Raw genomic sequence first — 288,358 nt, 5'->3', positions numbered from 1 at the left:
TAAAACAAAAAGACAATCAGGAAAATCATTGCTTTTTTTTTTTTTTTTTTTGGAGACAGGGTCTTGCTCTGTCACCCAGGCTAGAGTGCAGTGGTGTGAGGCTCACTGCAGCCTTGAACTCCCAGGCTCAAGTGATCTTCCTATCTCAGCCTCCCAAGTGGCTGAGACCACAGGCACGCACCATCATGTCTGACTTTTTTTAATTATTATTTTTTGTAGAGACAAGGCCTCACTATATTGCCCAGGCTGGTCTCAAACAATCTTCATGTCTTGGTCTCCCAAAGTTGTGGGATTACAGGTGTGAGCCACCATGCCTGGCCCAGGCTATTCTCAATCTCACCTTTTCGAGGTAGGTAAATATTTTGAAATGTTTTTATTCCGGACATTTTCCTATATATGTGTATTTATATAAGTGCCAAAATAGGATTGCTCTGTAATACTGTTCTGTAGCCTGTTTCACTTGGATATAAATCAAGCACATTATAAAGATATATCTGCACAGCACAACCATTCATAATGGTTGCATAGCATTCCATGTTTTCGTTGGCTCTTCAGATGATCTCTAAATTATTTTTGTACAAATAACTTTGTGATGACATTCTCATCATCAATCTATATCTTTGTGGAATATATAAATATACACACACACACACACACACACACACACACACATATATATATATATATACATACATATATATACTTTTTTTTTTTTGGAAACACAGTCTCACTCTGTTGCCCAGGCTGGAGTACAGTGGTGTGATCGCGGCCAACTGCAACTTGAACTGGTCTCAAGCAATCCTCCTGCCTTAGCCTCCTGAGTAGCTAGGACTACAGGTACATGCCACTATGCTCAGGTAATTTTAAATTTTTTTTGTGGAGATGAGGTCTCATTGTGTTGTCCAGGCTGGTCTCGAACTCCTGAGCTCAAGTGATCCTCCAGTCTCAGTCTCCCAGAGTGCTGGGATTACAGATGTGAACCACTGCTTGCCAGATTTTATAATTGTCTAATGATAAGTTTCTAAGGGTAGGAGTGCCGAATCTGGAAGTTTTAAAGACGGAAAACCTACATTGTCATTTTTATTAAAATGTTTAATATTTGAATAAAGTACATTAAGGATTTAAAGGTCTTTCCCAGAAAGTGGGGAGCCCCGCCCTGTGGGCTTTAAATCTTGTTCTACTTCAGACACTTTCACAGTTCTGACGTCATGAATACTGTGACCACCCAGCACAGGAGGGACTGTGATTGCCAGAACCCTGACATCAACAGCCTGTGAGGACACCAAGCTGGATGTGGCTCACTCTGAACATCTGCCTCTCCACTTGGGAGACCTAGCTCCTTGCAGAGCCCTCATTCTTTTAGGTGTTTCAGGGCGATCCCAGTGGTAAGACAACATGCACCCATAGATGAGTCCTGGTTACCACTTGATTTTGAAAGGAAAAAGTAAAATTACATTTATTTCCAAATGACATGCTTATCTAGGTAGAAAATCCATCATAACCTACAGAAAAGCAACTAGAACTAATAGGCAGGTTTAGTGAGGCTGCCAGATACGGGATCAATATACAAAAATCAACCATATTTCTATCTTCTGGTGATGAACCATCATTAATTCAGTTTTTTTGAACAGTGTGATTGAGGTTCTCATATAAGTTCTGGTTACATTTTACACCCCCTCTTTCCTCCCTCACCCATGCTGCCGTTCCACTGCCAGACAAAGTTCACCACCACGACCACTGGTCATGCCAGAACTCGCAGCTTCTGGCTGCCTCTGAGCCTCCTTGGCCTCTTAGGGACAAGCGATGCTGCTTCTGTCATGATGGCTGCTACTAATCCACATGGCTCCACTTGGCCTGCTGTCCACGTGGAGCTGCTCCTCCCTGTGGACTTCCCGTGCTCTGATGACCTTGGAGGAAACGGCAAGGCCACTGGCTCACACTTGGTTAGAGGCCCCACAGCAAGATGGCTTGGGCACACGAAGGGCTAGAGTTTAGAGAAACGGGGCTTCCTTCTGCATAGCCCCTCTTCTCTCCACACTGTCAGGAGACCTGTGTCCACACTGCTGTCAAGACTGCCATCTGCCCCCCAGAGCACCACCTTGTGTCCACACTGCCCTCAGCTCCCTAGCCTGGGCTGAGCCCAACTCGCTGTTGCTGGCTTTGTTCTCCTGAGGTAGATCCTTTCTCAGGGGCTCTCTGCTCCTCCTCAGAACCCTGCCTTGTCACCCAGCTGTCTTGTCCTCCTAAGCTGGCATGTATCTGAGCCCCCTGTTGTTGTGCCTCACGTTTGACCCCAGTAGGCTGCCCAGTCCTTGACCAGATCGTCCATTCCCTGACAGATGCAGAAATGGAGACTCAGGGGGCCCCGACCTGTCCCAGGCCCCAGCAAATAATGACGGAGCTGGAGTTTGAACCCATTCCTCCCTGATATACCAAGCTTCGTGCTGGTTCTGCCATGTCCTCCAGGGCCAGCTCACTTCCCGCCAGCTCCCAAAATCTGGGATCTGTCAGACTCTGCACGGGGAGGCTGGTGGGCAAAGGGGTGTGAGATGGATGAATGCGCCCTGTGGTACTTTGTGCAAGGATAACCCCTCTCCACATCTCTGGCCTTTAATCCATGCATCCTCCATCCCTAGTGCCACCGGAGAGCCTGCAAAGCCTGCCCCCAGGCCCAGCTTCCTGCCCCCAAGGCTCCTGAGCCTGGAGCCCTCCACCTGCCTCAGCAAGGTGGTGTTGGTCTGGGGCTGGGTTTTGACAGGGAGCTGAGCTCACCATGCTCCAGGCCCAGCCCCCTCCGTCCCCCACCCCCATCCCAGCTGGTTCCAGAAGGGAAGCGGGGGTGGGGGCAACTTCACAGGGAAACTTTTGTTCTTGCCTAGAACAGACATGGGCTGGGGACCGAGCTTCCCCTTGGCTGCCACGGAGACCGGGGCCACTTGAGTTCATGTTTATTTTCACAGTGTGGATTCCATGGAGATAATCGGCCCGGACAGGGAAGCCCTGGGAAGCGGGCTTGGGCCTCCGTGGAGTGCCTACTACGTGCTAGGCCAAAGACAGACAGAAGCCAGTGGAATCTACAAGACAGTCCTGGGGACTAGATACTGTGCCGTACTTGCCTGAAAAAGAGGCAGCGAAGGTTCAGAGAAGGGAAGCCACTTGCCCAGGGTCACACAGCAAGTTAGCAGAGAGCTGGAAGGGGAGGCTACCTGCTCCTGGGGCTCTTCCTACTTTGTGCCTGAGTTACAAGCAGAGTAATGCACTCTCCCTGAGGCTTCACGGAGAAAGTGCTGCCCAGACCTCCAAAGGGGCCAGGGTCCCTGGAGCAGGATGGACCGGAGCGTAGGCGGCTCTTCCAAGACAGAGGCTCTAACCTAAGCTGAGGCCTTGGGCAAACGGTGTAATTCTCTGAGCCACAGACTCCTCCTCTGTGAAACGGGGCTATCAATGGTGTTTGTTTCATCACAGGGCTGGCATACAGTAAGAACTCAACGATAACCAGTGCTAATGTTATTATTATTACTGTTGCTAATGTTATTATTACTGTTGCTAATGTTATTGTTATTACTGCCATTCTTCTATTTCACCCAGTCCCAAGGCCTTGGGCTCATTGTGGGCCCCAGGAGTCTCCAAGAAGATCTATCAGTGCCTTTCCGAGTGGAAGCTTTTTCTGCTGAATCTGTGAGGGATGGGAGAGGAGGGCCGGTCGTGTCTGAATCACTGCTGCTGGCTGCCCCTGAGGAACAGCCCCGGATTTCTCAAGGAATCACCCCCAGCCCTCCTTGGAGGCCTACTGCCCCTCACTCTGAGCCCTGCCAGCCCTGGTCCCAGTTCTCCCCCAAAATCCACCCTCCATGTTATTTATTGATGTTTCTGGATTTACTTTTCCCATCAGTTTATTTCATGTCTGAAATACACCTCGAAGCCCCATTGCATCCAACTCACCAAGCTGGACTTGCCGGGTCAGTGATGAACACGCCAGTTAGACCAGTGTCTATGCAGGAGGACCCAAGGAAACGGCCGAATCAAAACCCAAACATGGAACCAATAAAATCCTTCACCTGACACTACAAACTTCCCACAGACTTCAGAGAAATACCTCAAGAAGGGCACGACCTTTTAGTTTCTCCCCAAGGCTACCCAAGACCTCCAGCGGGGTCTTTCTCAAATACAGATTTGACCTCGTCACTTCCCGGCTTCAAAAACCCTTCAATAGCCCCTCAGTATTTATTATTCTTATTCACTAACATTTATCGAGGTCCTCTGCTCGCTGGATCCTGCGCTGAATGCCTTTCGTGCATTTGTTCCTGTGGGGCAGGGACCACTGCCCTCCCAGTGTCAGGGATGAGGGAATGGCGAGGTGGGAACACTGTTCAGGGTCACACAGCTGGCGAGTGGGATGCAAACCCAGGTTGGTCTGGATCTGAAGCTCATCCGCCTTCCACCTATCTGCTGCCTGGCCAAGATGCCTCAGCCTGCCCTTGGGGATCCCCCACGACCTGGGACTGATGTCCCCCAGCCTCACCTCACATCATGCCTCTTTCTGCCTTGTCTAGGTTGACCCTCTCGCTCATCGCTTCTGCCCTTCAGTCTCAATGTGGAAGCTCCACCATCCCCAGTGGCCTTCAGACCTCAACCCGATGTCCTCCACAGGGACCTCCCTGCCTCCGGTAATCTGACTCAGACTTGAACTTCTGAATCACAGCAGCTCTTCAAGTCTCCCATTGTGAAATGAAAACCCTCCCTGGACCCCAAGCCTCCTGCTAGTTACCGTCTTCCATCTCTCCATTTCCTGGCAAGCCTTTAAAAGACGGGTGTATGGCCCCTGCACTTGTCCACTCCTCATCGCCCCCACCTCTCAGCAGCTTACTACCATCTCTCACCTGAAACGGCGGCTGGCTCGGCTGCCCCCACCCTGTGGGTTGTCTGGTACCTTTGCCAGGCTTTTTGGCTTCATCCTACACCCTTAACGTTCCCCTTCCCTGGCTCACCACCTACCCCCTGGCTCCTCCTTCTCCAGCTACATTTTGGCATTTCTTCTTTTCTGTGTCCCCATACTGGTGTACCCCAGCATTCCAACCCAACCTCCATGGTCAGCTGCCTCCTGGTGTCCTCACTGGGACACTCCCCAGACCACGGCGGCCTTCTCCCCATCAGGCCTCCTCATGGGCCCCCATCTCCCTGGGAGGCATCACCATCAGCCACCAGCCAGGTGTGACGCCCAGTCGTGCTACAGACTTCCTCTTCTTCTCATTCTCCACTCCTCCTTCTGCAAGTCCGGTGCCAAGTCCTGTCCATTCTACCTGTGTATCTTGGGACCCCCCTCGTCGGCACCCCCATTCTGGCTGCCATATTCTCTTACTCCTCTCTGGTCTCCCATCTCTAACCATCCCCCTTCCAAGTTCTGCTCCCTGCTGGGCACAGAGTGACCTTTCTCAAAAGCAAGTGTGATCTTGGCATGTCCCTTCTGTGGCTCCTTGTCGCTCTCACAAAAAAAACCCCACCTCAATAAAGCCCATTGTAATCTGGCCCCTGCCATTTCTCAGTCCTACTTTCTCACTGTGGCATCTTGGATTGGTTCATTAATCTCTCTTTCCAGTCTCTGATGCTCCATAGCAGAATGAGCTACTGGCACTCCAGGCTTTCATGCCTTCTGCTTTTTTTTTTTTTTTTGACAGAGTCTTGCTCTGTTGCTCTGGCTGGAGTGCAGTGGTGCAATCTCGGCTCAGTGCAACCTCCACCTCTTGGGTTCAAGTGATCTCCTGCCTCAGCCTCCTGAGTAGCCAGGTTTACAGGCATGCACCACTGTGCCCGCTGATTTTTGCATTTTTAGTAGAGATGGGTTTTAACCATATTGGCCAGGCTGATCTCGAACTCCTGACCTTAAGTGATCCACACCTCGGTTTCCCAAAGTGCTGGGATTACAGGCATAAGCCACCGCACCTGGCCTTCATGCCTAGTGCTTTTATGTGAGCCTCTCCTTCTGTCTCCAATACCCTTCCTCTCTGGCCCTCCAGGCTGACTGCTGTCCTTCCTCAAGTCTTCATGCAAATGCCACCTGCCCTTGATTCCCCCTGGAAGACTTAGGGTCCCTTCTCCTGCGGTCCTTTCAGAGCTTATACAGGCACCCATTAAAGTGAGTATTTATGATATTGTAACAGTCTTGTCATATCTGTCTGCTGCCCCTTCCCCCCACTGAACTGGAAGTTTCTTGAAGGTAGGACTCAGGGAGGATTTCATTCTGGGTCTTTTTGTGCTCAGCTCAGGGGTTGGCATGGAGGAAGGGCTCAAAAAATATTTGTAGAATTGCCTTCAATTCAGAAAAAAAAAAGGCGGGGGGGGGCTGGGTGCAGTGGCTCACGCCTGTAGTTCCAGCACTTTGGGAGTTGGAGGCAGGTGTATCACCTGAGGTCAGAAGTTTGAGACCAGTCTTGCCAACATGGCAAAGCCCCGTCTCTACTAAAAATAAAAAAAATTAGCCAGGCATGGTGGCACACGCCTATAGTCCCAGATACTTGGGAGGCTGAGGCAGAAGAATCGCTTGAACCTGGGAGCAGAGGTTGAGGTGACCAAGAACTGAACTGAAAGTTTGAAGGGCCCCCTGAGTGGGCTGGAAGGATGAATAGCCAAGGGCTGGTCAGTTGAGGCTTCAAACCAGAAACAAGCTTGGGATCTCCTGGGCAGTATCACTCAATATCCTCCTCTCCAACACATCCTGGGGTGCAGAGTTCTGTGAACTCTGGAACTAGAACCCAGCTTCCAGTGTCCTGGATGAATTGAGGTCAACCTTGCCTGAGGCTTTTGGAGCCAGACAGGACTGGCTTTAAATCTCTACTCAGGAGGCTGAGGCAGGAGGATCACTTGAGCCCAGGAGTTCAAGGCTGCAGTGAGTTATGATTGCACCACTGCACTCCACCCTCGGCCATGCTGTGAGATCCTGCCTCAGAAAAAAAGAAAAAGAAAAAAAAAATCAGCTCTTCTTCCCAGCTGTGTGGCCTTGAATAAGTTTCTTCACTTCTCTGAACCTGTTTTTCCTCTTGCAGCTTAAGAATGATAATTTACGCCTGCAGAGCTGTGTGGATTCAATGAGGTAGGTTCAGTGGAGTAGCTGGACCCATAGGGGGCACCTCGTGGGTGCTCAGGAATTTTTCATTCATACAGTCCCACAGCCTCAGTGCCTCCCTGCATGGCCCACCCCCTGGCCTTTCACCACCCCCAGGGAGATCTGGCTGGCCAGAGGTAATTGCTGATGAGGACACTCAGGTTCAGAGAGATCAGGCTTTTTGCCCAAGGTCACACAGCCAGTGAGTGATACTGGGATTTGAATTGAGCCAATCTCTTAACCATAGGTCTACTCTGTGTGTCCTTCCCAGGCCAGGCTCACCTACGCATTCCCAGTTTAGGTGAACTCAGAGCGTCCTGAACTCGGAGCGGCCTCTCTCACAGCTCTGGGAGCCAGGCAGGCTTTCCCGCTTCCCCGCCTCCCCTCTGCCCACCGCTGGATCTGTTTAAACTAGCCGAGCAGGGTGAGGTGGGGAGGCGGCGGAGAAGGTACGGAGATGTTTGTTTTCCTTGGGGGTTTATATCAACATTGGTCTTGACATTTCGCCTGTTATTATGTGTGGCTCTTTAGAGGGTGAAATAATATTTTCTTTTGCTTGAGAAAAGGACAAAGTTCAGACAGAGCTCTTGGCCCCAAATGGATTTTCCTCCTTCTCTGCTTTCCATGTGCCATAGCTACTTGGAGTTCCGGAGAGCCATTTCTGTGGGGCGGACATCCTCCCCGGGCCACGGGTGCGATCCGGGGCTGCAGACAGCCACCGTGTGCTGTAGACACGACCTGCACTCCACAGGTTCACCCCGTGCTCTAAACACCGTCTGCTTCCCAAGGATGAGGTTTGTGGGACACTGGTAGCTTCCATGGGGTCACCCCCAGTGTTCTCTTGATATCTACAGGGTGTGCAGGCTCGCTGTGTGCTGTGTGAGTCCTTCCTTCCTTAGACATACTTGGGGAGCTGTTGTCGGTACACTGGCAGTGTGTGGGCACGCTCTCTGTGCTGCTGGCACTCTGGACACGTCAAGGGGTGGCAGATACAGGTAGTACGGGTGGCTTATCATAGGCAAATCCCATAGGCACTAGGGGTACCCTGTGAGCTCCAGAGAATGTCAGTAAATGTCAACCAGGTGCCTGGAGTTTTGCCATTCTCCAACATCCATGGAGAAAGTCTTGAGGTCCAGGTACACCATGGGTGTTAGGGTTCTATGCAGCATGTGGGAGGGCAAACACCTGCCAGTACTCTCAAGGTACGGAGACCTCTGTGTGCTCTAGAGATGCCCACTGGGTATGCCACAGATCACTGTAATGACAGTCATTTTATGGCTACAGTCCCCATCATAGTTTGTTAGGACAACCATGAAAAGTACCACAAACTGGGTGGCTTAAGACAACAGAAATTACTCTCCATTCCTGGTGGCCAGAAGTCCAAAATAAAAGGGACAGCAGCGTTGGTTGCTTCTAAGGCTCCAAGACAGAATCAGTTCCATGCCTTTCTCCCAGTTACTGGGAGTTGCTGCAGCCTTTGGTGTTTCTCGGCTTGTGGCCTTGTCACTCCAATCTCCGCCTCTGTGGTCACGTGCTGCGCTCCCTGTGTGTGTGTCTCTGTGTCTGAATCTCCTCCTTTCTCTTATAAAGACATGAGTTTTTGAATTTGGGGCCCACCCTAATCCAGTATGATCTCATTTTAGCTTAACTAATTACATCTGCCAAAGACCCTATTTCCAAATCAAGTCACATTCTGAGATTCCAGGTGGATGTCAGTTTTGGGGAGACGATGTTCAACCCAGTACATTTCCCATTGCTTGAGCTCTGACTGCAAAGAACCAAGTTAAATCCCTTATACATATGACTTCATTTAATCCTCTCGCACCCTGAAGAGGCGGGTGTCAGCGGCCCAATTTTATAGTCAAGCAGTTGAGGCTCAGAGGTGAAATTTCACTTGTCGGGGATATACAGCCACAGTAAGGGGGTCTAGGATTCATGCTTAGGCCTAGTGGGGTCCCTCACCACACTGCCCTGACAACACCCTTGGGGACTGAGGGCACATTTCTTACATACTCTGCACCCTCTAAACCAGGGTTTCTGCTGACATTTGGGACTGATTAATTCTTTCTTGTGAACGGCTATCCTGTGCATTTATGATTAAGTGTCCCTGGCCTCTACCCATTACATGCCAGTGGCACCCTCCCTCCAGTTGTGACAACCCAAAGTGTCTCCAGACATTGCCAGATGTACCTTGGGGGCTAACACTGCCCTTGGTTGGTAGCTGCTATTCTAGGCGCACTCTTTCTGGAGCAAATGTGGTCTGTGTAGGAGGACCAGGGCTTGCCTCTTTGCTCTGACAATGAAGGTTCAGGGTCACAGGTGGCAACAATAATGAAGATGATGGTGATGATAATGTACGTGCCGGGCACTCTACTTGCAGTATCTTATTTAATCCCTGCCCCAACCCCAGAGGGACCCACAGTGTGGGGTTGGTGAATGAGATCATGGAAGCTCAGCACCTGCTTAGTGCCTGAGTGGCACTTTGCAAAGGAAAGCCTTTTCCATTTTGCAAAGGAAAGCCCATGTCCTCAACACCCCCAGCCTGCTCCTGGGGCCTGGGAATCCTTCCTGGGATTGCCCCATTGATTAAAAAGTTCAAGGCAATCAAAGTTCCTGGGGAGGAAGATCTGCTTCTGGATTGCTCATACTGCTCGGTGACTGGTGGACTTCAATACGTGCTTCTCTGTTCACCTTCACCACCTTTAAGGACAAGCTTCCACCTGGGTGGATCCCAAACGGTAACATCCGAGTTTTATTATTTATTATTTTTATTTTTAGATGGAGTCTTGCTCTGTAGCCCAGGCTGTAGTGCAGTGGCACGATCTCGGCTCACTGCAACCTCCATCTCCCAGGTTCAAGTGATTCTCCTGCCTCTGCCTTCCGAGTAGCTGGGATTATAGGCACATGCTACCATGCCTGGATAATTTTTTTTTTGTATTTTTAGTAGAGATGTGGCTTCACCATGTTGGCCAGGCTGTCTTGAACTCCTGATCTCAGGTGATTTACCCACCTTGGCCTCCCAAAGTGCTGGGATTACAAGTGTGAGCCACTGCGCTTGGCCAATTTTAAAATATTTATATATTTATTTATTTATTTATTTATTTATTTATTTATTTATTTAGAGATGGGGTCTTGCTCTGTCGCCCAGGCTGGAGTGCAGTGGCACTCTCTTGGCTCACTGCAGCCTCAACTGCCTGGGCTGAAGTGATCCTCCTACTTCAGCCTCCCAAGTAGCTGAGACTACAGGTACGTACCACCATGCCTGGCTAATTTTTTTTGTATTTGTATTTTTATTTATTTTTTATTTTTTATGTTTTTGAGATGGAGTCTTGCTCTGTCACCCAGACTGCAGTGCAGTGGTATGATCTTGGCTCACCACAACCTCTACCTCCTGGGTTCAAGTGATTCTTCTGCCTCAGCCTCCTGAGTAGCTGGGACTACAGACACATGCTACCACACCGGGCTAATTTTTGTATTTTTCGTAGAGACAGGGTTTCGCCATGTTGGCTAGGCTGGTCTCGAACTCCTGATCTCAGGCAATCTGCCTGCCTCAGCCTCCCAAAATGCTGGGATTATAGGTGTGAGCCACTGCACCTGGCCATTTTTTGTATTTTTAGTAGATACATGGTTTCACCATGTTAGCTAGGCTGAGCTTGAACTTCTGACCTCAGGTGATCCACCTGCCTTGACCTCCCAAAGTGCTGGCATTACAAGTGTGAGCCACTGCACTTGGCCAATTTGTACATACATAGATACATTTTTTTTTTTTTTTTTTTTTTTTTTTTTTTGAGATGAGGTCTTGCTCTGTCACCCAGGCTGTAGTGCAGTGGCACTATCTTGGCTCACTACTGCCTCAACTACCTGGGCTCAAGTGATCCTCCCACCTCAGTCTCCCAAGAAGCTGAGACTACAGGTATTTGCCACCACCCGTAGGTAATTTTTTAATTTTTTATTTTATGTTGCCCAGGCTGGTCTCGAACTTCTGGGCTCAAGCAATCCTCCTGTCTTGGCTTCCCAAAATGCTGGGATTGTAGGCATGAACCACTGTGCCAGACCATATCTTAGTTTTAGAAAGAGCAGCCTTCTCTACCAAGAATACAGACCTGTCACCTTATTAGGTCATCTCTTCTAAATACGTCTGATCCCAGCTGAAAAATAGAGAAGCTGGGTCGCTCAGTCTAATGTTTTGAGTGGACCGGGCAGTTTGGTCAGGGCTTTAACAAATACTTACTGCACACCAAGTTCACACCAGGCCGGGTTTTAGGCACTGGGGATGGAGCTCTCAAGGAGCCTGCAGTCTAGCTGGGCAGAGAGGAAAACAGAAGCTGAGGAACAAATGAACAAGATCCTTAGGCACATAAAAGACACAGCCAAAAAAGTGAGCCAGGCCCTGAGATGGGGAAATGGGGGCTAGGGCTGGGAGCAGGCAGCCCAGGAGGGCCTCTGCTTAGCCTGTGCTCCCCAGAAAGCAAGGCCTGAGGCAAAGGTGTGAGTGCAGGCACTTCATGGGGTGGGTGATTCCAGGGAGAGTGTATTGAGAAAGGAGGCGGGCAGATTGCCTGAGGTCAGGAGTTTGAGACCAGCCTAGCCATCTCTATGTGAAGGTGATGTGGCATCAAGCTGGCCACTGCATCTAGGGACAACTGGCTGCTCAGTCCCACAGGACAAGCTGCGGTGTCGTGTGAAGGACATCTCAGGACCATCCAATCTGGGGGAAACACCGGCACCAGCCCCTCTTGATCAAAAGTTAACTCTTCTTGGCCGGGCGCGGTGGCTCATGCCTGTAATCCTCACACGTTGGGAGGCCAAGGTGGGCGGATTGCCTGAGCTCAAGAGTTTGAGACCAGCCTGGGCAGCATGGCAAAAATCTATCTCTACTAAAAATACAAAAAATTAGCTGGGTGTGGTGGCATGCACCTGGAGTCCCAGCTACTTGGGATGCTGAGGCACGAGAATTGCCTGGGAGGGGGAAGCTGCAGTGAGCTGAGATCGTGCCACAGCACTGCAGCCTCGGTGACAGAGTGAGACTGTATCAAACAAAACAAAACAAAACAAAACAAAACAAAACAAAACAAAACAAAAGAAAAAGTTAACTCTTCTAGAATGTCGACGTTGCATACTTGTGACCTCGGAGTGAGTTCCACTGTGCAGTGTCCCATGGTTAGCTCCAAGGCAGGAGGTGAGAGGAGCGTGGGCCCCACTCGACGGAGGCACTGTCCTGTGGCCTCTGCATGGAGCTGGCTGGATCCTATGCAGAACCACGTGCCACAACAGAAACAAAGACTGGAACAGGTGGAAGATGTTGTTGGCATCCAGAGTGCTCAAGAGTGTCCAAAACAGCTCACTGACGAGGCGCCATTTGGGCTGGGACCCAAGATGAGAGTGAAGGAGCCTTGTGCCTGACCCTCTGAGCCACCTATGAGGAAATCTTCCAGAAAGAACATTGTGGTTATGGCTTTTATCCATCATTTCTTTTAAAACATTTATTTAGTCTTTTTTTTTTAGAGATGGGGTCTTGCTATATGGCCCAGGGTAGTCTCAAATTCCTGGTCTCAAGCAGTTCTCCTTCCTCAGCCTTCTGAGTAGCTGGGATTACAGGCACGAGCTACCACACCCAGCTATTGGTCTTTTCTTTTTTCTTTTCTTTCTTTCTTTTTCTTTTTTTGAGACAGAGTCTTGCTCTGTTGCCCAGGCTGGAATACAGTGGCATGATCATGGCTCACTGCAGCCTCAACCCCCTGGGCTAAAGCAATCCTTCTGCCTCAGCCTCCTGAGTAGCTGGGACTACAGCTGCATGCTACCACACCCAGCTAATTTTTAATTTTTAGTGAATATGGGGTTTTACCATGTTGCTCAGGCTGGTCTCAAGCTCCTGGGCTCAAGCAATTCTCTTCCCTCAGCCTCCCAAAGTGCTAGGATTACAGGCCACCATGTCTGATCAACTGGTCATTTCTCGACCTTTGGGGTGACCTGGGACCAAGCCATGTGAGCCTAGCAGGTTTCAGAGGCCCACAGAGAACCAACTCTGGATTCTGCAGAGTCAGAGCCAACAGGAGGTGGCTCTTAGGAAATCAGACAAAGACCAGGGGTGCATTCCGGTTGGGATCGTAATGATTTGATGATGATTATAGATGCTTGTGATTACTCTAGAGCAGTGCTGTCCAACAGAAATATAGAAAGTACCTGTAATTTTAAATTTCTTGGAGCCACAGTCAGAAATAAACAGGTGAGATTCATTTTAATAAAATATATTATTGGCTGGGTATGGTAGCTCACGCCTGTAATCCCAGCACTTTGGGGGGCTGAGGTAGGTGGATCATCTGAGGTCAGGAGTTTGAGACCAGCCTTGCCAACATGATGAAACCCCGTCTCTACTAAAAACACAAAAAAGTAGCTGGACATGGTGGTAGGTGCCTATAATCCAAGCTATTCAGGAGGCTGAGGCAGTAGAATCACTTGAACCCGGGAGGTGGAGGTTGTAGTGAGCCAAGATCACGCCACTGCACTCCAGCCTGGGCAACAAGAGAGAAATTCCATCTAAAAAAAAAAAAAAATCCTTTTATATATATATGTATAAATTGGCCAAGTGCAGTGGCTCACACTTGTAATGCCAGCACTTTGGGAGGTCAGAACAACTGGCCCATCCTCCTGGTGAAGTTGCTGAAAATCAAATGCAGAACCTTATCCTGTAATTGGCTGAATTACAGCACAATGGAACTCCCAGCCTTGAAGGGAGTTTACTGTTAAAGCAAGGGCATTGGTTGGGAAAGAATGGGATCTTGTGTTGGGATGGGGACATGTGGGAAGACTCTGGTGAACCTGGGGACATTGAGCCTCTAAAATTCTCAAATCTTCTTTGCCAGTGGAAGAATTCTCCCTATCTCCAGCCAAATTGACCTCCCTACCCCCAGTGAAGTTGGCTTCCCACCCCTAGCAATAGTGGCCTCCCCACCTTTAGGGACAGTGGCATCCTCATCCCCAGTAGTATCAGCCTCTCTAGCCACACTGGTGTTGGCTGCTCCACCTCTGTCTGAGGGGATTCACCCTGCATTGCTGGAGGAAATGATAATGGCCTCCTCAGGCAGTTGCTCTGTAAGACAGTGCCATCCCCACTACCCCTCTTTGCTTCTAGACCTGTAACTAGACTCAAGTATGAAGTATGCTACATTCCAAAAGAACTACTTGAGTTTTCTAATTTAGACAAGTAGAAATCTGGAGAACATGTATGAGGATGGATATCAAGGGTATGGGATAATGATGAAAGGAACATAAAGTTGAATCAGGCAGCTTTTGTTGACATGGGCTCACTAAAGCAGAGATTCTGCATTTAATGTTGCAGCTTAGGGAGTCAGAAAGGGCTCTTACAGTTTGTTTGGTTAGTTAACTGAAACGTGGACCAAAAGATGACCCACTGTGAGTGAACTGGAAATGCCTGACCTTCTTTGGCTTAATGTAGAGGATGAAATTCAGAGTCTAGGCCGGGCATGGTGACTCATGCCTGTAATCCCAGCACTTTGGAAGGCCAAGGCAGGAAGATCACCTGAGGCCAGGAGTTTGAGACCAGCCTGGCCAACATGGTGAAATCCCATCTCTACTAAAAAAAATACAAAAATTAGCTGGGCGTGGTGGCATGCGCTTGTAATCCCAGCTACTCAGGAGGCTGAGGCAGGAGAATCACTTGAACCCGAGAGGCAGAGGTTTCAGTGAGCTGAGACTGTGCCACTGCACTCCAGCCTGGGCAATGGAGCAAGACTGTGTCTCAAAAACAAAACAACAGAAAAAGAAATTCAGAGTCGTAGGGAGATGGGAATGCTGGAGTGTATTTGTCATTTAAGACCTACTTATCTACACTGGGAGAATCTAGGATATACCTGTTATGGTTTGAATGTTTATGTCCCCTCCAAAATTTATATTGAAACTTAATCCCCATTATGGTGGTATTAAGAATTGGGGCCGCCGGGCGCGGTGGCTCAAGCCTGTAATCCCAGCACTTTGGGAGGCCGAGACGGGTGGACCACGAGGTCAGGAGATCGAGACCATCCTGGCTAACACGGTGAAACCCCGTCTCTACTAAAAATACAAAAAAACTAGCCGGGCGAGGTGGCGGGCGCCTGTAGTCCCAGCTACTCGGGAGGCTGAGGCAGGAGAATGGTGTGAACCCGGGAGGCGGAGCTTGCAGTGAGCTGAGATCCGGCCACTGCACTCCAGTCCGGGCGACAGAGCGAGACTCCGCCTCAAAAAAAAAAAAAAAAAAAAAAAAAAAAAAAAAAAAAAAAAAAAGAATTGGGGCCTCGGCCGGGCACGGTGGCTCAAGCCTGTAATCCCAGCACTTTGGGAGGCCGAGACGGGTGGATCACGAGGTCAGGAGATCGAGACCATCCTGGCTAACACGGTGAAACCTCGTCTCTACTAACAAAAATCCCAAAAATCTAGCTGGGCGAGGTGGTGGGCGCCTGTAGTCCCAGCTACTCGGGAGGCTGAGGCAGGAGAATGGCGTAAACCTGGGAGGCGGAGCTTGCAGTGAGCTGAAATCCGGCCACTGCACTCCAGCCTGGGCGACAGAGCGAGACTCCGTCTCAAAAAAAAAAAAAAGAACTGGGGCCTCTTGGGAAGTGATTAAGCCATGAAGGCTCTGTCCTCATGAATAGATTAGTGCCTTATCAAAGGGCTGGGGAAACTAGCTTAGGTTCTTCTTGCCCTTCTCACTTCTGCCATGTCAGGACCAGCATTCCTCCCCTCCAACAAGGGGCACCATCTTGAAAGCAGAAAGCAGCCCTCACCAGACACCAATTCTTCCAGCGCCTTGCTCTTGGACTTCCCAGCCTCCAGATCTATGATAAATAAGTTTCTATGGTTTACAAACTACCCTACTGTCTAGTATTTTGTTATAGCAGCGGAAACAGACAAAGAATACCTTTCACCAGCCCTTGGTGAAATAAATTTGTGAGGGGAGCCCCAGTGTCTTTGAAGGATTCTGCAATCACTCTTCTTTGCAGGCCACACCTTACAGTGGGAACCACAGCCACTCAATTAGAAAACCTAATGCAGTGAGAGCAACTGGATCCTGGGGTGGCAGAGGCTGAGTGGCAGCACTCAACTGCCAAAGGCGAGGTGGGCGTGGTTACTGTGATGGGCAGCAGAGTCAAAGCAACTATCAGAATAGTCTGACTGCACAGTCCTATGACATTGGCTTGTTCATCATGGTGTCCTATAAATGAAATGGATAGGAAACCCACTAAATTCTTACTAGATTCATTTAAGAAGAAAAGTTCTGGGTCAAGTGAACAAAAGTCTTACATCATAAATACAGTGGGTCACAACTCCTTGATCAATCCCCAGATTTATATACTCAGCCAGTTTATATCCTCAGAACAACCTGAATAAGGGAGGCTGAGTCCCTTTGGGGAGGGACCCTGGTACACTACCCTAAATTTATATGTTAACCTCTCTCCTAGCCTTTCCCAAAGGGACCTACAGCCTTTTTACCGGAGTAACTGTGCATTGGAACAAAGGAAATAATCAGATTTTCAGGGACTGTTGGATTCTGGCTCTGAACTGACACTGGCACCAGGAGACCTCACATGTCACTGTGGCCCTCCAGTTAGAGCAGGGGCTTATGGAGGTCAGGTGAGCAATAGAGCTTTAGTTCAGTTTTGTCTTACAAGTGGGTCCCCAAATCCATCCTGTGACTATTTTCCCAGTTCCAGATGCATACTTGAAATAGACATACTAGCAGCTGGCAGAATGCCTACAGTGGTTTCCTGACCTGTGAAGTTGAGGGCCATTGTGGTGGGAAAGGTCAAGTGGAAGCCATTGGAACTGCTGTACCTACAAAAATGGTAAATCAAAAGCAATACTGTATTTCTGAAGGGATTGCAGATGTTAGTGCCACCATCAAAGACTTAAAAGATGCAAGGGTGGTAATTCCTACTCATCCCCTTTCAACTCTTTTATTTGGCATGTGCAGAAGACAGATGGATCCTGGAGAATGACAGTGGATTATTGTAAGCTTAACTAAGTGGCAACTCCGATTGCAGCTGCTGTACCAGATGTCGTTTCATTTCTTGAGCAAATTAACACATCCCTTGGCACCTGGTATGTAGCTATTGATCTGGAAAATGTTTTTTTCTCCATCCCTGTCCATAAGGCCCCACCAGAAGCAGTTTGTCTTCAACTGGTGAGGCCAGCAATACACCTTCACTATCCTGTCTCAGGGGTCTACCAACTGTCTGGCTCTAGGTTATAATGAGCTCACAGGGATCTCCATCACTTTTCCTTTCCACAAGATACACTGGTCCATACGTTGATGACATTAGGCTGATTGGACCTAGTGAGCAAGAAGTAGTAACTACTCTAGACTTATTGTTAGAGTGTCAAGGCTAGGAAATAAATATTACTAAAATTTGGGGGCCTTCTACCTCAGTGTAATTTCTAGGGGTCCAGTGGTGTGGGGCCTGTTGAGATATTTCTTCTCAGGCAAAAAGTTGTTGGAACTGGCCCCTCCTACAACCAAGAAAGAGGCACAATGCCTAGTGGGCCTTTTTAGATTTTGAAGGCAACATATTCCTCATTTGGATGTTTTGCTCCAGCCCGTTTACCGAGTGTCCCAAAAGCTGCTAGTCTGAGCGGGGCCCAGAACAGGAGAAGGCTCTGCAACAGGTCCAGGCTGCTGTGCAAGCTGCTCTGCCACTTGGCCCATACGACTCGGCAGATCCAATGGTGCTCCAGGTGTCAATGAATGGCAGGGATGCTGTTTGGAGCCTTTGGTAGGGCCCCATGGGTGATTTGCTCCACAGGCCTTTAGGATTTTAGAGCAAGGCCCTGCCATTATCTGCAGACAATGACTCTTTTTTTGAGAGATAGCTCTTCGCCTGGTACTGGGCCTTAGTAGAAACTAAGCTTTGGGTGGTCCCTAGACATTTGACCACGGTCCACCAAGTTACCATGTGACCCCTGAGCTGCCCTTCATGAACTGGGTGTTATTTGGCCACCAAGTCATGAAGTTGGGTATGCACAGCAGTGCCTCACCATCAAATGAAAGTGGTATATACACAGTCAGACCCAGGCAGGCCCTCAAGGCACAAATAAGTTACATGAAGAAGTGGCCCAAATGCCCTTGGTTCACGCTCTTGCCATTTTGCCTTCTCTCTACCAACCTGCACCTGTTCTTATGATCAGTTGATAGCGAAGCAGAAGACCCTGGCCTAGTTCATAGCTGGTTCTGCACAACATGCAGGTATCATGGGAAAGTAGGCGGCTGCAACACTACAGCCCCTCACTGGGACATCCCTAAAGGATAGTGGTCAAGGAAACTCTTCTCAGTGGGCAGGACTTCAGGCAGTGCACCAGTTGTGCACTTTGCCTGGACAGAGAAATGGACAGATGTGTGATCGTGAACCAATTCATGGGCTGTAGCCAGTGGTTTGATTGGATCATCAGGGACTCGGAAGAAACACAATTGGGACATTGGTTACAAATTTGGGGAAGAGATATGTGGATAGACCTCTAAATGGGAAAAAAGTGTGACGATATTTGTGTCCCATGTGAACGCTCACCACAGGGTGACCTCAGCAGAGGAGGTCAAGTGGATAGGATGACCTGTTCTGTGGATCCCAGTCAGTGTCTTTCCCCAGCCATCCCTGTCATCATCCAATGAGCTCATGAACAAAGTGGCCATGGTGGCAGTGATGGAAGTTATGCGTGGGCTCAGAAACATGGATTTCCGCTCACCAAGACTGATCTGGTATGGCCACCTCTAAGTGCCCAATCTGTCAGCAGCAGAGACTAACACTGAGCCCCTGAGATGACACCATTCCCCAGGGTGAACAGCCAGCTACTTGGTGGCAGGTTGATTACATTGGACAGCTTCTATTGTGGAAGGGGCAGTGTTCTGTCTTTACTGAGGCAGACATTTACTCTGGATATAGATTTGCCTTTCCTGCAGTCAATGCTTCTGCCAAAACCACCATCCATGGACTTAACAGAGTGCCTCATCCACTGTCATGGTCTTCCACACAGCATTGCCTCTACCAAGGAACTGGTAGAAGTGCAATGGGCCCCTGCTCATGGAATTCACTGGTCTTACCATGATCCCCACTGTCCTGAAGCAGCTGGTTTGATGGACAGTGGAATGGCCTTTTGAAGACTCAGTTACAGCACCAGCTAGATGGCAATAGCTTGCAGGGCTGGGGCAAGATTCTCCAGAAGGCTGAATATGTTCTGAACCACTGCCTAATATATGGTCCTATTCTCCCATAGCTAGCATTTCTAGTTCCAAGAATCAAGGAGTGGAAGTAGGAGTGGCACCATTACAAGTGACTCATCAGCAAAACTTTGTTTCCTTTTCCCAGGGCTTTATGCTCTGTTGGCCTAAAGGTCTTAATTCCAGAGCGAGGAGTGCTTCCACTGAGAAACACAACTATTCCATTGAACTGGAAGTTAAGATGCCACCCAACTGCTTTGGGCTCCTTATGCCTCTGGGTCAACAGGGAAAGAAGGGAGCTAGCTATGGTGTTGGCTGGGATGATTGATCCAGATCACCAAGGGGACACTGGGCTGTTGCTCCACAATGGAGGCAGAGAAGAGTATGTCTGGGATGCAGGAGACCTCTTAGGACATCTCTTAGTATTACCATGTCCTGTGATTAAGGTCAATGGAAAATGACAATAGCCCAATCTATTGGACTATGAATGGCCCAGACCCTTCAGAAATGAACGTTTGGGTCACCCCACCAGGTAAAAAACCATGACTAGCTGAGATGCTTTCTGAAGGCAAAGGTTGTACGGAACAGGTAGTAGAAGATGATAGTTTTCTGAGACGGAATTTCACTCTTGTTGCCCAGGCTGGAGTGCAATGGCATGATCTCGGCTCACTGCAACCTGCACCTCCTGGGCTCAAGCAATTCTCCTGCCTCAGCCTCCCGAGTAGCTGGGATTACAGGCATGTGCCATCACGCTTGGGTAATTTTTGTATTTTCAGTAGAGATGGGGTTTTACCACGTTGGTCAGGCTAGTCTTGAACTCCTGACCTCAGGTGATCCACCCGCCTCCGCGTCCTAAAGTGCTGGGATTACAGACATGAGCCACCGTGCCCGGCAGAAGATGGTAGTTATTAATGCCAGTTTAACCACATGACCAGTTAGAGAATTGAGAACTGTAATTGTCATGAGGATTTCCTCCTTCTTTGGTTATGAATACATTTGTGTTTTTATGCATATATTAAGCAAAAATCCTTGTTTTCTTTCCTCTCTTATTCCCTTATCATGTAACATAAGATTTATTGGCTTTGTATCACTATTTAAGTATTGTTAATTTCACATCATACTATGGAAGTTACAGGATATCAGGAGAGGCGCAAACACCACTCAAGGGCTTTATCTCCTTTTCTGGGGGAAGGGATTAGAGCATTTTCGTTGTGCACAGGACAGTTGTATCATGTTCAGTGGAACCATGACCTTATTATTGTCTTTATTTGGAGATTAAGCATGGCTTCAGAAGATGCCTATGGATGCCTTGTTGACAAGGGGTGGACTTAAGATGGTTACTTTTGTGCGTCAGCTTGACTGGGCTAAGGGATGCCCAGGTAACTGGCAAAACATTATTTCTGGGTGTTTCTGTGAGGGAGTTTCTGAGAAGGAATAGCATTTGAAAGGACGTCACTCTCACCCATGTGGGAGGGGACCACGTAGTCTGCTGAGGGATTGAATAGAACAAAACAGCAGAGGAAGACAGGATTTGCTCTCTCTTCTGGAGCAGGGACATTCATTTCCTGTTGCCTTTGGACAAGGATGCTCCTCATGCCTGAGCCTTTGGACTTGGATTGGGGCTTACACCATTAGTCCCTTGGTTCTCGAGTCTTCCAGCTTGGACTGGAACCACACCAGCAGCTTTCCTGGTCCTCCAGCTTGCAGATGACAGACCTGAGACTTCTCAGCCTCCAAACTGTGTGAGCCAATCCCTCATAATGAATCTTTCTGTATATTTATATATGGAGATCCTATTGGTTTTGTTTCTCTGGAAACACTGACTAATACAGCCCTTTACCCAGCTTCACTCCAGTGGTAACATCTTGCAAACTATGGTACAGTATCACCACCAGGAAACTGACTTGATACAAGCCACAGGGTTTATTCAGATTCCCCTATTTCACTTGTACTCATTCGTGTGTGTGTGTGTGTGTGTGTGTGTGTGTGAAAGAGAGAGAGAGAGAGAGACTGAGAGTTCTGTGTGTCTCATGTGTAGGTTCATGTATCCACCACAGTTAAGATTCAGAACAATTCCATCACCACAAGGATCCCTCATGTCTTTTTTGTAGCTACACCCACCTCCTTCCTGTATGCCCACCCTGCCACTTCTGATGTCTGGAAACCACCAACCTATTATTTTCTAAAATGTCATTTCTGGCCAGGTGCAGTGGCTTACGCCTGTAATACCAGCACTTTGGGAGGCTGAGGCAGGTGGATCACTTGAGGTCAGGAGTTTAAGACCAGCCTGGCCAGCATGGTGAAACCCCATCCCCGTCTCTACCAAAATAAATTAGCTGGGTGTGGTGGTGCATGGCTGTAGTCCCAACCTCAGGAGGCTGAGGTGGGAGAATTGCTTGAAACCGGGAGGCAGAGGTTGCAGTGAGCCAAGATCGCGCCACTGCACTCCAACCTGAGTGACAGAGGGAGACCCTCTCTCAAATAAAATAAAATAAAATAAAATAAAATAAAATAAAATAAAATAAAATAAAATAAAATAAAATGCTGTCATTTCAAAAGTGTGTCATATAAGTGCAATCATATAGCATGTGATCTTTTGGGATTGGCTTTCCTGTTGAGTGATATTCCACACCCCATGACTTTCAGTGGGTCCTGGTACCCTCATGGAGGAAAGGGCCACACACACATCCTCAGTGTGCACCTCACGGCCAGGGGTCTGTTTTATGCAGATTAATATTTAAATGACCAATATTAAATATTAATATTTAAATGATAATATTTAATATTTAAGGTTAAAGTTAGGGTAAGAATGACATAAGATAATGTATGTAAAGTGTTTGGCAGAACGACTGGCAAATAATATGTATCCAATAAACATTAACCAAAATAAAGTGCTCTAATGCACAGAAAGGAGAATTAAGCCCTCTCAGTCCCATATCACGGAATATAGACTTTTATCCTAGAGATGTTTCAGACTGGGTTGTCCCGGCTGCCCGCTGGGAAGTAGAGGGACTAGATTCATATCCTGGCCCAGCTGCCTCCAGATTCTGGATGCTGATCCATTGGCCTTGATGTCGGAGGCCACAGGCAGACCACTCGTACTGGCCTGATGGGCCCCAAGACTCTTAAAGGACCTCCAGCTGCAGAGCGTGCCCTGCACCCTGACCACTTCCCTTCTACCCTGGTCCAAATTGCCATCACCTTCTGCCTGAAGAGACAGTAACGGCTCATGACTGGCTTCACTGCTTCTGTCTCTTAGAGTTCAAATCAACACACATCCTACTTCTGCTCAACCAGTGCACTGAGAGTAAAAGTTCCAGCCTCATGACCATTTGCAAAGCCCTGTGTGACCTGCCCTGCCCTGGTCTCTGAGCTTGCTCTGCTCTAGCGTCTCCTTCCCTGGATGTGCTGGGCAGGCGCCATCCTCAGGGCCTTTGCACTTGCTGCGCCCGCTACCTGGAAACCTCCTCCCCCAGATGTCTGTGTAGCGGCACTTCCCTTTTGCCATCCTATTTGTAACCTCTTAGTGATTCCCACCCCAGTATTCCCTACCCTCCTTTCCTGCTCTGTTTTTCTCTGGAGTACCCAGCACCATCTAACCTACTGCTTATTAATGTTGTGCACTGCCTGTCTCCATCCCCCACTTTACTGGAACAGGAGTTCCGCGAGGGCAGGGACATTGGTCTGTGTTGCTCACTGCTGTGTTGCTGGAACAGTGCTGGGTGCATGGCAAGGCATGGAAGTGCTCAGTGAACGCCTGCATGCAGCTGCACATGCAGCTTGGCATCCATTCTCTTGGGCGCAAGTTGTACTTGCTGCAGAAACAAAACTCATGGCTACATTGGATTCACTGGCGAAGATTTAAGTCTCAACCCATTCCATGCACTGAGCACACTTCCTGCATCATGATTGCCACAGTTACCCAAAGCCCAGGGTGGCCTTGGCTCTGGACCTTGCGCTGGTTGGTGCCCATTTCCCTAAGGACTCAGCCCTGGTCAGCTGCAAATTGGCTCGTGGGGAGAAAGAGAGCTGCTTGGACCCTTGTTTTTCAACTCAGGCCATAGGGCAGAGACCTCCCAGGGTTCCTGATGCCGCTGGTCTTACCCCCTAGTTGGGTCCTTCAGACTCCATTATTCCCAGTAGAGCTGTGGAGATGGCAGGGTTGGGGGGTGGGCATATGCCAATCTAATGAGGTCCAAATATGGGCCATGCCATCATCATTCTTAATATCAACCCATGGGATGCAGGCACCACCACTGACTTGACACTTGAGCCCCTGAGACCCGAACATCTTGTCAAGGCCTCTGCAGTAGGAGGTGGAGCTGGGGGTCCACCCGGCCGCCTGGGGCCAGCATCTGCAGTGCAGGTGGGGGTGGGGGGGCTTGGGCTGATGTCTGCAGGTCAAGGGCCACGGCAGGCTCTGAATGTCCCTGTGTCCCCAGAGCCACCTGCAGGCCATCTATGGTAAGGCATGCACAGGAGGCTGGGTGGGCTGGGAGTGACATCCAGACCCCCAGCTAGAGGGGGCCTCTAAATACTCCCTGGGACTCCATTGGGCATGAATTTCTCCAGGGCCACTCCCTTCGAGTTCTATTTGCTGCTGAAATGTGGGGGCTGGAGCGAGCCCCCACACCACAGCCTGCCTAACTAGATGCACCTGGACTTCCCCTTCCACTGCACAGGGATGCTGTGCACTGGGAGCCAGGAGCCCTGTCCCTGGGCAAGGGCAGGCTGGCCAGTACTGCGGGACACAGATGGGGAGAGGTTGGGATCAGCCAAACAGTGTCTGGGGACCCAGGGGACGGTACTAGGCATTCCCCTAAACAGCGGGCATGAGTTTCAACCAGACAGGGTCAGGGCACAGGGGATTGTGGCTGGGGACATGGCTGGACAGTGGCTGGTGACAGGATAGCACTACAGATACAGCGGGACACAGCAGGTCGGGCTCTGGGGAGGCCTGACCTGGAGCTGTCCCTGGTCCCTCCCCAAGTCCCTCAGTCCTGCCCTTCCCCCGCCCTGGCTGCTGCTCCCTGCTCTGCGGCTGCCAGGCCACTGTCTGACGCCTTTGAAATCTTATCTCTCATCTTGTTCTCTGTTTCCTCCCTGTCCAGGCCTCATCTGTCTCCAGCCTCCCACCCCCCCACCCGCTTCCCATCTGTGGCCCTTCCCTACTCTCCCTGCCCTGCTGGCCATCGCCTCCATCCTGCCCTGTTATCCGGCTCCAGTTCTTCCCTACCCATCCAGGGTAAAAGTTCAGAGCCATGGGTTAGGACCCTGCTTGCTGCCTACTGCGTGCCCCACACCCTGTACGCTAGACCCGTTGGTCTCTCCTTCCCTCCACTGGAGACATAGGCTATCATCCTAGGAGGGCCCTGTCCCAGCCCTCAGGCTTCCCAGGGTCCCCAGCCAACCCCTGCTGCTCCCTGAGGCTGGGTTCCCAGGTCTCCTCATCCAGGCAGCCTTCCTGACCCTCCCAGACCTTCCCAGCAAAGGCAATGCCACCTCCTCTGAGCTTGCCCAGCCAAGTGTGTCGCTGGCTTTTGCCTGAGTCACAGCTGCCTGGATTCTGTCTCACTTTAGTCTGTGACCTCCCTGAGGGCAGGGACAATTCCACTTTCCTTGCCTCTGTACAGAGAGGGAAACAGGCTTGGGGGCAAGGTACACTGTCTGCCTGGAACACCCAGCCAACTCCTCACAAGTCTAGCTCCCTTGCACGCTGCAGGGCTTGGTTTCAGTGTCAGCCTTCAGCAGGGCTGTCCTGACCACTCGGCTAACGTGGCTGTCTCTCACCCCGGCCCCTACCGGTCCTCCACCTCTGCATCCTGCTTTCCTTGGGTGCTTCATGTCCTACTTTATAGAGAAAACAGATCGAAATGCCAAGAGGAGCTAAGAGTGGGTCAGCTGGGGTGTCCATGGCGCGCCTCAGGGCACCAAGAGCTCCCCAGCTCCCTGCCTCCCACCAAAGCCAGGAGTCCCAGGGGTCCCAGCTGCCCCCGGGGGCCTCCATTCCATGGAATCAGTCTCCCCATATAGCCCCAGACTGTGTGGTTTCAAGTCCCAACCTTACCATTTAGTAGCTAAGTGATCATGGTGAGTGCCTTCTCTGGGTCTCGGTGTCCACACCTGCATACTGAGGCTGGTAATGGTGCCTGTCTCAGGCTGCAGTGAGAACTAATGAGTTAATGTTCGTAAAGAACCTGGCACATCGTAAGTACTCAATAGCTCCTCTTGCTCCCAGACATTGAGGGCATAGCAGCAGCAAAAACAAAGCGACGATCATGAACTTGAATATGAAGATCACCTTCATAGGGTATTAATGAGAACGACTTACCAATCCTTTTCACTGCTATGAGCCTGGTCGCTCCCGAATGCTTTTTTTTTTTTTTTTTTTTTTTTTTTTTTTTTTTTTTTGAGAGACAGTCTTGCTCTGCCGCCCAGGCTGGAGTGCAGTGGCCGGATCTCAGCTCACTGCAAGCTCCGCCTCCTGGGTTCACGCCATTCTCCTGTCTCAGCCTCCCGAGTAGCTGGGACTACAGGCGCCCTCCTCATCGCCCGGCTAGTTTTTTGTATTTTTTAGTAGAGACGGGGTTTCACCGTATTAGCCAGGATGGTCTCGATCTCCTGACCTCGTGATCCGCCCATCTCGGCCTCCCAGAGTGCTGGGATTACAGGCTTGAGCTACCGCGCCCGGCCCCCGAATGCTTTATAAACAGTATTCTGGACTCCTTTCAACCCATTGGGAGGTATAGACTTTTTTTTTTTTTTTTTTTTTGAGATGGAGTCTCACTCTGTCGCCCAGGCTGGGGTGCAGTGGGACGATGTCTACTCACTGCAAGCTCCGCCACCTCCCGGGTTAATGCCATTCTCCTGCCTCAGCCTCCCTAGAAGCTGGGACTACAGGCGCCCACCACCATGCCTGGCTAATTTTTTTGTATTTTCAGTAGAGACGGGGTTTCACCGTGTTCGCCAGGATGGTCTCAATTTCCTGACCTCATGATCCGCCCGCCTCGGCCTCCCAAAGTGCTGGGATTACAGGTGTGAGCCATCGCGCCCGGCCGGGAGGTATAGACTCTTATTCCCATCTTCCAGATAAGCTGCCAAGATGCATAGGGCAGACAAGCCCAGGTCATACCACAAGTCTGCGGGCAGCAGGGTATAGAGGCCAACAGTGGGGCTCCAAGGCTGTAGGGTCCCTGGTCTGATCTAGCTCAGGTACTTCCCACTGGGTGACCTGGGGCAAGTCATAGTCCTTCTCAGCCTTAGCTTACCTATCTGTGAAATGGGTATGAGAAGGCCTTTCCTAACCGAGCCACAGTGAGCATTCAGAGCATTCTACAGGCTTGCTTACTGAGCATTCAATGGACTGTGGCTGACAACAGAAGCTTGAGACTGGGCTTTGCCCCAACCTGTCTGGCCCCAAGTGTGAGTATTCCTACCCCATGGCCCAGCCTCCCAAGAATGCATGTGGTCCCTTCCTGCTCTGCCAGGGACCCTCAGGCCCCTAAAACTGTGAGCACACCCACCAGGGGTTCTGGGGTCGAGGTCCACAGGCCACTTGGAAGCAAATGGGGCCTGAGCTCTTGGGCCCAGAGCCCACACTGAACTTATTTGAAGCATTTGCATCTGCAAAGTTGAAACCTAAGCAAAGAAGGGAAGGTCCCTGGCAGATCCTTCTGTTCATTCAGATTGTCTTTCTCTGCAGTGCATTGCTGGCTGATACCTCAATGACTAGATAATACAGGGCTGCCCGGGGTGGGGAGTAACCTCCTGGACATGAGCCTGCCACTGCCCTGAACCTTCTGTGGCTCCCACTGTCCACAGGAACCAGCCAGGTGCCTTAGCTAGATGGCAGCTCTGGAGCCCACGCACCTGGGCCCTTTCTCTGCTGTGGGACCCTGGACAAGGAAAACTCTGAGCCTCAGTTCCTCAAATGAAAAATGGAGAAAATATTATCACTTTACGGGTTTGCCCGGAACTAAGGGATTTCCCAGGATATGGGATTTTCAGTGCTGAAACTTGGACAGTTCCAGGCAAATTGGGACGAGCTGGTCAGTTTCAAGGTTGTGAGGGTGAGAAGGAGAAAATGCACGAAAAATGCTTAGCACGGTGCTGGGGACTCGGAGGTGATCAATCAATGGTAGTGACAACTGGGGCTGTGTGTGCACCACACTTTGCAGTTTACACAACCCTTTCCCGTCTGTTACTTCACAAGCCTCTGGCCATCTTGCCTGTTCTCCCCGCTTTAAAGATGAGAAAACAGAGACACAGGGGGAGTAGGCAGCATGTCTGGGTCACACAGGGTAGGAGACAGGACGCCCGAGGGTGGTTTGGCCTGGAGAGTCGTGCTCAACACATGATGCTTCTCTGGTATGGGAGCCCACAGTCTGCTGGACCTGAGGGCAGCCCTTCTCTCTATACAAATACAATTTTTTAAACTGTTAGAACCAATAAACAAAGTTGCAGGGTACAAAATCAATGCACAAGAATCAGTAGCATTTCTATATACTAACCACAAACTATCTGAAAAGGAATCAAGAGTCAATTCCATTTACAATAGAGAGCAAAAAAAGAAACTGTTTAGGAATAAGTTTAACAAAGGAGGTGAAAGACCTGCGCACTGAAAACTCTAAGACATTGATGAAAGAAATCAAAGGCTGTTGTTTTAATAAGCCTTTTAATACTACAGTCGGTTGTGAGATAATGCTTGCTTTGAAAACCAAATTTGCTCTGGCACAATTAATTAATGTATTCATTTGGGAAAATTTGAGCATTACTCGAATTTCCCATTTTCTTATGCATGATTTTGTCTGCAAGAAACACTAGGAATACTTCATCCAGCTGAACTAAGTTGTAGGAATATACACAACACATACTCCCCTTCAATTGCTACTATAGCTAACTCCATTTGCCATACATGTGAGCCACACCCGTTCAGATCCCTTATTAGGTACATCATATTATGCTAAAAGATGAGCAACAATGAATATGTACACCGGGTATTCGTTGTCACACCAACATTGGTCATTTCAGGTATTTTTTAATTTACTGTTAAGTGTTTAAAATATTTATTTTCTAGTCATTATGAGTCAAATCAATGTGTGTCACTGATGAAGTATTTGAGTGTCAAGCCCCTAATCTCATTTTTGACTTGTGATTTTTTTTTTTTTTTTTTTTTTTTTTTTTTTTTTTTTTTTTTGAGGTAGAGTTTCACTTTTGTCCAGGCTAGAGTGCAATGGCATGATCTCGGCTCACGGCAACCTCCACCTCCCAGATTCAAGCGATTCTCCTGCCTCAGCCTCCCGAGTGGCTGGGATTGTAGGCGTGTGCCACCATGTCTGGCTAATTTTGTATTTTCAGTAGAGACGGGGTTTCTCCATGTTCGTCAGGCTGGTCTCGAACTCCCAACCTCAGGTGATCCGCCTGCCTCGGCCTCCCAAAGTGCTGGGATTGCAGGTGTGAGCCACTGCGTCCGGCCTTATGATGTGTGTTTGTTGCTAGTTTTTGTTGTTGCTAGCGTGTATTTTAAAAAATTAATTGACTTAATTTTTTAGAGCAATTTTAGGTTTACAGAAAAATTGAATGGAAAACACAGAGAGTTCCCATATGCTTCGCTTCCCTTTTATTAATTGACATATTGCATTAGTGCTGTACATTTGTTACACTTGATAAGCCAATGTTGATACATTATTAACTAAAGTCCATAGTTTACATTAGAATTAACTCTGTGTTGCAATTCTATGGGTTTTGACAAGTATATAATGACATGCATCCATCACGATAGTATCATAAAGAATTGTTTCACTTCCCTAAAAGCCCCGGTGCTCCACCTAGTAATCCTTTCCTACCCCCATCCCCAATCCTTGGCAACCATTGATCTTTTACCTATCTCCACAGTTTAATCATTTCTAGAATGACATATAGTTGAAATCCTACAGTATGTAGCCTTTTCATATTGGCTTCTCCCACTTAGCAATGTGCATCGGAGATTTCTCCCTGTCTTTTCATGATTTGAGAGCTCACTTCTTTTGATTGCAGAATAATATTCCATTGTCTGGATATACCATATTTTATTTATCTGATCACCTACTGAAGGACATCTTGGTTTCTTCCAACTTTTAGCAATTACGAATAAAGCTGCTATAAATACCCAAGTGCAGGTTTTTGTGTGAACAGGTTTTCAGCTCATTTGGGTAGACAACAAGGAGTGTGACTGCTGGATCACGTAGTAAGAGTATGCTTCATTTTATAAGAAACTGCCAAACTGTCTTCCAAAGTGACTATAATTTTGTATTCCCACCAGCAATGAATGAGAGTGTCTGATGCTCTGCATCCTCGCCAGCAGTTGTGTTGCCAGTGTTGTCTATTTTGGCCATTCTGATAGATGTGTAGTGGTGTCTCATTTTAGTTGCAGTTTCCTAATGAGGTAGGTTTGGCCTCTTTTCATATGCTTGTTTGCCATCTCTATACCTTATTTGGTCAGGTGTCTGTTCAGGTCTTTTGCCCATTTTTAAATTGGGCTGTTTGTTTTCTCATGTGTTGAGTTTTAAGAGATTTTTGTGTATTTTGTATGCCAGTACTTTTTCAGATATATGTTTTGCAAATATTTTCTCAAAGTCTGGCTTGTCTTTCCATTCCCTAAACAGTGTATTTTGCTAAGCAGTTTTAAAATTTAATAAAATACAACTTATCATTAAAAAATACTTTTTTTTTGTATTTTTTTAGTAGAGATGGGGTTTCGTCTTGTTGGCTAGGCTGGTCTCGAACTCCTGACTTCAACTGATTCGACCTTGGCCTCCCAAAGTGCTGGGATTACAGGTGTGAGCCACCGTGCTCGGCCATATATTTTCAGTAGAGACAGGTTTCTTTCTTTTTTTTTTTTTTGCTCTTCGCTCATTCGCCCATTTATTTGTTCATTCATCCACGCGCTGTCCTGTCCATGGGTCCATCTCACTCCAGGGTGAAGACTGGAGGGTGGATGGAGGTGACTGGAAGTGGAAAGGCAGGCTGCGATCCTGGAGGAGGGTAAGGCCCTCGGTCCTCATTGCTGCCAGGCTTCTGTCCCCAAGGACAGTGCCCCTAAGGACTCAGTGAGGTAACCCACAGAAGGGCTTAGCAGAGTTTCTGCCCTGGTAAGTGCATAGCAAGCGTCAGATAACAACACGAAGTGTATAATTCACGAGAACAATACACTTCACAAAACGTTTCCCACTCCAGGATCCCGTTAAATCCAAACAATAGTACTAATTCGGTAAGTGGTGGTGATTCTCCCTGTGTTCCAGATAAGGAAACTGAGGTCCCGGTCAGCAGAGGGAATTGCCCACAGTTGTCACAGAGATCGTGGCGGTGGTGGTAGGGGGGGTTGGGGGGCGGGCAGCCGGGCTGGTGGGACTGGCTGGATAGCAGAACTCTCCTGTCCCACCATCCAGCCTGTTCTCTTCTGACCCTGCCCCAGAACAAACTTTATCCTACCGTCCACCAGTGCCATTCACCACTGTCTGAATTTTTTCTTCTTTTCATTTTACTTGTTACTAGCAGAAATCACATGATTGGATTTCTTGCTTATTATCCATGTCTCCCACAGAAATATCAGCTCCAAGAGGACAGGAACTTTGTCTTTTGTGTTTACTGACAAATCCTCAATGCCCAGGCGGGTCGTCAGAAAACACTTGCAGAATTATTTGATCCTCTTCTAACGGGACAGATGAAGCCTGGTGCCAGCTGAGATGTAGTGCCCCATTCCAGCCAGCAGATGGCAGCAGAGAACAAGGCACCTGACGCGGGGAGCCCAGGTGAAGTGCACAGGTTTGACCTTCAGGGTTGGCAAGAGATGGGGAGCTTCCGGCCGTGTGTGTTGCGGGGGTGCGGAGTGGGGTGGTTATGCATCTTCTTCCACCTTCTCCCCCTAACCACTGGCCAGGTCTGAGGATCCCAATCTGATAGAAGGCAGCCTTTTCTAGTAAAATACAAAAACAGTTATCATTGATTAAGCACAAAATCAAGCCAAATACATTGTTTCATTCTCCCAACAGCCCCATTATTAGTGTCATTCTGCAGACCGGAAACTGAGGTGCCATAACATGCCCCAGGTTACACAGCCAGTGGAGCACCAGGACTGGAACGTGACCTGGGACTCATTCCCGTCACCACCACGAGATAGGGCCTCCAAGCTTCTGTTGCTCTAGGGTGGACTTGGGGGGCTGCCCAGAAGGAGGTGAGCTCCTCATTACTGAAGATGTGCAAACTGCTGGGTAGGTGCCTGCGGGAGAGGATGTACGGGCACCCAGATGCCCAAAGCCCCTCCTGGCCAGGCAGGACCCAGAACAAAATGAAGTGTGGGAACATCTGCTTCAAAATTACTAAGAATTTCAACACAATGACAGGAGAGTATTAAGCCAAGGGCAGAACCCTTCTGAGTTCCACAGTCTGTGTGACCACACAGGCCCCGGGCCCTCCAAGCCAGATCTTTTGGGACGGAGGAAGAAGTGTGAGGAACGGGTCTCAGGGTCATCTCAAGGTCAGTACCATGCTAGGGGCCTGAAGGGACGGGCCTTGTAAAGTCAGTGGGATGGAGAAGACAAGGAGTGGACTCCAGTCCCCTCCAGTCCGAGTCAGGGAGCCCGCGGAGACGTCAGCAGTCCAGCTCTGCAGGAGTTCAGGGAAACGTCCCCTGGGCACATTTCTTCTCGTAAGACAGGGCCTGCATCCGCGCACCTTTTATCTTCCCCTGCTGCCTGTGATTTATCTCTACGTGAAGGGCTGGGGCGGCCTTGGAGGCAAAGGGCCCTTCTGATGGTCCATGAATCTTCCGTTTGCCGAACTTCTGGCCGCTCTCTGCGCGGCCGGGCGGGCCCACCACTTCCTCTCCGCCAAGTGAGGATTAGGGAGTCATAAAACAAGGGAGCCAAATCCCCGGCCGGCAGAGCGCACACATGGGCCTCAGATACCGGGGGAGAGATGGCGGCTGCCGGGGCTTGAGCCTCAGAGGAGGACTCTTTATTTGGGGCGTCGCTATTTCCAGGTCCCTGCTCCATGAGGGGACTTCCCGGCCAAGCCTGGGGTCACAGCTGGTCAGGACCACTCCTAAGGGGACAGAAGATCCCGGCTGAAGCCAGAAGTGGTCCCGGCCCACGCCAGGGGGAGAGGGGCTCCAGGCTGAACGCAGTGTGCGGGCGGCCCTCAGAAGAGGGGAGCATCCGCCATGTGCTGGGCACCGAACGCATGTCATTCTCATTCCCCCCCGGGGCTGCCATCCTGGGGCTCCTGGGGAGAAGCCCCTTGCCAAGGCCCAGAGCCAGGAAGTGGTGGGGCTGGGATCTGGACACAGGTGAATAGACCACAAAGCTTTATACCAAAGAAAAATATTAAAACCATTATATTGAAAAACAGGGGCCGGGCGCGGTGGCTCAAGCCTGTAATCCCAGCACTTTGGGAGGCCGAGACGGGCGGATCACGAGGTCAGGAGATCGAGACCATCCTGGCTAACACGGTGAAACCCCGTCTCTACTAAAAATACAAAAACTAGCCGGGCGAGGTGGCGGGCGCCTGTAGTCCCAGCTACTCGGGAGGCTGAGGCAGGAGAATGGCGTCAACCCGGGAGGCGGAGCTTGCAGTGAGCTGAGATCCGGCCACTGCGCTCCAGTCCGGGCGACAGAGCAAGACTCCGCCTCAAAAAAAAAAAAAAAAAAAAAAAAAGAAAAACAGGTTATTTATTTCCTAAATGTTATCTATTTTTAAAATCCTATTATAAAAGGCATCCGGTAAACGATTCAAAAGTGGTATAAAATAAGATCATAAGGCTTTGAAGGGTCTGTCTTCCTCTCTCCCTCCCCTGTTGTCCACAGGTCCCTGGCCCCAAGAAACACCACTGATACCAGAGACTTATAGATTTCCAGAGAGAGTCTACAGATTGAATACCTGCTATTTCTCTTTTTCTCTTCCGTATAAATGATACCATTCTGTGCACAATACCTGCACCTTACTTTTTTTTTTTTTTTTTTGAAACGGAGTCTCTCTCTTGTCGCCCAGGCTGGAGTGCAGTGGTGCCATCTAGGCTCACTGCAGCCTCTGTCTCCCGGGTTCAAGTGATTCTCCTGCCTTAGCCTCCCAAGTAGTTGGGATTACAAGCGAGAGCCACCACACCCAGCTAATTTTTGTGTGTATGTTTTTTTTTTTTAGTAGAGACAGGGTTTCACCATGTTGGCCAGACTGGTCTCGAACTACTGACCTCAAGTGATCTGCCAGCCTCAGCCTTCCAAAGTGCTGGGATGACAGATGTGAGCCATCATGTCCGGCCTGCACCTTTCTTCTAGTTTCTTCTTTCTTCTTTCTTCTTCTTCCTTCTTCCTTCCTCTTCTTCCTTTTGAGATGGAGTCTCCCTCTTGTCACCCAGGCTGGAGTGCAATGGTACGATCTCGGCTCACTGTAACCACCGCTTCCCGGGTTCAAGTGATTCTCCTGCCTCCACCTACAGAGCAGCTGGGATTACAGGTGCGTGCCAATGTGCCCGGCTAATTTTTTTTTTTTTTGTATTTTTAGTAGAGTTGGGGTTTCACCATGCTGATCAACCTGGTCTTGAACTCCTGACCTTGTGATCTGCCCACCTCGGCCTCCCAAAGTGCTGGGATTACAGGCATGAGCCTCCGTGCCTGGCCTTGGGAAGCTGAGGTGGGTGGATCACTTCAGGTCAGGAGTTCGAGACCAGCCTGGTCAACATGGTGAAACTCCATCTCTACTAAAAATACAAAAAAATTAGCTAGGTATGGTGGCACATGCCTATAATCTCAGCTACACAGGAGGCTGAGGCAGGATCCCAGGAGGTGGCGGTTGTAGTGAGCTAAGATCGTGCCACTGCATTCCAGCCTGGGTGACAGGAGTGAAATTCTGTCTCAAAAAAAAAAAAAAAAAAAAAAAGTTTTGAGCAATTGAAAAAGAAGAGTGACTAACCCTACCATTCTAGGATGGGCATCTGGGAAGACTTCCTGTGAGGAGGGGGAGGGGACAAGTGCTCTGGGTTTTAAAGGATGAGTAGGAGTTCATCAGCAGACCCAGGAAGAGAGGGGAGGGCATCCTAGACAGTGGACATAGCCAGTGCTAGGAGTGGAGGTACAGGAAGGGTTCAAGGGGCAGCAAAGTGCAGGTGCCCTGAGGCTGGAATGAGCACCGAGGAGAGACATGGCCAGAAGTTCTAGAAAAATATCTCCAACCTCAGAGGTATATAGATGTGCAGGCAAAAGCAGTGCCTCTCCAGGCTCAGATGCAGTGACACTTCCCCCAGGAGCCTTCCCTGATCCCAGCTAGCTGGGTCAGTGCCCCTGTTGAAGGCCGTTGAGTGAACAGTGTTGCAATTATACGTGGGGTTCAATATCGCCCATGTGCTCTCCTGTTTAGTATCCATCTCTCCCATCAGCGTCAGGCTCCCGAGGGTCGGGACCACGTCAGTCCTGTCCACCACGGCTTCCCCAGCACCACATACAGGGCCTGGCACAAGTAGGGGCTTGCTCAGTCTATACTCAGTGAATGAATGAATGAATAATGAATGGGTGAACAGGGAAAGAACAGAAAGAAATGAGCCTCAATAGATAATAATATTGCATTATGGGTCATTTCCATGTTCTTTTTTTTTTTTTTTTTTTTTTGAGACAGACTCTCGCTCTGTCGCCCAGGCTGGAGTGCAATGGCGTAATCTCAGCTCACTGCAACCTCCGCCTCCCGGATTCAAGCGATTCTCCTGCCTCAGCCTCCCTAGTAGCTGGGATTACAGGTGCCTGCCACCATGCCTGGCTAATTTTTGTATTTTTAATAGAGACAGGGTTTCACTATGTTGGCCAGGCTGGTCTTGAATGCCTGAGCTCGAGCGCTCCTCCTGCCTCGGCCTCCCAAAGTGCTGGGATTACAGGTGTGAGCCACCGCGCCGGGGCTTCATGTTCTTTTTATAATCTGTCCATTAATTGTTTACCCTGATTTTATTTTATAATTAAGTAAAAACCAAATCCACATTATTATTATTATTATTGAGACAGAGTTTCGCTCTTGTCGCCCAGGCTGGAGTGCAGTGGCGTAATCTCTGCTCACCACAACCTCCGCCTCCTGGGTTCAAGCGAGTCTCCTGCCTCAGCCTCCCGAGTTGCTGGGATTATATGCATGTGCCACCACACCTGGATAATTTTGTAGTTTTAGTAGAGATAGGGTTTCTCCATATTGATCAGGCTGATCTCGAAATCCCGACTGCAGGTGATACGCCTGCCTCAACCCCTCAAAGTGCTGGGATTATAGGCTTGAGCCACCAAGCCCGGCCTTATTATTATTATTATTTTTGAGACAGGGTCTCGCTCTGTCATCCAGGCTGGGGATCACCACTTACTGCAGCCTCAACCTCCCAGGCTCAAGAAATCCTCCCACCTCAGCCTCCTGAGTAGCTGGGACTACAAGTACACACCACCATGCCCAACTAATTTTTAAATTTTTTGTAGAGATGGAGTTTTGCCATGTTGCCCAGGCTGGTCTCGAACTCCTAGCCTCAAGCAATCCTCCCACCTCGGCCTCCAAAAGTGCTAGGATTACAGGTATGGCAATTGTGCTGGGCCCAAATCCACATTATTTTGACGAGAGAATGAGAAGTTGTTCTGGTGCCCAATGGAGAAGAGGCAAGCAAAAGATTAGAAAAGGTGGTGGGGAGGCTGCTGGCATGGCCAGGTGTGGGGTGATGTAGGAGGAGAGATTACAGGGGACTATGAGGGCCAGAGCCTCAGTTTCCTTATCTGGAAAATGGGGCTAAGGGCCAATCATGTGCTTAAATTACAACGTTCATGTAAAAATTGCAGTCATTTATGGATGCTCACTCTATGCCCTTCACTGCCTTATTTGTTAATAACTCCCCCACCCCCACCCAAATTCCCAGGTGAAGACCATTATCTCCATTTCCTAGCTAAGGAAACTGAGCCTGTGGTCCATTGAAATCCTAGTTCAGGCATATTCAAGCGGTGTTACCCGGGCAGTTGTTCCTGAGCCTCAGATAGTTTCCCTTTCTGAAATGAAGACGACAACAGTCCCTACTTGGCGGGGCTTTGTGGAGGTCGTCGGATTGTGCACGTGAGGCAGGGTGCGTTGGTGTACATGAGCTGTGTCTCATCATCAAAGCAAGGAATGCCTGCTTTGAACCAGGAAAACCTGGGAGGAGGGACCAAAGAGCTGAGGTACTGTCCTGGGACTGCAGTGCCAACAAGCGACTGAGCCAGGATCCCACCCAGGTTGCTCTGTCCCCAGAGCTGGGTTCCTGGGGTGGAGGCTCCCCTGCTTAGTGGGAGCTCTGGGTGGCAGGTGTCTCCTGGTGCATAGTGGGGCTGGGCATGAGGGGCCCTGCCCAGAGCTCCTCGCTGGTGTTGCAGCAGGGGCAGGGGCAGGGGAAGGGTCAGGGATGCTGGCCCCGTCGAGGGTTTCAGGGCTCGTGTGTCCAGTGTGGCAAGCGGTTTCCCAGCAGCTGCCACGCTGCTAATGGACCTCCCTTCGTAGCAATCTGCCGTGATAACAGACAGGTTTAATTAAAAAGAACACGCGTCCTCCTCTGCAGGAAGGCTGCGGCCAGGATGTGGGGCCTGCGATGAAAACTTAGCTCCATAAAGCCCGCACACAGGCATGGGTGCCCAGAGCTGCCTAGTTTTTTAAAAGGAGCACACCCCGCCCCCTGCCATATCCATATTATTTATCGAGTTAATTTTGTCCTCTGGCCACAGCGTGAACCAACTCCAAGCCCCTGAGCCCTGACCCTGACGTGTCTCCAACTCCCAGGCTGTGCCAGGCACAGTCTTGCCTCCGGTGGGGACAAGAGAGGCCGGGAATGCCTGCTTTGAACCAGGAAAACCTGGGAGGGGGGACCTGTCCCTGACTTTGTGATGTTGGACAACTGACTCAGCCCTCTTAGAGCTTCTGCATCCAGGAATCTGTTTCTGCATCCAGGAATCAGGCAGAGGCTGATGCCGCCTCCGGAGGCTAAGTGAGGTCTGAACGAGGCAAGGGGAAAGGTGCCTGGCGCCTGGTGGGCACTTGGAACGTGTTGGCTGTTGTTATCATTGGAGTGACGACCACTAGTGGTGGGACTGCTGGATGGAGCCCAGTGGGCCTTGGCGAGAGGGTGGCTGGAATGGTTGGGGAGGCCCAGGCTGGCCCTCAAACTAGTAGACATGGATACTTTAAGAGTGGAATTAAAGCTAGGCACGGTGGCTCATGTCTGTAATCCCAGTACTTTGGGAGGCCAAGGAGGGTGGATCACCTGAGGTCAGTAGTTCAAGACCAGCCTGGTCAACATGGTGAAACCCTGTTTCTACTAAAAATACAAAAATTAGTCAGGCATGATGGCGGGCGCCTGTAATCCCAGCTACTCAGGAGGCTGAGGCAGGAGAATCGCTTGAACACGGGAGGTGGAGGTTGCAGTGAGCCGAGATTGCACCACCACGTTCCAGCCTGGGTGACAAGATAGAGACTCTGTCTCAAAAAAAAAAAAAAAAAGAGTGGAATTGAGAGTGGAGACTTTGGAATCAGAAAGACTTCCGTTTAAATCCTGGTTCTGCCACTTACTACCTGTGTGGACCTGGCTGAGTGAATTTGTCCCTCATAGGGCTCTGTTTCCTCATCTGTAAAGTGGGGATGGTAGTAGAAGCTTCCCTGTAGGGTTGCAGCCTAAGGAATCCATGAGCCAGGGCACACCTGGCACCACATGAAAGCTCAAAGGGCGTGTGCTTGGGTGCTGTGGCTGGTAAGGCTGACTCAACGCTGAGTGAAGGGTTGTGACTTTCTGGCCTGGCCCAGGGCACAGTTTCCTGGAGTTCTGAGGCCAGCACCCAGCAAGGCAGAAGGGACCTCCTGCGTGTTGGCTCCCCGGGTACCCACCGCTGTCAGGCTGGGGATGGGGGCAGCCGCCTCGTGGCCAGATTGGTGGCCTGATAGCAGGAACTCTGAGACAAAGCTATCGGAGGCAGTGACAGGATCCTGAATGGGCCTCTCCGTGCAGGCACAGAATTGCATTCGCTTGGATTTAATTAAAAAGACTCAAATCTTTCTGATAATCCTCCCAGCAACGGCTAGAGCAGGGCCTGAAGCCAGCTCCCTGGCAACGGCGCATCCTGCCGATAAAGAACTCTTGTTGGGGGGGCAGGGAGCCCCCTCGGCTGGCCCAACATCCGCTGCTATCAGCCCTGCCCATCGCTCAGCAAGAGAGGGACGGGGAGGCCGGAGAGGCAGCTGCTGCCCCCACCCCACCCCACCCCACGCTCCCAACCCTTGCTGTGCACGCTGGTGTGCCTCTTTGTTCATGGGTGTGCACCCTCTGCCCGGCACCCACACCTCCCCCAGAGCAGATGCCCACCTCCTGCTGGCCGCTGCCCCCACACCGTGCACCTACATGGAGGCTGGGCTGCCAACTCTGGTGCCTGTGGAATGGGCAGGTCTCTGGCTCTGCTCAGAGTCTGAATCCAATGAAAGGGGGGCAGAGGACATTCCCTCTGCTGTGTCCCTTGTTCATGGATTTTGACTTGTCCTAAGCCCCCGCCCTAAGTGTTCCTCCCACTCACTCCCATTTATATATGAGTCCCCAGCCTGGAGCTGCACAGACTGCGGGGATCCAGGGATGTCTGATGACTCACTGACTGAATGAATGGATGGAGACAAGCCAGCCTGACTCGGGACAGGCTGAACCACTCTCATGTCATCGCAGTCCAGGAATCTGGTCCTGGCCCTTTAACTTCGCCCTTCCCTTGATCCCCTGCCTGAAGGGTCTCAAAGCCTCCCACCCGCTCAGCCTCCTCCTTGCCGCATCTCACTCCCAGCAGGTGAGGGCTGAGCCCTGGATGTCCTGGTGACAGGAAGCCCAGAGGAAAGGGTGACATTGGCTGGGGAGGGGTGGCTGAAGGGCCCTGGGGTCTGCGTGGCTTGCCCTGGACACTGCTTTGCAAACCCACAGACAGCATGGCTGTCTGTCCCTGGTTTTCCCATCTCTACCAGACACCCCCTACCCCCAGGCTCAGCCACCCAAGTGGGAGGTGGGAGGGTGCCCTGCAGTGGGCATGGCCAGAGAACACTCCAGGGGGACATGGTTTGTCCCCTCGGACATGACCCTACATCAGCACAGGCGCCCCTGGGGTGGATTTGGCATCCGATTCCTCCTGAGACTCCAGGGCCCACCCCTGCTGAATGCGGGTGACGGTGAAGGGAAGATTGAGCAATAGGCAAAGGGATGCAGTGGTACAGAGGTGAGCCTGTGCCCTGGGTGAGGCAGCCCCATCCAAGGCCTGGTCTCTGCTGAAGTCTGGCTGAGCTGTGTGGCAGGCTGGTGACTCGCCCTGTCTGTGCCTTGGTTTCCCCGCCTGCACATTAGAGACATCTGGCCCAGGGAAGTGCTGGGTTCCATGCCAGCTCATCACCCCTGCCCTGCCCACCAGTCCACTGTGTGCCCACATCCTAGAAGTTCCTCTACTCAACACGTCTGTTCTCCTGGCCTCTGGAGTGTCAATTACCTGAGCCCATCACAGCCTAATAGAAGGAAGCAGAAGTTTGGGCTTCAGCTCCCCCAGACCAGACAGTGAGGCCTGGGCTGAGTCTTTCACCTCCGCCTTCTTCTCCAGCACCCACCTCACCCTAGAATATGTTGCAATAGATTTCAAATTTAATTACTTAAAATATGTAACAATTCACATGGCTAGAAATTATTTCTAGACAGACCCAGATGGCCCCTACCTCTAGACAGGACCCAGGTGCACCTTGGAACTGGGAGGCTATGGAAGCTTTGGTAGGAGAGGAGAGAGGACAGAGCCCGGGTGGGACAGCAAGGGCCAGGGACAAGGGGAGGGTGGCCAGTGGCAAGCTGCAGGTGTGCCCTGTGATGAGGTGAAGGGGTGGACTTCTGTTTGGGGCCTTAAGATGCCATGGAGATTCTCACCTGAAGAACCTGGCCACCTTGCTGAGGGGAGCAGGCTGGCTCTGGATGGGGAGGGATGAGGGGAGAGGAGGGGCCAGTGGGAGGACAGGAGGGCCCTGGTGAGGTCCCCTCTCTGCATGGCTCAGCTGCAGGGGGCGTGGCACAGAGGCAGGCAGCAAGATTCTGCCATGGGGACCAGGAACAGGGAAACCAAGGAACCTGGGGCTTAGCAGCTGCCCCACCTGGGCCTAGAACATCCTCCTTTCCATTCGATTCTCTGTGTCCCACCAAACTCCAAGGATCCTTCTTCCATCATCTCCAGGGCTCAGTGCCAGAGGCTGCTCTGTTCCAGACCATTCCCACCCTCCCAGCCCAACAGGCTCCCAGGGAAGGCCTCCAGTGTGGGAGCCAAGAGAGTGGACCCCAAGTGGGCTTCAGAGACTGCAAACTACTCCTATAGCTACCGGGTATTATTGCTATAATTATAAAAGATGACCAAGGGAAGGCAGGAGGGGAGGGAGGAGGAAGGGATGGGTGGGAAGGGGCACTGCTGTGCACTGAGCTCTCGCCCAGGGCCAGCACAGGTTGGGTGTTTCCATGGACATTCCTGCTTAACTCACACAGCAACCCAGAGACACAAACACCACCTGATATGGTTTGGCTGTGCCCCATGCAAATCTCAAATTCCAGAGTGTCATGGGAGGGACCCAGTGGGAGGTAATTGAATCATGGAGCAGGTCTTTCCTGTGCTGTTCTTGTGATAGTGAATAAGTCTCACGAGACCTGATGGTTTTATAAGGGGGAGTTTCCCTGCACACGCTCTCTCTTTCTTTGCCTGCTGCCATCCATATAAGACGTGACTTACTCCTCCTTGCCTTCCGCCATGATTGTGAGGCCTCCCTAGCCTTGTGGAACTATAAGTCCATTAAACCTCTTTCTTTTGTAAATTGCCCAGTTTCAGATACATCTTTATCAGCAGCTTGAGAAGAGGCTAATACACCATCCCTATGCCCCCTTCACAGAGGAAGAAACTGAGGTGCAGGGAGGTTGGCGGTTTGCCTGAGGGCACACGGCTGAGGAGCCAGACTTCAGCAGAGGCCAGACCTTGGATGGGGCCACCTCACTCAGGGCACAGGCTCACCTTGGCACTACTGCATCCCTTTGCTCTCTCCCTCAATCTTCCCTTCACTCTCACCCCATGTTCAGCAGGGGCAGGAGCTGGAGTCTCAGGAGGAATCAGATGCCAAACTCATCCCAGGGGCGCCTGTGCTGATGGAGGGTCACATCCGAGGGGGACCAACCATGCCCCCCTGGAGTGTTCTCTGGCCGTGCCCACTGCAGGGCACCCTGCCACCTCCCACATGGGTGGTTGAGCCTGGGGGTAGGGGGTGTCTGGTAGAGATGGGAAAACCGGGGACAGACAGCCATGTTCTGGGGAGCTGTGGGTTTACAGAGGCACGTCCAGGATGAGCCATGCAGACCCCAGGGCCCTTCAATCACCCCTCCTCTGGGGAGGGCAATTGTCAAGGAAATGTCACTCTTTCATCTGGCCTTCCTGTCACCAGGACATCCAGGCCTCAGCCCTCACCTGCGGGGAGTGAGGCGTGGTGAGGAGGATGCTAAGAGGTTGAGAGGTTTTGAGACCCTTCGTGTAGGGGATCAGGGGAAGGGCAAGGGAAAGGGAGGAAAGCTCGAGTTTAAGGGCCAGGACCAAGCCAGGACCCCTCCTCCCCAGATTCCAAAATGAGGCTCCTGGCTGAGCTGAGGCTCTGGGCAGATTTGGAAGCCTCCAGCCATGCACTTCTTAGGGGAGCAGGGAGGACTGGCATTATTCTAATGGGTGTGTGATGATTTCTTATTAATGTGTAAAAATCCTTTGAAAGCTAGCAGTTGCAGGGTGTGAGGGTGTGGTCAGGGTAGCACCGATGACATCTGTAAGAGGGGGTGGTTCTAGAGTGTTCCCCTCCAGCATCCTGTCCCCAGAATGGACTTGGAGCACCAGCTGCAGCTTGAGGGCCACAGGAGATGGGCCGAGAGTAGAGCTGGGAGGGCGATGGGAGTCCAGGCAGGGTGAGGAGTTGATCTGGAGACCCCAGGATTTGGGGTGCAGGACAGTGGCAGGTTATTTCCAGACCCCCTTGCTTATGGGGGTGTGAGTGTGTCTCTGAAGACACACCTGGGATAGGTGTCCACGGGTAGGAATGTGTTGGGAGGCAAACTGGGGAGGGTGTCCCAGACTGGGGAGCTGCCGTGCCAAGATGTGAGGGGCCAGGCCTGTTCCCGGAAGGGTGAGATGCTTAGTCAGGGGGCATAGGGTTCAAGGGAGACAGGTGAAATACGACTTTGGATCTTTAGACCACAGTGCGCACTGCCACCTCCAGGGAGTCAACCAGCCTGGGCTAGGGCCTGGCAATGAGTGTTTTTCATAAGCTTTCGGGTGAGTCTGCTATTGTTCATAATGGACAAGAGAGCAGTAGGGAAGGACTTGAGAGGGGGTCTTCAGTGAGGATATGTTCTGGGAAGACAGTGGCTCCCAACCTTCACAATGTCACCAGACCCTCAACCTCGTAGCCTGTTAACCAGTTCATTAGTCATCCATTTCATAGAGAAATAATGTTTTGTTTTGTTTTTTGTTTTTTGTTTTTTTTTTTTTATAATGGAAACAGGAAAGTAAGACACATGATATATATTTATTAGGGAAACTTTAGGGAAAAAACAACAAATAGAAGAACATAAAAACCATCCGTAATCGTCTCACCTAGGGACCAGCGCCATTTAAGATATGAATGTGTATACTCCAGAAATATGCACTTAAATGTATTCAACAATTATTTGTTATGCCCCAACTTTGTGTGCAAGAGTGGAATGGGGCAATGGATAAGCCAGGTACAGGTGAGAAATATACACATACACATAGATATTCGTGTGTATATTTATTTCTATTTTATTTATTTATTTTTTTTATTTATTTATTTTGAGACAGAGTCTCGCTCTGTCGCCCAGGCTGGAGTGCAGTGGTGCGATCTCCACTCACTGCAAGCTCCGCCTCCCGGGTTCACACCATTTTCCTGCCTCAGCCTCCCGTGTAGCTGGGACTACAGATGCCCGTCACCGCACCCGGCTAATTTTTGTATTTTTAGTAGAGATGGGGTTTCACCGTGTTAGTCTCCTGACCTTGTGATCCGCCCATCTCGGCCTCCCAAAGTGCTGGGATTACAGGCGTGAGCCACTGCGCCCGGTCTATTTTATTTATTTTTTTTTGAGACGGAGTCTCGCTCTGTCACTGGGCTGGAGTGTAGTGGCATGATCTCTGCTCACTACAACCTCCACCTCCCGGGTTCAAGTGATTCTCCTGCCTCAGATCCTGAGTAGCTGGGATTACAGGTGCCCGCCACCACGCTCGGCTAATTTTTGTATTTTTAGTAGAGATGGGGTTTCACTCTGTTGGCCAGGCTGATCTCAAACTCTTGACCTCAGGTGATCTGCCTGCTTGGGCCTCCCAAAGTGCTGGGATTGTAGGCATGAGCCACAGCCGCAGGCCTATTTCTTTCTTTCTTTTTTTTTTAAAGATGGTATCATATTATTTGCACTATTTAGTTAACTGATTATTTTTGACAGGTCTTCAATGTGAAAATAAATGCACATATATAGCATAACTTTTTTGTTTTAATATTTTTAAATAAATAATAATACAAGCACCATATAAAACCTTAAAAAACACAAAAAGCTATATTCTCCACAATCTACTGTTAACGTTTTGGGCATGTTTTCAGAATTTTTATGAACATAAATGTTTTTATGTATATTTCACAGCTTCAAACATACTATACATAGTGTTGGCATTTTCTTTTCTTGCCCAACTATAGTCTGGAGATCGCTCAGGTCAGCACCCAGAGATTCTTTTTAATACTGTTTAGAATGAGTGTGCAACAGTTTAACCATTTCCTTAAATGTTTAGCCTGTGTCCAATTCTTTACCTATTTATAAACAGTGCTTCATTGAATTCTTTTTTTTTTTTTTTTTTTTTTTTTTGAGATGGAGTCTCGCTCTGTCGCCCAGGCTGGAGTGCAGTGGCGCGATCTCCACTCACTGCAAGCTCCGCCTCCCGGGTTTACGCCATTCTCCTGCCTCAGCCTCCCGAGTAGCTGGGACTACAGGCGCCCGCCACCTCGCCCGGCTAGTTTTTTGTATTTTTTAGTAGAGACGGGGTTTCACCGCATTAGCCAGGATGGTCTCGATCTCCTGACCTCGTGATCCGCCCGTCTCAGCCTCCCAAAGTGCTAGGATTACAGGCTTGAGCCTCCGCGCCTGGCTAATGAATTCTTTTGTGCATGTATCTTATTTATTTCTCCACAATACATTCCAAGAGGTGGAAATGCTGGGTCAGAGGGTCTGAGTATTTTAAGGGCTGTTCATGTATGATGCCTCTCCCAGGAGCGTGCACCAATTTACTCCACTGCTGGCAGTGCATGAGAGTGCCTCTTTCCCCACAAACTCACCGGCACTGGGTGTTAGCATTGTTTTGAATCTTGACCAGTTTGATAAGCAAAACATACTATCTTTGTGTGTTAATTTGCCTTTCTTTGATTCTTTGCGAGGTTGGGCATCTTTTCGTACACATATGGAATTTTTTTTTTTTTTTTTTTTTTTTTTTTTTTTTTTTTTGAGACGGCGTCTTGCTCTGTCACACAGGCTGGAGTGCAGTGGTGCGATCTCAGCTCACTGCAACCTTTGGCTCCTAGGTTCAAGCCATTCTCCTGGCTCAGTCTCCCCAGTAGCTGGGACTACAGGCATGCACCACCACACCCGGCTAATTTTTGTATTTTTAGTGGAGATGGGGTTTCACCATGTTGGCCAGGCTGGTCTAGAACTCCTGACCTCAAGTGATCTGCCTGCCTCCACCTCCCAAAGTGCTGAGATTATAGGTATGAGTCACCGTGCCTGGCCACGTATGGATTATTTTTATTTCCTCTTTTGTGAACTGCCTCTGTCAAATTAGTACTAAATTTTAGATTGGTAAGAGATATCTATATGTAAATATAGTCACTTTTTTATGCCATCTATCTAGCAAATACCTTTCCTCTCCTCAATTTAGAATTTATCTCTTCTAGTTTGCTCATTGCAATACTTTGATATACCAAATATGTAATAGTTGTATGTAAAAATAATAAAATATTATTTAATATTTATAATGTAATAATGTAAACATAGCAATTAAATTTTTTTTCTTGTTTTTGTTTTTGGAGTCATATTTAGAAATATCTTTCCCACACTCAATATTATATAACTATTCACCAATATTTTCTTCTGGCAATTAAACAAATGTCCCCCTAAAAACTTGCATCTTTAATCTATCTGGAATTTATTTTCATATAAGGTAGGGATTTAACTTTTTTTTTCCCAATGTTTCCCCTGATGTTTCCACATTATTTATTAAGCATTCTATTATTTCCCTATTGAGTTGAAATCTATCCTTCACTATACTCAATTTCCATTGTCTTTTGGTCTATCTGTTTTTATTTTTTTAAATTTTGAGATGGCGTCTCACTCTGTCGCCCAGGCTAAAGTCTAATGGTGCAATCTCAGCTCACTGCAACCTCCACTTCCCGGGTTCAAGCGATTCTCCTGCCTCAGTCTTCCAAGTAGCTGGGATCACAGGCACCCACCACTGCGCCTGGCTAATTTTTGTATATTTAATAGAGACAGGGTTTCCCCATGTTGGCCAGGCTGGTTTCGAACTCCTGACCTCAGGTGATCCTCCAGCCTTGGTCTCCCAAAGTGCTGGGATTACAGGTGTAAGCCACCGTGCCTGGACAGGTCTATCTTATTGACACATATGTCTCTTTCTCTATCAGTATCTTCCTAACTTAATTTATATAGTTTTATAATAGGTTTTGTTATCTTACAGGCAAATTTATTAATCCCTCTTTTCAAAAAATTCTTGGTAATTCTAATACATTTGTATTTCCAGGTGAACTTTAGAATTATTTAAGTTGAAAAATAAAATTCCACTGATATTTTGTTTGTACTGGTGTTAAATTTGTTCATTACTTTGGAGAGGATGGACATTTTTATACTAATCAATCTTCTCATACCAGAAAGATGCTCAGTTTTAGAAAACTTCTCCCCAGTGATTTAAAAGTTTTTCTAGGCTGGGCGCAGTGGTTCATGCCTGCACTTTGGGAGGCCGAGGCAGGTGGATCACTAGGTCAGGAGTTTGAGACCAGCCTGGCCAACATGGTGAAACTCCGTCCCTACTAAAAATACAAAAATTAGCTGGGCGTGGTGGCACTTGCCTGTAATCCCAGCAACTCAGGAGGCTGAGGCAGGAGAATCGCTTGAACCCAGGAGGCAGAGGCTTCAGTGAGCTGAATCTTACCATTGCACTCCAGCCTGGGCAACAGGGTGAGACTCTGTCTCAAAAAAAAAAAAAAAAAAAAAAAAAAAAAGTTTTTTTTTGTATATTCTCAGTAAAGTTTTTTTAGTGTTATTCTTATAGGTCCTGCACATTTCTGGTTATGCATTTAGATCCTTTTTTTTTTTTTTTTTTTTTTTTTTTGCAGCCTCAACCTCCTGGGCTCAAGAGATCCTCCTACCTCAGCCTCCCAAGTAGCTGAGACCATAGGTGTGCACCACCTTGTATGGCTAATTTTTTAGAATTTTTCGTAGAGATAGGGTTTCTTTATGTTGCCCAGGCTGGTGTTGAACTCCTGGGCTCAAGCCATCTGCCCACCTCAGCCTCCCAAAGTGCTGGGATTACAGGCGTGAGCCACTGTGCCTAGCCCATTTAATACTTTTTAATGGCCTTTTAAAGTGGGATTTCCCCATTATATTTTCAAATTGCTTGTTATTAAAATATAGAAAACTTACCTATTTCTGCTTTTCTAACTACTAGCCATTTTGCCAAACCCCTTTTTAGTCTTAATAATTTCTGCATGATTATTTTGGATTTTACAGGCAAATGACATCTTCATCTGAAAATAGTGATACTTATTTTTCCAATATTGTACTTCCTACTAGGTCACTGTCTGTTGTGATTATCTGAGCTGGTGGGTTACAGTCTATGGTCCTGAAACCAGCAAAACCTCCTGTGTGGCTGAGGCTCACCCTCTACACCTAGGGGTGGCCATAACCAGAAGAGGACAGCAGCTTCCCTTTAGCCACAGTTTTGCTTTCTGTGGTTTCAGTTACCCATGGTCAACTGTGGTCCAAAAATATTAAATGGAAAATTCCAGAAATAAACCATTCCTAAGTTTTATTTATTTATTTATTTATTTATTTTGTTTGTTTGTTTTTTGAGATGGAGTCTCGCTCTGTCGCCCAGGCTGGAGTGCAGTGGCATGATCTTGGCTCACTGCAACCTCTGTCTCCCCGGTTCAAGCGATTCTCCCACCTCAGCCTCCTGAGTAGCTGAATTACAGGTGCGTGCCACCATGCCAGGCTAATTTTTGTACTTTTGGTTGAGACGGGGGTTTCGCCATGTTGGCCAGGCTGGTCTTGAACTCCTGGCCTCAGGTGATCTGTCTGCCTCGGCCTCCCAAAGTGCTGGGATTACAGATGTGAGCCACTGTGCCTGGCCAAATTCCTAAGTTTTAAATTGTGCAGTGTTCTCAGTTGCATAATGAAACCTCTGCTCTGTCCCACCTGGGATGGGAATTATCTCTTGCTCCAGCAGATCCACGGAACCTCCGCTACCTGCCTTCACGACCTGCCCACTAGTCACTTAGTAGCTGTCTCAGTTATCAGATCAACGTAGTGGTTTCACGATGCTTGTGTTTAAGTCACCCTTATTTTACTTCATAATGGCCCTCAAGTGCAAGCGCACTGTGCTTGATTTGTAATTTAAACTTTATCCTAAGTATGTATGTACAGGAAAAATAATAGTACAACTAGGGTTTGGAACTATCTGAGGTTTCAGGCATCCACTGGGGGGCTTGGACTTTATCCTCCAAGGATAAAGGGGGACTGCCGTATGTAAATATGTTTGTGTCATGAAGACAAAAGGAGGAGGACAGTGGGCCAGCATCCAGCATCCCCGGAGCAATGCTGTGTCACACAGGCATCCTCGTCAGCAGCCAGGTCTGGTTCATATACCTGCCACGATGTTCACTCTTTTTCTTTTCTTTTTTTTTGAGACAGAGTCTCCCTCTTGTTGCCCAGACTGGAGTGCAATGGCACAATCTCAGCTCACTGCAGACTTGACCTCCCAGGTTCAAGTGATTCTTCTGCTGAGTACCTGGGATAACAGGTGTGCACCACTATGCCCAGCTAATTTTGTATTTTTAGTAGAGATGGGGTTTCACCATGTTAACCACACTGGTCTCAAACTCCTGATGTCAAGTGATCTGCCCGCCTCAGCCTCCCAAAGTGCTGGGATTACAGGCATGGCCACCACACCCGACTGGTGTTCGCTCTTAAGTACAAAGTCTGCATAATATTTAGATTGAGAATACGCGAGATGGATAAAACAAACAGACTTTCCTCATCTGAACCTGTATTCCTAGAATGATGTATTAGACTTTTAATGTTTTTTTTTTTTCTTTTTCTTTTGAGATGGGGTCTCACTCTGTCATCCAGGCTAAAGTGCAGTGGCATGATCACAGCTCACTACATCCTTGACCTCCTGGGCTCAAGCGATCCTCCCACCTCAGCCTTCTGAGTAGCTGGGATTACAGGTGCACGCCACCACGCCTGGCTAATTTTTGTATTTTTTGTATTTTTTGTAGAGACAGGGTTTTGCCGTGTAGGCCAGGCTGGTCCCAAACTCCTGGGCTCAAGTGATCCACTCACCTCAGCCTCTTAAAGTGCTGGGATTATAGGCATGAGCCACTGTGCCCAGCTAATATTTTTAATGTTTTGCTACTTTCTGTATGATAGCGTTTGATTTTGTGTTTCCTCATCACTCTTTATAGATGAGGTTAGTCATTTGTGGGGTTTATAAAGCTGTCTTTGTTGGGTTATGGATTAGATTTGTACTAAACTCACAAAATTATAAGTGAAACTTCTCATCTTGTGAAAAGTATAAATTATGTGTACACTATTCTTTGAGAGAACTGATAGAATCATCTGGGCCTGGTGCCATTTTAGGCTTGTCTTTTAAAAACATCTGACTATGTCATGTGCTTTCAACAGTTTCTCAGTGATCACAGGGTAAATTGCAACTTCTCTCGAATGACATTAAAGGTACAGCATGATTTACTCTGTCTCAGCTCTTACTATTCTTCACCTCTCTTTTGCTACCCTGGCCACCCCTAGCTTCTGGAAGTTCCCCAACCCTAGAGTGGGAGAGTCACAAGAGCATGGACCATGTTTGTTTTGTTTGGGATGGAATCTCTGGCACCCTGTAGAAGCTTACCTTTGACAAGTATTTGTGGAAGGACATTCACTCTGATATCACTGTATCTTTTAGCTCATGTCAACACATGTTCACTGAGCATCTTTTCTTTCTTTCTTTTTTTTTTTTTTTGTTTTGTTTTTTTGAGATGGAGTCTCACTCTGTCGCCCAGGCTGGAGTGCAGTGCTGTGATCTCAGCTCACTGCAACTTCCGCTTCCCAGATTGAAGTAATTCTCGTATCTCAGCCTCCCGAGTAGCTGGGATTACAGGTGCATGCCACCGTGCCTGGCTATTTTTTTTTTCCTATTTTTAGCAGAGTTAGGGTTTCACCAAGTTGGCCAGACTAGTCTTGAACTCCTGACTTCAAGTGATTCACCTGTCTTGGCCTCCCAAAGTGCTGGGATTATAGGCATGAGCCACCGTGCCTGGCCTCTCCGAGCATCTCTTCTGTGCCTGATCATATGCTGGTCCTGGGGACAAAGATTCCCATCCTCAAGTTGCTCTCTGGCTATTGGGGAAACAGGTGGGTAAACAGGCCTTTCAGTGCAGTGAGAGGGGCGTGCACGGGCCTATGGGAGTACACAAGAGGCCACCTGATCCAACCTGGGAAGGAAAGATTCGAAGTGGCTTCCTGGAGGAAGTGAGTCTGGATTTAGTCTTACATAATGAGGAGAAGTAGGGGGTCATTCTAGGACGAGGGATACCATGAGCCAAAGACCAGAAGGAAGAACCGTCATCTCTCATTGGAAGATAATTGTGTCCTAGCCTGTGTCCCGGGATCTGCCCAGGACTTCCAAATCAGCAAGGCAGCCAGAGTGAAGCCTTTGAAATGTGTCTGTCACATCACTCCCCTGCTGAAAACCCACTAATGGCTTCTTAGCTCACTCCAGATAAATTCCAAAGTCCTAAGCATGAACAATCAGACCCTACACAATCCGGCCTCTGTGTTTCTCTCAATTTACCTGGTCACTCCATCCCAGCCACTGCTCTTCCTTAGAAAAACAGTCTCAGCTCGGGGCCTTTGCACTGGCTGTTCCTTCTGCCCAGAGATTCACACCTTCCCTTTCTTAAGGTCTCTGCTCAAAGGTCTCCAATGAATAAGGTTGTCCTTGACTTCCGCGTAACACAGCAGCTCCCACAGTGACTATCTTCGTCTTTATCCTGCTTATTTTTCTCCTTGCTATTAGGTTGGTGCAAAAGTAATTGAGCTTTTTGACATTATTTTTAATGGCAAAAAACGCATTACTTACGTACCAACCTAATAACAATGCCACCTGATATTAGACACACACAACGCACACATACACATACACACACACACACACGCATGCGCTGCTTTTTAAATTAAAATTCGTTTTAACCTACTAAAATGAAAACTTCAAGAGAACGAGGATTTTGTCTTGTCCACCCTGTAGCCGCAGTACCTGGAATAGCATCTGGAAGAATGCCGTCCCTCAATGTGAGCAGTTTGGCATGGCTGGGGCAGAGTGCACCCAAGGGATGGGCGGGCGATGGCACTGTGTACTCCTAGGCAGTAGCAGGAGGCCGGGCAGAGCCTCAGATGATGGCCGATGAGCCCGGACCTTCTGGAGGTGACCAGGACCCAGGGAAGGGTAACAGGGTCAGTTTCATGCTTGGGGATGGTGGCAAAGCCCGTCTGGAGGAGGGTGGGCTGGAGGGAGGGAGTGAGATGGGCAACAGTGAGAGGGAACCACCCCAGTGCAGACAAGAAATGGTGAAGGAGGCACGACGGTTGCCTGTGCTGCTGGCCTGGCTGTGGGGGATGAAGATGCCATTCTCTGACCCAGGAGCCCTCACGGAAGAGATTCTGGTTTGGGTGTCTAGGAAGCTGGGCCATGGGGCTCTGGATCTCAGGATAGAGGTCTGGACTAGTAGGAGTGGTTTAGGGGTGGGGACATGGGGAGCATGACGTCACTGGTATTGTTGTCATCATCACTCATATAATCTTCAGCAAAACAAACTTTTATTGAGTGCTTAGTGTATACCTGGCACTGCGCTCAGAGCTGTGGGCGGAGTTCTTTCTTGGCATATCTCTATAACCTAGTAACATGCTGCTACACATCTCACAACCTGCTTTCTGGAGGGAAAAAGCCCTGATTTGTGGAGTTTGCCCATGTCTACGGTGTAAATACTCCTACTATGGCTGATTTCAAGCTATGAACGTGATGGAGCACGTGGAGTTAGGCACAGATGTGCCACAGCCACCATCACGTGGCATTTCCAACACAGATATAGTAGGCATGAGCTCAAGGGCATAGATGATGGGAAAATGAAGTAAACATATAGGAATGGATGAGTTTGGAGTGTTTATTACCTTTGATTTGAATATCATTTATTTAAGTTTACATAATTTAAATGTTTAACAAAGGCTGTGTTTAACAACCAGCTTGTAACATTAATTCTTGAAAATGTTACTAGCAGCTCTTGCAAACTGGCATGGACTGATGCCCGTACATCACTGCTACAATTTCAATACAGACGCAGTCGTCAGGAAGGGGAAGGGAGGTCACCCAGCTGGTAAGTGGTAGAGCCGGTGTCCTTGAGCAAGCAATGTTTTGTCCCTGAGCATCAGTTTCCTCACCTGTGAAATGGGGACAATAAAACATCCCTTCCGGGTGCTGTGGAGGTTTAATAAACCGATACTTATAAAGCAACTGACATAGAGTAAATGCTTCAAAAGTGGGGACCTGACAACTAGCGTATTATTGTTATTTTTATTTTTTTCATTTTTGAGATGGAGTCTCGTTCTGTCACCCAGGCTGGAGTGTAGTGGTGCAATCTTGGCTCACTGCAACCTCCGCCTCCCGGGTTCAAGCGATTCTCCTGCCTCAGCCTCCTGAGTGGCTGGGATTACAGGAGCCTGCCACCACGCCTGGCTAATTTTTGTATTTTTAGTAGAGATGGGGTTTCACTATGTTGGCTAGGCTGGTCTCGAACTCCTGAGCTCAAGTGATCTGCCCACCTCAACCTCCCAAAGTGCTGGGATTACAGTGTGAGCCACCCTGCCCGGCTGTGTTATTGTTATTTTAATACTAATAACAAACTCGGGTCCTGCCCTCAAGGTATTCATGGTCTAGTGGAAGGAGAGGCCAATGATAAGACATACACATATTCATAGGATTCCAATTCAGGCAGAAAAAGAAGGCTTCCTGGAGGAGGATGCATTCGAACTGGGCCTTGCAGGTTTGGGAGGGGGTGGGTCCACGTGAGTCAGGGTGAGGCAGTACTGGCTGTTGGCTCACAACAAAGAGAGGAGGGAGGTGGGGATGCATCTGGAACCAGGACCAGGTGAGAGTGAGAGGAGGCTGGAGCCCACGAGAAGAATGCTGGATGGAGAGACGAGTCCGCATTTTCGACTGAGGGCAGCGGGGAGCCATGGCGGGCTGTTCAGCAGGGTATGACATGGTCGGATTGGTCTCTTGAAACATCATTGTGGCTGCAAAGGTGAGAAGGACCAGGAGGGGGCCACAGTGGTGGTGGCAGAGGCTGTCCTGGGGGCGTGGGGATGGCAGCCCACCCTTCACTGGCCTGAGTGGTGCTGGGGTATCCCTTGACCCCTCCCTCCTGCACCTACTGGAGAGGGCAAGCAGGACTCCTCCCCCACTGCTCCAGCCCCAGCCCCATAGCTAATCCTGGTGACACCGGGTCCTGAGGCTGGGGCGGGGCAGCCGGGCAGCTGGCCTCAATTAGCTGGGAGCCGGGTCTGGACAGTGTCATTAGGAGAAAACCAGAGCCTGCCCATAAACTCTAATGAATGCATTAATGGAAGGCTTGTGCGCCTCAAAGGGAAAAAAAAACCAAGTCTAAATAAAGTTATTAACACAGCCCACCTGTGTTCGGCTCTCGGCCTATATTGTTCAAATAGCCCATTAACTCCTGAAGCATCCAATCTTGAAAGTGAGCCCTGCCTCTCTGAAGCAGACGTTTAACTGCATTCATATAATTCAATTAGATTCCGCAGTCGTGGTCCAAAGGCATTCTCCCGGCTTTCATCTCAGTAATGGCCTGCAGGCTGGAGCGGGACACAGGGGGTTAAAAAGTGGGGCTCGGAACCTGCCATTTGGCCTGACTCACTCCATCACCCCGAGGGCCCTCCAAATGAGTTTCCTGGGGCGGTGCCTTCATCACTGGAGCACACTCATGGATGGGTTTCCGGGCCTGGGATTCTCACTCGGAGCCCTCTCGTGCGCTCTGGATCCAGCATCCGGGCCTCCGCGCCCCTTCTCCCGCTCCATCCCGCCTTGTCCAATGAGGCAGCACACCGCGGACCCCGACTCCACACAGCCAGCCCCATTAATAAAGAGTTAAGAAAATTCATTAGGAAGTAGGTCTTTTATAGATTCCGTTAAAGCCTTCTTCCTACTTCTGTCACTGAGAAAGGATAAAAATCCTTTTATCACTCTACAACTTGTTAATGTCCCACCCCGGGAGCACTTCATCTGTAATAAACATCTTCACAAAATATGCATCCCCCGGGAGGAGCCGTTAATTTCCTCAAGGCCTCACACATGTAAGGGATTTTATTGCCTGCAGGTGCTTCATGATATTGTGTGAGCTTCTAATAAACGTCCAGTAAACCGCAGGTAGCGCCTCGGAGAGAGATGGACCCATGCACCTGTCCACAAAGGGCCTCCACGCACCGCGCCTTCACCTTCTGTGGCCCAGCCCTGGTACGGTCAGCTCCTGAGCCCAGCTTGCCCCTGGGGACACCCGCAGGTAAGGTCCGACTCTGAACTCCTTGACCCTTTTATGGAGCCTGGGGGACCCTGAAGGATCCTGGGGGAACCTGGGCCTCACTGCTGTTTGATGCCAGGAAAATCTCATCCTCAAACCTACACACCTTAGCAGGAATCGCAAACACGCCAAGACGTTCTCCTTTTGATTTCTTAGTTGTCTCTCCTTGTTCATTTTGGAGGTGTGACCCCTGTTACGATGTGCTGCGGAAATGTGATTATGAACACATTTAACTTCCTATTTTCTTAATAACTGAGATAGAGGGAAAAGGGAACTTACCTCTCTTACGTGAGTGTGTTTTGCGTATCTTAAGGGCAGTTTTTGGGATATTAAAAATAATTGCTAGGAAAATACGTTGTAGCTCAGTCACTAGAAAAAAGATGACTAAAGGAGTAATTAGAAGTTTGCATTTAATAAAAATCTCTCTGGGATTCTTTTCAATTTTTATCACCAAGTGAATCGTGGGGTGTGTGATAGGTGTCTGTGCAGATGTGCTTTGTGGCGGGGGGAGTCGTGGATGCCAGCAAGGGCCCATTCCTAGCCCTGTGAGTTGCAGAGCAAGACTTGGGGTCTGGGGGTTCAGAGAGGCCTGTGGGGAGGAGGATGGGGGATGGCCAAGGTCAGTAGCAGGAGACCAACAAGATGGCCTCTCCAGTTCTTTCCAGAATGAGGTGCCTCTGAGAACCGGGTGTTGGGATGGGGTGATCCCTTCTAAATCAAAGACAGCTTATGCTATATTTGAACAAAAGACAACTGGCATTTCTGGGACACCTTCACAGTGGTGGGTCTCTGAGGGATGTGACCTGAGGCCAGGATGGTGGCTGGAGCTTCTGTGAGCTTGGTGATCATTCAGGTCTGTGAATGCTGAGTGTGGACGGTTCAGCCCACCAGGCCTTATCTGTAGGTGCCCATGTCAGCTTGGCGCACACACCCCGCTCACAGGTTGGTACAAAGGAACCCAAGCTAGGGAGAGAAGGGAGAGGGCCACTGGATTCAGCCCTCCTGTGGCCCTGTGGTTGGCAGAGACCTCTCTCTGGGGCCTCGGAAGCTTCTGGAAAGAGGAGATCCCCAAATGGATTTTGGAAGTGTTGAGGAGGAAGAGCTAACTTGGCCGTGTTTACAGGCCCCTCCTTCCCTAGGTAGGAGCAGGCTGCGGCGGAATCCAACAGGCTCAGAATCCAGGACTCTAGGGTCGAGCAAAGCCGGACAGCTGAGCCCCTGGGCGTGCACATTCCTGGCCTGGGATGACTAATAATAAAACAGCGATAGCGTCACTGAAAATACGAGCGCCGCACAGCTCTCGCGGTGGGTCAGGGCCAGGCTCATTAGGACCTTATCTCTGGAATCTTCCTAACTACCCCTTTACAGGTGAAAAAGCTGAAGTTTGAGAAGTGAGGTCATTTATCCAAGGTCATCCAATGGGGGGGAGAGAAGTTCAGGGTGACCTGGAACAGAGGCAGGGGGCTCTACTTGTGCCACCACATGGCATCCTCTTACCAAACCTTGGAGAAAGGGCATCAGTCCCCATTTTCCAGAAGACAAGCTCAGGCTCACCCTACAGTAGGAGGAACCTGGCACAGCTGTGACATCTGCCTCCTTCCCCAGACATGGCTGCCCGCATCCCCCACTTCTCTGGACTGGGAGGGGAGAGGGCCATTCGCCCTCTGCCCCTGCCCTGGCTGGCCCGCCTGGCCTGGCCCAACTGAAGCCACAGGAGGGCCAGGGAGCCTGGAGTGGCTTCAGAGGTATGAAGGACATGATGAAAGCCCCGGAGCACGGGACCCAGCCAAAAGGTTAGAGGAAGCAGGATTATTCTGCCTGGGGAGCGGAAGGCCCAGGGGGCAGGGGCCTTGGCTAACAGAGAGCACCAGATGCTGACCAGCTGTTCCCTGTCTCCCTGGAGGCCCAGCAGGACCAAAAAGATTTCTCCGACAGCAGGAGGGAGTTGAGGAGGATAGGAAAAAGAACTGGCTGAAGGAGGGGCTGGGGCTGAGACAGTAGGAGAATCATCCTCTAGGGAGCTGTAAGAAACAGGATGGCAGCCCGTAACTGGGTTTTGGCCAGGAGGGCGATACTAGCACCCGGGGCAGGAATGTGGTTTGTGTGCAGCGGGAATGGGGGCACTCCCTTAAGAAGTGGTATTCTCTTCTGAGAACACGATCTGAATTAATAGACCCCTGTGCCCGCCCAGCCCTGCCGTGTGGAGCAGGGGCTAGGCCACCCCAGTAGGGTCGGCAGTTCGAGGTCTCATAGGAGCCTCTGAGGCCATTTCCCTAAGCTCAATGCGGGAGGTGAGAGGTCTGGGAAACCCCACATCTCAGGGGCCTGGACGGAAGCTGGCTGGGGAGAGCCAGGCCCACAAGTCCCGACTTTGAATGGCCGAAGTTCCTAGAAATGTATCCTCTACCCCCGGTCATCAGAACACACAGTAGTAAACTGTAAAGCAAGCATCAAGGAAATACACAAAGTCCCGATTCTCCCTGCAGTGAACAGTTTGGTGCTTAACAAAAAAATCCAACGGAAATTTCTCAGTGTTTTTGCTTGTGTGCTTGTTGGGTGACCCAGTCAGGCACGTCCTCCCTTGGAGCCTCAGCTTTCTTATCATAAAGCAGGGACGGTGTCAGTAATGTGAGAGGCTTGCAGAGAGGAGTTGGTGAGACACAGAAAAACTCGCTCAGGGCCCGGCAGCTTCCTTCCCTCCTGCAGGTCTCAGATCCTACCCAACCCCCAATTCACAGATGGGAAAACTGGGGTTCAGAGAGGAGATGGGACGAGTCTGTCACACAGCAAGCTGATGGCCAGGCAAGCATTGTTCCCGGCCCAGCACAAAGCACTCTTTTCTTCATGGACTCAATTTTGCTTTGAGGTGGGAAAACTGGGATGTCCCTGTGCAGGCTGCTGGACCCTGTTTGGAACCCAAGGCTAGGGCTGCCAGATGGCACACACCAGGGCAGGTGAATTTCATAAGAACCAGGAATAAGTTTTTAGTATAAGTGTGTCCCATGCAACCTTTGGGACATACTTATGCTTTAAAAAAAATTATTCCTGGCTGGGCATGGTGGTTCACACCTGTGATCCCAGCATTTTGGGAGGCCGAGGCAGGGGGATTACCTGAGATCAGGAGTTTGAGATCAGCCCGGTCAAAGTGGTGAAACCCTGTCTCTACTAAAAATACAAAAATTAGTCAGGAGTGGTAGTGGGTGCCTGTAATCCCAGCTATTTGGGAGCCTGGGGCAGGAGAATCGCTTGACCCCAGGAGGTTGCAGTGAGCCAAGATTGTGCCACTGCCCTCCAGCCTGGGCAACAGAGCGAGATTCCATCTCTCTCTCTCTCTCTCTATATATATATATTTATTTATTCCTGGTTCATAAGAAATTCAAATTTAATAGGATGTCCTGTATTTTTATTTGCTAAATCTGGCAATCCTACCCAGGGTCCCAGTAGGGCTGCCCCATCTCCTCACAGGGAGAACCTTCCAGGCCCCTTCTCTGGCAGCAGAGACCCAGGTCACAGTCACTTGCTCTCAGCTTGTGCAGACACCAGAAAGCCGTCACCAGCCCTTTTCTGCTGCAAAGAGTAGAAAATGAGTTTCCTTGTGATTTTTTTTCTTTCAATATATATTTTTGGAGGGAACTTGGAATGGGGAGTGGAATCCCTTAGAATGGAAATTACTTATCGGGGAAATGCGGCGTTTCGCGTTTGCTGTTTGTAGAGAACGTAGCAGTGCCGGCAGGCAGCCTCTGTAATCTATGGTTTATCTGGAAGGATACAGAAAATAGGAGGTATTATAAGGGAAACTTTTCCTTCTGGTATCTCTGGGGCCTCATCGCCTCAATTTAAAACTTGTAAGACACAGGTGAATTTTTAAGGGTTAAAATGAACAGAATAAGACAAAATATCAGAGAAATTTCCTGGAGTAGCCTTGGGAATATGGTTCCCTGGATCAATGGTATTTCATTTTTCGAATTGTTGAGAGCTTTTTCAAAAAATTATTTCCAAGAAAGTCATTGTGTTTGTATATAAAGAGATTCAGAAGGCTTTTCTTTTTCTTTCTTTCTTTCTTTCCATCTCTCTTTCTTAAGCTAAGACAAAGATGTTGAAGACAAATTGTTTGAACAAAGCAATCAGGAAAAAATATTTACAGAGTCAAGAAAGATCAACAGAACATGAAAAAAGGAAACATGAAAAGTAAATAAAATACACACTAGAAAAAGTCTTTATATGAGATTTTCTTTAAAATATTTTAACATTTGACCTTCTACCTCGGTGTGCTATTCTAATCCCATTTAGTTTCAAAATGCCATAACTATCAGTGTGCAGATGGATGGGCTTTTAAAAAAATGCCATAACTAGAACTTCAAATCTCAACCACTTTTTCTCACTTTTCCCAAATATTTGATAGCTTTTTTTTTTTTTTTTTTTTTTTTTAAACATCTTCCTGGACCAGGAGAAACATTCTTCTGTGGGAAATTCATGTATTCAATATATTTGCTTTCCAGAATAGTCTTCAAAGGCATTCAGGCTTTGCCTTTAAAATGGTAACATTTTGCAAAGGCCAAATCTGAGGCCCAGTTGACACCAGAATCAGAGCGGGAGGAGTTTCCCAGCACCCACCAGGTCTGAACTGGTGAGGGGAGTCTCAATCACTGAGTGCAGAGTGGGGCTGGAACCAAAGGGACGAAAAACCTAAACCTGCACCCCATTTCTATCTCGCATTCATCCTCTTCCCTCTCTGAACATGGACCCAAGATCGAAATCTCAGCCTGCAGCCTGGAGCCGGGAGGTGCGGCTTGATGTCAATTACTGCCCAATTCCAGAGGTGCCATCAAAGAGTTAACTAGGATGTCCCAGCGCGCAAATGTGGGATAATTGGGAAACAAATTCTACAAACATCTTGAAAGGGGCAAAAGACCTTTGATCTTTCTATAGAAAGGGAGACATTACAATGCCGTCTGCCTTCTGGGGCCTGCACACATCTCATACCAGGTTAGAGGATGGCATCTTTCTGAGAAATCAGCCGACACCTAATTCCATCGTACCTTAATTATCCTAACTGGTTTCGCATGGTCAAAGGCATTTTCTCCAAAGATTAGAGGAGAAAGAGGGACTGACAAAATAATTAAATATGCAATTTGCCAAGCGTGGGCAATATGGCTTTGAAATCACCTTTTCAGGAAGTTTTACCGCTTGTTCATTGACATGTATATTGCAGGCTTCAGACTTTTATTTAAGCTCTTTTGATTGCCTTAATGGATTAATACCCGAGTACCATCAGCGAGGGGCAGAGACCCAAGGCTGTTTCTAATTTCGAAAATATTGCGCCCGCTTCCTCTGGTGTTATGACAAAAACAAGTATGTAGAATTTGCCTTCTCACTTAAAGGAACAGGCCTATCCCCTCCAATAATTGCCTGATGTAAGAATCTGCATCTCACACATGGTGTTGTCAACCTTTCATGGTGCCAGGGGCCAGGGTGCTGGCAGCATGGGCAGGCCCAGGCGGGCCTGCGTTGTGTGCATTTGGGGCGTGGATCGGTTTGGGGTGGCATCCCTGAAATGGGTCCGTGTCTCTGGACAGTAGAACGCCTCTCAACCTAAGGCCCTGGCAGCGTCCGGGGTGTGGAGGAATGTGTTACTGCCTTGCTTGTAACTCCTGCTGTGGGTAAGAAACATTCCATAGGGTTGGGGGTGGGGGGAGGCTGCTAGTCGGGATTTGGAGAAGAATCTCCGCTCAGATCCCGTTGCATCCAACAGAGGCATCCGGAAACCGGAGTTTGCTGTGGGGGAATAGTTTGCATTCTGTCCTCATGATGGGGAGAATTAGAGTTCAGAGGAAGGAATCCGTAGAAGTGATTGCACCATTCCCATCTTTTGGCTAAGCTGGGTGTCTGGTGGCGGGGGACAGTGTCTAGGGCCTCCTCTGAGGACATGAGGACAAAACCTCCTGGGGCAGATTTTGTCTGGTCTGGGACATCCAGACATCTAGGTACCCAGTGGGCAGAAGAGGGATCATCTCAAGCATGCAGAGTGGCTGGGTACTAAGAGGGGTTAAAGGGTAGATGGAAAGGAGAGAGAACACAAAAAGACAGGGAGAGCCGAAAAGAAATACTGAGAGGAAGAAGAGACACCCACGGAGATACTGTCATACCCTCTCACCTGTGCACACACGCGCAGAGACAGCAAGATTGCCTTTGAAGGCAGAGGGACAAGGCCTAATTGTCCCAGGGATGTGCACAGCGGCCTGGCTTTTCATCATTCCCAGAACTCTCTAATGAGGCTGTGGCCTCTCCTGGTGGGAACTTTGCTCCCTGAAATCAGCTTTGATAAAGTGGACAGACCGTCTGGGACGAGTTACTGGGTTTTCCTCTTTTCCTTTGAACCCTGTGGTGGTTGTGCTCTTTCATGGCAAACAGAGCAGGGACAAACTTGCTGGCCTCTGTCCTCGGGCGATACAGACCAGCCCACCTCCGGCGGGCACCCAGGCGTGTGGGGCAGGGAGATGGCAGGCCCTGGTGGGGGTGTCACTGGCCCAGGCCTCTTTGTGGGGCTTGATATCCAGACCCACTTGCCTATCACGCAGGTTCTGCTGGTCCCCCAGTAGAAGCAACACCTTAAACGCATCTCAGCAAATCGCAGCAGCCAGGAGGTCCCTCGCATCATGAGGGCACACAGGCTAACAGCACTGATGACAAGAACGCTGGCTGCTCACGGAACACTCACTCTGCATCAGGCTCTGAGCCAAGTATTTGACAAATGCTATTCATGGCAGTAGCACCCGTGTACCCCTTTTCCAGAAGAGCCAACAGAGGCTCCGAGAACTGGGCGGCTCACTGATCAGAGGCAAATGGGACCGAATTTGTCATCCCTGGGTCTGCTCTCAACCACTGGTCTTCCTGAAGGTGGGGGAGCCTTAGCTGGACCCCTGGACTCGGCAGTTTTCTAGCTGCATCATCCCTCTCTCGTTTCTCTTACCCATGACTGGGCTTTCTGTGAGGTCACAGCCGTAAAGTCAGCAAGGCCTCAGCTCTAAGGTCTCTGGACACCGATCCCTACCTCCTTCTCTATGCCCCGGAAGGATGCAGTGTCCAGAGGTCTCCCTGAGCCCCGGTGTCCTGGGCAGCAGCTCTGGAAGGAATGGGGGGTGTGGAGTTATCCACTCTGGGGCAGGGGGAGAGGAAAGGGCCTGGCTACCACAGGAGGACCACCAGCCCGGTGGGACTTGTCTTTGATCTCCGATGATTAAAACAAACACTCTCTCAGGTGCTTCCTCCTTGTCCGGGAAGGCCCTCCTTCCTGGCCGGCAGACATTGAATGGCCAGGGAGAGACTACCTGGTCCCAGTCCCAGGGTCCTCACTTGGAAGACGTCGTAGGCTCCAGAACGCCCTGGCTCTGTCTGGCCTGCTCTCCATCTTCTGACGCCAGTTGCCTTCCTCCTTCCCTGATCCCAGCCTCTGGCTCCTGAGGCTTTTCCGCCAGGCTCCTCAGCCTCCTCCCGGCTACGGCTCCCTCATCCCCAGCTGCAGCTGCCCAAGTTAGGCGGCGGGGGTGGCTGGGGTCCCGCTCACTGCAGGCCGTTCACCTCTTGTCTCTGAAGTTGGCAGGCCATGAGGAATGACCTGAAATTTGTTCTAACTTGTGAAAGAGAGAACATTGGCTGTAAGCTTTAATTTACTCTGAGTGCCCACTGTGTGCCAGGCCCTGGGTTGGTGCTGGGGAGACAGCAGGAGTCAAAGAGGTATGGTCCTGCATTCATGGAAGGGCTTCTTGTTTTTTTTTTATTTTTTATTTTTTATTTTTTTATTTTTATTTTTTAGAGAGTTTCACTCTGTCACCCAGGCTGGAGTGTAGTGTCGTGTTTTTGGCTCACTGCAACCTTTGCCTCCCGGGTTCAAGTGATTCTCCTGCCTCAGCCTCCTGAGTAGCTGGGACTACAGGCATGTGCCACCACACCTGGCTAATTTTTGCGTTTTTAGTAGAGACGGGGTTTCACCTGACCTCCAGTGATCCACCCACCTCGGCCTCCTAAAGTGCTGGGATTACTGGCATAAGCCACCTCACCCAGCCGCTTTCTGGTTCTGATGAGCAGTGGATTCTCTGCCACACACTTCACAGCTGTTTGAAATATCGCAGAGCACAGCTAGGCCATGAGGAGAGAGGGCTGGGGACAGACCTTCTTGTTCAGTGTCTGGGGACAGCCCTCCTGGTTCTCTCTAGGTCCCTGGGGATGGCGTTTGGTGGGGAAGCGCTCTGGGGTAGCTTCCTGCTCCCGTCCTAAAGAGCTCCCTCAGCAGCTCGGGGCCGAGCCACACGACACCTCTGCTGGGAAGTGGGAAGTTGCATATTCCTGCCTGTATTCCTGCCTGTGACTGTATTTCCACGTCCTACCGTTGACAAATCCTCTTGGACTTCCTGGTCACTTCATGATGACAGCATGCAGAGGGAGGGGGGTAATCAAAGGAGCGGCATGATGAGGGCGAGGGGTTTTTCCTCCCAAATTTGTGTGATGAAAATATCCAAACATACAGAAGAGTTGAAGGAAGAACACAAGGAACATTCTCAGAGCCCCTCCTAAAGCCGACACACACAACCATGTCACATGCTTGCTTTATCTGTGTATAGATACATCTCTAGAGCTATGTATTTTTTTGCTGTAAGTTTGAAAGTAAGTTCCAGGCGTCATCCCTAAATACTTCCGTGTGCATGTCTAAGAATGAGAACATTCTCTTAACCGCAACACCATTATCATCTGAAGAAAATTAGCAGTGATTTGAGAGGGAGGGATTTTGAGAATTAGTTAAGGCGTAAGCATTGGGACCTGTGTTGATGAGGAGGTACTGTGTTGTATTACTGTTCGCAAAGCTTCCTTTGAGCTTGGTCCTCCTGCGGGGCAGCTGGAGGAAGACGGAATGACACTCCCATTCCAAAGTTTGAGATCTCCGGGGGAGCACAGCACCGCGCTAGTACACAGTAGGTGCTTGGGTTGTGCACAGGGAACACGTCCCAGGCCAGAGGCCACCGCTGGGTCCCCTTTCATGCTACTGGGCATAGAGGGTCCTGTTTTTCCAGCTCTGCCCTGTCCGGAGAAGAGTGGGGTGGGGCTTGGCACGCAGATTGGATCTGGGCTCGAATCTCTGTGAGACCTGGGCTGATTGGAGATTCCCCCTGACCAAGTCCTCAGCTCCCCTCGGGGTCACGGAAGCTAAGCTTGGGTGGGGAGATGTGGGGCCTTCCCGGGTGCTCAGCAACCCTTTCCTTTACCCTGTGGAGGGGACCTGGAGACAGGGACAGCAGAGAGGTTCAAGTGCCAAAATCCCCCCACCTCAACCCAGGGCTGAGATGGGCCCCTGGATCTTCCAGCTATGATGTCCCCAAGAATCTGCAAAATCTCCCACGAGCCTTTCTGATGGGGGGATGTGCATGGGGGCGTGCCCAGGTGAGAGTTGCTGATGGGGGCTATGGGTGACTGCATTTATCTGTGGGTGTAACTGAGGATCTCACAGGTCCAGGAGGGTGGTCCTCATAGGTGTGCCAGAGACTGGAGGGGACGAGAGTGCATTTTGGTGCATGTATTGATGTCTGAAGATGCAGATCGGGGGGCTTCTCATGTCAGAATGTGGGGCTGTGCTCTGTGTAATGTTAGAAATAGGGCTTGGGGAACAGAATATTATTCAACCTTAAAAAGGGGCAAAATTCCAACACATGGTACAACATGGTGAACCTGGAGGATGTTATACTAAGTGAAATAAGTCAGTTACAAAAAGACAATGCAGAATGAATCCAGTTATGTGAGGTATCTAGAGAAGTCAAGTTTATAGAGGCAGAAAATGGAATGGGGATTGCCAAGGACTAGGGAACAGAGGAGTGGGGCGTTCCTTTTTAGTGGGGACAGAGTTTCAGTTTTGCAAGATGAAATGAGTTCTAGAAATGAATGGGGTGATGCTTGTACAACAACATGAAGGTACTTAATGCCACCAAACTGTACTTTTAAATATGGTGAAGTGAGTGAATGTTGCATGATCTGCATTTTGCAACAGTTAGAAAAAAAGCGGGGTTCTGGTGCCCGTGACTGACTGCCTTGTAAAGTTTCCTGTTTCTGAATGATGGTGACACCCACCCCTGTCCCTGTGTGACCCGATTGCTCACTACTGTTTACTAGGAAAGCCAGAATATTGTCACTAGGAGAGAATATTGTCAATCAGAGGAAATCTAACAGAGCCAGAGAGATGCTTTGGGGATCATACAAGTCTCAAACCCAAGACCCGTTTCTGGAAATGCTACCGTGTTTGAAGCAGATCTCACCAGCTAGGAATGGAAACAGAGGCATTCTGTCAAAGGAAAGAACTTGATGAGAAATTGTTTTATGAAAGCCAAATTTTGGCATGTTTTCACATTTTAGTTTGTCAGAACACAGAGTAATAAATGTTCAACACGTTGTTTGTGATTTTGCATGGTTGATTCCTTTATGATGACAATTTTATTTTTCGAGTATGTCCCAGAGTCACTGCAGGATTCCAGAAGAGAATGGGAGAGACGTTTTACAGTTTATCCCAGCAGGACCATTGGGAGAGCAGTTTTTATTTAAAAAAGAGAGAGAGAGAGAGAGAGAGAGAGAGAGAAAAGGGGGTGGCCCAGGCCCCTGTCCCCCTCCCACGGTTGGGTCAGGGGTTGGGGTGGCAGCCAGGGCTGTCATCAGGTCCCTGGTTATGAAGCTCCGGCTGCTGGCTGCGGTGGGATCTGTTACGGCTGCAGGGCCTGGCTGGTGGGAGGAAACTTGGCTCTGCTCGCTGCAGTCTTTGTTTCTGGGGTGATGCCTGGTGGCTGGTTTGTGGTTGCGAACATGGGGAGCTCAGACAAGGAGTGGGAGCGGCCACCTATTTGGTGTGGAAGGCTTGGGAGGCCTGCCACAAAAGCCGCCCCATGGGAGAGGGGGACTGGTTGCATGAGTTTCCTCTTCTAAATTCTTGTCTCCACCATCAGTGGATGGAGCAGGGGTTGGGTTCTAAACCCTGGTGGGCTGACGGTGGCGGGATCCAGGACAGCACCAGGAGCCTTCACACATCTGGCCCTGTCACCTCCAGGCTGGGCAGGGCACCTTGCCTCTGAAAATCTGTTTCCTCAGCTGTAAAATGGGTCTTTGTGCCCACCCCTCAGGCCATCTCCTGGGCACTCAGACTGGGCTGGGTGCTTCGGAGACAATGCTCCACCCAACTCTGTGTCCAATTCTGAATCCCATTTTCAGATGAGGAACTGGACCAGAGACAGGGAGCCACCTTAGCCAAAGTGCCCACAGCAGTGGGGGCAGCGAGGCTGGGTTAGGGTCCTGACTCTGTCTGCTTAGGATCTGCATAGGAAAGCACCCAGGCTGGCTCAGGTGGGAGCTCTATCCTGATGAAGTGACCTGGCTCCTGGGCTGAGGAGGAAGAGCAGGCTTCGGGGGACACAGGAAGCCTAGTGCTGAGCAGAGCTCAAGGGTCCTGGTCCAGTGTGGACAACTGTGCTTGAGTCCCAGAGGGTCTCCATGGAGGGGACGAGGGGCCTCGGGCTCCTGGATCTGTGCTCTTGGCTGAAGTTCAGGCAGCTGGTGAAGGGGCTGTGTGCGCCCCACACTGTGGATGTGCCAAGTGGTGAACCCTGACATCTGTTTGCATGGGAGGGTCCTCTTTGGTGGGTTCTGAGCTGGATGCAGGGGCATTCAGGTTCAAGGAGCCCTCCCAGGGAGAAAGACATGGGCCTGCTGGTGTCCAGAGGAACTTCCATGCAGATTTGGAGAAGGCACAGAGAGGCTGTGGCACTGGTCTAGTGTCATACAGCATGTTGTCAGAGGGACCACCTGCCCAGCCCTCCCTGGGGCCTTTAGGGGGTCATCAGGGGTCTGAGGCTGGGACTGGGGGAAGCATCTTGCAGCCCAGTTAGTACTCCCACCTCTTTGGCGTCCTGTGGCACACAGAGGGCCTTGGAGGAAGGACATGTGTCCCCAGTGCCTCTCGGCCAAGGCCTTGTTCATCACATGACTGTTTTCACACCCAGGCCTGGGCCAGTGGGCTTGAACACCGATACTGGCCAGGGCAAGCTGACGGGGAGGCTGGTCAGGGGTTAGTTCAGGGTCCTTCCCCCAAGATTCAGCCCAGAAACACATCCAGCCAATCGTCCAGTGTCCCTCAGCCCCTGATCACCACCCCTGCTGTAGGAAATGCTTTTAAGAAAGTTGAGGTAGGGGAATCCAAGATCCCTGGCACTGGCTGGGGGTGAGGTGGCCCCGCCACTGGCTGCTCGCAGAGGGCAGACTCAGCTCCTGCCCCTCTGACCTGAAGCCGCGGAGGCCTCCAGCACAGCAGCCGGAGCTTCCATAAAAGAATAAGGATCACATTCCTCACTTTTTAAGTTGCACAAAAGCTGTATGCATAATTGATGTGCAATAAACGTGAGCGGCTAGAAATTAACTACATGGAAAAAAGAAGAATATACTTAATTGTGAAAATTAATTTTGCCTCTATTCTTTTTCTTTCTTTCTCTCTCCCCCTTCTCCTGCCCTTTTACAACTTGTTATATTCTCAGAACCCTTCAGATCTGGCTGGGGATCATCTTCTGGACGACTCGCCTGCTGACCTCTTGCCAGGGAGCCGAGGACAAGATTAGTTTTAAGCCGCAGCCTAGTCAGTTGCTTTCAACAGAGGGTCCGAGAGCGCCCACGAGCCGGGTGGGGTGTTACCGTGTTACACAGAGGAACGTTGTAATCATCCCCCAAGACCTTCCTCAGGGGACCTCTGTACCTGATTTTAAAGGCTTTGGTAGATGCAATTTCGAGAGCTGCCTTTGGAAACTCGGAGAGAAAGCTCACCGTGGTGCTTAAAATTCCTAAACATGAATTTGGTGGTTAAAAAGCCAAAGGCCTAAATACATTTACATATATTCAGACGAAGTATTTTAAGCAATAACCTCTAAGGCTCTCTTTCTTGTTTTTCTTCTACTTTTTTTTTACGAGGACAAGACCTTTTCTAAGGAGCGAAATTTCCCAGTGGAAACATTTCTTGTCGTGTTCTCATTGTCACATCTCTTGATAAAACCTGAGGATTCAACTTCAAGAAACAACTCATCTACTTGAAATAATGGTTTAAAAAAGAATTATTTCTTGAGAATAAAACACTCTATTAACAGATACTTTAAAATATGATTTATTGCACACACATAACAACAACAATAACCTAAAATATCGCATCGCTGGAAATAAATCACTGCCGATCCCATCTTCTTTCCATGTCAGCTGTTTTCCTGTTTCTGCCGCCTTTCCCAGCCCTGGTCTGTATCAGCAGATAATTTTAAAAGAGGCAGAGGAGTCAAGAGATGGAACCCAGAGTTGTCTCGGCTGTTTGGGCAAGAATTGTGTTTTCAGAACATCCTAGTTTGTCTCGGGCAGTTTGTAACTAACCCTTCTTAAGACTTTGCAAACCGCAAGTAACACGGGGTGTCTCTGAGTCCCTCCATTACCAGATAAATTTACAGCCAGAAAAGAGACTATCATTATGGTCGTTTGTGCTCCCTGCCACCTCTGCCCAAGTACCTGGTCTTGTTTAAGATGAACTGCTGTCATCCGAGAGCTGCCCGGTCACTGGGGACCACGGGCGAGCCGTAAATAACCAGATCTGTGGCTACGGATCATCTCTGGCTAGCTGTCTGGCCCGGCCGGTTCCACTGTAGCCCAGCTGGCAAATGTGGCTGCCTTCGTGAACAGGTGGCCCACAGCGGGCTGTGGATGGGCAGTGGGCTGGGGCAGCAGGCAGGTTTCTGCAACAGCCTTTCAGGACCAACTTGGTTCCAGCCCGAAACCCCCACCCACCGCCTGGCCAGGTCCGGCCACAGACCTTTGCATTAAACAGCTTCTGACACTAAAAATCAAGGTCTGTCGGCTGTTGTCATAGGAATGCAATATCCTCTGGAGGTTCCCTTATTAAAAACCAAGTCTTGCCACTGCCGCCCAGGATAGATTTCTATTCCATTTGTATTGATCACCGGGAAATGTCTCATTCTCCGGTTGACAAATATGGCCAGCAGGGAGTTAGTTAGCGTTTGGTGGAAAACATTTGTTTCCACAGTGATCTGGGGGACCCTGAGCTTGAGCTGTGGTTATATTCCCAAGGTCGTGGTGAGTAATCTCTAGCTATGATATAGAATTACAAATGTGGGAAGTACAGTTTTGCAGAACAATACGGCCTGCCAGGGGCTTCAGAAATCATCGAATGCAGCCGCTTCATTTCACACTCGGGGTTAAGGTAAGGAACTTGACTTACCCAGGGTCACAGAGGCAGTGGCACTTCTAGGAATATCCTACAGATAATACTCACTGGTGTGTGCAAATGATACTCATCATGGCACTGTTTATAAGGGCAGAAGATGCGAAACCACCTAACCAAACGCCCATCATAGGAGATTCAGTAAACAATTATGGTATATAGGCAGAATCATGTGAAATTGCCTTTTTTTTTTTTTTTTTTTTTGCTGGTCAAAAATGGTTGAATATAGACAATCTCATAGGGGCCAATCTGCTCCTTCTATTGAATGGAATGACGTGTAGTCTTCAGAGGAACCAGATGGAAAACTCTCCCAAGATATGTTATTAAATGAAAAAAAGCAAGCTGCAGACCAGCGGACCTGTTATGCTCCATATCCGTTTTTATGAAAAGAGACATACCCACATTGGCTGGTATAAGCCTCCACTAGAGAAAGAGAGACAAATTGTCCGCGGTGGCTGCCAGGGGAGGGAACAGGCAGCTGAGGTGGGGATGATGTGAGGCTGATTTTCACTTTACAGCTTCTGTACTTTCCAAAGGTTATACTAGGTGTGTGCATGGCAGACACGACATCAATTCAAATGTGAAACAAAGATCCGAATTTCAGTAGAGCCCTCATTACTAGAGGTTAAATGCTCAGCCGACTCTGTGGTCTGAGAATTCTGGGCTTCAAGTCATTTCATCTCACAGAGCCTCAGTTTTCTCATCTGTCAAGTGGGGGTAATGATAGTGTTGACTTTTTGGAGTAGAAGTGATAGTTTCCTTGAGACATGAATGAGAAAGGCTCGGCATTGTGGCACAAAGTAAATGTTACCTGTTATTATAAACGACACATAAATCATAACATACACATGTGCACACATCAATCCTTATATTGACCCATTTGGCATTTTGGTTTTCTTGGAAGAGTCTTAAAAATAGCTGTGTGTGTTCAGAGACAGGAGTCAAGATTCCTGAATGTTACATTTGCTGGGGAGACCGTGTTGCTGTTGCAGTGACGGCTGCCCACGCTGAATTTACAGGGTGGGTCTGATTATTTTTTTCTGAATCAGTAAATGGTCTTCCGCATCTCTATGTACACAGGCAGGTGAACTAATAGAATTAAGCTTATTGGTTTAATTCCTCTGGGCCCCCTTGGCGAGTGGAGAGCAGCTGGATGAATATTTTAATTAAGCTCCGACACCCAGAAGTCAAAGTCCCGGAGTGGTCCCATTGGGCAAGGTCTCTCGGTTTGAGGTTTAATCAAGTTCGGCTTCAGAGTTCAAATTTCTTCCTGGACAGAAATATGTCATTAGGCGTCCAAGATTTCCACTGGAAAAAAAAAATACAACTTGACTATATTTTCTCTAGAGAATGACACCATGATTCGATTAGCCTTTTTTCCTTGACATTTTGCCCACTTTATTAACTTCTGCTTTGCTTTTAAGCAGGTAACTACTGTTTTACTTCCCCGAAGAAGCTCATAATATTATAATTCAAGTGTCAGGACAGATTAGGTTAAATGAACTGTGTAATTCCCAAAGGAAAACAAACTTCAAAACGGACGAGGTTTGCCTTGTCACATGTCATGGATTGCATTAGCGGGGAACGGCGATTCTATCACCTAATGTGCTAACGTTGGCTCAAGTGTTCCCCACTCTGCAAGGTGAGAAATTACTGAGCTAACAAAACATTTAGTTTTTCCCTCTTTGCATTCTTTCTTTATGAGATCCTGAATGTGACATTTTCACCAAAAAATCTCTGTGCTTATTTGTGAAAAATGTATATTAAAACCAAAACCCATCAAATGGAAAGAAATCACAGATGGTTTTATTCACAAGCAGTAGAATTAATGGCCTCTCTTCTCTTTATAAATATTAGAAGCAGATGAGTTCATTACGATTTCACCCTAATAAAGAAAACCTGCTTGATTTTGACAAGACATCGACTTATCTAATACATCTACTAAATAACAAAGCTACTTCCCGCCCGTAAAACACGGCTCGAAAACACCAGCTTTACCTGGACTGCTTCTAAATTAATGAAAAACACTCCAAAGACAGCAAAAGAAGTGGGGTGCGGGGGATGGAATTCAAGAGATTTTTTGAAAATGTGACTGATTTGGAAAAGAGAGGGTTTTGAAATGTTTACTTTGTGGTGGTTTGAAATTTTTACATCTTTCAACAAAGCGGGCAGAGAAGTGAAACCATCTGAAAGGGCTTTTGAAAAGAGCGATTCAGCACAAGTTGGACGAAGCTGCGGTTCCTTTATCTCAGGGAATCTGTGGACATCGTGCAGGGGAGGCCCGGCCCCCGTCCCACTCCTCCCCAGCGCGGCAGCCTCAGCCACGGCTTCAAAGCGCAGTTGGCCGAACATCCTGGGAGGGAATCGGACACCGCGCCCTGGGGCCGCACGGCCGGCTAGTTCCTATTCCTGAGCCCTGCAGCCTGATATGGTCATCTCCTTGGTCATGGGAGCCCGGGGTATTTCTGTTTGTGCGGCTTTCAGCACTTGTTAAGAAAGAAGTGGTAGGCTCAAGTGAAACTGCGAAAGATGGTTTTTCTCCCCAGAGCCACGGCAGTTGGGGCCTCAGCGTATCCATCATTGCGAAGATTGTTCTGAGAAATGGAATGAGTCAGCCCTGCCCAGAGGGGGAGGAAAATGAACCATGCATGGAGCCTCTGTCCCGGGCCCTTCTTGGCTGGGCTCCTGTGGAAGGGTGTGGGCTCCTTAGCCTGAAAGCTGCCCAGGGAATGCCTTTGGGGAGGGAAGCCACACGGATTAAGAAAAATGGCACATCAGCGTGGCTTTGGTCCCTGATTCTACCACCGTTCAGGACTCTCAACCTGGATTCCATCCCACACTTTCCCACCCCAAGACCACTGGGGGTTTACACGGCAGAGATCAGACACCTGTACTCAAGGGTCATGGTTGGGGCGGGAGTGGTGGTCAAAGCTCAAACACTATTTCTAAGCAGCTACTTAAAAGTGAACCAAGCCCGGTACCTCCACATCGTCCCAGGAACCTGCATCTTTCTTGCTGTTCTGTGCTCTCTTCCTCCCAGTGAGGAGCTATGAATTCTCTGACAGGCCCAGGTGGAGTTCCGAACCCTGAGATCATCCGAGTCCTTCCTTCATGCCTCAGTTTCACATGTAGCCAACTTCTGGGGAGATTTTCGAGGAAGCAACAAGTTTGAGCCAAGACCCCATGATTGAAATTCTCTAATAAATCCCTCCCAGCTGAGCCCTAAGGGGCTGTAGTTGCTTCAGCAAGCAGGGACGGCAGGAAGGGGGGGAGGGGGAGTGTTGCAAAGTTCAAACAGGACCTGGAGTGGTGGGGGTGGCGGGGGATTGTGCCAGGAGAGGAGGCCACCGAGCCAGGGCTCAGAGTTAATTAAAGAGCCTGCATGGTGGCACCTCTACGCATAGCTCTCTCCCTAGGCAAGCATCAGCAACTCGGGTTCTTTGCAGAGATGGCCTCTCATTTAGGGGCAAGTCTGGAAGAGTAGGAGACTCGAACCATATTTAGGATGAATGTTTGCGGCCCTTGGAAGGTCCCAGCCTGGCAGTACTCTGCCCTCCCACCAGGAGTTGTGAGGGAACTGAGGTTGTGTTCAAAAGCCTCATCAAACATCAAGCGTGGGTTGTCTTCAGGCACCAGGCTGTGTCCATCACCTGGGTGACAGGGGCCATCATCTCCCCCACTTTACAGATGAGGAAAGTGGGGCTCAGGGAGGCAAAGCTACTGGCTCAAGGGCATATTGTGGTGGTAGGGGGAATCCAGGTTGGAATTCATATCCTCTAGTTTACGCCACTGGCTGGAGATGGGGACCCAGGCAGAGACCAGCAGAGGACAGTTGGCCCTGAGTACACGGCCCTCACCTCAGCCCTGACCCCTCGCACTGTCCGTGACATTCAATCAGGTGCCGGTGATGTCTGGCCCAGCAGTTGGGGCAGGGCCTCCACAGCTTCCCGGCGACAAATGGTTCTCATTTGAAAGGGAGGTTATAAAAACACATGCCCAAAGACACTGTCAGGGAACTGAGGATTAATCTCATTTCAGTCAAAGACCATTTCAGATATTTTTCTGGGGGGGAATGGGGGCGGCATAGCCCTGGCTGGGAAGGAAGTCAGAGTTCCTGGCGTGCCCCTCAGGTCGGCGGGTTTGAAGGCGGCTGAGTTGCCGGCTGGTGGGGGCCAGGGTCACTCCATACCTAGCAAGGCAGAGTCTGACAGAGGAACGTGGCTTTGCTCCACGAGTCCCCAAGGCTGGCTTTGCGGGAGGCCTACACTGGTGTGGACGCTCACACTGCGTTCAATATGTTGGCTGTGTTTCAGGGCAGTTTAAGTTGCCAAAAGGAAGGGAAGGATTAGGCGCCTGGGACATTTTCATTTTCTGGATGGTGTCAAAAAGCATCGTGTTTTTGCCGTGTGACTCAACCAGAGCGGGCCCTGAAGGGCAGCCAGGGGAGGGCCACTGCCGCCAAGCCTCCTGCCCAGACACCCGTGGCTGCACAGCGAGTCCCCTACTCCAGCCAGGGACCAGAGGGAGCACCCACTCTAAGCCACCAGCTCCCAAACTGGGGGGCCTGGGTCCCTAAATGACAACCCGTGGGATTTGGGGCACAGGCTTGGGACTGCAGGTAGCGCCTCTGCTGAGCGGGCATAACCCCAATAGCTCCATTTACTGAGAGCTCAGAGGGTGCCCAGCAGCGTGGGCCAAGCTCATCTTATTATACAATGGCTCTCTGACGGGAGGACTTTTCTTATCCCCATTTTATAGCGAGGGAAATTGAGGCTCAGGGAGAGGCGCAGGTAGCTTGCCTAAGGCCTGGAAGCTGGGCAATAGTGATACATCTTTAACTTTCTCAACAACCTTTTAAAGGAGGGACTGTTGACCTCCCCATTTTCCGGATGCGAATGTTGAGGCTCCTGATGTCACTGCCCAAGCCCACCCTTTAAGGGCAGGTGGAGCTGGGGGGCTTACTCGGGCCTCCTCAGCCGACCCGCATTCCCAAGCAAGGCGAGTGCGGCTGGGCCCGGCCTCGCAGTCCGTGGGAGACGCCCCGGGACCACGCGGTCCGGACGCCGCAGGGAGTTGGAGCCCGGTGGCGCGCTGCGGGGACTCGCGCGGGGGGCGAGCCTCCTTCCAAACACACGTCCGCGGCGCGGTGCCGAGGGATTGATTTGCCGCCAGTCCGCGGACCTCCGTCTGGTGTTTGCCGGGATCCGAGCATCCCCAGCGCGCGGCCAGGGCGTTCCTGCAGGGCCCAGCCAGGGCCGGGGAACCGAGCGCCCCCTCGCGGCCGGACCGCGTGAGAACCCGTGTCTGGGGACGGGGCCCGGGGCGGGGGCCCGGGGCGGGGTCACGGTGGGAGGGGCTTTGTGCGGGGCGGCCCTGGACGTCCACCCTGCCCGGCAACCTAGAAAGGGAGGTGTCAGGATCCTCCTGTTCCAGGGTAGAAAGCAGGCCAGAGACCTCCTGGGGCCCTCGCGCTGGGCAATGGGACTCCAAGGGGCTTTGCCTCGCTGCGAAGTGCCTCTTCCTGGGCCTGCGAGAGGTGGTCTCGGCCCCTGCCAGGACCCATCCTAGGGAGCGCCCCCCAGTCAGTGAGGTGGGGTGCTGGAGGCCTGGCCCCACATCATTCCTCTTCCCCAGCAGGAAGCTCTCTCGAGCGAACTGGCGCGGGTGCTCAGCCTGGAAGCAGATTCCAAGCGTGCTCCTGAATCTGCACAACGCCAGGGAACAGGTGGGGGAAGGCAGCTCACACGACCTCAGACCCTCAGTCCCCCTTCCTGCCCGTGGAGGGGCCTGGTAGGGCTTCCCCATGGCCAAACGCCCTCTGCTGCACTCCCACAAGGCCATGTGCCTTGCTCCAGGCCAAGCATGTAACGGGTTTGCTTAATTCCTCCTCCAGAAAGCCCTGATGGCTGCTGGCTGCTGGCTGTTGGCTGCTGTTATCCCAGAGCCCCAGGGGCACATCAAGGGAAGTGACTAAGCTGGGCCCTAACTGGACCTGTCTGACCTCATGAGCCGTCCTCACCTTAACCCCACAGGACAGGACACTTCCTTCTAGGTGCGCATAATCCCGGCCGTGCTCGGGAGCGGCACTGAAGTTGGACATGCCTGGGCTGGAGGCCCTGAGGGCCCCTGTCTGACTGTGTGCTTCCGAGCACTCTCTGGAACCTCAGTTTCTTTATCTGCTAAATGGGGCATCCCTAACTGCAGGACTGTGGTGATGACACACATAAGGCTACCCCTGCTGTCCTCCATAAACGTTTGCCCATGCCCAGTGAACAATGAAATACCTCCCCCCTTGACATTTGCTGACCTTCCCTGGGCAATGCATCCCAGTCCCGCCGCCTCTAGAGCTCAGGGCGTACCTTTCCTCCTCCAGAAACCCTTCGTCACTCATCTTCCAGGGAACGTACTGGCAGGAAAAAAAGCCAAACATTTTTTTAAAAGGGTTTGGGAGAACAGGCAAACGTTCTTAAACAAGACACAGAAAGCACGATCATAAAGGAAAAGATTGAAAATTGGGCTATGTTTTGTTTTTGAGATGGAGTTTCGTTCTTGTTGCCCAGGCTGGAGTGCAATGGCGCGATCTAGGCTCACCTCAACCTCCAAATCCCGGATTCAAGCGAGTCTTCTGCCTCAGCCTCCCGAGTAGCTGAGATTACAGGCATGCGCTGCCACGCCCGGCTGATTTTGTATTTTTAGTAGAGATGGGGTTTCTCCGTGTTGGTCAGGCTGGTCTCGAACTCCCGACTTCAGGTGATCCGTCTGCCTTGGCCTCCCAAAGTGCTGGGATTACAGGCATGAGCCATCGTGCCCAGCCTTTGGTCAATGTTTATTAATAACTTCAGTTCACTGAAAGATACCATTAAGGGCTGGACATGGCGGCTCACACCTGTAGTCCCAGCACTTGGGGAGGCCAAGGCGTGTGGATCACTGGAGGTCAAGAGTTCGAGACCAGCCTGGTCAACATAGTGAAACCCCATCTCCACTAAAAATACAAAAATTAGCCATGTGTGGTGGCACACATCTGTAATCTCAGCTACTCAGGAGGCTGAGGCAGGAGAATCGCTTGAACCCAGGAGGCAGAGGTTGCAGTGAGCTGAGATGGTGCCACTGCACTCTAGCCTGGGTGACAGAGTGAGACTCTGACTCTGTCTCAAAAAAACCAAACCAAACCACACCAACCTACCATTAAGAGGTTGAAAAGGCAAGCCACAGCCTAGATATTTGCACGTTTATGTGATAAAGGGCTCACTTTCAGGATACATAAAGAATATAAGGAGTAAGGCAAGGAAAAGACAGACACTCAATAGAAAAATGGGTGAAAGACTTACCAGATCTTCACAAAGGAAGGTTTACAGGTGACCAATAAACATAGGAACATGTGCCCGACTTCATTAGTCAACAAGGGAATGCAAATTTCAACTGCAATGAAATACAGCTTCACATCTGCTAACACTGCTAATCATAAAGTTGGACAATATCAAATTTTGTTAAGGATGTGGAACAACTGGAACTGTCATTGCTGGGGTGAGTGTAAATAGCTACAACCACCTTAGAAGACTATTTGGAAATATTTACGAATTCTGCAAATATGCCTCTTTTGTGATCCAGCTAATTCCACTTGTATACTTGTAGGTATATTTCCCACAGCAGTGTGTGCACACATTGGTACATAAGCCACCTTCCCCAACCCATGTATCATCCTATTTCAGGATCAGTGCCACACTGCTGAATTTTATTTATTTATTTATTTATTTTGGAGACAGAGTTTTGCTCTTATTGCCCAGGCTGGAGTGCAATGGTGCGATCTTGGCTCAGCACAACCTCTGCCTCCCGGGTTCAAGTGATTCTCCTGCCTCAGCCTCCCGAGTAGCTGGGATTACAGGCATGCACCACCACTCCTGGCTAATTTTGTATTTTCAGTAGAGATGGGGTTTCTCCATGTTGGTCAGGTTGGTCTCGAACTCCCGACCTAAGGTGATCTGCCCGCTTTGGCCTCCCAAAGTGCTAGGATTACAGGCGTGAGCCATCACGTCTGGCCTTTTTTTTTTTTTTTTTTTTTTTTTAAATTTTAGAACCATTTTAGATTTACAGAAAAACCTCGCGTCCATAAATTTCACATCCAGTTTCCCCAGTGGTGAACACCTTACATTAGAATGGCACCACACTGTTTTCATCAGCTTTGCAGTGTCTGTATCCGGAAGAGTGAATCCCCATTCTACTATATTCTTTTTTTTTTTCAAAATTATTTAACTAGTGTGGACTTTTATTCTTCCACATGCATTTTAGAATAACTTTGTCAAGTCTCCCCGCAACTCTTGCTTGAATTATTTTTAGAAAAGAATTTGTGATTTTTATTATGATTCGTTTAAATTGTGATTTGAGCTGAATATAGCAATTTGAGAAAAACTGGCATCTTCACATTAATTCAATGAATAAATATTTAACAAGGGCCGATTTTGTGCCAAACAATCCCCTATTCATAGAGGTATACATGAAGAACAAAGGTTCCTGATCTTAAGGCACTTAGAATGTTCTAGTGGAAAGGGGTCTTGGAATGTTAAGCTGCTCCATCCATAAACATAGGGTATCTTGCTGTTTCTCTAGATATACTTTGTCTCTTACAAGAGTTCAAAAATCTTCTTCATACAGGCCTTGGCCATTTTTGTTAGGCTAATTCCTAAATATTTTATGTATATATGAAAGGTTCTCTTATCTTCTGTTTTATTTCCTAGTTGCTGTTGGACACATAGAGAAATGCTACTTATTTCTGGGAGTTGCTTTTATTTTATTTATTTTTTTGAGACAGAGTCTCACTCATTTTGCCCAGGCTAGAGTGCAATGGCACCATCTTGGCTCACTGTAACCTCCACCTCCCGGTTCAAGCAATTCTCCCACCTCAGCCTCCTGAGTAGCTGGGATTACAGGTGCCTGTCACCACACCCGGCTAATTTTTGTAATTTTTAGTAGAGACAGGGTTTCACCATGTTGGCCAGGCTGGTCTCGAACTCCTGACCTCAAGTGATCCACCCGCTTTGGCCTCCCAAAGTGCTAGGATTATAGGTGTGAACCACTGCATCCAACCAAGGGAGTTGCTTTTATATCTGGCAACTTTGCCTAACTCTTCCATTTGTTCTCATAGTTTGTTGATTCTGTTAGGTTTCCTATGTAGATAATTACATAGCTTGCTGAGAATGACAACTCTGTCTCTTCTTTTCAATGCTTATACTTAATTTATTTTTCATGTCTTATGGCATTGGCTTGGACCACCAATGTACATTGAGGAAATGATGGTAGTGGGCATACTTGACTTGTCTCTATCTTGAAGAGAATTCCTGGTAAGATAGTTACCAGATGCATTTTCTGCATCAATTGATTGTGGCATTTTTCTCCTTTAGTCCATTAATGAGATGAATTACACTAATGAACTTTCCACTGTGAGCCATTATTGCATTCCTGGGATAATCCCTACTCAGTCTTAATGAATGAATATTGAATATACTGCTGAATTCAGTTAGATAATATTTTGTTGACGATTTTTATATCCGTGTTCATAAAGCAATGCCAATCTCTAATTTTTGTGTGTGTTTGTGTATTGTCGTTACCTGGTTTGGAAGCCACTCATCTTTTAAAGTGCGCTGGGCTGCCTCTTACTCCTTTTCCTATTTTCTAGGATGAGTTGTGTCAGAAAAGGGATGTCATTTCTTGGGAGTCTGAGTAAACTCACCCATATGATGATTTGGTCCCAGGGATATTTTGAGGAAAGGGTTTTAAATTTTATTTACATTTTTTTTTTTACGTCAATCTCTGTCCTTTTTTTTTATTATTATACTTTAAGTTCTAGGGTACATGTGCACAAAGTGCAGGTTTGTTACATATGTATACATGTGCCATGTTGGTGTGCTGCACCCAATTTTATTTACATTGTTTAATAGTTGTTTAGGTTTTTCTCTTTCTTCTATCGTATTTAGCGAGAGGGTTAGCGAGGGCTGGAGTCGTTCTTATGTATGGGAGTTCGGGGGCGGGAGGGGGGGGAGGGATTTCTCTTGGGGGGGGGGGAGGAAGGGAGGGGGAACCCCCTAGAAGGGAGGCTCATGCAGTTGGCCTCTTCTTTATTATCTTCTCTCTCTTATCTGTCTTCTCTTCTCTCTCTCTCCTCTCCTCTCCTCTCCTCTCCTCTCCTCTCCTCTCCTCTCCTCTCCTCTCCTCTCCTCTCTTCTCTTCTCTTCTCTTCTTTTCTCTTCTTTCTTTCTTTTTTTTTTGGACAGTTTTGCTCTTGTGGCCCAGGCTGGAGTGCAATGGTGCAATCTCACCTCACCACAACCTCTGCCTCCTGGGTTCAAGCAATTCTTCTGCCTCAGCCTCCCGAGTAGCTAGGATTACAGGCATGTGCCACCACGCCCAGCTAATTTTGTATTTTCAGTAGAGATGGGGTTTCTCCATGTTGGTCAAGCTGGTCTCAAACTCCCGACCTCAAGTGATCCACCTGCCTCAGCCTCCCAAAGTGCTGGGATTACAGGCGTGAGCCACCATGCCTGGGTGTTTAGTTTTCTTATACCAATTTTGACATTTTATATTTTTCCAGATATTTGGTAATTAATACATGGTTACTAATAATATTCTTGTTAGTTAACTGTTATATCTGCAGTTATCTTTTGTTTTAATTCTTATTTCCCTCTTCTTTCTCCTTATCTGAAGTTTGTCTCTTTCAGTCTTTTCAAAGAGCCAAATTTTGACTTTGTTCATAATTTCCGTTTGCTTGACTTCATCGTTTCTTTGTATTGTCATTATTTCCTCTTTCTTTGCATTTAGTTTTTGCTCTTTTCCTATCTTCTTCAGTAAAAAGCGTGGCTTGTTTATGTTCAATCTTTCTTGCTTTTGGATACATTTAAACTGTAAATTTCATTGTCTCTACTGCTTCAATCGTGTCCCACAATTTTTTAATTTTAATTTTAATTTTTTAGAGATGGGGTTTCTGTCATCCAGGAGAGTGGAGTGCAGTGGTGCAATCATAGCTCACTGTAACCTAAAACTCCTGGGCTTAAGCAGTCCTCCTGCCTCAGCCTTCCAAGTAGCTGGGACTGTAGAAGCACACCACCATGCCTGGCTATTTAAAAAAAAATTTGTTTTTGTAGAGACAGGGTCTCACTATGTTGCTCAGGCTGGTCTCAAACTCCTGGCCTCAAGTGATCCTCCTGCCTTGGCCTCCCAGAGTACTGGGATTACAGGTGTGAACCACCATGCTTGGCCTTCCACAAATTTTGATATGTAGTGATTTAATTATTATTTTCCTCTAAGATGTTAATAATTTCCCTTATGTCTTCCTCTTATTTAATTGTAGTGCATTTTCCAATCATGTGTCATTTTAAAAAGCTATCATTTTGCTTTATATTTCTTATTTTTTCATTGTATAATCATAGATGGTTTTAGATACGATGTTGGCTCTTTGGAATTTATTGAGGTTTCTTTAGTGGCTTAGTACACAGTTGATTCTGAAAGGATACGGGATCTACGCTGGGTTGAAAGTTCTCTGCTTATTAATCAGGTTATTCAAACACTTTATATCTTTGCTCATATTTTGGCAGTTTGACTATAGTTTCTGAGAGAGGTGGGTTAAAATCTTCAAGTGCAGTTACTAGCTTATCTGTTTTTGTCTCTCTAGCTCTGTCAGTATTTCAAAACTGACAGGCTCTTATTCCAAACAACTTCTCCCTGCCCAATGTTGCCAGGGTCCTCCCACATCTCTTAGAGGAGGCCTTTTGTTTATATTTACCTCATGCTCTGCCTGATCTATGACTTCTGCTTCTGCTGGTGTGGGTTGCTCAGCTTCTTCTCTTCCCTTGGTGGATGAGATCTTCTGGTGTCTGTTCTCCCACCTGCCCCTGGGAATTCATAATTCCCTGGGACTCAGCTCCACTGACTGGTAACATGTAACTGGGGAAGTGGTGAAAGTTCAGAATTGAGTTTTGTTTTCTTTTTTTGAGATGGAGTCTTGCTGTGTTGCCCAGGCGAGAGTACAGCGGCACAATCTTGGTTCACTGTAAACTCTGCCTCCTGGGTTCAAGCGTTCTCCTGCCTCAGCCTTCCGAATAGCTGGAATTACAGGCGCCTGCCACTGTGCCTGGCTAATTTTTGTATTTTTAGTAGAGATGGAGTTTCACCATCTTGGCCAGGCTGGTCTCGAACTCCTGACCTGGTGATCCACCTGCCTCAGCTTCCCAAAGTGCTGGGATTACAGGCGTGAGCCACCGAGCCTGGCCAGAATTGAGTTCTTACTCTCAGCTGCACACTGAAATCACCTCGGAAGCTTGAACACTACTGAATCCTTGGTACCTCCTGTAGAGAGAGATTCTTGTTTGATTGGTCTGGGTATGGGTCTGGGCACAGGAATTCTAACCCACTCTCGGAAGGTTCTAATGTGCAGCTGAAGTTGAGAACCCTGTGTCCGCTCCAGAGAAGGATGAGGAGGCTGGGGATGGATGTGTCTTGGGTGTTCCAACCTGTGCCAACCTCTGCCCATGTGCACTCCCCATCAGGAGTCCAGCCCTCAGGGCCTTCCCAGACCTCTGCCCCCACACCACCATTCCCAAGACCTGCGTCTCTGCAGCAACATGACCCAAGGTGTGCGGCGAGGGGAGGAGGGGGCTCAGGGCCAGGCAGCTGCCCGCCTGTGCTCCCTCTGCTGACACCCCTCCCCAACCTGCAAATAGATGAAAATGACCCACCTAGGGCAACGTGGGAGGGATGAATGGGCACAGCCAGAAAACTGACGTCTGTCATCTGTCATCTAGGCACCCGACCATCTTTCACTCTGCTCAAGACTTTATTGAGGCTTCCCGGCCAGGCACAGTGGCTCACACTTGTAATCCCAGCACTTTGGGAGACCAAGGCGGGTGGATCACCTGAGGTCAGGAGTTCGAGAACAGCCTGGCCAACATGGTAAATCTCTACTAAAAATAGAAAATTATCCGGATGAGGTGGCAGGCACCCGAAATCCCAGCTACTCAGGAGGCTGAGGCAGGAGAATTGCTCGAACCCAGGAGGCGGAGGTGGCTTGCAGTGAGCCGAGATCATGCCAATGCACTCCAGGCTAGGCGACTAGAGATAAACTCTGTCTCAAAAAAAAAAAAAAAAAGAAAAAAAAGAAAAAGCCTTTATTGAGGCTTCTGATGCCCATGTTCATGAAGCAAGCCATGCTTCTAAATTTTTTTTATGTGCATTATCCATATCTAGTTTGGAATCAACTTATCTCTGAAGTTCTCCAGTCCCTGAGACCTGAGCCCCTGGCCTTTTTAGTGCTGGGTCTTGTGACCCATCCACCTCCTCCCTTTCTCTGGCATCCCCCAGAGCTGGGTTCTAGAAAGAGACATAGCAGCCCGTGGCAGTTTACCTTCCTGTCCCACCATCACCACCATGGACTGATGCCAGCTTGCAGCCAGGCCCTGTGTTGGGTCCTGCAGCTTCAGAGATGAACCAGACAAGGCTCAGCTTTCACGTCCTCATCTGATCTCTCTGGGGCCAGCATCAGGGCGTGTCCAGGGAGGCCTGCCGCTGGCCATCACGGGCCCTGTATCGCTGGTGTCTGTCCTTCAGGGGTTCCTCAGTAATTGAGTCTAGTTCATCTGTCTACTTCATCCACTCTAAGGAATTCATTCAGAGAGCATTTGCTGATGTCCACCATTTTTCTAGGCCTGTGCTGGGTGCTCTGGGTATACAGTGGTGGGGGAGGGCATAATAAATGAGACATGGGGCTGGACGCGGTGGCTCACGCCTATAATCCCAGCACTTTGGGAGCCCAAGGCAGGTGGATCACCAGGTCAGGAGTTCGAGGCCAGCCTGGTCAATATGGTGAAACCCCGTCTCTACTAAAAATACAAAAATTAGCCAGGTGTGGTGGCAGGCGCCTATAGTCCCAGCTACTCGGGAGGCTGAGGCAGGGGAATCACTTGAACCTGGGAGGCGGAGGTTGCAGTGAGCCAAGATTGCACCACTGCACTCCAGCCTGGGTGACAGAATGAGACTCCATCTTAAAAAAAAAAAAAAAAAAAGAAAAGGAAAAAAAGAGAAATGAGACAGAGACATGGACCCCTTCTTCCAGGAGCACATAATCTAATGAGAGGTACAGGTGGCTGCAATGCAGCGACATGTGGTCCCGTGTGCAAGGCACAGGCAGCTTGAATGGGAGAATACCTTTGCCTCCGAGACATCAGGATGGACATTACCGAGGAGGTGCAGGAACAGGGTCTTGAAGGATGAATAGGAGTTTTCCAAGTAGAAAAATGGGGGAAAAGCATTCCAGGCAGAGGGAATAGTATGTGCAAAGGCAGGGAAGCATATGAGAGGTAAGGGTTTGGGGAACTGCAAATAATTCAGCAGGGGTATCAGTGGGAAGTGAGCCAGGCCCAGGAGGGAGGGGCGTGGACTCGTGGGGACTCAGCCTTCATTCCTAGGGTAATGAGGGCAGGTTAAGTGGAGGAGTCCTGCTGGGTGGATCTGGGCTGTGTGGGGGATAAATGACAGGGCAATGTGGGAGGCAGGTGTGGCTAGGGGGCTGATGCTGCGATCCAAATGAGAGGACTTGAGGCCAGAACTAACCCCACAGCAGCAACAAGAGAATATAGTGGCTTGGTTTGAAAACAGTCAGATGACAGAACTGTCCAGCTGCAAATGGAGTGATCCCAAAGGGCTCCAGGTAGGGGCATGGGTAACTCTATGGGGAGATGGTGGAGCTATCCCAAAGATGGGAGGGTTGGAGGGGGAAGGGCCGTTTAGGACTTGAGATAGGATGGTTCATTCAGCTCAGCATGTCCTGAGCTCAAGGTGAGTATGGGACCTCCACAATAGATGCCTCCAGGTGGCTGCTGGAACTATGTGGCTGGAGCTTGGAGTGACTGACCAGCGACAGAGCTAAGCACAGAGAAAGGCTGCAGGGAACTGCCGGCGGGGATACAGATGGGAAAAGCAAGCCCCGGAGCATTAGGGTTGAGATGGTGGTCAGGCTGGGAACCAGCAGCTGGAGGCGCAGGGAGAGACATAGGCTCAGGTGCATGAGGCCCGTGGGAAGCACAGAGGAGGAACAGGGGCTGCCGGGCTGGCCCTCCGAGGCTGAGCCGCACCTGCCTTGGGCACCATGGGCCTCCTCCTGGGCTGGTCGCTACCGCCTTGGCTTAGGCCAGTGTAGTAGATTTCAGCTCCTTGCAGCCTTGGGGCCCTGGGCATTGCTCTGTCAGCCTTTTCAAGCAGTGCCTGAAGCCTTGTCCTCGATACCAAAGACCACCACTTGTACTTCCTTGGTGTCTCCAGACCCAGCATAGAGGAGGGACTCTGTACATTCTGTGCACAATAACATAGAATCAAGGCCCCCCAGAAAAGACCTGGCACGTGTGTGCTAAATGTCTCTGCTGCGTGCTAAATGCCCTGCCTGCATCCTCATTCCATCTTCCCAGGGCAAGCCATTGAGGGGGGGAAACTTTGGACAGATACAGGGTGCAGGTGACCCGTCGAAGGCCACATGGTCAGGAAGTGGCGAGGCCTGAGCTGGAACCCAGCATCGGCTGTTCTGTCTGCACCGCGGGTTTCCTATTTGAGCGTCTGGGCTGCTTTTCCTCTCCTACTGTGGGACAGAGACCTGAGACATCCCAGAGCGGGGGTCTGGTGTGAACGGGCTGCAGGCAGACCGGTGTCTGGCCCAGACGCACAGAGCATGCTAAGAGGAGGCAAAGAGCTTTGATGGTGGAACCTGAGCTGTTGGCTCCTCACAAGGAGTGTGGCGCCTGTCCCTGGGCACCCCAGCCTCCTTAGCTGGTGTCTGGAGTGGCCTCTCACAAGCAGGTGAGCAGGCGGGACAGGATTGAAACCACCCAGACTCCGATGTGCTGTGCGCCCCCAGACAAGGGCCCTGGGCGAGTAGGAGGTGAAAGGCACCAAGCACTCCGGCCCTCCCGGTCGGGGCCACCTTGCAGGAGCCGCTCCTGCCTTCACGGCAACTGGGGCTTTCTCCTTCCAGGAGCACCCTGAAGGCTGCCACCAGAGAACAGAGGGACTTTCTGCATCCCCCAGAATCCCACTGACTGTAACCAGGTCGTCTCAACTAAACGAGGGACAAAAAAGCCCACCAGTCCTTTCTAGAAGGCTGACAGGCCAGGTGGTGACAAGAGCCCTGCTGGGAGAGACAGAGCTGGGGGATTGCCCTGAAGGACACTGACCTCTGCTGGCTTCACACACCATGACAGCAAACTGGGGAAAGAGATTAAAACAAACGTTTATTTAACAAATTATATTAAGAATACAGACAATCACACAGTGGACTTCCCTTGCCAAGTACAAGAGTCACCTTGAATAAATATGCAGCGGGGACGTCATCCCTAAGGGCCTTGTCCAGGCCTGACACAGTCACACAGCAGCCCCACGGCCTTCGCTGGGAAAACAAAGCCGCCTCTGGTGGCAACCCCCGGACATGTGCTCAGAGTGGCAGGAGGAGAGCGGGCCGCCCTGAGGGTGCCAGGCAGCCCAAGCAGGGGCTGTGGGCTCAGGGGTGAGTGCCTGGCGTGGCTTCTGGGGACAAGGCAGGCCGCGAACCGAGTTCATGAGCTCAGCCGCTGCGTGGCTGCCAGGCCCGGGGGCTGCTTCCTCAAGGCCCTCCTTTGCCTTCATCCTCAGGCCCACCCAGTTCTCCGAGAAGCTGCAGGCTGGGATTCCCCACAGACACCTGTAGGCTCTGGAGGGCCCTCATCTTGGTGGAGGAGTGCAGGTAGGCCACTCCTGACTGTGCTCAGCACCCACTGCACAGTGGCCTGGTGACCGGCAGGGCCCAGTGGCGGCTGGGAAGTCCGTGACAGGACTGGAAACAGAAAGAGCATCCCCAGCACAGGCTTGCGACGGGATGGCTGGCCCGGGGGCTGGGGGCCGACCCCCGCCTCTGCCGCTTAGCAGCCGGTCAAGCCTCAGCCTCTTCAACTCTAACAAGGAGCAAAGAACATCTACTTCCAGGTCACTCTGTTTTTAGGGGGAATGAAAGGAGAAATGTGCTTAGAGAGCCTGGCCTAGAGCCTGGCCGGGAGCAGGTGCTTAGAACACGGGAGTCCCTCTTGTCCTCCCACCGACCTCCAATTCCTTTTACACGACCCCACTGGGTTCTCATCTCTCCAAGTGGCGGAGGACGTGGCTGGCATTTGTTCTTGGACTTGGGGTGGGAAGAAAGGCCTTAATTATACATTTGCAAGGGAGCCTGCAGCAAAGCACCTGCTCCTTATCACCTTTGTGCCATTTCCAAGGCCTCTGGAAAGACTCTTCAACTTTCCAGAGAGAAAGGGGAGGTGGTGGGGATGGTGTGCTCTGGTTAGCCATTCTGGAGGGACAGAGGCTGCCGGCAGGGACAGCAGCAGTGGTGGGAAATGCTGGGGGGGGGACCTGAGGGATGAGGCCAAGACCCTTCCCATTTCCAAGGGAAGTCTTGTCCTTCCCTCCCACAGCAGCCAGAGGGCTCGTGGAGAAAAGTACTCTCCCAAAAGACAGAAAAGCTCTCAATTCCTAGGTATGAGCCAGAGTTCCACGCCTCAGTTTTCCCGCACCAGCCCCACTCAGGTGGGCTTACACGCACATGCGCTCACACACACACACACACAGGCACACGCTTGTCCTCACCCACCTCTCAGAAGGCAATAAATGGTGGGTTAGGAGCAGCCTAAAACCTACCACAGACACCAACTTGTCCTTAACACTGTCACTGCTTACTTATCTGAAGCTGCCGTTTACTACAACGTTCACAGTCATTTACTCTTATGCTAAGTCCGTAATGCTATGGAGAAGATGGCTCCAGCTCGCCTGAGTCCACGCAGTTTGTCCTCTTCCTGGTGGCCTGGAGGCCCTGTCCATCCAGCAACTGCAGGAGGGCAGGCGGGGGCACCTGGCTGGGACCCCAGCTCGAGAGGGGCCTGCAGGGGTGTCAGCGGGGGCTGTGGGAGCCCCTTCCTCTCCTGCAGCTGCCCTCACTGCTTGTTCTGCGTCCTTGCAGACAGGGCTCCCACACCACTGCCTCTGAGCCTCCTAGGGTCCAGCAGAGCTGCCACAGGCCTTTTCCCAGTCACGGGAGTGGAGTGAAGGGCCCCTGGCATTATCTGTCAGAGGCGATCTCACAACCAGGGTACGAGAAGAGGTCGAAGGACAAAGTTCACAAACCCTAATGAAGTGGGCAGAAGTGGCCAGAGCTCTGCCCTCCTGCTGCCCCTGCCTGCCGGAAGTCACCCTTGTTGTTGGCCTTGGTCACACGGGCCACCATACATAGGTGCCGAGGAGCCACGGCAGACATAGGTGCCCCCCGTGGGTGCCACGGGGCTCCTCAGGTCCCCAGAACCACACTGGCTTATGTGAACAGAGCATTGGCGGCCAGCCTGGCGGCCCCCTCCCCGCTCAGCATCAGTCCTATGACGAGGTCCTGCTGCTGTGCTACCCAGGAGGCCTGAGAAGGCCACCCCCACCGGGGGCGTCCTCGGGTCTCAGGAAGGGAGAAGTGGCTGCTTCCCTAATCCACAGAAATCAAGAGGTATCCGAGTGAAGATCGGGGTGGCAGAGGAGGAAGATGGGTCCACACAGGGGCCTGGGGCCTGGAGACGGAGGGGCTGGTGCAGGGGCATGAGGTATTTCTGGCCCCGCCCGCCTCTTGGCCAGCTGCGCTGTCCGGCGCTACCTCCCTTTCCTCCTGTTCCTCTGGGCCTCAGCTAGCACTACTGTGGGCTGCCCAGGGCCTGCAGTGGGAGAGGCTGTCCCTGCTGAGGCAGTGGCTTCCGTGGACCCAGATACTGCAGCCGCCAATGGCGGCATCAAGCCCCACATCCAAGAGCCAACTCTTGGGGACCCAAAGATATCAGGTCCCCATACTCTGAGGAATCAGGACACAGTCCAATGCCTGACACCACAGAGTGAGGCAGCCCTTCACGTGAGGGCCCGGGCCCTGAGAGATGGCAGCCACCACTGCTTAGGCAAATGTGCCTCGGGCTGAGCTTGGCGCCCAGCACTGTGAGGACGCCAGCACCAGTGGGTACTCAGGATAAATGCCAGTTCTGGCCCAAATTTGGTGACCTGGGTCAGAGGGACCTTTCAGAATGACTTGTTCCTGTTAGCAGACACCGTCAAGACACCCCTGGCTCCGAGAGGGGCTAGGTGCCCGTGTGCCTGTATCCTCCCGGGGCCAGCACGTCTCAGAGGGTGTCCCTGTGGTCCCTGGGTCAGGGCACGGGCTGAGGCACCTGGAACTATCGTTGGCATGTGGTTGTTGCGCAGATGAGCCCTTGGGGGAGGCGCGCCATGGCCGAGCACAGCATCCTGGTGGTGGATCCAAGCAGGGCCGTCAACCGTCCTCCTCCCCAGAAAGCAACAACCCCTCCGCCGGGGGCAGGGGTGCTGCTCCCCGACTTCCAGGCGACTGGGTGAGAAGTCCATGGGACGTCCAAAGGGCAGGGTCCACTCCGGGGCCACTGGCTTCTTCCTTCCATGTCTTCTCAGGGCTGCTGTGAGATCCTGCACAGAGGAACTTGGTCCTGGCAGCCCTAGACCAGGGAGGATCAGCGGCCCTGGAGAGTCCTAGGCAAAGCTACGGGCCCCCAGGGTCTTCCAGGAAGGGACTCAACGGCTTAGTGGGGTCTGCCCTGGTAGGTGACAGGAGGGAATGGAGGGAGCCGGTGGGCGTCACTGGGCGGCCGGGGCAACTGCCCGGGGCCCTCAGGGTGACTCCGTGGTGAGTGAGGATTTTGGAGGACAACTGGTCATCACACAGACACGTTAGGAGCCGCTGGTCACTATAGCACACACAGATTAGTCATGGTTATGAACAACGTCCCCCGGAGGCCGGGGTGTCAGGCCAGCTGAAGACAGGACACGCCCACTTAGCTGCCCAGTCTCCGGGCCAGCCCTGCTGGGGCAGTGTGGGAGGGAGGGCTGGTGGAGGCGGCAGGAGGAGGCGGGGGCAGCAGCCCCTGCCGTCAGTAGTCTGAGCGGTGGTCTCCCCGCAGGTGGCCGCTGGCTCCTCAGGACTGCGGGATCTGCTGACACCTGGTGGGGCTGGGCGGGAGCCTGGCGGCTGCGCTCTGCTCTGTGCGGAAGCTGTACTCGTACTGCAGGGGCGGGTGGGGACAGAGAGACACAGTCAGTCCATGGGACACCAGGGAAACCCCTCCACAACCTCAGATCAAGAGCAGGCAGAGGCCTGGGCTGCCTCATGGGGCATCCTGACATAGGGCAGCTGGCCAGGCTGGTGCCAGCCAGAGCCTGCCCTCTGCTGGCCCTCTTGGGCCCCCGAGCTGTGCCCGGGAATTGTGCATGTGGCGTGTGTGTGTGGACACGCCTGTGGGGGTGACAGGCTCCTGTGGTGATGGCTGGTACCCTCCACAGTCCCTGCCTGCTCCCTGTGAGGCCAGGCCTGGCGCCAGCAGTGTGCAAAGCCATGGTGCCACCCACCTGCCAGGCCTGTGCTGACTGTTATGGTCTCCTGCCCAGCAGGACAGTTCTCATGCCCCTGCTGGTGAGGGCAGATTCTCAACCCCAAACCTCGCCAAGGCTGGTCTCAGCTGCCAGGCTCTGGGGACCTGTGATATGCTGGCTCCACTGGACCAATACCAGGTGGTGCCCAGGGACATGGGAAGGGCCTCCACTGTTGTCCCTGGCACCGTCCACACCCTCCCCATGCCTTCCTTACGGAGTCCTCAGAGGCACCCCTGCTGAGGACTCCTGACAGGCCACAGCGGGGCCAGAGTTGCTGCCTGGGGAGGGGACCTTGCTCCACGGCTCAGCCCTGCTGCTCCCCTGTCTTGAGGGAAGGAGTTAAGCCTCACACCAGAGGCCCCAGCTTAACCAACCCTGGCTCACCAAAATGAGTTCCAAGTCTGATGGAAATTTAGAGAAGGGATAAGTACCTCTGAGGGGGCTGGGAGCACCTGTAGTTCACTTACATGCCAGGTGAGGTCTTGATGCCCAAACATAAAGCAGGACATGTGGGCAGAGCGGGCATCTGGGCAGAGCAGGCACAGGGCACTCCAGCCACAGAAATGGGCTGGCAGCTGCCTGGCCAGACACAGGTGCAAGGTGCTGGGGCTGGGTGGGGTGTGGGGAACAGGCTGGAACCCTACGTCAAGGCAGCCTCGTGGGCACATGGATTTTAGGAAGCAGGAACTTAGATTAGATGAGTGGTTTTCAAGCATTTTAAATGTTAAAAACAGTTTTAGCAGTAGAATTGCTGTAAGAAGAGCTCCCCTGCAGACAGCAGATGGAAGTGGAGCTGCCCTGTAGGTGAGCTGACTGTGAGCTGCAGCCCCTTGGGGGACACCTGTAGACAGCCAGTCCAGGAAGGGAGGCCGTCAGGAACACAGTAGGGGTCACACCGCCCAAGGAGGAGGCCAAGCACTGCAACCAGCCCCAGGGAGGGCCCTGGGGTGCCCACGCCCTGCCCACCAGCAGGCAGCCTTCCAGGCCTGCCCAGCCCTCCCTGCTGCCCAGAGCAAGCTGCCTGTAGCAAGGAGCCCTCCCGAGGGCCCTGATGAGTGAGGAGGGCTGCAGGGCTGAGCCTTCAGGGGCAGAGTGGGGCCCAAATGCCATCCAACCATGAAGGGGCATGGGAGGCCTTTTTCCCTTAAAGTGGAAAACTGGTGGGGAGGCTGTGGCAGCCAGCAAGTCGTAGCCCAGCACTGCATCCATAGCCACAGACTAGCGCCACGTCCACAGCCAAAGCCCAGCACTATGTCCACGGCTGCCCCTGCTCCACAGTCCCCAGGCTGACCCGGGACAGATGGACAGACCTGGGTCTCAGCTGGGGCTGAGGCTGGCCCTGCCCCGTGTGCAAGGCGGGCTGAGCAGACATGTGGCCCCCGAGCCACAGGGAGCCCTGTTCACAGCATCTGCTGCCTGGCAGCGTGCAGAGGGAAGGACCCGAGGCTGCAGGGCAACTCAGGCAGGCTCCTCTCCTCTCCTGCCCTCAGTGAACTCATCTCTCAGGTGGGGTGATGCGCCCACATCCAGGCCTGCCCGGAGGATGGAATGAGCAACGGCAGCTCAGGGACCGCCACGCCCTGGCACTGAGCAAGCTATCACTGAACATCTGGCTGCTCCACAGAACCCACCATGCAGCCCCAGCCCTCTCACTTTCCTACTCGCCAACCACCAGGCACAGGCGGCGGTCAGGAGACTCCGGCTCCGGGAGGCTGAGGAGCGGGGCGGCGCCAAAGTCTGGGAGGACACTGCCACCTGGTGGCCGGCTAGGCACATGCACGGCAGGGAACAGCGGCAAATTTATTCCCTGGCTGGCTTCATCAAGCCCCCACCGACACCCGCCCAGCGCTGGGCTCCCAGGGTAGCAGAGGACGGGGCGGGCATGCCCAGCACAGCCTAGCATGAAGGCCACCTTCGAGGGCACATGCACGGGGCGTGGGGACCACCGGAGAGGGCAAGGAGGGCTTTGCGGGCAGGGGGCATTCACATTTTGAAAGCAGATTTGGGGCCTGATTGGGGAAGGGACTTGACAGTACCTAGGGCAGCAGGTGCCAAGGTGCAGAGGAGTCCCCAGGCCGACCCGGTACAGGGGCACACACGCCTGTGGGGACAGCGGGGCTGAGGGCCTACGGCGTGGATAGTTAGGCCATCAGCCCTGGCTCGGGAGAGAACAGGCAGCAGGCTTTTCAACCCTGAACGCACATCAATCCCCGGGGGTCCCGGTCAAACGCAGATTCTGACTGGATAGGTCTGGGGCCAGGCCTGAGAATCTGCATTTCAAATAGCTCCTGGGTAACCCCATGCTGCTGGTCTGGGGACCAGTTTAGACAATTCTACGACCCAATCACTGGGACCTGGGAATGGGTGTGGATGTGGATGTGCAGAGAGGGAAGGGCCAGAGACCACATGCTGTACAGAGAGGAGCTGGGGAAGGACTGGCGGGGGAGGGGGCGGGGGTGGGCCATGGCTTGGAGGTGCTCCACTTTGGATGCTCCAAGGCCATGCCAGGGAGATGCCTGCAGAGGTGAGGCATCTCAGATGACAGAGGGAGAAAGCCCAGAGCCAGGTTCCTGCAGGGCAGTGGAGGGGCTGGGGGAGGCTTCCTGGGCCACGCGCTTCTGCTCCTTCAGTAGGCCTTGCTGTATCTGCTGGTCCGGGTTCCTGGGAGTGGCAGGGAGTGCTGAGGGCTGGCCCGCCAGAGAGCAGGTGAAGGGCGGCTGCAGTACCAGCCCGAGTGTTCACAGCCAGAGGGCCTAGGCCCGGGCCTGGTGGGGGCTTTCTGGATGGTGAGCGGGGGAGCAGGACGCTTTCACGCCTGTGTGAGCAACTGGTTGATTGGGCAGAGGAGCTGTCCTGGGGACCCTGTGCCGCTGTCCCAGTCTCTGTGGCCAGGAGTGGGGACAGGGTCGCGGGGAGGGCATGGCTGGGCCCTCTGGGCTGCGGGAGGGCGGAGAAGGCGCCCCTTCCTGCCTGCACCGCGCGGGTCCCCGCGAGGGCGCACAGATTGCGCCCCCACCCTCTCTCCCTCGGGATTTTTTCCCTTTTTAGGTTATCTTGGCTGGAGAAAAGCGCCACCCACCCCCCTTCTTGTTTTCCCTAACTCCCTAAATGAAATTTCAACATATGTCCCGCGACATAATCCCCTCTGGCTGCGGCCGCCTTCCCGCAGACGCGGTCCCTGCCCGCTCCTCCCGCCGTGTTTACCCAGGAGACGGGGCCGCTTCTGGAAGCCCTTTCACTCCCTTGGGCAAACAGCGAGTACCTTTGAAGGTGGATTTGGGCCCGGATCTGTTTACTCAAGACATTAGTCTCCTGCATAAGAAAAACCTGCACTCGCGAACAAACAGCAAATCCTTTTTGAATTAAAAAAATTTTCAATTAAAAAGCATTTGGTCCGCACAGCTAGGTCCAGCTGCGCAGCGCCGGGCCTGCGCCCTCTGGTGGGCACAGGCCGCCACTGCAGCAGCTGGGCAGTCCGGGCCTGGGGCCTCTCTCGGGAAAGAGATGTCACTGTCAGGGGTTCTGCCAGGGGTCCCGCAGGCCCTGCCAGTGGTCCTGGGGACCCTGCCACTGATGGCAGCAGGCGTCTCCGGCCACGGTGCGAGAGTCTCAGCTTCTAAAAGCCTTTTCTCATAGGCCAGTGTCCTGCGATAGGAGGTGCCAACTGTAGCTTCCAGCAGCACCTAGGAGGCAAAGTCACTTCAGCCCCAGCTTCGAGGCAAAGAGGGGGCAGTAGAACCTAGTGGTCTACTCACAACTAGGACGATTCGTGTGCAAGTGCCTTGAGAGTGAAAAGAGCCCTGGTTACGCATCAGAACCAAAGGCTTTAACCACAGTGATGCATGCGCCCCACCTGGGACTGGCAGGAGTGGTCCTGGTTTAACTGGCACCGGGACACCAGCATTTATTGAAAACACTCAGGTGATTTCAGTATTAACTGCACTAATCACCAGAGGGGAAGGCAAGTGCACTGTCCCTCCAGGCTCCTCCCTCCTTCCACACCAGGTCTCATACTGAGCGCTCTAGAAGGCTCCAGACGAGAAAGGGCAGTAAGGGGCTGATCCCAGCACCCGAGCTTTGCAGAGGAGGAAAGTGAAGCCCAAGAAAGGATCTGACTTCCTGACGTCCCAGATTGAGCTGGGCAGTGCTGGACCAGGCCTGGGCCCAGAGAGGCATGGGGGGCGGGGGGGCGAGGGGGCAGGTGCTGTGCTGGCTGGGAAACCTGCATTAGGGCAGACATTGGCACCCACTTCTCTTGGGATGCAACTCCAGCATGGAGGCCAGACCGACAGACATGAACTAGTGAGCTCATGGGTGAATCACGGTAGGGTCTGGAATGGTGTAGTCCAGAGGGCAGGGGCTGGGCCAGGCCAGGTGAGGACAGGTGGGAGGGAACTAAAGGGGCCAAGGCTGGGGCCAACAAGAAGAGTCTGGTGCAGGGGTGGACAGACACTGATGGGTGGGCTTGGGCAGGTGGATGGGCCTGGCCCTAGCACAGGCAGGGAGAGGTGGGGGAGATTCTGCATCGCAGCCCCACCTATCTGCTTCTCCAACCCCCAGCTCAGCACTCCAGTCATCCCCTTCCATCTCAGGTGCTCCCACGGCCCCGGCCACGATACAGGCTCTTCCTGTTTCTAAAATCCTAAAGCTTCAGCTTGCTTACACAAGGGGCTCCATGTCCTCATCTGTTTCCTGAAGATGAGGAATGCAGCCCTGGCTTCTGAAACACTGCAGAAGGAGAGAGGCAGGGCCCAGCACACTGCCCACGTCATACGACAAGGCCTGAAGTGCTGTATTCCCGGGAGGGGCCTTCAGGGCCCCATGGCCCCATCCTGCAGGCCTCTTCCGCAAGACGAGGGTGGGCTGCCCGCTGCTTTCTAAGGCATATTCCGGGGCCCCTCCCCAGGCAGTAGTTCAGTGGGTGTGGGCGCTGGTGTTTTGACAAGGACCCAGGTGATTCTGAGCAACTGTCTGGTTTAGAAATCCTGCATGTCTTCTTCCAGCAGCTGCGGGACTGGCTGAGGCCACAGAGGCGAAGGCACCGGCCTGTAACCGCCTGACACTCTGTGGTCTGAGCCTTCCCATTTTCTCCATGGGAGTCCTTGCTTCCTACTTGGGCCATGGTTCTAGAGACAATGGAGAGGCTGCATACCCAGCGGGAAGCCCCAGGTCCAGAGAGCGCAAGAAAGTGCTTCACCCAGAGGAAGGTTGTTCACGAGCAGATGGGCCTTGGGGGTAGGAGGAAGCCAGGATGCCCACCTCATGCCCCGGAGATGAGGCGGATTCCTTGTTCAATGCTGTCTTTGAGAGTGAGGCCCTGCAGCTGGGCCTGGAGCTCAGGGCTATGACCCCTGTGGTCAAGAGTAGAGAGCCGGATAGTCTGGCAGGACAGAACCCCCTTGCCACTACTGGGGAGTGAGCCGAGGTCCCATGAAGCCATGCCACTTGACCAAGGCCTCCCGGTTGGGGAACAGCTGGGAGACGCCTTCAATGACCACACTGTGGGGTGTGGACAGAGGGGTGGGTGAGGGCTCCTGCAGACCCTTTGGGAAGCCACTTCTCTTTTCCTAACAGCCTGCCCAGATTGTTCATGAGCTCTAACCTGAGAACTGCAACCCAGAAGCACGGAGCCAAAGATCCAGCTGGGGGGTGGGTCTCACCCTAAACCAGGGGGTGGAATAAGGGCCCCACCAGCTCCACGTGGTTCTAGAGCACCCCCGCCCCTGCTTCCAGCCAGTTCAGCCCCTGCTCCCTGGAGCCAAGAGCTCCAGGAGCAGAAGCCTGTGTGTCTAGGCACTGTTGTGTCCTCACGGCCCAGCACAGCACCCAGCCCAGGTCACTGAATAAATGCATGGCCATCTGCCAGTCAGGTCCCTTCCTCTCTACTAGTCCACATCCCAGTCATTCTGTCAATCCATATTGGTACCCAGCCCCTCCTGTCTCCTCCAAGCCTGGGTCTCCCACAGGGCGATGACAATGCTGAGGGTCTGTCTCTGAGGGACACCCTGCCTTAGGCTCAGGGCCTGGAGAGCGCCCTCACCTTCAGGGCACCCTAGCTCACAAAGCACCTTCCACCCAGGATCTGGCCTGCGTCCAGGAGCAGGGCAAGTGACTCCTAGCTCCCCACCCTGATGCAGAGCCCTGAGCCCCACATCCTGGGGAGAGGTCTTTCCCCTGTGTGGCTCCCCCTCCTATCCCAGCCAGTTCTGTCAGGAACACTCTTCTTTGTCCTTAAGGACCACTAAAGGGACACTTGCTCTGGTAAGCGTGTTCCTTCCCCGGGGAAAACGGACCACAACAACACTTTCCATACCCTCCTCACGCTCAGGGCAGCTGTGGAGCCTCAGTGGTAGCTCCAGAGCCCAGTAGAGATCATGGCCTAGAATGAATGCAGGAATGAGTGAACAGTGGGTGGGTAGCGGTGGGTGGGTGGGGAGTGGGTGAGTGGAAGGGTGGGTAGGCGAGTAGATGAATGGGTGGGTGAGTGGGTGGGTGGGTATGGATGGATGGGTGGATGGGTAGGTGGCTCGGTGTTTGGGCAGGTGGATGAGTGGATGGGTTAAAATGTGGATGGGTGGGTGGGGGGATGGGCAGATGGATGGATGGATGGGTAGGTGGATGGATGGGTGGATGGGTAGGTGGATGGATGGGGGGGTAAGTGGGTGGATGGATGGGTAGGTGGATGGGTGGGTGGATGGGTAGGTAGATAGATGGGTGGATGGGTAGGTAGATGGATGGGTGGATGGGTAGGTAGATGGATGGGTGGATGGGTAGGTGGATGGATGGGTGGATGGGTAGGTAGATGGATGGGTGGATGGGTAGGTAGATGGATGGGTGGATGGGTAGGTAGAAGGATGGGTGGATGGGTAGGTAGATGGATGGGTGGATGGGTAGGTGGATGGATGGGTGGATGGGTAGGTAGATGGATGGGTGGATGGGTAGATGGATGAATGGGTGGATGGGTAGGTGGATGGATGGGGGGTAAGTGGGTGGATGGATGGGTAGGTGGATGGATGGGTGGATGGATGGGTGGATGGGTAGGTAGATGGATGGGTGGATGGGTAGGTAGATAGATGGGTGGATGGGTAGGTAGATGGATGGGTGGATGGATGGGTGGATGGGTAGGTAGATGGATGGGTGGATGGGTAGGTAGATGGATGGGTGGATGGGTAGGTGGATGGACGGGTGGGTGGATGGATGGGGGGGTAAGTGGGTGGATGGATGGGTAGGTGGATGGATGGGTGGATGGGTAGGTAGATAGATGGGTGGATGGGTAGGTAGATGGATGGGTGGATGGGTAGGTGGATGGATGGGTGGATGAGTAGGTAGATGGATGGGTGGATGGGTAGGTAGATGGATGAGTGGATGGGTAGGTAGATGGATGGGTGGATGGGTAGGTGGATGGATGGATGGATTGGTAGGTGGATGGATGGGTGGGTAAGTGGGTGGGTGGATGGACAAGTCCATGGTGAGTGAAGAGACACATCAGCCTCTGGGCATAGCTCAATGCAAAGGAGAGAAAGCAGCTAGTTTAGGGGCTCAGTTCTTGGGCAGGTAGAAGGTCATCCTGGTTTTTAGTCCTTGTGTCAGCAGCACTGTGCTGGCACAGCCCTGGGGCTTCTGGGCATGACTGAATGTCAGCCCATCCCATGGTACAGTAACTCATGCACATCAAGTACCAAGCCCAGGGCCTGTCCATGCAGCACGTCACGCCTGTGGATGATGAAACTGAGTCTAAGTCTAGTGATTTGGTCTGTTTCTCTCTGCAGGCAGTGTACGAGCTGCAGCTTCACACGGTGCTGGCCTGTGTGGTGTTTCACAATAGTCATAAACATTGAAATGTGGAAAGACTTTGCATAGGATGCCAATATTTATCTAGATGTTATTGAAAAAAACATAGGGAGATATGACAATTCCAGACCCTCATTCTCACCCAGTAAACCCTCAGTCTCACAGGTGGGTGGTGGGTGGAGGTGGCCTCCTTTCTAGAGGCCTGTGCTCTCCAGTTTGCCACAGTCCCCAGCACTCCCTACAAACCGCCCAGCTGGGAAGACTGTCCACTGCCATCTCACCACCGTGACTGTGTCTTGCGTGTGCATGTATAGGATGATGCGGGCACAGCAAGCAAAATGTTTCTCGTACCTGTGACTATTAAAAGTAGGAAAATGAAAGATAGATTGAGAAAACTATGTATTTCCAAAAAAAAAAAAAAAAAAAAAGGGAGAAAGCACATTTTGTGGTGGAAATGAAGATGGCTGCCTGATGAACAAAGACAAAAACATGCCTTGCTCTTGCCTCGCTCTCCCCAACCCCTCGCTCCCTGTGGCACCTGCATGTCCAGCTGTGCTGCTCTGGGTGGGGGCTCTGGGTGGGGCTGTGCACTGTCAGATGCCCTGGCCACTGAATAAATGCCATTTCCCTTCTCCTCTTTTTTTTTCTTTTCTTCTCTCTCTCTTTCTTTCTTTTTTTCTTTTTTTTTGAGACAGGATCTCACTCTGTTACTCAGGCTGGAATGCAGTGGCTCGATCTCAGCTCACTGCAGCCTTGATCTCCTGGGCTCAAGTGATCCTCATACCTTGGCCTCCCCAGTAGCTGGGACCACAGGCATGCACCATCACACCTGGCTAATTTGTGTATTTTTTGTAGAGATGGGGTTTTACCATGTTGTCCAGGCTAATCTCAAACTCAAACTCTGAAGATCGGTGGGCTCCAGTGATCCACCCATCTTGCTCTGGCAAAGGGCTGGGATTACAGGTGTGAGCCACCAGGCCCAGCCTAAATGCGATTTTGGTGTCTGCAAACAACCCTGGCGGGGGGGGCGGGGGGGGGCTCCCTGGTCACTGAGTCAGCATTTTCGAGTTCACCTGAATACCACCTAAAAAGCGAGTCGTCCTATTTCTCCTCTTCTACATTGTTTGTAGAAGAGATTTAAAACCACACTGATCACCAGTACTGGTTACTGGGTGGAAAATGAGAGCCGTGAGGTGCTCTGGGAAGGTGCCCTCCCCACCCTTTGTCTTGATGCTTATTTTTACACACATGCTAAGTAGCCTTCCACTTGTTCATCTTAATAGGCATTACTTTACCTAAAACTAGAGGTGCAAAAGTTCCCAGAAACCATAAGAAAAGGGTACGAAAATCTTCCTCTGAAGGACTTGCAAAAGGTGAGATGTTCACCTTGACTTCAATTCTGCATGAGCGGGTATGACTCACAGCGGTAACCAGGGCAGGTGGTTCTGCCTGGCAAACATCACCTCTGCTTCACTTTATTTCTTCAGGCTTAGCTTGGTTCTCTTATTCATATGACGAATGCCTTGGGCCACCACGGGAACAAGCTGTGTGGTGGTGGCGGCTGCTAGGATGACACTGGCTGCCGACAAGACCCAAAAGGGCAGTGGGGGAGGGGGCTTCCAAGACTCTCAGAATTAGGAACTCTATTAATACAATCCACCGTATTAATATGCCTGGGGAGAAAAAAATATCATCTCAATGGATGATTAAAAGACAATTGTCAAAAGCCACCATCCATTTCTGATAAAAACATTTAGGAAAATAGAAATAGGGTAACGCTTTAACAAAAAAAAAGAAAAAAGACAATGTCTATAAACAGCAAGTCAAAACGCAGCACTATGGTTTAATATTGAAATTACAAACTTCCATTTAAAAATATGGATGACATAAGGAGGCCTGGGGACCTGCAAGTCCCTGCCGAGGGGTTGGACAATGGCACACAGGAAGAGGAACAACCTTGCCAGGATGGAGGCCTTAGCATTCGCCGGCGATGTAACTGCTTGCCTGGGGAACCGATGAAACGCAGCTGGAAAGCCATCAGAAACAGTAAAAGAAGCCAGAGGGATATCTAGCTCCAGAAATAATACACAAAAGTCAATGGTTTCTTGACTTATAAGTGACAGAAAATAGAATGAGAAAAAATACCTCGTTCACAAGAACCACCAAGAACCACAAAGACATAAAGCAGCTAGGAATGACCTAAAGAGAAAGGACCGAGACCTGGGCTAACAAGAGGCATCCCTTGTTTCTGGATGGAGAGACGCTTGATCTAAGATTCCAATTACCATTCTATTCAACTATGTGCTCAATGCAGTGCCAATAAAAATCTAGAGTGGGCTTTCTGCAACTTCCTTCCCCCGCAGGATTCTAAAGTTCAACTGGAAGAATAGTCCTGTGAATAAAATCAGTAAAATTCTGGGGGGAAAAAGAGAGAACCAACCCTACCCTATATTAAAACTTACTATAAAGCTGTAAGATTCAAAATAGTGTGGTAATAATGTAAAAATAGAATAATGGAGCAGAACGGAATCAAGAAAAACATCCACTGGTCCACTTACATATGATAAAAGTAGCATTTAAGAGTCAAAGAAAGATCGCCAATATTGACAAAACCAGTCAATGTTTTAGGGTAAAATAAAGCTGTCTGTAGTTCTTACCTTCTAATATATTTCAGATGGATTAAGTAGTTGAAAAGTATTTAATATTTTAATATGTAAAATAATAAGGGAAAATAGGGGTGAATGTTTTTATAATCTTCTACAACACAAAGCCCAAATAAACAAAGAGAAAATTGCCCATGAACACTTTGAAACTTTTGTATAGCAGAATACATACATCATTTACAAGGTGAAAAGACAGTGATTAAAGCATGTGTATTTGAACTTATAGAGAAAACTTTGCTGCCTTTAAAACATAAAGAGCTCTTAAAAATCAATGCAAAAGCTACAGAAGCTGATAGAAAATAACTGAGCAGACAGCAAGCAGAAGAGGCTCACGTGAGAACACGGTGGCTCATAAGCATCTCAAAAGTTGTTCAACTTGAAGAATGATCAAAGCTTTTTTCTGTTTGCTTGTTTTAAGAGACATGGTCTCTCTCTGTCACCCAGGCTGGAGTGCAGTGGCACAATGATAGCTCACTGCAGCCTCAACTTCCTGGGCTCAAGTGATCCTCCCACATCAGCCTGCTCCTGAGTAGCTGGGAATAAAGGCATGAGCCACTGTGCCTGGATAACTTTTTAATTTTTGTAGCGATGGGATCGTCCAGGTTGGTTTCAAACTCCTGGACCTAAGTGATCCTTCCACCTTGGCCTCCCAAAGTGTGAGGATTACATGCGTGAGCCACTGCACCTGGCCAAAATAAGCAAAGATTATTAATTAAATGGAGGGGCACATGAAGGTCCCAGTGAGTCTTAGCTGGAATAAGGATGTGAGGAAAGGTTCCCTCAGGTACCACTGCGGGACTTCCAATAGCCCCATCCTGTTTGAAAGGCAAATGGTAACATGCATCCTCTTCCAGGGAAAGACCCAGGGGAGCCAGGGCACGTGTACAAGGAAATCTATTGCAGCGGCGTAATAGTGAATAATTGGAAACACCTCAAAAGTCAGTCGATAGTGGATTGGTTAGATAAATTATGGCATAATCATAAAAGGGAACAACATGTAGTCATTAAAAAGAGTAAGGCTGATCTGTAAAGGAACATGCGAAGACGTGTAAGACATACTATATAGTGCAGAGCCAGGTCGCGGCCGGCGGTACTGCACGAGCTTGCTGAACATGTGCGCGCGTGTGTGCATGTGTGCGTGTGTGCGTGTGTGCGCGCGCGCGCGTGTGTGTGCGTGCATGCATGTGCCCCAGGAGTGGACGGAGGGGGAGGTTCACCTTTTACATGTTCCTGTAATGTTTGCATTTTTATAAACATGGACAACCTTGGTACTCAGGAAAACACTAAATATTTAAAAAATCAATTTTGATCGGCAGGGGAGCTGCTTAGAATGATAAACTGACCAAAAGAACCTCCACAATTTATGGGAAGAGAATTAATCTTGTCTGTGGCATAAAACTGGTTCCTACACTGTGGTCAGACGCTGGTAGAGTCTATGAAGCGGTGGTCCCAAGCTATATCCTGTATTGAAAAGAAGCCTCAGACTTCTCTCATGATTTCTGCAAGGCCATCTACTTAACTCATTCGTTATGTTTCTTTGTTTTGGGCTGGAATTAGCTCAGCTCAGTGGGACAGCCCTGTAGGAATTTGGGTGACAGTTTTGCGTCTTTTAGCAATATATTAAAAAAAGGAGCAGAACTGGTTGGCTTCTGTTTATTTACATAACTTTGAATATCTGAGGTAGGCAGATTTATTTCCCCAAACATTTCAGCTTCCTAACTGAAAAATAAATAAATAGCAAGGATTCTGGGTGGTGTGAAATGTTGAATCTCATAGGCAGAGAAAAGGCATCTTATTTCCTGCTGCAGTTTAAGATTCTACCACTAGATGGTGCAAAGGGACCACACATTTTCCAGGCTGCACCAGTTCACGCCACAAAATTCTTCAACATTTAATAAGCACCAGGAAAGCTTTCCAAAAGTAGAAAGAATGAACAATTGTGCGGGAAAAGGAACATTTTGCTTTTATAAAATTGGGACGCTGCCATTTCATTACTGATACAAAAATCTGCCTCACTTTATTCCTGTGGGACATAGGTCCCAAATCTACAGTAACCTCGTATATTTGAAGAGACCCACAGAAGCCCACGCGATGCGGACATCTAAAAGTTGAATTCAAAAATCCTTTTTACCTCATGCTGCCAAATGCATTTTCGTTAATTCCACCTCAATGTCGTGACGTAAATACTAGTGGAATCGGCCCCAAGCTAAATAAGCAATAAGCCCCATTTTTCAACGCACAAACACATAAAGATGTCAGCTCAAACTGTTTACTAATTAACACTTAAAAAGACACAAATTAGATATGCGTGGCTAAGAGCAATTATAATCAAGACGAATTTCTCTAGTCATTTGGGAACTGAAAAAAATGCCTAATTGCTGGAACCAATGTTTTAAAAACTGAAATCACGCCAGTTAGCAAATATGTTCATTTAAAGAACATTCCACGTGACTACACTCTTGAGGATTGACTACAAACATGAGAACAAGGAAAATATTTAGGTATAAAATTAAAATTGTAAGCTCCCTTAGATTTATAACTTCTTCATTAAATATGTCTGCAAACAGCAGCCCATAAAAACCTGCAGCAATTAAGTGGTTAAATGAACTGCCTCCCTTGTCAATTTTAAGGGGATGATTAATATTAGAGTGTCCCTTTACTAATGAGACCCTCCCTCATCTTTCGGCTTTAAAGTCGAACGAAAATGGAGGCTGTTGCTCCACCAGGAGCGCAGCAGGCTAATGAGTGCTTCCTCTGCCACAGTTTTGATGGTGGCACCCCCGGAAGGGAATGGGGATCACTGTGGTTTCTGCTGAGGTCAGCTGGTAGAAATGGCTCCACATGGGGCTGGAAGTCGCTCCGGACTTCTCCACTGCCCGGTGCCCTGTCACTGCAGGAAAGGTTCACTCCTGTTCTCACAAGGCTTGTGGGTAGTTATGCACGCAGCCTGAAACCTACACCCAACACTGCTGCCTCCTGGCCGGGATGGTGAGGTCTTCCAGGGATGCCAGGGCGGGACTGCAGGCGGGGAGGGAGGATACACAGGTAACCAAGACATGAGGATTATTTTAGAAGCTGCTGCCTGGACTGCAGAGCCAGGCAGCTCCCACCCTGGTTGTGATGGGGAATCCATCAACTGGAGAAATGGGGCAACTGCTTACCAGGGAAATAAAGAGCAGCAGAGACAGAGAATATTTATACGCCCATCTCCTCACACCCAGAGAAGATGCTTCATCATGGGCGCTGGCTGCGAAATTACACTTCCCAGGCTCCGGGACACAGACAGCCTTTTGTCTGGAGAACAGTAAGGGCTTCGCGGGGACAACAGCCCCACCGGGTCACCCACTGCCCTCCTGCAGAGCTAAACTGGAGGGGAGGGGACGAGGCATGGACAGGTGGGGCCAGGACCAGAAAATTGCCCACAGTGGCCACGAGGCTGGTACTGACTAGCCCCTGGTCACCTCCCTGGCTGAGAGAAGACGAGGTAAAAATTCACTTCCTCATGCCTGGGACTCATGTATGCAGGCCCTGGGAGGACGGCAAAGCCCCCTGCTCTGGGTGCAAGGTGACAGAGGTGGCAGGAGCACAGGGCTGCTGGAAGACGGCCAGGCAGGAGGCCACTGCTTTGTCATGGGGAGCCAGCAGGGTGACGGCGTTTGAGTTGGAATTTCTCTATGAATTATGGCTTCCTTCACTTTCAGCCACCGATGCCATCATGGAGCAAGTCCGAATCATGAAAGTTTTGTCTTTCAAAAAATCCTTTCCTTCAAAATTTGCTCGATGGCACATATATTGATTCTAACTTTAAAACATGACCGTCCTTGGGCGTTTTTGGTGAAATTTCACCCAAGTGCATCAGGTACCACGACTCCTGGGGAGACCCTGGTGAAGAGCAGAGCAGCCACCTCTAACCATGCTCCACCAGCTGCCAGGTGCCCTGATCACTGCGCCATGCCGCGCGCTGGGCTGGGATGAGCAGGCCTGTGCTCCACTTTGGGGGTGACGGGACCTGGGAACTTCTCCCAGAGCTAAACCTATATGGCAGATTTGTCCCCTACCCCAAGCATCCACACTGGGAGACTGTGTCCTGTCCACCGTCTACACAGCCCACGAGGGTCCCTGCAGACACCGGCATCTGAATGGGCTCTCCCCTTTCAGTTCTCCAGGGCAGCCTGGCTGTGCGGGCCCAGCAGCGCATGCTCCCTGGGGCCCCTCAGGATGCTGGGGGCTGAGGGACACTGCCCACTCCTAACCAGGTGATACCCCATTTGTCAATCAGTGCTGGGCAGCTACTGGGCCAGACCATCTGTGTCCTTGTTGGGGTGGGGGCAACTCTGCTTGGCTGGCTCTGGGGAGCTCCCTTTGGCTGCCCATGTTCCTAACCTCCATGCTCAGAGTGCACAGGGTCACACGGTCTGTTGGAGGATGACCGTCCCTGAAGCTGAATGGTGGCAACTGTGTTTGGGCTTCAATTCAGAAACATCCCCCAGGCAGGGCATGGTGAGGACAGTTAACACTGGCAGGAGGGACACTGGCCGCAGTTCTGGGAGGACAGGACAGTGCTGCCTCAGGGCTCACACCTCTACTTCCCTTCAAGTTGGGACCACTGTGTAGTAGATAAAGACGGTCATGTATTCAGCCAGGTCATACTCAGCCCGACTGCTCAGCTCTGGGTTGCTGCTGTGGGAGGCTGGCCAGTCACTTAACTTCTTGGGTCCAGACTTCTGTAAATGGGTGGACCCCATTTCCTCCCACGGGGTTCAGAGGGATCGTGAAGGGCAGCACCTGCCCGGTACAGAGCAGCCTCTCCCTGGAGGCCGGGCTCGCCACCCTGTTTGGGAATCCCGGGTGAGCCTGGGGAGCTGTTCCTGATGAGTGGGAGCGTGGTCAAAGGTCTGTGCCCCTGAACCTGAAAGCAGTCTCCTACTTGTATTTACTCTATTTTTTTTTTTTTTAAATTGAATGGTATAATACACCAAGGTTTACAGTGAGCAAAGCAAATTTCTGAGCAGAGACTTCTCCACACCCAGGCTCCTCACCAAGGGCAGCCAGATCTGTTATAAATGAAAGGCACAAAATCAAATTCATCCTGACCCAGGGGACACTCAGCCCACTCCAGGGCCAAACTTTCAGAGCCCAAGAGTGACAGCCAGTCGCTTGGTTCCGGGCACCACTTCTCCTTGAGCCCCCAACTCCCACCAGCAATGCCGAGTTCAATGGCTAAAAGAAGCAACTTCAGGTTTATTTATGGAGAAAAGCCTCTGCCACGGCTGCGGAAGGAGCCAGCTGGCCAGACTGTGTGGACATCAACATTACACGAATGGCTGTGCACGTGAATGGGTGGTATAAGGAACTTTTAACTCCTCAAGTTAAATGAAAAACTCTGTGGTGCTCTCGACTGCGGCGATACTTGTTATGGCTTTCTACCCTGTTTTAAGGTTCTAACCTCTCCCCACTCCCCACGTTTCTTTACATCGACTTTAATTTACTTTAATAGCAAATACAGACCTGTTTTGTTATTTTTTTTTGAGACGGAGTCTCACTCTGTCGCTCAGGTTGGAGTGCAATGGTGCAATCCCAGCTCACTGCAACCTCCGCATCCTGGGCTCAAGGGATTCCCCTGCTTCAGCCTCCTGAGTAGCTGGGACTACAGATGTGTTCTACCATGCACGCCCGGCTTTTTTTTTTTTTTTTTTTCTGTATTTTTAGTAGAGACGAGGTTTTACCACGTTGGCCGGGCTGGTCTCAAACTCCTGACCTCAGGTGATCTGCCTGCCTCAGCCTTCCAAAGTGCTGGGATTACAGGCGTGAGCCACCACACCTGGCCCAGACCTGTTTTTTTTTTTAAACCCGTCGCTAAAACCAAGAAATACAGCTGGCTTTGGTCCATAGGGATGGCACTTTCGGCCCCAGCAACAGAGCAGTGGGACAGTGGAACGGGTGGGCCTGTGCCGACTCATGCCCTTCTCTGTGGACAAGGAGAATGGTAATGATGGTGACAGTGGTGGCTGTGATAATGGTGGCAGCCAGCAGCCACTGAGGCAGGCACTGGTCCAGGCCATTCACTGGACCTTTGCAGTTAAATCCACATAGACTCTGGACTAAGCACTATTACTATCCTGATTGTGCAGAAAAAGAAATGTTGGCTCAGAAAAGTCAGCGGAAGATCTGAAATTCTAGCCAGGCACTGACTCGGGGTGTGTCCCCACCCTGGCTCTGCACCTCCTAGGGGTGGCCACACGGTGACTCGCAGCGCCTGACATTGAGACACTACATTGTAATGAATCACAGATTTCAGTCCTTAGAGTGGGGAAGAGAATAAGGTTTACAGGGTTCCCACCACACGCCCTGGGCCCCACACTGGGACCCTCACCCACTTCACCCCACCCCAGTACCTCAAAGGCCCAACCAGGGTCAGGAACTAGGCTGACTGGCCTCCTAGGCCCCATTTTTCCCACCAGCCTAGAGCACCCCCTTGGAAGGACACAGAGGAGAAGGTCACTTTCCGTCACAGTGGAGGGGATTTGGAGCACGACGCACTGGGTCTCCATCTTGTCTTGGGCCAGTTACTCCAGCTCTGGGAGTCTCCATTTCTCCCCATGACACAGGGAGGAATGAGGCCTGGGGTAGGAACCAGTGATCATGTATGGAAAGCCTCAGGCCCTAGGCTGAGCACACAGCAGGTGCTTAAACAGTGCCACTGTTAGGCCCACAGGCAGGCCGGTGCAGAACGGGAGGGGAGATGGCCCGACGCTGGGGCCCTTGCTGCTGGTACGTCCCACCTATACCCATTTGGCATCACAAACCACCGCATGAGACAGGCTCTGCCGTGATCCCAGGGTAAACAGCGGGGATGGGACTTGCCCCCGTCCATGGTGGAGTGGGGCTGGTCTGGAGGTATGTCAGTGTAATCTCTGCCCTGGTGACCACCTGTGGCAGCCGCAGCCCCTCTGAGGCCTTACCCACGTCCCCTGGGCAGGGTCCTGTGCAAATGGGGCATCCATAAGTAGGTGGACCTCACGGCCACCCACAGCTCCCTTGTTTTGAGAGGGGCAGGCGTGAAATTTTATGCACGCCTATGTTTCTAATGTCCTAGCCAGCCTTTTTTTCCCTGAGTTATCAAAAAAAGAAAAATCTATATATGACAATCAGGTTGGTTTTTATGATTTACCGAAAATCAAAGACAAAGGGGGACTTTTTTGTCTTGTTTTTGCTATGACAGGTTTAGAAATTTGTTGTACTACATTGATTCAATTTTGCTTGATTTCAGCCATCTTTCAATAATGCAACCGGCTTCTGCTAGCTGGGTACACGAGAGAAAACCCCAAGGAATGGAGAATATTGAAATGGTTCTACCATTTCCATCTTTGAGATGAATGTTCCTCTCGGAGGAGAGCTGGCTGTGGCGTGTGACTGCTTAACAACCCGCTCTACAGAAGAGAAGCCACACACCCTGTGCTGTCTTAAGGCAACAGGAGGGCCCTGGTGGTCTGACTCAACCCCCTTTCCTCAGAGTTATCATCCGCACACCAGTCCTGGGTTTCTTTCTTATTAGGAAAATGTGCAAACTGTTGGAAACCAGGCTGCCAGATGCGTTCCAGCTTATGAAGCACAGTGGAAGGTTCCCTGACCTGCCCCTAAATCGTGGAGAGGCTCGGTCATTTCCCCAAACTCCTCCTGGTGGCAAATAATAAAACAAAACAAATGGAGGAAGAAAAGTCAACCTGGTGCCTGTCTTCCAACCTCCACCTTCCCAAAGCTGAAACTTCCTTTAAAAAAGGAGAACTGAGGTTCCGTCCGGCATGTAAAACCTTCTGACTTAGAGAAGACAAGATGGGGGTCACATTTGACTGGAAGTAGGAGATACATTAGAATCGAGTTACTTTATCTAAGGAACACATTTGGGTAAAACGAAAGTGTTTTTCTCAGAAGAAAGGGACACCTCCACCTGTCCCTCTCCTGGAGTGGGTCCCTACGGGAACACGAGAGATGCCGGTGTGCGGGAGATGGCCCAGGCCTGCCCTCCCCTCCCCTGACGGCTTGCTTACCTCTTTTTCGATTTCTGCTAGAGATTTGATGGTGATTCCCAGGAGATCAAAGGGCTGCATCTGAAAATACAGATGAAGTCACCCTTTTAAATGGCTGGAAAATGCTCTTCCCACACTTACTTTAATGCATGACAATGGTAACGTCTCAAGCCATGGTGTGATCTAGCGTTTCTCCACCCACTTTCCACAGGAAGAGAGTCAGTGGGATTCTCGGTCATGGGTGGGGGTGGCAGAAGTGACAATACAGCCTGCTGCAGGAATGTGGCCCTCAAGGCGCCAGCCCCTGTGCTGCGGGATCTCTGCCTAGTTGTGGTCTGTGGCACTCACAGGGGTCCAGGTCTCCTGGAGGACTGATCATGGCTGCCCTGCTTCACCTCTCTTCTCCCCCTGCCAGCGGAACACGAAGGCAAGATTTGCTTTTTCTCGCTGGAGCTGTAAACTGGAGGTGCCCAAGCTCTCTCCGGAGGCCGCCCAGCCACTGTGTCTGGGTAAGGCAGGAGGTTTAAGGAACTCCAAGGAGGAAGAGCTCCTCAGGGGAAATCCAGGGCAGGAGCTGGGGGGATTCCAGGTCTTTGGAAATGCCAGGTAAATGAAACAACTGCCCATCAATTATCATTTGAGAAATCAATGTAGTAAAAAATGATAACGTTGCATTTTAATGAGAGTTTTTATAATTTCATGAAGACTGGAGACTTAAAAAAATGCTGGCTTTTCAACAGACAGCATGAAAAATCAAATACACATGGCAGTGAGTGAGCTGGAGGCCCACAGAAGCCTGGACTCAGAGGCTCGGAGGGCGGAGGGCGTGCAGTCCATGTGGCTCCTGGTCTGAGTCCCTGCTGGGCGCATAAGTGTTCTGTGTTCCCCAGAGCGGTCCCTGGCCCAGCCTCCTGGGGCCCAGGCTAAACCTGACGGCCTTCGACAGAACCCCAGGGCTCTCATGGTCCTGAAGGGCGATAGCCCAGGGGTGGGAGTGGAGCTGGAGCCTCTGCGAAGCCAGCAGGGGTTTCCTGCGAGGCCGGCTCTGGAGTCCCAGGACCCAGACTCAAAACCGGTCTCAGCGTCTCCTGGCGATGCAGCTGCGGGTTAAATCCCTTCCTCATTCCCTCGTCCATTCAAAGCGACAGCCCCCTGGCGGGGCTGCAGGGCACTGCATTGAGAAGAGCAGGGAGCGCGGGGCACCGGGCCTGGCTGTGTGGCCTTGGAGCCCTGGCCGAGGCCGCAGCAGCACATTCGCAAGGGAGATCTTGGGACGGGGCCACCGAGCCACACACTTCGCTGGCGGCTGCTCTGCCGGTAGTCACGGAGCAGTGTGGTGCTCTGTGCTGCCAGCCCGACGGGCGCGAGAGCGGGGCCGCCCGCCCATGCTGCCCGGGACCCAGCAGAGGTGCAGCTGCTGTGTCATTAGGCTCTAACCACCCCACTAAATTCTCCCAACTGGAGCTGGTGAGCAGGACAGAGCAGCCTCTCCCAGGGAACGGCGGGAGAGGCGCCAGCGTCGCCATGGCAACGCGGCCCTGTGGAGTCGGCTGAAGTTACTAGAGCTCCGCATGTCACGTCACGAGCATTTTTCAAGATTAAGCTGCTTACCAGACGGGTTCAGAGGAGGCCTATTCTATTTCACGAAAATGGAAACTACAGAGCAGGTCAAATCACAAGCCGGGTGGTTTTAAGCTGGATCCAAGAAAAACACTGAAGGATTCTTTAGCTGTGCCCAAGCTGGGGACTTCATGTTTATTAGCTACTCAAGGCCAACTTCTGCAGAAAGGATCAAAACCAGAAACGGGTTTGTTGAGCCAGCGTGGGCCAAGCCTGTGCAGCTGGGAGGGGGCCACTGCCAGCTTGGGGGCTGGCGTCATCGGAGGGCTGACCCTAGCTAGCAGTGAGAGGCAGAGACCCCACTGCCATGCAGGGTGGCCGCCCCTCACGGTCTGAAGTTGGCCTTTGGTTCCGGCCAGCTCACTCGGTCCCTTTGATAAAGATGGCGTGGGCCTGGCCTGCGTGAGAGTGCTGATGTGGATGGTGAGATCCATGGTGGCCTGGCGTGGGCAGGAGACCACAGCTAGAGGCATGACATTTGCGTGGCGGCCCCCATGTCAGAGCGCAGAATGCAGCAATGACAATGGGAAAATGAGGCAGCCTCCTTTCTACAGGAAACTGTCATCCTTAAATAACAAAGAACAAAACTTACTAAGTTGGACTTGGGAGACAAAGAACATTCACAACCAGGGAAGCTCAGGTCAGGTTAATCACGTGCGGCATGGCAAAGGCTCGGTGCACCTGAGCTTGTCTGACAGACTCTTGCTACTTTCCCATCCCCCAGCTGTTGTTTTCTTCATTTCTCAAACATCTACTACATGGGGCACTGGCTGATAGGGTCAGAGATGCACACGACCCACCCCCAACCTCAGGAGTTCCTGTCACCGGGTTGTGGGGTTCAGCTTCCGGGGAGAGAGAGGACATGCAGGCAGACAAGATTCTGGTGGGGGAAGGAGCATGAGTGCCACCAGAATAGCCCTGCGTGTCGTGTAAATCAGGATGGAAGGACCTCAGGCTGGGGGTGGCAGAGGGGAAGGGCGATCATGCATAAAACTTACACTTTCTGGAACACAAGAAAACTTCTCTGAAATCATAAAAGGCACACCATCCATTGCTGCAAAAGAAGAAGAAAAAAGATGGCATTAAAGGTACTGAAGATGGCTTTTAGTTGTCCAGCAACCCAAGATGTCGAAACAGAGAATCTGAATCCGTCACTGGATGGAGCCAGGTGACACCTAGCACAGGGGTGCAGGAGCTATGAAAAAGGATAGGTCCCACCCTTGTTGCCAGGACACACAACCTGCTGAGAGAGGCAGGCGCCTTGTTATCCTCTGAGCACCAGGCAGTTGTGCAGACAAGAGCTCTAGGAGCAGAGAGGGGCTGGTCTAGAACCCCCACTCTCCACCCCTGGAGTCTGGTCTCTGATCTGTAACGGGAGAGTCACCAGGGGCTGATAGCCGGATGAAGGTGACACAGCTGGTGGGGACAGGCTGCACTGAGACGAAGGCAGTAGGCACGTGCATTAGACATGCTCTAAGGTACTGTTGGGCTCAGGGGAAAAGTCTAAGTAGGAGGAAAGAGGAGCTCAGGAGTCAGATTGGCTGGGTTCAAATCTCAGCTGGTGACTGCAGATGAGCAACTGAAGTTAAAAGATGAAAAACTGAAGTTACATTTAAAAAGACGGCACTGCCTACATGACGAGGTGCCTGTGCATCAGAAGTGGAGTGGGTGGGGCGCCTGGCCAGCGCTGGCACAGTGCGGGTGCTTGGCAGGTGGGGGCGAAAGTGGCTGTCGCTGACTCTCAGTCGCTCAGACCCAGGGCGTCAAGCGCTGACTTGAGGCTCACCAGTGTGCTCAATTTTAACAGGACACGAGAGAAAGGGCATGGAACGGGGATGCAACAAACGGAAAAACCAGGGGCCCAGGGCTGTGGTTCCTTTTCTGTGGCTGCCCCTCCCTCCACCCTGTCCCAGGGGATCACTGTCTAAAGCACACGGACAAAAGTGACCCAGGGTGTGCCTCCATAAGTGAGCGCTTCTCTACAAATTACAGCCTCAGAGAGGAGGACTCTGGTGCCACACCAGGACTGGAAATCCTGCCACGCTGAGGAACAGGTCACACCGGATGAGATGTGACGCCAGCATTCGCAGAGCCAACACGGCAGCATGTGGCTGCTGGGACAGTGGTAGGGGCCTCTCCAGTGTCAGCTTCTCCCTTAGGTCTGGGAAGAGTCGGGAACATGCAGCCGTAGTCGTGCGGGGCCTGGTCATGAGTGCAGGGATGCGGAGCCCCAAAGTCAGGGGTGGCCGCACCCTGAGGTGGTGGCTTTGTGGTAAATTGTGGTTTCAGGGAGAAACGCAGTGAGCAGAATGGAAGCCAGGTAGAGTGTGGGGGCAGCATCGGGCAGTGCACTCCCGGGAGCGAAAATCTTTGCTTCCCCCAATGCCTCCTGGAATGATGACTTCTCTGGAACCTTCAGTGGTCATATTTTTTTTTCCTCAGTCCTAACAAAGAAGAGTAGTAGAAGCAGAAAGCAACAAAGCAAAAGGAAAGGACATAAGAGAAGGAGAAGAAACTCGGGACAGATCCTCCCAATCAGCAAGAAAAGCTGAAGGGCTCATGCTATGTTCATACAGAAATAAAACATCATAGAACTCTGTCCATGCTTTATTTTAGGGAAGGAAAGAAATGAAACCTTCTTGGGTCAGCATGAACAAAAAGACACAGCACAGGTGGTGCAGCCGCTGCATTCCCCGCACCCTCCTTTCTTAGAAGGGGTGCTGTCTAGTGTGGCTGCTGGACTCAGACACTCCTGGTCAGAGGCCTTTTCAGGTGGTGCTGGCAACCTGCTGTGAGCTGCTGGAAGAGACGGGACAAAGGGCCCGGACAGGCAACACTTCCCCAGAAAGTGGGGTCAGGGGAAGGCCCCAAACAATCTCATTCAGTATGTCCCGCATTCGGGCCTCAATCTCGTTCAGTACATCCCGTATGCAGACCTGTGCGTGAACTCTGAGCACCTATGCGTGTGTGCTGCTTCACAGATGAAAAAGTTCGACAGTGAATAAAGGAGCCTTGGAGAGCCACAAAGCCTTCTAGAGAGGGGCAGAGTCCCACCAGATATCCAGCAAGAAGTGTGCCAGCTCCTGCCACCGTGGGCCCGACCTGACTTCCAGGCCCTTCCCAGTGCTGCTGAGATGGGCTGGGCACTCGTAACACTTCTGATCATTTTAGAGATTGGGAAGCAGAGGCTCTGAGAAGTCGGTGCTTGCTGGGGTCACAAAGGTAGGCAGCAGTGGCCCCAAAACTCTAGATAGTACAGGCTACTTGACCTCCCCAGTAAAGTCCCGAAGCCCACTGTTTTCACCCGTCACAGTCCACACTTCCCACTCTCTGCACACACCCACCTCTTCTATGGCTTCTCTTGCCTGCTAGACAGACAGCAGGGTCCGCAGCAGAGTCCTCCCTGCATGCCCAAGTACTGCGCACAGGCTCTAGTGAGTGCTCACAGGCACAGGACCAAATGCTGGAGGAGTTTCTCAGCAAGCTCAGCCTCTGCACACACCAGCAAGATGGAGACCACGCCTTCCTTGCTCCCCTGTAGAACCCACTCTCCATTCATTCCCCAGGCTTTCTGCCTCTGATGTTTTAAAGACCTTATTAGTATTTGGGGATGAAGAACTGCCTCTCACTGGTGACAGTTGTTTCTATCTACATGTCACTGTAGGTCTAGGGAACCTGTGTGTTAAAAAGGTGGTAAGGTGCTGTGTGAAGACCTGATTACACCAGGACCTGAGGGGGATGGGAAGTACTGGGGATGGCAGAGAGGAAGGGGGGCTCCTCCCATGGGAGGCCTCCCTAGTCAGAGGCTGTCAGTACTGTCTATGCCTTCAATGGACAGAGAAGGGCAGGATTTCCAAGATGGGGTTCTCGACTGGCATTGAAGGCCCTGGCCCCTTGCATCTGACCCTCTTCCCGGCTTGCCCATCCCTTCCTCCCTCTATGCTTGCACCCCAGCTGTCCTTCCCAGTTTTCTGAGTGCCTCTCCTGCAGCATGCCTTCCCCGAGGCCCTCCCTGGGGTCTGGCCAGGCCTGTGTCTCCTCTCCTCTTCTGGCAGGTGCATGTGCGAGTCACCTCTGCATTCCAGGTCCCCAGTCCAGGGGCAGGGCCTGGGGGCTCAGGGGTTGTGCTGGACAGGGAGGGCTGCTGCTCCCATGCACAGGGGTCTGGGGAACTGGGTAGGGGGCTCCAGCGTGGGGCAAGTGCCTAATCTCTCTCAGGACCTGGGGACCCTGCTCGCTGCCACCCCCGCCTGCTGCTGTTGGAGATGAAAGCCATAGATGGAAAAAGCCTGAGAATTACTTCCAGGGACTAGGAAGATCTAAGCAGGGAGGGAAATGTTTTAAAAAATTCATATAAAATTAACCATTTTAAAGTGAACAATTCAGTGGCGTTTAGAACATCACAATGGTGTGCGATCCCCACCTCCATCTTGTTCCAAAACATTTCCATCGCTCCAAAGTCAACCCCCTCACCCGCGAAGCAGTTTCTCCCTGCTCCCACAAGGAGCGTGTGTTTCTTTCTCCTTCCAACTGAAGGTCATGTCTTTGAAAGAGAAGGATCTAGAAACACAGGTGGTCCTGTAAGCCTGGCTTTCTGAACACAGTAGCCAGGCCTCCTGCCACGCTGCGCTCTTGCCTCTCTAGTCAGCCAGGAGATAAGGAAGAAAGGGTTTGTCCAGACTGGCTGCTCTGAGTTGAGGGCTTTAAATACAAATCAAGGAGAAAAAAGTAACGTGTGGATATGGTTTGGCTGTGTCCCCACCCAAATATCATCCTGAATTACAACTCCTATAATCCCCACGAGTCGTGGGAGGGACCCAGTGGGAGGTAATTGAATCATGGGGGTGGGTTTTCGCCATGCTATTCTCATGAGAGTGAATAAGTCTCGTGAGATCTGATGGTTTTATAAAGGGGAGTTTCCTCTGCACGTGCTATCTTGCCTGCTGCCATGTAAGTCATCCCTTTGCTCCTCCTTTGCCTTCTGCCATGATTGTGAGCTCTCCCCAGCCATGTGGATCTGTGAGTCCATTAAACCTCTCTTTCTTTACAAATTATGCAGTCTTAGGTATTTCTTCATAGCAGTATGAAAATGGACTATACACTTGTAAAACTTAGATATCAACAATAGCATTTTTTTGTATATATATTGACATAGTTTAGATATATGTCCCTGACAAGTCTCATGTTAAAATGTAATCCCCAGTGTTGGAGATGAGCCCCGGCAGGAGGTGTTTGGGTCATGGAGGCAGATCCCTCATGGCTTGGTGCTGTTCTCACGGTAGTGACTGATTCTCACGAGATCTGGTTAAGTGCGTGGCACCTCCCCTGGCCCTCTCTCTCACTCCTGCTCTGGCCATGTGATATGCCTGCTCCCCCTTCACCTTCCACCGTGATTGGAAGCTTCCTGGGGCTTCCCAAGAAGCAGATGCTAGTACCATGATTCCTGCACAGCCTGCAGAACTGTGGGCCAAGAGCCAATTCAGTCTCTGTTCTTTATCAATGCTCCAGTCTCAGGTATTCCTTCATAGCAACATAAGAACAGCCTAACACACAAATATATATATCACATATATTATGTAAAAATATATCTTTACATAATTATAGATTTATATTTTGCATATAGAATATGTAAGATATAAATTATATATTTCCATTATAAGTGTATACATATGTATACGCATACACTCACCCATATATGATTAGGACAAGGCCCTCCCTTAGCCACTGAGAGACTGCAGGGAGTGGGCAGGGTGCTCACCTCCCCTCCCAGTGGGCCCTGAAGTCCCTCAGAGGCACTTCCTGTTTGTCTGCAGGCCCTCCCCACACCTGCCTCCAGCCCCAGACCTTCTAGGGCACCCTGGGGAGTTGGTGGGGCCCAGGGCCAACCTGCTCCACATGAAGGCGTCGAGGTGTCTGGGTGAGGGCACCTTCTGGCCCTGAGGCAGGCTCAGCGGTAACACCTTAGTGAGGAGGCAAAGATGAGATGTGAGATCATCGCGGGATGCCCCGCAGCAGCCACTGGGAGGGAAGGAAGACACATTCCTGAAATGTCTGAGGAGCAACAGGCAGCAGCAAGGCGGGCCCTCAGGACTTTCACAGCCTCACTCCACCCCTCGGCCCACACACTCCTGACTGGACCAGTGGCAGAGGAGATGAGGAGACCTGCTTGGACCTAATCCTGACTGCAAGGAGGAGCTGTCTGGTAAAGCGACAGAGCCGGGAGCCTCGGGACAGACCACCACCGTCTGAGAGTTTGTGATAGAAGGAGGGGCACAGTCAGATGCTCCCTATGTTCTTCTAGAAAACAGACTTTTATTTTTTGTAGCGATAGGGGGGTCTCACTATGCTGTCCAGGCTGGTCTCGAACTTCTGGCCTCAAGTGACCTTCCCAGCCTGACTTCCCAAACTGTTGGGATTACAGGTGTGAGCCACCACACATGGCCTAGAAAACAGATTTTAACAAACTCAGAGGAGAGAAAGAGGAAGTGATAGGATCCAATGGGCTGAAGCTCACAGTGGCAGCTGAATTGAGAGGAGTGGGGCTCTCACAGTGCCCTTCTCACCAGCACAGGAAGGCTCCAAAGAGAAGCAAGTGCCACCAGGACCAGCGAGCCTCTGCTAAGCAGATAATCTGCCCACCAAATCCCACTTATTTTAGAAAATCTAGTATATCAAAGATTAAGGCAGGCTGAAATAATATGGATTTCAGCAAAGCATCTGACAAAATTTCTCATGTTATCTATGTATACAAGATGGATAAATATAGCTGGCTACTGTGGAGGTTAGCAGAATCCATAACTGGTTGAATCACACATTCAAGAAGCTGATTAAGAGACCAATGCTAACCTTGAACGACCCCTGGGAAGGTGCCCAGGGCATGATCAATGACTCAAATGAAGACACAAAGGATATGCTTATCTAATGCATGCCTGATGGGAAGCTGAGGTGGGCAGTCTATAAACCAGATAACAGAGTGACAACCAAGAAAGTCAAAAAAAGTTGTGATCATGGGCCAAATGTAATGGAAGGAGTTCACTAGGGACCCATGAAGAGTCCCGTAGCGTATTAGGTCCAGAAACCCAGCTCTGTTGGATGGAATGGAAGAGGTGCGGAGTAATAGCAGGAGGCAGGAAAGAAGGTGACTGCAGGTGAATAAGTCAGTGATGTGATCTGACTATTTAAACGGAGCATCATAAGGTTACAGTGCCGCAGTCCTGGTGCCCGGATGAGGAGTCACTCGCCCTGGTCTACTTGGAGCTTGAGTGGGGCGCTCAGAGCCAGGACCACCTTCCCAGAGGGTCATCCCAGGGGCCTTTAAGGAGGCCAGGGTGGTAAGGGAACCTGAAGCCAGACCACACGAGGGAAAGGAGAAGCAGCCATTAGGTTCAATGGCCCAGGAAGGCACAATCCTGTCCATTTCTGTTCATCCTAGCACCTTGCCCAGCACCCCCAGAGCCCAGTATGGTGTCTAGCACATGAGAACTGCAGCAAAAGTGGGGACTGAGATAAGAGAAGACTTGAGGTGAACACAATCAAATGTCTGCACATGTTTTCATGGTGGTCACAGCATACAGGGCTAGACGCAGACAGCGACTTGCTGGGAAGCTAGGGAGGGAATTTGTGTGTTGGGCAGAAAGCTGATCTGTGGGACTGCTAAATCCCCTCTTAATTCCATAACATCCACGTCTCCTCTCATCTGGGCAGCCTTTTCGTATTTTAAAATATCTAGAGGTTTGCAAAACATAATTCTTAAAATCAACAGCATGCATTCTTCATGCGTTCCAAAAGAATGTTCATGAATCATCTCTGTCCTGGCTTCTCCTGGGGAGCCACGTTTACTTCCTTCCTTTCTTTTTCCCTAGCTGAAACCAGCATTTTGTCTTTGTTATTCTTTTACAGCAGAGAGACTGTGATGTTCTAGCATTTAGTCTATTTCTCAGTCCCATGCAGGGTGACATGCTGTTTGAGGAACTGGAGACAGAGCTGTGAATGAGACGCACATTTTCACCCCTGACCTGTCCCTTCCACGCAGCCTAAGGACTTGGACGAGGCTTCTCCTGCCGACACTACCTGACCAGTCTGCAGTCACAACCCAGATGCAGGGACAGCACCTGCCCTTTCCTTGGCAGAGCCAAAGACGACACCCAGGTACACAGCGGCCCTCTCTCCAGGCCTTAGAGCTCTCAGTGTGCCATGACAAAGCCCCCTACCCCCAACAAACCTGGGAGGTAGAGAAATTCTCCCCAAGCCCAGTTCTACAAAATAGAAAAGGAAAGCAAATTCATGCTTACTGCCCACACACAAGGTGGTGAACATGCATCAAATAACTCAAGCCTCAACATTACCACTTAATGTGGTTTGAATCTACGTCCCCACCCAAATCTCATGTTCAATTGTAATCCCCGGTATTGGAGGTGGGGCCTGGCGGGAGATGACTGAATTATGCGGGGAGAGGATTTCTTGTGGATGGTTTAGCAGCATCCCCCCTTGGTGCTGTCCTCGTGATAGTGAGTGAGTCCTTGCGAGATCTGGTTGTTTAAAGATGTGTGGCACCTTCCCCTCTGGCTTTCTTGTTCCTATTCTGGCCATGCAATGAGCCTGTTCTGGATTTGCCTCCAACATGATTGAAAGCTTCCTGAGGGCTCCCCAGAAGCAGATGTTGCCATGCTTCCTGAAGTACAGCCTGCAGAACCATGAGTCAATTAAACCTCTTTTCTTATAAATTACCAAGTCTCAGGTAGTTCTTTATAGTAATGCAAGAATGAACTAATACACCACTTGCAAGGCTTAGAGGAGTTATGAGGCTTGGCTGGAGCCAGGATTCAAACCCAGAGTGTAACCTGCACTGGGTCTATGGGGAGCTGTGGCAGGGAAGGAGGGGCTTGGAGCTTGGCAGACCTGAGTTTTTGCTGCAGCTCAGGAGGTGCAGATGTGCAGCTGTGCACAGGCCACGCCACCTCTCTGAGCCTTACTTGCCCTGTCTGTAAGGTGGGCATAATACTACAGCTGTCTCCACGGGTGAGGGTGAAGAAAAATGAAATAAGACCCAGAGATAAAGTACCCACCATGTAGGGAGGGCTGGTCAGCTAACCGTGGCTTCTGCTCTTACCAAAAGTCATGTGCTGGGGCAGGTTTCCTTTCAGTACCCGACCAGTGTTTTCTTCTTCTTGTTTTTAAATTTTTTTTTTTTTAAATTTTTGGTGGCAGTTTTAACAAAATGCTGATCCACAGCATCGAGCTACCACCAGCAGATGAAAGCAAGGATGTGCTGCTGGCTCTGTGGCGCAATTAGCATTCTCCTAAACAAACGAGCTTCAACAGAGCTGTAATTAAGCAGGCCTGTAATTAAGTATATGCCCTTTATCATAACGATCATGCTTAAAAATGGCATGATGCATGGAACTCTGTTATTAATGCTGTAATCCCAAACTGAAGTGCGAGTACATAGAAATCAGCGTGTCAGGCCTGTCACCAGAGTGTTTGTAAAATACATTAAAGAAAAAACCCAGAAAACAATGAGCTCATTCAACTGTTCTTTTTACAATCAGGCACTACAAGTCAAGGGGATTGTGAATGCTTACAGATTCTGCAAGGTTTAAACAAATAAAGCTCTAATCTGCTACTGTATTAATCCCACCCCCTATCTTAAAGAAGGAAAAAGGGGGTGCTGGGTTTTTTTTTGCCAGCTGACCTGAACGCCTGTCTTGGCTATTCTTGGGGAAGCAGTCAGTCCAATCTGCATGCTGCATTTATTTGGACATAAAATTGGATTCCTGCTTGCACAGACAGCTCTGCCATGAATCTGTAGGAACTTTGCCTGGCAACGAGATGGGATTATAGCTCCTGCATCCTCCCTTCGTATGGGAACTATAATTTTACCCGCCAAGGCAGTCCTCCAGAGCCATCCCTTGTTTCTCCCCTCCAGACACACACACCTCAGACTTCTGCAGGCTCAACACAAACCCATCACTGACCAATTCCCAAGGGCTCCAGACTAAGGACCACCCATTGCCCCGGAATACCTAGTTGCTCAGAGTGCCCACCCTTATCCCTCCCCAATGTGTCAGTACACAGAAGGGATGAGGAAATACTCCAGTCAGCACGTGGATTAATTTCAACACACTTGATAAAGAAAGTCATAAAGTCATGTGGTAAAAATGTAAAAATTAAAAAAAAAAAAGACTCCATTACCAGCATCTCAATTGTTATCTGCTTAAAGTTGTCAAGCGGTGTTAAGTGAACTCGGGTAATAGTACCTCAAAGTACTTGCAGAGATGCTGGTGAACAATGAGGCTTATTGGCAGGTAGTCATTTTTGGAATAAAATTAAATGCAACTGGAGTGGTGGGAGGCCTTTAATTCTGTGTGCCTGCTCGGGGCTTGAAGCTGTAAATAGTCAGCAACCCCAAGCCTTTCTTCTCCCCTTTCCTGTGGCGTTTCAAAAGTCCTTCACAATTTGTGATGGGAAAAATGCCAGCAACTCAAGATCTCAAGGCCATTTCTCGAAACTCATTTGCAAACCAAAACACGGAGCCTGTTTTGCTTTCTTGGTGATTTCACTTTGGGGATATTCCTTGGAAGACATTTGCAGATGCCTCCAGAGCTGTCTGCTCAGTGACATTCCAATTGAGTTTACACAGGGCCAACAACTTCCTTCTAGATCCCCAAAGTAATTTGTTTTGCCATGTTATTCATAAGCCAAAAGGAGTGATTTATCAGCCACTGCCGGAGCCTCCCGCGTCCCCTGCGTGAGAGGCAGCATGGGAGGATGGAGTACAGGCGCCGGAGTCGGACCCGTGTGAGCGTTCAGCCGGGCCCAGCGCTTGTTAGCTGTGTGGCTTTGGGCAAGTCACTTAACCTTCGAATCAGATTTTCATCCATCAAATGAGGATCATCGTGCCCACTCCGCAGCACCGCTGAGGGACCAGGCAGCAATGGGAAAGAACAGCCCGGCCACAGCAGCCACTCAGAAAATGGGGGCAAGGCTGCGGTTTTATGTCAAAAGCAGCTGACTGTTTCTGCAGGAAATGAGTTCAGACCAGGCCCCACCTCTAACTTGGGACAAGTGTTTAATGTCTCTGAGCCTCTGTTTCCTCAGCTGTAGAAGAGAGAAAATAATAATACCTGGACTGCAATGATATTCAAACAAGATAAAAACATTAAGCCCTAGGTACAAACTAACTGCTCAGTAACTGTTCGCCGTTCGTATTAGTGTTAGTGTTGTTACTGCTGTACAGAGGAAAATACCCTTTCACGGTTGACCTTTTTCTACCTGCTCTCACACAAGAACATAAGTGCAGCCATATTAAATTACACAACCCATAGGCTGTGAGACCCAATCCAAAGATGTTTGGTGGGATGGAAGCAATGTTTGCCAAAGAGTGACTCACTGGGTCCCCCAGACCGGGGTACCCTCACACCACAAACGAATGTTCTCTGAGGTTCTATTTGGCATGAGCAATCTGAATATTACACACACACACACACACACACACACACACACACACACACACACACACACGGCACCGACTCCTCCTAGGCTCCCTGTCTCTACACAGAAGACTCTAATTGATGGGCCTGCTTCATCCCTCTGCATTCCCAGTGTCCTGGGAGAAATCTAGGGCCACCAGCCCACCCACCTCCTCCTTTAGGGCAGTCCCTCCCTCCAGGGCCCAGGGTGCAGTGCTGGGCTGCAGAACCTCATGCAGGTCCAGGTCAGTTCTCTGAAAGCTATGGGAGCACAGAGGGAGGGCAGCTGCCCCACAGACCACACCCACGAGAAACTCCATACACAACAAGAACGTTCTCACTGAACCTCAGAAGCTTGGATCTTGTTTTCAAGTCGAGTTTGACTTGCAACACCAGAGATAGCAGACACCAGGGAGAGCCACGGTCTGGGGTACCCAATGAGTTACTCCTCAGCAAACATTGCTTTTGTCCCTCCAAATGTCTTTGGGTTGGGACTCACAGCCCCTGGGTTATGTAATTTAATATGGCTGCACTCCTGTTTTTACGTGAAAGCTGGCAGAAACGAGTCTACCGCGAAAGGGTATTTTCCTCTGTACAGCAGTAATAACACTAATACTGACTAATACTAATACTAGTAGCTAACAGTTACTGAGCAGTTAGTTTGCACCTAGGGCCTTATGTTTTTATCTAATTTAAACATCATAGCAATCCAGGTATTATTTTCTTTCTTCCACAGTTTAGAAAAGAGAGGCTCAGAGACATTCAAGAAACTTTTTTTAACGTTATAAATATTTAATGGCTTGGGGTAGGGATCAACTGCATTTTGCTCAAGGTAAAGATAAAACACAACTCAGTGATACTTCTCCACGTGAGTACAAAGGTGCCCTGGTGGTTGAGAGGCCACTGGGTCAGTGCACACACCTGCTGCCCACAGTGACAAACACAGAAACTCCTCAGTGAGTTCGAGACCAAAGGAGCTTTGTAGATGCAGAACAAAAAGCAGAACCAAGATCCAATGCAGATATGTTACCTCTAGTAGTGACCATATCCTCTGGAAGAAGGCAAGCTCTAAAACAGGCAGTGTGATCTGCAGCCAAGGCGGGTAACTGAAAGCAAGGGCCTGACAGGCATGGCCTGTGACTGCTGAGCACGCTGGCCCTGGGGCTGAGCATCACATACACCCTCCAGTTGTTAGGCAGGGAACTTCAGGCTTGGAAGATGCGCTTCCTCGGCCAGGGCTCTTTTTACCTTCTCAAAACCAACCCAGAAATATTTTTAAGTTGTACTCTTTCATACTTCAGCACAGGAATATATTTTCAAAGGAAACCATTCCAATAGGATAGCTAAGTCAAAGCACCCCTTGCATCCAGAGCCGCTGATCCCTGGGCCCTTCTCAGAGCAAGCCTTGGTAGTGGTCTGTATACAGCGCCTGGGGTCCCGCCGGCCTGTTTCCTATGCGTTCACCTGCGTGTTTGCATGTATAGAAAAAAGACAGAATTTTATTTTTTTATTTTTTAGACATGGGCTCTTGCTCTATCATCTAGGCCAGTGTGCAGTGGTGCTATCATAGCTCCCCGTAGCCCTGAATCCTAGGCTCAAGGGGTCTTCCTGCTTCAGCCTCCCAAGTAGCTGGGATGAGCCACTACAGCTGGCCAGAATTCTGTTTTGTATGTATTTGTGTTTTTAATAAAAATAGCATCACAGCATAAGTAACTGTTTTGCAATTTACTTTTCTTCACTTGACTGTCAGAGAGGTTTCCACATCAATTCCTAGAGCTCCGTCTCAGCCTTTTTCACTGTTGCATAGAAGTAGGGTCTAGAGACAACCAAGAACCAGCCTGCCAGGAGCCCTGATGGTCATTCTCAGTGGCCTGAAGGGCATCATGAGGTCCCTGGGGAGCCACTAAAGGGTCTTTGAGTTGGAGAGAGAGATGGCGAGATTCAGGTTTTAACAACGTCTCCCTGGCTGTGGAGAGGAGAATGAAATGCAGGGAGTGAGGCTGGAGCAGGAACACCAGGGAGGAAGTTCTGATGCTGAATCAGGCGAGGGACGCTGGTGGCCTGGATGAGGGCAGTGGCAGTAAGAATGGAGGGGCTGGGGAAGACCAAAGGACATTTAGATGGAAGAATTAAGAGACCTGGTCACTGGCTGCAGAGGGGCAAGGCGGAATCAAGGGTGACTCCAGGATCCTGGCCTAAAGAGCTGGGATAACGAAATGCCAGGTACTGACAGGGGCATGGGGGCCAATGGAAAAGCAGCACAGATGAACTCGTGGGCCCCGCTGAGCATGTGTCAGGTTTGAGGGGCTTGGGAGACAGCCAAGGGGAGGCAACTGGTCAACACTTGTTAGAACATCATGACCGAGAATACGAGATGGGTGGGTGAGGGCTGCGGGGTGCAGATCTAGAAATGAGGCCTGGTGGGTGGGGATGGGAGGGTGAGTTTGGAAGTAACCAACATGGTGATAATTGAGGCCAGGAGAGAAGATGAAATATTCTGGAACATGGTGAGAGAGGGAGGCCTGGGACAGAGCTGAGGAATGTTAATGTTCCAAGCTAGCAAAAACAACGGGAAGATCAGAATGTACTCTGTGATATTGGATCAAAATCAGAGGTATCATTATAAAGTCAGTTTTAATATGTGGTTGCAGATAGATACATAAGTGCACATCTATGTGTGTGTGTACACTTATAGGTATATGTGTACATATATTTCTCTCTACACACACATGTGCGTACATTTCTCTCTGCTGAGGCAATGGCAGTTCGGAGGCGATGGGCACTCCTCATATCCAGACTCTGCTTTCTAGCATCTCCTCTAAAAGAGACAGGAGTTCTTTGGAGAAGTGGCTGATTCAGTGCTGGGCAGGAAGGGAAAAGGCCAGGAACATCTTGTTGTGCCAGAAAGTAAAGAGGTTCTCAAAGAATCACAGGAACACAGCAGAAAGGCACGAGAGCCAGCCCGAAGGGGTTCCCGTTGGCTAAATATGAATCAATTTGAGCATCAAACTAAAAAATGACAACAATGCGTAAGAATACCATAGTCCATACCAATATACAGAAAGAAATCGGCTGAGGATAAGGGAAAAACCTCTTCCTTATATACTGGAGAAATGGCAGAGTTATGAAAGTCAATGGATGCGAAAAGTGACAGGTGAAAAGCTGATGAGGAACAAGTTATTCACATAGGCCTACAGTATTCCCCACAAATTACCTACTAATTACAAAGGTAAAAGCAGTAACTTTACAGTGAAGAAACCTGCCACGCAGCACCTTCGCCAGGTGATCGAAGCTAACTTCACCGGTACTGGGTCACACTAGCACCGTAGACCTCCCAAAAGGATGCACTGAGAGTGAGACTCTATCGATGGCTTCAGGAGGATTCCTGCCAAAATGCATAACAAATCTCATTATGAGAAAACGTCAAACAAGGGATATTACACAAGGTATGGGATGCTGAAGTAAAGGATAGGATCCACAACACCTGGGGGAGTTCTCACATTACAGCCCCAGAAAAGGTGATGTTCAGTTTAAATTACTTCAATCAAATCTGATTTCCGGCCAGGCACGGTGGCTTACACCTGTAATTCCAGCACTTTGGGAGGCCAAAGTGGGCAGATCACCTGAGTTCAGGAGTTCGAGACCAGCCTGGGCAACATGGTGAAACCCTGTCTCTACTTAAAAAAAAAAATCCAAAAATTAGTCGGGCATGGTGGCGCACGCCTGTGGTCCCAGCTACTCAGGAGGCTGAAGCAGGAGGATCGCCTGAACCCAGGAGGTGGAGGCTGCAGTGAGCTGAGATCACACTACTGCACTCCAGCCTGGGCGATAGAACCAGACCCTGTCTCAAAAAAAAAAAAAAAAAAAAAAAAAAAATCTGATTTCCCACAAAAGTGAGTGGCATACACAAGGTTATTATAGGTCTATCCCAGGGCTGATATCCAATTTGTAATAGAAATGATCACAAACACCAGAGTTACTTAATTATAAAGTATGCGTCTCTAGGGCACCATAGAAAGTGCTCTAAAGTATATGTAAATAAATTCAACAATACGATACTTTTTTCTTCCTTAACAACTCCTGGCACCTGTCAGGAGCAGAAGGCTTCTTTGGTGCGGCCTGCAGTGGTAGGTGGCAAAAATGGCAGCAAATCCCACTATTCGCATATGTGTGCCCCCTAGCAATATGATTTGTCAGTTCTCCCATCAAGAGGTGTAATCTATTTCTTCACCCCTTGAATCTGGGCTTGGCCATGTGACTTGCTTTGGTGAACGCGACATCAGCAGTTATGACACCAGCAGAGACGTAAACATGCTTGTGAACCTGGGTTAGACTTCCCTTGCTTTAGAGTGCTGGGTCGGCCAAATGCACAGGCTCAGAGAAGCCTCCTGGAGCATGAGAGATTATGTGGAGCAAACACGAGCATCTCCAGCTAAGGCATCCCTGGAGCAGCCAACCTGCCAATTACAGACAAGGGAGTGAGGCCATCTCAGGCCATCCCAGACCATCCGGCTCCAGCCAGGCTGACCTAGACCAGCATAATCACCCACTGACCCACAGAGCCATGAGAAATTATAAATGTTGGTTGGTTTAAGCCCTAAGTTTTAGGGTGGTTTGTTATGTAACAAAAACTAACTGATGGAGGGCTAAATCTTTGAGAGGAAATTCAGATAGATTTCTCCAGAAACTACTCTCTTTGTATCTTTATACTGGCTGCCTTAGAATAAAGTCAATTAACAGAAAGGGCTTTGGTGTCAGACAGCCCTAGGTTCAAATGCCCGGCCCACTAGGCACTAGCTCTGCACCCATGAAATACATTTACTGAGCCTCTGGAAATGGGGCTGATTATTCTAGGGGAGATGCAAGGATTCAGAAAGATAACACATACAAAATAAATGTTCAGCATGTGTTAGCTATTATTATCATTACCACCCCAATGATGTGCAGAGGCTGAGAAAGACTTTCTTGACCCACTGCTGGAAGGACCTATTTTCAATGTGCTCCCCCTACCCCCTGCCCCACCAATCTGGAGGCCACTTGTGCATTTAGAGAGTAAGCTCCATGATAGCTGCACCTCCAGCTCCTAGAACAGCATCTAGCATATAATGGCATCCAAAGAAACCTACTGAATAAGTAACGGTGGGAAGAGAACTGGCCTTGGCATCAGGGGGCCCACCTTTCGGGCAATCAAGTCTGTGTCCCCATCTGAGAGTAAAAGGGTTGGGCTAGATCAGTGACTCATCCTGGTGCTCATCTGGTGAGTTTGAAAAGATTATCACTGCCTGCCACCCCCAACCCCAGGGGTTCTGATTCAGCTGGTCTGAGGGGTGGGCTCTGGGGATCAGCATTTTTTCAAAGCTCCCCAGTGATTCTAATGTGCAACTAGGTTTGAGAAGCCCTGGCCTAGAAATGTTTAAGATCCAGCTCTGACAGTCTTCATTCTCACAAATGCTGAGTCACCCCAAGTATTAAATATGTATTGGTGATTTGAGAACCTGGCTTTAAACCTGAGGATGCAATATGTAAAACTCACTAAGTTGGTCCATCCTACATGACAGCTGATTTCTGTAGCCCTCACCCAGATTCTACTCCTAAAGTCTTCTCAAAAATGTTCTGCAAAGGTAAAAGTAGGTCCTGGGCCTTCCCTTCCTCCTCTGAAACAAAAGGCAAGAAGAGAGAGGGCGTCTTGGATGCTTTGGGTGTCTGAAGCCAATACCGGCACAAGAGAGCATCTGTCTAAGAGAAGCAAAGCATGTCAGGAGTTACAGGTGTTCTCATTTAAAACTCACAATGGCCCTGGCACTGGCATTCCCACACCCCCCAGAAGGAGTCTGAAGCCCAGAAGGGAAGGAACTAGTCAGGGCCACAAAGCTGGTCAATGGCAGAGGTGGGTGGACTCGCTGATCTCCTAAATCCACTGCCTTCCGCCACATGAAGGAAGAGAGGGTAACACCTTTCCATGTGACCTGAAGAAGTCATATAGAGATGGAAGTGGAGAAAATATAATCAAGAAGGGTGTAAAAGTGAAGGCAAGCTCCATGGAGTTAAGGGACATTAGGGAGTGTCCTCCGGGCCCTCTCCCAGCAGATGCCATTCATGGCCAAGACAAATATTCCCACATCAATATCACCGGAGTTCTCTTTCAAGTGCAGACCTCGTGTGCCATTCCGTTACTTAAAAACTTCAACGGTTTCCTAAAGCTTATAGGGTCATGTCAAATACTACGGTCCAGGCCCTTCCAGGCTGATCTCAACCTAGCTTTGTTCTCTAGCTGCTTTTTCCTTCCTGTCACTCTGCTCCCTACACTTAGGATTTAGCTATCCTGGCCTGCTAACCACTTGCTACTGAGTCAAGCCTTCCATCTGTGATAGGCCTTTCTCCTTGCTGTGGGCTCAGCCTGGAGAGCCCTTTCCTATTTACCTGCTTGTGAACTCCTCAAAGGGCAGAAACATGACCCCCTGGGCTGCCTCCTGAGCTACCACCCATCAGAGTGGATGACTGTGCTCGATCATCTGCCCGATTGTCTTCCCCTGATTATGAGCTCCGTGAGGGAACCATGGTCCCTGTAGGTCCAGGGCCTGTAGGTGGGGGAAATCTCAGTAGCCAAGACCTGGATGAGGTGATGGACAAATGAGTGAATAAAGCTGTGTGCCCAGAAGAAAGCTGCTTCACAATGGGGATTCTTTAGGACTCTATGAAACAGGGACATCCTAACTCCTTACTTGGATTCCGTGATTTAATCACTCATTTATCTGCCCAAGTACTGGAGCGACAAAGATAGTAGGCTTGAGCATTGTGCAAACTGGAAAGCTATAACCTTGTTATAAATCTTGCTTAAGATTTCAAAGACTCCCTACAGGTTAAGAAAATGGTATGAAGTATGACATTTGGTACCACAGCACAGGGATCTTCTGATCTTCACTAGTGGGACCAAGTCCCCCAGGACCCAAGCACCCTCAGGAGAACCCAGAGAATTGGGGGATGGAAGCTCTGGAGTTCAGGCTGGGGGGGTGACCCCTTGGGGGACAGCCACCTGGGAGAGGCTATTCAGAGGGCCCCAGGCTTCTTCCTCCCTAGAGCCACCAGGTGATTCCTAAAGATTAGTCACCATGGTGGCCAGGGATAGACCAATAAAGAGGGACCTGCCATAGAGCGTTGGCAGCAATCCAAACCCCACTTCTATTTTGTGTGAGTTGGTACCACTTGAGTGCATTCGAACCAGGTCATCTCTTCATAATAAAACTTAATTTACGGAGAAAAAAGGCATTTCTATGCCTTGTATTTTTCTCATTTTATAGCAAGCAGAAATACTGGACTTCTCAGTCCAAAACCGAATACCTGGCTTTCCTACCCCTCACATAGCTACTCGTATCATCTAGCTGAGCTGGATGTGGCTGACGGTCCTCATGGTGCATGGGAGAGGATGGGAGCCCTTAGAACCCAAGCCTCTCAGGGACGGGGGCAGGAGGACACACACCGACCTACACAGAGATGTGTTTCCAACCAGCAGGACTGTCAAGAACCATTTCCCTTGGAAAGGGCTTCTCTTGAGAGCAGCACACACCACACTCACCGGCCCAGGACTCAACTCGAGTGGACCGGCCTGCAGGACAGCCGGGACATGAGATGGAAGGTGCAGCGTGAGATGGAGCTGATGTCGAACTGACACGCGCTTTGATCTGGAAATAGCAGGGATGTGCTGTGCTGCCTTCTATCTGGTCGCTGTGTCTATGAGGCAGAATGCCATCAATTATCCAGATTTCAGATTTAATATTAATCTTTAAAGGGCATGTCATGAAAATGTATCCTCTAAATATTGGTTGTGAGTTCACTCCGTAAGCCTATCAGGGGAAATGGGGGTGAGGCGGCCACCCATCTCTGCCTGTACCTGTCAGGGGCATCTCCTGCCACCTGACAGTAATTCCACCTGAGCTCAGCAGTCCCACAAACGAACAATTCCACCAGCCACTCTAACCACGGTCTCAGCTCAACCTTAAGATTTAATAACAGGGCCTGCTGGTATTATTCTAATTTCTGCAGCTGATGAACTTTCAGAGGCAACGCGAGTTGAAATAATGAACGCAGAGATGACAAAGAATTCTCATCCAAGGTTCTCTGAACTATCCAGTATAATAAGCACTTGTTCCTTTCTACAAAGGGCATATAAAAGAGAAATCTAAATAATAATGGCTGTAATTATCTTGAAAAATATGCAGAGATTAATGGTGATTATGAAAATCTGTATAATTGTTCTCTGAAATCATCTCTGATCAAGTGGTGTCTTGGAATGGCCGCCGCCAGGGAACTTCTAACACCGAACCTCATGTGGGCACGGCAATGTGATACTTCGGCTTTCTCCCTGTAAAATATTACCCTGTGTTTACGAAATTGGTTTTCATCACTTCCAATACCCTGGCCTGCATTTTAACTCTTCGTACCGGTGCCCCGCGGAGGCTCCAGGACGCCCCTAATGGGATGCGTATGTCATTGTGGTTCAAGGCTCCAAGTTCAACTTGTTATTTATTCAAATAATTAATTACTCTTGTATCTATCGAGCAGTTTGTCATGACACATTAATGACTTGATAGACTTCTATGAACTGGTGAACACAGAACAGCAGAGCGTTTTTATCGTCATTTAATTTTAAAACGATCCTGTGTGAAATTATCTAGTCGTGAGTGATGGGAGCATAAAGCACAGACTCAGCGAAGCCTCTTTTGGATCATTGCTTTATTAATGGTAACGTCAGGGAAATGAAAAATGCTAACATTGTCATATTCCGCTGCTGGGTGGAGATGAATGGCTGGCGGGTGGGCGAGGGCCCCATGCTCTCACCCCCATGGGCACCGACCCCCTCCCAGCGCTGGCCGGCCAGTTGGGGCTCAGGGCCTTGGACACCCACCCACACGCCCACCCCAGAACCCACCTCCACGCCGGGGTTCCCTTTCTGGGTTTACAGCTCTCCACGTCTATTACTTTGTGTGTGTGGTCTTTTTTTTAAACTTGGATTTTCCACTAGTGATATAAAGCACCCTCACGAAAACATTTCGCTTTATTGCTTTGAACATTAAATGTTATTAATCCAATAGAAAAACGTTAAAGATATTGCTGTCACCTTTAAATGTGAAATGATATTAGGAGCTAAAAAACGCTGGGTTAGTAGAAAAGACGTTCCCTTAGTTTCTTTCAAGCCTTGAGATAGGCGGGCTGGGTTGATGATAAAATAATTTTGCTACATGGCTCACAGCACAACATCTGCTTAAAAGAGACTTTCTGTTTAGCTCTTCTTGTTTTTTTTTTTATATATATATGAAAATTGTTTCTCGATTGTTTTAATTACAAACTTGGGAATCTATGCAAGCTACTCTCCAGCAGCGTGATTCAAAGACAACAGACAGCAATCCCCGTGGAAGCCACCAGGGCCAGCCTTCAGGGATTGTGGGGGTGCTGCGACGGCCATGCACAGGCCCAGCTGGGGACAATGGAACTGGATGAAGGCATCACTCCTGGCCTCCATGGAAAAGGAAGAATAGGTGGACTTTTCTTCCTTATGAGGTTCCAGTTTCTGTTTTCCTGATCCCGGTGAATAGCTCTGCCACCCACCTGGATGTCTGGTCCCAGGGTCTGGGAGGAACACAGACCTGCCCCCAGACCTCATAACAGTCACCAGTTCTGTAAATCCCAAAGAGAATGGTGGTGGTGACTCACGTTTTTCAAATGCCTGCTCTGTGCCAGGTTGTAGGCTTGAGGCTTTCTGTGTATTGACTGATTTAATCCTCAAGGCAACTTCATGAGGCATGTGTATATTATTATTATTATTATTATTATTATTCCTATTTTACAGAGGCCACTCAGGCAAAGAGCAGTTAAGGAACTTCCCCAAGAGCATCTGGCCAGCAGAGGTGGAGCCAGGGTTGAACTCAGGGAGCCTTCTCATTCCATCTGGAGATCACTCTGGAACTTGCCCTCCTCCCCACCTCCACTGCCCGCCACCACCCCAGCATCATCTCCCCAACATGCTGAGGCCTAAATCCATCCTTTGGCCCTCTCTTCTCCAGACCCCAGTCAGGGAGAGGGGATGCCCATCCCTCTGGCCTGCCATTAGCTGCTTGGCTACTCCTGGCTCCACTTTTCTACACAGGGGATAGAGAAAGAAATGGACTCCAAGCAGATGCTTCTGCAATAGATAGGAAGTGCAGCAGAAGCAGAGTATTTGGGGGCAGCTCCTGGCACGACCGAGAGCACAGCTGGATGTGAGCTGAAGCAGAGATGTTAGAATTCTGAGGATAAACAAATCAAAGAATGTGGGAAGACCTGAGCCAGAAGTTTAGTTTGGTGACTTATGTTATGGAATGCTTTCCTTCTTCAGATGGAGACACTGAGGCCCGAGTGCCTGTGACCTTCCCAGGGATGTGTCCAGCAAGGCGGCAACAAAGTCGCCTCATCGTGCAGTGAGTGTGGTGACAGAGCCTGTCCACCCTGTCAGGGAGGTCTGAGCAGAGCTTCAGCCAGCAAGAGCAGCTGGGCGGAGTGTTGCAGGCCCAGTGGCCATGGTGCACACAGCCAACTGATCTGGGGATCACTAGGGGACCCCTCAAGAAGACAGGCAGACATCCTCTAGAGCCACTAAGACTGAGTTATAGGACACTGCAGAGGCCATGGCTGGGGAAAAGTGGCTTCAAATGGGAGCCCCAAATTCAAAGTCCAAAGCACATGCCCCAAATCGCAGGGGCAGCTGCTTCCCAACGAGGGCGGCTCCAATCATGAAGCCCGCCTGTGAAAACCATCACTGAGCCCCGGAGCCCTTTCTCTCCCTCGAGATGGGTGGGCTGGAGCTGGCAATTCTGGCTCTGAGACAAGCGGCTTCTGTGGGAGAGTGGGAGGTCCAGGCGAGCAGGGCAGGCAAGGATGGTTGCAGGTGAGCATGGCCTCTGTGAGCGCTATAAAAACTGCGTCCTCCAAGCTGCCCCACATCCAGAAGAGGCATCCTTCCGCTCCAAAACTCTCAAACCCGCAGGCATGCCACAGTCACCTGGGCTGCGTGCTAAAATACACATCCTTAGCCCCAGGCCTCTGGAGTCTTTGGCTCTGGGACCGCAGGCAGGCACAATGGCACTATGAGAAATGCTGCTGTGGACGGGGTGCCTGCGTGCCGCTGGGGTGAGGGTCTTGTGGTCTCACGGGCACAGTTCTGTGAAGCTTTTCTGCACCAGCAGGGCTCTCCATTACCTGGAAGGACTAATGGTGCTGGGGGCAGGCAGTGATGCAGCACTGGTCATCAGACAGTGATGCAGCAGTGTCTTGGAGATGGCCTTGGACTTTGTGCCGAGCAACATGCTAGACTGTCCCTGTGGGTCACAGTCCCCTGAGGAAAACACAATTGGCCCGTTTTATGGCTGGGAGAGGCAAGGGAGCCACGTGTCAGTCAAAGGGAGGCCTGCACTTGGACCACGCAGCAGGCCAGGCTCGTGACACCCCAACCGAGTTTATGACAAGGCATCAAGAAACACTTGTGCCAAAGCACAGCCAGGTACCCTACCTGCCAACTGATTACTTTTTCCTTAGTATGTAACCCAACCTGGGGGTTCTCTTAGGTCCAGACCTGCTGTGATCTGAGCCCTTCAAACTTGCAGGATGAAAGGAACCCTGAGAGATCCTTGGTCATCCATCTTTATATCCTCAGTGAGTTTTCTCAGCACTTAGGGTTTCTAAGGTATTGACTTTCAGTAGTAGAAAGATAATAAATTCAGATGCCTTGAGAATGCCTTTTCTGGATTCTAGACAGAGGGTGTTTTTTCGGTCTCTCTCTCTCTACCTAACTCAAATTGAGCTCTTCCTATTTTGAAGCTAAGGAACACAGTATTTCTAACTTGTGCTGGATTCTTGATTCCCTTCCTTGAACCTTTCTGTGCTTCCCTGAGTAATGACTTCCAGCCATTTGAAAATCTGCCCTGAATTTTTTCAAGGGACTCTGGTCACAGTAAAGTATAGAAGGACCCATTTCAATGGAACCTAACAGCCTAGAATGATACCAATATGCCAGGGCTGCTGTCGCCACCAGGGGGGACAAACTGCAGGCTGGAATGAGGGGGAACCACCATGAAACGCAAGGCCCAACAGGAGACCGGGAGCCTGTTCTTAAAAATATTTTCCCTAAAGCCGCAGGGGAGGAAGAATATCATGTGAATCCAAAAGACCAACCCTCAGGGAAAAGAGAAACCCAGCAGGCAGGCAAAGTGAAGAGCCAGTGTCGAGTGAGGATGCTGGCTCCGGCCAGGGGTCAGAAAGCCCCCCAAAAGGAGCAGCCCAGAGGCCCCCAAATGGCTTAGAAATAATAGGTTTCTCAGACACACACAAACGTGTGTGTGGTGTCTGACAGGGTTCCTAGGGGTTTCACACCCATTATCTCATTTGTCCTGGTCTCTGCCCTGGGCCTGGTGAGGCTGAGCCTGGGCACAGAGAGGTTTACCTGCTTGCTCAGTGTGACCTGGTAGGCGAGTAACACAATGGGGTGTTTGTCTGAATAGGGGTCTCCTGACTGTTACATAATCATTTATCGGGTCAGTGGAAAAACCATTTGAGCGGAGACCTGGCAGGGACCGCACAATCAAAGGTCAAGGTTGCCCCATGCTGAGGGAGAGTGCAGGGCTACTGACTGTGCGGTCCGGGAGCTCAAGGAGATGGTGAGAATGGCTATGCGCTTTCTGCTCGGTCTTTGTCGTGAAAAAGTCCCCAAATCGTCTTTTGCCAGACATACTTTGAGAGCGCAAGCTTTTTGCTCGCTTTTATTGTCTGGTTTTGGTGGAGAGGGGCTCTCAGCTTGACTCCAGCAAGGTTATTGGACAAGCACCAAGCCGTGATTTCATTTGTGCCTAAGGTTCAGAAAACACAAGGTGGGCTTTCAATGCTCTGCCTGTAAAATCCCAAACACACATCACCTGTTCTCCCTCAGTAGAACGACAGGCGACACTTCCCTATTTCCATTCAGTCTCAACCTAAGTGTTGTCTGAGGTGTGACAAAATGCAGAGAAAACGGAAGCACTGGCAGCTGTGTCCTCGCCCCTGAAATCTGACTCTCTGGGACCTGAGACTCCAACATCCGCTGGGTACACTAGAAGCCCAATCTCTACCAGTACACAATATACAGGTATCCCCGAATCTAAAATACAAAAATTTTTAAAAAATAATACAACATTCATGGTGGCTAGGATTGGTGGAAGTCCTGAAGGTCATGACATAAACATGTGTCACTGAACTTGGCACACACTGGGATTCCTGGGGCAGCATGCCTGAGTGGGGAGGTGGGCCAGTGAGCGAGCCGGTCAGATGCAGCTCCCAGATTTCAGCCTGGCTGAGAGGTGCCCTACTTTTCTCCTGCAAAAGTGGTACCTCCCTTGAAGTAACACTTCATCTCTTTATTTTAAAAATCTGATCCCACCCAAGAGCCAACTGCTAATGTTGGTGATGGAGGGAAGAAGGAATCCCAAGGGTGTAAGAAAGGGGAGGGACTCAGCTGGGGTGCAGATGAGGGAAGGAACTGACATCGATTAAAAAGGGGAGGGTGGGCCGAGGGCACAGTTCAGCTCTACTCTGGAAGGAATGAGCCTGCCACACACACAATGTGGAAATGAGAGAGGGTTTGCAAGCCTGGTGCAAGGGCTTCTGACTGTGGAGGAAACTCTGGTGAGAGCTGAAGAGCTGGTTAAACTCGTGGGGTGAGGGCATGAGCAGACGGCATAGGATTCTTGATGGTGCTTCAGGATGAAGCTGGGGGCCATATGTAGGCTCCCAAGAGGAAAGGAGGTTCCGGAATTGTAAGACGCTTACTTTTTCTTTTCTTTTATAAACTGAAGTTAAAGAGGGGTGCTATCAGCAGCCTGCTGCTGGTGAAGCAATTACTAGCTCAGGTGAAGAAACTTGAGGGGAGCACGGCTCTTGCACAGAACACCCTGCAATGCAGATGGACGTGGCCTCTAGGAAGGTGATGCCTCAGACCCCATATCCCAGGAGGAAAAGGAAGCTGCATGTTCAAAGTGGCCAAAGAGTAACTGATCCTTTCCTCTCTCACTCTCAGGCAGTCTTTATGATTCAGCCAGGATTCTACCATATTCCGAGTATCTGAGCTGGAAGCAGAAGGGGGCAGGATGAAAACCCCAGTCAAGTATCCTGTCAGCTTGTTAAAAAAAAACCCTGGGTCTTGGCTCAATTCTTTTTTACAAAAAGAAAACTCACAGTTAAAATCATTATTAGCAATGACGTAATATATAAATGTATTTTAGTGAGAATATTTGTTTAAATAACTTTATGAATGACATCAGTTTTTATTTATAGAACCATTAGCTCTAAGAAGTTCACCTGAATGTTTCATGTCTACATTACTACATTCTGTGGGAGAAATCGTGTGCTAAAGAGCTATTTTTAAATTTGGAGACTTGGGAATATCTTGGGGGTAAGTATTCAACAAAAACATTTAAGGTCTAATTACTGTATTGGGAAGAGATGTTCAAGATGACCTATGAGGCCTGGTGTGGTGGCTCACGCCTGCAATCTCAGCACTTTGGGAGGCCGAGGTGGGTGGATCACCTGAGGTCAGGAGTTTGAGACCAGCCAGGTCCAACATGGTGAAACCCCATCTCTACTAAAAATACAAAATTAGCTGGGCGTGGAGGCAGGCACCTGTGATCCCAGTTACTTGGGAGGCTGTGGCAGGAAAACTGCTTGAACCTGGGAGGTGGCGGTTGCAGTGAGCCGGTATCACACCACTGCACTCCAGCCTGGGCGACAGAGCAAGACTCCATAAAAAAAAAAAAAAAAAGGAAAGAAAGAAAGAGAGGAAGGAAGGAAGGGAGGGCAGGAGGGAGGGAGGGAGGGAGGGAGGGAGGGAGGGAGGGAGGGAGGAAGGAAGGAAGGAAGGAAGGAAGGAAGGAAGGAAGGAAGGAAGGAAGGAAGGAAGGAAGGAAGGAAGGAAGGAAGGAAGGAAGGAAGGAAGGAAGGAAATAAATGACCTATCCAAGTTTATTGTCTCAGAACCACCACAACAGCAAAACTGTAACATGGAGCATCACAGGCTCAAAGACTCAATTCAGTCAGGTTTGGTGGCGCACGCCCGCAATTCCAGCACTTTGGGAGGCTGAGGCAGATGGATCACTTGAGCCCAGGAGTTCAAGACCAGCCTGGGCAACATGGCAAGACCCCATCTCTACAAAACACCAAAAAAATCAGCTGGGTGTGGTAGCACGCGCCTATGGTCCCAGTTTCTCAGGAGGCTTAGGTGGGAGGATCACTTGAGCCTGGGAGGTCGAGGCTGCAGTGAGTGATCATCTTGCCACTGCACTCCAACTTGGGCGACAGAGAAAGACCCTGTTTCAAAATAAATAAAATAAGGGCTGGGCATGGTGGCTCACACCTGTAATCCCAGCACTTTGGGAGGCTGAGGTGGGCGGATCATGAGGTCAAGAGATCGAGACCATCCTGGCCAACATGGTGAAACCCCATCTCTACTAAAAATACAAAAATTAGCTGGGCGTGGTGGCGGGCACCTATTGTCCCATCTACTTGGGAGGCTGAGGCAGGAGAATAACTTGAACCTGGGAGGCGGAGGTTGCAGTGAGCTGAGATCACGCCACTGCACTCCAGCCTGGTGACAGAGCGAGACTCCATCTAAAATAAAATAAAATAAAATAAATTCACCTCTAACCAGCTCACACAGATTTGCGGGTCCTATTAGGGAGGGAGCTGAAGCCTCGACGCCTTTAAGGGGCCTAGAAATAAGGTTTTGGTCCAGGTAGCCCTGCCAGGACGTGGTTCAAGATCCTTCCTGGAATCGCCATCATGGCGTATGCTCGCCCATCCCCGGAGTGGCTGCCCTGCGCACCCACAGGCTCACTAGAGGGAAGGGAAGAAAGGGCTGCCCAGTATTCCTATCAGTGGAGTCTGGTGGAGAGAGGCATGTGCATCTCTGGGGTGCATGTTACCGTGTGTCAAAGCATTTAAAGAACATTGATTAAGGAAGCATTTTTTTATCAGCCTGGCTGATAAAAAAAAAATAACTCTATTATGGTCATTGACCCCTGCCAGAAGGCTATTCACTGTATTATGGGGCATGCGCATTATGTAGTGCTTAACAAAAGTAAAATGAAAAAGATGAGAAAAACATTCACCTCCACCTCACTTATTTAATTGGGTCTTTATGGGGCTAAAGCCACGCAGGGGTTAAAAAATGCAAGGCCCATACCCCTGGCCACTGCAAATGTATCCTGACTCTTAAATAGGGCATTCCTTTGGCTAAGACTGGGGGCCACCTTTCTACTACCCAGCCCCAGGCCACTTGGGTGTCCCCGCTTACTGAGACCGAGGCTCGATGGGATTAGCTGCAGAGTGGTAAACAGTGCCTAAACAGGAAAGATTTCTTCCAATTAACAAAAAAATCAATTCTGCCCCACCAGGCTGTAGCTGAACAAAAATAAATTAGGGGGATGAAGGAAAGAGGCTAGAACAACACACTATTGGTGGTTGTGAGCTGGTGTAGCATTTAGGAGAACAAAGTGGAGGCACGGTGGGACCTTGGTGGGTCAGGGCAGTGAGGGGCAGGGTGAACACATTTTAACAGCCAAACTTCTCCTTTCACACATGTGTAAAACCTTTGGAATTTCATCAGAAAAAACTTTATTTCAAAACTGATCTTTGAAGTTTGAAAATAAAAGCAGAAAGGCTATTTCTCAGTACAGAAAGCAGGTTTTAAAATACTGAAGGGACCAAAGGGAGGTGCTAGCGGGTGGTGGTGGTGCTGACTCTGAGGTCCATACCTCTCCTGTCTCCCGGTGTTCTCTGCTTTACTGCGTCTGTTTCTCACTTAGACTTTCCCCGATGGGACACCAGACTTCCACCTTGTCTCTCTCATTGTCTTTTGTCCTATCGGGGCCTGGTGAGCCCTTGTCCCAGCCCTGAAAGGTAAGCTGGATGGTATTCTTGATAATCCAGAGAGGAGGGGAGGCCACCTGTGTATATGTCATGTGTGCACACATGTGAGCACACACATGTGTCATGTGTGCACATATGCATGACATGCATGTGAGGCTGTGTGTCATGTGCAAGACCATGCACATGGTATGTATACACACATGTGAGAGTGTACACACATGTGTCACATAATGCATGCGAGATCGTGTGCATGTATGAGTTATGCACATGTCAGATGGGGCATGGTGAGAAGAAAGAAACCGCAGGAGCCTCATGGCCAAGCAGAGGCCAAGCCTGTGTGATGAACACCTCTTCCATGAAGCAGCCGGTGATACACAGGCCACTGTTGTCGGCAGCAGATTTCTCCACAGTCCACACAGGCAGAAAGAAGTCACTAGGACCTCCAACCTCAGGCATTAAAATAAAACTCCAAACTTAAGAAGGGAGAAGGGGCAAACAGCAACACTCCCAAGTTCTGGGAGTCCCTTCTAACCAGCCAGGCCAAGGTCAGCTCCCAGCCCTCAGCTACTTCCCTGTTTGCGGCTGGACCTTTCACCCCTCCCCTGCTTGCTCACCCAGTTGACAAGTTCATGTGTCCTTGACAATGCACTGGAGTGGGCGGGGATGCTCACGGGGAAGTGGCACCTCTGTGGGGTTTTCTGGCAAAAATAGATGCTCACTAAAAACCTGCTGAACTTGAAGAAATAGGGATTTTATCTTCCTCACGTATTTCACAGCTGACAAAGCACTTTCAGCCAGTCTTCTCTTAATTAGTCTTTACCACAATCCCGGGAGGCAGGCATTTTCGACCCCTCTTGACAGAAGACTGACTTGAAGCTCAAAGAAGGTGAGCGACTTGTCTCGGGGGCAGAGCTAGGACTTGAGTCCAGAGCTTTTAAAAATTAAACCCCATTGTCCTACAGCCACTATCCCCCACCCTGTATTAGCAGGTCACTTATTTCCGAGAAAGAACTAGACTGCAATTTGCAGAAATGGCTGGAAAATAAAGGGCCATGAAGTGCCTAAGCATTTCATTTTTTTTTTCTTTCTGGCATCAGTTAGCAATTACCCTTGAACTTCCCTTCCTTCCCCGCTTCCTAAGACATCCCAATTACTTCAGCCAAAAAACTCACCCAAACTCCCAAATCACCTCCACCCCCAACACACACACACACACACACACACACACACACACACACACACACACACACACATCAGCAAGATCAAAGGCATGGGGGAAATGGGCTCTGACAACTCCTTCTTTCCTCTGCTGGGCTCACACACTTTTCTCACTTATTAACTGAGAACAGAGAGGCTGAACAGCTGCCTTATTTCCAGCAACATTTGGGATAGAACCAATTTCCAGTCTGGCCAAACGACCTGAGGCCCTGCCGAATGTGTTGCACCGGCTGCCCCCAAATCACCAAATGGACGGCGCTCTAACAGGGAACACATTTTCCTGGTTCCCAGGCAACCCTGTGGGCCCGCGGAGTCTGCGCACGCCTGGAGCTGAGTCCCCAGTGCTGGCCTGAGCTGAGGAGGGAAAGCCTCCCAGGCTCCAAGGCAGGGCCGCGTCTTTACCTTTTGTGTCGCAGATTCAAGCAGAATGACCAGCAAGTAGTTGGGGCTCGGGCCTGGCTGAACGGCCTCCACTTGAACACCAGGAGTTAGGCCAGGTCTATTGTTTAAAACACGCATTCTCCCTGGGAGCCTGCACGTGAGCACATGCTACAGCTGAAGGCATGGAGTCACATTCTTCCTTTTTTCATCTGGTAGGGAAAAAGTAGGTGCATCTGCTGGTGCATGACACAAGGACCCCCTGCCTCCCACACGCACAGGGGCTGCTGGGAATGGGGTTGATGGTACGGTTCAACTTGCACATAACTGGTGAGCGGGGCTAAGGAATGAAACAGTGGGACTTTCATAACCACCAAGCCCGCGGCATTCCAGGTGTCCTCAATCAGGCAACCTGCATGAAATTTACACAGAGACTGGGCAAACAGCTTGGGATCAGTCACACAGCTAAACTAATCGCCTCTTCATATTCCACCTGGCTTTTCATTGCTTACCTGTGACCAGAGGCTGTGGGTTCAGGGGCATCTTTAAAGCTAAATCAGAAAGATAAATAACCCCCCTCCAGATGACATGAGTCCTAGGCACCCGCCGAGGGCCTTTGTGCCTCCTCTCTTTCTGCCTCTGGAAGGTAGTGGGAGGGTCATGTCCCACCACGGAGCTCCCACAGTGCCTCATCCCTCTGTCCAGCTTTTCGGCTCCCCTGTCCTAGTGGGTTTGAACTCCTACTGCTTTGGGAGCTGGAGATAGGGAGATGCAGCCTTGACCATTCCACTGGGCTTGAATCCGGTTCTCATAGAGCCTTGCTGTCTCTGGTCTCCAGGGTCCCTGCTCAGAGCCTGGATGGGCTGCAGCTCTTGGGATCATTTGCTTGAGACCCTCTACTAAGTACCCCTGACCCCTGACCACCTGGAGGTGCAGCAAAGGGCCTAGGCCTTTGAGAGGGTCCCCTCTGCACTGCTTCCCAGCCATTCTTTACAGTGGTGAGCACCTACTGTGGGCTGGGCCAGTTTGCAAACTTTATCTCATTTCATCTTCACTGCAATTCTCTGATGGGGCTTTTTTCATGCCTCCATTTTTGTTTCTACAGCTAAAGATACTGAAGCCCAGATGGTGAAGGGCCTGACTCCCTACGACAGTGGTAGTGTGAAAAGCAAGGCTGGGCACACCCAGCTTGCCAAGCCTCTTCCTCCTCCTCTGACCCCTGCTCTTCTGGTGATGCAGAGATGCCACCTAGGGTGGAGTACGTGACCCTGCTGTCTAGCACAGCCCCAGCCCCAGCCACTCACCACAGGGCCCAGTCACCATGGGAGAAAGGCCAAACAGTGCCCCTTCCCTGCCTCAATGTGTCCCCTTTGGGGCTGGGTGGCACAGCTGGTCTGCACCTGCAGGGCTGCAGGACATCCCTGGGATACAGGGTGTCATTCCTCCTGCTTGATCTGCCTCCCAAAACCCAGCCCTGAGCAAGGAGCAAGTGCCCTTTCAGCCTCCACTGAACCAGCCTGAGCTGGAATCCCAGCTCTCATTAGCTGTGTGACTGGGCGAGTTGACTGAGCTCTCTGTGCCTTGGTTTCTGCATCTGTATACCGGGATAAATTATGTCGACACCTCTTTGGGTTGCTACGAGACTTGAAGAGAGTTTGAGTGAAGCACTCTATAAATGCTAGGTAAGTGTTATTAATTTCCCAAACATGAGAAAATGACCAACGTCTGTTCTGGCACCCCTCCATCTCTATGCCCTCCCCACCAGCCCTATCAAATGCAGTTTCCTGTAAATAATCCTCACACGGGGAGGGAGCAGGGCTGGGGAGGGAGTGCATCCCTGGTCCACAAGGCTGCCATGACATGACAAATAAGCTGCAGGCTGACAATGTCTCCAAGACATATTGGAGTTTACTTTGTCATTTGGGCTTGCCATCTGTGCCACCCCAATGGGGGCTGGCTTCCCAGGCTGCTCTGGGAGCAGGCGGTAAGAGTCCACTAGTCCCCGGACAGATCTGCAAGCTCAGCCGGCCATCCATTAGGCTGCCTAATGAGAGGAAGTGGAGCTTGCCCATCGCCCGCCTGGGAGCCAGACTTTCCTTCCCAGGGAGGGCCAGGGGCTCTGCTCTGCACAGTGCAGGGAGCGGCAGGACTCATCACCTGATGGGCCCTCCCAGGCTTTGGGCACAAGGGAGACCAGACTGTGACATGAACTTGACTGCAGAGCTCTCACAGTTAACTCTGATGCTAGATGTGAGGAGGCCAAGGGCACCTCTCATGGAGTGCTCAGCCTAGGAAATGAGACAGCAACTTAAAACTAAGAGTGGAGGAATGAGAAAGCCTACTACAGAATTCTGTAGGAGGCACAATGAAGGTACCCATGGGCCACTGCCTTGATTTGCTGTGTGGCGTTGGGAAAGTCACTTAACCTCTCTGAATCTCGGTTTCTTATTTGTAAAATGGGAAGCAGAGTGGTTTCAAGGATTTAATGAGTTTATATATGAAGGTGACTTAGCTCAATAAACATTGACTATTATTCCTGACACCAAACAGACACAAAAGTCACTTGCTTTTCCATGGTAAGGCCAGTCACGAGAGGACAAAAGCTAGTCTCTCGCTGCAGGTAATGATGTCACAGTCACCCCATCCTAAGCACACCTGCCCATGGGACTCAGAACATACTGGGCCCAGGCTAGCTCTGTCCAGGTTCAGAAATATTCCTATGCCTCTGGGCAGAAAGGAAGTGGCTAAATACGCTGAAATTAAAGGCTGTCCTTACTCTTAACCATGAAGAATGACTCTCTGCCTTCCTCTGGAAATGAGCCTTAGCAAGGAGGTGCTGTGGGGGGTCACTCTCACCCGAAACCACATTAATGACAGGAAACCAGGGAGGCCAGGCCTGTCTGTCAGATAGCAAATCTGCGAGGAAAAGGGCCTGCGGGTCTCTCCGGCCGTCACCATCTGCCAGGACGGTTCTGTGGACTGCAATATGTGCCTGCGGCCACCGAGCCTTCTCAACAGAGGGACCAGCACATCCGACTTCTGCAGGTTGTATTTGTATGGTGGCAGGTCGCATCCAGTTGGTGTGTGGGGGCCCCATGTGCTCTGAGCTCCCACTCACTGCCCAGGGCTCTCTAGGACTGTGTGTTACTGACCAGTCCTGGCCCCGGGGCTGGGCACATGGGAGTTTCCTTGGTAACTGCCCAGTGAACGAATGCCCCTTGAGAGACAGGTGCAAGCAGCTGGGCAGCTGACAGGAGCATTGGCAAGTTACGGGATCATGTCCAGCCAGGGAGGCAGCCACTCTCTAAAACCCCTGGCCCTTACTTCTATGCCACGCTGCCTAGCACTCTGCTGTGGGCCCCTGGCATATCACCAGGGAAGATGGGAAGGTTTCAAACAAGCACTTCCAATGATCAAAGTTCTGGGATGAGGCTTGATATGGTTTGGCAGTTTGTCCCCTCCAAATTTCACATTGACATGTGATTCCCAATGTTGGAGGCAGGGAGCCTGGTGGGAGGTGACTGGATCGGGGGGCAGATCCCTCATAAATGGTTCAGCACCATTCCCTTGGTAATAAGTGAGTTCTTGCCCCATTAATTCACTGAGATCTGGTTGTTTGAAAGGGCCTGCGACCTCCCCCTTCTCTTTCTCTTGCTCCCGCTCTTGCCATGTGATACACTAGCTTCCCCTTTCCCTTCCGCCATGATTGGAAGCTTCCTGAGGCCCTCACCAGGAGCAGATGCTGGAGCTTCCTGTATAGTCTGCAGAACTGTGAGCCGATTAAACCTCTTTTCTTTATAAATTAGTCTCAGGTATTTCTTTATAGCACAGAAAACAGCCAAACACAAGGCTCTTGAAGTAATTTTTAAAAAGTGAATTAACTGGTGTTTCATGGTGAACCATAAGAATAGAAGAGTCTAGAAGGACAGTCAGCTCCTTTAATAACAAGCTGATTATTTGGCAAAGAAAGGCTCTGAGCATGGCTGGACTCGCAGCATATGTGTGGTCTCTCAAGGGGCATTCATTCACTGGGCAGGGAAACACTGAAAGCAGGGCTGGTGCCCACAGCAGGGGATGAGCTGGTGGAAGGCACTTGAGAGGCATGTGCTCAGGGTGCACAGGGGGCTGTGGTGCTCACAGGACCCAGCAGAGGAGGACAGGAGCTGCCAGGGAGGGCTCTGGGAAGAGCTGGAGACACAGACAGGTCGGAGGCTGGCAGGGGTGTGGTGGGGAACAGGAGGGCTCTCTGTGGTGGAAGAGACGACCACAGCAAAGGTGGAAGACTCCCAGAGGAGAAGCCTCACCTGGCCAGAGCAGAGGGAGGAGGAGGGGCAGCACTCAGAGCCAGGGCCATAAGGGACAGGAGCACCATGGAACTTAGGGCCAAAAAATGCGAGATGCGACAAAAGGGGAATTCTATTTTGATGAAGAGTAAAATACACAATAGACCTTTAACTGTCATAAACCTTCACGGCCTCAGTTACACTGCACAGAAACATACAAAATAAAACCAATGATGAAAATGATACTGGCATGAGAAGAACTGTGCAAAACAAAAGCTACCATTCTTTGGTCAAATTGAATGAATGAATGTATATATCTATATGGGGGTGTATATATCTATATGGGGGTATACATACCCATCCATCCTACTTGACCAAAAAACTTTAGTGGTGGGGGTGTGTGTATCTCAAACACTGTGACAGAAAGAAGATGTGTTTTCAAGTATCAATGAAGCATTTAGTAAAACTGATATATATATTAGACTGCAAGGACTAAATACACTGGAAAAAACAAAATATTATGGAGGTCATATTCTCTGATAATTATGTAATAAAAGTAGAAATTAAGGTTTCAAAAATTACTTAGAAATGTCTTTTCTAACACTTGAGTCAAAGGGATAATCAAAACTGAAATTATGTATTTATAAATAAATATTACATATGAAAGCTACAGAATGCCACCAAAGCAATATACAAGAATATTTATATAAACTTAAATACTTTTATTAAAAATCAAAAAATGACAGAAAACAAATGAGGGAACCATTCAAGGGAAGCTATAAAAAAACTAAAATAAATAGAAAGAAAGGTAAAAAAAAAACAAAAAAACAAAAAAAGGGTGGCTGGAGGTGGTGGCTCATGCCTGTAATCCCAGCCCTTTGGGAGGCCGAGGCAGGTGGGTCACCTGAGGTCAGGAGTTGGAGACCAGCCTGGCCAACATGGTGAAACCCCATCTCTACTAAAAATAGAAAAATTAGCCAGGCGTGGTGGCAGGCGCCTGTAGTCCTAGCTACTCAGGAGCCTGAGGCAGGAGAATCACTTGAACCTGGGAGGCGGCGGTTGCAGTGAGCCAAGATGGCGGCATTGCACTCCAGCCTGGGTGACAGAGTGAGATATAGTCTCAAAGAAAAAAAAAAAACAAACAAAGAACTAATACAGATAAAAATTTATTAAATAGTATAAAGCAAAAGTCTAATGGCTTTATAAATTTAAAAAGCAGTTATTTGAAAAGATAAATAAAGCAAATAAATCTCTAGCAAAGTTAATCAAGAAAAAGAGAGAGAAAAATAACATTAGGATATATATGACTACAGGTATATTAATTTTAAGACAAATATAAACTCTTAGGTAAAATTTTGTAACAATAAACTTTAAAATTTAGATGAAATTTAGGTGAAATGCCTATATTTTCTTTCAAAAAATACAAATGATAAAACTGACTCAAGAAAAAGTAGAAAGCTTGAAAAAAATCACTAATTGTGAAAGAAGCTGAAATAGTTGTCCATATCCTTGAAATGCCCCTAGCTTCCAGGTCCACTTAGCTCAGACAGAATATACATATTTTTTTGGTGTTCTTTTTTCCCCAAAATGAACAGCCATTTTAATATTTTAGAAATATTTTTATACTTGAAAAAAACTTAGATCACACAAAAATAACATTTGGATAAGCAAAAAGCCTAATCTTACTTATATAAATGCCCAAATCCTAACTTAAATAGCAGCGGCTCAAATCTAGTACTATATTTAAAGAAGAATGCACCGTAATAAAAATTGATTTCAGAAATGTAACAATAACTTTCTAAATGCTAAATCATCAAAACAAAATAATCTGTATCTGTCAATAAGTGAGAAAAAATATTACACTACATTAAAATATTCCAATTTTTTATATGAAATTCAAATTAGTGCCTGAATTTATTTAAAAAAAAAAACTCTTTGGAAAATAGGAATAGAGAGTATGTCCTTTACCACAATCAAGCCCTCTCTTCCAAATTCCCAAAAAATCTGTCTCAGACTTAACTGTGGGGCCCTAGAAGCATCCCCATTAAAGTCAGGAACCAGGTAAGAATGAAAACTACTGCCACTGCTTTCAATGTTTTAGCCAAAAATACAAAGCAGGAAAAACCAATGGGGTATAAATGTTATCAAAGAGACAAAATGATCTGTATTTGCAGATGATGTTATCTTCCAAGAAAATCCAAGTAAATAAACTAGAAGCTATTGGAAATAACAAGCATACAGAGAGGTGGCCAGCTACCAAAAGAAGATTAAAAAAAAAACAGGGCCAGGTGGAGTGGCGGAAGCCTGTAATCCCAGCACTTTGAGAGGCTAAGGTGGGAGGATTGTTTGAGGCCAGGAGTTCGAGACCACCCTGGCCAACATAGTGATAATACCCATCTCTAAAAAAGAAAAAAAAAAAGACCCAACAATATTAAATTAAATATTTAATCACCAATGAAAATAAGATGTGCAATGCAGGCTGGGTGCAGTGGCTCACGCCTGTAATCCCAGCATATTGGGAGGCTGAGGGGGAGGATCACTTGAGGCCAGGAGTTCAAGACCAGCCTGGCCAACATGGTGAAAACCTGTCTCTACTAAAAATACAAAAATTAGCCAGGTGTGGCAGTGGGCACCTGTAGTCCCAGCTACTTGGGAGGCTGAGGCAGGAGAATTGCTTGAACCCAGGAGGCGGAGGTTGCAATGAGCCAAGATCATACTCCAGCCTGGGCGACAGAGTGAGACCCTGTCTCAAAAAGAAAAAAAACCAAAACCAAAATCAAAACTAACATAATGAGCAATGCAACACAATTTAAAACCTAGGAATTATATGAACAGAAAGCAAAGAAAGCTATAATATGTTACTGAATAATATACAAAGACATTTGAATAAATAGTTATATCTCTGGAAGGAAAGATGGGGCATTTTTCTAAATGACCACTCTCCCCAAATTAATTTATAACTTCAATGTTTTTTTCAATCAAAATCCTGAAAGTATTTTCCTTGGAACTTAAAGTGATTCTAAATTTCTTTTTTTTTTTTTTTTTTTTTTTTTTTTTTTTTTTTTGAGGCGAAGTCTCGCTCTGTCGCCCGGACTGGAGTGCAGTGGCCGGATCTCAGCTCACTGCAAGCTCCGCCTCCCGGGTTTGCGCCATTCTCCCGCCTCAGCCTCCCGAGTAGCTGGGACTACAGGCGCCCGCCACCTCGCCCGGCTAGTTTTTTTTTTTTTTGTATTTTTAGTAGAGACGGGGTTTCACTGTGTTAGTCAGGATGGTCTCGATCTCCTGACCTCGTGATCCGCCCGTCTCGGCCTCCCAAAGTGCTGGGATTACAGGCTTGAGCCACCGCGCCCGGCCGATTCTAAATTTCTATGGGTAAAAAAGTTATTATCACCTGGAACATTCTGAAAAATAACTACAAAGAATAATAAGATAAGAAATTAAAATACATACATTTATAATAATTAAAAGTATGACCTTCCCATTAGAATATGCATTCATCTCAATGGAACACAACACAAGCCACAAAATACATCACAGTAAGAGGTTATTATAAGATTGTTTTCCAAATGAGTTGGTTAAAAAGAGATTATTTAACAAGTGATGCTGGGACGATAATAATTTGGAAAAACATAGACTCTTATCTTGTCACACATCAAAACAAATCACAGCAGAACTAGCTACTCGGGAGGCTGAGGCAGGAGAATGGCGTAAACCCGGGAGGCGGAGCTTGCAGGGAGCAGAGATCCGGCCACTGCACTGCAGACTGGGCGACAGAGCGAAACTCTGTCTCAAAAAATAAATAAATAAATAAATAAAGGTACTAGAATATACCAGAAAAATGAGAAGGCTTTTCTAAAATGTGATGGCAAAGACACAAAACATAAAGGAAACATGAAATGAAAGTACAAAGCAGAAACTGGAAACAAGCAGTAGTTATGTGAGAGCAAAAGAAGGCCTTGTTGCGTGAGAAGCTCCTGCAACTCCATGAGCAAAAGTAAGACTGCAATGGAAGAGACGCTGCGGACAGAACAGGCAAAGATCTCAAGGAACACAAGTGGCTCAACACAGGTACCCTTAGCAGTAATCAAAGAAATGTAAATTAACAAGAAAATACCCTCTCACCTTCCAAACTGACAAATTTTTTTTTAGAAAAATTGCCAGTTAGCAAGTCTTGTGTGGAAAACCAAACAAGACAAACCTCTTTCATATATGCAGAAGTGTAAACAAATTCAACCATTACGGGGGACAATTTGTCATCATATGTCAAAATATTTAAAAACGTGTTTATCTATATATTTATCTAAAGGAATGTTCACCGAAGTAGAACTTTTAGAAATGAAGATAATGTAAAAACCCAGCCACTGAGGACTGGCTAGGTAAAGTACATTGTATCCATAAGAGGGAGGATGATACAACCATTAATCCCAGCCTGAGGACCACCTGACCTAATGACAAGGGACGAGGTGCATGACCAGGTCTCAAAGCAGAACAGACACTCGGAGTGTTAGAAAGGAACAAATTCCTGATACATGCAACAACATGGAAGACTCTCAAAAATGTGATGCTGAGAGACACACAAAGCTATATATTGTATGATTCCATGTATATGACAGCATTGGGCAGGCAAGTGACTGCCAGGGACTGGTGAGGGGGAGGGAACCGCCGGAAACGGAGGCGAGTGAACTTGCGGGACTCATGGCTATATTCTGTTTCTGGAGGTGGCTGTCATATAATTTGACATTTGTCAAAAGTCACTGAAATGTGCACATAAAAAGCTTGGATTTTATTACATGTAAATATATCTCGATAAATCTGACTGAAAAAGAACCCAGAATAGACAATTAGGTAGACATATACTTTCACATGTAAATATACGGCATAGAAAAAGTGTTAAAAGGACATACACTGAAATGGGGTTGTAAGTGATATTTTCTTTCCAATGTTTTCATACATTTTGTAACTTTTCTACAATGAATGTGTAACTTTTATCATTCAGGTAAGAAAAGGTTTGTGTCTGTTTTTTTAGTTATTAAAAGAGGAAGAAATATCAGTGAACTGTTTGGTCTAGGAACAAACTTTTTACTAGGTTCTTATAGGAAATGATGGGCGGGTCATGCTCAGTTGGAACCTCAGTCCCTCCTGCCCTGAGGCAAAACCTCTCAAGACACCTCTTCCAGCCCCTGCAGGGTGCCTGGCCCTCAACGAGTGTTCAAAGGATTGGTGGAAGGGTAGAGGGACAGGAGGTCCACCCTGTCCAACAGCTTCATTTTGCAGCTAGGCATACTGAGTTCCAGAGAAGGGAATCATGGTCCCATGTTTGGAAATGGTCAAAATGGGGCTTAAACCCCGGAGAGTAGTGCCACTTCCACTGTGCTGGAATACCCATCAAAGTCCCTGAGCTCCCCTAAACACCCCAGGAGGACACAAGCTCTTGATGGGTTGAAGATAAAAGCCTGCACAGGGAAAAGCTACAGGCACTATCGGCCAGGGTTTTCTAGACTCTAGGAAGGTGTCTGATGTCTCAGATTCACTGATTTTTTTTCCAGTATAATTACTGACTTTATATTTTTACAGCAAACACTCACTTTTAAAACTCAAAATAGCTTCCTCCAGTGGGTAGTGCCACCATTCCCGAGTATGTGTTCCCACTTCCCTGTAACAGTATGACCATCTGCCCACTGCCGTGTGAAAGGCATGCTGGGGGAAGAGGATAAGTTTCTGCCCTACTCATGTTGGCCAGCTGTAGGCCTTGCCACTATGGCCAGAAGTTTTAAGAGCCACTGGGTGTTTCTTCCAGGTCTCACTCTTCCCTCTACTATAAAAACAGCAAGTTACAGATGGGAGCTGCTCTTGCAGCCTGGGTCCCAGAGTGCAAAGACACGTGGAGCAGGGTTCCAGCCAATCCATGGTCACCAAATTGGAACTTGAGTGACATGGTGATACATGTCACTCAAGTTCCAAGTTCCATGTTACAAAACGGTGATACTGTAAGCCATTGTGATCTGGAGGGGTGTTTGTTACTGGCATGATAACCGAGGAAAGACTGATCAATACACTGACTTTAGTCCCATTCTGAACAATGATATCCACTGACAAGCTATTATGAATGACATTTTTTAAAAGGCCATCCATGTCTACTCTAAAATCTACCCCACCATGAGTACATGGCTTTGGGAAGCATGCGTCAGTCTGAGGGAGGAAGTAGATAGAACCCCAGAAGATACAAAGAACCAGTTCTGATGGGAGGAGCCTCTAGGGCCCTGTGGATAAAATTCAGAAAGGTCTGATTTTCCCCTGAAGAACTGTAAGCTGCATCATCAATTTCATTATTCACTATGCTCATGTGTGTTACTGCTTTAAAAGTACACATCAATTGTAAGACAGATACAAAATTCAGAATTGGGAAAGTACATAGGGACAGTACATCTCAGATTCAAGGGATACAGGGAAGCATGAAAAAATCAAAGTCAAGGAGATGATTATGGGCTAGCTATTTCTCTAAGCAGTTAGCTTCATTATTAAACCCAGCAGCTACTAATTCTTAAAGCAAAACCCACCCTGACCACCTAAATATAAAAGGCCCTTGCTGACTCTACTATATAATTTAGATATTCTGCGTAACAGGTACCATTCAACTATCTAGAACTTTCAGTCAGCTACATCATGCTCTAATCATTAATGGTCCACTTGTTTGGCTCAGGTATATCACATTTGCATATGCAAATCACACCTAAATATTCTGCACTATTAATGTTATCACTAATTACATAATAATAGTTACCAATTTCCACATGGATCAAACTTACAGTTTTGTAGCTATTAGAGAAATTGTGCTTTGTAATTAAGATAATCCTCATTTCCAGTTGCTAATTAACTATATAATAATTAGTCCCATTCACTAATGCAAATTACGGATTTTCATCTTTATTGATAAAGGAGTGTCTTCTTATCGGTTAAGAAACGATAGCCCCAGAAATCTTGCAGAGAAATACCTTTCCTCCTCTAAAGGTTAAAAGGTAAATCCATTTTTATCAGTCTCATTTGCGAATGCAAATTAGGTCTGATTAATCAAGTCAAAGATAAATGTGCTAGTCTTATTTTAGGACAGAATGTATCGCTTACTGAGTTCATCTCTTTTCCCCTTATAAAGTACACAGATAAACAGGGTTCACCAAACAGAAGTCTTCCTAGTGAGAGTAAATTCATCCACGGTCAGATGAAAGCTCTGAGATACGCGCCTCTCTCTATTACGCTCTCTTTTGTTTTGCCTTCAAGCCTCACAGAGGAATCTGGAAATAGCTGTGTCTTAACGGTTCAGCCACAATGGGAATGAGTGAGAGGGTTTTGTGAGTAAATACAGAGGAAAAAGGGATAGCCACATTTGCTTGGATTATTAAGTTTTCTGTGCTCCAAACAGAATACAAACTGGCACCTCCCATCGTGACTAATGAGGGCTGCATCGGGAGAACAGAAGGGCTGACAGCCAGCGAGGCCTAGTTGGCAGGCCCCAGCCCAGGCCTTGCCGCATTCATCATCCGCTAAACCAATCCACCAATTCCGTACCACCATTTGTCATTAATTATGCTAATCAGCACACCATTACTCTCTGATGACACTGTAGCTGTTATTAGCTAGTTATGGCTTTTCAAAAGCACAACTTATTGTGCATGCACGGGCTGTGCCTGCATTAGCCTACAGGGAAGAAATGTCCAATTATGAAAAGAAGAAATTTGCTATTATCTTTTTATAACAAACCAATTTAGTAATTAGAAAAGTCTCTGAACTCACGGGTTCTTTTTTTTCCTCCCTTAAAATAATTGAAACAAAAAAAAGTGTACTTTTCAATATTTCTCTGAAAGAGGGAAATACCGAAACAGAGATTTTTTCGCTACACACTTAAAAGTGGGGCCTGGGGAACAACTGTGCGTGTGTGTGAGGGGCTCACGGAGGTTCCTGTTGAGCTTTTTTTTCTTTCTGATTTTGAATTAGCAGGACTACTTTATTACGTATATTTCAGCTACGGCGAATGCCTGAAAGATGAAAGCACACCCATGTGACCTTTTACAGTTCACTCATGGCAGAGGGAAGCTGTTCCACGTAACGATGCCAGACTGTGCACACCTTACCTAGCAGATGCTTCCACGGGAAGGTCGGCAACAGCCTCCTTTAACCCCTCACAGGCCCCAGTGCCACCGCCAAGGCTATCAATGCCTCTCAAATGACCTTGGAGAGGTACTTCGGCCTAGTTAGCACATGTCCTGTGCACAGTTTGGGGGAGGAAAAAGGACTGTACTCAGGCTGGCCGAAGAATGGATGCTCTGGAGTCAGCAGCCAGACCCCATTACAGGAGGCCCTTTTCTGAAACACAAGGCTCCATCCAGCAAGGGGCTTGGGCTGACCCTGGAGTGTCTGCAGGACTAACCCTCAGGCATCTGTCCAAACCAGGCATTAAGTCCAAGTTGTTGTGTTCAGGCTGGGAGTCTTTACCACTAGTTTTAGAAGCTTAGTCTGTATTAAGAGCTCATTAATATCATCAGAGTAAATGGGCCTATTAAAACATCTTTAAGCAATATCTGAACATAAATCTCCCTAAACTATATTTAATGACTGTACTTAAGATACATTATATGCAAGTCTTAATGAGACATTAGATAGCATTTTGAAGATTAAAATTAGAGAATCCATATAAAGTCTGTCCACTTAATGTAGCCTTAAGCTATACTGATGAAAGCATTACTACCAAATTATTACTGCATTAGAACAAATATTTTTAATCATCTCTGATTTATGCACTCTCTTTTTCATATAATTTTCATTTTCACAAAAATATATTTTGAGTTTACAGAAGAGGGTATGTGAAAGGTTTCAAGTTTCTGAAGTTCTGGAGGTAAAGTGAATACAAAATTGAGTTGGTACTGTGCATGTGAGCGTGCTCTAGGCTCTGAGTCACATTTCTTCATGTTCGGTTTAATTAGTCATTCTAGTACTATTAGGAGCCAAATATATTACCTTACTGTGAAATGTCCTTCAAGACCAGAGTAGATACAAAATAGAGTTAACCAAAAATATTCTGAAGACCAGAATACAGTACAATGTACACGGTACTGTGTGGCACTGGCAGTGCTAACACCTGGGTTTCTAACAGAATCTGTGTTTCAGGTCCCTGTGGAGACCCCAGACTCCCAGAGAGTAACTCTCATCCTGTGCCCAGTGCCCCCACCCCCAGCGGACCCTGCGAGCTCTCTGCCCAGCGCTCTCAGAGCTCCCAGGTCTGCTACTTTCTGTGGCTTGTCTTTGTTTCCCCAGAGCCTGCTCAGAGGCATCAATGCAGGCCTGCTTCCACTCCAGGGCCCCCTGTATGAAGAGCAATCAGTGTTGCTGGTAGAAGTATATTAAAAAAAAAAAAAAAAAAAGTCTGATTCCCCCAGGGCCAAGGGAATCGAACCCTTTAAACAGACCCAAATCCTCCTCAAATCTGTTCAAACAAGGATGCATTCTCAAGCCTGTGGAATGGCTGATGAGGGGGACCAGAACTATCGGGAGCAAGCAGATGGACCTTGTAGCAATCGAGTGAGTATCATACATGGGATTCGACTCTACTTAAAATAGAAAGATATGTCCCAAGTCTACACAAGTCCTGATAAGACTTAATGCATGATGGGCTCTTTCGTAAACAGGTGAACCTTCAGACTATATACATAGAAATATTTTTGTATAGATTTATTGCTATATTTAAAATACCGCATATCCAAATAGGATTTCTGATGCAACAGAGAGCTCTCTCCCCCGACCCCTACCCCACTGTGCCCTGGGAAGAGGTCCTCCCAAAGGAAGGAAACTGCATCCACTCCTGCATCAAGGCGACAGCCCCTCAGTCCCATTTTGGAGTGAGTCGGCTGAGTACTTCATATCCCACTAGTAGCTGAGCCATAGAGAGAGTGTTACCTGAGAACCTGGATGAGAATCAGCCTACACAAATGTTAGCTAGGGGCACACACCACCTGGACTTGGATCCGACACCAACACAAGGGCCTTGGTGATAAACAGACCCTTTGGAAAATGTTAGAGATGAATTATCATTGACACCTTTTAGACTTTTTTTTGGATACTTTACATTAAAGTGTAACCACCTTTTATAAATGCTATTCAATTATGAAAGACTTTTGGGATTATGTAAATCAAGACAAGTCAACCAGTGACACCTCTCTTAATAGAATGAGATTATCTGGGTTTTTCCTTCTTCAAAGGAGAAAGTAGCACAACTTAAACACGCTGGTCATTAAAAGAAGGCTCCTCCCTTAGCATGTAAAATCTGTAGCTACAAGCCTATTTCCATTTGCTTTTCCCAGATATTCTCTCCCCAAAAGGAACTACTTCGTAATACAATTTTGCATTTTTAACTGTATGAATTAGGCATTCTTCATAAATAACAGCTATGTTCTATACACAGAAGTTCCTTTTTATTAGGGACACAGTAATGAACAATGAGCAATGTGTTCTATTATTCTTTGTCAAATCACAAAATGCTACATTAGAATAACTGTGCTGGTCAATGTAATATAGTAGATTAAATTCAACTTCTGTGGAAAAACCACTGTAAAACAGCATGATAAGAAGGCTATAAAAAATTTAATTTTACTCCAAACTCCATCACAAAAAAAATGGTGTGAAAAGTAATTTTGCATAATCAGTACACGCCATCTGGAACAATTAACTGATTTCTATAGAACTATGAGGATCAGTCATATCTGCTTATTAAAGATCAGAAATTATACAAGTAATAAATCCTTGAAAAAACTGAGCGTACTCCCGCCTGTCAACGCTATTTTAACTTCAAATACTGAAGAACGCCTGATAAGGCTGAAAAGAAGAGATTAATATATGCAAATTACATCCAGCATTTAAAATCCCCACAACTGTCTCCGGTTTTCTGTCCCTTATTGCTGCCTTTATGTTTTATTCATACACCAACTCACCTGTCACTTCATAAGCTATAATATTATGGGGGTATTATTAAACAGCATAAAGCCGTGCTTTAATTGGAAAGCTTCATTGCATTTTCCAATTATTTGGAGTAAATTAAAAGCAGATGCACATAGTTTAATAAGGAGTCTAATATCAGTTCCGGGAAATCAAAATTCATTGTCATTACTATGCCGTGATAGTTTTGCAAACTGTACTCAATTTCAGAGGTTTTCAAAAGAAAATCTGTCTATGCAATCTGTTAATTGTCATTCGGTTAATAACTGTTTAAATATCCGAACTACATAGCAGCTTCCTATTTAAAAAAATTAAACTATGGAGTTTATGCAAGCAAACAAATACAGCATGCCACTCCTGGGCTGGGCTGGACTTTTCAGACTTGCTTGTTCACCCTAAAACAATGGGAAGGCTCGAGAAACCCACCCACACGGCAGCTCAGCCCCAGAGCTGGAGGACAAAGAACAGCAATTTTGTACTTCTATAAGCACCAGAGGTTACAGTACCATAAGACAGCTCTTGGTGGAAGGGCGGAAGCCATGTTATAAATTGTATTTTCAGAGGTCTGCTCTGCTCAGCAAAAAAAATTAGCTTCCAAAGTTTTAATTGGTCCATCTAAAATAAATCCATTTAATGAGTAAATTAACTGATGCAGGACACAAACATGGAAAAAATTAAAGAAAGCAAATGTTGTGAGCAGTTTGTTTTTAAAAAATTGACCCCTGAAGGGCTATTCACTTACTAGTTCATGACCCATGAGTGGAGTGCCCCTTAGGCTCTGCAGGGGCCAGCTACTGTGCCCACAAGTGGATTGGACTGCCAGACAAAGGACTATATGCTGAGCCACTATGGATTTAAAGAACCAGACCTTAAAGGTTCCTCTTCATAAGGAATCTTGCCCACAGATGTAGTTATAGTTCCACAGCTACGAGTTGCATATCCATACACATACGTGTAGCTGAAGCATTTACAAATGAAGAGGCATTTACAAATGAAGAGGCATAGGTATACTCAAACTAGTACACGTAACCTTTTCACTTTTATACTAAGTGGCAGACTTTTTCAAATCCTATGTGTGTAAATTATAATAGGACAAGCAGTAATTGACTTTGAAACTCCACCCACTGTGAGGGCTACAATTAATCTGTTTTTAGCATAAGAACTGCTGCTCTGCAAAGTTCATAACTTGTAGGTTCTTTTTCCCAATCCAATTAAAACCTAAGAGTGTTCCTAAAAGGTGGCTGCACAGAATTTACTCTTCAGTTCCCATTTTTCCCATTTCAAAGGGCGTATCTGCTAACATCCCAATCACCAAAGGGCAAGCCCCTCCAGACCAGAAAGGACACCCAACGCCTGAACACAAGACAGCCTCCTGGCAAAATAACCAGAAACTATGCTCAAAGATGAAGATAAAAGCCATTCTTGTGCAGTGATCCAAAAAACAGCATCTCTTTTTTTCCCCAAAATTACCTGTTTTAATAAAGTAGACATACTGTGCCAACTGAACCATTTAATTATCTGCAAAAATGATGAATCAAAACAATAGTTTGCAAAAATAAATGACTAACCTCTGATTAAAATGTCTGTCCTCATTAAATCCAAGGAAAAGGCATGATATCTTTTTAGAAAATGTAGCCTGAAGAAAGCAGCAGTCCCCCAGCATCTACAGCCATACCCTTTACGGTGGCAGTGACCTGCCATGAGACGGGACATCTGAGAATGTTGTCTAGTCTACTCTCTCCAGCCCTGAGAAAAGACGGTGTGCCCCTGTGGCCTTCGAGCCTCTGAGGGCCACCGGCCTGGCAGCAAGTGAGCTTGGGGACAGGGGACTTCCAGATGATGTGCTCGGTGGGTGGTGTGATTCTGGAGCAAGGAAAGAAACTTTTTTTTTTTTTTTTTGGCTAAAATAAGAGGTTCTGGGAGGGGAGTGGTTGGAAAGGAAGGAGCCAAGGCCAAAGAGAAAGAAAAAGAAAGGGAAAGAAGGAAAATAATTTAAAGGGTTGAGTGCTGATATTATCCCTCTCAAACCAGAGCTGACTTGATGAAAAGGAACACGGAAAATTGAGGCTGATTTAAATGTTGAGAAGTTCTCTCTTTAAAATCATTTTACCCAGTAGCAAGATAACATCTCCAGCAATTACATATTTCTGAACCAGAAGGGAGGGTTTGCCTTCTATTACGCCAAAAGGTTCCCTGAGCCATGCCAGGTCCCACCATGCATGAGCTCTCTTTGTCAGCTGCACCCTCTCCATCCCCGGCTGGACTTTTAGGTGGGGTCACACTGCAGGGTGAATGAGACCAGTGCTTTCCGGTATAACAGGCGGCAATTCCCTGGAATAACAGTATGGCAGTTACAGCAGCTCCTGTTTCTGGAGTGCCCACTTGGTACTAGGCACTAGGTATTTCATGTACATTATCTCTAATCCTCAAATTCAGAAGAGAAAATATAATTCAAAATTTCAAAAAAAGAGAAAACAGATTGAACTGTTATATAAACCGAATAAAGTAACGTAGCTGGAAAGGGTGGAAACAAAAGGGTGAGCTGGTTCTAAGACCCGGGTCCTCTCAGAATTAATGAAACATCGAGTGTCATGCAACGTCTCCTGTACACCAGGCCCTGGGCTGGGCATCAGGCACACACCAGTGAAGGAGACATCATCATCCCACCCTCCAGAACAAACCCTGAACTCCACGTGATGCCCAGAGGTGGATCTCCTTTCTTAGAACTTGGAAACCAAGCAAATGGCCAGAGTTTTACAAGAAGTATAAATAGCCAAGGGGTTTCCTGGCCGAAGAAGTTACGTCTTGGGCCTACAAAAGGCACAACCACCTTTGGCAAAATAGGGGTGAGTGAGGGCCGTGTAATTCATGAGCCAAGGACCTTCTCACAGGAGTGAAACTGGCGTTTTGCTACGCAGGGCATATTTCAGGTAAACATGCAGTCAATGAAACATAAAGACAGGTGCGTTTATTGCCTCTAGGTAGCAAGCGATTAAGGACTTCTAAGTGTGTCACCAGAAGCAATGCTTAGGGCCACCGAGGCAAGCTTTACTCTCTCATTCAAAATTATGGATGTTGCCTCGCCAGTGGATCATGAGATCGTTCATGCTATAAAACAAGTCAGGCGTAAGGAACTGCTCTCTAACAAAGGATCTCAACCTTGGAGGAGAGTGCTGCATCATTCATTGTCTTAGAGACAATTGTAAGACAAATCTGGGGATTCAGGAGCCTCATTCTCTGGGATAGGTGATAAATATATTCCATCCAAACTCCAGGCTGCAGGACTGAAGATTTTTTTTTTTAAAACATAAATGCATTTAGGACCATCACTGGCCATTAATAAAGAGGGAAAAAGCAATTCAGTATTCGGGGCACAAACACCAACTGTGTGACAGGGGATGGATTCAGGTACTCCATCCAAACAAGACAGGTGGCTTCGTTGTTCTCAAAAAGATCAGAATTTCTTTTGTCCTAATGTCAACAGTTACATGCACTCGTTCTGACACAAAAGGGGGACCCTCATACTGTGTAAGAGTTGAAAGATAAATCTCATCACCAAAGCTTGTGCGACTGTCCAACTGCTCCCCAACCGCCTATGTCCGTCCTTAGCAGGCCATCGAGAGTTTAAATACCCCATACCCCAACCCGGAATCCAGTGCCCTGCCACTATTGTCCTAACTCAGAGATGCTTGAGCAAGGGAGCTCGGCAATGCTGGAAGCTGGGGGACACAGAGGGCTGGAAGCAGGCAGGAGTGGAAGCTGGGGCTGGGAATGACTGGCTCACAGGTGAGGGTTATTCTGGACCACTCACAGGAAATGCTTACAGGCTGTACTGGCTCAGTAACCTTGGGCTTGGGTTTAGGAGAGGATGGCTCTTAGAAGGCCCAGTCTAGAGAACGAAACTTGCAAGCAGGAAAGGCAGGGCAGCACACAGGTGACTATGAGTTCAAACTAGAGCTCTGCCCATGGGCAGGGTGCGGAGACTCATGGAACAGGAGAGCTAGAGTAGGGGAGAAGAAAACTCGGGGTTCAGGCCCAATAAGTGAAACGATGGGCTTGGGCTGCCCACCATCACTATAGGCTAAGAGAAGACCACCACAAAGAGACATCCCAGTGCCCAGGGTTCCCCCAGACACAGGTTTACAGCAGCAAGGCCAGTGCAGCCCCCACTATGAAGGCAGAGGTTCTTTGAAGTACCTGGTATATCCCCTTTCCTGGCTGGGAAAGGATCTGACAAGGGGTTGGGAGGGCAGGGCTGTGGATACCGACAATCACAGCAACACATCAATAGCACTTTCTGTGTCCCAGGCATGGTTCTAAGCCTCACCATAAGTCACCGTCACCCCCATTTTACAGGTAAGGAGACAAAGGCAGAGAAGGGTTCAGTTCCTTGCCCAAGGTCACTTAACTTTAAGGAGGCCCTGGGCTCCCCACCTTCACCGTTTTGCCCAACAAGAGTGATGGGAGCCACACTCCCTATTCCTTTTGTCCTTTGGATCCGGCATTGCCATCAGCCAAGTGTCAAAGGCCTCACTCTGATGAGGTCCCAGAGATGATCATCCAGGGGCCCACGTCAGAGTATAAACAGTGCTGAGGCCCAGTACACTAAGTGAGTCCTAGCACGATTCACTCCAGGTCTGTGTGCCATTTCCAACCTTCGGTTTGGTGAGGGGAGGGAAATGGTCACACGCAACCTGCACTAAAGAAGCGTCCTCGGTACCGTGGTTTCGAGCTCAGCGTCTGCAGTCAAAGAGACCTGGGTCTGAATCTCAGCCCTGCCACATACCACGGTTGTAACTTTGAGCTGATCACAAGCTCTCAAGACCTCAGTTTCCCCATCTGTAAAATGTTTTCTTGGTAAGGGTTTGTTGGGATTAAATAACATAATGCATGGCAAGTGCATATGACACACCTTACACAGGGTAAGTAAGAGGAACCTGGGTATTATTCAGTAAATTCATTTAATTAATTCAATCCATTTTAATAAAGCAAAAACTACTTTAGCTCCCTAAATGTGTTTCAAGGAAAGAAGCTGCCTTCATCACTCTCCCTCTCGGCTGAGAATTTATTATTTTGAGAGAGACAGAGGTAGAGAAAGAAACGAAAGGCTAATTTGGTATATGCTGCCTCTAGGCAGGAGTGTCTGGTCACCACACTACTTCATTCACTCCAGAGTAAATCTCTGAAGCAGTGCTAAGAGCAGGTGAAGGGCTGGGCTCAAGGGGGTTCCCTTGGTCTTCAGCATTTCTCTGGCCAGGTCTATAATTATGCTGTCTCTAAGGAAGGGAATTATCAGGGGGACATGGGGGCATATTTCTGCTGAAAAACTAGACAAAGAAGATAAACATACAGGGAGAAAGGTGTCAGAAAGTTGGTTTTTCTGTGTTCGTGTGTTTAAGAACGTTACAGTCAAGGCAGCGTTTGGACAGAATGCCTGTGAAGTCCAGGGCCAGTAAATGCACATTTGCTGGCCACTGTGAGGCCTGGGGCATCTCGAGCTGCGGAACATACAAAGCTCCTTCCCACATAGCTTTAAGTCCCGGGAGGTGGGCATTACCACCTCCACCTTAGACACCAGACAATGCCTGGTGCACAGGAAGCGTCCTATAAGAATGAGCCGACTATTGCTATGTTCAAATGATCGATGTTGTTACTGCAATTGCTGATATGGAGAGACGTGGAATTCAGATCCAGAAAGGCTGGGTGCTCTGCTGGCCTCACTCGGCCAGTAGGTGGGAGAGACGGGCCTGCATCCAGCTGTTTGGGCTCCCGCCCTGCTTCATCCAGCTGCCCTCGGCTGCCTCGACCACAGATTTAAGCCTTTTCCAAGTTAAGAACGGGATGTGGCCCATTAAACCAGTGCCGCCTAAGCTCTGCCATGCTTAAAAACCAAAAAGAGAAGGAAAGCACAGTGGGAAGGTGGCTGCCTATTTAAGAGCACTGAAGTATCTGTCACCTAGTAATATTTTTATTTTTCATGATGACTTAACTGGAAAAAGTCTTAACTTCTTCCTACCCATGGGGCACAGGAAAAGCAGAAATGAAAGCCTAGAGCAGAAATCAGCCCCCCAGGCACTTTTCCTCCAAAAAACCAAAGGTACCTTGGAAGATTTTATAGAAGTCGCAGCCTCACGCTGCCTAGCACTTCTCTCCTTCCTGCCCCCAAGCCATCATTCTGTCACCTTCTTGAGAAAGAGATCGTGGGCTGCTTGCCACGGAAAATAGCCCACTTCTAAGTGGTGATGCGTGACAGAATGTCTCGGCTTCCAGGGGGTACTGAGCTGAGCCATGCCAGAGAGCCTTTTATTGCAAGTTTCTCTGGACTGAGGAAGAAATTTCCTCTGAGCACTCTGAGAAGTAATCTTATATATCAAAATTATATAAGGGAGCACACGGCTAAGAAGATGAAGTCCTTGCTGGACCCAAGCCAGCGTGTCCCATGTGATAATTCTCAACAAATCTTTGGGCTCTTTCTCAGATCACATCCCCATAGGGGAGGTGAACATGGAGAGAAGTGACATTCCTACACTGCTTCCTGGTTTATAAAATGTTCTTACATAGCCTAGGTCTTCACAACAATCCGGGAAGGAAACGGGCATTACTGCATTGTTTTAAAGGTATGAAAACTAGCATTGGCCAAAGTAGCATTGTGCAGGGTCCTTGTACAGCTCTAGGGGATGCTATTCACATATTCTGTGCAGTGTACAACCTTGGCAACTGCTCACAGCAGCACTGTATGATGGTCAGTATGTGTCAGAGTCAAGATTCTGACCCTGTGCTTCCAACCCCAAATGCCCTGTCAGTTCAGGAGCACAGGACAGGGCAGCTCTCGGTGACTGATGAGTGAATGGAGTGAACAATCTTGCTCTTGTCTTTGCCTTTGTTTACTACAACCTCTTCAATTAAAAAAAAAAAAAAAGAGAGAGAGAGAGGCGCCTCCATCCTCTCTAAATATGGTCTCTGCCCGCTCAAGGTGCTCACAGGTGAAAACTCTCCAACACGGAGTAGTGTGGGGTAAATCAGGAGACAGCGTCAGCAGCGGGAGGGGAATCAGAAAAGCCTGGTGGAGAGGCAGCTTGGGAACCGCCTTCAGAACCAGAGCCAGGGACAGAGAGAAGAGAAGGTGGTGAAATCTGAGCTGCTGGAGTGGCAGGGCAAGCATAGCGCAAGACAAAGGCAAGGAGGACGCAGGGAGCGACCCAGGCTGGTGGGACACGAGTGGGGCTGGTTGTTGACAGCCCCAACACCAGGCAGGTGAGGTCTGAGGTCTGAATGAACGCAGTCAGGCTGTGGCAGCGCACAAAGGTGTGATCTGAGGAGCAAGGGGCCCAATTTGGAGAGATGAGTCGGCTACCTGAACAACCGGGCTGAGGCTACAGAAAAGCCTGGTCAAGGAAGACAGTCAAGTAAGGGCTGGGCACCAAAGCCTGATACCTGCCAGGCTGCAGCCCAGAAGGCCCAGGCCCCGCCCCATAAGTGAGAATGCAAGTGTGCGAAGAGAGGACCACGCTTAACACTCAGCTCCAGAGGACCTGCTGGGGAGCTGATCCTGACCATGGACTTCATCTGGAATCAGATGACCCAGAGCCCAGCTCAGCATTCTCAGGGTCTGTCTCTCTGTGAAGTCCTAGAGGAGGCACTTGCACTACAGAAAACCTCCAGGAGGCAGGAGTTCCCCAAGTGCCCTGTGTGTCTGCCTGCACACGCTGTTCATTAACTTCAGTGACACAGCCACCATGGTGGATGTAGAAAAGCACATCCAATTAGCCAGGCCTACATGAATATTTGCACTCTTAAATCTTTTGCATTTCGAAAGGGTTAAAGCTTATTATTAGCATATAATTTACAGTCCTTTCTCCCAGGAAAGGAATAATGCACAGTAAATGCCACATTCATTTTAATAATACATGTTACAGTCTGTGCCCAACATCTGCACAAAGGTAAAGGAGACAGATTTTTTTGACATGTCCCACTCTGCCATCTAAACACAGGCTTTTTGTTTCTTAAGTGACGGAAGGTTTAATCAAGAAAGCAGGCAATTCATCAATCGAAACAAGGCAGCGTGCGTGCGCCTGACAGCACACACATGGTTGTGTACAGAGCAAACCTGGCCACCTGTCAGCCGCACCTTTTACATCAGGATATACAAATACACCATGTGATCAATTCCCCATCCGTTCCCATTCGTTTCTTCTTCTTCTTATTCTATTTTTCTTTATACTTGATTTTGTTGTCAGGGCAAGAGGAGATGGATAGATAAAGGTTCTTATAGGGGATGAGAAAAATGGTTCTTACAGGTGATGATAAAAACGTATCTGCCTTTAAAATGACTTCTTTCCTACTTGGTCCAAGCACAATTATTATAAATACCTTTTCACTTCATTCAGGAATTTTCCCATATGCTAGTATCAGTGGCTGTGCCAAACTGATGTTCCTATCTCAGATCCCGGCCCACCTTCCCATACGCTCACCCACCACCGATTGAGCCAGTTGTCGGGGATTATGAAAATCCTCCGTGGAGCGAAGAACCTCAGGGAAGCCGGGGTTGGAAATGTAATGCCACCCCGAGCCACGAGAACATATCCACTGAAGACAAAGGCCACAGGGACACCTGTGAAAGCAGAGGCTAGCACTACTCAGGGGCTTGCACCAGAAGACAGCGGCCCTTTCCCTCCTTGCTGGTTATCAGGAGCATACTCACTCAGCCCACACCCTCACCTGAGCACAGGGAAAAGGAGAACCACAGGCACACCCAGAATGTGGATGCAAACTCTGCAGCATCAAACCATGAACGTTACAACATGCCAAACAGTTGTGTCAGCACACCTGACACAGGAGAGAACAGTGCTTCTCAAGTACCCTATTGTTTGAGTCTTTTACCCTTCATTTTCCCAACCCTGCAGTGCTTTCTGATCATTAAAGTATTAAATTTATTTTCAATTTTCTGGGGTTTTTTTTTCCCTAATTGAGAGACAGAAATCATGTAATCACTGCAAATGAAAGGAAAATATGTTTGGAATTGTTTGGTATGCTGTAGATGAGTTTTTAAATGATCACATTGTAAGATACACATTTTTTTCATCCTAAGATGAAAAGCTGGTGGCAGAAATTTTATCCAATTGGATGAAATATATAAATCATGGATTTCATAATACTGATAATTAAATGTCCATCTTCCAATTTAAATGAGGACTAGATTAAAACTGCATGGAGAAGGCTGATATTCAGAAATCATTAATTATTTTTAATTGCTTTGTGCTTTCCTACTCCAATGTCAGAGCTACATGGCTCACCCACGGTTCTGAGTTACAGATAAAATCCTCCTTCTCTCTGTACAAGGGGCCATGACCCAAACTGACGAGATGATGGACACTGACTTGACCACAACAACATCTTTCCTGGTGTCAAACATCCTGAAAGGGGGGCTGGTATTTTAAAAAGCGAACAGCTGTGGAGGGCAATAAGCTGGCTTTTTCAGTAATCAAAAAGAAAACTGAAAAAAAAAAAAAAAAAGCTGAAGGCAGAGTGGCCAATACACCCCAGTCTGCCCGGACAGATCCAGGTTAAGGCTTCCGTCCTGGGACAATTGTGTGCCCCCTTCACTTTTATAGTCAGCCTAATGCCGATGGATAAATGAAGATGTCAGTGAGCCAATCTGTCTAGGTCCTAAAGAGGAAAGCAATCCCAGCCCCACAGCTCACTACACTGTGTGGCTTTGCGGAGTTTCTGCATTGTGGCTCACCCTGCATTCATGGGGTGTTTGAGATTTTTTGGTTTTATTATATGCCAGTTTTAATAGGTATTTGCTTAATTTTATTATGTCGTTTTTTTCAAAAGAGAAAAATAAGCTTTCTTTGGTTAAAAACTGTGCACTTGGAGATAGAAATCAGATTATAACAACAAATACAACAAGAGAATAGTATGGTATGGTTTCCCATCCTATGGTGCCCTGTATGTTAAGCAAAACCTGCCATAAGACAAAAAACCTTCCTAGGTTAGAAAAGCCGCATTGAGCTCTCCTTGGCGGCGCCTATCCTTACAGGAAGTCTCCGGTGCAGCTGTGTGCAGCAGGTTTGGGCAGGGGGTTGGGGAAGATCTGTCTTTCCTGACATTCCCCGAGGTCTCCAGCCCCATAAGGTGCCTGACGCCCACCACAAGAACATTTCTTTTTTTTTTTTTTTTTTGAGGCGGAGTCTCGCTCTGTCGCCCGGGCTGGAGTGCAGTGGCCGGATCTCAGCTCACTGCAAGCTCCGCCTCCCGGATTTAGGCCATTCTCCTGCCTCAGCCTCCCGAGTAGCTGGGACTACAGGCGCCCACCACGTCGCCCGGCTAGTTTTTTTGTATTTTTAGCAGAGACGAGGTTTCACCGTGTTAGCCAGGATGGTCTCGATCTCCTGACCTCGTGATCCGCCCGTCTCGGCCTCCCAAAGTGCTGGGATTACAGGCTTGAGCCACCGCGCCCGGCCAAGATTCTTAAGAAACATCTCACTCAACTTTCAGACATTTTAGGTTCATTTCAAACAAGTAGATGTCTCCCCAATACATGGAGAGAGATATAGATACACTATTCTTATCAAACTTACAGTTACAATTATTGAAAAGCAATTGCTATGTTGTTTACAGCATTTTATGGAGCCCTCCTTCCCTGCCTCCGGTTTATAAATATTTATATTTCTCTCATTCATGTCCAGTGTCCTCTGAGATGTCTACTAGCTTTAATATGTATCCGTAGGACTAACACTCATATGGCAGTAATATGGGAAAGTGCAGAACTAAAGAAATAAAGAAATAAAGAAAACAAAAGCACTCATTTCGGTGGCAGAGGTTTTTTTGCTCATTTTATTCTGCTTTCCAAGGAATGCACACGTAGGAGTCAGCGCCGACCCACGGGGCCTGTTTATGAGGAAGGACAGCTCTTCGGGCTCAAGAGAATAGTTCAATTCTTCCCAAGCAACTAGCTTGTTTCTCTCTTATCCCTAAGGGACAGCCCTCTGCCTCAGAACCTAATCTAGATATCCCCTGCAAGCAGCCACACCTACTTTCTATCCTATTTCCATTCACTTGTGTTTCCTCACTTCCGTTTTCATTTGGCCATCTGTATTTTTGGAGCTACCTTAAATCCTTCTAGAATAGATGAAAGAGAAATGAATGAACGGGCAGACATCTAAACATGTAAAAAATTCAAAGAAAAAAAAAGGTAGGGTGGCACCATTTGGGACTAAAATAGAAGACTTTTCAGGAAAGAGAAGATGTTCTTAAGAAAACTAACAGCCACTAAGAGTCCTGACCAGGAAACCCCAGGGGTGGGATTGGAGTAGAACTTAGAGAAATCAACATGACTCGGAAGAGGGCTCTCCAAAGACGTAAGATCTTAAAAGCGTGCTCAAAAAACCAAAAGCACAAAGCTACAGGGGTCACACCAGTGAGACCAGCACCAGGAAAGCTACAGTCAGCAAGGTAAGAAACATCAAAAAAGATTGTTTTTAAATATTTTGTTTAGAGCGAGAAAGAGGATGCATAGCACCCATGGCTTAGGAGTGATGACCCTAACCGGGGGTTGGCAAATGTTTTCTGTAAAGGGCCAGAGAGTAAATATTTAGGATGTGTGGGCCATCCGGTGTTGGCTGCACACACCTAACTCTGCCATTGGAATGTGAAGCAGCTAAGGACCATTTGTAAAGGACTGGGCATGGCTGTGTTGCAATAAAACTTTATTTACAAACATTAAAGTTTTTCATATAATTTTCACATGTCCCTAAATATTACTCTTTTATTTTTGTCCAACAATTTAAAAATATTAAAACCATCCTTGGTTTGCAGGTCACACAAAACAGGCCGTGGATGGGATTGGGCCATGGGCTTTAGTTTGCCGACCCTAACCCAGATGGATAACAGAGTGAGCCAAGCCAAGCGACCATCATTTTATCTTTTTAGGGAAAACCATCTTCAAACCCTACAGAGTGACACAGTGATGGGGAACGTGAAGAGCAAGGAAGGCAGGGAGGTGGCTCGAGCAGCCCGCTGCTTGCCTGCCCAGTCCACATCCAGAGGGCCAGCAGGATGTAAAGGATGGTGCTGGAATTACAGACAGTGATCTCTGAGGAACTCGAGTGCACAGGTGATTTCAGGGGACTGGATAACACGGAAAAAAAAATCATATTTCCTAAAAGGGACAATAAGAAAATTATTGATCTGTGGTCTGGAAATGATCTGCAGTAAACTTTGAAAGCATATTATGAGTCAGAGGCAGCTCGTGAGTGCTCAGGAGAAAATGGTGATCCTGCAGGCCAGCAGGGTTTACCAAGAACATGACACGCTCACATCAGGTCTATATTTTTTCTTACTGTAAAAGCAACACATGCTATTATGGAAAATGAGTAACTGCAAAGAGGCCAAAAAAAGAGGAAAGTCCCAAGAAAACCACTACAAACACTTAGGCGTGGACCTTTCCAGACCTTTAGAAGTAGTTTTTGTTAATTTTAAAAAATTAATTAATTTTTTTAAGAGACAAGATCCATGTTCCCCAGGCAGGAGTGCACAGCTATTTCCAAAGGCCATCATAATGGCGCATTACAGCCTCGAACTCCTGGCCTCAAGGGATCTTCCCTCCTAAGTCTCCCGAGTAGCTGGGACTACAGGCATGTACCACTACTCCCAGCTTGGATGTAATTTTTAAAATGAGATCACACTGCACATTCTGACTTGTTACCTGTTTTTCTTTCCACTTAACAATATTCATATATATCTTTTAATCTAAGTCATCACTTCTGGATGGCTGAAAAGTTAAGGCTACTCTATGGTTGTTTTGTAATTTAAGCATTCGTCTTTGTTTGGGGCATTTAAGATCTATCCACCCCTCACCCGTCTTGAAGTATTATTTTTGAGAAGTGGCGGTGCTTATCCTTGTGGATAAATATTTTTGCACATCTGTATTTTCTAGGAGATACTGCTAGGACAAGTGTGAGGATGGATGCTGGCTTCGTGGCCGTTTGGATTAGGGTCCAAGAGAGCAGAGCGCGGGCCACAAGCATCTCAGGATTTCAGCACTGAGTTAGAAAGAGCTCCTCGCCCCACTTCTGTGGGCAAGACAGAGATACGACTGGACTGTGTAGAACACCTGGCAGATTTTGGCCAGCAGAATGCGCAGTATCTCAAATTGCTGGGTGGATGTGAAAGAACAGGAAGACAGAACCCATCTTAACGAGGAAGGATCTCATAGGGATGGGTGGGCTGGTAGGAGGTGGTGGTCCCAGACACCGCAGGCATTCAAGCAGCAAATCAGGATGACTACTACCTGGCCCAGGGGTCTGGGAGGGTACTCCTGTGCAAGGCAGACAGGGGGCTAAGTGCTTTCCTTCATCTCTTCCTTCCTTCCATGACCACATCATGAGCACTGCTGTGTGCCAGGGATGGGACTACATATCGTCTCCACTGGTGTCTCTTGCAACTATGTGCCATGTCTCACCCTTAGCAGGCATGGTGGGAGCAACTGTCTTAGTGAAAGATACAGGAAAAGGGATCTACTAGCAGGTATACCACTGAGCAAACATTTAAAAGTTAATATACTTTAACAACCATACATACACATTAAGAGTGGGCTGTTTTTCAAATTTCTAATTACACTGTTTTGAAATCTACTTATCTTAGTAAGGGACGGAACACCAAGGGAGCAGTAATCGCATGTCTTCAGGAGGGATACAGAGCACGCCAGGAGTCTGCACCAAAGGCTCAGCTCCTGAAGTCTGCAGTGAACCTGTGCCAGGGCCAGTTCAGAGGCAGAACGATTTGATGATTCATTTCATTATCAGCAGAACTCCAGCTATCAAGGCATCAGTACTGGGCAAGGGCTAGGGTCTGGGGCACACTTTGCCTTAACTGTTTTTGGAAGAAACCATTGGAAACCCTAACTTCACAATACCAAACTGAGATAGGCCACTCAGTGCCAAATACTGTTCATATGGGGGTGAGGGGGGTGGTCTCTGCTCCCTCCTAGCCAGAACGACTCGCAGGCAGGCTGCCAGTGGGTGGGCGGGCAGGCTTCCCAGTTGCACCATAGTTGCCCAGTGCTGAGCTTGCAGGCCTTATGGAGCCAGCAGGTCCTGCAGGGTATTTCTGGCAGCAACACAACAAAGCGGTCCTAGACCCTGGCAGAGCAATTTGGTGCTTGCAGCCACTGAGGAGGCCTGAAACTGCCTGCTGCCGGGGGCTGTAGCCTCAACTACCTCTGTTTGGAAGATAAAATCCAATTGACTGCCACTTACATAAATGTAACAGGAAGTTTCTGAATGGCTTCCCCTGTGTCTTGAGGCTGTTACCTTGGTATTGCTAAACTAACAGCTGAAATGAACCCAGACAACACCTCATCAAAGCTGCGGGGCGAGGAAGCAGCGGTCCAGAGGCAGACAGCAGTGTTCCTGCCAAACCATAGGAGATTTCACTCTGTGGCTCTTTCCTGCAGAAACGCCAACAGCTGGGAAAGCCATCAGAGAACACAGGTAAAGTGGGTGTAGCTGAACGCTGTGGCTGGAAAAAGATTTGCGAGCTGCAGAAAAAAGTCATCCGTTTTGATGGAGCTTCCCTTGTGTGCATTCTGAATGGGGGCGCCCTGCTGGATTCCACAGGCCTGTTCTGCACCTCTATGCCACTAAGCATCTGGGGAAATATTCAGCTTTTCTACAAAATAGGTCATCTTTCCACACTTGTTATGCTCCTTGTCGACTCTGCTGAAATAGCCACAGCACAAAAGAAATTCTCCCTGGAGATGCTGTTCTTAGACAAACACGTTCGCTCTCCCCTTGGAGAGCCGGGCTCCTGGAGTGGAGCCAGGGACGGGGGCTTAAGAACATCCCTGTTCCTCCCCTTCCCAGCAGGAATGTCACCCAGAAATGGAACAACTGGCTTTTGCTTATACTTCCAAACCTATTAGGGAGTGATCATAACGAGAAAAACTAATACTGACAAGAATTATGCCATTGTTCTATTTCATCTATTTAGTAACCTGTAGTTGCAATTTTCAGAAAAAAGATTACCTTTTAAATAACCGATTCATTATGGTACATGAATGAATGCCATGTTCCTGTGTTCAAAATGTCACTCACCATTAAGGGTGTGTGCTGGTAAGTGGCACCGATTTGCCACTTTCCCCTTACATACAAACACCCCTGACTGGCGGCCCAGGATAATCGGAGGCGAGTTTGTGGGTTTCCTTGGCTCTTAGCAAGTCACCTGTGCTGCCAAGCACCTAATGAATCTCAATTCTGTAATAAGGCTTGTAAGTTTTCCCCTCCCTGGGTGAAGGTGAAAAGGAAAACTAGGACTGATGAAGTTCCCGCCAAGGTAACACTATCAATTTCAAGGCCGAGTTCAGAAACCACAGACTCATGCTCCAGGGGTGTGAGGGGAGACTGCCAGTGTACCCGCTGGCCACAAACCCGGCTGTGAGAAATGAGAGGTGAGGACAGACTTGGATATGGGAGGGTGAGCCGACCAGGGCTCAGCTCGGCGCTGCTCTCGAGGCCCCGTGGGAAGCCTGCCGGGGTCTGGCAGGTGAACAATGTGGCGAGTATTCTCTGGAAACCTCCCTTCAAGTCTGTGAAATCCACACATTATTTTTCATCATTAGTTTCAAAACACGCTGAGTATTTGGCCCTTCTCTAAGTTCCGTGGTGACACAAAGGAAAGGGAAGGCCTGGTCCCTGCAGGGAACAGGCCTCTCGCAGGGAAGAAAAGAGAGGTAAGGCAGACAGATCCCATGAGAAGGCAGAGAACGTGTGGAAGGAGGTGGTGCCCGGGACGCAGACTCCGTAGCTGGCCTGCACAGTGGCTCCACGTACCTGATATGGCATACAAATTGGAGTGCAGCGGTGGCCCGACGTACCTGATATGGCATACAAATTGGAGTGCTGGTACTCGTAGTCCGTCCGGGTGCTGTTCCTGCCTCGGAAGGTGGCAGGAAGTGTTAGAGAGATGTGCCTGAGGAACAGAAGGAGGAGAGAAAGGAGGTTACAGGAGCATTCCTTAAGACTCAGGAAGCACTGATGCCATCAACAGCTGAAATGCAGCACAGAGCAGCGGGCAGAGACGGTGCCTCTGGCCAGCGCCTCCTTCTCAATCAAGCGTGACTCCTCCACCGGGCTCAAGGCCTCTCAAGGGATTTGGAAGTTTCTAGACATCACAGCCACCTTTTTTTTCCATACTAGAAAGGACATCCAAGAGGAAGAAAGTATGTCCCAAGCCTTACAGCAGGCCCAAGACACTCTATGGGGTGGCGGCTTGATCCAGATCTCTGCCCACTGGGCAAAATGCACCAGCGGGACCGTAACACCCAGGCGCTGAACACCAGCCTTGGTTTATTCCAGGAGCCATGCAAATGCTTCCATTCCTACCCCGCAGGGCTGCCGAGGATCACTGCACATGAAGCCCTTTGTAAATAAAGGTGTTGGGAATTATTACTGCCATATGAGTTCAGGAGACTAATGACCTCTGCAAATCAGAATGGCACATCGCTCGCAACTGCTATGTCTGTGTGTTCCCCCTTAGGCAGCGCACACAGTAGGTGCTCAGGAAAGCACCTTCCAGACAGACACAGCACGGTCTTTGATGGCTCAGGCGTGAGCCATTAAAGTTTACAAAGAACACACAGCCTAAGTGAGCATTTAGTCAAAAGTAAACAATCCATTTGGCATGGTCACCAGCTGCCTGTAGTGAATGCTGAAAAGAAAAATTAAACGAATAGGAAAATATTTAAAACCCAACAGGTCTGGGGGAATAAACAACAACAAAACCTCTTGGTGGGATGACTGGAGGCTGTGTTGCAATAGCTCAGAGCCTAACCTGTGGCCACACCCGACACTTCCGAAAAGGAAGAGACTGGTGGAGGGAATGCTTATCACATAAAGTAAGCCGTCAATCACTGGGTGCCTTTTTCACACACCACACGTGTGACCTTCTAGAATGACTGCTGTGCATAAACACTCCTGGGAGGGCCGGGCGCGTAGGCTCACGCCTGTAATCCCAGCACTCTGGGAGGCCGAGGCGGGGAGATCACCTGAGGTTGGGGGGGTTTGACACCAGCCTGGCCAACATGGTGAAACCTTGTCTCTACTAATCCCAGCTACTCTGGAAGCTGAGGCAGGAGAATTACTTGAACCTGTGAGGCAGAGTTTGCAGTGAGCTGAGATCATGCCATTGCACTCAAGCCTGGGCAACAGAGCAAAACTCTGTCTCAAAAAAAAAGACTCCTGGGAGGAAAGGCTCTCCAGGGAGGGGATCTTCCCACAGGTCCAGGATTGAGCTGGAAGCAGAAGGACCCTTCCAGGGGCAAGGTGAGCACCAAGGGCTGTGAAGGCATTGGGTCTGCCAGCCGCAGAGTGAGAGCTCATGGCGGACACTCAGCCACGGCCCAGCCAGGCTGAACCAAGCACCAACTGTATGCTCAGAGCTTTGGGGAACCAGCAGACACATGCACAGTAAACATGTCCACTGGGTGCACTGGCTTGCATGGAGGGAACCTGAATATTCTTTGTTACTGCTGCTAACTAAGGGTACAGAGGTGAGCTCCCACAGCTCAGGCTGCAGGGAATAAAGGTGCAGAAACAAATCACGGTGCAACGTGACATGTGCTCGGGGAACAAGAAAAACTGAGTGCTGGTAAACATGAAAAGAAGGAACAATATATTCTGTTAAAGGGAATGGGGCTTCAGGACCCCTCAGGGTGTTACGGGAGGGAAAGGCACCCACCAGGGAGTCAGATTGAGCCAGCACTTCCCCATAGGGTTAGGGCACACGTCGGAAGCGGAGCTAGAAATGCAGGCAGGGCCAGATGGAAAGGGCGCCAAACACCACTGCAAGAGGCTTGGGTTCAAACTCCTAGGATGGAGGTTCCTAAACTCCCGTCATGGCATTAATGAAGGTGTCAGTCACCTGGGAACTTGCTGCGACACAGACTCACAGGCCCTGACCCTGGGGAGTCCGATCCCATGGGCCTGGCTGTGTGCAGCCCAGAAATATACTTTTAACAAGCTCCAGCGATGAATCTGAAGGCTGGCCAGGCCTGGGAACCCTGCGAGGGCGAGGAGCAGCTGTAGAAGGGTTTTCAGCAGTTGATCAATGTCTCTGACCACAGCACTTAGTCAATGAAGCTGAGCAAACAGAAGAGTGAATTATCGACTGTGGTTGTGGTTGAGCAGAACTGAAATGATGACAGGTGACCCTGCTGAGAGCATCACCAGGTGCCAGCCCTGGGAATGCAGGTGTCACACATCCTCCTATGGCTCCTCACAACGCCCCTCGAGGCAGGTATGAGAGCAGCTACACATTATGCGCGGCCCAGGGCGTGTTGAAAACATGGGGCCCTTATTCAAATGCTATCAAGAATTTCAAGACGGCAACAGCAGAGCATTAAACCCATGGTGGGGCCCTTCTGAGCACAGGGCCTTATGTGTGTGACCAAAAGGATCTAGGGTTAGGTGCTGTAACTGCACTCACTGTACCAGTGAGGGAATTTCCAGGACCCAGGAAAGTATTTTGCTTCATTTTGCCAGACGAAGATTTCTAAGCGTCCAAAGCCCTAAAAAGATGCACGCAACCTAACAAGGATGCAGAGCGATCTGTGCATTCTAGTAAATACTCCAGGGGCTAGAAGCATTCAGGGAGACTCACAGAGGAGGCAGGAGCATTAGCAGAACTTTGGGAGCCAGGTGGACATGGATGATGGCAAAGAGGCCAGCCAGGAGGCAGAGGAGAAAATGGGGCCAGCTGAGCTGTTGGGTGGTCAACTATGCATCAACACAGATCTGTGGGGGACTCAGTGGTGGCAGGACAGGCAGGGGGACACGAAAATATCCATAAAGTTACCTGAACACTTGCTTACAAGTGTGATAATTTCCTATGGAAAGTGGGAAGACTCAAGTGCTATGAAGGGCAGGGTAGGAGGAGGCTCCCTGGAAGGCTTCCTGGAGGAAGGGACATTGAGGTGGGAACTGGAGATAGGCAGAAATCAGAGAGATGCGGCAGGGAGGAGGTGTGTGCACTTGAGGCTCTGTGGGGAGTCTGACTTCCTCCAGACTTAGGAGGAAGCCAGGGTTGCCAGGCCTAGAAGGCCAGGAAGAAGGTGGGGCCAGGCCACGTGGAGCCCAGCATCGGTTCTGCCTTTCTCTGGAAGGATTTTTAAGCAGAAATGTGCCAAGATCCAATTTACAACGTCAAAACCCTGCCCGTCTGTGGGAGAGGGAGGAAATAAAACTAAGATGCCGGTGTGGATGGGAAGGGTAGCAGCAGATGATCGCGAGCCCACAATTACTCACCACCTACTTTGTGCAGAGACTTCATTCATGTCAACATGACTTGCCACAGACCCGCTAAATGGACAGTTTTGGGGAAATGTAGGACTTAAAAGATATATATGAGCAATAACAACAACAACAAAAGTATATGAACAACAGAGAAATCAAGAGGCCCGGCTCTCAAGCTGCCCCATGCAATACTGATGTCTGGGACCAAACTTGATTGTCCCTCCAGGGTCTCAGATTTTGCGTGGCTCGCCCTGCAACTCACCCCCTGCCCCAAGTTCTCTTCCTTTGCTGGAAATGATTCTTTCTGCCCACCACCCCCGCCCCAACTCTCACTCCACCTCCAACCTTTGCGAGGTTGCTGTTTGCCAGGTTCCTGGCTTAGCTGTCTTCTCACTCCACACACTTCCACATCCCCAGCACACCAGCCCCGCTTCCAGATTCTGCCTCTTGCCACTACTTACTTCCCCTCTCCTCCAGGAAGAGTGGAAGCCTTGTTAATCTCTGAATAGGCCTTGTTTTTCTCATGCCTAGGACTGATTCTTTATCCATGCCACTCCCTCTTCCTAGGAATCTCCATTCTTCCTTACCTACTCTCCAAACCCCTATTCATACTTCAAGATCCCACCCAACCATCCCCTCTTTGGTAAAACCTTTCCTGGGCTTGCCCCAGACTGACTTGGAAGCCTGAGTGTCTTCTCTCACCCCACTCCAGGTATCAATACACTTTGGTCATCTGATACAAAATTGTCCCCAATGTGATTGTGACCTCCTCAGGAGCAGGGCCAAATATCATCAATTTTGTACTTCATTTTCTGGGACAATTTTTTGTCACAAGGTAGACAATTGTTGAGCATTTGTTGACCAAATCAAGTGTTGTAGTTGGCCCACGAAAACCCGTGGGTTTTTTTTTTTTTGACATGAACTGCTGTTAGTCTCTATCATTTCATTTCTCCCAGTGTGTATTTTCCCAGTTAGACTCCAGGGGTCTCTGTTTTATACTCTGAATTTCACCTCTCCATTATGGAGGAAACCCGGCATGGGTAAGAAGAAATCAGCAGCAGCAGCAACCAGGAATTTACAAGAGGGAAAAAAAAGAAAGTTTCTGTTCATATACGATAGATAATGTGTGCCTGATGTAGCAAATGTGAAATTAAAAGAGGATTCGAGTCACAGGCTGACTGTATTTTTTTGCAGAATAGCTGCTCAGTAGGGATCTGCTGAATTGAAATCAGGTGACTGAATACTCCAGCTAAAGTAGCTGATGCAAGAGTGGGTAAGGGACGGCAGCCAGAGAGTAGCAGGTGGGAAGGCCCCTGGGCAGAAAAAGCTTTAGGGAGAAGGCTCCTTCCTACACAGCAAATAGCTTCCCCTGCACTTCTGTTTCCACTGTTCCTGGACACAGGAAGCAGGGGACATGGGGACAGGACAGAAAGGCACATCAAGGCTTCCCATTAATGAGAAAGAACAGTTTGGGCCCCAGGGACAGGTTACCTGTGATTAAACAGGACGAGTCAACTGCTGAAGGAGAAGTGGCCAAGGGGTGCTTTGGTGTCAGATTAGCCTGAAAGTGAGAGACAAGAAGGAAGGCTCTGCCATCAGCTGGGTCTCAGGCAAGATGAGATTCCAGTTCCCCAGTGTGGGGTGGAGCCCCACCTGCCAGGACCTGGGCTGGGGGTCCTGGATATATCACCCGGCCTCATCCCCTCAGCAACCTTTTTAGATAGGAGTAATTATTCTCATTTAACAGAATAGGAAAGTGAGGTCCTGGGAGGTAAAGTTGATGAAGGGAAAGCCAGGAATGAATGAAGAGGTCAGTCCATGTGTCCTCCAGAGGTGGTTATTGCTATGTTAGAGTTACCCCAATTCAGCTTCACTATCGGGTATATAAAATGAGACGACTAAATCCGGGCCACAGGGTCCCTCCTGAAGGCCCTTTTGAAATCAGTGATGCCAGGGACATGACACCTCTGCCGCTCACTAGCTCAGTGATCCCGACAGGTTACAGGGAAATATACAGAGCTGGACGACCAATGGCCCGAATGCACACCCAGGGAGGCAAACCAGTTGTAGCGGTTAAGGGCAGTGCCCCGAGTCTGCTGGATGTGGGTCCAAATCCCAGCGCTAGCACCAGGGAGCCACATGGCCTTTGGCAAGGGTGTGTTCCCTCCCAGGGCACAGAGGGCCACCATGCAGGCAGGGTTGACAGCACGGAACCAGGCACGTGTGAGCACATACAAGCACGCGAGCTTCAATCCTATTCCGACTCTCCCCATTCTTGCCACACTGGCATTGTTTTAGAGTCCAGCTCATGAGGGCCTCCATGTAGCACCACAACAGAACCCATGGCGCCTTTCCTCTGCATCAGGATGAAATCCAAGCCCGCCCACGGTTAAGAGGTGCTGCCAGCTCCAGCCCATCCCTCCTCTCTGACCGCATCTTGTCCATCCTCCCTGCATCCACGTCCGCTAACCTCAGTAGCTGCTTTTGTCCCTCCAGCCCCTGCTCTTGTTTCTGCCTCAGGGCCTTTGCACTTGCCACTGTCCCCAGATCTCAGCGGCTGGCTTCCCTCCCCAGTCAGGCCACCCTTCTGAGGAGGCACCCCCACACCCACTCTTACAACACCTGCCTCCTCCCTGCGGTGCCCTTCCACTCCACCGGGCTGTCTGACTTGTTTTCATATCACCAGAACATGATCTCCATCACGCCTTTTCTTCCCACCACATCCCCAGGGGCGAGAAAAATGCCCCGTACATAATGAGTGCTTAACAAATATCAGGGAAAATCCTCTAAGATTGTCTACTTGTTGATCTGATTCTGACTTATAATAGGGATAGCTTTGGGAAACTTCCAGGAAGCGTTGTCACTTCTCTCCTTCTCATCCTCACGACTGGGTTGGGTAATGGCTTGGAAAATGCAACTATTTCTGATTCATGATATTTTTATATACACAATAAGTTCATCACACCACTGCTTATAAAGCCAAAAGCTAGAATCAGATGAACCATCACACAATGGAGGACAGGTTAAAAAAATTGTGGTGCCACTGTTTCATGAAATATTTGGCTGTCTTTTAAAACATTTTCGAAGACTCTTTATTGGTCTGTGCTGGTGCCTATGACCATAGCATCCAGTGTCTGTGGACCAGCATCCATAGACAGAAAATCCTTATTTTAATGCTTGCAATTGTGGTCAGTTAACCCAACACTCTTTGACTTCTTTCCCATACAAAGGCCTCTGGTTAATGAGAATGGACAGGTTGAACTGTCTAAGGAGACTGAAAGAAGGCCCCGATCACGACCCTGTACCTGGAGGAGGGAGGAAGGAAGAGACCAGGAGCTGCACTAGGCCACGGGCATCAGACGCTCACCTCTTCTGCAGCTCCCAGCCAGGGAGTTATAAGAATGAGCAGGTGCTCAACAGCATCAAACAAAACCGAGAGGTCGGCCGGGAGTGGGGGCTCACGCCTGTAATCCCAGGACTTTGGGAGGCTGAGGCGAGTGGGTCGCTTGAACCCAGGAGTTCGAGACCAGCCTGGGCATCATGGCAAAACCCTGACTCTACCAAAAACAAACAAACAAACAAACAAACAAACAAAAAACCCCAAAATCAGTCAGTTTCATTATCCGGTCTCAAAATAAATAAATAGTTAAAAATAATAATCTTTAAAAAATCCAAGAGGTCCATGAGAATGATGGTGGCTGGTGCACCCATGGACAGCAGTTTCAGTGGAGTCATTTTAGTGGTCCCGAAGTTGACCACTCTATAGGCAGATTCATGAGTTTAGATTTTAGGAGAGTTCATAAAGCTCCCCAACAGACTAAGGAGAAGGAGACTCAAAGTCTTGAGAAACTCTCTCTACTTAGGATAGTGCCTGGAGGTGAAGGCCTTCTGGCACCTTCCCTAGTAGGTCTTAGACCTCTGGAGCAAGGGCTGTTCATCAGAGGACAACAATTTCTGCCACTTGACTCAAATGATGGATTATTATTCCAAAATCTGTTTGGTCACTGGAGAATTATAACTAGAACAGTCCCTAAATCCTCGGGGAGCGTTACCAAGCTTTCCCCCCCTTCCCCCTGTCCATAGAACTGCCTGGAGGAGACAGGGCTCACCCTGCTGCTTCTGGTGGCCATCACGTCTCTCTGCAGGAGGGACTGGCTGTTCTGTAACAAACAGGTCAGCAAGCACATGCTGCCAACGATGACGGCTCCAGCTAAATAGATGCTGAGGGGAATTTCATTTTTTTCCCCCAAGTCAGTCTTAGGCACCTTATTCAATTAACATGGCCACTAAGCTGCAGACAGCTCCATATAAAAGCCCTTCAGTTATAGAAAACATTTTATTATGTGACAATAGTTGCCAGCACGATTTATTTCCTTTGATGGGATTCTGCTTTTTCCTTGTTAATTTAAATCTGTATTTTCTAGTGCTGATTCCAGGTCTGTGTGAATTTTTAAAATGTTACCATTAATCTTGTGGACCCAGTGGCCACATATAATGAAGACGGCTCTGCCCAGGCAGCTGCAGTGCCTGCTGTCCTCCCAGACTGTCAAAGGGCAGCGTCGAGGGAGTGGTGACTAGCAAGGCAGAGGCGCACTCATAGTCAGAGGCAGCTGCCACTTTTATCTCCCACCGCTTATGCACACACACACACACACACACACACACACACACACACACACACAAAACCAATGGGGTTCACAGTATTCCAGAAAATGCAATGAAAAGAGGATTCATCCTGGCAAATACTGACGGTGACTTCAGACTTTTCCTCTGCCATACTAAATGCTGGAAGATGATGCAGCCACAGAGTTTTGAAGGTGAAAATAGTTGTGATTCGGCAATTTTGTACTACTTCAAGTTGTCTTTTGTGCAGGAAGACAACAACAGAAGATTATTCATGTCACCTTCTCTAGGAGAAACACAATAATACATTCCAGATGATTCCAATTTAATACTTAAGAATGGGGAAGTAATGGGACAAAAGGACCAGCATTTATTCTTCCCTTTTTGAAATTTGAGGAAAGAACCTGCAATGTGGGAAAATGATCTACTTAAGAAAATTTAACAGCATCAGTTGACTTGTTTACAGCAGGTACCTGTCATATGCATCTTATGATCCCCAACCCAATCCTACAGTGAGGTGCTGAGAGCACCCCCACTCCACAGGTGTCTCAGAGGGGCTCCATAGCTTGCCTGTCTGCTGGATACAGCCTGGACTTGAACACAGAGGGTGCAGGAGCTTGGATCTGAATGCCGATGGGGCAAATTACACAATTCATGCTCTTAATTATGACGGTCTCCTCAAAAACTGGAAATAACGTTACAATGTCTGACTCAGAATATTATGCAGACATAAAACCATGTTTACAGGCTTTGTGGGGAAGGCTGGAGTGAGAAGTTCGGGATCCAGGTATGGAATATTATCTCAGCTGTGGAAGGAAAGGACAGGAACCAGGGCCTTGGGGCAGCATTTGTCATGGCAAAGGACTGGGAGCAGCCCAGTGACCATCAACAAGAGGAGGCTAATAAAATGTGGAATTTTCATATAATACTAAAGTATTACATGAAACGAATAGATGAAGAGAGCCAGAGGTTTTTCTGTAAAAATGGCCAACTCCCAAAGACATGGCTGTTAAGTAAAACAAAACCAAAAAAACAAGCCAAGCAAAAAAAAAGTTGCAGAGTGATGTATTATAAACAACCCCATAAGACAATTTTTTTTCCATGGGCACACACAGCTAAGCTACGGCACAGCACAGGGCCTGGAGGGAGTAACTCAGAGGTGACTGACGGGCAGGAGAGGCTCATGGTATTGATGACAGAGGCCTCTAAGGTGGGAGTGTGGATTTGCCCCCACTGCTTTTCCATATTTTTTAAGTGTTAATGTTTTTCGATGAGAAATTATTTCTTTTAATCGGAAAAAAAGATGGCAAAAACTAGGAGAATGCTTCCCAACGTGGCTGGGAGAGTAGAAGAGACGCGTATGAAAGCATCCAGCGTGGTGGTGCTTGGTGCTGAAGGGACATCTTGTTTTCTATATAATGTGTCTGCTGGTGGACAAAGACCAGAGGTCATGTACAAAGGAAAGGAATGGATTGTGGGGGCAGCAGCAGAAGCACGAAAAGCAACAAAAGTCAAGTTAAGATAGGAAGGGGAAGAACACAGCAAATGGCTAAATGAAATTCCGTTTTATTCCTGCAAACACCACTGGGAAGAAGTCATCTGTGACGCACAGCTTCTGTGCCAGGTGTAAGGACGTGCTTAATGAATGCCATTTAATGAAGAAAAAGGCTCTTATAAAACACCTGGCACAAACAGGGTGCGGGAGTCACAGGGAAGGGGACCTTTGCTGCACCTGCTGGCATTTTAATAAGCACCTTCTAGAGTGCCCGCTCTCCAAGGCTGGTCAACGGTGTCAGAAAGCGGTCCCTGACCATTGCCCATACTTGCTGACAGTTTGGGGAACCTTATTTCTTAAAGACCATATGCTCAGGTATTGGATCGCCCTGGAAGGTAATTAAAATGAATCATTTTCAGCTGGAAGGGCCCGACTAACGCTCGAATTCTCCTCAATGACTTCACAGCCAGGATTCCTGCTCCAAGTCCCCTGTGTTTCCCAAGTGAGGCTCTGAATTACGATTGAGATCTGTGAAGACCCAGAGATGTGAGGAGATATTGTAATTCTTTCTTGCAACTTGGTTCCACTAAAACAGAAAGTCAGTTATTTTAATCACGCTAGGCTCTAAAATATTTTCAGTGGTGGTGATTTTTCTTTTCATATTGATTTTGGAGCCAACCTCAGAGAGAAACCACCACGCCCCAAGTTTACTATCATTTCTCACAGTCTGATGAGTCGCTCTTTTGTTTTGTTTTGTAATTGACACCAGCCAAGACAAGTAAGGTTTTGTAAAACTTAAAACAGACCTATTTCCTCTACAGTTATATTCACTATCTTATAAACCTTCTATGCCTAGACCTAAAACTCAATTCCAAATATTACCCAAAGAACACAACCCCTTACCAGGGGGGCTGGACCGGTATCAACAAGCACACAAGGCTGCTATAAATTAGGATGTGGCGACTGACTCAGCGCACTTTTTTTATTGTGCTCCTACTGTGTGCTAGGCACTGCCTGGCACCGAGACAGTTGAAGAAATCAAATGAAACTTGTATCTTCCCCTTTAGGAATTTATCTGTAAGTCAACTGAAACACAAACATAAATCTCCTATATCACAAAGTAAAAAGCTCTGAATATCAAAACATAGGCCGTAAAGGACAATACGGTTATAGGCTTGAATTTTAAAACAGTGGCATGAAAAAGAAATAACCAAAACAACAAACATCTGTTGAGAGTCTACTATAGGCCAGGCACCCCGTTAGGCCCTGGGAGGTATCCAGGGACATGGGAGCCATGGTCCCACCTGCGAAAAGGAAAGACTATGGTCGGAGAGAAAAGGCCTGAGCAATGAAATAGTAATTCCAGAGTCTAGACAGTGGCCCAAGAGATGTCACAAAGCCAAGGATGGGCAACGGAGGCTCCGGGAGTCAGAGAGGTAGGAAATGGGATTTGACTTGCATGGCTGGGAGTGGCTTTCCAGGGAGGCCGGCGTGAAGGCTTTGCTCCTTGAATTTTCACTCCTGTAATTATTTAGGACTATGGCAGTTACCACTCACAAGGCACTTGCACTGTTCCTCATGCTTCATACGCATCTCTAATCTAAACAACCCAGCAAGGGAAGTAGTACCCTAGACATGGGGGAAAAGCGGTTCAGAGAGGTTAAGTAACTCACCCAAAGTCACACAGCTGAAGAAAATGGCTGGGCTAGGATGTGCATTAATGCTCTTTCCACCATGCTATGTTGTTGCTTTACCGAGATGACACGGGGCCTGAAGTAAGTGCAAACACAGACCTGTTCATTTTTCATTCAGGAAGCCCATCTAGCCATGATCAATATAACTCCAACCTACCAGCCTGGCTGTAGAATGGGTTTTCCTCATGGGCAACATATACACGCACGCATACACACACACACACACACACACACACACACAACCAAATCACTCGGCATTGGACAAGGGAAAAAAAGCTGCCACTGAAGACGAAGGAAATCACAATTCCAAACTCCCCAAGTTCCTAAATGCATAAAGTACGTGCAGCTTGATGGCATATGGCAAATCAATTACTAGTTTAAATCTTAAAACGAAAACATGGCAAGTGTGGTGTAGAAATAATCAAGCACAACGGTTAGGTTTAGATTACAGTGGGCCACTAGAGTTTTGAATACAATTAATCATCATTCCAGGCAATGGGAAGCCATATTGACACTTATTCCTAATTTGAATATTTAATTAGGGTGAAGTTCTTCATCAAATTATCGCAGAACTGGGAGAAAGCCTGGAAGACTTACACAATTACTATCTTAACCCCTTCCCAGCTGCTCACCTGTGAGCACAGCCGTTCTAGTCCCAGCTCCGCAGGGGAGGATGCCTGCGCCCAGTCTCTGATGCTGTGAGGCGCTGGAGGGGGTGCTGGTGACTGGAGTTGCAACTGTAGCAGGCAGGAGCCATGTGGTGGCAAAGGAAAGGTCTAAGGGGATGCCCTGCTCATGCTAGGCTAAGTTCTGCAATGAACCCTGGACACAGACAGAAAGCCAGCATGCACAGGCACTCACTGGGCACCAGGGTGGTGCTTTCTGTGTCCTGCCATTTAACTCTCGTGACAAATGCTGCAAAGGAGGCATTTTTATCCCCATTTCACAGAGGAAGAAATAGGCTCAGAGAGTGATAAAACTCACTCAAAGTAGCACTGCCTGTGAGTGGTGTAAAGAAGGCCCAAGGGACTCATCAAACACACACACACACACACACACACACACACACAGAGTTACTCACCAAAAGTGATGACAAAGAGAACACGCAAGGCCCACAAAAATGTTTTCAAGGCTGTATTTTCGATCATCTGCACTGTGTGGCTAAATCAGAGGAAAACCAAAACCCAGGCCTCCTCAACCAGCATTCTAAAATTTAACTCTTGGGTTCAAAATGCATCACTGAGCACCCCCAATGGAAGTCATGATACCTCTGTGGCCAGGAGCTCAGCAGAATGATGGAGGTGGGGGCAGCAAAGCTCAAGGAACAGTCCCACAAGGCTGACTTGAGGCAAGGTGACAAGGTGACCATCCAAACCCTGCAGAGTGGGACTCGAGAAGGTGGGCGCTGCAGGACAGGTGTCCTTGGGGAGGGGAAAGTCCACAACAGGACAAGAAAATGTGAACTCTCTTTCTTCTTTCAAGATGGCCAAGGCTCAATGACAGCATTTAGAACTATATGTCAGCTTGGATACTTCCTTAATGTACACCTTTGCTATCTGAAAAGACTTTTACTAACATTTCATAGATACCATGTGATTCTGCGTGACCAAAACCAACATATTTTCCCACACAGTCTCCCTGAAGGACCCAGGACAGGGCCAAGGGCTGAGTGCACACATGGGACTGGACCACGGTAGGTCCAGAGACCTTTCTGCTTGCAGCCTCCACCTAGAAGCTGAGAAAGAGGGACACCCTGATAGTTTCAGGTTAGTCGTTTCTCCTTAAAAGCCTGTGATGGGTTCACTTACCCTCTTGTGGAAAAGGCTCCATTTGCAGTGGCCACTTTCAGTAGGAAGTGGATCGCCAGGCATAAGGAGGGAGCCGCCCCAGCCCCCTGCCTGGGCCCACTGCAGGCACAGACCCCGGATCCGGATCCATCAGGCCTGCCCTGGCTCATTCGTGGGGGGAGTGAATGGCGTCGGGAACTTTGAAACTTTCCTTTGTATATTATATTAATCCATATAAGAAAATCTCTTTTAATGAGGAGTGATGTAGTTACAAACTCTCCAGAGCCATAATTAGAGCAAACTAATTGAAGTTGTGTTTTGACACACTTTCCAAATTCACGGGTGCCGGATGACATATTCACAACACTGCTGCTGCACAACCATGGTGACGGCAAAATCATTAGGCTAATAACGCTTATTTGCATTCTTATCATGCCAGCAGCTCGCCTTTAAATACTGTTTCCACTACTGCTCCTTTACTGTAAGTTTCCACCGAAAGATATTAACAGTAATTATTAGTACTTTAGTGGAATTTTAATGTTAAAGAATAACAATGCGCATTAACATACATTGAATGGCAATTCTTTTTCTTAACCACCCCTCGGAAGGTTTGGGGGTTCTTCCTTGGCCCTCACCCCAGAGCTCAAGGGTAACCAGATGCGATTTCAGCTTCATTTACAACTCAGGGTCCACACCCAGTGGGATCTGAAGTCGGGGTTTCCGAACTATTCTGCTCCAAAAGTTTGACAAGAAAAATCTTTCTTTCTTTTTTTGAAGTACGATAAAATGAAATAGTTAAGGAGAAATTTTTTCCAAGCAGTTAAAAAAAAAAATCTCAATTTACAACACGGTCTTTGGTAATAACACTAATGAATTCCAGGAGGACATGCCGGAGCCATTCCCTGTCGCCCCCCTCGCGGTGATTAAAGGCAGACGGGGAAGAACTGGGTTGTGAGGGCGTCAGTGGGGGTGGGGTAGTCTTGATCTGTCAATGTGGGGCACTGCTTGCCACCAACGAGGCCAATTTTGGGGATGCTTAACTCAGACACACACAGAGAGGAAGACTCGACAGTTCTAAATAATGGTTATTAATGACGCCCTCCTCTAAAGTGACAAATTACTTCTGAAATTTAGAATTGAAGAAGTATGAAGAGTGAACGTGTCCTATTGAACGTGACGGGAAATGCCGGCCAGAACACAGAGCTCCCACTCATTGTGCACTGGGAGAAGGGTAGGGTCCCTCCTGTTTTGGGCTTTTGGCTGTCGTAAGAGGCAGTGACCACAGCTACCTCTTCCTGACGTGTCTCCCAGCAGTTACTGTTGGTGGCTATGGGCACATCCTGGCTGTAAAAACACTTTTTGGGTGAGAGGCATAAAACATTAGGTGTGTTGCACCAATAATCGAGACCCAGTCCCAACTTGGGGTTGGGCTAGATATTTGCTCAGATCCTAGGCTTCTGTAAATATCTTGGGGTCAAGCAAAACCACCACTACATCACTGACCACTGATAACCCAAGAGAAAATGTCTTAACTAAAAATATACACTTGTGTTGAATTTCAAACTATTCAAGTGTACATTTCAGGATGAATGCTTAATCTCAGCCTAGGAAGATTTAAATGAGTGAAGAAAATGCTTCCGCAGAAAAATGTCAAAGACTATACTTTAAAGCATGGGAGTTTTCAGTTTCTTAAGTTACAATCCTTGTACCAATCTGCTATTTTTCAAATCACTGATTACTTAATAAAAAAAAAAAAAAAAGACGAAGAAAGGAAACTAACTTTCATAGCCGCAGCAACACTCCAAATCATGGTATTTATTCACTACATTTAAGTTTTATTACACTTGAACCTTGCAATGCCAAAACACCTACCTCCCATATAAAAGAAATGAAGAAAAAAGCCAAGTCTGGGACCAGGGGCACCACACTTCGATTCCAGATGATCTAGTCTAATCTTATAAACTGAAATATTTAAAGAGTCTCTAAACCTCGCTGACCTTACTTTTAAAAACAAGGAACATATGGGCACTGCTAGCTTTTCATCTTCTTCCAGCCTACTAAAATATCCGCTTTTTGAAAATTCAAGAGTCAGGGGACTGCCAAAGTCAGATTCATAAAGGGCTGTGTGCGTGAGAGCACAGGACAAGCTGCAGTCTGGACTGAATGCAGCACATCCTCTATCAAAGAGCCAAAGGCAACATTTGTCTCCTCCCTGCCCAATCCATCTCAAAAGCTGTGGAAAACAATTTGTTTAGCAAAATACAGCCAGGACTGAGGAGGAGGTGGAATGTGGGCTACAGGCCGGATGGTGATTTTTGGTCCCATGCAAGGTTGAGCTCACAGCAGAGGGTCAGCGTTCAATCAGGAAGCCCTGAGGCTCCTTGAAGGCAGGCAGGGCCTTACTGCGAGACCTCTCCTCTGCTCACAACCCCTCTAAATCCTAACTCCCTGCCCTCGGATGAGTCATGATCTCTTCAAGCTTCAGTCTTCTCAACACTCCAGCCTGGGTGACAGAGCAAGATTTCGTCTCAAAAAAAAAAAAAAAAAAAAAAAAAAAAAAAAAACCCACAAAACCAAAACAAAATAAAATGAGGACACAATTATTCACCTCATAACATGGTTATAAAGATTAAAACTATGTATCTATCCATCTGTGTGTGTGTGCATATATATATATATGTATATATATAATGTTTACACAATGTCTGACACAAGATGCCCAGAAAATTATAGCTGAAATAATAATGATGATAATAATAATTGCATTTATTCTAATAATAATAATTATTAATATTATTATTCAACTGGAAACAAAACATCTGCTGCTCATGAAGGATATTCAGATTGAATTCTACCCTACCCACTGGCAAAAACCGAACCCAAATAAACTGAAAAGGCCTTTTAAAAGTAACTGCAAGCAAAGGATTTTATTAAATATCCCAATTAATAATTGAAACTCTGCATCGAAATAGAACAGCATAGTTAGGGCGGGGGGTGGGGGGTGGTAGCAAAATCCTGGGAAATATCACTAGTTTAATGCCCATTTTTACTTTATTTGGCAGCTAGATTTACACTGAGAGACCCAAGTGAAACATTCCACAGAGCTACCTGCAAATAGACTGTCAGCTTCCACTCTGATAAAAGGTAAAATATCCTCCTCTAAATGGTCTGGTTCACAAAACCGACCCTAAAGTGAACAGATAAATCTGTTCTGACACACAGAAAACTATTTTCATAATCCTGAAAAAAGCCTTTCTCCAAACCCTGGCGCTGAAACCAACGGCACAAAGAGCCCTCGCGCACTCGTGAGCCGGACTCAGAAGGGAATAATTTCCCATTTCTAACCCTGCTTCTCGGGACGATAACAACAAAAAAGCACACATAACTACCATGAGCACTGAGAAAAATAAGACACTCAGAAAGTCACCAAAATTACAAAGATAACACGTTTACAAGCAGCAAACACCTTCTCAAAAATCTGATGTGAGAGCGCGAACCCCAAGGCCAGCTCCGAGGTGGGAGCTGAATTGACAAATCGTCAATTCTTCATTAAATAGAAGCTCTGACTTCCTAAGAAGCTGTATTAAAAATTAATATCAAAAAGTGTATTGCTCAGCCTAAACTCATCATTCATATCTAACAATACCGAACTGCATTCTAATGAAATTTCCCCTTCAAAATTACTCTGACACCAAAACTAAGTTTGATAATGGTCCAAGAGCGGCCACCGCTCTGTTCACGAGCATTTTGAAGATATTCAAATAACCTCATTCTGTAGGTCTCTTTCATGCCGCTCTCACGATCACCAGAATAAACCACACTGCTCGTAACCCTGCTTAAATGCCTGCTTCAAAGCGAGGGAAGGATGGTGGTGCTGGGACCTCCCGGGGCGGCCTCCACATGTTCCCTCAGTCGGCGACCACAGTGCAAGTGTGCTGGACACCGGCCAAAGTTCACACGTCTCCCTAAGACTGCTTAGGCGGTTTCCGACCAGAGGGGCCTCTGCAGGACGAGTTCCCCACCCACACGCCCGGGGAAGTCCTCATTCACCAGCTGCTGGTCAGAAGCCTGGAGAAGCTGCACAGGAAGGTGGCGGGGCCACCTGGATGGGCAACCCCCCTACCCACCAGCCCCTCCAGGCACATGCTTGGTTCCCTGATGAAAGGCTTCACAGCCGGGGGCCTCGTGACAATCTGCACACTAACAGTAGTTTGCCTGCTTGGGTGAAGATCCTAGCCCTGACACTTACTAACTGTATGACCTTGGGCAAGGGATTTAACCTCCTCGCTCTCAGTTTCCTCAACTTAAACCTGGGCTGATAATAGTAACTGACTCACAGAGCTATTATTAGAATTAAACGAGTTGGCTGGGTGTGGTGGCTCACGCCTACAATCCTAGCACTTTGGGAGGTCGAGGCAGGCAGATCACTTGAGGTCAGGAGTTCGGGACCAGCCTGGCCAATATCGTGAAGCCCTGTCTCTACTAAAAATACAAAAAATTAGCTAGGCGTGGTGGCGCACGTTTGTAATCCCAGCTACTTGGGAGGATGAGGTGGGAAAAATGCTAGAACCCAGGAGGCAGAGGTTGCAGTGAGCCGATATAGCACCACTGCACTCCAGCCTGGGCGACAGTGAGACTCCATCTCAAAAATAAAAAATAAATAAAAATAAAGAATTAAAGGAGTTATTTGTAAAGCCTTTGAACAGTACCTCATACCTAATAAATGCATGATAAGTCTCTGCTGGCTGGATGGACGGAGGGATGGAAGGACGGATGGAAGGAGCGATGCATAAAATATGATGTCCAGTCCTATGCATTAAACTAACTCACCTTATGCATCCAATAAATACTTTCTGGGTGCCTAACACACGCCAGCCACCTGGAATTCAGAGTTCTTTACCATCTGGGGGCCACACATTTTCCACTGAACACTTACTGTGAGCATGCAATGAGATGACATGGTTGAAAGTACTTGCTCAGTTTTGAGGAATGGTGATGCAATGTGATCATCATTGCTATTTCTGTGTGACTAGCCTCTTTTGAGGCTTTAAAGGAGAAAAAGGAAAACATGAGGATCTCTGTCATCAGCAAGCAGCAAATCTAGTCAGTAAGATCAAACAGAAATACATGCAGCGATGATAGGGAACTGTGAGATGCCAAGCCGTACGACGCAGGCAACTGGAGGAGAAGAAGGGAAATGACGTGGGCTAGGCTTTCTAGAAGTGATGTGGGCTACTACAGGCCTGGGGCGGGGCTGGCCAGGGCCAATCCTAAGCATTCTGGAGTCCAGTGTAACTCTTCCAGGAGGGAAGGGGCTGGTACAAACTGAGGCGCACAGTGAGGGCCAGAGCAGAGATGCTTTTGGAATGAGAATGGTGTGCCCCAGAGACAAGAGGAGACTCGCCTAATTAATGTGAGAGAATAGAGCAGGTGGGGGGCGGTCAGATAACAGGAAGCCTTCCCCAGTGTAGTTATCAGGCCACCACGGACTTTAAAGTTATAGGCAAAGAATGTAAATGCGGGCTATTTACAGAAATAATACCTGAGCCCCAGAAGCCCACCCCGATCCATCTTGGATTTAGTGTCCAGGTTTGACCCCTCCAGAGGGCTCGTCTCTCAGACAGGGCTGGCTGCCAGTCCTTTTGGCTGGAAGGTGCCGTTTGCGCAGCGGGATCATTCACACCCCAGTGCTGATGTCTGGGCTCCCTGTGTAAAGAACCCTGCGCTACAGTCTTCATCTTAAAAGACAACGAAAATGTGTGTTCTGTCTTTAGAGTTAAACAAACAAAAAGCGTGTGTGGCTTTAGTGTGAAGGAGGAGGAAATCCAACTTTTCCAAGTGAAGCCAGACCCATAGTTATGCCTGGACATGACCTGCAGAAGTGTCTGAAGGCCCCCATGCCAGAAAAGCAGGGCCCAAGCCCTTGCCTTCTTCTTCCTTTTTTTTTTTTTTTTTTTAAGATAGGGTCTTGTGCTGTCGGCCAAGCTGGAGTGCAATGGAGGGATCATGATCACAGCTCACTGCAGCCTTGACCTCCAGGCTCAAGTGATCCTCTCACTCCGCCTCCTGAGTAGCTAGGACCACAGGCATGCACCACCACACCCAGCTAATTTTTGTATTTGATTTTTTTGTAGAGATGGGGTTTTGCCATGTTGCGCAGACTTGTTTTGAGCTCCTGAGCTCAAGTGATCCTCCCGTCTCAGCCTCCCAAAGTGCTAGGATTACAGGCATGAGCCACCACACCCAGTGTGCCAAGCCCTCTTTTGATGGGACCAGGACAGAGTGCTCCATTGCTCAGCTCACCTGCCCCCAAACCATTTCTTGCAACTATGGAAGTGGAGCTCAAAATCCATGTCACAATTTATTACTAGGGGGAAAAAAAGAGTCATCGGAATCACCCGGGATACACAGAACCCCTCTCATAAATGATGCACCTTACATGAAACCACAGATTTCAATTACAATCCTCTGCACTGAGCCTTCCCCTACTGAACCCTAGGGAGAAACTTCTCACAGGCAGATGCCTCCAGCGCCAAGCCTTTTGCCACTCCGAACAGGCCGTAAACACCTCAACAGGAAAAGGAAAACTCAGTCTCCCTGATCTGTGCGATTCTGGGCCTCACATTCAAGTCCTGCAACAACAGGACAGGTGACACATGTCATCTGGGGTACAAGGACCATCTTACAACTGAAAATGGATAGAAGGCAGCTGAAGGATTTGAGGCTGTCAGTGTGGACAACAGGGCTCCAGCCGGTCACCTAAGGCACCACCCCCACTGCTGACTTACTCTGCGAGTTAATCAGAAAGTAGTGGAGTTGATCCCCATGTCCAGAGGGAAGGCAGGGTTGGAGAGGCCAGGATGGAGTGTGGCACGCTCATGGGCTTCTGACAATGATGTGATAGGGGACAAGCCTGGGCGGCACGGCCTGAATTCTAGATCACCACAGCATGATTTTTCCTCTCCTGTAGGAAGGGCCATTAACCTTTCCGATGACAGCCCTGGGATCGGAGTGATGGAACGATTTTTGAGGTCAGCAAGGATCTATGTTCTCAAAACCTGACATCGACATGCAAAAGTTGTGACTGAATTCTGGTGTCCCTGAGAGGAAGACTAAATGCATGTGACAGATATTCTGCAATCAAAATGCCCCATTTCCCAGAGTATCTGTCACAGATTGATAACATCCATGCAAAAAGTTAAGTACAATTATGTCTGTCACTAAGAAACATACTTCCGAACCTGTGACTGACAACTTGCTGGGAGCTGACAAATTACAGGAAGATGACTGCAACAGCGAGCACCACGTCACCTCCTACGGGCAACCCAGGCGTGGCTGACACTCCGAGAGGCTCCCAGGAACTGCACCTTGCAGGGGAGGCTGCCGGTCAGAACTCAATGGCTGGGAAATGCTCTGTGGCTTCGGGGGGGAAAATAGCCCTTTCTCCCAAGAGAGACAGTGTCAGAGAAAGGTCACAGGATGTGCCCGTGGCCTGGCATCTGTGGGGAGGAGAGTTTGGGCAGCAGCTTCTCCCTCAGGGCCATGGTGAGGACAGCCCAGGTGAGTGGGAAGGGCGGGGTGGGGCTACTGGAACCACATGTTGCAGATTTTCTGGGAGAGCCCCCGCAGGATGGATGTTCACATAAACATAAGATGTCCTGAAAACTCCAGCCACCTGGAGGCCAGACTACGTGTTTCTGACAGACTCTGAAAGGGACAGAATACCACTTGTCATCATCTCACACCTGCCTACCCTGGACCAAGACATGGTGTCCGCATCGCCAAGGGCCCCGGATGTGCTGGGAGGCCCCTCTGAGCTTCCCTCTCAGGGAGGCTGCACAGCAGCAACTCTCCACTATCCATGCCTCCTCCTCTGACCTCAGCACTGGTGAGTGGAGGAACGCAATGGCTGCAAGTCAGATACAAAAGCAGTATCAATGGTGGCTTGGGGACCTCTGAAACCAAGGCCCGCTGCTCTGTGCCCTCCCTGCTCACTGGAGGGTGTCTGTGGCCCTAACACGGAGGTCTGCTGAACCTGAATTTCTATAGGTGGGGAGAGGGAATATGACACGTTTCTTAAATAAGGCTTAAGAAACGCTGATTGCTCTAATTCTCCTGCAGTCTGAAAGATCCAAATGTCATCTGACCACCCCCAGCATCTGGGAGCGCATCACACCTCAGGTCAGCTTCTTGATGCCACAGAATTTTCACCTTGGGGAAGGTGTCTTTATTGATTTTCTTTTTAAGTGTTAAGCCTAAATCTACCTCCTTGTAACCTCAGTCCACCTGACCTAATTCTGTCTTCTGGAGCCCCCAGCCATTTCTCCACCCCCCCATCCACACCTGGAAACACTTCTACTTTCTCTGCTGCTATTGACCCTTAAGATGTCTGCAGCAGGTTGGCCTGTCTCCACTCAGGTCCAAACTGGATTCCTCAAACTCGACACTGGATTCGGGTAACCTCTGCCTGGTGGTGTGGGGCAGTGCACACGCCCCAGGAGCAGGACTCCACTCAGGGCCTCCCGCTGTGCACACCAGGCTGCACTGTACACACCCATGCTCTGACTGCTGCCATCGCACACACGGCTGCTAAGCAAGGCCTCAGCTTGGTTCCTGTGTGATGGAATTTTTTGAACCTTGGAGGCCCTCTCGGCCCGCGCCCATCGCCTCCCATGGTTCCAGCAGGTTGTTCTGGCTGCAGAGGAGATGCAGAGTATTGATTCTGTCATTCAGCACGTCAGCTCACCCTAATGACTCTGTATCATCTGCAAATTTGATAAGCGTGCCTCTGATGTCTTTATCAAGCCATGGTTTGCGGCTTGCTGAGCTACAGGGCAGCAGCTCACCAGGGGCCTCCTCCTGGGTCGACACAGAGCCATTCGCTTATCACACTGGGGGCTTCGGCTGCTCCAGCGGTTGTGAGCCCACCTGCCTCCTGGGGCTTTTCCCAACCTCTGTCCCGGCAGCAGCAGCGGAACCTTTTCTTCCCAGCAGAAACAGGGGATGCCCTGCATGTGAGAGACGGTGGAGGGGCTGCTCTGATAGAGGCCAGGAAGGTGTTTCCTCTCTTGGCTCCCCTGCCCCAGAGAGCTGCACAGAGCCAAAATCAGAAACCCCACCATCTGATCGCACGCCCGAGGCTGACTCACAAAGCTAGGCCCAGCCCCAAAGAGGGCCACAGAGATGGCACCGTGCCTCCGCCCCGAGGCCAGCCCTCTCCTGTTGATCGACATGCATGACATGGGCAAAGAGGGGATGGAGTGCCTGCGGCCAGGGAAACGAAGAGGCTCTGGGTCCCAGAAGAAGCGGCTGCCCTTCTTCATCAGGAGACAGTCAAGAGGTGTGTGGCGATGTCTGCGTGTGAGATGAAGCGTCACTGTGAGGGAGAGGAGCTCTGCCAAGCTACCTTCTACTGCCTTAGCCACCAACTCACTGGTACAGCCCAGGGGACCTGACTGCTCCGAAAGGACAACTCCAAAGCTGGTGACACTACAGCATTTTCTGCAATAACAGAGCTTCTGCGGGAAGCTCCTGCTTCTAGAGGCAGTTCCTGCTTATGGACAGGGAAGGCAGTGCTGCTAGAACCACGAGGTCCTCAGGTGATGGCCTACAGACCATGCAAAGATCCACCTTTTGTCTGAAATAAAGCCGGAAGTGAATGGCATTCCAAAAAATGGCAGGGAATTCTTTGAAATCTGAGTGATGACACAAGAAACGGAGGCGGAGCACATGGTTTTGGCTTTGGAGAAGAACACAGACTCAAGAAAGCAGCAAGATCTGTGACCCACCCCTTCCTAGGTCCTCCCCGCCAGCCTGGGCCAGCGCTCTGCGGGGAAAGGGCCTGCCATCAGCTCCGGCTCAGAACCGCATTCCCTGCCACCGCCACTGCTGGGCAGTAGAGGGCGCTGCGTCACCGCGCTCCCAGCGGCTCGATCCACGCCACACAAAGACCGCACTGGACGTGGTTCTCAGGTTTATGGTTGAGGCTACTTGAGAAAACAGTAGCAAGACACAGACTTGCTATTACACGATATGATATCACCTATGTAAAAAGTACACAAGAAAAAGATGAGGGAAATATAACAAAAGGTTATAAGCATTTGCTCGTGGGAAATGGAATTCCTGTTTTTTCATGCTTTCTACGTTCTGCCAATTTTCTACAAGCCTGGATTACTCTCACCATCGGAAAAGACCCACGCAGTGCTCAGGGAACAGGGAGTCGTCCGGAGGGGTTCCAAGGGACACATTTATTGTGAAACTGAATGCTTGCCTGGATTCAGGTGGGCGCTGGGGAGCTCCTCGGAGGTTCACCACGTGCCCACACCACCCCACTGACTCAAGATGTCCCGGAAGCGCTCACAGAAGAAGACCCAGCACAGGCCCAGTCCAGGAGCCTCAGGGAGGGCTTCCTGGGAGAGGAGTCCTCTGCGCTAAGACCTGCCAAACACACCGCATGTGCAGGGAGCACCGAGAGCAAAGGTGCAGAAGCCAGGGGCAGGAAGGGAGGAGGAGGCTGCCAGCACAGCTTAATGTCTGGGACTCGAGCTGGGAGAGGGAAGACAAGAAATCCCGGAGCTGGTGTGAGGCCCTGCAGGCCCTAGCACCTGGAGCACAAGCCCCAGCCACTGCTGCTCACCAGAAGGGAGGCGATCAGGTTCCTCCTCTGGAGAGTGTAGATACCCGAAGCCTCAACGAATAAAACAGCATCCTCATCCTTGCTAGTCTTCAATGGAAAAATTTGAATGAATAATCAACATTTCATTTGAAAAAAATCAAAGATACTGGATAGGAAAACAATACAAAAAAAATCCCACAAAAACCAAAAAACCCTCATGGACGAGGCTCACATAGGTGTGCATCCTACCTGTAAATTACTGCACAGGACAACTTGGGACAGACAAGTGGTTTTTACTTGGAAGCATTAAAGTACATTCAATTATCCTACTGCATACTGGCTGACTTAACTCAGCCGAATTAGAATACATTTTATATTGACTATTTTGACATTTGTTTTATTTGGCAAGTAAAACAAAACTGATCCAATTTCCTTGCAGCCACTGTAAACCATAAACTGTACGGCAGAGGTGATAAAGTACATAAGCCTTATAAACACTTGGTTCTGATGCACTGCCCTGCAATCCTGCCAGGCTGCTGGTGGCTCAGTGTTCTCAGCCGTCTTGCTTCAGGTGCAAGTGGCCTTGCTCTCACAGTGACCGGCAGGCTTCCGAGAGTACTCTCTCTGCTTTATCTGAGAAAACTGGAGCTCTTTCTTTATCCACAGAAAGTCAAAACCTGACTGAGGTGGTGCCCATTTCTGGGCCCTTCTAAACCACATGATGTCAGCAGGGAGCAGCTGTAACGACTTCAGGGCAACTGCTCCTAGGGGGGCTTTCCAGCCTCTGCAAGGAGCCCAAACTTGAGCGGACCCGAGTACAGGCAGGCGATGGGCCTCAGCACAGGTGATGGAGGATCCCAACACACAGGTGATGGCCTTAGCTGACCCCCCAGCACAGGTGACACACCTGAGATAGCCTTGAGCACAGGTGACAGTGACCCTCGGCAGTGCCCTCCAGGGTGGAGCTGACAGTGCTCTCGCTCAGAAACGGAGGAACAAGTGCTGATGCGCGGTGCTAGCCTCACACTCCTGAACCTAACAAAGAGACTCAAATGTTCACCCTGCAACTCTGGGAGACTCATTAGCGATTTCTAACTTTTTATGCCAAATGAAACTGAAAACTCCTTCTAAAGTTCCAGGCAATTCCAGGGGTAGTTAAGTTTAAATACTACTCTTGGTTTATGAAACTGTCACAAGAAAGACCAGATTGTCTTTATAGGGGGATGTCCCAGAGGACAGAGTCCTCAGGGCTTTGGGGCCTCATTACAGCGCATTCTTCCGAGTGAGGCGGAGGCTTGGCACAGAGGAACAGAGTACAGAGAGCTGGTGGCATGTCCCGGAGGGCAGGCTGTATTGTGGAGGGCCCAGGAAGACCCACCGGTGACTCTTCTGTCTGGTTCCTGACAGATTTTATTCATCTCTATTCACCCACGTGGAAGCTTTGAGATCCATTCTCATTTATGTTACGTCAATCCCTAAGTGTTGCTGCCTCACTATTCTTGTTTTATTTACTTTTGCAGTCCCTTTCTCAAGCTTAATCCATCAGTGCTGTTTGTTCCTTGCCCTCAGTTTACTCCTAGTGATGCACAGGATTTTTATTTGACAGGATTATTTTTGCAGAAAGTGTAGAGACTGTTACTACCTCTACTATGACTGAAATCAGTTGCAGAGCAAACAGTTGGCTCACCCAAGTTTCTTTGTGGAGACAATTATTAAAACTAACATTTCCTGAAAAACTCCTCACTATTCTCTCATACCCAAACTACCCATTTCTTAGTTTGTAGATCATTAGAAAAAGAAATGATATGAAAATGAAGAATATAAGAACTCACCTACCCTCCTGGGTTGCAAATGAGTTGCTGGCCAAGATAGAGAAGGAATTTGACCTTAAGGCCAGTGATCCCAACTCCATGGCTACACAGCACATGTCTGTGTGTAGCTAGCAGCTCTTTTGAATAGCAAATCCAATTTTAAGTTGCATAATGTGCAGTTTTAGGAGCCTGCAGAACACGTACAAAATAGACCACAGAATGGCCTTTGCATTCACGTAATGCAAAGATTTCCAAGTGGATTTTAAAAATCTCCTCTAAAGATATATTGCTTGTACAATTGTTCAGCTGTCCTTTGCACTATTTCAGCAGACACTTGGTGGTGTTCTAAAATGTTGTGCAGGGACCCAAGACCATAGGACAACACAAGACACGCCAACAAGGCCTCACCTGGGAAGGTTGGGGGCTGGGGTGGAAGCAGCTGATGACTGGGAAGGCGTTGTGGGTTGAGATGAGTCATGATTTCTTGGTACTCTGCCCATTCGATACCAGATCCCCATGCTGTTCAGTTCCCTTTAGGAAAAAAGAGAAATCTTCATGGCTCTGGTTAGCACAAAGCATTTACCTGAGTGACAAAGCAAACCAACTAACTTAAAAGAGTCATGGCCTCAAACACCAGGGAATCAATTCTTGCCCCCCACATGAAATGGGTTTCACCACCTCCTTTGTGCTCTGGGCATCACAGTTCACATGAGGGTGACCTGTTCCATCTAGGCAGGCCTTCAGGACAAGGCCGCCTGTGTCACCCTCCCCGAGCTTGCCTTCCTACTCCAACTGGTACTTTCCTTGCTTCTCCAAACTTCTTTCTGTTTTACCATTTCCTTGTAGAGTATGACGTAATGATCCACATCAAGTCCTTTGTGCAGTTAGGAGAGACAGATAGGGAGATGCTGGTTTTTAACCATGAGATGAATTAGCCCCCTACTCTATAACACACCCCAATCTCAGGATACAGCCTCTTCCAGCTGTGTGTCACCTGCCATCGGCCTCATTCTCAGGGTCAGTTTGGGAATCATCTTCACACTGCAAAACTTGCCCCCCAAACCACACAACTAGAAGTGGACACCAAGGGGCCTCCCAGACACCGCACAAGCTCTCCTGTGACTTCCCTCGCACAGATACTACAGCCTTGACCCCTACTACACCACACACTCGCGAGTGCTGAGGAGACAGCCAAGCTCCTAGGAATAGTGACGGGATCATTTTCACCATATTCAGTTTCCAACTTCCCAGTTGCCCCACAGAACTGCATCTTTGGGACCTGATGTAGAGGAATATAATCTCTTCAAAAAATGGAAAAAGACTTATTCTGTGGGAACCCCTAATAAGCTTCTCAGGACACCACAGGAACCATGTAAAACCACAGTCCTGTCTTCTTAGATGAGTGATTCCAGTGAGCTGCACTGATTTCTCCACATCTGAGCCACGGCCTCTAGCTGCCAGGCTTTGGAGGTGCCGTTTGGAATGTGAGCTTTCTATCTTCCCCAACTGACAATCCCAAACCCTTGCAAAGTAGCACGTAAAACTGTGCCCGCTTTTAAGAATAAGTGACTTAGAGTTCTGAATACTGAATTCTCTTTCCTTGCTTAAAAATAACACCGGAATTGTCTTCCTCTGGAAGAGAACTGCTGCCCCAAGATGAAGTAAAACTATAGCCATATTTCCAAAGTGATATAAAGGAAAAAAGGCTTTGGTTTTATCAAGGTACATACTGGTAAATATCTATTCCTTAAAATTGGTTAAACTGGTTAAAAATGGAATCTTTTTACAACAGGATAGTTTATAATTAAAGATACACATAGCAACTGAAATTAGATTTAAAAGTTCATTACTAAATTGCTGGTTTCTGCCATTTGTATGTAAATGGGTGCTTCTGAGGTGCCTGAAGTATGTTTATTCTATTTCCTACTCCTGTAGTCCTGTTTACATAATTAGTGTAAACCATGTTGCAAAACAGGATTTTTGAGTGTGTAGGAAGGGAATGATCACAGAGTCCTTCTTAACCACATGATCCTGACACAAAGCATTCCGATGCCAGAGCTGAAGACAGCCAGAGGTGAAACTCTGCATTTCTGTGGTACCTGCTCCCCGCATGCTTCAAGCAAATGCCACAAGGGCTCATCTGCTGCTCTCACCGGGTCTAGGCTATCAGGAAAGGCCCCGGCTGATAAAAAGGCAGCTCTGGGCTCAAATGAACAAGAGTAAAGCAGAGTACAGGCCTGAGCCAGGAGGCTGGCCTCAGAAGCTGAGGAGGAGAGAGTGTCTCTGGGAGCCCACAGGGAGACACATGGCACCTCCCAGGCCTGGCCAGGGAAGAGGCACATGGCTGAGGGGGCTGTAAACCATCTGCCACACCAAGTACCCGGTACACTTGGATTTCAGTTGACCGAGGACAGTGAACATCTATTTCCTTTAAGACAGCTGGCATCCCCTCACACCCTTTCTGACTTTTGACTTCCCCTCCGTATTTTAGGGGCAGCACCAGTCATGGTTAGTCCTTGAGTTCCCATGGAGCTAATCCTACTTCCTGCTCAGGCCTGGTCAATGGAAGAATTTTCCAGAAAACAGTGACCAGCCCAGGGTGCACATGACCCTACCTAGATCAATCAAGACCAGTGAGACTAAATTCTAGAACTTCTTTTGAACTAGCAGGAACACAGACTTGCTCTTGGCCTCTGGACTTGAACCTGGATGAAAAGCAGGTGGAGCTACTGCAGTACCAGGCCTCCTTGAGGGGGAAACATGTCAGAACAGGGCCCAGCACCACAGCCAGAGGGAGACAGGGAAACCAGAACCCAGTGCCAGCTTTCAAGCTTCCGCTTCCAGGCGTGCCGGTCCTGCCTCCCCAACTCTTCTGTGATGCCAGCCAACAAATTCTTTCTTTTGCTCAAGCCAAAGTGGGTTGGGTTTCCTGTCACTTACAATCAACAGAGCCCTAAGTGAAACCCTGGGATTTCACTGTACTAAGTATTTATGGAGCCACAACAGAGCCAGGCTCATGCTCAGGGCTGAGGCTACTGGAGAAATAAGACAAAAACGGGCCCAGGCCTCAGCAGTTCTCTGCTTACTGGGGAATTATCATGCAGCTGTGTAATATTTATGTTTCTTCCTGACTTGGAGCCCTCCACTGGCTTTCCAGTGTGCTTGGAATAAACTCCAGGCCATGTCCTAGGAGGTCCTGCCAACCCTCGCCCTTGTCCCAGTACTCTCCCTGGCTCTTCCAGCTGCATGGGGCTGCGTTCTGCCCCCAGAACATGCCATGCTTATTCCCACTTCTCTCCTTCTGCTTCTGCTCTGCCTCGAAGGCCCTGCCTTCACATCTGTGCATGGCTGGTTTTCTGACATTCAGGTCTCTGCTCAAGTGTCACCTTCCTGACCCCCTCACGGAAGAGGCCCCCACTCCATCACTGTGTTTCACTTTCTTCACTGTCTGGAATTACTCATTTATTTTCTCGTTTATTGCTCGTCTGTCCCTTTTCGAACATCAGCTCTGTGACAGCAGGGCCTTTGCCTCACTCATGACCACATCCAGTGACCCTGGCCCCATGGTACAAAACAGGTCCCTGTGACCTTTCCTATAGGGTGAATAACGAGTGTGGAGAGCTGAGGCTGGTGGCATCACAGGGTGTCGGGGAAGGACCCAGAGGAGCTTCAAGGCCGAATGCGCAGAAGGGCGGGGGAGGAAAGGCCCTAAGGTAGAGTCAGCAGTGCGAGCCCAGGCGCAGAGAGGCCGCAGCTGAGCGGGAAGGGCAGCGAGGAGCACTGGGCTGACAGAGGCCCACGGCTGAGAGCCTGGGGACCACATGGAAATCTCTGGGACCTCACTGCCTGGAGCGGCCTGAGTGCTCTCATGGAAGAGTAGCAGCTGAGAGTCCCATCATTAAGACTCACCCGATAAACGTGTACTGAGGTGGGGCCTGCTTGGTCCGGCCCATGATCCGAATGTCACAAATTGCAGCTTCCGTTGAATCCCGTGGAATAAATTTAATGCACAGCCTCTTCTTCCTAAAAGCCACTTCCTCTGAAGGAAAGGACAACAGAAAAGGTATGAGTTTTCCAGAGATCCCACCATCTCTATTCTGAAAACCACATCCCTTGTCACACCCTGTGCCTGGCAGCAGAAGTGGCAGGTCACCTAAGCTGCTAGACAGAAGGGCTGGGCTCTGCCGCCTGCCTTCCCCTGGGCTGCAGTCACCCTGCTCTGCATGCAGGACTCAACCCAGACACCCCCTGCTGAGAAGGGGACCGCACACCCTGCAGTAAATCCGGGTGGCTTCTAAGAGCCGCAACCACAATCTGCTCACTGCTCAGCCATCAGAAACGTGCACGCTGATGCCCTGAGCATTAACACATTTCACCACATGGCCTTCTTTTCTTTTCTGCTTTTTATCATAGAAATCTTCAAACATACCCCAAAGCAGAGAGGACAGCGGAATGAATCCATGTGTTCCTGTCACCCAGTGTCAATGCTGTGCACAATGGACAAGCTGGTTTCCTCTCCTCCCACCCCTGCAGCTTTGCTGGATATTTAAAATGAATCCCTGATGACACCACGTCATGTCGCCATCAATACCTCAGTAGGCATCCAGGTCACTGTTCTTTAAAGACCACTATGCCATCACCATTCCTAACAAAACGAACAGAATTCCTGAGTATCATCCAATAGAGAGTCTACATTCACGTTTTCTCCAGTCTGTCTGCATCCGGATCCCCAGGATGCTGAGGCACTGCCTCTGGGTGTCAGGCCTCCCAGACCATTTGACTCTGGAACAACCACTCCTGCTCCCTTTTCTTCAGGGCACTGACAGGTTGGAGAAATCGGGTCATTCCCCTGTGCCTCCTGTAGACTGACAGAGCTAAAGCCTTGATTAGACTCAGGTTAGGTTTTTTAGATGCACACGCTGTCCAGGGGCACGTGTAAGTCTAGGCTGTCATATGGTGAGGCCTGAAGTCTGGTTGGGCCATTCTTGCTGAGCTCTGCTGGTGTCGGCCTGGGCCCTCGGTCATACAGTTCCCCCACTGCCATCCTCTGAGTACTTTCTCATCCTCTGATGACTGTTGCTAAGATCCATGCTTTATTAAAGGTTCACAATGGTAACTTTTGAACTCTGTCATTCCTTCTGCTTCTTTTCTTTTCTTTTTTTTTTTTTTGAGATGGAGTCTTACTCTGTCACCCAGGCTGGAGAGCAGTGGCATGATCTTGGCTCACTGCAACCTCCACCTCCCGGGTTCGAGTGATTCTCCTGCCTCGGTCTCCTGAGTAGCTGGGATTACAGATGCGTGCCACCATGCCTGGCTCATTTTTGTATTTTTAGTAGAGATGGGGTTTCACCATGTTGGTCAGGCTTGTCTCAAACTCCTGACCTCATGATCCACCCACCTTGGCCTCCCAAAGTGCTGGGATTACAGGCGTGAGTCACCGCACCCAGCCCCCTTCTACATTTTTTAGCTAGAATTCTTCTATATATAAAAAATAACTTTCCTTCATCAACTATTTGGTCTCCCTGAAATAAATTCTGTATAGGAAAAAAATGGATAAGCACATAATTCTTTTCTCTTACTTATCAAGCCTTAGAGTAAGGAGTTGGTGCTTGAGCAACCTCCAGTGCTGACCAACGGGAGGTGTGTGTGTGTTTGTGCTTTTAAGCCTGAGTTTCAACCAACTGCAGCCATTTAATACACGAGTCAGACAGATCTGGGTTGAAATCCCAACACTAACATTTTCTGGCACTGTGACCTTAGGTAAGTTACTTAATTTCTCTGAGTCTTGGTAAATTGTAAAAGGGAGTTAATGAAACCCACCCCACAGGGATGTGGGTTGGATGCACTGTGCCAACACATATGATCTACCTAGCCCAGTGCCTGGCACACAGTAAGTGCTCAGTAAAGAACAGTTGTGTGGGATCTTACTGTCATTATTGACAAGTAAGCCTCTAGCGTGTAATTTATGCCTGTACTTGGTATTGGGTTTCAAGACCTTGCAATTCTGTGGCAGGAAGTAAGACATTCAACAGCACATTCAAATCGAGGAACAGAATGAGGGGAAGTACAGCCCTGCCTGGGGGTTCTTATAGGGGCCAGGAGTGGGGAGGGGGACAAGAAAATCAGTGGAATTGCTTTTGTTATTATATTTTTAGGGGGGTAGGGTCGCTTTTTTTTGTGCGTTCCTCAGGCACAGAAACTGAGGGCTAGAGCAGATCTACCAGTGGAGAGAAACAACGTTCTGAATCCAGACCCTAAACATTGCTAAACATCTAGGAAATGAATCTAGAACTGGAAATGAAGAGGCCCCTGCTGCCCACCCTCCTGTGTGACAAGACCCAACCTCAGAGTCCACACTTGGGACAGCAACCTGGGGAATGGGGGGCGCTGTTCACAGCAACTCTGCACCTTCAAAGATTATCAGCTGCTCAGATTGGCCTTAGAAGGCGTGAAGAAGATGAGACCTTTACACAAAGAAAACTAATGCCGGGTGTTTCACTTGCTGTTGCCACACTGCTCTTGGCTCCATTCCTCCGTCTGCAGCAAACTCGGGGTAAGAGATGGAGCCACTAATTACACATGCTTAAGCAGGCCTAATTTTAAGTAAACATATTATACATAGTCAATAGAAATGTGTTCAGTCATGCTAATGAACACAGAGAAAGTACACAGTACTTTACTAAAACAAACAGTCTTCCAGTTTTTCAGTGCTATATGGATTACAGCAAACTATATTTTAAATGGATTACAGGAGTCTCCTGTTTTTGGCTGACTTTATAAAATCAGGGCCTTGAATGCTCTCAAATGATACAGAGCTGACCATAAGGCTTATATGGTCAGCTTGGGCTCCTCTGTCCCCCAGGTAAAGCCTCCAGGAAATGTTGCTAGAACCAGAAATGAAGAGGCTCCCTGCTGCCCACCCTCCTGTGTGACAAGGCACCTGGCACTGGGCCCAGGACCGATCTCAGAGTCCACACTTGGGGCACCAACCTGTGCACTCCCAGTCACAGTGAAGAAACTTCCCAACCAAGACCCCTGGGCCCCACAGCAGCTGGTCCCCAAGTCCAGACAGGACAGAGACTCAGTGAACTGGTCCAACTAACCGAGAGGAAAATGCAGAATGGAAAACCCATTGCGGCTCCACAGCACATCAATATAGAGACATTTGAAGTCAACTCACTGTCAAAAAATGAACACCAATGCAAATTTTAAAACTGTGAAAAACACAGGGGAAAAGGAGGAAAGTGATCTAAGTCTTTGAGAAGACTGTAGATCCTAAGCAGAGGAGATAACACAAATGGCCAACAAGCACATAAAAAGATGCTCAACGTCATTTGCCATCAGACAAGGGCAAACAGAAAGCACAAGGAGATTCCATTTCATACCCACTAAGATGCCTAGAATCAAAAAGACAGACAATAACAAAGTGCTGGTGAAGATGAGGAGGAATTGGAATCTACGGACACTGCTGGTGGGAATAAAAAATGGTGCAGCTCCTTTGAAATACCATTTGGTAGTTCCTCAAAAATATCAAGTTACCATGTGACCCAGCAATTCCATGACTAGGTAGATACCCAACAGAAACGAAAACATAAGCCCACACAAAAACTTGTACACGAATGTTCATAGCAGCCTCATTCCTAACAGCCAAAAAGTACGAACAACCCAGATATCCATCAGTTGAACGGATAACCAAAATGTGGTATATCCATATGTTATATTATTTGGCGATAAGAAGGAATGAAGTAATGATCTATTCTACAACATGGGCCAACCTTGAAAACATTATGCTAAGAGAGAGAAGCTGGTCACAAAAGACCACACACTGTATGATTCCATTCATATGAAATGTCCAGAATAGGCAAATCTATATAGAAATTAGATCAGTGGTTGCCTAGGGCTGGTGGGGAGTGGGGAGGTGAGGGTTGGAGAGAAATAAGGGAGTGATTGCTGAGGGGTACAGGGGTGATATCCTGACAATGGGTTTTGGGGGTGATATAATGTGCAATAATGGTTGCACAACTCTGCCTTTACTAAAGGTCACTGAACTGTGCATGTTCAATGGGTGAATTGCATGGTATGTGAGTTATATCTTAATTTTTTAAAACCCTATACATTAATATAAAACATATCTGTAAAATGTGCTTATACACATGCTCTTCCAGTGTGGTGCTGTGGTTAAAAGTGTAGCTGGAGTAAGACGTATGTGAGCATTCTAGTTATTCCTCCAGTTCCAGACGCGTGACCTTGGCTAAGTTCTTTAATCCCTAAGGAGTGAGTGTGCTTCATTTTTCTCATATCTGAAATGGGTATAATAATGCCCGTCTCATAAGAGGGGTCTTCTGAGGATTAAATGAAATCAGGGAGGTAAAGCGTTTATCACAGGGGTGAGCATACAGTAAATGCATACTAAGTATCAGCTCTTACGATTATCAGGTAATACATAAAATCATAAATGACAAAAAGCAATCTAATGTCTAAACGTGAAGAGACCACCACGAAAATAAAAATATGCTATACAACGGGGTCTGCTGGTTTCATGAAAATAATAGTTAGGTGGGATCTGCGTAGAGACAGAAACTCTGGTTCATATCATATGAAGTGCCAGCAAGAAAACAGCAAAAAATAGTGGGACCAACGTGGGCTAATTATGAAAGAATAAAGTATGAGACAGAAAATGAGACAGAATTTAATAAACAAACCCTGAGTCATAATGAAAGGATTCTCTGTATTTGTTTTGTATTCACTACTTCACTGTTGTAGATATCATAAAGTTGGCTGACCAGTGATTAAAAATGAAACAAGGTAAGTTAAATTACACCAAAACAAGGAAGCCGAATCACCAGAGGTTTTCCAGCACCATTTAATAACTCATGTGCGGGTCAAGAAGCTCCAAGGGCTCCAGCACCCTGAAGACGCTGCCGATTCCTCAGTGATTCACTTCTGCTTGGACCTGCTCAGTGGTCAGAATATTCAGTCCAATTCGAACCTATGAATTTTAATTTGCAGTCTTTTTGATTCTCACTTTTCTTGTTTGCTCTATGGGCCCCAAATGGGCACATTATTGGCTTTGTGTTCTCTGGGCGTCTTTTGATTGTTTTCTTTCTGCTTCCTTCTGCGTCTTGTGCCAAGCTTGGCTTCAGCAACACCAGAGCAAGGACTAAAGACAAACTAGATCGAGTTTCACCATTCCGTTCCCCAGTGAGTCCATTCAGCAGGGAGCACCATTCTAAAAGAAAGCGACGTTCTGCTCATTTACATGCCACTACCCAGAATACTCTGCAAACTCCTTGGAGAACCCAGCCAGACACACATCAAAAGCAGCAGGGTTTGTTCATGGGCATGCAGTAAGACCTCCGAAAATGTTTCTGAAGAAAAATGCACATAAAAAAAACACCTAGAAATATATCTGGAGGAAGAAAACCCTCATTGTGATGAGTGCTACTAAAGGATGACTCACGTGTGTCCACTGTCTCCTGAATTGGGATGAAGCCCACAGGCAGTGTGTCCTTGATGTCAATGAGCTTCATATCTACTAACACGTTCCCCAGATGACTCTTGGGAAGAAAGAAAAGAGATACAGACCATTAATCTGAACACGCCTGTGGTGGGTTTGCCATTTTGGCTTCAAGATGCATATTTAACACAATGACTCGTGCAGCTTTATGACAGCAGGTTAATTAGAGTAGGTGACACTTAATGTTCCCCAGTGGTTACACAGGGACTCGTGTGGCCCCCGGGAAGGAGTTTTATCTGCAGAACCTCAAAGCCACTCACTCAGACACAGCCTTGGTGAGGCAGGAGCAACCCAGGAGATGCTTTAGACATAACCCAGCAGAGGGCAGCTGTGCACACACGTCCCGGGACCAGGCTGCCACTCAGCCCTGAGCATCAGATCTCAAGGTCAGGAGGTTTTAGGAAGAGCAAATTCCTGAGGCACTCGTAGGACAGAACTGCATCTAAACCTAACAGGGAACCAATCACACTCCTAAGTGATCACCAGTCTGCATACTGACACACATTTCAGTTGCTAGATACATTTTATAAAATCCCAAGAATCATAAACTAACACAGAGTGAAAGTCCTGCTGCCTCAATATTACACGTCTTCTAAAATGACATGCACAAGGGCCTCCTAAAGTTTCTATTTAGTGGTAGTATATGGGGTCCACAGTGCGCAGTTTCTGTAACTGGTGTACAAATATCTTTCGAAGACAGTACACATTCAGTAATTGCGAGAGAGAATTCTTTGCAAACACGCCGGCACTTGCAGCGTGCATTTCAAGCTGGAAATGAGCTCTAAAGATATCTACCCTACAACTTAAATATGTGGGGGCACTTTGGAGATTTCATTAAAATCTTCAGAGTAATTTGCAGCTTGGTTCCCCCTCTCTAGTCAGAGCCAGTTAAGGAAAGAATGATGGGCTCAAATCCCAAATCTCCCCTGTTAGGATACTAGCAATGCACTCCACGTGCCCATTTTGCAGAAGTGCCTCATCCCCAAGGCCCAGTGTGAGCATGCTCTCCATTTACTTGTTCAGCATCCTTGGACAAGCATCTAGTTGGTCAACCATCACTCTGCCCTGGACAGCAACTTCTGAGGCTGTTGTTCCATCTTGCTTAGAGAAGAAGGGCTGCTACCTCCATCTCTGCACATGGGAGCCAAGATCCCACCTCCACCTGCAGTGTGCCATGTCTCTGAAAGCCAAGCAGGGAGTTCTTATCATCTAAACGGTGTGTGTTCCCTCTTGGCACTCTCTTTTCCCCTCCCTATCAATTTGTGGGGTTATTTTCTTTTTTTTTTTTTTTTTTTTGAGACGGAGTCTCGCTCTGTCGCCCAGGCTGGAGTGCAGTGGCCGGATCTCAGCTCACTGCAAGCTCCGCCTCCCGGGTTTACGCCATTCTCTCGCCTCAGCCTCCCGAGTAGCTGGGACTACAGGCGCCCGCCATCTCGCCCGGCTAATTTTTTGTATTTTTTTTTTAGTAGAGACGGGGTTTCACCATGTTAGCCAGGATGATCTCGATCTCCTGACCTCGTGATCCGCCCGTCTCGGCCTCCCAAAGTGCTGGGATTACAGGCTTGAGCCACCGCGCCCGGCCTATTTTCTTAATATCTGTCTTGCTTCTAGAGTTTAAGAACCATGAAGACCAAAACTATCTCTGTTCCTACTATAAATACAAGCCTAGCATGGATTTTGCCACACAACAGGTGCTCAGTAATTACTTGCTGAATAAATTAATTTCGGGTGCACATTTTTCAACTGGGCCACTCAGAGTCAGAAATCAAACTGGAGTCCGGGTGCTGTTGCTCACGCCTGTAATCCCAACACTTTGGTAGGCCAAAGTGGGCGGGTAGGAGTTTGAGACAAGCCTGGGAAACATGGTGAAACCCCATCTCTACAAATTAAAAAAATTGACTGGGTGTGGTAGCACTCATGCATGTTGTCCCAGCTACTCAGGAAACTGAAGTAGGAGGATTGTTGGAGCCTGGGAGGTTGAGGCTGCAGTGAGCCAAGATCATGTCACTGTACTTCAGCCTGGGCAAGAGTGAGACACTGTCTCAAAATAAATAAATAAATATATACATACATACATACATACATACATACATAAATAAATAAATAAAATTGACCAGGCATGGTAGCTCATGCCTGTAATCCCAGCACTTTGGGAGGCCGAGGCAGGTGGATCATTTGAAGTCAGAAGTTTGATACCAGCCTGAGCAACATGGTGAAACCCTGTCTCTACTTTAAAAAATACAAAAATTAGCTGGGTGTGGTGGTAGGTGCCTACAGTCCCAGTTACTTGGGAGGCTGAGGTAGGAGAATTACTTGAACCCAGGAGGTGGAGGCTGCAGTGAACTGAGATTGTGCCATTGCACTCTAGTCTGGGCGACAGGGAGACTTCGTTTCATATGTGTGTGTGTGCATATACACATATATATACACACACACACACACACATATATCAAGTTGGGTTTGCTGAGATGTCATATCTAAACTATATGATTAAAAATATCAAAAGTATTGATATACACTAATAAATATTATGAACCAAAAGTACACAAATGAAACAAATTATTAGAATTTAACTAGGAAGGTCAAAGTAGCAACTGTAACCTACGACTAGTGTTTTTATGGCACAGTCATCAGGAAACCGTTTCTTCCTCTCAGAACTATCACATTTGCCAACAATTTGATATTCTGATATTCCAGGTAGCTGGGCCTCAGGAAGGCAATGTACAGTGCAGGCTAGGGAGTGGTAAGTGGGACCCTCAGAACACGGAATAAATCTCTAACCGTGTAGGAAGGGTTTGAACTGTTAACCTAACTTGCAAACATCAGCTGCTTTCAGAATCACCTGGTCTAATCTACCATAATTTTTTTTCATGGCAGTTGCTTTTCCATGTCATCACTGCTTTCTGCATTGAGAAATTAACAACTAGGCATGTTTTCCTGCCCTGCAGATGGATGGGCATTCATCAATATACTTCTCAAATGTCTTCTACTTGACAAGTTGGGTTTTACAGAAGTCAACTGCAAACCACTTAGTGACCTCACCCTCCACACACTCTACAAATGTCCCTGATCATAAAACCTGAACATCAGTGGTGTGGCCATTAAAAATAAAGCATCAAAAAACCCTTGCATGCATACAAAATGGGAGGCTGCACTGTCAGAGCTCCCTATAGCCCAAGTGTGGTCCCTCCTTACACGGGGCTGCCACTGTACTGGGTTTAATACAGTGGGTCTGCGACACCATTAATTTTGCCTGTTCCTCTCCCCTCCCCCATCTGTGCTCTCTTTCATTTCCTCCTCATAAATATGAAGAACGTATTCCCAATCCTTGTTGAGCAAATGATTCATGCCAAAAGCCCAATATGCACTGACTCAGGGTATTTATATTGTCTCTGGTAGCCAGTATTTGCTAGTATACTGTAATTATTTTTGACAACCTTGCATTTAAGGTAGCCACAGATAACCAACTTAATATTCAAATGTTCATAAATCCTTCTGTTTAATATCCTCCCTACCTAATATATGTACATTATTATTACAGGTAATGCAGAAAGTACAGGGCATGAAAAGTGCAATTAATCTCGATCCTTCCCCAGGAAGCAATGTCACTCCAAAGCCAGGTTTCTGTATTAATAGCATTACTGGGGGAAAGGAATTTAGGTTCCAAAGGAGTCTCCCAAAACTCCTACATTGGGAGTCTCAAGTCACCTAATTAAGAATCTGTCCAGTCTTGAGATCCCACATCTCTCCTTTACAGCTGTAAAAAATGATGCTCTGCAAAGTCTTGGTTTGGACTACAGGACCAGCATAGACTGGCTCTAACAGATTAAAATATTCTGATTCCTCCTCCACTCCTGAGCTGGCAAGTGGGCCCCTGCCAACTGCTGGAACTCGATCGTTTGGATCCCACTATTGGATCCATTCATTCTTTTTCTAAAAACAGTATGCACCACGCACCTATCTCCTTCACTGCTTCAAAAGCGAGATAGAGGCTTTTCACACTGCCCTTGTCCTCTTCTTACATCCCTTCATCACACCCAAGAAAAATCTTTTTAATGTTCAACACATGTTGACGAAATCAACGGGTTTTCTTTAATACACTTACCCATGACACTCACTGCTAACAAGCCCCAGTGACTTCTCTTTGTCACATTCAGACCTGTCACTGTCCCCACTCCAAGGGATGCAGGGACTCTGCTAGCCTAGGTACCAACACCCCATAGTGTTTTTGATTTCATGCAATGAAAACAAAAACAAAAAATGATCACAGAGATCATGGCTGTCCTCAGGCCAGTTTTAACTGAAGCCTCTTCGGCCTCTACTCATTTTTAAGTGAAGTCTCTACTCAGCCTTCAGCCCATTCCTGGGCGCCTCAGGCTGCTCAGCGCGCTGGGGGACCTGCAGGGACTCATTATAAGCTCACAGTGCCCTTGTCCACTCTTTAGCCCTGCCACCTTCCTGGTATTTAAAATACACTCAAAAGCCCGAATTGAAAAGACTTCCAGACTTTTGTGTCAAGATTTTCCCTGACTCCATTATAAACTCTGTACTTTACGATGAGCATATATTGCTCTTGTAATTAGGGGAAAAAAATAAAGCAACGACTTTTCTCCCAGTCCTGTTCAGAATAATTCTCCTACCAAAGAATTAACGACAAACAACAGGAATAGGTGGCAGAAAAGAGTACAAGCCAGAGAGCCACATGATGGTCGACATTCAGAAAACACCAAGGGGACACGCAAGGACCCTGTGATGGGACCCTGGGCCTGCGGGGCCAGGTGGCAGAGACGAGGACTAAGGCTTTCCCCCTTTCATGCTGTTGAATGAGTATGTTTGTTGTCTGGGTTCAGTTTTTTTTTTTTAACTGCAAATAAATATTACTTTTATAATATAATTTATATAAATAAATCAATAAAAATATTCCCCAAAATAAAATTTACATGACAAAGAGACAATAACATATGGCCAAAAATAAAACGTTAGCCCTGAAAATGAAAATCCCAACTCCTCCCTATTTGGGGCTGGGGAAGAGAAGTAACCTTGAACAAGCATGTCACCTCTTGGATCTCGGTTTCTTCAATGGAAAGGAACTTCCACTTATAGAGATTATCTGGGGACAGAATGAGGTGCCCAGGGCAGGCCTTGTACAGAGTAGATACTCACCAAAACTATTTCCTTTTTTTTCTAAGCCATCTATTAAAATACCTTATTAGATGTTAAAAAAAAAAAAAAAAAAAAAAAAACAACCTTAGTAGGTGTCTTTAAAGTTTCCTAATTTACAGGTGCGAGTACTTTAAAAAAAAAAAAAAAAAACCATAGTAAGAGAAATCTGCATGAGTGGATACTTACCTACAAAAATAATGAAATGCAATATGTCACACAGAGACTCAGAGAGGAAACGTCACTGTGGAAGCAAAGGCATGATGTCTGTGGATGGGGTGGAGTCACAGGGACCCTCCCTGAGCCAGGCTGCCTTTGCTGGCCAGCATTAAAACCCGCTCCACTGGAGAATTCTCACTGCTGCACTATCCTGTGATTTGTTGCTTGGAGGAAAGGTAGGCAAATGAGAGCTGGGAGAGAAATTTCCTGGTTTCCTTTTGAGAACACAATTTAATGGAATTCACGGTACACTTGGGTACGTGGTTAATAATACTGTTAATAAATGAAACACAGTGCTGGCTGCTGATTCTACCCAGTTCACTAAAACCACAGATAAATTAATATGGCAATGAAAATAAACCACAACGACAACAAAATGAGGAAATTCCAAACAGGAATGTAAATTACTTGTGCTCACTCAGCAAATGGAAACTACAACTAGACTTACATTTTCTTTGGAAAATGATCTTGTGAAACATAGGTATCTGGTAACCTTGGATTTAAATAAGCCGTCTTTCCAGAGGTCAGCATCCACACCATCTGCTGTCTGTGCAACCTACACCGGAGAGACAGAGAAAAGGATCGCAGGTAAGGTAAGAAGGAACCGAAGGTGTGTGTGGGCCACTTCTTCCGTGCCTGTTCTAATTAACACCAGCCTGGGATCTCCCGGCATCTCATTAGTTCATTTCACTAGGCACTGGGATGAGATTTTCCAAAAAGGGAAAAGGGAGAGTGTGAAAAATACAGCTTCTAAAAATACTGTCCCTGGGGAAGCCATTGATTAAAGACACCCTGACAGAAATGGCTCTAATGAGAAAAGAGCAACTTTTGTCATAATGGACCAAGAAGGGATTGGCTAAGTCAGCACATTAAGTGGCTATTACCACTTACTCGGGGGCGCAGTGGGGGAATGGTGCAGGGTGAAGAAAGGAGTCCAGTGGGTGTGATGAACCACCTGTGGGGGCGCTGTCTGTGGAGAGGGTGACACAGCCTCCTGCTCTAGGGCCCTGGGGCCAGCTGGGTGCTTCAGTCAATGGGATTCTCCTCCGGACTGGGCAGGAGGGAGGCCAGAGACATTTCACTCCACCCTGCGTCCTCTCGGTACAAGCCTGAGAGTGGTGTTCAAGGTCAGAAACTGGATCAGGATATAGAAAAACAAAACAAGACTCACTGGGTTCCCTGTTTCTAGTCTCCATAAGAAGTCATTTTCTCATCTGCAGCTGTAGAAATTCTCTACTAGGAAGTGTCTGAGAATGACGCCAGCCAGACTTGATCTGAGTATCGAAGCCCCTGTGACCTAGACTGGGGCTGGGTGGGGGATATTCACATGAAAGACCAGGCTTTGTGGGACAGAGTGCAAAGGAGATGGAGAGGAGGAGGAGAAGGCTAGAAGAAGGTGGTGCTTTCTTCCTGTTTCTTTCCAGACTGCTCTGTGAATCGCTGGGCAGGGCTTGGTCTGCTTTCTGACTCAGCCTCCCTGTGAGAGTATGAATCAACCTTGCACACCTTCCTTTAAGCACCGCAAAGAGGGGCATCCAGGAAGACTGAGGAGCCGCGACCATTTTGGGATAAACCCTGCAGGAGGTCTCTGAGCAGTTCACTTTCTGACTCCTTCTGGGTTGTCCTTTTGAGCTTTAGACTTTGGGATCCAGTCCTTGACCTGACAAGCTCCTGCCCATCCTGACAAACCGCTGGAAGTGCCTCCATTCTTCACACAAAACTGCCCCGATTCAGCCCCATCCTGCACACTGACTGCAGGCTCTACGTGGGCCCCACAGCACATGGATGGCCTCTGCCTGTCACACGCTCAAGGCAGAGGCGGGAGCCAGGACCCCAGCCAGTGGGCTCAGGCTCCTCAGGACATTCCTGGAGCCCACCACAGCCACGCTCTCTGAGGCTGCCTCAGAAAAATCAAAAGGCCAGGAGGCAAAAGAAAAAAAAAATCCTTATTTCTCAAACCAAACAATTGTAAATTAGCAAATATAACAACAGGAAAAGAAAGGCCCTTATGATAAAGATGCAAATATATTTGACCTGAAAGCTGAAGGAGGAATGGTATGGGGATAATTTTAGGAACTATTTGCTCCAAGTATGTCACCCCCACAGATAGAAACAGGATGGAATGGGGGTCAGGCCTTGTGAGCATTTTTTCCCATAATGGTCACACATACAGTTTCTCGGGAAACATGAGATTTAAGGCAGTGGTCCCAGCTCCTACATACCAAGGACCCCCATGCTCATTTTCTCCCATGGATTCCATGTTTTGAAAGATTTTTGTCTCCCAACGCACTTTTTACTGTATTTCCTCAATTCTAGGAAGCAGTCATTTGGGGAACACCCCTTCACACAAGAAAGGCATAGTACCATATCCAAACACATGCATCTGTTTTAAGATGCATCCCAATTTCAGAACCACTAAAATGTAAAAATAAAAGATGCTCTAAACAAAGGGAATAAGGGGACCTACATGATCTCTCTATAATAAATGCATACTTTCTGAAAATCCTTCAAAAACAGAAACTGTCTGCAGGACACTCCAAGGCTGTGGAACCACAAGCTGCCTTGGAAGAGAGGGAGCTGTGTCTTTAACCTTCCAAGAGACAAGGGAGTCTAGAAGGGCTTGTTTGGATATCTGGAAATGCTAGGGAGGGGTGGTGTGCATTCTAACCTAAGGCTAGAAAGGTCTCCAGGACTTGCCAGTGATGGTTCTCTCCACCCACCACACTGCTAGAGTTGTCCTTTTTCACAGTGAGAAATGAAAACGTAATGGGGGAAGCTGGCAGTGTGGGCCCCTCTGTTTGAGCCCGTGCTTCACTGTTTGGGCAGTTAGAGCCCCCCAGTTCTTGTCTGAGAAGCATTTAAAAAGGATGACCAAAGGCCCAGCTTTGACTTGGGCCAAAACTCATTTGTGATGAGGTGGAAGTGTGTAAAGGTATAATGAGGGGCCCAGGGAGGTAAGGTGGGAAGAATGAGAGAGAGAGGGAGAGAGAGAACCTCCCCTAACCTCCAAGGAAGGCGGTGCTGGGCAGAGAAGGGCTCTGGAACAGTCCCGGAGGTCTGGATGGTTCAGGGACCCACAGGACCAGGTACTGGATGAGGAGTGAGATGTGAGTTCCTGGCTCCTTGAGAGCACTGGGAAGGCGGCCCTGGTGGAACAAGGAGGGTATTTCTGGCCTGTCTTTCCTGCAGCAACAAGATGTACCCAGAGGCTTCTCCCCAACCCAGTCACATAAAGGTGCCTAATAACCTAAATTCTTCCCATCCCAAGTCAGGAGAGCTAATGATCTGCAAGACAAACGATCTATCTATGCGGCTGAAGTCACAGTGCCAAGAGGAGCCCTCACACCTGACTCAAGGCAGGGTCTACCTGACGGTGCCCACGCCCTCCTGGTGGCACTGCAGAAGCTTACAAACTCAGCAGTCAGCCTCAGGTCCCAGCATCAGGAAGCTGCGGGGAGGTGGGGTGTGGGGTAGAGGACCAAATGCTTTGCGTGCAGTATGAGCAGCATGGAATTCAGAGGCGGACCTGAACTTGAGATCCAATAGCTTAAACCAGTCCTGTCCTCCTCTTCAAAGTGGACACGCTGCCTTTCCCTGTGGGCATCACTGCCAGGGACACAGGAGACCACGAACATGCAAAGTGCCCGCCTTAGTGCATGAGCACTCCAAAGACAGCGCTAATGTTTCTAAACCAAAAAAGAGGGCATCTGCTCCGGCGAACCAAGCCTTGAAAGTGATGTCAGGCCACATCAGGATTCAGAAAGTCCTCAGTTGTCCCGGGGGCTCAGCGCCAATCTCTGGGACCAAATCTGGTCTTTCCAAACACAAATGATATACTTGTACGAGGAACATCTGCCCTCCCCCTGCTATCCCACCCTGGACTATAAGCTTCACAAGGACAACGGCAGTGCCTGTTCTGCTTGCCATTTTACCCCCTGTGCCAAGCACAATGCCTGACACGGATGGGTTCCATCAAACCTTGTTGAAAGAATAAATGAACGAGTCAACTCTGCAATCAGGGCAGTGTGAAAGCCACATACCCTGCCAGCTACCCAAGTAAGGTCATGGGAAGTTTTTCAAATGAAATTTCCAGGATTTAATCCATTGAGCTGAGTGACTCCCCTTCAAAACCACCACTCTGAGGCACACAGCCATTTCAGCACAGAGGCCGCCTACTCTTTTGGTTATCTTGTGTGTTTGCTGCCTTGTTCCCAAGACAATTCGATGTCTGCTGACTGCAGAACCTTCAGAGTCTGTTACAGGGCCTCATATACACATGTGCACACGTGCACGCACACACATGCTCTTGCACACTCACACTCACACATTCTCACAACCTCTCTCCTAGCATTTCTTCCCCGGGAGTAGGAGCCGTCTCTGAGGGGGAGCAGGAGGGCCCCAGGGCTAGGCAGTGGCGGACTGTACACACGGTTTATCTCTCTTCCTGCCAGGATTCTTCTAAACCAACAATCAAATGGAGAGTGCAGAAGCCTCCGCAATGAAGGGGGAAACGGGAGAGGCAGCACAAAGGCCTGGTGCTGTGGAAGGCAGAAGGAAAGGGATTTAGCCAGTGGAGGGGTTGTGACCTAAGGGGCCCATGGGAGCTGATACTGAGCAGAGGCCGAGGATCCAGAATCACCAGACACCACTGGGGTAGGGGCAGGGGAGCAAGTGCAAGTTTAGGGCTGAACTGGGTGGACTGAAACATGTTCATAAACAAAGTGGTTAGACTCCCAGGTGCCCACCCCCGTTTCAGGTGTATTTTCTGCAGAAAGGAACCCAGCACGGGCTCAGGACTCTAGAACACTGGCAGGTGGGGAAGGAGGTTGGAGGTCGGGAGGAGGTGCGGGAGGAGGTGCAATTCAGAGTGGAAACGACGGTAACTGAGTAACCATGCGTGCACACTGAATGGCAATGGCAGGCCCCTCCCTGCCACCCGCGCTTACCCTCCTTCTTGCTTCCAACCGCCTCCCCTGAACACTGGACACTGAGAGCTTTGTCTCTGGAGAGCGCCAGGGTGGACCAGCCCATGATCCCTGAGCCAGCTCCCTGCTCGTCGCCCCACTGTGTAGCACACCAGCCAGCAGACCCCCCACCCACAGGGCTCCAGCCCATGAGCTGGTGCCTCCATCTTAAATCCCAACCCACAACAAAGAGTCACCAGGCACTGGGGACAGGCTCAGACATGACAGAAGGGCCCAAAATAGAAAAAAGGGAGCTTGAAGGAAGCACAGAGAATAGGGGGAAACAGTGCCGGCTCAGGACAGAGAACGCAGTTTGTAATTAAATCCTCAGAGGGACGAGGGAATAGACTGCAAATACCAAACAAGGACAGACAGTATTATGAAAACCTTTTTAACAAGGAACAATTTGAGGACAATATAAAGAGATTAGAAATTGTAAACACTGGCAGAGAAAGCTGAGAAAATCTTCCAGAAGGTAAAGTACAAAGATGAAGAGATCAATTATAGGAATGAGAACTGAAGGGTCCAAGACAACATCCAGCTAACAAAAAGTTTCAGAAAGAACTTTTCAAATAAAAAACAGAGGGGAGGGGGAGCCTCTGTGTTAAAGAGGTCCTGAGTGTCTCTACAAAGTGGATGAAAAAGACCCACTCCAAAACGAAAGAACAGAGAATCCCACCACACTGGGGATAAAGGAACCACCTTAAATACTTGCAGAGAAAGACAACGGGTCACATACAAAGGAACGGGAATCATTTTGCATCAGGCTTCCCAACGACAACACTGGAAACTAAAAGACAAGATAACAATGTCTTCAAAATTCTGAGGAACTCTGGAATTCCATACCTAAGCCCACTATCGATTAAGTGTGAGGGTAGAATAAAGACCTTTGCTGATGTGCAAGGACTTAAAAAGTTTATCTCCCAGGGGCCCTTTCTAAGGAAGCTACTGGAGGATGCATCAGCAGAACCCAGGATTAAATCAATAAAGAGGAAACCATAAACTCCAGGAAACAGAACCCACACAGCACAGCAGCCAGGCGACAGCAGCACGCCCAGGCCCAGACTGGGAAAGGAAGAGACGTCAGGGCAGCAACCTCTGGGGAGGAGGGGATGTGGAGGGAAGAGCATTTAGAACTGCACTTTCGCGTTCGAAAGAGATAGGGATGGGCATGTGACAACCGCCTCAGAGCATTTAGAACAATGAAAACAATGCACCTAAGGCTATTTGATCAAAAAAAAAAGAATCAATTTAAAACTTAAAAAGACATTTTTAAGAATGTACTGTGAAAATCAATAGGCACCTGGACAACTCCTCAAATGAATGAAACAAGTTTGATTAATTCCAAGAAAAAATAAAAGGTTGTATGAGAAAGAACACACACTCCTAATATGTTACTTGATTCAGTGGTACCCAATGTCTGCATTGTAATCTATGTGAACACTGAGCATTAATCCACCAAAAATTGTGATAATGCCTAATGGGAGGAGTTTATAAGAGAAGAAAATAATCAAGAAATAAGGAATATAATAAAATTATTTAGAAATATGAAGATAAAGTACTAGAGGGAAAAAAATCTTAAAAAGTGGAAAGTAAATGCCTCTGGGAAATAAAAAAGTGAAGGTGGGGAGACAGGGCAGGGGCTGCTATATTTTCTTATGAGCGCTCTGATTTTTTAAACTGTGCATGCAGGCAGCACTTGGTTAAAGTAAAAGCAAAAAAGAAATATCTCACGGAAGATAGTATGATAATTTGTTATTTCTTTTAGGCAAGCTGCCGCTATTGCTGCCATCAGGGACGTGACTAGCAATGCAACATAATCTCACTCCTAGTTAGCTTGTTAGTGTGTTCCCAAGTGGGTGACAATGTCCAAAGCTGCAAGTCCAGCTGATTCCAACCTTCCCCACTGCTAGAGTTCATCAGAACTCAACATGCAGATGCCTGGAGGCGGAGCTGCAGCACCCAGGGAGTCCCTGGGATGGTGGCTGCCAGTGCTGCAGAACCGACACAGGGCTCTACAAACCCTTTACTCACACAGCCCAGGTCTCTGATTGCTTTCAGTAGCTTGAGTTCAGAGGTCACATTCTGGACCACTGTGCAGCAGTCACAGAGGATGATGTGCGTTCAGGAGGCCCTGAACAGCCCACTGGACAGTGGGACTGGCTACCTGCGGCTGGCCTGTAAGACATGCTCACTGTAAAATGACCTCTGACGTTAAATGTGAGCAGTCTCCCTGGTTTAAGGGATTCCCTTAATCCCTGAAAGATCTGGGGGCCAGGGGCCTGGGGAACAGCTACTGTGAAGACCCTAGGGTAGAAATAAAGTTGTTGTATTAAAGGGACAGAAAATGGGGCTCTGTAACTGGAGCCTGGTAAGACAGGGTAAGTGTTATTGATATGTTTATTGAGGCTCAGTTTATAAAGGCAAGAGTGGGCGATGATAAATTTCTAATGATTAGAGGACATCCTCACAATAGAAGACTTAACAGCCATTTGAAACAACTTTGTACACATACACATACTAACATGGAAAGTTCAGGAGAAAGAGTAAGTTACAACATGGTTTATAAAGTACAATCCTATATTTTGTTTTCAAAACAATTATCTGTATAGAAAAGGATCTAGGCAAATATAAAGCAAAGCATTAACCACTGTTTGGCTCTGCACAGTTGAGATTATGAGTATTTTTAATGTTCTTTTTTTCCCCTGCATTTCTGCTTTTTTGGTAATGAGCATATATAGCTTTTATAAGAAAAATAATTGTAAATACTTCATTTGATGGGGTGAAAAATAAAAATCCGCTGGATTTAAACTTGAGAAGCACTTTGTAAATCAGCTGTCCAACTAAGCCACCTAAAGAGGAGCTGTGCAGTCAATCATTTCAACCGTTAGAGGTTTTCCAACGTTGGAATTGAGTGCTCCTTGCCAAAGAGAAACTCTCAAAAGACAAGCTAACCACCAATTTCATCAATCTGTTTACACCCCGGTGTTTCAAAAGAGCCCACCCACAACTCAAAGGTGTACTCAGCAGACAGAGAGCAATGAAAGCGGCCAGGAAATCCTGCAGACATTCCAAAGGAAATATCTGGCTGACACGATGAACGAGAATGAAGTTCAAAGGCCTCTGGGTATGTTAGATCATCAACAGTGGAAACACACGCACTTGGCCCAGGCCAGACAGCAGCCAACTGTGAGCCACTTAAACTCAATAAGAGCAGGGTGGGCATAGCAGAGGCAAGGAGCCTATCCAACCATCCGTGGACTCCCTAACAGGTGGTGTGCCCAAGATGCTTTCTACAAATATCAAGTGAAAGGAAGAGGCATTTAACTAATGCAGTGAAGAGTGCAGGAACTCTCAATTGTTTTTTGGTTCTGATTTTATTTGCAACATTTTCTTATACTTTCAGCTGAAATGTCTCATTTTTTTAGCAAAAGAAATGAAAAGCATAAACCTGTTCCCTGAGACCAATGCATCTCCCTCAGTCTCCAGGTGGTCCTCTCCACTCACGGGGCACAGGGACACAGCGGACCACCCAGCCCTGTTGGCCTTGCACCCCTCTGGGCCTCCTGATACTGTACCCCCTCTCCACTCTAGTTCTCCTTCCTCAGACAGGTCTTTCCTAACTGTGCCCCACCATTTCCGGTCTCCCTGCCTTTGCTCATGTTGCTACCTCTCCCATCTGTCTTGTTGAAATGTTCTCATTATTTAGGGCCTGGCTGAAAGAACCTGCCACTCTACAACCTCCCTGATGATCCCAGCAGGCAAGAACTTGGATTTCTGGAGTTGGGTAGATTCGAGTTCAAGTCCCAGCTCTGCCACTTACATACTAGGCTTTTCCAAAGTCACTCTTTTACTCTCTGAGCCTCACCTAAAGATGACAATAGAAATAATATCTACCTCATAGGATTATTTGTAAGCATTAAATGAGAGAAAGCACAAAAAGCAGTTAACCACAATGAGATACCACTTTAGAACCACTACGGTAGCTACAATTAAAAGGACAGGCAATCCAAATGTTGGCAAGGACATGGACGAGCTCTCCGCACTGCTGGTGGGATTGTAACAGGGTGCAGCCACTTTGGAAAACAGTCTGGAAGTTCTTCAAAATGTTAGACATGGAGTTAGCATATGACCCAGCAATTCTAATCCTAGGTATATACCCAAGAGAAATGAAAACAAGCGTCTACATAGAAACTTGCACTCAAACGTTCCCATGACAGCATGTTGTTTTCTTAATTACCAAAACGAGGAAATAATCCAAACGTTCATCAACTGATAAAAATGTGGCATAGCCATACAATGAAATAGTATTCTGTCATAAAAGGAATGATGTACTGATGCATAATGCAACTTAGATGAACCCTGAAAACAGTTTGCTAAGTAAAATAAGATAGACACAAAAGACCACATATTACATTATTTTGTTTATATGAAAAGTCTAGAAATGGAAAATCCTTAGAGACAGAAAGTGGACTGGTGCTGCCAGGGGCTGGGGGCAGGAAGAGTTGATGGAGAGAATGGCTAATGAGTGGAGGGTTCTTTAGGGGGTGACGACAATGTTCAAAATTAGGCACCAGTGACAATTGTGCAACTCTGTGGCTATACTAAAAACCAATGGACTGTATTCTCTTAATAAGTGAATTTTGTAGTGTATGAATTATATCTCAATAAAGCTATTAATATTTCTAGAAGTACTTAGCATAAGGCCTGGCACATGGCAGACACTCAAAAAATGTTAACTACTTACTATTATCTCTGGTTCTTAAAGTAAAGATCTTACCTTATTCATGGAACATTTTTCTGAGTTCCTAGCCCCATGCCTTGTTTATAGTACACAATTAGATATTTGCTAAATGACTGATTGAACCATTGAACCATGAAAAAAATGTACGGTATGAAAAATACACTAAGACTGAAGCCTGGTACATCTAAGACTACACAAGATAGCCCTTTCCTCATTCTACCTGTGGCACAGGTGCCTTGGCCACACCAGGCATAGAAGGGATGGCTTTCTGAGGCTGGGCAAGGAGGCAGAAAGTAGATCTCGATTCCCAGTAAAAGCCCCTGAAGAGGCTTGGCTCTGCACCTCCTGATGGAGCCAGGCAGGGAAGACAGTTCTGTGGGAGGCATACGAGACAGGAAATGGGAGATACATGCAGGCAGGGCACCTGGCCGCATCGGAGCAGGTATGTCCTCCTTGTTCCAGGTCATCAGGAGGGAGGCTCTGGGCCAGAAGAGCTCCCATTTCTGTCACACCCAGACGGCCAAGCTATGACACGGCCCTGGACCTCCACAGGCCTGCAGAGAGCAGCATCTGCAGCCGAGAGGTTGCCTCATGGCTGGTCCTCACCCAGGGGAAGGCCGGCTCCTCTCAGCCACAGGACACCTGGTCTACCATGGCACTGCCAGTGACACATCAGTGGCTGAAGTAGGGACTAGTCAATTAATAGTACCCAGACACCTGATTGTCACTACACAGGAAAAACTAAGTTGAGCCCTACCTCAATTTGTCAAAAACAAATTCTTGATGGATTAAAGATGAAATGTGAAAAGCAAAACTTCCAAACTTTGAGGAAAAAAAATGTGGAGTATATTTATGTTTTAATAGAGAGAATTATTAAAGAAATAGATGGACATGTACAAAACCATCTATAAAAGAATAGGCTGATGAATCTTGCTACCCTAAAAATGAAAACTTGGATGCTACAAAGGACACAAGTCGCAAAGTAAAAAGAGAAGCCTTAGACTGGGAGCAGTGCACAGTGACAACGGATTAACATCCAAAATAAGGAAATAAAAAACCCCTCTAGGCTGGGCACAGGGGCTCATGCCTGTCATCCCAGTACTTTGGGAGGTCAGGGCGGGCGGATCACTTGAGGTCAGGAGTTCAAGACCAGCCTTGCCAATATGCTGAAACCCAGTCTCTATTAAAAATAGAAAAATTAGGGGGCGTGGTGGTGGGTGCCTGTAATTCCAGCTACTCGGGAGGCTGAGGCAGGAGAATCACTTGAACCGGGAGGCAGAAGTTGCAATGAGTCGAGATGGCGCCACTGCACTCCAGCCTAGGGGACAGAGTGAGACTCTGGAAAAAAAAAAAAAGCCCCTACCAAGCAATAAGAAAAAGACATTACCCACAAGCAAAATGGCAGTGCTTGGCCATTCACGGCAAATCACTGACCAAACCGCAAATGTCTAAAAAAATGAGTGCAGTATAAACCTGAACCTCCTGCACTGCCACTTCAGAGGGCACATGACTATATCCAGAAAGGAGAAAATGACTGGCAATTCTATTCCTAACTTGTTCCCTAGAGAAATCCTTAGCATAGAGACAAAAGGATATTATTTACAACATTGTTTACAGTATTGCATTATAGAAAATGACCCAAATCCTCGCCAACATAAGAATGAATAACTAAGTTATAGTATATTCATGGAATATAATTCTATACCCTTTGAAAATACATGAACTAGAGCTGTATCAGCAGGGAAAAATATCTCAAGAACACTGCTAAGAAAAAAAACCACGTTGGCTGGGCACGGTAGCTTATGCCTGTAATCCCAGCACTTTAGGAGGCCCAAGCAGGCGGATCACCTGAGGTCAGAAGTTTGAGACCAGCCTGACCAACATGAAGAAACCCCATCTTTACTAAAAATACAACATTAGCCAGGTGTGGTGGCATGTGCCTATAATCCCAGCTACTCGGGAGGCTGAGGCAGGAGAATCGTTTGAACCTGGAAGGCAGAGGTTGCAGTGACCTGAGATTGCACCACTGCACTCCAGCCTGGGCAACAAGAGCGAAAATCTGTCAAAAACAAACGAAAACAACAACAAAAAAAAACACTCCATGTTGAAAAATACATATAAGTGTGACATATATCCCACATAGGATATTACCTATATAAAGTGTGAAAACATGGAAAGATATCTAGGAATGAAAAACACCAAACTCAGAGCAGTAGAGACTGTGGAAAGGAAGGAGGCGTGGGCCTGGGGGGGTACATGGGCATCAGTAATGTTTTCTTTTATTAAAGAAGAAATCTGACAGAAATTTGGTGAAACATCAAGACTTGGAAGAGCTGCATGGTGGATACATGGGCATTCTGCTACATTGTTCTCTATACTTTTCTATATATTTGGAATATTTTGTCATGTAACTTTTTAATTTTAAAAATCAGATAATAGACCTTAAGAAGAAATTTTTTTTTCCCCAAATCTCACAAATGTGCATAAGGAATGGAGTTGCTACAGGCAATACAAGTCACCCAGTGAAATTTAAATTTCAGACAAACAACAAATACTTTTTTTAATTAAAAAATTTTTCAAAATGTTCATCCTGTATTTTTATTTGCTAAATCCAACACCCTTAATAAGGAGGCATGCACTAAAAGCTTTGTTCAGTGAAAAACTGAAGGTAAAAGAACTACTGGCTGAGCAGCAGAAGGCTCCTGTGGCCCTCACCCAACCAGGGAGCATCACACACCCGTTAACAAGAGTGTGGAGGGTCTACACACACAAGTCTAGAAAGATCTATATGACACGTGTACATCTTTCATAAAAATAAAGCATGAGCTGATGGCATGATCTAATTTATATTAAAAACACAAATTACAACGATATATTTCTGTAAGTCATTTACATAAAAATGCAGAGAAAAAAGTCAGGAAGAAAAATGAGCAAACTGGTGTGGTTGAAAGGTACTTAAGCTTTGGCTGTTACTATTTAATTTTTTTTTAGATAAAAGATATTCTTCTGTTCCTTATTTAATTAAAAACAAATACTTTTTTTGGTGAAAAGAAAAACATAAGTCTAGAAAGATACTTGCAAACTGTCAACGAGATGTATTGGCATTAGAGGAAAAAAGAAGGGTAATATTTTCACTCTTTGGTTGATAGAATTCTATATGATTTAGATTTTCTGAGATGAGTTTTGATAATTTTTTAAATGTCATGCAATATTTTAAAACAAAATTTTTAAAGACAAGGTTTTCCAACCCTCGCTCTACCACAGTATCCAGGGAGTTCAAGATAATCTCATTATGGAGGGTGCATCTGCCGATCAGGGAAGGAAGAAAAAGCAAAGCAGGGCAGGGCTCCAAAGCCTCTTCCTGGCTGGAATTTGGGATAACAATGTTTGCTCCAAATCACCCAATACAGCCTCCCAGGCCAGCAGCATGCAGAGTTGAAAACATGGGCCTTGATACTAGACAGATGTGATTCAATTCCTGGGTTCACCAACCAGTAGTGGCTGTGTGGCCTTGGCTAACCTCTCTGAGCCTTGGCTTTTGTCTCTATAAATGGAAACAATAGGTCCTAGCTCATACAGTTGTAGTTACAGCACCAAAGAAAGTGCTTTGGTCAGTACACAGTAATCACTTAATCAATGCTAAGTATTGGTGTTGCATCGGAAACCACTGCTTCCCTTCCACACCTAGATATGCAGGCGGGCCTGGCATCAAATAAAGCCCTCCCCAGCATGGGCCATCATCACTAGGCTGCAATTCATCTCTTCAGGCCACAAGTCTTTCCTTCTCTTTCAGCAGACATTCACTAGGCATTTATGATATGTAAGGCACTCCCTCCTCTCCCTTCGAGGATGGCTCCCAGGTGAGCTGAATCAGGAGCGAGGACGCAGGGAAGAGAGCCACGCAGAGGCAGGAGACCTGGGTTTGACCTCCACTCAGCCACACCCTTGAGCTCTTGGAGGCTTTGCTTTCTTACTTGTAAAACAAGATTGCAATAGTAACTTGCAATAGTAACTTGGCAGGGTTATTGTGTGAAATAAATACTGTGTGTGGAAGCAACTAGTGCAGGGGCAGACACAGTATGGATATTTGGTGTCACCAGAAGTGTCAGACAGAATCACCTCAGAGGCCTTTTGAACTTCATTCCGTTCATCGTGTCAGCCAGATATTTCCTTTGGAATGTCTGCAGGATTTCCTGGCCGCTTTCATTGCTCTCTGTCTGCTGGGGCAGGCACATCCCTAGAACACAGGACAGAAAAGGCCAGGGTGTGGGTCCTCCCTGGCATGTGTGGGAAGCGTGGGGTTGGCTGGACCACTGGCCACAGGTGAGAGAGAGATAGCAGACCATACGACCACAGAGATCTGGTAGGAGCTGGAACCTGGGAGGCCGCAGGGCAGGTGCTGTCTTAGGACCTGCCCCATCCTAGGGAGCAAGAGGGGAAGCATGGCTGGAGAGCCCTGGGCAGGAGGGAGAAATTCTCAGAGTTGCATTTACAGGAGAAACCTGGAGCCGAGATGGGAGGCACCAGACTGCTTAGAAGAAACTACCCGTGTCAAGAAATGTGAGGACCTCATCCAGTTGGTAGCAGAGACAGAAGAGGAGGATGAAAAGATAAAGAAGTGCCTGATGGGGTGCTGGCAGGCAGGGCTGGCAGAGAACCCTTGGGAGGATTCTGGCTTCTGTCTCGTGGGAACACTTGGAAGAAAGGTAGTTGTGGGTTGGGTCTTCTATTGGGAGTGGTAAGGAAACAGAAGAAGAGTTCGGTTTGGGAATATTCAGGTTGAGGTATCAGCCAGTCAAGATTTGTGGGCTTGTCCAGCAAGCTGGTGGAAATGGAGGCCCGGTGCTATGGAGAGCACAGGCTGGCTGCGTGCCATCAGAAGCTCAGCACCTGGCAGGGCTGGACGCCAAGTGAGAGAAGAGTGCTCAGTGCAGGGGGCTGGCTGGGTGGGAGCTGGGCAGGGCGCACAGTGAGGGAGAGGCTACTACAAGAAAGGGGGTCAGAGAGGAACAAAGCTGAATGCAGCTGAAATCAAATGGAAGCAATGCAGTATTTTAGGAAAGAAGGACTACAGAAGAATATCCGATGATCTAAGAAAATACTGCAAAAATACACTAAGAAAATATGATGCAATAATAAGCAGATTATAAAATTTATATAAATAGAATCCCATTACTGCTAAAACACACACACACACACACACACAAACTAAAAGAGAGTTAAAGTGTGAACAACAGTTTTCCTGAGTTGTAGGATTACAGGTTGCTTTTATGTTCTTCCTTGTGCTTTTTAACATCTTCTACATAGTCTAGAGTGAACATGTACTAGTTCTGCATTCAGAAAACGAATATATTAAGGAAGGAGGAAATTGGTCAACAATAACCAAATTTGAGATGAGGTCGAGAAGAATAAGGATTAGGAAAGAGCCACTGAGTTAGACAATTTAGGAATTGAGGGTGAGTGGGGATAATGAAGAGGAGATGGCAAGCAGGGACGATTTTGGGGAGTAGGGCATCCAAAGATGGTAGCTGGAGCAGCTAGTGAGATGAAGGGAGGGTGGCGGAGGCAGCATCTGCTAAGAACAGAAGGGACAGGGGCATGTCTTCGTGGAAAGGAAGACATAGAGAAGGGGGAGAGACTGACAGCACAATGGGGGGAGGGAATTCCAAGCAAAAGCCAGGCAGAAAGATGTGGAAATGAGAACTCACCTACTGGGATTAACCTTGGGAAGGAAGAGGACACTGGAGGGTGCTCCAATCTCTGCTACCCCTGTTTTCATTTTAATTCTTCAGTCTGGGTCTGTAAATTCCACGTAGGTAAGTGCTACATCCAACCATTTACCACTCAGTTTGCAGTACCCAGTACAGGCCAGTGGTGGGGGCTTTGCTAATAAATAAAAGCTTCTCGCTTCCTCTGCTCCATCTCTAAAGTTTGATGAAATCTCCCTTTGGACCCAGGAAAGTGGGTTTATAAAATGAGCATGCCAGCTGATTTAGAGAAACAATAGAAAGGCATATTAATAAGCAACTGCACAGTCTGGAGGCTGGGTGCAGTGGTTCATGCCTATAATCCCAGCATTTTGGGAGGTCAAGGCAGGCGGATCATCTGAGGTCAGGAGTTTGAGACCAGCCTGGCCAACATGGTGAAATCCCGTCTCTACAAAAATGCAAAAAACACAAAAATTATCTGGGCATGATGGCGGATGCCTATAATCCCAGCTACTAGGGAGGCTGAGATAGGAGAATCACTTGAACCTGGGAGACAGAGGTTGCATTGAGCTGAGATTTTGCCATTGCACTCCAGCCTGGGCAACAGAGTGAGACTCTGTCTCTTAAAAAAAAAAAAAAAAAAAAAAAGACACTTTGGGAGGCTGAGGCGGGTGGATCATGAGGTCAGGAGATGGAGACCATCCTGGCTAACACAGTGAAACCCCGTCTCTAATTAAAAAAAAAAAAAAAAAAAAAAAAGGCCTGGGCGCGGTGGCTCAAGCCTGTAATCCCAGCACTTTGGGAGGCCGAGACGGGCGGATCACGAGGTCAGGAGATCGAGACCATTCTGGCTAACACGGTGAAACCCCGTCTCTACTAAAAATACAAAAAAAAAAAATTAGCCGGGCGAGGTGGCGGGTGCCTGTGGTCCCAGCTACTCGGGAGGCTGAGGCAGGAGAATGGCGGGAACCCGGGAGGCGGAGCTTGCAGTGAGCTGAGATCCGGCCACTGCACTCCAGCCTGGGTGGCAGAGCGAGACTCCGTCTCAAAAAAAAAAAAAAAAAAAAAAAAAAATTAGCCGGGCGTGGTGGTGGGCACCTGTGGTTCCAGCTACTTGGGAAGCTGAGGCAGGAGAACAGCATGAACCCGGGAGGCGGAGCTTGCAGTGAGCGGAGATTGTGCCACTGTACTCCAGCCTGGGCAACAGAGCAAGACTCCGTCTCAAAACAAAACAAAACAAACAAACAAAAGAACAAGAAGGGAGGAGTTTTTCTATCAAGCCAAATCAATTAACCTCAAGGTGGGTCCAAACCTAAGACACAATTCCTGAATGCAATTCAAGAAGGCTATGAAAGCAAGGGGTCTAAGGTAAAGTGGCAACATCTTTGATAAAATACACTGTGTTTGCCTTAGCTAGGGCCCTAGCAGGATGTGATTAGTAGTGAAAACTAGTGATCCAGCCAAAACTTCAGCAGCCCCGTGCACACTCCCACCCATGGTGCTGGCTCCACCTCTGCCCTAGAGTGGGGAGTGCAGCCTCCTCTGGCGCCAGCCAACTCAGACTGCAAGGCCTGGCTCTGGGCTTCTTGCTGGTTTTAACAAAGGGGCCCTGAAAGAGACCCATCAAGACAAGGAGGGCAGGAAGAGTTAAAGCGATGGGATTTAAGAGAAGACAAGTTGAACTCGCGCCGTTCATGAGTCATGCCCAATGACAGGAGGCAAGAAAGGAAAGGAGATAAACTGGTCCTCATGCCTAAGTCACTCTTCTTATTTACTCTATTACTCAGCTCTCAAACCACATTGCCAGCTGTAACTGCATTTCAATTCATGTTTAACACAAACATAACTTAGCTGGATGTTGGCATCCAATATCCCAGACACAGAAAGGCAAAACAGAAAGGAGCCAGCTAATTCAATTCAATAAATGTCCTGTGCATGCTGGTGGAGAATGTGTGCACCAGGCCCTGTGCTGGGTACTGGGGGTACAGCTATGCGAAAGGCACAGCTCCGTGGCCTCCTCCTCATGGGGCTCAGTACACAGGGAAGTAATTAAAGAGTGGTAACTGTAATTAAACTGTACCTAAAGAGTGGTAAGCACAGCAATGGAGGAAAAAGGTGCTATCGAAACACACAGAACCAGAACATAATTCCACGGGGAGAGGAACAGCGGGCACGCACGAAAGCACAGAGGCAAGGATGGGCACAGCACCTCTGAGGAACTGTGTACAGTTCAGCGGGGCCAGAATGAGAACACAAAAAGTAGGGAAGGAGAAAATCTAAACAAGTCTCAGATGCCAGTGAAGTCCATCCACTGGATAGACACTTACTGAGTGCTAGGTGCTCAGCACTTGGTGGTAAGTAAAACAACGAATTTGCCTTTATGTCTAAAACCAGAGAGCCAGAGGACAATTCTAAGCAGGTGAGTAACCTCGTTTTTCGGAAAGTTTCCATTGGCAACAGTTCAGGGAAAACCGGAGAAGATTAGAATGGAGTTAGGGAGATGCACTAGAAGACAATCCAATAGGCCTCAAGAAAGGAGCGTGGAGAACAGAGTGAATGTGTATTTGCTTAGCCCACAGGTCAATCACTTCTTACATTCTTCCCCAATCACCTGCCACTCCCCCCACACATGGTAGAATTCGTAATCACATAATTTCCCATCATATACACCTTATAAGTTTGTCATCCTAAACCATAATCTAAAGGGTCATGGAACAGCCAGGAAACAAGGGACGGAATTAGAAACAAGAATTCAATGAGGTTGTTGAATGTAAGATAAATATATTTTTAAAACATTAATTTTCTTTTTTTTTTTTCTTGTTTTTTTTTTGAGACCGAGTCTTACTCTGTCACCCAGGCTAGAGTTCAATGGTGTAATCTCGGCTCACTGCAACCTCCATCTCCTGGGTTAAAGCAACTCTCCTGCCTCAGCCCCCTGAGTAGCTGGGATTACAGGCACCTGCCACTACACTTGGCTAATTTTTTGTATTTTTAGTAGAGACAGGGTTTCACCATGTTGACCAGGCTGGTTTTGAACTCCTGACCTCAGGGGATACGCCCACCTTGGCCTCCCAAAGTGCTGGGATTACAAGTGTAAGCCACCACGCCTGGCCAAAAATTAATTTTCTTTTATGCAAAACATGTAAACTATACCAATAACCATTTTAAAAACTAAAATGAGGTGGGGGAACCAGTACAAGTTACATTAGCAAGGTCAATTGTCAAGGTTAAATTAGCTCTGTAAAACAAATGATGACGTTTCCAATCTTTTTTCAAAGCTTTAGGATAGTTTGTATCATGTAAAAATTAACTGTTCCTTGATAATTTGAGAAAATGTTACTTTAAAGCAGTTTGGGCCTAGTGCTTTTGTTGCAAATAATTCTCTAACAATATTTCCAATTCTTCCTTGGATACAGGCTTTTTAGGATTTCTTCTTAGATAACAGTAGAAATTATCTAACTCATCAGGATTTTCAATTTTAGTCAAACATGGCTATACATAAGAGCCACACATCATCTTCTTTTGTATTTTGAATTCTTACTTTCTTTTCAAACAAATTTCCTCTCTTATATATTCTTACTATGATTGCCAGATTTTATCTTTCGTTTACAAACTTTTTTTTTTTTTTTTTGAGACAGAGTTCGCTCTGTGCCTGGATGCAGTGGCCGGATTCACTACTGCAAGCTCGCTTGGTTTCCCATTTCTGCCTACTCCGGATGTACGATTAGGCGCCCTGCCACCAGAATTTTTCTTTTATTAGAGACGGTTTTCAGTGTTAGCAAGATGGTCCGATTCTGACCTGGATCCGCCCTCTCGCTCCAAGTTGGGATTAAGCTTACCACCGCGCCGCAAGATCAATTCTTACATCCCCCTCCTTTCTCTTACTTTTAATTTCTGATTTTATCTTTGTTATTTCCTTCCATGTGTTATTCTTAGCTGTTTAAGCTGTGGGACAATATCAAGTGGTTCAATATACATGTTACTGGAGTCTCAGAAAGGGAGAAGTGAACAAGAAATACTTTAATAATAAACAGAATGTTACAAATTTGATGAAAACTATAAACCCACAAATTCAAGAAGATCAATGACCCTTGAGCAGAATAAACATTAAGAAAACTACACCAAGGTATATCATAATCAAAATGCTTAAAACCAGTGATAAAAAGAAAATCTTCAAGACAGCCTAAGACCCCCTATGTACAGAGAAACAAAGGTAAGAATGACAGCAGACTTCTCATAAGAAGCAATGCAAGCCATAAGATAATGAAGCAACACCTTTTTTTTTTTTTTTTCATAGTTTCACTCTCTTGCTCAGGCTGGAGTGCAGTGATGCAATGACAGCTCACTGCAGCCTTGACTTCCTAGGCTCAGGTGATTCTCCCACCTCAACCTCCTGAGCCGCTGGGATTACAGGTGTGCACCATCACGCTCTTCTAATATTTTGTATTTGTAGCAACAATTTTAAAGTACTGAAAGAAAATGCCAACTTAGATTTCTATACCCAAGGCAAACATCCTTCAAAAACAAAGACAAAATAAAGACTTTGTTCATACAAACAAAAGCTGAGACAATACATCACCAACAAACCAACACTATGAGAAATGTTCAAAAAAGTTCCTCAGGCTGAAGGAAAATTATATCAGATGAAAATGCAGATCTACACAAAGCAATGAAGAGCACTAGAAATAGTACCATAGGGATAACTATAAAAGACTATGTTATTATTTTTAAGTCTAAGATAATAAAATTTTAAAGCAAAAATGATAACAATGTATTGTGGAGTTTATGACATATACAGAAAAAAATGTATGCCAACAATAGCACAAGGGCCAGAAGAGGAGCAATAAACATCCTGTTCTTACACAACACATGAAGTTGTGTATTACTTAAAAACAGACTGTGATAAGTTAAAGATACGTGGTATAAACTCAAAAGCAACTACTGAGAAACAACAACAACAAGAAATAGAACTGGTAAGCCAACAGAGGAAATAAAAAGAGATAAAAATAATTAATAAAAAATATGTTGGACAAATAGGAAAAGGGGGAAAAACAACAGATGGGAAAAAATAAACAAAGAGTAAGATTAGTACATTTAAACCCAACCACATCAATAATCATGCAAAACGTAAACGGCCTAAACACCCCAATTAAAAGGAAGAAATTGTCAGCCTAGATAATATGATGTCGACAAGAAACCCACTTCAAATATAAAGACACAGATAGGTTCAAAGCAAAAGGATGGAAAAGAATATTTCATGCCAACACAAATCAAAAGAAAGCTGTAGTGGCTATACTAACATATGACAAAGCCGATTTCAGAGAAAGGAATATTAACAGAGATAAAGAGGGTCACTTAATAATAACGAAGGTGTCCATTAATCATGAGGACATATCATTCCTTAATGTTTATGCAACTAATGACTGAACACCAAACTACAGGAAACAAAAACTTACTAGCACTGAGAAAAATTAGACTAATCCACAATTAGAGTCAGAGATTTTAATACCCTTCTCTTAATAATTGATAGAACAAATTGAGAGAAAATCAGTAATAATACAGAAAACTTGAACAATACTATCAGCCAACTTGACCTAATTGACATTTGTAGGACACTCAACTGCAACAAAAGAAGAATATACATTCTTTTCAAGTGTATGTGGAACATTCACTAAGATGGATCACAGTCTAGGCTGAAGTCAATGATCACAGCTTGCAGGACCAAATCCAGCCTGCAGCCTGTTTGCATACAGACTATAAATTACAGATAGTTTTATATTTTTTCAAGAGTTGAAAACATAATAATATACAATGGAGATCATATAGCTCACAAAGCTTAAAATATATATTATCTGGCCCTCTACAGAAAAGTTTGCTGACTCATGTTGTGAGCCATAAAACTATGTTCTCTGGCCACATGGAATGTATTCTTAGTAACAGAAACATATCCAGAAGTCCCCAAATACATGGAAACAAAAAACCATACATCTTAATAATTTATGGATCAAAAAAGAGATCAGAAGAGAAATTAGATAGCATTGTGAATGGAATAAAATTATATATGACACAACGAAATTTGAGGGATGCAGCTAATTCAGAGTTTAGAGGGAAATTCATAGCATTAAATGCTTATGTTAGAAAAGAAGAAAGGTCTCAAATCAATGACCAAAACTTCCACCTTAAAAAACTAGAACATTTAACCCAAAGTAAGCAGAAGACAATTTTAAAAAGTAAAAACAATAAAGTTAAAACAAAAACAAGAGAAAGGGTCAATAAAACCAAAAGCTGGTTCTTTGAGAAGATTGATTAAATTGATAAAACTAAGACTAGAATCAAAAATAAAATGGAAAGAACTAAAAAGAGAACTACTTGTTGATCCAGGATGGCAGCCTGAGCAAGTAAAAAAGAGAGATGACACCAATTACCATTATTGGGAATAAAAAAGAGTATGTTCTCCAGATAGAAGCATTAAAAGGATAACAGGGAAATATTTTGAACAGCTTTATGCCCAGGAATTGGAAAAATTAAATGAAAAATTCCTTAGCAGACACAGACTACCAAGGCTCATTTAAGAATACATAACCTGAATGACACTGTATCTGTTTTAAAAATCGAACTGTTATTTAAAAACCTTCCCACATGCAGGCCCAGAGAGCCTCACTGGTAAAATCTACAAATATTTATAGAGTAAATAATACCAAATAGACATTAAATATTTCAGAAAACAGGCAAGAAAGGAACACTTCTCAACTCATTATATGAGACCACTATTACCCTAATACTAAAAGCAGATATTATAAGAAAACCACAGACCAATCCATATTCCTTACGAACATACACACACAATTTCTTAACAAAATTTGAGAAAATTGAATCTAACAATATATTAAAAGGAATTTATTATGTCCATGGGGGATTTAATCCAGAAATGGAAGTTTGGTTTAACACTCAAAAATTAATCAGTATATTTCATTATATTAAATGATTAAAAGAGAAAACCCAGGCTGGGCACAGTGGCTCACATCTGTAATCCTAGCACTCTGGGAGGCTGAGACTGGATACCAGCTTGGGCAACAGAGTAAGACCCTGTCTCCATAAAAATAAATAAATAAAATTAAATTAAAAAGAGAAAACCCATATGATAATTTCAATAAAAGCAGATAAAGCATGTGATAAAATTTGATATCAATGTATGATTTAAAAACACTCTGGAAGGGTACTTTGTGTTAAATAGTATCTATTTTAAAATCCACAGTGAATGCCATATGTAAATGGTGAAACACTGAACACTTTTCCCCTAAGATTTGGAAAAAGGCAAGAATGCTTGATTTTACTACTTCTACTCAATAGTGTACTGGATGCTCTAGCCAGTGCAGGGGGCAACAAAAAGAAGTAAGAGGCATACAGACCGGAAAGGAAGAAGTCAAATTGTTTTTATTCACACACAACATCATTATCTACATAGAAAGTTGTAAGAAATATTCAAAAAGGTATAAGAATTAATAAGTGAGTTTAACAAGGTTGCAGAATACCAAGACAATCTACAAAAATCATTTGTATTTCTATAAACAAGAATGGAGTTAAAGTAAAGATAAATACCATTTACAATAGCATCAAAAATATGAAATGCCTAAAAGATTGGACAAAAGATCTGCAAATTTTACACTAAAAACTAAAAGACTGCTGAAATAAATTAAAGAGGACTTACATAAATGAAGAGATGTACCACATTCATGGATCTGAAGACTTAATATTGCTAAGATGTCAACTATCTGCAAATTGACCCATACATTTAATACAACTCCAATCAAAATCCCAGCAGGCTTTTTTTTTTTTTTTGTAGAAACTGACATGCTTATTCTTAAATAAATTTGTATTAAAATTTGAAGGACCTAGAACAACCAAAATAACTTTGAAAAAGAATAAAGTTAAAAGACTACTTGGTGTTAAGAATTATTATAAAGCTACAGTAATCAAAGAATATGGATTTGGCATACAGGCAGACTTATAGATCAATGGAATAAAACAGAGTCTAGCAATGTGCCTATATATCTATGATCAGTTGATTTTTGACATAAGTGCCAAAATAATTCAATGAAGAACAGATATTTTTAAAAAAAGGGTACTAGAACAAATGGACAGCTATATATAAAAATGATATTTGATCCATATATCATACCACATATAACCATTAACTTGAAATACATCATTGATCTAAATATAACAACTAAAACCATAAAACTTTCAGAAGGGATTAGAAGGAAAAGTCTTGACCTTAGGGCTAGCAAAGATTTAGTAAATGTAATGCAAAAAGCACTAACTATAAAAGAAAAAATAATAATAAACTAGACTTCATCAAATTTTAAAACTTTTGCTTTTCAAAAATACTGTTAAGAAAATGAAAATGAAAAGGCAAGCTACAGACTGGGAGAAAATAGTTCATACATATCCAACAAAGGAATTGTACTTAAAATATACAAAGAACGCTTTCAACGGAATAAGACAACCCAATGAAAAGCAGGTAAAAAATTTTAACAGATGCTCACCAAAGAAGTCATACTAATGGCAAAAAAAGCTCAAAATCATTACTTGTTAGAGAAATGCAAACTAAAATCATAAACAAATACACACCCACTACAATGGCTAAAATTGAAAGAATGACTATTTAAAAGTGTTGACAAGGATGTGGAAGAACTGAGACTCTAATGCTCAGCTGCTGGGATACAAAATGATACAACCACTTGGAAAATAATTTGGCAGTTTCTTTAAAAGTTAAACATACATCTACTGTGTAATCCAACCCTTCGACTCCTAGGTATTTTTCCATAGGAAATGAATGCATATGTCCACACACAGACTTGCATATGCATGTTCACAGCAGCTTTACTTTAATAGCCCAAACTGGAAACAAGCCAAATGACCCTCAACAGGTAAACTGTCATCCAGGTGTACAACAGAGCACTACTCATTAAACAAACAAACAAGGACTATGGACATATTCAACGATATTAATGAATCTCAAGATAATTATTCTGAGAGAAAACAGCCAGACAAAGTAAAGAACTTACATAAAATTCTAGAAAATGCAACCTACACTACAGTGACAGAAAATAAGTAGACCAACGGTTCCCCAGAAATGGGGTTGGGGGAATGAGGGCTTGTATTAGGCCATTCTTGCATTGCTAGTCTCAGGGAATACCTGAAACCAGTAATTTATAAAGACAAGAGGTTTAACTGGCTCATGGTTCTGCAGGCTATACAGGCATGGCACAGGCATCTGCCTGGCTTCTGGGGGGCCTTAGGGAGCTTTTACTTATGGAGGAAGGTGAAGCGGGAGCAGGCATGTGACATGGCCAGAGCAGGAGCAAGAGTGAGAGAATGAACGCAGGTGCCACACACTTTTAAATGACCAGGTCTCTTGAGAACTCTCTCTTGAAAGGACAGCACCCCAGGGGAATGCTAAACCATTCATGAGAAATCCACCCTAGTGATCCAATCACCTCCCACCAGGCCCTACTTCTACCATGGGGGGATTACATTTCAACATGAGATTCGGGGTGACAAATACCCAAGCTAAATCAGGGATACATTGTAAAAGGGTAGGAGGAACATTTTAGGGGTGATGGACATGTTCATTATCTTAACTGTAATGATGGTTTACCAGGCGTTTATATACACAGGCCAAAACTCATCAAATCATACACTCTAAATATATGCAGTCTATTGTATGTCAATTATAAAGCTATAAAAAAAGAATCCATGCGCAACAGAAACCAAACACATACATACAATAACAGAAATGACAAAACATCTATGGAATCCTTTAAAAGTTCACTAAAAAGGACTAAAACAAGACCTAAGTATTCAAATCATGTTCCCAGATAGGAAAACGCAGTATTGCAAATATGTTGATTCCCTTCAAATCAACTTATTAACTCATTGCAATTGCACTGAGGATCAAAACATAGTATTCTGTGCAATTTGACAAGTTGAATCTAAAGTTATTTTAGAAAAAATAATATGTGGTAGTAACCAAAACATTTTTGAAAAAGAGTAGGAGGAAGGAAATAGTTCTAGCAGACATTAAAACATACTACAAAAACCTTGAAAACATGATCCGAAGTGAAAGAAGCCAAACAAAAAAGGTCACATATTATATGATTCCATTTATATGGAATATCCAGAACAGGCAAACCCATAGAGACAGCAAACAGATTGGTGGTTGCCAGAGGATGGCAGGGAGGGGAGAATGAGGAACAACTTTTAATGGGTACAGGATTTCCTTTTGGGGCGATAAAAATGTTTTGGAACCAGATAGAGGTGGTGGTTGTTCCACATTATGAATGTACTAAATGCCACTAAATTGTTCACTTTAAAATGGTTAATTTTACGTTACGGGCAACTTTACCTCAGTTTTTAGAAAATTAACAATTTGCTAACTTCAAAACTATGCTATAAACCTGCGATCACTGAAACAGTGAGCTATTGTGGAAGAATAGGTTAAATTGATTAATTAAAGAGAATACGGCCTAAAAACAGTCTGGAAAATCCCTCTCTTTGGGGCCCAAGCAAACGCCACCCTACAACAACATTTCTTCCTGCGGTCAGCAGGCTGCTTCCTAGATCATTTGAAGCCTGCAGGCCTTAAGTTATAAGCAGGATGTTACAATGTCCTCATAACGCAGTACTTTAAATTTAAGCAGAAAAGTAGCGTTGAATGTTAAGGGCATGAGTTACTGTTAGTGGTATGATTTGACCTAACCTGAGTATTGTTAATGCCCCGGCCCTGGCCTGCTGCAGTGTAGCTGCTGTTATATCTACTACAACCTCTATGCACATGGGCCTCACATCCCAGCCTGAAGGCAAAGCCCACCCAGCATTTCTGCAGACCCCTAGGATCCGGCTTCCAGGATCAGCCCCTCACCTGCTAGCTGGGGTCTGGCTTAGGGTCATCAGGGGTCAGAAGAAGGTGGTAATAAAGTTTATTTCTGTTTCCCCCATGTCTTGTATTCCCTGCATAAAGGCCCTATATTAAACAAAAAGAAGCTGCTATGGCTTTCATCTGTGGGAGAGGAAACGAGCGTTCTCATCAGTGTAAAGCAGAAATCTAGGTATATGCAAAGACCTAGCGTATGACAGCTGCAGCTCATCAAAACTACAGGGAGAGGACAGTGTTCGGAAAATGGCTACACAATTGGAAAAAAATAAGTTAGACTCCACTTTACACTCCACTCCAAAATAAAACTCTGATGTTTAAAAAGCCAAATCAATAAAATAGATGGTATATTAGCTGAAAATAGATGATATTTCTATTATCCTGGGGTAGGCAGGCTTTTTTGTTTCTAATTTTTTTAAGTTTTTATGTAAAAATAATTTCAGATTTCAAGATTAGCTACAAAAATAATTCAAAGAATGCCTATATACCCTGTCCCCAGATTCCCTAAAATGTTAACATTACTATATTTGCTTCCCCTCTTTCTCTGTGTTTATATATGTATACACTGCATTTCTATGCATGTGTGTATATATGTGTTTTCATATCCATATGATCATTTACATGCTGTGTCCTTCTCAGGGTAGCATATCAGCAGGCACATGACATCTACTTGTCTCATTACTGGTAATGTTAACTTGGATCACTCGCTTACAGTGGTATCTGCTTGGTTTCCCCACTTTTATTCCTTTGTAATTAATAAGTATTTTGTGGAAGATACTCTGAGACTCTGTAAATATACTGTTTCTCATAAAAATATCACCTCCTAGTTTTAGCATCTAGACAGGTCTTTTAAAGAATTAAGACCAAACAAATAATAACAATCATAAAGAAAGAAAGAAAAAGATTGACAGATATGATGACATAAAAACAAAACAAAACTTTGATAAGAGGCACAAACGTATCAACAAAATGTGATACTATGAACAAAGTTGAAAGATTGACAGTCTGAGAGAAAAGTATCTGTAACATATACAACAGGCAAAGAATCCATACACAGAGTATATGAGGGAAGCCTAGAAACCAGGAAGAGAAAGCCGGCCACATGAGCCAACTACAAAAACTGGAAACTGATAGTCAAATGCAAATGGCCAAGAAACATGAAAAGATGCTCAGCCTTATTGCTAATCACAGAACTGCACATTCACAAAATGAGCTCCCAGTTTTGAAAAGTAATGAAAAGACTGACAATAAAGGGTAATGGTATGGACAAGGGTAAATAGTTATTTGGGTATACTATTTACTGGGAGTATTTATAAATTGGTAAACCATTTTTGAAAAGCTACCTGGTATACTAACTACTAAAATTTAAAATGTACACATCCTTTGATCCACCAGCACACACCCAGAGATGTATGAATAGGAATACTCATCATCAGTATTGCTTTTCACAGACCAAAAAGAAAAATCTGAATTTTTATCAGCAGCACAGTGGTTACTAAGTTACTCTACAGTAGGGAAACATACCAGGAGAAGAATAGAGGCTGAGTGGTACGTCATGACATGGAAATACTTCTTACATATAATGTTAAGGGAAAAAGAAAAGGCACATTATGTACTGCATAACAATACATAATAATAACACTAAGTAACAGCCACAACACTAACGCTACTGCCAGTCACTGTTAAATACATCACAAACATTAGCTAATTTAATCCTCAACACAATTCTGTGAGGAAAATCCTGGTATTAATCCTCACTTTTGAGACAAGACAACTGAGGCACTAAGAGGTAAAGTAACTTAACCAAGGTCACCACCAAACTATAGGGCCTCTCTCTATAAATAGGTATTTGCAGGTTTGTGGGAAAAGGATTGGAGGGATACAGACCAAACTGTTAACGACAATTACCTCTGGGAAAGGGAAGGTGACAGGGCTTTATTGCTTGAATCTTTTACAATGAGAGTATATTTATACAGTATAATACTTGTGCTATTAAAACAAAACAATACTTTACAAAGACATGAACGAATGAATGACAGAAGCAAGTTGACAGATCCCCTGGATGTCTGCCTACTTCAAGAACCAGAACAGATCTTTCCTTCCAGTCTTGTCTCCCCTTCTTGGAGACATCTCATGGACTCTTTCTTTTCTTCAGTGGTCTCTACCTTTCAATACAGCTCACCAGCCACAATTGTCATCCCCAGCCATGTCTCCTCTTCCTAATTTGCATCATCCCTCATGCAAACAGCCTTTTAATACTATAAATCTGGACCATGAAAATTGAGAAAGAAGGCCCTGAAGCATTTTGAGTCTTACAGACTTTAAGGAGTAACTAGCAAGTATTTTACAAGCACACAATAGCATACTTCCTGCCTATATATATAATATTAAGGTTGAAACCTAAATGTTTTGGAAAGATTTATGAAAGGCTTAGAAATAAACAGGTTCTTTGGCTAACTCTGGACTAACATAAAATTAAAGCAAGCCAGTACTTCCACTTCCAGGAATATGGAGTAAGTAAACTTTTCCCTAATCTTCCCAGTAAGTACAACTAAAAAAACTGGAAATTATACCAAACAAACACAAGAAGACTCTGAAAGGTGAAAGAATATGTCTGACCAGCTAGGGATCTCAAGACCCAGGGAACAACATGGTGGTGAGTTCCGTGGTTTTCTTTCTGCCTCATATATCCCAGACTTGAAGCTAAAGAAATCAGCAACCCAGAAACCGCAATAAACACAAACCAAAAAACAAAAACAACAAAAGCCTGCTTTCTCTAGTCAGGGGGCAGCCTAGCAAGAGAGAAAACATTTAGACAATAATTGCTCTACTCCAGCCAAATGCCACATAAAATACTGTGGTCCCATACCCACCCATGCCAACAAGGCCAGAGTAAGGATCCCGGACTTCCACATCTAAACATCTAAAAAATAATTAATACTAATTCTACACAGTCTCTTCCAGAAAACAGAAGAGGAGGGAACACTTTCCAGTTCATTTTATGAATCTGGTATTACCAAGCCAGACAAAGACAGTATACAAAAAGAAAACTACAGATCAATATCCCTCATAAACACAAACACAACATTTTTTTCTTTCTTTTTCAGACATCTGTAACAGCCAGAAAAAAATTCTTAACAATCTATTATCAAAGAGAATTCAGCAACAAATAAAAACAATTATATACCATCACCAAGTGAAATTTATTCCAGGGATGAAAGGCTGTTTTAATATTCAAAAACCAACCAATTTAATCCACCATGTTAACAAGCTAAAGGAAAAAAAAAAATCACACGATCATATCAATTGATGCAGGAAAGGCATCTGACAAAATTCAACACCTATTCATGATAAAAACCCTCAGAAAAACAGGAATGGAAAGGAACTCCCTTAACTTGATAAAGGGCACCTACCAAAAACCCTTCAGCTAATATTATACTTAAGAGTAAAAGACTGGGGCCAGGCACAGTGGCTCAAGCCTGTAATCTCAGCACTTTGGGAGGCCGAGGCAGGTGGATCACAAGGTCAGGACTTTCAGAACAGCCTGGCCAACATGGTGAAACATCATCTCTACGAAAAATACAAAAATTAGCTGGGCATGTTGGCGCATGCCTGTAATCCCAGCTACTTTGGGGGCTGAGGCAGAACTGCTTGAACCCAGAAAGTGAAGGTTGCAGTGAGCTGAGATCACACCACTGCACTCTAGTTTAGGCAGCAGAGCAAGACTCAGTCTCAAAAAAAAAAAAAAAAAAAAAAAAGTGAAAGACTGAATGTTTTCCACCTATGATCAGCAACAAGGCAAGAAGGTCTACTCTCTCATAGGTAACACAGTGCTAGATGTTCCACCCTTTGCAATAAGGCAAGAAAAAAAAATAAAAAGCATACAGGTGTGAAGGAAAAAGGATAAAATTGTTGTGCAGGTGGAAAATCACAAGGAATTTTTAAAAAAACAAAACCAAAAACCTAGAACTAATAATGAGTGCAGCAAGGTCACGGGATGTAAGATAAACCTATAAAAATTAACTGAATTTCTATATTACAGCAATGAACATGTGAACATCAAAATTAAAGTACAATTCCATTTATAATTGCTCAAAATCTAAAAATAAGTATTTAGGCTTAAATCTACTAAAACATTATAGAGCTTGTTTGCTGAAAACTACAAAATGCTGGTGAAAGAAATGAAAGGAGAACTAATAAATGAAGAGACATACTATGTTCATGAACTGGAATACTCAACATAGTGGGGATGTGAATTCTCCTCAAATTGATATGCAGATTTAACATTAATTCCCATTAAAACTCCAATAAGTTTTTTGTAGATGTAGGCAACATTATTTTAAGATTTATATGGACAAATAACTGGAATAGCTAAAATCATTTTTGGAAAAGGAGAATAAAGTAGAAGGAATCATTCTACCTGCTAGGGTTTCAATGTACCCTCAAAAAATCCTGCTGATACTTAATCCCCATTGTAGCAGTATTGAAAAGGGGGGCCTTTAAGAGGTGACTGGATCATGAGGGCTCATTCATCAGATTAATGGATTGATTGGTTATCATGGGAGTGGAACTGGTGGCTTTATAAAAAGAGGATGGGATCTGAGCTAGCATGTTAGTACCCTCAGCCTTCTCGCCATGAGATGACCTGCAATGTCTTGGGACTCTGCTGAATCTTCACCAAGCAAGAAGGCCCTCACCAGATGTGCCTCTTGAACTTGGACTTCCCAGCCTCCAGAACTGTAAGACACAAATTTCATTTATTTATAAATTATCCAGTTTCACATATTCTGTTATAAACAAAAGAAAATGGACTAATACAGTATCCAATTTCAAGACTTACCATACGGCTGCAGTAATCACTATTGGGTGGTATTGGCAGAGGGATGGACACATAGAATGAAAGTAGAAAACCACACAATAAGCTCAGCTGATTTTTGAGAAAGGTTCAAAAGCAATTCAAAAGGAAAGATTGCCTTTTCAACAAATAATGCTAGAGCAATTACTCTTTCAAAGAGGGGAGAAGGAACTTTGAACTCAGTTCACGTCTTATACAAAAATTAAGGAAAAAAATGTATCACAGACTTAAGTGTTAATGTAAAACTATAAAAGTTGTAGGAGAAAACAGGAGATATCTTCAGGATCTAGAGCTAGGCAGAGAGTTCTTAGACTTGACACCAAAACATGATTCACAGACAGAAAAAGCAATAAATTGGACTTCACCAAAATTAAAGACATTTGCTCTGTGAAAGGCCCTGTTAAGATGAAAAGGCAAGTAAAGACTAGGAGAAAATATTTAGAAACCACATATCCAACAAAGGACTCATAGCTAGAATACACAAAGAACTCTTAAAACTCAACAGCAAAAAACCAAACAATCCAATTAGAAGATGAGTAAAAGGCATGAAGAAATATTCATCGAAGACATACAGATGGCAAATAAGCACATGAAAAGTTGTTCAACATCATTCATTAACCACTAGGGAAATTCAATGTGAAACCAAATGAATTATCACTACACACCCGTCAGAATGACTAAAACAAAAAAAAATTGACAATAACAAATGCTGGAAAAGATGGAGAGAAACTGGACCCTCATATATTCATTACAGCTACCCAAAAAAGTAGTTTAACATTTTCTTTAAAAACTAAACGTGCAACTACCACATGACCTAGCAAAGGCATTCCTGGATATTTATCCCAGAGGAATAAAAATACAGCCACACAAAAACTTTCATGTGAGTATAGCAACTTTATTCATAATAGTGCCAGAATGAAAACAACCAAGATGTCCTTAAATGGGTAAATGATCAAACAAATTGTGGGATATCCATACCATGGAATACTATTTATCAGTAAAAAGAAATAAACCATTAACCCACACATAGACTCTCTGCATGAATCTCAGGAGAATTACGCTGAGTTTTTTTTTTTAAGCCAATTCCAAAAGGTGACATGCTATATAATTCCATTTATATAAGATTCTTGAAATGCCAGAATTATAGAAATGGAGAACAGATTAGTGGCTATCAAGGGTGAAGAAGAAGGTGGTAGTAGAAGGGAAGTGAGTATAGCTATAAAAGGCCAACATGGAAGATCCTTATGGTGATAGAAATTGTATTATGGCAGGTTTTTTCTATATTTTACGATGCTTTGATATCCTGAGGCCTTGCAGAAGCAGGGAGGGACTGCCCCTCCCAGGTGAACAACTTGCTCGTGTGCACACCTTGGATATGCAGAGCAACCAATGCTGAGTTCTTATCTCCATCTGCCTGCTTTCATGGGCTCTTGCAGTCCAGGACACGATTCCCCAGGGCCAGGTACCTGACACAGAGGGACTCACCCATGTACCCCAGAACCTGCCAAAATTATTCAAACTTAATCAGTTCTAAGTGTTCTCACCCTGCTTGACACTGCCCTTCCTGGCTGTTTCTCCCTGGCTCCCTGTGCTTTCTGATCCACCCCGCACTTCCCCACCCACACTTCCCCACCCGCACTTCCCCACCTGCGCTTCCCCACCTGCACTTCCCCACCTGCAATTCCCCACCTGTGCTTCCCCACCTGCACTTTCCCAGGTGGCCCTACAGGGTGTGGCCTGTCTGCTCCTCTTGGGAACTGTGAGTAATAATCTTTCCAGTGGCAATCCTCTCCTAATTTATTGGCCACATCATATCTGAATAAAAACAAAAACTTGGGTACATTTTAAAACAAATGTTCTGTATCTTGACTGTATTAATGTTAGTATCGTAGTTGTGGCATTGTACTAGTCTGCAAGATGTTACCACTCGAGGTAAACAGGATCTCTCTGTAGTACTTCTTACACCCGCATGTGAGTCTACCATTCTCTCAAAATAAAAAGTTTAACTGAAAAAAAAAAAAAAATGAAAGAAAAATTAAAGCAAGCGCCTCATCTTTTTTCATCAATCCAATTAATTGGCGTTTCATTGTTAGAAGGCTTTTTAAATAGGGAATTAGGAAGTTTTAGCGAACAAAAGGAAGTACCAGAACACTGACTGTTCCCTACCACTTTCCAAATGAATCAACTACGGAACAAGTCATTAGTGGGAACTTTGGGTCAAAACAAAAAATTCACGGTTGGCAGGGAAGGGAAGCCTAGAAGAAGAAAAGACCAGCTCCTCTGCAACCAGGTGCTTTAGGCCACTATTTCTAATGGGATCACCTAACGACAGCTGATGTTTGCTTCCTGCACACCTCCTGGATGCCAGCACTGTGCTAAGTGTGGCACGTGCATCCTCTCAGACCGCAGCTCTGCTCCCTTGGGGCCAGGGTGTGGCAGGACAAAGGGGAATGTGGAGGGAAGGACCTTAAAAGAGGTTTGCTAATCCAGGCCACAGGGAACAAAGGCCCAGGGCTAGTTACAAAACCACTTTCTGCATTTTCAGTAAATCTCAGCTTAATGTATTTTCTAACAAAACAAAAAGGAGGAACACCTGGTGCCTTTTATCAAAACAAGCTCTGGTTCTGAAAATAAACCAATTCTGTGTGGCAGGACTCAAAGTCTGTGGTTATTTCTGCAGTCAGTAGCCCCACGATAGCAAAGCTCTGAGCTCAGGAAGCCAGGACAGCCGGAACAAGCTGCCGCCCTTGTTTCCTCATTCGCTTCATGGAGGCAGAGTTCCAGGAGGGGCAACTGCCTGAGGCTTTGGGCTGCCGCTGTCCTCCAGCCCATGGGGAAAGAGGGCAATTTTCCTGCCACCCGAAAAGCCCCCCACCACAGGTTCGGCTTTCTGAAAATCCATGTGACAGCTGTGCTCAGACGGGATATGCCAATGTCCCACGTTTTCACTTGATATTTGCCATATGTTTTTAACAAGATATAGTTGCCATCTTCACATGCTTTTCATAATGTGATTTTTAAAAATTCCTTGAGCACTATATAAAAATGCAAGCTTGTTTGAACTTGTATCACCATTGAGATTCTTTTTCCTTCTCTTACTTTAGTAAGTAAAAGAATAGGACCTCGTTTGGAGGTTTGGGATTTTAAACTTATCCGTCCCTATGTTCCCTATACCCAGCCCACTGGCCCAGAGAGAAGCTGACCTCTCCTAGGATCCCCATAGTCCCTCATATTTGCGTTCGAGCATTTGAAACTCCAATTATTCAGAAAATTCCTATTACATTTTGGGCATATATAAATTATAAAGGTCCAGTTGTTTTTTTAAAAAGGTTCTTTTGTCTAATTAGTTTCAGAAATAGTGTTGAGAGAAAGAGACATAGGGGGAGGGGGGAGCAGCAAAAACGGGGAAGTGGAGACTTTCAGGGCAGCTGGCCCATGTGCTGCCCGCACAGGCCGAGCCCAAAGCTGGCTTCCCAGCGCGCAGGGGCAGGACAGGGCAAAGGTTAAAGAAACATGACCCGGTGCCCCTCTCTGACTGGGCTCTGGATCCCAACTCCTCTGCCCCCTCATGGGCCCTGCTTCATCAGCCAGTCCCTCTCTCCTATGTCTACACCCCTCCCTTTCTGTTGGTTCCTTCCCATCAGCAACTAGACACACTGAACACTTTCCTACCTTTAACAAAGGGAGAAAAGGCTCCTGGGGTCATGGCATCCTCTAGCTCCCGCTATGCCCTGGCCTCTCCTCTTCAAACGTCATCTGCACTCTCAACCTCTAGTTGGCACCTCCCACTTACCTTGCAGGTCCACTCTATGCTTGCTTCTGAGCTTGCCACCAAGTTCACAACCATCTCCTTGCATTAAACCCAATGGACACCCTTCAGGCTCCTTTCACTTTGGCAACTTTGAAAATTACTCACCACACCTTCTTACAGAAATACACTTTTCCTCTTAGTTTTCTTTAATTTTCCACCTACCTCTCTGGATGCTCAGACTTAGTCCCCTTTTGAGTGCCTCCTCCTCTGCCCATCCTTAACCAGTGACCCTCCACGGCAGTGGAGTCTGAAATGGCACAACCTCTCTTCTAGTCCCACAACCCTCCCTAGACAAGCCCAGTTATGCCCACGGTCCTTGCTATATGAGGATGGTGCCCAGATCCCTCTCCAGACCTTCGGTCCTAGGGCTCCGCTAGAGTCATACAAGCAGCTCAAACTCAAGGTGTTCAAAACTGACCCAAGAGTCTCCCTCCTGCCTCCACCCGACCTGGCTGTCTCCATTCCTGTCCCAGCAGAGAACACCAGCATCTACCCATGGCCAGCAAGACACCCTGTGGCACTCTCATCCTTTCCTTTCCTCCCCACTCCCCCGACTCCCAACATTCAACCCATTCTTGCCATCAAAGAATATACGTATTTGGGTTCCCATGTCCCAAGTTCCCACAGTCCCAGGATCCATGTACCGCTTCACATGTCCACTGTCAATAGCCTGGCAGAGGCTCTAGCTCTCACTCTGCACAAATTCACAGCCTCCACACACGCCCACCTGCCTCACTGCTTATCCTCCCCCGAACTGTTTTCCGTACCAACCAAGTGATCTTCGGAAAACACGAATCTGGCTAAGAGCCTCTTTTTTCTTAAAATCTCCCAATCACTCCCACCACCCTCAGAATAATAGCAAACTCCTTAGCGGCTATGATCTGGTCTCACCACTTGCCCATCCTCGTCTCTCACCTCTCACTTGATGGAGCCTGGCCTTCTCAGAATACTGGATTTCCAGTGCCTTGGACAATAGCTAAGTGGCCAATAAACATTTGTGAAACCAATGAGCAAATAAATGAATGAGCAACAGTCAGAAAAAGTTTCACTAAGGGGCTATGTAATCTGGGTTTTAAGGATGAGAAAAATTTTACTTAAAAGTTGGGGGGCTGGGTATAGGCATTTCAGAAATATGAAGAAGGTTTAAAGGTACAATGGTAAAAGTTCCTGCTTATTCTGGATGTGAGAAAGTGAGCCGTTCAATGGGGCTGGAGAAAGGATGAGTAGAAGGAAGTGAAACTGTAAGATACAATGAAATCATGAAAGCCATATCAAAGAATTTGGATTTTTATCCTATATGTGGTTCTCAGAGAGACCTCCTGGGGAGTGGCTCCTTGCCTGCCACTGAAACCTACGCTTATTATCATCAGGCCTTTGCTCTTCTAGAGATGCCCGAGGGTGGAAAGCACCTTCAGGCAGGAACTCTGATGCAGGGCCCTCCAGGGGACTGAGGCCCACTAAAGCTTGGGAATCCCTTACCTGGACTTTCAGAAAGAGTCACGGAGCCTGAGGTTGATCTGTCACTTCAGGGTTACTTTGCCAGGAAAGACTCCCATGGGTTGGGTGGGATTTCTTAAGAAGAGAATGGAGGAGGTCTTAAATTGTAAGGAAAAAGAATAAAATATCTCCTAGTCTCTCTGAGACCAGGACGCAGTTTAGCCTGGCAGCTCGCAATGCTTTTCTGAGGTAGGCAAGATGAAGTCAGCCAACAGCAAGATAGAGGGCTGGCTAGGAAGAGGTCTGAGCATGGACCTGGACCCCCACCACAGCTGTCAAGATCCTCTGAGTTTTAATATCTCATTCCCATTATCCCCCAAAGTCCCAGAAAGTTCTCATTAAAAGTAAGTTTGGTCTCAGCTGTTCTATGGGAAGCCATGTGCTACGCTTTCAATGTGCCCCCAGTGTTCACGTGCTAGAGACTTTATCCCCCATGCAACAGTGTTGAGAGATGGGACCTGTAAGAAGTGATTAGGTCCTGAGGGTTCTGTCCTCATGAGTAGATTAACAGTCTTATCCCGGGAGTGGGTTCCTGATTAAAGGATGTGTGTGGTCCCCTCCTGCTCACTCTCCCTTTCTTGCCCCTCTGCCTTCCACCAGGGGATGATGCAGCAATGAGGCACTTGCCAGATGCAGGCCCTTCGCCTTAGATTTCCCAGCCTCCAGACTTGTAAGAAATAAATCCTGCTCTTTATAAACTACTCAGTCTTAGGGATTGTGTTATAGCAGCACAAATGGACTAAGACACCATGGAGGGTCACAGAGGAGGGGGAGACGCAGGGAGAGCGGCGTCCAACCCCTGCACAGGCCAAAAAGGCCAGAGCAGCAGCTGCCAGGTGGGCAGGGAGCTGAACCCAGCCATGGGACAACCTCGCAGATGTCACCAACTAAAAAGGAGCCATGTGGTGGCAGGTGAGAAAGCTGGCGCTGAAGAACGGTGAGCATCTTCAAGGTGGTCTCCTGGGAAAAGCTCCAACACCTAGCAGGCTTCCAGGTATGGAAGGAAGGGAATGATCCGTGATTTTTAGAAGTAGGATGCAAGGGGTTCATGCTGTCAGAATTATCTGGAAAGCTAGATCTGAAAGATAAATCATCTATAAGGACTTCCCTTCAAAGCACTTACCCCGAGTTTCATCTTTTATTTATTTGCAACCATCATTGCCTGTCTTCCTCTCCAGACTGTGTGCTTCATGAAGGCAGAGCTGTGTGTGTTTTGCTCATCTCTGTTTCCCCAGCTCCTAGCTGGCACATAGTAGGTACTCAAAAAATGGGGTGGATAGATAAACAATTTAAAATTAAAATGTTCTGGAGTGTTTGATTCGTCTCACTTTCTCTATGTTGCCAACTTCTTTTTTTTTTTTTTTTTTTTTAACCAAGAAAAGTATATTTTCAAGGAAAGGAAGACATGTCCTTTACGGAGAAAGAGTCATCTCATAAATATAGTGTTGCAGCTTCAGTCTCTGAGTTGTAGGCATTTATTTATTCATTTATTTATTTATTCAGAGACAGAGTTTCACTCTGTTGCCCAGGCTGGAGCGCAGTGGCGCAATCTTGGCTCACTGCAACCTCCGCCTTCTGGGTTCAATCGACTGTCCTGCCTCAGTCTCATGAGTAGGTGGGATTACAGGCATGTACCACCACGCCCAGCTAATTTTTTTGTATTTTTAGTAGAGATGGAGTTTCACCATGTTCGCCAGGCTGGTCTTGAACTCCTGACCTCAAGTGATCTGCCCACCTTGGCCTCCCAAATTGCAGGGATTACAGGCATGAGCCACCACGCCGGGCCATAAGCATTTATTTAGAAAGGCAAAGGAATGTGGGTGAAAGGTAAAATGTATATCGCTGGAAACACACCCAACAATGATTCTCAGTAATGTCTAGCTTGATGCCCCGCAGACACTGCAACATCCCAGAGTGGCTTATAAATCAAAGGTTACATTCTGCATACAGGCATTGTAGCAGGAAGTGCTTCTTACAGCATTACAATTCTTTGAAAACTGACCATCCACACAGGATAAAACCGCATGCACTATCTTTGGCAAACACTAGTCATCTATGACATAGAGTCACTACTCCGGGCACGTGGCATCACAAAGACGCACGAGACTCACCCCAACTCTGACTGCAAGGGGAGAGAAGCACCAGTCACTCCCAGATAGTGTGGGTACAGAACAGAAAAGGGAGGCTCTTTCAGAGAGGACTGCAGACATTGGAACAATAAATTGAGAAGTTTAGCATATAATCCCCAGCCCCCTAGCCTAAGAAGGCTCCCCTGACCCAGAGAGAAGGGAAGTTATTGAATTAAATTTTTATAAATGAACATTTGGCACCTTTTACCTCGAGCAGCGATGGGACCTAAACTCATTTTAAAGCAGTTGTGCTACTCAGGGTCACCAGTCCATCTGGTGCCTAACTCGCAGGGCTACATGGTAGCAGTACTTAACGGGCTCTGTGTGCAGGGAGAAATTAATCCTACAGCAGCTACAACAGACAGAGAGGTCTTGGCCCAATCCGCAGCAGGGCTTCCTCATCTGCTGGAGTTCTGTCTAAGCATCTCTGCAGCCTAGCCACCACAGAGCGCCTTGCACTTTGGTTTGGATGTTGACTTAATATGAAACTCCAGATAAAAGGAATGAGAAGTCTCTCTTCTCACCATGCCCTCCCCGCCTTCCTTGAACTTGGGGCCAGACCTCTGGGGAACGAGACGCTTGTCTGCACACAGTCCAGAGGCCAGCACCAAAAGGGGACTCCCACCTTTCTCCCTGTTAGGGCTTTCAGAGGGAGCCCGAGCAGTCTCTACCTCGGCCGTGCAGAGCTGGGTAATTACCGGGCCGATGAGCTCAAGCCCCTTGCCCTGCTCACCTCCCACTAAAATGCACGGCACAGCACAATCATGAAATGTGCTTATTAATTTTACTCATTTGACACTGCGCTCTTCTGCCCTGAGCTAGATGTTAGGAGAAAATGATAGGGATAGATTCTGCTCCTGTCAGACTTACCAAGACTTCCAGAAAACCAAACTATCAAAGGCCATCTGCCACCCACTAGCCAAGCAAGCAGGATGACCCTAAAGGTACAAACGGAATGCTAAAGATACAGATCAACAAAAGAGGGCATGGGCAGATGGGGAGACCCCTGCCCTGGGCTCAAGCTCCCTGCGAGCCCTCCTAGGAGAGTGACCCCTGAGCCCGTCCTCTCCCACAGCGGGAACTCCCAGTCCCTGCCTTGATTCATGACTTGCTGCTTCATCCCTAATTCATCAAAAGACACTTTGGCTTCTCAAATCAGGAACATTTTTATTAGCTTCCCCCAGAGTTTCGTGGCACAAAGCCATACCTAATGATTCTATTTTATGGAAAGTTATACATTCAAATCGTGCTTTGAAGTCAAACAGCAGGTAAGACTCAAATGTTTGTCAGAAAAGATTCCTTCACTTTTTCACTTTTAAAATGTTTGTGAGCTTTCAAACAGTTGGAAAGGGATGTGTAGCATTTGGACAGGCTCCTCCTTCCTTACCCGGGACACAGCACTGGCTGACCCAGTTCAGATCTGCCTTGACCACTGCAGTTCTCAAAGGGGGCTGATTCTGCCCAGCCAGCCCCTGCTCCTGGAGACATCTGGCTATGTCTGGAGACATTCTGGGTTGTCACCACTGGGGGAGGAGGGACAGGTGCTACTGGTATTCACTAAGGAGAGGCCAGGAATGCTGCTTAACATCCTATGAAGCACAGGATAGCACAAAGAATTATCTGATTGTCTTGCCCGAAATGTCAACAGTGCCGAAGTTGGGAAACGCTGCCTTGGGGCATCTTCTACTGGGCCAGGCATCGCATCCTCCTCACTGCAGGACATCAGACACTATTCTAATTGCTGTGGGAGGTTTTCAGTGTTGACTAATGAGATTCATGTTCTTTCACTCTTATGTATTCTTGGTACACATTTTCAGTGAATAAACACAAAATGTCACAAAGTGAGGAAAGTAAACCTAAGACCACCTTAGAATCTCAGAACACATGAAAATATCCACTGTTAATTAAACCTTCATAATGTTCCTCTGTACTTTGTAATCAGAATTTTACAGGTGAAGCAGAATTTACCTACTGAAACAACAAAATAACCAGTTCCAATCATCAGGACTACTGAACACCTGCACAGATGTCTGCTGAAAAGCAAGGAAAGTTCTCCACTAAATTGTGGTGGTGTGCTCAGCCACAGCGCTGGACTTGAAGGGAGTCTGGTCCTGATGATTCACCGTATCCAAAGACCGGGACTCTGTTACTTCATTTCTCAGAGCTTGGGTTCTCCTAATCAGCAAAGAGGCGATACAGCTACTTGCCCTCCCAGCCTTCCAAAAGCCCATGAGAGCTAAATGAGTTCACAGGTAGGAAATGTTTTAAACTGTAAAGAGCCACACAGATGTAGGACAATGCCTTTACAATATTTACACATGCATGACAATACATGACAACCACCAGGAGTCGTTCATAGACTCTGGATCCTTTTCATGAAATGTCACAACCAGAAGTTGAAAATCAATGAATCTAACTCCTTAATCTTACAGAAGGTGAAAATGACCATCATAGAGGTGGTCAAGGCCAGGAAATGGCCCAGATGGGCTCAGGCCTTCTAATGCCCAAACCAGGATGCTCTCCAGACCCTCCCTTGATTAAGTTCCTAGAGGGAAGAAGCACATCTTACACGCAAGGGTCAGAGGGTCTTGGACACAGGACACATCAGTGAGCAAAATGTACACACTAGTATCTTGACTTACTACGTCATAGCCTGTCGGGGCTCGATTCCGAGAAGCCACCACCCCGACTCCTGTGATGGGATCCATTGACGTTTCTGGCAAGGCTTCTGAGAGGTCTTTGACTTCAGGCATGGTGGACTGGTCCTGGTTCAGCAAAGGAAAAAGAAAGCACAAAATTCAAACATAGCATTTACGTGAATAATATAAAGTCTCAAACAGACAGAACCAGAATCTTGGGGCAAATACCCTGAGGTCCACATACCTGAACTAGTTGAATGAGTCCTGACCCTATGTGACCCTCTCCCTAGGTCAAGAATTCAAATCACCTCTGGTTCCCACTCTTCTCAAGTTAGCTTTGAACACTGAGCTAACATGAGAGCTTGTCTCTACTCTCCGGAGGTAAGTTTGACTCAAACCCAAGAGCACATCATTCTTAACTCCGCCATCCAGCTGCTTGATTTCTGAACACATACCAGCACCTGCTCTGAAGACACGTCAGACATGGCTAAGCCTAACAACACATTTCCTCTCTCTCCCTTGCAATCTCTCCTATGGAGGCCTAGACTTCCAAACCCCCAGCCAAGGTTAGGCCTTCAGCAGGCACAGCTTTGCAAAGAAGCAAAGAATGTTGTAAACACAGAAATAAGAGTTCTGGGCTTGGGTGAAGGAATGGTGTTGGACTCCTGGCTCCATGACTGACTAGCTGGTGACTTTGAGTAAGCAATTTAACCTCATGGACCCTTCATTTTCTCAGCTATAAAACGAGGTCATGATACTGACCCTTGCAGAGCTGCTGTGAGGACCAAGAGAGTCAAAGAGAGTAGATGTAAACGAAAGGTCTGGAGAGGTCCCCGGTACACAGTAGGCGCTCAAAAAAGCACATAAGACTGGTGGGGTGTGGGACATACAAGTCCAGGTAACTGGTCAGAAATGTGATAGGTGTGACTCCCTAGGGGACTGGCAGATCCCTTTGTTGTGTTTTACCCTCGGGTCATGTGGGCACTTACTCAAAGCCAAATAGTAACAATGATCATAATTCTTGCTGGGCACTTTGAGAGAAAGGGAGGGAAAATGGAATTATTATTCTGCTGCTGACTGCCTCTTGATGTGAACAGAGGAGACAGGTAGAATATAGAGAGCACTGGGTCTGGGCAGCTGGAGTGGCAGTGCACCAGAAAGCAAATAAGAGAGACAACACCATATGTAAATGAACCTAAGTACTTTTAAAATGACAAGCAGTGAAAAAGAGCAAGTCAAATTCCACCTCCTTCTGCAGCAATTAAACTCCACTGGCTGTAGGTCTGCCAGATCTCTCAAGGCTGGTTACTGCTTCTAACACAAACCAAACACCCTACCTCACTAAGCAGGCAGGAGGAATATTCTTGCTTCTAGCCTAGAATTAGAAAAGGCAGAGGCCATTAAAAATGACTGCAGCCTCCTAAATAGGAACAATCAAAATGCCGTATGCAAGTCTCCCATGAAGTCAGTGGAACCCACAAAAAGCTCCGGAAACAGACTTGTCAGTGCAATGGAGCTGAGTCCTCGATCAAGGCTAGGAAGTGCCTGGCACAGCTGCAATTCTCTTCTGTTTACAACAAAAGCTTAACAAAGTTATGCTTTACCTAATTCTTCTGAAAATAAGCTTCTAAACAGCCAGGGCAGGGGGTATCACACTGCATCACCGTATCATTTTCTATTTTCAAGTTTCATATACCAGGCAGGTTTATCTGCATAAAACACAGGGCTTAGTGCTTCCTGCACACAGTAGGCATTAAGTAAATATTTATTGAGTGAATACACATGCATGTCCCCAATAAAGGTTTAGAATTAAATATCTGCACCTGCAGATCCAGAGCAGGCACTGATCAAAAGGGCTCAGTACTTGAAAAATCCCGTAGTATTGGTAACATGAAAATAACATTGCTGCAGTTTGCAAAATATTGGTACCTGCTGTTGGTTACCAAGAATGCTTTGCAATTAACAACTCATTAACAGAATGTACGAATTCTGCCAGTGCTAAAATATCACGCTGTGAATTTAATAAAGAACATGTGAGGTAAGTTTTTTTTTTTTTTTTTAAGATAGTATGGACTCTACTATCAGAGAGAGAGAAAAGAAAGGGACAAAGAAAAAGGAGAAGAGAGAGGGAAGTGGGGGTAAGCATGAATAAGCAATATCTTATTTGCTGGTGGATTCATTGCCACAACCCCTGGTCACATCGTACCTCCCCGGTACAATGATGACAATGGCCCTCTGCCTGGAGCCCGCTCTCAACAGCAGGAGGGAGGGTCACCAGGCCCTGGAAGAAGCCATGCTGCTCCCACAATGCCCTGCGGCGGCCCAGGAGAAGGTTCAAAGATGGCTGCGGACGGCCCCCGGCTGAGGCAGACAAAGGAGCTGGGCCTGGCTTGCCAAAGGGCCCCGCAGAGCTGCTCGCAGAGCTGCTAGCAGAGCATCTTCAACGCCCACCGTTCTGTCTCCTTCCCCCCAGCTGCTGTGCCCCAGACGAAGGCGGCCTTTGTGAAATATGGACAAATGGCTCCGGGCCGCGCGCGCTGCGGCCGACTCATGGAGGAAGCGCCATCACCAACCAAGGCAGCTTTTAATGAGAAACGCCCAAGATATCCATGGCAGGGGCCATCACTCAAAGCCGCTTGCCCTGAATTACATTATTTTCTGACTGCAAATTACTCTTAAAGGCGTCTCTACCGGCACTTCAATTGACCTTCCTAACAAAAGGCCATTTATTAACTAGTGCTCCACGTTTCCCAGGCCGCGGAGCCTCAAGCCAGGAAGGATGGCCCCGCGGCTGAGGACTCGAGGAGGCCATTCATGCGGGCCCTCTCACATCAAATCCTGAGGCCTACTTGCAACAACCCCAGGTTGTATCAACAGCTCCTCATCCAGCATCCATCTGTATCTCACAGTCCAAACTGCCCACAAAACACACTAACAGGTCTGTAGCATTTGGACAGTGCTTTGCAGCTCTCAAGAAGCTTTCTCAGGCTCCTTCCCAGTTGAAGCTCACATCAAACCTGGTAGGTGGCTGGGTCACCTCCCAGGAGTGGGACGGCTGGTCTTCCTCCCTGGGTCTGGTCTGTTTATCATTGTACTAGGCAGAAAGGCATCCAATTGAGAAAGCAGTTTCAACACTAATTATATTTTAAAATGCCAAAGCTTTTCTTTCTCTAGCCACAGCTCAATAAGTCAAGCAAGGGGGAAAAAGTACAGAAGGATAAAAGTAGCATGGGATTAATTTTCCTCGCACCTCAGTTTCAAGATTCAACATTCCCCTCATAAATAATTTACAACAATAAAAATGAGCTAAGGCCATGTTTGTGTAGGATGGAGGTAAATTTAGGCCTAATGAGGGAGATCCGAGCACCGCACAGGAGGGAATAGGTTGATCTATGGCACGGTGTGAGCAGGATCGACAGCTCACAGGGGCTCCATATCCAACTGGAAGTTGCAGGGCCAATCGGGAGGAGGGGGAAGCAAGATAGGGAAACTTGTGCCATCCCAGCTGTGGCTGCAAGGAAGGTCTCTATAGGGAACCTCCAAAGTGGACCCAGTGTTTTGGATGACAAGACAAATGTTGAGATTTTGCAGAACTATAGGATTGGGCCAATCTAAGTCTATTCTCAATACATGCTGGGTAAGGAATAAAGGTGGTGGGATGCCAGGGACTCAAACTGGACCTTGAGCAGGTCCTCTTACTTTCACCTCAAAGGTCATCAGGTCCCAGACGGTTCCATTCTGACCTCTCTCCGGAGTGGGCATACAGCCTCTGCAAGATCATTTCCAAGGCTGGGGACTGCAGAGCCTCGGTTCAGGCAGTGTTGTCTGCTCCTGAGAGGCTTCCTCTGCAAGGCAGGAGAGTAGCGTGTGTGTGTGTGTGTGCACATACACATTCACGTATGCACATATGCCCACATGTGTACGGAATGGGAAGGCTGGGGAGGGTTAAGGTGAAGTGTTTTCTAAGCCAAGAGGATTTTTTCCACCATGCCATACTCAGAGAGCACCATACAAACCACACAACAAAGCCAGGAAGCAAGCTTGCTTCCAGCTTCCGCCTGCAGTGCTGCAGATAGCGCTTGGGGAGGCCCCATCTCCCGTCACTGCAGCACCTAGCACAAGACTGTCATCCCAGGTTCACGGAGAAATGAACTTTAACTATAAAGACCCTTCATACAGACGGCACACTGCTCCCTTGTAGCTGATCAAAGAATTACTACAACAGTGTGCTTAATCCCTGAAAGTCAGCAGTGCTGGGCTTAACTGATGCTGAACATTGTTTCGGAATCAAAGGCGTGCCTCCCGGCCCCAGTCTGGGAGAAAACTGAGCTACTGTATCACAGTTGAAAACTCAGGGGAACTTTGATATCATCTCTGTTTAATTTCCACGGCCCTCCTGAGCCTGGGGTTTATCTCGTTTTATCAACTCCTGTACTGAAATCAAAACGCACCTAACAAAGCTCAGACCTCTCTCCACCGAGGCCCTTCCAGCGGCGGGGTGTGGGCTGAGGAGTTTAAAGTGCTTTCAGGGAGCAACAACTGCAGGGGGCAGGGGGTGCTGCCTTCAAAGGAGGTGCTGTGGGCAGTGGGCCCACGTTCCAGCCTCCCGCCATCTCGGCCTCCTGCCGTGGTGAGGCCGGCTCAGAAGTGGCGCCAGGGAGCGCTGCTGGTCAGGGCTGAAGGCATGACTGGCATACAACTTTTGAGGAGAGTAATTTCAAAGTATTAAAGGGGGGCAGGCTAAATTGGGCTACTGTAATTGAAATGACAAAAACCGTGGCTTAATTGCATCCCTACAGAAGGGCAAACTTGTGATCAGCTTGCTTGAAATCCAAAGTCAAGGGCACCAAAGACAAAAACTGCCTGCTCACATCTACCAGCTTCCAGGGCTGAGGAAGGGAAAAGAATAAACATTTCATTCGCCGTGGGAAACGCCACAAGAGCAGGTGGCTGCTGGAAATGGGTTGTCCCCCAGTAAAAGCTGCTGCTCTGGCCTTCATAGAGAGGGTCTTTGCCTGTCTCCCAGCCGCAGCAATGGTCTGTAAGAATCCATGCCCACCTCTGGTGCCCCAGGATTACTGACACCTTTCTGCTGGCAAATTGCAAGCAAGGGTCAGAAGGACAGGCAAGCGACTGCCTGTCCCCAAGGAGGGAACCTGTGGCCAGGCCTCACCAATGCACACCACACACACAAACCCAACCACCTCCTTACAGAAAGGTGCAGAGACCTACCTCCTCAGAAGGCTGAGAGCTGGGGCCAGTGTCCATGCCGTGCCCAGTTAAATGGGCAGCTGGCTTTGGGGTCACCTGTGGGGGACAGTGCACAGACTTGAGAGGCTGTCACTGTGGAGCTTCAGGATGGCATCCTGACACCTTCTGAACTTTAGACAGATTACCTGCTGACCAGTCAGCGTCAAATCACTCTTGACAAATGCTGCTGGACATAGTCAGGTGGCAACAAGTCACTGGCTGCTAGAAGGACTGCTAAGTTGTTGGGCAACTAAGGTAAATATTTTTCTAAGCTCTCCTAGATCGCAAATAATTTTCCAGCTAGGGAACTAACAATTGTGAGCACTTCCTCTTCCCTGAAACAGAAGAATCCAGTGTATGCACATGTCTATTCAATCTGCCCTATGCTTAGATTTCTATTAACCATTTGATTACCAAACATGGATTTTGCATAAACCACATGAGGCAGGACTAGGGTTCAGATTGCTGCAACCCTTAAGGTGCAATGGTAGGTTCCAGGATTCACTTTCCAAAAATAAATCCAGGATCAAGTTCTATAGCACTGTCCTGGCCAAAGCCCCGCCCCTTACAGGCCTGACTCTGCGCAAACCAGGGAACATCACTCGAGGGTAGGGCATTCTCTAGTACACTGTGGGTACCACTTGCTTGCCCATGATTACTGCAAATGAGGGTAGTCCGTGTCCACTCCCATCAGGTCTTGCTGGATAGTGTCATATTGTCCCCTGTAGAGAAGGAAAAAAAAGGACCCTAACAGAAGGCAGATGCCTACAAATGAAACCATCCCCAGGGCCCCAAAAGCAATGGTTCCTGAGTGTTTGGTGATAGGAGTCACAGCTTGCCCTGAGGGGCGCAGTGCTCAGAGTAAAAACACTTAATATCATCTCAGTGCCAGGCAAATGGGGGCCCCTGCCAGAATCATCAGAATACCTGTCTTCAGGCCAGCCAGGCCACCACACCCCTCTCGGACTTTCACATGGGTCTTGAGAATTTTTTTTTCATACATTTGGTCATCTAATCATTCTACCCATATGCTAATGACTTCCAAAATACCTCCAAGCCAGGCTTTTCTCCTTAGACTCAGAGGTGTCTGTCTGGTGTCTTTGCCCACATGGCTCAGGAATACTTCAAATTCGGCTGACCTTGCCATCTTCCCCCTGAAGCATCCTCCCACATTCCCGGTCCCTACGGGGGCCTGGCATGTGAACAGTGAGTCCACAAATGAGTACGGAGCCACTTTGGCTAAGCACTGGGCTACAATAATGAGATGGAAAGTCCACATTCTGGAGTGGGAGTTATCCAACTTTAGCATGTGCAAAAATCACCAGGAGAGGTTGTGAAAACAGACATTCCTGAACCCCACCCCTATGATACAGATTCAGTAGGCCTGAGCTGGTCTAAGAACATGCATTTCTAACAAGCTCCCAGCTGACACTAAAACAGCTGGTCTACAGTCCAAAATTTAAGTACAAGAGAGCAGGTACTCATCAGGTATTTGATGAATGAATGAATGAATGGATAGATGAAATGAACCTAAAGGTAATCTTCCATGGAGAAAAAAATGAATGAATGGATGAAATGAATCTAAAGGTAATCTTCCATGGAGAAAAGCCTCAGAATCAGCCCTCCAGTCTCCCCCTCCTTCCTCTTGACAGTTCAGCCAAGAGCACCAGGTTCCTCCTCTGCAGACACCCACCCCACCATTTAAAACCAGGGTCATGCATGGGCACGGTGGCTCGCGCCTGTAATCCCAGCACTTTGAGAGGCCTAGGCAGGCAGATCACGAGGTCAGGAGTTTGAGAACAGCCTGGCCAACATGGTGAAACCTCGTCTCTACTAAAAATACAAAAATTAGCTGGGTGTGGTTGTGAGTGCCTGTAATCCCAGCTACTCGAGAGGGTGAGGCACAAGCATCACTTGAACCCAGGAGGAGGAGGTTGCAGTGAGCTGAGATGATGCCACTGCACTCCAGCCTGGGTAACAGAGCCAGACCCCATCTCAAAAAAATAAATAAATAAGTAAATAAATAAAATCAGGGTCACAGCCAGATGCAGTGGCTCACGCCTGTATTCCCAGCACCTTGGGAGTCCAAGGTGGATGGATCACAAGGTCAGGAGTTCGAGACCAGCCTGACCAATATGGTGAAATCCTGTCTTTACTAAAAATACAAAACTTAGCCAGGCATGGTGGCATGTACCTGTAGTCCCAGCTACTTGGGAGGCTGAGGCAGAAAAATCGCTTGAACCTGGGAGGCAGAGGTTGCAGTGAGCCAAGATCGAGCCACTGCACTCCAGCCGGGGTGACAGAGTGAGAGTCTGTCTCAAAAAAAAAAACAAACAAACAGGGTCACATCTTCCATTCCCCTCAAACCTCCTCCAATTGCCCAGCCAGACAGGTGCCACCACTCAGAATCCTGACATCATCCAAGCATGTAGTCTTAGCACACATATGTGCATACATGCACTCATGCACACGTACACATACACACAGCCTTGCCTCTCAGAAGGCTAGAACACGCTTTCCCTAGCAGACCATAAGTTACTCAAAGGTGTGTTATGTCCACCACAATGCCCACCTCACAGTGGGTGCTCAACAAATGGATTATGAATGGGGAAGGATAAACAAACAAAATTCCTATCCTCTCAAAATTGCCAAGTTTCACTGGATTAAGGAGGGCACATAAAGAGGCGAGGGCACATAAAGGGGCAGGGGCACATAAAGGGGTGGGGGAATAGCAGAACTGTCAGACCCCTTCCAATGAAAGCCCGGGGTCTGGGGTCACTAATGCCTCCATGCAGGACACACACCATGACCCTAGAGGTTAGCCACTTGCAGAGGACGGGGGGAAGGGACTGCAGCACTTCCAGGGGATTCCAGATTTAGATCTAACTCAGTGCAGCCAGGCTGGATGTGGGCCTGTCAGGGGCCAATGGGTATCTAGGCTGGCTGCAGGAAGAATGCCCTGGAGGGCTTGTAGAAGCACAGCTTTCCCATTCCCTATCCTCGGTTCTCATTTAATTGGTTCAGGCTGGGACTGAGACTGGAGAGCACACAGCCAAGGAGAAGCTCCACAGTGCTGGGTGATAGAGCAATGAATAAGACACGGAGCTCATGGGCTGTGGGAAATATCCCAAGAGAAAGGGACTGCAAAGGAGGGGACTCTTCCTTTTGCCTGGTCAGGCAGGGAGAGGTGAGCAAAGAACTGGCCTCCCTGAAAGATGGGGGTGTGTGGAGTGGTGAAAGTCTTGCAAGCAGAAGACACAGCCTCAACAAAGGCACCGTGGTGGTGTGAACACACAGGGACTGCTCGGGGAACTGCGAGGAGCAGATGGGCTCTGAAACAAGCTTATAAAATGCTTAAGAAAACAAATAAACAAAACACAATCAAACTGAACTAAAAAACCTGTCTGCACTTCTCTGCTGTTTCTAAGATCTAAGCAATGATGTTGAGCTACAGGAAGGGGCACCCCAGTGGTCTAACGGAAGAGATTCCCAGGCCTTCCGTTCATGCTTCCCCGCCTGCAACTGAACATTTCTCCAACCAAAGCCCCTTCCTTCACACCTCCATGGGGCCTCCTTATGCTGTTAGCTTCAAGGGTGGAATGGCAGGCAGAGCAGAGGAATGGAAGGGGTGCACCCCTTTGGAGTCCAAGGGACCTGAGCTTGAATCCCAGCTCTGAGACTTACTGCATAACCTTAGGCAAGTTAAACTAAACTGGGCCTGAGTTTCCATCCCTACAAAACCGGAATATCAAATAATATTGTTTCTACAGGGTTATAATGTGTAGAAAGCATCAAGAATTTGCAGCAAAAGGCAATCAACAGAGTGAAAAGGCAACCTATGGAATGGGAGGAAATATTTGCAAATCTTATATCTGATGAGTTAATATGTTTATCTATAAAGAACTCCTACAACTCAACAACAAAAACAAATTCCTTAATTTAAAAATGGGCAAATGCCTTGAATAACAAGTCTTTCCAAAGACAATACACGAATAGCCAACCAACACCCAAAAAGATGTTCAATATCACTTGCCACTAGGGAAATGCAAATCCAAACCACATCTCACCTCATTACGATGGCTACACCCAAAAACAAACAAACATGCAAACAAAATAACTGTTCACAAGCATGTGAAGAGACTGGAAACTTTGGCACTCTGCTGGTGGGAATGTAAAATGGTACAGCCACTATTTTATGGAAAACAGTGTGGTGGTTCCTCAGAAAATTATAAATAGAATTACCATATGATTCAGCAATTCCACTTCTGGGTATCTGCACAAAAGAATTTAAATCAGGGTCTCAAAGACAGTTGTAGACCCATGTTCAGATCAACATTATTCACAATGGCCAAAAGACAGAAACAACTCAAGCATCCATCTATGGATGAATAAACAAAATATGGTACACATATTCAATGGAGTATTATTCAGCCTTAAAAAGGAAGGAAATTCTGAAATATGCTACAACATCATGAACCTTGAGGACAGTATGCTAAACTAAATAAGCCAGTCACAAGAAGACAAATACCGTATGATCCACTTCTATGAATACCTAGGTTAGTCAAACTCGCAGAAACACAAAGCAGAATGGTGGTTGCCAGGGGTGAGGAAAGGGGGAAATGGAAAGTTGTTTTATGAGCACAGAGTTTCAGTTTTGCCAGATGAAAAGTTCTGCAGCTTAGTTGCACCACAGTGTGAATGTGCGTAATGCCACCAATCTGTGCACTTAAAAATGAGCAAGATGGTCAATTTTATGTTATGTGTATTTAACACTTTTTAAGAAAGCATCAAGAACTGTAGGTCTCTAATTTTGGTAAGCAGAAGTATAACCCAAGGTGTCTGCTAAGCATGCAGATTCCAGGTCCCGTTCCCCAGAGATTCTGATTCAATGAAGTCTGAGTATGAGGTCCTAGAATCTGCATTTTCATCAACACCACAGGCATATTTAGCACATTATGAACTCATTTATTTCTCTCTTCTAAAAGATCAGGGGATATTCTTTTAAGTAATCTGCTCTGCTGATTAGAATCTGTTTTGTGTGTGTGTGTGTGTGTGTATGTGTGTGTATGTGTAAAGAAAGAAAGAACAAACTCATGTTGACTCCTGCCACAGGTCCAACAAGATAGCGCGCCAGTCCTAAGGGAAGTAGGAGCTACAAAGCTACTATGTGCAACCCCTGGGCTCCAGGCCCACAGGACTCTCACATTTCTGCCTGGACAAGCTCCGCATCTCGCCAGACGCGTGTCAAGTAAACCAAATGCATGCCCACAGGATGTCCCCAACAAGGAAGGTAATATCAGGCACACTCTGCAGTGGCTTTGCCTCCCAGGCAGCTGGAGACAGGAGACTTGACTCTGGCAAACCCACTGCAACTAGTGCAGACAGCACAGGGAAGCCACGATTCCCAAGGGCAGCCCAGCAAGTAGAAGGCCAAGGAGAGCCGGGGTTGAGGGGTGGGTGGTTGGGGAAATGCTGGCCAGGGTGGGCCTCGGTGAGAGACAGAGCAGCCTGGGGAGAAGGAGCTTAGTCAAGAAACCCAGGCCTCCCCTCCACAACCCAACCTGCAAAGGAGGCTCTGCAACACAGTGTGCTCATCCTAACCACATCCAGCCATGTAGTCATTTGTTATCTTCATCATCATCATAGCACCTTCAACTTTTCCCAGGCTTGACTCCAGCACCATCGTTATTTTGCAGTGTGGAAAGGGTGTCTCCTTTTGAGTATGGAGCACTTCCAGCAAACTCAGACAGAGGGGCCTATCCCCCCAGGAGCAGATCCTCCATGAAATGGATAGAGACTACACTTCTCCCTTACCCCTTCCAAGGCCCTGAGAGGGCATCCAGCAGTGTGCTCACATGGTGGCGTGGTTCTGTAACATGTACAAACACAGGATATTCTTGTGTTCTTTTTCTTAAAGCTCTCCCCCCAACAAACTGTATAAACATCGGACCTGAAAAAAAAACACCACGATCTGCTGCTGGATGCTGAATCGTACTTAAATTTCATGAGGAGCCCCACCTCGTACAGTACCCAGTGCAGTCACATACATTAGCTCCTTCAGCCTTCTTGACTGATTAGCTTTATGGGGTAGGCTTTATTCTTAAGACACTTTTACATTACGGAAATGGGAATTCAGAAAGTTTCTGTGACTCACTTAGGGTCACTTGGGGTCCAGGAGGTAGCCGGAGAGTCAAACTCGAGCTCCTAAATCCAAGTCCAGTGTTCTTTCTACTATACCATCACTTCCTGGGTGTCCTGTTAAAGACTAAATAATAGGCCAGGCGTGGTGGCTCATGCCTGTAATACCAGGAATTTGGGAGGCCAAGGTGGGAGGATTACTTAAGCTCTGGTGTTCAAGACCAGCTTGGGCAACATAGCAAGACCCCATCTCTACTAAAAATAATAACAATTTAAAAAATAGCTGAGCATGGTGGCAGGTACCTACACTACTTGGGAGGTTGAGGTGGGAGAATCTCTTGAGCCCAGGAGTTCAAGGCTGCAGTGAGCCATGATGGTGCCACTGTACTCCAGCTTGGGTGACAGTGAGACACCCTGTCTCAAAAACAAACAAACAAACAAAAGCTAAAAAAAAAAAAAAAAAAAAAAAAAAGCAAGAAACTCTAAAAATAAATAAGCTACTCCTCTCATTCATCCGTTAACAAACCTCTCATAATAACCCTTACCGTATACTGACTTCTTGCCATGTAGCAGGCACTGAGCTAGACCTTTCTTGCAGTATTTCATTTATATCACACCATAATCCCATGAGATGAATACTATCATTAGTTTCACTATGCAGATGAGGAAACTGAAACTCAGAACTAAGTTCAATAATTTGTCCAAGGGCACAAAGTAAGTAGGAAAGCCAAGACTTAAGCTGAGGTCTAATTCTAAACTCCCTGCACATAACCAGGGCACAATATTCCAGTTGGAAGTGGTAAAAGGCCCCTAGCAGGATGGAGACAGGGCAAGGAAAATGCCTTGAGCCTGAATGAGGAGTGTGACCTAAAGCCTAGGAGGGAATGAAAAATGTGGATTACAGATGATAAGTTTAGGTTCAGATGAACCAGTAATCGCCACATCAACTGCTTCCCAGTGGGCTTGGAGCCCGGGTCCCAAGCAGAAGCAGCTCTCAGAGGCCCTATTTAAAGATTCTGAGCCTGGTACAGTATCTCCAAGTACCCCACATGATTTCCAACGAGCAAGAAAGGTGTCACCATCTACTGTAACTAAACATCCTGGCACACTGAGTTTTTCAGCTAGTCAAGGCTTCACAGAGCTTATCTTTTTAACTTTCTAAGCTTTCTGGTGCTGCTGATAAGATTTCCTAGCCCTGTTAAAACGAGATGAGATCCAGCCAGCTGTCGAGAAATGTACAATGAGATTATACTGAGAAGGAACCACGAGAGACAAAGGCCCCTAAGAGGAGCTGGTCTGCTGTCTGCTTTTGTGGCAGCAATTGGAGTGGGCTCTGGTTCTTGGGTGGGGGCAGGGAGCAGGGAAGGGGTGACCGCCATTTGCCTTTTGCCCTGCTGTGGTCTTCCTCAGTGCCTTGCGCAAGAGGCTGTTGAGGGGCAGGGAACAGAAGAGTCTCATCTTTCCTGGTGAGAAGGGCTGCTGATTTAGAACAGTTGTGCGTTGGTAACAAAGAGGACAAAAGATGCTCTAGGGTCTACCCCGTTCCCTGGTGCCTGCCTCTGAGGATGTGATGTCCCCTGGTGCCATGCCTCAGCTCTTGTCCCAGCCCCTGCTCCTCGCATCTCGCTGGTGCTGGAGTCACTGTAGAGTGCTCGACGTGCCCACCATGTTCCTGGATGGGTGCTGTGGGTCTCGGGTACCCAGGCTGGGCATGTCACCTTGCAGACAGGTGCCAGAGGGTTTAGATGTCCTCTCTGCTGTGCCCAGATCACAGAGGCAGTCATCCCCCAGGGGCAGGTGCACGTTGGTCTGCACTCACGTGACCACAGAGAGCAGGACCCCAGGCCAGGCCAGTCAAACGACTGACTGTCCCCAGTCTGTGCCCAGGTGGGCCGCCTCCCTCTCACGCGGGCAAGGGTGGCTCTCCGCACCCCTCACCTGCCCGGGCCTTGGGGGCGCTGCCGGCACTCGGGTCCCCCAGCTTCTCCCGCCTCTCGCCGCCAGGCCGAGCCCGGGCACCGGCATCCGCGGCGCGCTCGGGGCTCGGCAAAGGCCGCCCGGGCCTGTCCCCGCCGCAGGTCGGGCACGGAGCCCGCAGGCCTCGGCGCGGCCCGGCTCCTCCCGTCCGCCCGCCCCTCGGCCCGGGTCCCGCGCCCCGCGCCCGCCCGCCCTCCTGGCTGCAGGGCCGGCTCGGCCGAGCTTCCGCGGCGCCCGGGCCTCACTTAACTGTTCCCCGCTGGGGCGGCGGCGGCGGTGGCTGCGGCGGCGGCGGGTCCCGGCTCCGTCTCACGCAGAAGCAGCTTCTCATCGCCCGGGCGGCGCGGGAGGGGCCGGGCCCGGGGCCCAGGCGGCAGGAGCCGGCGCCGCAGCTCGAGCGCGAGCCTCACCGGGAGCGGCGGCGGCGGCGGCGGCGGCGGCGGAGGGGCGGGGCGCGGCCTGGCGGCGGCGGCGACAACAGCAGTGGCGGCGGTGGCGGCTCCCTCCGCGGGCCGCGGCGGCTGGCCGGGCTCCGGGCCTCCCGGCGCTGGCTGGCGCTGGCTCCGGATCGAGGGAGGCGCCCGGCGCCCGAGGCTGGCTCGGGCAGGAGGAGGGAGAGGGAGCCCTGGCGTCCCGAACCCGCGCCGCCGCCCCGGCCGGCACCCCGCCTCCCCAGCCTCCCCCTCGGCCCAGCCCGTCAGCTCCAGGCAGGGCCCCGGTGCGCCCACCCGGGCCTCCCCGAGCCCGCCGGCGACCCCAGTCCAGCCTCAGGTTCCCGGCAGCCCCCGGCCTCTGGAGCCTGGGGCAACGATGGTCTCCGCCCCCAGGCTGGTCTTTTCCAGGGACCCTCAGCCCGCTTAGCTCTCGTAGGCCTCGCCGTACCCAAGACCAGTCTTCCGCTCGACTGCAGATCCCTGGAAGCCCCCAGGCCCTCAGGATAGAAGTTGGCCCCTTCTAGGGACTCTCCGCCCACCCAGCCATTCTAGGCTTCACTGAACCCTAGAATCCTTCAGCTCATCTTCCCCCACCCACCAGCTCACCTAAGGTGAGCTCAGTCAGTCGTCTCAAACTAACCCCAAGTTCCTAGCAATTCTCAGGCCTCTCCTTATGCTGGTTAGATGATTTATCCCCCGAAGCCTAGAGTCGGATTTCTGGGGCCAGCCTCAGGCACGCATGTAGAAGAGGTTTTTAGCTGGAGTCCTACTCTGCAGTACTTGGGGAAAGGCATAAGCCAAGGATAAAATGGAGCTGGATGGTTGGGGGAGGGTCCAGAGCTTGACCCTCCGCTAGAGTGGCTGGCAGGAAAGGCGGACTCTGCGCCTTAACCAACCATGCCCCCACATGGCCCAGCCAAGCACCCCAGGCAGAGGCCAGCGTGTGCAAGCTTTGAAAGGTTTCTTGCCAGGAGGCTGGAGCATTCATTAGCAACTGAGGACCATGCAGGAGTGATCAGCATCGATTTGCTAACGCATTGAGTCTCATTTTCACACATTCTAGGCTTTTCCATAATAGCTGTTTGATCCTAAAGAAAAGGGCTGCAAGCAGAATGGGCTGTCAGGGGGAAACATCCTGTAGGGAAGCCATGCACTTGTGCATTCCCAGTGTCTTCACTACTCAGAAATGCCACGGGTTCAGATGGCTTTACAGCAAGCCCTATCATTCCATCAGGGCACAGATCACCCCTATGTTACTTAAACTGTTACGCAGGAAAAATAAATAAATAAAAGAAACAAAAAAAATTATTTCATTTCCCAAGTTTAGCATAACCCCGATACCAAAATCCAACAGACAATACCAAAAAGAACTGCCGATTACTAACCTAGAACACGAGTCCCCAGAGAATTTAATATTTGGTTTTTGAAAATGGGCTTCTGCAGGCAACTTGAGAAAGTGCTGCATGCCGTTTATAGTGTACCTTTTGGAGAATCACGATAAGTGTTCGTATATTAAGGAAGGCCTCTGTGAAGTCCAGGAGTAAAGAAACCTGTTTGGTTTGTTTAACCTGGCATTTCCCAAACTCATCTGAGCCAGGACCACCTTCTAAAGCTCACTGACAAATCTTCAATATGTGAACCTCCACTATAGACCAACTCATTTTAGTATATAGTAGTTGTAAAACTCTTAAATAAAATTTTAGCCATTTGAATCCAGTTTACTATTAAAACAACTCAAAACCCACCATGATCAAGCAAGATTTATTCCAGAGGCACAAGAAAAATTCAACATTAGGGAAGTTGCAAATTCATTGCATTGTTAAAGGAAAACAAATTACAGGATATTATCAATGGGATAGATGCTTTAAAAGTATTTATAAACTTCAAAACTAAGGCCCATAAATTTCTAAAAACTCTTAGTAAACTATTATAGGAAGAAAGTTTAAACTTTTAACATGACAAAGTTTATCAGAAGCCATGAACAAACATATTTAATGGTGAAACACTAAAGGTATTATCATTTAAGTCGGGGTCAAAAGGATGCCTGATATAATGGCTAATTCTAGAATAAAGCCAATGCAATAAGATAAGAAAAATAAATAAGAAATATACATATTAGAAAGGAAGATATAAAATTGTCATTATTTGCTTATGATTTAAGTGTTTCCCAAAAAAGAAAAATAAAAAAGAATCAATTAAAAATCACAGAGACTTTGGTAAGGTGATCGGTTATAAGATAAACACCAAAATCAATGGTTTTCCTGAATGTTAAGGGAGAAGGCTTCTCCTCCTCCCTCTTCTCCTTCTCTTTCTCTTTCTTCTTCTTCTTCTTCTTTCTCCTTACCCTGTCTTATGGTGCTGAAGGGAGAAGCCTTCTTTTCCGTATAGAGGGACTTCCATTAGAATAAGACTCCTGGCCTCTCTCCACTCTAAGGGAAGATGAGTGAATTTGGAAAAAGTAGACAAGAATAGATGCTTCTGAGTTCTCTTTTTGGATTCGGCTGACTGCAGAGAGCAAATATTTCCATGTGCTCTCACTATGGGGTAAGTGAACCTGTTTCAGAGACAGAGTGATACTATTGTCCTGCACCACCCGTCACTATAGAAATAAATCTACTCAAATCAGGGAGAAATATAGCAAGCCCACTTAGCTACAGATCAAAAGCTACTTTTTCCAGTCAGCTTCATCAAAAATTAAGGTAGTATTTTTGTCTTATATCTCTTTCCTGTGTCTATGCCCCAGTTTGTTCCAAACTTAGAATAGGGAGGGAGGTATTACTTATAGAGACCTCCAAATACAACACTAAATATCAGTTATTTCCGTTTAGGAAGTGTGATGGAAAAAAAAGCATATTCACATTAGCAATGAATACTGTAAAGTATATACTAGGCATAAGCTTAACAAGAAATGTCAAGGTCCATGGAAAGAAAACTATAAAACCTGACTGAAGGAGATAAAAGAAGATCTTAATAATTGGAAAAATATAACAAATCCCTGGGCAGGAAGTCTCAACAGTGCAAAGATGCCATATCTCCCCAACTCACTTTATAAATTTAGTAAAATTCAGATCAAGGAACCAATATGATCTGAGGGGTGAGGTGAGATGGAACAGGAAGAAATTATTTTAAAATTTACCTTGATTGGCCCGAGTGTGTTGGCTCACGCCTATAAGCCCAGTACTTTAGGAGGCCAAGGTGGGAGGATTGTTTGGGGCTAGGAGTTTGAGAATAGACTGGGCAACATAGTGAGACCCTGTCTCTAAAAAAATTTTTTTTTAATGAGCCAGGTATGGTGGTGTGTGCCTGTGGTCCCAGCTACTTGGGAGGCTGTGGTGGGAGGATTACTGGAACCCAGGAATTTGAGGCTGCAGTAGGCTATAATCATGCCACTGCACTCCAGCTTAGGCAACAGAGCAAGACCTTATCTCAAAAACAAACGAACGAACAAACAAAAAAGAAGAAACTTATCTTGATAAATAAGTATGAGGAAATACCCATGAAATTTTTGAAATGGAAGAATAATGATAAAATGCTGCCCTAACAAATATGAAAATGTAATGTAAACTTCAGAAGAAACTATGGGCCACTAGTGTAAGAATATACACTTTTATCATATATTAAGTTCTGTTTACAATGCTTTGTTTTTATCCATTGATCTATTTGTGTGTGTGTGTGTATTTTACTTTAAGTTCTGTGATACATGTGCAGAACATGAAGGCTTGCTATACAGGTATACATGTGCCATGGTGGTTCACAGTATACTAGACTTTAAGCCCCACTTGCGTTAGTCATTTATCCTAATGCTCTCCCTCCCCTTACCTCCCACACCCCAACAGGCCCCAGTGTGTGATGTTCCTCTCCCTGTGTCCATGTGTTCTCATTGTTCAACTCCCACTTATGATTGAGAACATGTGGTGCTTGGTTTTCTGTTCCTGTGTTAGTTTGCTGAGAATGTGTATATTTTAAAATAACTATTCCTATAAAAACAAGTATATCCATTGTATATTATAGTATCTATTGTATGTAATAGGAATAGCCATTTTAATCTATTGAGCTATTTGTATATACGTATAGAAATAAGATATACAAATTTGTATATTTCCATACACCCTACTCCAAACCATATTATATGGCCTAGACCACTCTAGTAATTTCCTTACTGGTCTCCTGGCTTTGCCCTACCCAAACAATGGAAAATAGCAACTAGAGCAATCATTAACAAATAATAATAGGTCAGGTGTGGCGGCTTATACCTATAATCCCAGCATTTGGAGAATGCTGAAGCAGGAAGATCACTTGAGGCCAGGAGTTCAAGATCAATAAGCATAGTGAGACTCCATCTCCACAAAAAATAATAAATTAGCCAGGCATGGTGGCGTGCACCTATAGTCCCAGTTACTTGGGAAGCTGAGGCAGGAGGATCACTTAAGTCCAGTAATTTGAGGCTATGGTGAGCTATGATTGTACCACTGCATTCCAGCCTGGATGACAGAGAGACCCTGTCTCTAAAAAAATAAATAAATACTTTCTTGAAATAAAAAAAAAATAAAGGCTGGGTGCAGTAGCTCACATCTGTAATCCTTGCATTTTGGGAGGCCAAGATAGGAGGATCACTTGAGCCTAGGAGTTGAGACCAGCCTGGGCAACATGATGAAACTCCATCTCTATGAAAAATAACAAAAATTAGCCTTGCATGGTGCAGCACACCTGTAGTTCCAGCTACTCGGGAGGCTGAGGTAGGAGGATTGCTTGGGCCTGGGAGGTTAATGCTACAGTGATCCGTGATCATGCCGCTGTACTCCAGCCTAGGCAATAGAGTGAGACCCTATCTCAATAAATAAATAAATAGTAAATAAAATAAATAAATAATAAAAATGCAGCAGGTGCTCCCTTGCTTAAAGCCCTCCAGTGACTTTCCATAAAATAAAATGATATTTAAATGCTCCAGCACAGCCTTCAAGGACCCATGCTATATGAACTCAGCTTCCCCTCCATCCTCCTCTCAGCCATTCTAACCACACTGGCTTCCTTGTAGATCCCTAAACATCAAAGCTCTTTCTTCCCCAGGTGACCCTGCCTACAGCACTCTTTTCAGTCTTGTAGGGTCTGGACTCTTCTCATCCTTGAGCTCTCAGTTCAAATGTCACCCTCTTGAAGGCCTTCACGGGTCATCTATCTAAGTAGGTCCCTGTTATTTCCATACCCCACTAATTCATTTCCTGCTTATCACTCGTCACAATTTTTAACTCTACACTATTTGTTAACCTATTCAACTGTCAGTCTTCCCAGCATACAAAAAGCTCCACCCAGACAGGAGACATATCTATTCTGTTCACTAAGCATAAATGTGCTACACATACTAGCCCCTCAATAAACATTTTCTAGATAGATGTGTCAACATTTAATATGTGCGTACCCTTTGTCCATATCTAATAATTTATCCACAATAAATAATCAGACAAGTGCAACAGATGTATATTCAAGGATAATTATTTCAGCATTGCTTATGATGAGAAAATATTGGACATAGCCTAAATGTCTAGCAATAGATTGAGTCATTAAAAAAAGCTGTACTGACATAGAAATATATCATGGTATTTTGTTAAGTAAAAAAGCGGTTCTAGAACAGAATGCATTTATTATATGAGTCCATCAATTTTATATGTATTTGTGATTATTTATATGTATTCACATATGCATAAAATACTTGAAAAAATATATACCCAATGTTAACTGTTTAACAGTGGCTTTGTCTTGGGAATGATTTACACAGAGACTATCATTTTTTATTTTAGCATATTTGCATCACTGAGGAATATGGATAAAAATAACAGAAAACCCAACCAACAGTAGCTTGAAGAGTAGACGTTTATTTTACTGGCCAGTAATCGTCTTCAGTCTTCTTGTTATGAAAGAATGAAGCCATTAAGAATACGTGTCCATCCACACTTCTTTGACATCCTCAGCTTGATGTCTTTTCTGCTCATGCTTGTTGCCTCATGGGTGCAGGATTGCTCCCCTAGCTTCAGATGTCATGGCCTGGCAGCAAAAACTTTCTCAGAAACTCCCCACCAGGCCTGCTTAGATACCATTGGCTAGAAATGGGTCACATTGCACCTCCTCACTGCAAGGGAGGATGAGAAATTGGCTTTGTCAATGGCAGTCACTTCCTGAAACTGGCCATATTTCCAGGCCAATTAAAAAAAAAAATCACTGTTTCATTATCAAGGAAGAAAGCAATTAAGTTTTTAAGAAAATTAATAATGAACTATATGACCTTTATGATCGGGGAAAAAATGTCAGTACATTTCATCCATGATGAGATCCCAGAAAGTGTTCAATGCCACAAATAGTACTTGTTCTGAAAGAGATGGGTTAAATGTGGAGAGCCGTGTGAAGCAGGTCTTCACGCTTACCAGACCTCACCTGCACAGGTCCAGGGCCAACTCGGGCAGCTTCCTGCAGCTCAGATCCCCACCACTCACTTCTTTCCTCTTTGGCCCTCTTTATAAGGGCTCTCTCAATTATAATAATAAATACATCATTACTCCTAGGGCTGTTTTCTGGTATTGATCTGTGGGAACTAGAGTGGATTGATTCTGCCTTAAAAGAGTGAGAGTAAAATCTCATCAGTTATGAGTCTTGCTGGCTAAACAGAACTTTTCCCTGATCTGCACAGTTTTTGACCTGATCTGTGCTCTCAAATGGGATGCAGATGCTGGTAGGAGCAGAAAGCAGGCAGGTGGGATTAGCATGTTTGTGGGACAGGTGTGTAAATGTGGCAGGCTCTCTTTCACAAGACTTTGGGTGGATGTGAGAAATAAACGGAGGATACCCACAAACAGTGTTGTTGAAATGAAGAGGCCGTAAACACACACCGACCTGCTTTTATGACACTGAGGCCCCACAGAATAACGGATCCAACTTGTGATTGTTTCAACACCTTCCCTAATAGAGAGGGCCTTTGTGCCGCAGAGAGCTGGTACAAAAGCGACTTCCCTTTCTTTAGATTGTAAGCTTCACAGGGGCAGGCACTTGAGGAGCCTTGTCTCTTTTATTTACCACCGTAGGACTTAGCAGGCACTCGACAAATAATTCTTGAATGAATGTCAGTCCTTATCCGCAACTGTTAGAAATCATGATCTTTGCCATTCACAGGGTATTTCTTCTGTGTCAGGCACTGGGCTAGGTCCTTCTGCCTAAACTATTTCACTCAATAACCAACATCAATCCTGTAAAGCAGGGAGTATGATTGCTGTATTATAACTACAAAAACTAGGGCTCAGAGAGATAAAGTGGCTTTCTTAAGTTACATCATGGAAAATAGGAGTTGGAGGTGTTAGACTCTAAAGTCGATGCTTGGCACTTCACTCTACAAAACTCTTTTTTTGTTTGTTTGTTTTTTTGTGTTTTTTGTTGTTGTTGTTGTTGTTGTTGTTTTTTGAGACAGGATCTCACTCTGCTGCCCATACTGAAGTGCAGCGGTGCAATCCTAGCTCAATGCAGCCTTGAACTCCTGACTAATTTTTAGATTTTTTTTTTTTTTATAAAGGCAGAGATCTTGCCATGTTACCCAGGCTAGTCTTGAGCTCCTGGCCTCGAGCGATCCTACCCTGTCAGCCTCCCAAAGCACTGGGATTGCAGGCGTGAGCCACTGCACCTGTCCTACAAAACTCTGGAGCAGGATTTCCAGAGTCCTGAAGCACATTGTGTTGGATAGAGCCCTGATTCTCGGGACAATGGCTGTTTCTTCACTCTCTCACTGGGAGTCCAGGCCAAGCTTCTGAATTTAGAGAGACAAACAGAGTCAGTTTTGCCCTCAAGATGTTCACAGGCTTTAGGGAGATTCAAATGTTGTTCAGTCATCATTTCGTTTTCCATAAAAGAAATGCTCTCAAACCCAGTTATGCATAAAACAGAATTCATGGAACAAACTGGCATTCTCTCATGGAAGCAGTCTGGTATGGCAAGCACATTTGCAGGCCTCTTCCAGGGTTATGCTTCCTCCTGTTTCCCCTTCTCCCTGTGTCTGCCTTTGTGTTTTGCCCTTTCTAACACACCACTTTTCTCTTCTTCTCCTCTCTGTCCACAGTCTAACAATTGCTGCCATGATGGTGTTCTCAGCCCACAGTCTATGTCACATCAGTCCCAGTGGCCTGCAGACTCTGACAAGGCATCACTAAGCTCCAATTCCAGACTTATGGAGAGATGATCTGACAGACCCAGTAAAGGTCAGAACTACCCCAGACCCAATAAACTGAGACAGACAGCAGGGTCCCATCACATCTATGTGCCCACTTTCCTGCACCAGGCAAACCTCAGGAAGGTTAGGGCCTCAGGTGTACTCAGGAATAACTGAAACCAGAAGCCCAGAGCTTCCTTTATCTCAGCTTCATTCTCTGATCACAGACCTTCTCCTTCCACACGGCAGAATCAGACTGCTGATAGTTTTATATCCTCTTATTGCTTCTACCATTGAATAAGAATTGGCTGTCTAAGATTCACTTTAAAAATCCTGGGAAAAGATTCCAATGGGCCTAGCTATGACCAGGTGACCACTCTGGCCCGATCAAGGCCATTTAGAGGGACAGGATCATTAAAGAACACAGCTGCTCCTGCAGAAAGAACAGGTTGCCAGGAAAATAGGTGGTCCTGGGAAAATCAATTCATGTATTGACCCAAAGCTGTGTTATGATTCTGTTTGCTTATCTTCTCTACTAGCCCCTAACCCCACCTCAGTTGGTTCTGGAACTCAGGGAGCATGGCTGTGCCATCTCTAGCTCGCCCCATCCCAAGCTCATCCCATCCCACAATTAGCGTCCAAACCCTCCGGTTTTATCTTCCAAGGCTTCCTCACATTCACACCCATTCCAGGAAGCTTTCTGTTTTTTTAAATAAGTCAAAAGCATATGTTCTTTCAGACTATTTCTCTGCCAAGTCTTTTTTTGTTTGTTTGTTTTGTTTTTGTTTTTGGTCTTAACTATTTTTTGTTAATAGACTTTATTTTTTAGAGCAGTTTGAGGTTTGCAGCAATGTTGAGCAGAAAGTACAAAGGGTTGCCACCCTTGCCACCCTACTGCCCCCTTGTGCCTCCCCCACTATCAACATCCCCCACCAGAGTGGTACATTTGTTACAACGGATGAACCTACATTAAAACAGCATCATCACCCAAACTCCATAGTTTACATTAGGGCTCGCTCTTGTGGTATACATTATATGGGTCTGAACAAATGTATAATGACATATGTCCACCACTGGAGTATCACACAGAATACTTTCACTGCCCTAAAATCCTGTATTCTGCCTGTTCATTCCTCTCTCCCTCCTGACCCTTGGCAGCCACTGACCTTTTTACTGTCTTCACCGTTTTGCCTTTCCCAGAATATCATCTAGTTGGAATCATACTGTTACAGTGGGTAGCTGGTCAGGCATGAGCAGGGCAGGAGAGGGCTCCCCCCACTCGCCCACATACATACAGCAGGAATGTCAGCGACCATCAGGTGATGGTCAGGTGGTTGTTGACTGTCTCTCTAAAAAGATATTTGGTAACATCCGTTGCTAGGGAAAGGTAGTCTTCTAATAGTCAGAGAACACCTGAAACTGGTGATCAGTACCTTCCCAATAAGATCTCAGGAGTTGGGCGAGTGGGCTCAAGCATAAGCATTGAGAGGCAAAATGGCAGAGTTTAACTGGTATATGATCTTCCTCTAGGAATGCTAGACTGGTATGGGAGGAATGCCTCAAGTGAGCATAAGTACGACTCCAGTAAACACAGGGCGCAAGCTCCGCTCCCTCATCCACACTAGCAGGCCACTGTGCATGAGGACAGCCCACCCCAAGGGAAGAATCAGGGGATAAGGGAAGCAAGACCCTGAAAGTACGCACACATATAAAACCCCAAGTCAAAAGGTCAAACCGCACACTTGATCTCTGAAGTCGCCTGCTTGGCCCTCTTCCACGTGTACTTTACTTCCTTTCATTCCTGTTCTAAGGCTCTCTAATAAACTTTCACTCCTGCTCTAAAACTTGCCTCCGTCTCTCCTTCTGCCTTCTGCCCCTCAGTCGAGTTCTTTCTTCTGAGGAGGCAAGAATTGAGGTTGCTGCAGACCTGTACAGATATGGATTCAATGCCGGCAACAATACGTTATGTAGCCTTTTCACATTGCCTTCTTTCACTTAGCGATATGCATTTAAGTTTCCTCCATGTCTTTTCATGGCTTGATAGCTCATTTCTTTTTAGGGCTGAACAATAATCTATTGATTGGATGTGTCACAGTTTATTCATTCACTGACTGAAGGGCTTCTTGATTGTTTCCAAGTTTTGGCAACTATGAACAAAGCTGCTATAAACAGCAGGTGGAGATTTTTGTGTGGACATGTTTTCAGCTCCTTTGAGTAAATACCAAGGAGCCTGATTGCTAGATTGTATGCCAAGAGTAGGTCTAGTTTTGCAAGAAACTGCTAAACCATCTTCCAAGGTAGCTGTACCATTTTGCATTCCCACTAGCAATGAATGAGAATTCCTGTTGCTCTACATCCTCATCAGCATTTGCTATTGTCGGTGTTCCAAATTTTGGTCATTCCAATAGCTGCAGAGTGGTATCTCACTGTTGTTTCAATCTGCATTTCTCTACTGACATATGATGTAAAGTATATTTCCATATGCTTATGCTATCATCTTCTTTGGTGAGGTGTCTGTTAAGGTCTTTGGCCCATTTCTAAATCAGTTTTTTTCTTATTGTTGAGTTTTAAGAGCTCTTTACATATTTTGAATAATAGTCCTTTATCAGTTATATCTTTTGCAAATATTTTCTCCCAGTCTGTGGCTTGTCTTCTTATTCTCTTGATGCCATAGATTTTTAGTAGTGAAATGTAAAAACTCAAAGCTACAAAATTAAGCTTTTGTTTTGCTGTTTATTTTTTGTTTTTGTTTTGTATCACTTCTTGCTTGAGATATGAAGCCTAACCTTTTTTTGTTTTTTTGCAATGGAGTTTCACTCTTGTTGCCCAGGCTGGAGTGCAAGGCTACAATCTCGGCTCAGTACAACCTCTGTCTTCCAGGTTCAAGTGATTCTCTTGCCTCAGCCTCCTGAGTAGCTGGGATTACAGGCACCCACCACCACGCCCGGCTAATTTTTTGTATTTTTAATGGATACAGGGTTCCACCATGTTGGCGAGGCTGGTCTTCAACTCCTGACCTCAGGTGATCCACCTGCCTTGGCCTCCCAAAGTGCTGGGATTACAGGTGTGAGCCACCACACTCAACTGAAGCCTAACTTTTAAAGAGGGATGAGAACCAGGTTAAGGTGCTAGAAGGAACTGCCAAGGAGAAAACACTCTTTCAAAATACTTACCCACAACACAGGTATTATAGCATAGTGCGAGGTCATTTCCCAAAGGTGTCGATACATACAGTCAAAGTGCTGTGGGAAAAGTAAGAATAGAAACATTCACTTTTCCAGGAACAAGCTACAGAGAAAAATAAGGTATGAGCCAGTCCTTGAGAAACGAGGGGCAGTCAGTAGGCAGACAAGCCAGGAAAGCTGTCCACATGTGCAGGGCACAGAAGAGTGAGAGGTTTGCTGGGGCCAGTATGAAGGGTGCGCAGCTGGGAGGGGAAGGCATGAGGCTTGAGTGGAGGACCACGCCCAGTTGGAAGGATCTAGTGTCCCAGGCTGAGGGCCAGTGGGAGCCACATCTCACATAACCTCATCCAAAAATTCTTTTACAACCACTTATGCTAGTGATTCTCAAATTGATGCCTTTAGCCTGGTCCTCTTCCCTGAACCCCGAACATGTATATCCAGCAGCCTACATGACATGTCAATTTGAATAGTTCATGGGCATCCCACATCTAGACCTCAGCTCTGGTCATCTCTTTCAAACCTTCTCCTCCCTTGGTCTTCCCCATCCCACCCATCAGGAGCTCCATGTTTCCAGTTGCTCAGCCAATAACCTGGGTGCCATCTTTGCCTCCTCTTTTTCTCTTGTGCCTCACCTCCAAGCTGTCAGCCTCAAGGCTTAGGACAGTAAAAGAGGTGCCTCTACTGAGCACCAAACTTATTTTTAGCTGTGTGGAAGAAGAGCAGGCATGTTCCTTGTGACAGATACATACACATTGGCCAAGCAGAAGTGGTGGGGCAGGGGCCCAGGAAGGAGACGCTTCAGGCAGGAAGGTCATGTGCAAAGGGCACAAAAATATAAGAAAGAGGTCTTGTGTGGGGATGGCAAGGAGGCCAGTCTGACTGCAGGCATGGGGACTCAAGGGGACCTGGTGAAGGAAGGCTCCAGAAGTGAATGAAGTCTGGCCAGCTCCTGCAGGTCCTGACAGATTCTTAGGTCTCCTAGCTTACCCTTCGAGGTCCTCCATAGCCTCTCACTAAGCACCCAGGTCTGTGCCTAATCTTCCTGTCTTCACCCAGGCTTCTGCCCATTGCCCATGTGGCCACCCTTGACTCTCAGAATCACAGTTCCTAGACCACTGTGTTTGGTTTTGGCTTTTGGCTCCTGTTGCACACCCAGCCCTATAGCCTCCAAGCACGAGTTCACAGACCAGCACTTGTCAATGAGATGGAAATGCAAGTAGGGAAATGAGAAATGGGGACAATGTGGCATGATGGAAACAGAATTGCATTTCTGTCTGTGTGTTGCCACAATGCATGAAAATGGCCAGACATGTTGAATATAAGTGGATGTTTGGAATACTCTGGCTTAAAACTGAAGCTACACAGTATACACAGAATTCACTTTGGGGGCATGAAGGGGAAAGACACCACAAATAGGTAAGCAGTTATTAACATAAGAGGCCTATATGGCTACCAATTGAGAGGGACACGAGGTGAATATTAAGATGCCCCAGTAAAAGAAGCCAAAATGATTTTATTTCATTTATTTTTTACTTTAGAGACAGGGTCTTGCTATGTTGCCCAGGCTGGAGTGCAGTGGCTATTCACAGACACAATAATCACACATTGCATCCTGGAACTCCTGACCTCAAGTGATCTTCCTGTCTCAGCCTCCTGAGTAGCTGGAACTATAGGTGCATGCCACTGTGCTTGGCTGACAAACTGATTTTAAGTGTAACTCCCAAATTGAAAGCTTTTAGGGTGATTCTTTGAATGAAAGGTGGTAATTTATCATCAAGCAGCTTCTCACACAGGCAACTCCATGTGTTTCTACAGTGGGTCATGGCACAGATTCACTTATTTAATGATGATAAAAGATTCTCAGGGGCAATTCCAGAAGGCCAACTAATGTATAGTACCTGTGAATATCTGGTGAGTGTGTGGTACATGTGCACATGTGTGTGATATGTGTAAATTTGTCAAATATCTTTTCAGTGAAAAGTGTATTATTTTCTTTCCTTTTCTTTTTTCTTTTTTTTTTTTTTAATGGATGGGATCTTGCTATGTTGCCCAGGTTGGTCTTGAACTCCTGGGCTCAAGTGATCCTCCACCTCCACCTCCCAAAGTGCTGGGATTACAGGCATGGGCCATTGTGCCCGGCTGGAATGTTTTTGATTGTGTTATTATTTCCTTCCAACTGATAAATATTAAGATGGACTTTATTTTATGAAATTGTGGTGACAGCATAGGTACTTATGAGACAGACTAACTCTTTGTTGGCTTCTCTGTAGGCAACTCTTTGTTGGTTTCCAAATTGTTTTTGGAATTTTCCAGTCCATGAAATCCCAAGGGCTGAGAATCAGGGCCTCCCTGATTAAACATCTGGCTTTGAACGCTTTACTACGTCTTTGACCTGAATGTCCCTTTAGAACACAACTTTCAGCATTTGCTTTTTTGTTCCAGGAGGTAAAATTTACCTGGCACATAAGACCACAAATGACAAACCCAAAGGGGAAGGAGTTAGGATGTCATTTCAGAGCCTGATGTGGCTGAAACTCCCACTACTGATGATTTAAATTTCTTACACAGAAACCAGAATGCCAATTAAAATATAATCAGAGTACATTGCCATCTGTGGTAGATGTTCCGGGGCCCTGGAGCATATTGGTGTGCTCCTTCATGTTTCCCAGCCTCCCTTGCAGTTAGGTTGGCCATGTGACTGGTTCTGGTCAATGGAGATGTGAGCAGAAGTGCTGTGTATTAATCCCAGGCTACAGTAGTTAAGTACCTCGTGGGATTCCCCATTCTCTCTTCCCTTTCTACCTGCCCTCAGGTAGATAACCTCAGAGTAACCTTGAAGCTACAAGGTGATGGAGCCACAAGATGGAGGCAGCCTGGGCTCCTGGGTTACCATTCAGAAGAAACCTTCCAGAAACCTGGTAGACTGTGGTGTAGCAGAGAAATAAATGTCTATTGAAGCATACCACGGAGATTCTAGGGTTTATTTGTTACTGTAGCATGGCCTATCCTATTCTGACTGATATACCACTCACTAAAAATGCCCACTGGTGCCTTCCCATTGCATTTAGAAGAAAACGTAGAATCTTTTCTGTGGTCTACAAAGCACTCCATGATGTGGCCCCTGCCTACCTCTCAGGCACCCCCTCCTGTCCACGGCTCCCACATCCACCCTGTTCCAGCCACATTGGCCCTTGAAGGAGGCTCAAACACACCAAGCTCACTCCCCCAGTGGCATCTGCATTCTGCCTGGAGTGGTCTGCTTCCAGATCATATTTCCTCTTAACATTCACCTCAACCTAAATGCCATCTCCTCAGAGCAACCTTCCCTGGTCACCTAAAAGTTGAAAAGCCCCGTTTGTCATTCTATACCACCAAGTTTTACTTTAATCTCGACGCCTCACCACCTGGTGTTTTTGTTTATTTCCCGTCTTTCCAATGTTTCTGTCTTATTTGCCATTGAATCCCCAGTGCTTAGTAAAGAGCCCAGGGCACACAAGAGCTAATAAATGTTTGTTGAGTGAGTGGATGTGATGTGATTTGGATCTCTGCCTCCAACAAATCTCATATCAAATTGTAACCCTCAGCATTGGAGTGGGGGTCTGATGGGAGGTGATTGGATCATGGGGGTGGATTTCTCATGAATGGTTTAGTGTCATCCCCTTGTGGTACTGTCCTCATGATAGTCAGTGAGTTCTCATGAGATCTGGTCATTTAAAAGTGTGTAGCACCTCTCCCCTCTCTCTCTCTTCCTGCTCTAGCCATGTGACATGCCTGCTCCCCTTTCGCCTTCTGCCATAATTGTAAATTTCCTGAGGCCTTCCCAGAAGCCGAGCAGATACCAACATCGTGCTTTCTGTACAGCCTGTGGAACTGTGAGTCAATTAAACTTCTTCTCTTTATAAATTACCCAGTCTCAGGTTTTTCTTTTTCTTTCTTTCTTTTTTTCTTTGAGATGGAGTCTCACTGTGTGACCCAGGCTGGAGTGCAATGGTGCAATCTCAGCTCACCGCAACCTCCGCCTCCCGGGTTCAAGCAATTCTCCTGCTTCAGCCTTCTGAGTAGCTGAGATTACAGGCACCAGCCATCATGTCCGGCTAATTTTTGTAGAGATGGGGGTTTCACCATGTTGGCCAGGCTGGTCTTGAACTCCTGACCTCAGGTGATCCGTCCGCCTCGGCCTCCCAAAGTGCTGGGATTACAGGCATGAGCCACCGTACCTGGCCTTCAGGTTTTTCTTTACAACAATGAAATAATGGCCTAATACAGGATGGATGAACAAATGATGCAGCTCCGTGTTTCCTTGCATCTGCTGAGGAGTTAACTGTGCCCTGTAAGCATTAGGACACTGTGCCTATTATCTATTTTTGTGGGACCAGCCTTCTTAAAACAGTGGCTTACAATAAGCAATTGTTTTTCTTACAATAAGAATTGTTTTCTTTGCTTACAAACCTGGGAGTTGGTTGGGTTCTACTAGGCAGTTCTCAACTGGGGTTTCTCATGAAGTTGTATTCAGACAGCGATTGCGGCCCAGGTCATTCTGAAGACCTATTCACTCCTATGTCTGGCTCCTGGTCTGGGAAAACTCAAACATCTGGGATTATACCACTGTCCAGCTGTGTGACTTTAGGCAAGCTACTCAATCTCTTTAAGCCCCAGACCTTTATATGTAAAATAGAAGCAGGAATGACAATAGCACCTATCACTTATTGGGCATCAATCCTGTTCCAGACACCATGTATGTTAAACTCTTGGCACCCCTGTCTACACAAGCTTTATAACAACCTATTTGGGGGCCAGGTGCAGGCTTACGCCTGTAATCCCAGCACTTTGGGAGGCCAATGTGGGCGGATAACTTGAGATCAGGAGCTCGAGACCAGCCTGGTCAATGTGGTAAAACTCCATCTCTACTGAAAATACAAAAAAAAAAATTAGCCAGGGACAGTGTCAGGTGCTGGTGGTCCCAGCTACTCAGAAGGCTGAGGCAGGAGAATCGCTTGAGTCCGGGAGGCAGAGGTTGCAGTGAGCCAAGTGAACCCAGATCACACCACTATACTCCATCCAGCCTGGGTGACAGAGCAAGACTCTGCCTAAGAAAACCCACAAAACCTATTATGTAGATATTCTTATTGTAGGACCTACTCATTTTATACACAAAGAAACTGGGGTTCAGAGAAGTTACGTATCTTGCTCAAAGTCACGTAGCTAATTATGTCAGGGACTTCTAACTAATGCAGTGCACTGAGCCAATGTCTCAGTCCATTCAGGCTGCTGTAACAAGATCCCTCAGACAGGGTAATTTACAACAAAAGACATTTATTTCTTACAGTTCCAGAGACCAGGAAGTCCTAGATCAAGGTGCCGGCAGATTCAGTTTCCGGTGAGGGCTCTCTGCTCCATAGGTGGCTCTTTGCTGTGTGTTCACATGGTAGAAGGGAATGGCAGCTCTCTGGTGCCTCTTTTATAAGGGCACTAACCCCAGTCACAGGATGCAGCCCTCGTGACCTAATTACCTCCCAAAGGCCCCACCTTCTAATATCATTGCCTTGGTGGTCAGGTTTCAACATATGAATTTGAGGAGGACACATTCAGGCCATAACTGCCAGTATGGGAAATTCCCCCTCTTGCTCTATGTACATTATAATTCTCGACAAAATATAAACAAAAAATATAAATGCATGATTGAGTTCATAGCCAAGGGAAAGGAAGCCCCAGGGACCAGAAAAGGAGGAAATTCAGAGTTGGGACAGTGAGTAGAATGTAAGGTTGAGGGGCTTGCTGGGGTGAGGGAGAGTGTTGGGAGCCTTGGGCCCTGTGAATGCAATGGGCTGGAACAGAGCTATGTGCATAGAGCCAGGAGCCACAGAGGAAGAGGGACAGAACAACTCTGCCCAGGGCTCCCACTGTCTTCCCAATGAGCAGCCAGTGGCCTGAGACCATTAGTGGAGCGAGGCATCCAAGTGGCACAGCTAAGTCAGGCCTGGAGCAGGGATTTGACCTCACTGCTCCATAACTGGCCTGCATGCTGATAATCAGGCATTGTCAATGTATTTAAACATTCAACTAAAATAACATCTCTAGACACCTCTCTAGCTCTATCCTTTCTAGTTAGTATCCACTCTAAAAATCTGTTAGAACTGACAAAAGATCAGAAGAAAAAGGAAACTTTGGAAATTAAGCAGAACATTTGTAAATCAACGACGGGTCAAAGCCAAAAGTGCAGGGGCCATTGGAATGCTTGGGTTGGAAAACGCCCCTTGTCATGGGGCCCAAAGCCTTGATATCATGGAAATTAGACAGTACCATGCTTACAAATAAACAAGCACAGCAGCTCTACCTATCAAAACTTGTGGGGAAAAATTTTGCCTGCTGGTCTGCAAAGGAGGCAAAAAGTCTTGCCAATCTCTTGGGCCAGGAATGGAAAAAACAAATGGGAGTCCAGGGCAACAGCATGCCCCAGTGTAAAGCCTGGAGCCACTGGCATTTACCCTGCAAAATTAGTAAGCAATCTCACCTGGGACCGGAGGAAAATCTCGGATCCCCATGAAGGCAAGCTTCAAACAGCTCTATAGACACAACCCAGGGCTCACGGGGAACCCAGGGAAGACAGACCCTGCTTAGTGTGAGTTAATAGACAAAAATTACAGTCTGGGCATGGTGGCTCACGCCTGTAATCCCCGCACTTTGGGAGGTCGAGGCGGGTGGATCACTTGAGGTCGGGAGTTCAAGACCAGACTGGCCAATGTGGTGAAACCCTGTCTCTACTAAAAAATACAAAAATCAGCTGGGCGTAGTGGCGGGGGCCTGAAATCCCAGCTACTGGGGAGGCTGAGGTAGGAGAATTGCTTGAACCCAGGAGGCAGAGGTTGTGGTGAGCTAAGATCATGCCATTGCATTCCAGCCTGGGCGACCAGAGCGAAACTCCATCTCAAAAAAAAAAAAAAAAATTACAGAGCACACAAAGAAACAAGCCACCAAGAGAAAGACCCAGTGGGTACAACCAAGGGGATAATTTGCACCCCAAGACTTGGAGATGAAAGAACAACCTGAAAGAGCTAAGCATTTAAGCCCATTGGATGAAATAAAAGGAGAGATGCAAACAACGGGAGAAGAGGAGAGGAAGGAAAAATTGCAGGCTAGCATTTGGCAGAGCTGGGACTCAAAGTCAAGTTCACAGCTGAGCCAAACCAATGCCGGGACTGTGTCTATGGGTGCGGAGGAGAGTAGATGAATGGGAGAACCTGTGTCCCGACCAACCCCTCCCTGTTTGCTTCCCCAGGAAAGGTCTGTTCCCTGGCTCAGGAGCCACCAGTATCCCTGTCACTTATTTGCCATCGGTTTTCCAAGAAGAATTGATCAAAATGATCAGCCTCATTTATCACATGGCTGATGGGTGTGGTGGGGGAAAAGTGTTAGCTATCATCCTTGAGGGTTTTTTTTTTTTCTTTTTTTTTTGAGATGGAGTCTCACTCTGTTGCCGAAGCTGGAGTGCAGTGTCACCATCTCAGCTCACCGCAACCTTTGCCTCCCGGGTTCAAGCGATTCTCATGCCTCAGCCTCCCGAGTAGCTGCGATTACAGCCACCAGACCTGGCTAATTTTTGTATTTTTAGTAGAGACAGGCTTTTGCCATGTTGGCCAGGCTGGTTTCAAACTCCTAACCTCAGGTGATCCCTCTGCCTTGGCCTCCTGAAGTGCTGGGATTATAGGCATGAGCCACTGCACCTGGTCAGATTTTTTTAAAATTTAATTTTGAGTTGGGATCTCACTCTGTCGCCCAGGCTGGGGTGCAGTGATATGATCATAGCTTGCTGCAGCCTCAACCTCTGGGCTCAAGCAATCCTCCCACCTCAGCCTGCTGAATAGCTGGGACTACAGGCATGCTCCACCACACCCGGCTAATTTTCTTTCTTTCTTTCTTTTTTTTTTTTTGAGACAGAGTCTTGCTCTGCCGCCCAGGCTGGAGTGCAGTGGCCGGCTCTCAGCTCACTGCAAGCTCCGCCTCCCGGATTCACGCCGTTCTCCTGTCTCAGCCTCCCGAGTAGCTGGGACTACAGGCGCCCGCCTCGTCGCCCGGCTAGTTTTTGTATTTTTTAGTAGAGACCGGGTTTCACCATATTAGCCAGGATGGTCTCGATCTCCTGACCTCCTGATCCGCCCGTCTCGGCCTCCCAAAGTGCTGGGATTACAGGCTTGAGCCACCGCGCCCGGCCACACCCGGCTAATTTTCTTATTTTTGTAGAGATAAGGTCTCACTGTATTATCCAGGCTGGCTTCACAGGCATGAGCCACCATGCTTGGTTGTCCTTGGGGGTTTTAACCAGGACCTGGACATAGATTCCACTTCATAGGACAAAGAATATTTTATCATTCAGTTCAATTTTTTCATTCCTTACCTAAGCACCATCCTCTGAATGCTGGGAGCAATTAGACCTCACTGAAATCCTAGGTGCAACAGCCTGACCAAGTCATCGTGTCTCTTTGGGTCTTCGTTTCCCCATTTTTTTTTTTTTTTTTGAGACAGGGTCTCTCTCTGTCTCCCAGGCTGGAGTGCAGTGGTGCAATCATAGTTCACTGCAGCCTCAACATCCTGGGCTCAAGCAATCCTCCTGCCTCAGCCTCCCAAGTAGTTGAGACTATAGGTATGCACCACCAAGCCCAGCTAGTTTTTGTGTTTTTGTAGAAATGGAGTTTTGCCATGTTGGCCAGGCTGGTCTTGAATGCCTGGGTTCAGATGACCCTCTCACCTGGGCCTCCCAAAGTGCTGGGATTACAGGTGTGAGCTACTGTGCCTAGCCTCCTTAGCTCTTTTTTTTTTTTTTTTTTTTTTTTTTTTTTTTGAGACGGAATCTCGCTCTGTCACCCAGGCTGGAGGCTGGATCTCAGCTCACTGCAAGCTCCGCCTCCCGGGTTCACGCCATTCTCCTGCCTCAGCCTCCCGGGTAGCTGGGACTACAGGCGCCGCCACCTCGCCTGGCTAGATTTTTGTAGCTTTTAGTAGAGACGGGGTTTCACCGTGTTAGCCAGGATGGTCTCGATCTCCTGACCTCGTGATCCGCCCGTCTTGGCCTCCCAAAGTGCTGGGATTACAGGCTTGAGCCACCGCGCCTGGCCCGCCTCCTTAGCTCTTAAATGGGAATCATAATTGCCCTCTGCCCCTTGCAGGCTTGTAGGGAGGAACAGAGAAGCTTCCTGTAAAGCCCCCAGCACAGTCTGGGTGGGGTCTTGGCAGTGAGGGCCATACCCACCCAGCAGCCCCAGGCCTCGGGGTGCACAGATTTGTTTCAGCTGCAGGGAAAATGAGTGGAGAGAGAGAAAGAGGTCAGTGTTGGAGGGGTCAGCTGTGTGCTTCCCTGGTCCTGAGACAAAGAAGCCTCTTCATGAAGTCCTCCTCCCAGACCCTTCTGCTTCCTGCGCTGCCCGCCCCGGCCCCCACCAGCAGATTCCCTCAGTCCCACTGTTTTGCTTCTGTATCTGGTTTTGTGACAGTTTTAAAGATGTCAACATGCCACAGAGCTCACACTGGAGCCGGCCCAGCCTCAGCTGCTGTCCTCACCGTCATCCTCAACAGATGTTTAACCCGCTGTTCCTCTGCTTTTGTAAACACTCTGTCTCCTTTCAAATCTCAAATTAATATGATCCTTCCCCTCTCCTTTCAAATCCTGCCTTACAGCCACATGCCCAGGGACAGTTAGATTTCAGATCATAGACAGATACATGATAGGACCCACGTTCACAGGGGCCCAGTCAGGGACAGATCCTATTCTCAGAGGTCCCAGTCTCCCCGACCTATGACATCCTGGATTGCAGGCCAACTTACAGACACAGTCAAGTCCACGCAGAACCATTTCGAGATCTCATAAGCAAAGGCAGCCGAGACCCAGGAGCCCCAGCCCCATAAATTCATAAGGACAGAGTCCTCTATGGTCAGATGCTCAGACAGACAGACACACAGATTCTGACACAGAAACACAGATGTGCAATCACACAGTCACAGGCACCCGGGAACGGCCACACATTCACAGACATTGCTGTGGGCCAAATTGTGTCTCTCTCAAAATTCATGTGTTGAAGTCCTAACCCCTACCCCCTACCTCAGAACGTGCTGTGTTTGGAGGGAGTGCCTTTAAAGAGGTAAAGAAGGTTGAAATGAGGTCACTGGGGTGAGGTCCCTAATCCAACAGGACTGCTGTCCCTAGGAGAAGAGGAGATGTGGACACAGACACATGCAGAGGGAAGAACGTGAAGACACAGGGAGAAGACAGCCATCTCCACGCCGAGTGAGACCTCAGGAAAAACCAACCCTGCTGGCAACTTGATTTGGACTTCCAGCCTCCAGAACTCTGAGGAAATAAATTCCCGTTGTGTAAGCCACAGTCTGTGGTCCTTTGTCATGGCAGCCCTGGCAAACGAATTCAGACATGGAGGCCAAGAGACCCTCAATGTCCCCCAGTGCCACCCCAGACCCCCTACCGCCTCCACAGCCTTGCACAGAGCACTGGAGGCAGCATGGACTCCTGTAGACATGAAGTCCGGGGCTGCATTTGCCACAGCCCCTTCCTCAGCCTGAGTTTGGCCCAATTTCCTGGTGGCACCAAGATACAAGAGGAGATGGCATCTGGGGGCTTCCTCCACTGGGCAGTGGAATTGCGGAAAATGCTGTGATAACAGCTCACACAGCTGAGTTCCGTTTGGAAATCTCAAGGGCTGTTGCAAACACTTCGCAGGTATTCACTCATGCAGCCTTCTCAACAACCTTGGAGGTAGGTGCTGTTACCGAAATCCCCATTCGAGAGATGGCAAAATAGAGGCCAGAGAGGTCAAGTAACTTACCTGAGATCACTCAGCCAGCAAAAGCTGAGCTGGGACTTGAATCGAGGCAACCTGGCTCAAACCTAGCTCTAAACCATGGGACAATTTGCTACCAGGATCAGAGATAGAGCCAGATTACAGAAGAGTTCAAATCCCAGGTCAAGAAGAAAGCAAGTCAAAATGCTTTCCCAGGCTGGGTGTGGTGGCTTATGCATGAAATCCCAGCACTTTGGGAGGCTGAGGTGGGCTTATCACTTGAAGTTAGCAGTTCGAGACCAGACTGGCCAACATAGTGATACCCCATCTCTACTAAAAATACAAAAATTAGCTGGGCATGGTGGTGGGCACTTGCAATCCCAGCTACTTGGGAGGCTGAGGGAGGAGAATCACTTGAACCTGGGAGGCAGAGGTTGCAGTGAGCTGAGATTTTGCCACTGCACTCCAGCCTGGGTAACAGAGCGAGATTCCATTAAAAAAAAAAAAAA

General features: G+C 47.7%; 1 protein-coding gene and 2 pseudogenes across 3 annotated transcripts; all 3 read right to left on the bottom strand.

Moving 5' to 3' along the window:
- Nucleotides 1-84,821: 84,821 nt before the first annotated feature.
- LOC104664388 lies at nucleotides 84,822-88,393 on the bottom strand (annotated as a pseudogene). The gene has a single exon (XR_748262.2). The product of XR_748262.2 is annotated as an uncharacterized LOC104664388 (transcript).
- Nucleotides 84,822-266,103, bottom strand: MVB12B (multivesicular body subunit 12B). Of its 2 annotated transcripts, none has more exons than XM_030920156.1 (10): nucleotides 265,515-266,103; nucleotides 251,903-252,025; nucleotides 211,065-211,172; nucleotides 205,181-205,277; nucleotides 199,630-199,759; nucleotides 196,129-196,251; nucleotides 170,281-170,375; nucleotides 110,155-110,210; nucleotides 107,558-107,617; nucleotides 84,822-88,688 (listed from the first exon to the last, which is right to left on the bottom strand). In XM_030920156.1, exons 1-10 carry the CDS (start codon nucleotides 265,593-265,595, stop codon nucleotides 88,602-88,604), a joined length of 960 nt encoding a protein of 319 aa, XP_030776016.1. In that variant the 5' UTR covers nucleotides 265,596-266,103; the 3' UTR covers nucleotides 84,822-88,601. The 2 variants fall into 2 exon arrangements, with proteins under 2 accessions (XP_030776016.1, XP_010364177.1); XM_010365875.2 differs by lacking the exon at nucleotides 265,515-266,103 and adding an exon at nucleotides 257,132-257,321.
- On the bottom strand, nucleotides 165,206-165,289 carry LOC115894076 (annotated as a pseudogene).
- Nucleotides 266,104-288,358: the final 22,255 nt, after the last annotated feature.

Source organism: Rhinopithecus roxellana, chromosome 16 (genome assembly GCF_007565055.1).
Source record: "Rhinopithecus roxellana isolate Shanxi Qingling chromosome 16, ASM756505v1, whole genome shotgun sequence".
Classification (NCBI taxonomy): domain Eukaryota; kingdom Metazoa; phylum Chordata; class Mammalia; order Primates; family Cercopithecidae; genus Rhinopithecus; species Rhinopithecus roxellana.
Note: the sequence above shows the minus strand (reverse complement) of the source record. Positions and strands in the feature narration are given on the sequence as shown.

Bases quoted from the DNA above. Each gene is read 5' to 3' on its own strand.
- MVB12B (XM_030920156.1), bottom strand. From the start codon at position 265,595: ATGAGAAGCTGCTTCTGCGTGAGACGGAGCCGGGACCCGCCGCCGCCG. The intron at 252,026-265,514 runs GTTAAGTGAGGC...TTGCTGAACCAG, and splicing joins CGCCGCCCCAGCGGGGAACA to GACCAGTCCACCATGCCTGA. The intron at 211,173-251,902 runs GTAAGTCAAGAT...TCTCCGGTGTAG, and splicing joins CCCCGACAGGCTATGACGTA to GTTGCACAGACAGCAGATGG.